Below are 288,358 nucleotides of genomic sequence, written 5' to 3'. Positions count from 1 at the left end.
TGTATTGTTTTCTGTGTATGAGTATGTCTGCAGAGCCCAGACTCTGATGGAGACTGCCTGTGCTTGAAGGAGGAGAGACATAAATCTCTACAAGTAAGTTTCCACTTCCATCCGGGGCTAAGTGTGGTCTGCATGACTCCCATAGCAGTGACAGGGGCACATATGAAAAAACTCTTTTTTTTTTTGCCTGACAAACCAAAGTAAAACCAAGAAACTGAATATTGGAGAGAGTGGGATTATCCTGGAAGGGAAAGAGGCAGGAAAGGGATCCCTAACCTCTGTCCACAATATCTCTGACTGACCCTAAGTACAATTGTGCATGGAACAGGCTCAAACCAGCTAAGCTGAAGACAATAGACCTAAACTGAAACTGAACTGCTATCTAAAAAACAATTTGCAATTTAAAGCAGCCAAGAAAATTACCTGCTAAAACCAAGAGAACAACACAATCAGAGAAAATAGCAGTATATAGGAGCTGTTAGCATCCATAACATCTAAGATACAATCCCAAATTATTCAACATACCAAAATCCAAGAAAATGGAACACATTCTTAAGAGAAAAGAAAATGAATTGCTTCTGATCTGGAAATGAACCAGATATTGGAACTATCAGATAAAGACGTTAAAGCAGCTATTATAACAATAGCCAATGAAGTCAAACAGAACATGCTTTCAGTGAATGAGAATCTCATCAGAGAAGTAGGAAATCTCAGCAGAGAAATAAAAACAATAAAATAAGAAGCAAATGGAAGTTACATAACGGGTAACTAGAATTGTGTTTTTTTTGTTTTTTTTTTAAACATTAGAACAAACTAATCAAATGGTCGTAACTGAAGAAAGAGTAAGCAAACTTAAAGATAGAGCATTAGAAAAATCAAAGGTGAAGAACAGAACAAAATAGACTTGAAAAATGAACAATGTCTTGTTAGATTGGATAAAATGATCAAACATACTTATAGTAGGAATATCAAAAGGAGAAAAGACAGAAAATTGGGCAGAAAAAATATTTCAAGAAGTAATAGCTGAATGTTTTCTAAATTTGATGAAAGGAATGTTTAGATATAAGATGCTAAACAAACAACAACTACAATGAACAAGAAAACCCAGGGCTAAGGCGCATCATGGCAAATTGTTAAAAGCCAAAGATAAAGAATAAATCTTGAATATTGACACAATGCATATAGAGAAACAATGATGATTAATAGCTACCTTCTCATCAGAAGCCATGAAAGACAGAAAATAATGGAATAATTTTGAAAACACTGAAAGAAGAACAACTGTCAAACCAGAATTCTGAAAATACCAGTTAGAAATGAAGCCAATAGCTCAGAGCAGTGATATATTCTCCCAGACCTCTTCATTTTGCCTTTTGCCTAGGGCAAGAGCAAGGCATTGTTTCAGGGATAATAGACGTGTTCTAGAACTCTCTTGCTGACTTTTCGATTCCATTGGACATTCTTTTAATTAGGATTGTCATTGCAAATATACTATCTAGTACTAACTATTTAAAAGAACTAAAGAGGTAGAATCATATATATAAATATAAGAAAGGTAAAAGAATGCAACCTATCTGCAATCAAAGACCTTATAGTGACAGCAATGGGAAATCACAAGAAAAATTTATTAGTGGAGGTCACATAATTGGATCAATAAACAAAAGATAACCAGTTGTATGCTGAAATTCTATGTGGAGAGTAAATGAAATTGAATATAAAAAAAATGTTCAGACAAGATATGTTCTCACTTAAGACATCCTCACCATCTGTGATTGCATTTTGCTCTTTTCCTATTTAAGATTTAATATTCTATATAATAAAAGGGTAATATGCAAATCGACCAAACAGCAGAACAACTGGTCGCTATGACATGCACTGACCACCAGGGCACAGACGCTCAACACAGGAGCTGCCCCCTGCGGTCAGTGTGCTCCCAAAGTGGGAGCACCACTCAGCTGACTGAGGGCACTAGATGCTGAGCTCACAGCTGGTAACTCCCCTTATGTGCGCTTCCCCCATCTGGACCAGGACCAGGACTGGGACCAGGACTGGGACCAGGATCGGGACTGGCATCCAAACTGACTGGGTTCCAGCCTGCGGCAGCTTCTTGGTCATGAGCATGCAGGTATTGCCCTAGGATGCTTCACGCACTATTACATCCCTTGGGGGATGTTGGACTGCTAGTTTTGGTCTGATCCCCACAGGCTATGCTGAGGGACCCCACTTATGCATGAATCCATGCACCAGGCCTCTAGTATATAATAAATATAATGACTAAGAAAAATATAACTTCTCTGGCTAGCACAGTGGGCAGAACAGCAGGCTCTTCTTAAGGTAATAAAGGAAGACTTCATAGAGGAGATGATATTTGAATGGCATGTTAAATATTTAGGATAACATTTCCACTCAAAGGACTGGTTGGTAGAGGAAAAAGGACTTATTGTTTTTTTTTAAAAAAGGGGATATGCAAAATACAATGTAATTTCAGGTAAGCAATCTACCTCATAAAGAAGTTTAGAAAGATAAGATTTAATGTGTCTACTTAATCTGTATTCCTCACACACAATATTTTTCAAAACCAAGAACAAAAAAGACATTTTCTGATAAAGGAAAATGAAAATAATTTGTCACCAGAAGACCTGAATTATAATAAATGCTAAAGGGCATTCTTCAGGCTGAAGGAAAATGATGGCAGATGGAAATTTGAATTTGAATTCTTGGGGGGAAAAAAAGAAAAGAAAAGAAGAAAGAAAAAAAAAAAAGAGCATTGAAAATAATGAATATCTGAGTGATGCAAAATAATATCCTTTGACCCCTTTCCTCCAAATTTCTCTGTGAACATTTGAACTACTTAAAAAATATATATAATCTTATCTCATAGAGTTTATAATTTATATTGCTGTGGCATAGATAGCAACTATTACCTGAAGTAGCACATTTTTACTATTAAAAGACAATGAAAATTTAAAGGGTATATTATAATTCTTAGGGCAAATACTGAAAAATTGCAAAAAGCACAATAAAGAGTCAGAAGAAATGTTAAGGTATGATTTTTAAAATATTCAAGTAATTTCAAAAAAGCAGGAAAGGGGATATAGAGAACAAAAATAAGAAGAGACAAATAGAATGTTTAAAAAATAGACCCAACTAAACTATTAATAATTATATTAAATGATAACAGAGTAACATTAAAAAAGATTGTTAGAGATTGTCAGAATGGGTTACAAAACAAGCAAACAAAACCAACCAAGCCCTTGCCGTTTTTGCTCAGTGGATAGAGCTTTGTCCAGGGTTCGATTCCAGTCAAGGGCATGTACCTTGGTTTCGGGCACATCCCCAGTGGGGATGTGCAGGAGGCAGCTGATAGATGCTTCTCTTTATCCCTGTCCCTTCCTCTCTGTAAAAAAAATCAATAAAATATATTAAAAACAAACAAAAACAAAAAAACAAAACCAACCAAGACACACCTACAGGGTTTCTACCAGGATTACATCCTATATAATAAAGGGCTAATATGCTAATTAGACTAAACAGCAGCAGGACTGTCCGGATGACCTTCCAGATGAAGCCAGGGCTGCAAGGGCCGGCAGAGGCTGTGAGGGGCTGCGAGGGCCAAGCCCCTTGCACAAATTTTGTGCATCGGGCCTCTAGTTTAAAGATAAAGATATAGAATGGTTGATAGTATATGGATGAGAAAAAATATGCAATGCAAATAATCAGCATAAGAAAGCTTAAGTGTCTATGTTACTATAAAAATAATTTCAAAGATATTGTATTACCAAAGATAAAAGTAAAAGGTTAAATTAATTAGAAATTCATAACAATTATAACTATGTGTGCATACAATAACAGAGTATCAAAATGCATGAGTCAACTTTGACAAAATTAAAGGAAGAAACAGTCAATTCCATCTCATACTTGGAGAATTTAATACCCATCAGTTAGCAATTGATAGAACAACTAGACCAAAAATAAAAAATCATCAGAATATAGAGCATGTGAATGCTATCAATCACCTTGATTTAATTGAACTCATAAAACATTCCACCACTACCAGCAGAATAAATACGTCACATTCCTTTCTCCCCATTGCTTTTTAGAGAGAGAGAATTATTGATGTGAAAGAGACACATTGACTGGTTGCCTCCTGCATGTGCCCAGAGGAGGGAACCCACAACCAAGGTATATGCTCTTGACCAAGAATAGAACCTGTGAACCTTCAGTGCACAGGCCCACACTCTAACCAATGAGCAACACAGGCCAGGGCTTCACATTCTTTTTATTTTATTTTTTATTTTTTAAAATATATTTTATTGATTTTTTTTTTTTTTTTTTTTTTTTTTTTACAGAGAGGAAGGGAGAGAGCTAGAGAGCTAGAAACGTCGATGAGAGAGAAACATCGACCAGCTGCCTCCTGCACACCCCCTACTGGGGATGTGCCCGCAACCAATGTACATATCCTAGACCAGAATCGAACCTGGGGCCTTTCAGTCCACAGACCGTTGCTCTACCACTGAGCCAAATCGGTTTTGGCAACTTCACATTCTTTTTAAATGCAGATAGAGATTTACCCATATACAATAGACTGTATTTTGGTTCATAAAACAAGCCTCAAGGAATTTAAATAGATTGAAATCATACCAAGTACATTCACTTAGCACAAAATTAAATTAGAAATAATAATAAGGCAATAAGAAAAACCCAAAATATCTACAAATTAAATAACTCACTTCTAATAAACATGGGATCAAAGAAAAAAGTCACAAAGAAAAGCAAGAAGTATTTTGAACCAGATAATGAAAATGCAACATATAAAAGTGCATAGAGCTAAAGCAGAACATGAATGAAAACAAGGTTTACAAGCCTATTTTAAAAATAAAGGTCTCACATAAATGATCTAACCTTCCTCCGTGAAAAGAGTAAATTAAATCCAGAATAAATAAAAAGAAGGTGATAAGAATTGAAATCAATAAAATAAAAATAAAAAAATAGATAAAAACGTTTATACCAATAGATCATATTTGAAAAGACTAATGTTAATAAATATTAACCCCTGCCAGACCGATTAGAAATAAATAAATATAGATATAAATATAAATAACTATTATTTATAATAACATCAAAAACAAAATATTTACATCTTAACAATTAAAAGATCAAAACTACAAAGCACTGATAAAAGAAAGAAAAGACAATCTAAAGAAATGAAAGTTCTAACATATTAACGCTTTATAAGAAACATATTGTCAGCATGCCAATCCTCCCCAGAACAGATTCAATGTAATCCTAGTCAAAATCCTAAAAGGGTTTCTTGGACATAATTACAAGTTGATTCTAAAATTTATACAGAGAACTAAAAGGATTAGAAAAGCCAAAAAAAAATTTGAAATAGAATAATCAAATTGGAGGGCTCACTCTTCCTTATTTCAAGACTTATTCTAAAGCTGCAGCAATCAAAACAGTGTGGTTCAATGAAAGGCTAGACACATAGGTCAACAGAACAAGATGAGGAGTCTACAAATCTAGCCACACAAATATGGTCATGTGATTTCTGACACGGTTAAAGGGGCATTTCACTTGTCATTACTATGACAAGTTGTGCCAAGACAATTGGATATTCACATGCATAAAAGCAACCCTGAAATTATGCCTTGGCACTTATGTAAAAATTAACTTAAAATGGATCATGGACTTAAATGCAACATGTAAAACTATAACACTTTTAGAAGACAATAGAGGGGAAAGTTTTTGTAACCTTGGGTTAGGCAAAATGTTCTCAGATAAGATGCCAAAAGCAAGATCCATAGAATAAAAACTAGACAAACTGGACACCATCCAAGTAAAAATATTTTACTCGGTGAAAGATGCCCTTAGGAGAATGAAAGGACAAGTCTTCCAAGATTGGGAGAAAAAATCTATGTAAATTACAAATATGGAAAGGTATAGGTATCTAGAATATATTGAATATAAAGCACTTTAAAAGCTCACCCAATAAGCAAAACAAACAAACAAACAAACAACAAAACCTAAGCCCATTTAAAAAATGAGCAATCAATTTGAAAAGACATTTCACTAAATAAAATGTATAGTAGGTAAATAAGCCCATTAAGATATTCTCATTCCTGAGTACTCAGGAACATGGAAATTAAAACCCCAAAGATGGAGCACCACTCACATCCATTAGAATGACCACAGTAATAAACAGTGACAACACACAATGCTGGCAAGCATACAGGGCAGCTGGAACTCCCAGACACTTCTGCTGGACATGCAGAATGATGCAGATGCAGCCACTTTGGAAAACAGAATGGCTGTTTCTTGTGCAATCAAACATATACCTATCATATGCTTCAGCACACCTACTCCTAGGTATTTACCCAAGAGAAATAAAAATATTCACATAAAAGCCTACATATGAAAGTTTATAACAGTGTGTTTTTTGTTTGCTTTAATTGATCAGAATCAGAAAATCTTTTCTTTCTTATAAAAATATATTCTATTGCCAAAACCGGTGTTGCTCAGTGGATAAGTGTCTACCTGAGGACTGAAAGGTCTCTGGTTTGATTCCTGTCAAAGGCATGTACCTTGGTTGCAGGCACATCCCCAGTAGGGGGTGTGCAAGAGGCAGCTGATAGATGATTCTCTCTCATCGATGTTTCTAACTCTCTATCCCTCTCTCTTCCTCTCTGTAAAAAGATCAATAGAGGATATATATATATATATATATATATATATATATATATATATATATAGTCTATTGATTTTTATAGAGTTAGTTGGATAAGAGAAACATTGATCAGCTGCCTCCTGGATGCCCCTTACTGGGGATGGACCCAGCAACCAAGATACATGCTCTTGGCTGGAATCAGACCCAGAACCCTTCAGACGAGGACTGATACTTTCCAGGCGTCTTCAAACTACGGCCCGCAGTCCACATGCAGCCCGCAGAGGAGTCTGATCCGGCCCGCCAGGTTTTTTGGGCAGTGAAAGCAGCCGAGGTTTTACAGTAGGAATTAGTAGTTCATATAGTCCGGCCCTCCAGCTCTCTGAGGGACTGTGATCTGGCCCCCACTTTAAAAAGTTTGAGGACCCCTGCGAGCCAAACCAGTCAGGGCTATAACAGCTTTCTTTATAATCCACCAAACTGGAAACAACCCAAATGTCTTTCAGCTGGTTCACCAATAACCAAGTTATGATAATACCTACATAAGCCATGGAATACTACTCACGATTCTATGACATGTTTGGAAAGGCAAAAACATAGAGAACAACTCAGCAGCTACTGGAGAGAGACAGTCCCCATAATGGGTGGTAAGGGATTTTTTTTTTTTTTTAGTGTATCTTATGGTAGTGATTATACAAATTTATGCATTTATCAAAACTCAGACTTTGTATATCAAAAAGTTAATTTTACTATAAATCCTATAAATTAAATAATTTTTAAAAAAAAGGTATTCAAGAGATGTAACAATCAAATATAACAGGGGGTGTTGTTTGATTGTGACTTGAATAAACCAACTGGAAAAAGACATTTTTGAGATTTCTGGAGAAACTTAAGTCGAGAGTCTATATTAAATGACAGCACGGAATTATTATTGCTTTTATTAGAGGTGTTATTGACATTGTGATCGAGTGAAAAAAATATCCATATGTTTAAGAGATGCTTACTGTGATATGGCATATAGGCATTTATCGAACCATTCTATTTTAGGTATGTCTAACATTTTTCAAAGGTTTAAAAAACTAATCAAATAGAAAACACTTGCTTGTCAAAAATAAGCAAAGATGATTTTTTAAAAGTGATGGATCTAAGATTTATACTCATTTCTGAATTTTGCTGAAGTCTGTACAATTTACCTCTATGCTATACAGCTACCCTGTGTATTCTGTCTTATTTGTTGCCACTTTTATCTTTCCATATTTGAAATATCAAGTAGATAACAATCTAAGACTGACTATTGTCATGAATGTGACTATACCAGGCATCATGGATTGCTTTTATATGCAGTTCTCCACATGGAAAATTCCCAACCAGGGAATGCCACTGAAATGACATTTTTATGTTTCTAAATAATAAAAAAATTGGCAGGCATTTAAAACTCATTTCTTATAAAAACCTCAGACACTTCATTGTATTTCTCCTCTGTGGGTGTATCTCGGTTAAAAATAATCAACTCAAAAATATTTCAGTGGAGTCAAATAGTTTGAAAAGTATGAGAAGGAATCTAGTTGTTCGCCTGGGGGTGGCGGACCAGGATATGGAGGGCAGGGACATCCTGTACTCTTCTCCTGGTCTCCCACCAACACGCCCCTGGCTAACCTGAGCGAGGCTCTGCAGACTAGACCAGCGGGGCTGCTGCACAGCTAAGAGGAGGACCTTGCCGCACACTCTTCAAGGTGAACTCGGAAGCTTCCCAAGGTAGGATACAGAGAAGCCATCTGCCCCCACAGCACAACCACCATCTGTACGCATCTTTAGGTCCCATTTGCTGCTGCTTAGCATCAACATGAAATGTGACCTGGGAAATACTGTAGTAATATAAGCACAAAATCATCTCATCATAGACTTTCTCCTTTGTGAGAGGACAATTCTTTACCCCCATGTATGTAAATATGCATGAACTATGCATGTATGTATCTGTGTGTATTTTTATATATACACTAGAGGCCTGGTGCATGAAATTTGTGTACAGGTGTGTGTGTGTGTGTGTGTGTGTGTGTCCCCCTCAGCCCAGCCTGCACCCTCTCCAATCTGGGACCCCTTGAGGGATGTCTGACTGCCTGCTGATCAGGCCTAAACTGACAGTTGGACATCCCTCTCACAATCTAGGACTGCTGGCTTCAAACTGCTTGCCTGCCTGCCTTCCTGCCTGATTGCCCTTAACCTCTTCTGCCTGCCAGTCTGATCACCCCCTAACAACTCCTCTGCCAGCCTGATCAATGCCTAACTTTTCCCCGGCCTGTCCGATTGCCCCCAACTGCCCTCCCTTGCAAGTCTGGTCCCTCCAAACCACCCTTCCCTGCTGGCCTAATTGCCCACAACTGCCTTTTCCTCACGGCCATCTTGTGGCGGCCATCTTGTGTCCACATGGGGTGGCCATCTTTGACCACATGGGGGTGGCCATCTTGTGTGTTGGAATGATGGTCAATTTGCACATTACTCTTTTATTAGATAGGATATGTCACATATGTATGTATGTTTATGTATAGCTATACAAATATATTTCAACTACACATGAGTCTAGACCAATTGCAAAATAATTAATACTTACTGAGAATTTGTTATGTACAAAGTACTATTGTAACACTTTGTATGTGTTAATTCATTTCATTCTCACAAAATTATATGACAGGTCTGGTACAACCTTCATGCCCATTTTAGAGATGAGGTTGTAGGTTGATAACAGTGTCAACAACTTGGATGAGTCCACATACATGATAACTGTTTATGTCTGAACTTGACACAGTCAGTCTTATCTAAACCTTCACTCTTCACCACTCTTAGGTTCAACATAGATTTTAGCTTAGAAACTTTCTCCCTCTCTCTCTTCTTACCTTCTTTCAAACATGAATATAAGAATGAAAGGAGAAACATAGGAAGCACTAGATCAACAAAAAGGTGCTGGAGACTGAGACAAGAGCCTGGAAAAACAGGGTTTCTAAGGCAAGGGTCATGGCCAAGAGCAGGACAGACCTGAATCCCGAACAGATTTGCTGCAGCAGAAGCAAGGCCCTATTCCAGCACCCTCTAGCCTTCCTTCTGGAATGAGGCCAAGGATAAAAGTCTAGACAAAGCAAAAGAAAGACTGATGGGAGAGGAATATTTGTGGTCCAGGGCTAAGAAGTACAGTTGGGATTGGAATACAGGATGCAAGATGGAGGAGAGAATGAATCTCCAAAGATAGTTGATGCAAAAATGCTAATTAACTTTGACTTGATTCTAGAAGAAGTAAGAGGTCAGCAAGTTTTAGTAACTAACCCATGGTAACCTAGCAAGTTAGCAACAAGCCAGATTCTCTCCTGAATCTCCTTCCTTACTGCCCATCCGGGATCCTTCCTGGGAGGTCAGGCTGCTTCTCAGCTAGGTACATCAGGCTCCAAGAGCCATTCAGAATTGTATATGGAAGTTTAAATGTGTATTACTGAAAATTGTCCAGTGGAACTCTTGGGAGACGTAAAAAAACACACATTTAAACATATAAAGCAAAATACTACCAGTTCTAGAAATAATTTCTGACCCTTGAATATGTACTTGTACTATGGCCTGGCATGGTAAACACTTGTGTGGACACTGTACCAGTCATCTGCATCATGTGTGCCCATGGAAAACAACTCAGGCTTGGACAGGTAGTGATGGGACATCTGATCTGGGTTGTTCACATAGAAATCTGTTCTAATCATGGTTCCTCTCTCGGACTTTATAACCGGAAGTGGGGAAGAGAGGGAGTCACACCCTGCTGGGGAAAGCCACAGAATGTAAGACTCAGGAGCCAGAAGCAGGTATGTTTTCTGCTATGAGACTAATTCAGTCTTGGGGGGCAGATGAAGGCAACACCTACAGGTGTGAAACAGATACAGAGTTCTAGTTGTGCAAGACAGTTTCCCACTATTCTTAAAGCCCAACTATGTGTCTACTCTGTGATTTACTTGTTCATCCCTTTGTTTATATGGGATACCCCAACATGGTCTCTTTTAGATAATCCCCCCCCCCTTTTTTTTTTGCCGAACTACATTAAACTGTTTTTGTGATTTGGCACCTACAATAAATTTTGCTATTGTCACTAATCTTCACTCTTCCCTTGAATAAAATATTTACCCATAGATACCCTTTCCTATGTGATGTGCCTTCCTCTTAGTGGGGTGGTGGTATAGATTCCTGTCCCATTGACTTTGGGCTTGGCCATCTGACACCCTTGGGTCAGATGTAGTGTGAGAAGCAACAGGTTGGCAGTTGGAACATGATCTTATTTAAGAGGTGGTGTGCATTTCCATCACTATCCGTGAATTTCTGACCCCTATAATGTGAACAGCATATTTAATAGAGCCACTTCTCTAGCCTGGCTCTCAGCAGAAGCAAACAGGTAGAGCCAACCCATTGTCCATCTGCTACCCACAGCAGAGCCTCAGACCCACAGAGTTCCTGATGTGTAACCTGAGGGACAAGCCTCTGATTTAGAAGTTGTTACACAGTATGTCTCAGCAAGAACTGACTAATGGTACCATTCCAGTCTTGGTCAGTTTGCCCTAGGGGATGTGCCTTTATATGCCATACATCTTTCAGGATGGAACTATTGATATCCCTAATTTTTTGGCTGACGAAATCGAGTCTTAGACTCCACAAGCAACTTTCCCAAGGCTACTGAAAGAGCTGGAATCAAATATAGCTGGTTCTAAAGCTCATCTTCTTAAAGATTTTATACAGCTTCAAGCTCTATCGCACTTCTACAACCCACAGACATAGCATTTTAATTGCTATGTGTGGATAAATATGACCCAAATTGAAGTATATCTAAATTGGTATAGTTTCTTATAAATTCTAAGTGACTTACATTATACTACTAGAGGCTTGGTGCATGAACATTTTATATTTGTGTACTTGGCGGGGAGGTGGGTTCTTCAGTCCAGCCTGTATCCTCTCACAGCCCGGGACCCCTCGGGAGATGTCCACCTGCCAGCTTAGGTCCATTCCCCAGTGGATCAGGCCTAAGCTGGCAGTCAGACATTCCTTTGGGAGTCCTCAAGGGATGTCCAATTGATGGCTTAGGCCCACTCCTCAGGGCAGTGGTCAGCAAACTCATTAGTCAACAGAGACAAATATCAACAGTACGATTGAAATTTCTTTTGAAAGCCAAATTTTTTAAACTTAAACTTCTAATGCCACTTCTTCAAAATAGACTTGCCCAGGCCATGGTATTTTGTGGAAGAACCACACTCAAGGGGCAAAAGAGTTGCATGTGGCTTGCGAACCGTGGTTTGCTGACCACTGCCCTAGGAGATCAGGCCTAACCAGGTAGTCAGACATCCCTCTGGCAGCCCATGAGCTCTCAGGGGATGTCCCACTGTCAGGTTAGGCCTGTTCCCTGTGGGGAGCTGGCCTAAGCCATCAGTCAGACATCCTTAGCACTGCCGAGGAGGTGGGAGAGGCTCCAGCCACTGCCACGGCTTGTGGCTGAGTGGAGCTCCCGCTGTGAGAGCGCACTGACCATTAAGGGGCAGCTCCCACATTGAGTGTCTGCCTTTAGTGGTCAGTGTGTGTCATAGCAACAGGTCGTTCCCAGCCCTTAGGATCTATTTGCATGTTACCATTTTATTATATATGATGATATGCAATATATGCATACATCTTTGTAAGGCTATACTATTTTATATAAAGGAAATTCAAAAGAGTAAGATAAAAATACTGAGATCAAGTAGGCAAGTTTTATCTGTAACATTATATTCTTGCTCCCCTTTTCAAATGAACCCAGTATGGTCTTTTTTTTTTTCTTTCTTTTTTTTTTTTCTTCCCCAGGTAGAAAGTTCTCCAAGCATATTTAAAATGTTATGCAATTTACAAAATTAGATTGCTATGCCTCCCCCCCCCCAAAAAAAAATTATGTAAAACTTATTTCACCTGTAACAGACTAAATAACTCTGCAACAGATAATGTCAACAGAGAAGGTTTTATGGCAATTAACAGGTGGCATAAAAAATTTGATAACTCAATAGCATTCCTAACTGTTATTTTTGAAAGAGTTTTAGACATTTTAACAAGCAGCTTCAGGGGTAATTTTTACTGTTATTTTTAGAAACATGGCAGAGTCTAAGTACCAATTTGTTCTGCTATCTACATATTTATTTGCTCACTGTCTACAAGTGATGCAATTTACCCGTCCTCACAGGAGCTGTCCGTTGGCTGCATGTTGGAATTCAGGGCAGAAGGAGGAGAGAAAGGGGCCAATTTACATAGGCTGAAATCAGGTTCTCACCACACCCCTTAGTCTATGTGCTTTTTGGAATGAAAAGGCATTGTGTCAAACAGTTTTATATTACATTGATTGAAAGGCAGAATTCTAAAAACATATTTAGAATGTTCTACTCTTAAGAATCCAGCCCTCAAAGTATAAATTCACTTCAGATATATTTTATAAGACTTCCAGAGGTTGTCCATTCAAACATCTCTTCCCATAGGTCAGGGAGAGGTAGACTCAAGTACACAGAACAGTTAGTTGGGGAGGAGGGAGGGAGGGGCGGGAGCGGAGGGAGGGAGGGAGGTGGGGATGGAGGGTAGGGGGGAGGGAGGAGGAGGCGAGGTGAGGGAGGAGGGCAGGGAGTGAGGGAGGGAGGGAGGGTCTGGAGGGCGGGAGTGAGGGAAGGAGGGAGAGAATGGAGGGCGGGCGGATGGCGGGCGGTAGGGATGGAGGGAGGGATGGGAGGGAGGTGAGGGAGGGAGGGGAGGGAGGGAGACGAGAAAAGAAAGATGGAGTGCGGGAGGTGAGTGATGCGGAGTCGCTGCGGGCGGTCTGATGATTTCGGTCTTGCGCTGGATGTAGGGAGCTCGATCGAGAGAGCACGCGAGGAGAGCTCTCGATACTCGCTCTCTACTTTCCTTTCCTTCCTTCCTTCCTTCCTCCCTCCCTCCCTCCCTCCCTCCTTCCCTCCCTCTTTCTTTCTTTCTTTCTTTCTTTCTTTCTTTCTTTCTTTCTTTCTTTCTTTCTTTTTCTTTCTTTCTTTCTTTAAAAAAAAATATATTATTGATTTTTTTACAGAGAGGAAGAGAGAGGGATAGAGAGTTAGAAACATCGTTGAGAGAGAATCATCACTCAGTTGCACCAAGGTACATGCCCTTGACCGGAATCGAACCTGGGACCCCTCAGTCCGCAGGCCAACACTCTATCCACTGAGCCAAACCGGTTTTGGATGAACAGTACTTTCTTGTGTTCAGCTTTTACTTCTTATTGGTTGGGTTGATAACTTTTGACTGACCTATCAATTCTTTGAAGCACTGAGGATAAAAATTTTTACTATCTATAATAGTAAAAGGGTAATATGCTAATTAGGCTGGAGAGCCGAACGATCTTCCAGATGATCTTCTGGACAAAGTCAGGGCTGCAAGGGCAGAGACAGCCATGGCAGCAGCAAGGGCCAAGCCCCTTGCATGAGCCTCTAGTCTATATTAATAAAAGGGTAATATGCTAATTAGACCAGACATCCTTCCGGACGTCCTTCAGGACAAAGCCAGGGCCAGAGGAAAGCCAGCCCGGGTCCCATGTGCCAGGGGGAAGTGGGTGCTGGCAGCCAGGGGAAGAAAGGCCTACTATTGCATTAATTTTGTGCATCAGGCCTCTAGTATGTAAGAAAGCAGAACTTGATAAAATGTAACAAATAAGTGAAAGTCCTGAGGCAAGAATGAGAAGGATCTACATGTGGGTAGGAGGCAGGCAATGTTGGACTTGATAGTTCTGACTCTGTCTATTTTATCTATCATCTATCTATCTCTATCTCTATCTCTATCTATTTATCTATCTATCTAGATATCATCTATCTATCTATCTATCTATCTATCTATCTATCTATCTATCTATATCTATCTATCTAATCTGCTTACCTACCTATCTTTCCATCCATTTATCTTCATAGCTGGTGGATCTGATGGATCTGGGAAAGGCATTTTCAGATGAGTCTCTGTGCAATCCCTGTAAAATTGTTGTTGTCCATGACCAAACTTTAGGCAAACATTAGACAATGGAAATGAGTACAGATGTAATTGCATGATCTCTGTGTGTTACAGAAACAAAATGAGGCAGCCATTTGATTAGGAATGGGAAAAATCTAGTTGCAACCACACATGCAAGCAGTAGCAGGTGGAAGATATTAGCAAAGCATGCATGACTTTGAAGAAAATATAGTTGGAAGATAGAATTTAACTTGAGCATTAACACAAAGCCTTCCTTATTCTTCTTGGCATCTCCATTTGGGTCACTTTAGGACTGTGCCAATTTCTCTCAATGGAGCTATTTAGGACGACACAAAATTTTCAGTTCAAACAACAGAATAAGCACTTGTAATTTTCCATTTTCAAGATCACCTATAGAAAGTATTTGGATTCTCTTTTCAGTTGACGTGAGCTCTGTATCTCAACTATCTTTTTCATAAGATTTGGCACATTTAATTAGTATTTAGAGTTAGGTTTTGGAAAACAAATAAAAAATTCTTGAAATTATTCTTTTCATTATTAGTAATATATTAGAAATATATTAAAAATATATTGAGCTTACATATTTTAAGTGACAAATTTTTTTATAGATTTAGTCATAAGCTTATTTTCCCAAAACAAGGGGAAATATTATTATCATAGCGAAGTCCTGGCATTACATCTTAAAAGAAACCCAAACAATTCTGTCTATTTCTTTAGTCTGAAACCCATTAAATTCTATTGTGATGTTTCCTATAAGACTTTTCTTGAATCCACGTTTATATCTAACTAAGCTGTGGTCTCACATATTATTAGTCTCTTATTGACAGTATCAGGCTCCAGAAAAAGCGAGCGCTCATCAAATACACAATACAACAGGTTAACCGGAGCTGACATAGAAAATATGTAAGGAAACAAGTGAGAGTACAGACAGGCTCATGCCTGTTCTAGAAATGGGTGATGTCTTAAACAATAGCGCTGTCAGACCCTACTGCAAATAAAGGGGCTTAATCATCTCAGGAATTAGTGCACACGACAGGTGATTGCTTGCTGGAAACCTGCCAGGACAGCTGTGATGCTGCCCATTATTTGTAATCTCAGTAATTGCAGCTTTGGGGGCAAATTATTGGAGATAAGAAAACCTAGGATTGCAGGGAGAAGTGAACAAAAACCACACACAACTTGTTTATTTCCACAATAGAGGTCTCTACACATGGGATAATTTCAACCCATATTATCAGTCCATCCCTTTCTTTCCAATTCAACATCCTAGCAATAAAGTCCAATTATAGTGTCTCCTTGCAAATGAAATAAGCCTGCTATGACATACTTACTAATTTGAGATGAAAATTCCTCCTAAAATTGTTTAGGCTGTCATATCAGGAAAACACGGGACCCAGCAGAAAAGGGATTTTTCCACGTTCTGCTCTTTAGCTCTGGATACATATTTGATTACCTGCTGTCGGGGTTTATAAAAAAGAGGTAACCCTTTAACTCTGAAACAATTTGTGGGGGACAGTCCAGTTGGAACCAGTGATTTGCTGCATTCCAGATATGAGAAACTGGAAAGCAAAGAGAAGCTGAAAAGCAAGTAACAAAGTTCAGGAAACAGACCTCTAGTCTCATTCTAAACCAAAGGCCATGAGGCAGAATATAAAAACCATCTTTGTTTCAGCTCTTGATTTATAGTCTTATTTATCAACTGCTTTCAATGGAAATAAAACTTAAGAACTTCCTATCTCTTTACCCAAATCCACCAATTGTTTACTTTTGTCCCATTTGGTTTATCATTTCTCACCATATATTTTTATTATGCATATTTTTCCAGAACCTTTTGAGAGTAACATGGAGATATTGAGCCCTTTGCTCCTAAAAACATCAGAATATATGTCCCAAGAACAAGGATATTCTATATAATTGCAGTACAATTATCAAAATAGGGGCATTTAACACTGATACACTACTATTATCTGATTCACAGACAAAATTGCAAATTATCCCAATGATGTTTTTACAGCTAATTGTATTTTCTCATGCAGAATTTAATCCAGGATTACAAACGATCCTTTGTTGTCATGCTAATATAGTCTCTTTTATCCCCAAATACCAGCTTTTTAAAAATCTTCCTGAACATTGCCATTTTAAAGGCGAAAAGGCACTCATCTTCCTCACTTTGGGCTATTTTCTCATGATTAAATTCTAGTTATGTATATTGTGAGGCATACACAGAAGTGATGATGTGGCTGTGGCACAGATCAGGAGGCCTCTGAGTCTGGTTTGTCCCAATATTGATGGTGTTAACTTTAATCTTTTAATTAAGATGATGTGATCCACTGTAAAATTACTATTTTTCTCTTTAATTAATTATCTGTGAGAAAACACTTGGAGACTGTGTAAACATCCTGGTCCTCACTAACCTTTATAGAGTTTTAGACTCCATTGATAACTTTCTAACTATTCGATTCCTTCTACATTTATAAACTGGCATTCTGCTGTAAGGAAGAGCTTTCCCATCTTCTTATTCTATCTATCTATCTATCATCTATCTATCTATCTATCTATCTATCTATCTATCTATCTAATCATCTATCTATCCATCCATCTATCAATCATCAATCTATCATCTATCTATTTATCATCTATCTATTTACATATATATATGTATGTCAATATAGAAAGATAGATTCTTACTTTTTTTCAATAAGTTATAACTCGTTCTTTATTTTGATGCCCCAAATTTCCATATTGGATAAGATTGGGACCTCTTCAAGCTATGTGCTATATATATTTCATAGGTTATCACCATTCTGGACTCCCTTACTATATCAATTAGGGTTATACCAAAGAAACAGAACCAGGAGGAGAGAGATGATAGATCAAAAGGGATAGATAATGAATAGATTACAAATAGAGATTTATTGCAGATAATTTTCTTATATAATTGTGGAGCTGCCAGGGCAACTCTGAAACATGGAGGACACTCCAGAAGACTGGAGACTCAAGTAGAAGCTGAAACTGCAGTCTACTGGTAAATTTCTTCTTCTTCTGGGAAATATCATTTCAACCTCTTAAGGCCTTCTAACTGATTGGATTAGGCTCATGCAGAGTATCCTGGATAATCTCTTTTACTCAAAGTCAATTGATTATAGATGTTAATCACATCAACAAAATACCTTCTCCACAACACTAATGTTTGATTAACTGGGTCCAGCCATGATGATACATGAAACTGACCATTATACATATTTCCTGACAGAAGATCTTCTAATTTCATCTTGTTTCTCTGTCAACCCTGGAATCAGCCCTTTCTAGCTTTTTTTAAGTAGACAATGGTATTTAAAAAAAAACACCAAGATGTAGGTGTCAGAAGTGCTTATTGCTTTGGGGTTACAATTGTTTATAGACCTGAGCAGACAGAGCTAGGAAATACATGTGTGTTGAGTTGTGTGTGTCTGTGTGTGTCCCTCCTTTCCTGCCTTCTTCTTTATTGGATACCTTTTAGAGTTTCATTATACAGTAATTTCTCTATTTGCTTTGTAGCTATGCCTCTTTGCAATGTGTGTGTGTGTGTGTGTGTGTGTGTGTGTGTGTGTGTATACCCTAGGGATCATAACATAGTTACAGATCATAATGTACTTAGGGTAAATATTGTACCCCTTTAGGTCAATGTAAGAACCACACACTGAATTTGTTGCCCCATCCATTGTGTTTTTGTTCTTGTGTATCTTACATCAAATACATTTTAAATTTCACAATACATATACAGTACACTATTATTCTGCTTTAAACTTCATATGGCTTTAAAATCCTATATAATAAAAGATTAATATGCAAATTGATAGAATGGTGGAATGACTGGTCACTATGATGCACACTGACCACCAGGGGGCAGATGCTCAATGTAGGAGCTGCTCTCTGGTGGTCCGTGTGCTCTCACAGAGGGAGTGCTGCTCAGCCAGAAGTTGGGCTCATATATAGCTGGCAAGTGTAGCAGTGGTGGCAGGAGCCTCTCCCACCTCTGCGGCAGCACTAAGGATGTCCAGTGCAGGGAGTGGGCCTAAGCCATCAGTCAAACATCCTGAGGATTCCTGGAATATGAGAGGGCACAGGCTGGGTTGAGGAAACACTCTCTCCCCCTGAATGCACCAATTTTGTGCACTAGGCTTCTAGTATATTAATAAAAGCAAATACACATACTTGCTTTAGTGTTGTTTTCACTATAGCTGAAAATTTAATCATCATTATTTTTTCAAATTTTGTTTTGCTTCATTTTCCCCCCACCTCTTTTTCTAGGATCCAATTATACATATGTCAATTCATTTGCTATTGTACCACTAGCCTCAGTTCAAATTATTTTTCATTGTTGTTCTTTCTTATTTTCCATTTGATTTATCTTCATATTCACTGACATTTTCTTCTGCCATCAATATTTTTAATTCTATACACTGTACTTCCTACCTTCTGGAGTTTCCATTTGGTTATCTTTTAATTGAATTTACATTACTCTGCAGGTTTTTCCTTCCTGTGTATTTAATGACCATGGTGTTGTTTTTTTTTAAGTTATTGATATATTTATTATACCAACTCTAAAATCCTTGCCTTCCAATTTAAATATTTGTGCTATGGAATCTGTTATTATATACTACTTAAAAAAAAATTCGTTCTCATTTTCCCACTCCTTCTCTTGTCTAGTAATTTTTTATTGTGTATTGGACATTTTAAATGATACATTCATTTGTAGAGACAGAGACTTTATACCCTTTCATCTTATAACTATAGATTTTGTTCTAGTAGTAAGTTAACTTTATTAGAATCAAATCCCAATCTCTATCTTCCCTGCAATGAATAGCAGCTGAAAATGTTCAGTTCTTCCAACCTTTCAGCTATTGCTTTTCACTGGGAATCTTGGTATTTTTTTTCAGTGCAAAGCCAAGGAATTGGGTCAAGGTTATATTCAGTTCTAAAGATTCCCCTCCTGTGGTTCCCTAATTTCTGAAATTTCTTATTTATCCCCTACATTTCCTAGCATCTCCCAATTCAATATTCTGACTCCATCACCCAATAGGACATGGTACCTGTTTTAGTGTTTTTGCCTCATAACACACTGTCTAGACTGTTCCCTTATGTAAAAAGTCATAAAAATACAAATTTTTATTTAGCAAAGTCCTTTCATTTTAAGGATAGACTTCTCTCCATTCTGGTCACTATGCACTATCTACATATAATTGTTTGTTTATTTTTTTCAAAAGATTTCTGTAGCTTATCATTATTATCTATAGGAAGGTCAGCCTAATAACAAGTACTTTGCCATTATCAGAAGTGGATTTTCCATTATATAATTTTAAAAGATAATACTTTTGGAGGTTATCTAATGTATTCAGCTAAACATATTGATAAAAATTATATTATCTTTTAATGAGAATGTGTCACCTATTTCATATTACAAGTCCAATGAGGGTTGACTTTAGGTCTTCTAGCTCTTTGTCATCTTATTCTGTGACACTGTACTCAGCAAAGATTTTATGACAGTGAAGAATGCCAAGTGCAAACTTTTAGTCTTATTATCTTTATATTCCCCAAAAAGATCTAAGTTCTGAAATGTATGTCAAATTTTACTAATGGGATTGGAGATTCCATAGCTCTAGTTTACAAGTAAGCAAACTATAGCCTGCAGGCCAAATTTAGCTTACTGCCTCCTTTTGTGTAGCAATATTTATGGAACACAGCCAAGCTCTTTCATTTATGTATCATCAATGGTTGCTTTCACACTGCAATGGCAGAACTGAGTAGTTGTAACTGAAAGTGTATGGTTGGCCAAGCCAAATATATGTAGGGTCTGGCCCTTTACAGCAAAAGTTTGCTGATCTTTGCTTTAGATCAATGCAAAATAGTCATTAGTACATAAAAGAAACAGTTCAAACTGCACGCTTCATTGCACATCAATATTTTGAGAAGCATCATCTTATTTTGTTAATATGCTAGACAATAGGCTCATTGTGGCAGGCAGAATAATAGCCCTTTAAAGCAGTCCATGGCCTATTTCCTGGAACAGGTAAACATGTTACCTTACAGGGCCAATGAGACTTTACAGATGCGATGCAGGACATGACCTCAAAATGGACAGTTTATTTTGGATTGTCCAGGTGAACCCAAGATAATAAAAATAGCCTTTAGAAGAAAGAATCTTTACTGGCTGTGAGGCGATGATGGAGGAAGGTCCAGAGAGAGGTGATGTTGCTAGCTTTGAAAAAGAAGGGGGCTGTGAGCCAAAGAATGCAGCTGTCTTTTAAAAAATGTAAAAGGAAATGAAATAAATTCTCCCTTAGAGCCCCAGAGAGGAACATCAGCCTGCTGACACCTTGATTTTAGTCCAGTGAGATCTGCCAGACTTCTAACCTACCGAACTGTAAGATAATAAATTTTTGTTATTTTAAGCCACTAAGTTTGTGGTGATTTATTATGGTAGTAATAGAAAACTAATGCATTCATATTCTCTAATGTACAAAGGAATGAATTCATTCCATAATTATTGAAAAATTATACTACAAATTAAAAATATATTAGCTAACCACAGAACAGAGCAGAGTATCTCGCACTGAGTCAGCTTTATTTTCCCAGCAACATATTTGAAGCATGTGTGAAAGGAAGGCAGTTCTTAGGGTTTTCATTGGGTTATGGTTGCCAAGGAAACCATTTTACTTGGCAATCAATGTGTTCAGTATGTCTCTGTTGCTTTGTGCTTAACTTCTAGGTATACTATTGCAGAATGGTCCATGGAAATCACTGAAAAGAATAAAAGAAAAACTCAAAAATATTAATATCAACATAAAGTCTGAATAACTTATTCCTATTCTTATGATGCTGAAAAAATTACAAAAGATGAGTGGATTTGTTTTATTTTTGTGCAAACCAAATAGACAGATTTATTTTTCAATAGTAAATTAGCAGGGCTAAATAAGGCCCCTGAAATTCTCTTGCAATGACATAAAAGCAAAGGTACAGCTCAACCATCACCAAGCCAAGGCTTTCTCTTTTAAATTCCTTTCTCTCAGTATCTATCTATCATCTATCTATCTATCTATCTATCTATCTATCTACCTACCTACCTACCTATATATCTATCATCTATCTATCATTTGTTGTCTATCTTATCTATACACCCCTTCCACCTTTCTCTCTCTCTCTCTCTCCAACATTTTTCCTCTTAACTATCTTTCAATTAAGAAATATGAAAATATAAAATAGACTTGTATGTTAAGGACTCTGATCAATGCAGAGTGTTAAAGTCTATTCACAGTCACAAAGACTCATGGGCTGCTTTAATAACTCCCTAGAGAGACAGAGGTACATGCTGTTATGTGCCCCACAGAAAATAAAATAAATGCTTTTGGAGAGACTTGGAGCACCAAAGAACTATTGCTCGTGCTATGTCTTTAGTTCATTAAAGTACTATTTCTTAAACAATGTAAAGTTGACTTTTGTCTGCTTGATCACATCCACACAATTTCAGGTTGGTAGACAGCAATTTGAGAAGAGAGACAAAGCATGATAGATTGACACAATGACTCTTTCCTAATTAGCAAAGGTTAGTTCTGGAGACACATTCTAAGTCTAGAAACCTGAGGGATGTGACATTTTCACATCTGTTCAGTTGCTTTTACTTTTTGCATAAAAACCATTTTGAAATACATTGTTGTGAGAGCATATAAATTTGAAATCATCTTGGTCAGAGAGATAAGCAGGCAAAAAGAAAAGACACAGAATGACAAAACAATAGAAGAGCAAACATAAAAGAGATTTTTAAAATCCCTCTAAGGAAAAAGGAAAATTGTAAGTGGATAAATGCATATTTGTATCTATGTTTATTAAATTCAATAAAAATTTTACTTCTGCATTACTTTTTCTTGAGCACAATAAAACTCTGGAACTGTGCTGTTATGAAAGATGAAGTCTTTCTTTCAAAAGATAATAGCTAATAAATGTGAAAGACTACCGTATTTTCCGGCGTATAAGACAACCCCCTAACTTTACAGTTAAAACATAGGTTTAGGCCTATATTCGCTGTATAAGACTACCCCCCACTTCCGAGGCAACACCAGTTCTTTTTTTAATAGACTGCCTCTCTGACTCTGACCAATCTGAGCAGGCTTTTTACTAGAACACAGTGTACATGTTCTGTACCCGAAGCTACACTGTGTTCTAGTAAAAAGCCTGCTCAGATTGGCCAGAGTCAGAGAGGCGGTCTATTAAAAAAGAACTGGTGTTGCCTCGGAAGTGGGGGGTAGTCTTATACAGCGAATATAGGCCTAAACCTATGTTTTAACTGTAAAGTTAGGGGTTCGTCTTATACGCCGGAAAATACGGTAAATTTAGATTTGTACCTAGTCCTAAAAGGGTTCAAAAAGGAAGCCAGAAACAGTTAAATGGAAACAACTAATAACATTTTTGCACTGTTTAAAATAAGGAGAATAAAAATTGCTTTAAAAATAGTTAAGAGATATACAGTTACTTAAAAGATAAATAGTTAGTTTGATATAGTTTCCACATATTTGTTCCCTGGGATTCTGTTTTTAAATTTACAACATTTATTGTTTAATTTGTGTATTTGAACTATTGATATGTGAAATGATTCTTTATTCTGATGATAAGACTGCATGGGATGATACCATGCCTGACTAGCCAGGGCCAAACTGTGCCTTTTTGGGGCATTCTAGCTTGTCTTGTAACTTTTTGTTGAAAGCCAGATGTTCTCTCTCAGGTAATAAGAACTGAGGTAAAATGGGGCTTTAGTATGAGGTTTTATGTTAATCTAGGTATAAGTTAGGCTGTGCTTAATGTTTGTTACTGAATATAGAGAACCCCCAAGATTCCACCAAAATCTACTTGAACTGATAAATGAATTCAGTAAAGTAGCAGGATACAAAACAAATATCCAGAAATCAGTTGTAATTTTATATATCAATAATGAACTATCAGAAAAAGAAACTAACCCCATTTACAATTGTACACAAAAAATACACCTAGGGATAAATTTAACCAAGGATGTAAAAGACTTGTAATCAGAAAATTATAAGACACTAAAAAAAGAAATTGAAGCAATAAGTGGAAGCATATTTTATGTTCATGAATAGGAAGAATTAACATAATTAAAATGTCCATACTACCCAAAACAATCTATAGATCCAATGCAATTCCTATTATGATAGCAATATTTCTTCATAGAAGTGGAAGAAATATTTTAAAACTTTATATGACCACAAAAGACACTGAATATCCACAGCAATCTCAAGAAAGAAGAACAAAGTTGGAGGAATCATGTTACCTGGTATCAAATTATACCACAATGCCTAATAAGCAATAAAGGATGGTTCTGGCATGAAAAGAGTATACAGATCAATGAGATAGAATAGAGAGCCCAGAAATAAACCCACATTCTTATGGTCAAATAATATTTGACAAAGGAGGCAAAAACATACAATGGGATAAAGATAATCTATTTAATAAATTATGTTTGGAAAACTGAGCAGTATGCGGAAAAAAAGAAAAAGGAAAAGAAACTAGACCACCTTCTTACACCATCCATAAGAATAAACTCAAAATGGATTAAAGACTTTAATGTTAACCTCAAAACCATAAAACTCCTAGAAGAAAACATAGCAGTAAAATCCTGGACATTTCTCATAGCAATATTTTTTTCTGCTATATCTCCTGAGGTATGGGAAACAAACATACAGAAATAAACAAATGGGACTAAATCAAAATAAAAAGCTTTTGCACAGCTAGGGAAACCATCAACAAAATGAAAAGACAAACTACTGATTGAAAGAACATATTTGCCAATGATACATCTGATAAGGGGTTAATATCCAAAATTTATTTTTTAAAAAACTTATAAATGTCAACACCAAGAAAACAAACAATTCAATTAAAAAATGGGTAAAAGACCTGGATAGACACTTTTCCAAAGAGGACATACAGATTGGCTAATAAACATTTGAAAAGATGCTCAATATCACTCATCATCAGAGATGCTAATTAAAATCACAATGAGGTATCACCTCAGACCTGTCAGAATGGATATCACCAGTAAATCAACAACCAACAAGTGTTGGAGGGTGTGGAGAGAAGGGAACACTGGAGCACTGTTATTGGCAATACAGACTGGTATAGCCATCATTGGAAGCATTATGGAGTTACTTCAAAAATTGAAAATGGAACTGCCAATAACCCAGGGATTCCACTTCCAGTAATATATTAGAAGAAACCCAAAACACTAATTCAAAAGAATATATGCACCCCTATGTTCATTGCAGCTTTATTTACAATAGCTAATGTTTGGAAGCAGCCCACGTGCCTATGAGTGAATAAAATAGCTGTGGTACTTTCACACAATGGACTACTTCTCAGGTGTAAAAAAGAAGAAAATATGACCATGTTTTGATGGCACAGATGGACCTGAGGAGTACAATGCTAAGTGAAATAAGCCAGTCAGAGAAAGACAAGTACCATTTGATCTCATTTACATGTGAAATTTAATGAACAACATAAACTAACAAACAAACTGAAATACAGAGAACATACTGACAGTTGTCAGAGGGGAAGAGGTTGGGGGACTGTGAAAAAGGTGAAGGGATTAAGAAAAAAAACAAACAAAAACCTCATAGGCAGAGACAACAGTATGGTGATTACCAGAGGAAAAGGGGGAGGGAGAAGAGGGTAAAGAGGGGGATACATGGTGATGAAAGGAGACTTGACCTGTGGTGGTGAACACACAGTACAATATATATCATAGTTGGTGTATTACAGAATTATACTCCTGAAACCTATGCCATTTTATTAACCAATGTCACCTCGAAAAAATTCTATTAAAAATAAATAAATAGATAGAAAATTGACATTTTACTGGATTTCTTTCTAGTGTTCATAGATTACCAAAGGAAACCGAGAGGAGATCACCATCCATACCTTCAGACCCTACCTCCCCTTCGAGTAAAACCCTCTTCTGCTGAACTCACCCCACCTGGAGTTCAGAGAATGTGGTTTTCAGCGGTCCTCTGTCAGTTCTCCTTCTGTCCCTGTTACACGTTTTCCTCTTACATTTGGATGGGACATTATGAATAGTGAACTAGTTAAAGGCAGTGTGTGTGCGTGGAGAGCCAAGACCTCTCTCTTCACTCTCGTGATGACATTTTCTTTGTGAGATGAAGTTTTTCCACTGTTCCACAAAAGCCCCAATTTTTCACTCAAAAAAAAAAGTCTAAAGAAATGTCACAGCTGAGGGAAAAAGCTTCAGTCTGACACAGCTTTCCTTTATGTGATGCAGGGTCACTAAAAGCTTCCACCCATTTCGTATCTCAGACAAACAACACCCAATCTCTCCACGTTCCCTCTCTCTGTTCAGCCCGACCAAGTCCTCTGATACCACGTTAGAGAATCTGGCTGATTGGGTACAAAATGCTTTTGAAAGAAAACTGCTTATGGTGGCATTTGTCTGAGCCTTGGCAGAAACGTGGACTGGGACAGGTTGTAATAAAGTTAATTTTTATACACATTGCTAAGAAAGTTGACACTGAAGGGCTTATTATTAGACATTTAAAAAAAATCACATACCTAAGAGGAAAGGGGATTTCCTTTAAACAGCATTAAATATGATTCAATCCCCGTGAACTTTCTGAAGCTGTCAAAGGCGTTGAACAATGAATGTTCCTGGCGTGCACCTGAACTCCGTATTTTTAAAGGCTCCTCTCCGTAGGGAGACTTTACAATATAATCAGGCTAGAGGAATCCTTTGTGGAAAGGTTAAAGAGATTTAAAATTTCAAAGATGATGAAAAGGGAGAGGGGTAAATAAAAACTGACTAATAATTTGTTGGGATCATTCATAAAGAAAACTTCAAAGATGATGAGTCTTTCTAGGGAAATAAGAATGTAAAAGGTAAATATCAATTTGATGCTATTACCGTATTTTTCGGACCATAAGACGCACTTTTTTCCCCCCAGAAGTGGGGGGAAAAAGTCCCTGCGTCTTATGGTCCAAATATAGCCTACACATATACTTTAAAAAAAAAGTTTTTTTACTTGCCCGGCTCTGTGTGGTCTCTGTGTGCTTGCCCGGCTCTAAAATGGTTCTAAATGCTGCTGTTTACTTTACAGGGTTGATTACATGTGTTTATGACTGTGATGTTGGGTTTTAATGCACATAAAATATTTTAGGACACTATTTGTTTCAGAATCTTTTTTTCTTCATTTCCCTTCTCTAAAAACTGGTGCGTCTTATGGTCCAGAGCGTCTGATGGTCCGAAAAATATGGTAAGTAAAAGTAACCGGGCCCCTGACTTACCCGGGACCTTCCTTTCTCCCCACTCTTCTGATCTGAGGCTCACGGTCATTTCAAGGGGCATCTTCCCAGTATTCCCCCCAGGGGGATGGGGAGTGGAAACTTCATCTCACAAAGAAAATGTCATTATGAGCATGATGGAGAAATGACATTCTCCCTAAGGTCTACCTGCTAACTTGTGGTTGGGCTCTCACCATTAAATTTGTTACAGTCCCATATTTCCTAATCACTGGCTTGCAGGCAGCACTGGTTTGAGATAAAGTTTCCATAAAAGTCCTTGAGAAAAAATAAATAAATAAATGAGTTTTCATAAAGCTAAACTCATTCAGTTTGAAAGGCTGACCTCTGCATTGCAATTATGCCCTTCTTCCTTCTCCTAGGAAACGTGACTGTTTTTCTCATTTAGAAAAATAAACGGGGGCTCTAAATTCTTTTTATTGGTCCTTAATCCCCAAATTACAATATCAATACCGACTTGCCTCACCATCAGAAGTAACAAAACACACAGAAAAAAAACGCCTCTATATATCAATAAAGGTAATATTTTGCCTGTTGAGTTTTCTAAGGGCCCGGCTAATATTTATTGCATTATTCTGCTGCTTCTGGCTACTGCATACTGAACACTTACCTTCTGCTGGGCACTGGGCTAATTGCTGGACATAGATTATCGCCTTTAGTCCGAACCAAGGAGGGGAATACAACAATTACTCTCAATGCACAGATAAGGGAACTAAGCCACAGGAAGTGAGGCTTCCTGTCACACAGCTAAGAGAAACAGAATTCACAAGCAGGCCAGATTCAGAACATTCCATCTTACCTGCCACGTAGTTCTACTATTTGGCATGTTTACGTGGAAAATATCCAGAAGGTAATATAACCATTAAACAGAGTCAACTAAAAAAAATTCAATTGGATACATAACCTATTGTACATGTTTTCTTGTTTTTACGGTTCTGTCAAATTCTGGTCAGGGGCGGAGTCAGGGTAGTAATGATAAACATATGTCAGTATTTACGTGTCCTTCTATCGGCCAGGCACTGTGATGATCATCACAAGTGGATTATCTGGCTTAATTCTTCCAACAAAGCCATGGGTGAGAAATTTTTATTACCCATGTGCAGATAGAGAAACTGAGGCTGACGCTAGCAGTCAGCAGCTGTGTGTTGCTGTAGGTTGCCCAGGACCAAACCAGAGAGAGATGGACCTGCATTGCCACCATCTGTCCATCATCCATATATCATTGCTGGCATGTACACATAAGGAACTGTTTGACATTGAAACTGGGTCTCAGAGCTGTTGGACACTGAAATTAGGACTCAGACATTTGTGTGGGTTTTTGTTTGTTTGTTTTTTGTTATTATATGTTTATTTCTAGTCTGCAGTTGCAAGATTTTTCAAAGAAAAGAAATGGGGAAAAAATAGTTATAAAGATCCATTGAACAGGCTGTCAAACTATAGCAGGAAGGCAAGGGAGGTTTGGGGTGGGGAGGGAGGCTCGTCTAAGAGATCAACCGAAGGACTTGTATGCATGCATATAAACATAACCAATGGATACCAGACACGGAGGGGGGGAGGGGGGTTAAGTGAAGGTATATGCAGGGGTGTAGGGGAGGCTGGGGGGAGGTCAAGGGGAATAAAAAAAGGAGACATATGTACTACTATTTGTAATGCTTCAAAAAAAGAAAGAAAGAAAGAAAGAAAGAAACTGAGGCTGCCAGAGAATAACTTGACCAAGATCGATCCCAGTTAATAAAAGGAGAGCATGACACATTTCTTTTGTTTTAAGTCACCCCGTTTGTGGTAACTTGCTTGCTACAGCAGCCACAGGAGACTAGTACAGCTTCTAAACTTACTGTTATTTCTACTGTCATTCAAACAAAACCAACAAAACAGAAAAACTCTCTTAAAAAGTGGCCCCCTCCAGCTGCCACTTTTTCTTCACCGTAACATTCCTCAAGACAGTTATCTATACTTAGAGGCTTTAAGTTGTCTCTTCTCATTTTCTCTTGGATCTATACCAACCAGGATTTTTCATCTCTCATGGTACTGAAATTGCTCAATATTGCCAATGTCTTCTTCATTCCTCAAGGCAAAGGTCAATCATCCTGACCCCCCCAAACAGCTTCGTGGCTTCCGCTCCATTCCTGCGCATCTTCACTTGAACATCACATTCCCCATGAGGCCCTCTTGACGCTCCTGTCAGAAATCCTCACTCCCCTCCCAAGGCACTCTCTTAGCTTTAGTTCTCTCCTTGGCATTCATCATGATGTGCTATGCTTACAGTCTCCCTATTTCTGGTTCTAACACCCCACTGGAATGTAACCTCCCTGAGGGCAGGGAATTGGGTTTTACTGGTGCAATGCCTGGGGCATAATAGCAGTGATCACATATCCATTAAATAAAAAAGTATATGAACTCTGAGTTGTAGGGACTATTAGAAATGGCACAAAACATGGGCAAAGTAAATGCACTTTGAACAGCATTAAGAACAGCTATTACCAAGTCCAATGGAGGTAAGGTGTAATTATCATGCACACAATGGGATGGTTATATATACACACAATAAATCGGGCTTGCACTTCATATAAACACCCATCTATCTCCTAGGTGATGTAAGGGCTTAACATTATTATCTCAAGTGTCCCTGGGAGGTGGGCCAGTGCGTTGTTTCTGTTTCCCTTGTTTGTCAGAGCTTCTGCAAATGCGATCTGATCCTGCATCATTCAGATGGAGGCCTTGATTGTTCCCTTTGTTTTTGTTGCGGAGACAAGGCCAGCTGGCTCTTAGTTAACTGAAACACAGCCTCATCAGGGACACCGAGGATCTCTATAACTTCTTGAACAGAAACTTGGATTCCGGTCTCACGGTTTAAAGATGGTATTCCCCTGCTGGGGGGCTTCCCCATCACAAAGCTGCTCCTCTCCCCTGGGTGGGACATGCGTGGAAATTGAGATGGCAGGGCGGGGGAAGGATGAGCTCCCGACTCCGCCCCACAGGGCAGAGTTATCCCTAGCCCTCACCCGACCAATCAGGGTTAGCCAAGGCAGTGACATCACCACCGACCAGAGTAAAACCCCTGGACTGGGCAAAATTCGCTCTCTCTTCCGCCATGCTGCTGGCGTAAGTGGGACAGAGCCCATGCTAGCATGGAAGAGGCTCTTTTGTTTATTGCATCGGACTCAGCTCCCTGGTGGTCCTTGGGGATCATGAAGTCTGGGCATAACATATGGGGGAATTCGTCTGGGATCCCCAGCCAGGACCATGAGGGAATGAGAGGGCAGGGCGGGGCGAGGATGAGCTCCCGACTCCGCCCCGCAGGGCGGAGTTATCCCTAGCCCTCACCCAACCAATCAGGGTTAGCCGAGGCAGTGACATCACCACCGACCAGAGTAAAACCCCTGGACTGGGCAAAATTCGCTCTCTCTTCCGCCATGCTGCCGGCGTGAGTGGGACAGAGCCCATGCTAGCATGGAAGAGGTTCTTTTGTTTATTGCATCGGACTCAGCTCCCTGGTGGTCCTTGGGGATCATGAAGTCTGGGCGTAACAGAAATACCTTTGTTGACAGAAAGTAGCTTCGGTTTCAGTTTAACAAAGTCAGAGTGATATGATACCATCAATAGTATCTGAATGAATATATTGAGAGAAATACAAAACGGCCTGCTTCTCCTGAATAGAGGATACAAATAGACTAAAACAAGGTGCGGATAAGCCACCAGGGGACACCTTCATGTGTTGATTGCACTGTGAGCTCATAGTCAGGGAGGGATGGACAGAGTGTGAGAACACTGGGCACATGACCGGGCACATGAGGGTCACCAAGTCTCCAGGCAGAAAAACAGACTCAGATTTCATCCAGACTGTTAGGCAGCTTTGCTTTCTCGAGGGCTAAATTTTAAAATGCCGAAATGAGACTAAAGTGAAATACTAATTATTTTAGGTCAACTACATTTTCCCAGTCTGGCACACATTTTATTTTGTTTGCTGTTTCTTACATTTGGGTTTTGGGGACTAATGGGTTCATACCATCGTACAGGTACACAACAATGTATACTGGACAGTTTTATTTTTGGACCCATTTGCTCACATTCAGTGGGTTTGCAAGAAACTTAAAAAAATTACAACACACTGTGGTTATTCTCCATTAGAATAAATAGCCTTGATTGAATGTAAGGGATTTGAGGAGTGCAGACAATTACGACATGTGATAAGGAAAGCAGGTTTATATGATGTGGGTTTTAAGCTCCTTGAAGGGGAGAAATGTATTCAATGCAAGTTTATCACTGTCAACGAGGAAGAGCAGGTGAGGGGGAACAAAACTCTTATCGGTATTTTTAAAATCTGTAAATGTTGCTGTGAAGCATAATCACATTCCTCTAGGGTAAAAACGCTGTTTAAACTTTAACCCCGCTATCCTGGCTTCTGTAATTGTTTGCTTGCTAAAATAGAGAAGTTATTTTGATCCCCATTCAGTTCTATACCCCATTGATTGTGATCTTTACCTGGGAACCAGAACAGCAAAAATTTACTTTCGTTGCTTCAATGGCTCCAGGAATGTTTTCCATTGACTCAGTGGCTCCAAGAACGAGAACTATAATGAATATTTAGAGATAACTAACTTGCTTAATTTAGCTTCTGTACAAAACTGCTTTTGCAAAAACAGTTCCTCATTCCAACACTAGGGACGTAATTGCTGCCTTTGTGATTTTTGCCTTTATAAGCCTGATGTTACTACCATTCTGCGCCTTGAGATTTGGAATGTTATTGCTCCCTTGTAGCTGCTGGCTTTTGAAATAAATGTGGCTCCTTAGTTCGACTTCTTGAGGCATCCTTGTGTGATTCTCAGGGTACACTACAACTGTTCCTATGCCATTATTTATAGCTATTTACCAAGGTACACCTCTCTCTCTCTCTCTTTCCCTCCTTCCCTCCCTCCATTCCTCTCTCTCTTTCCCCCCTTTGCTATACTGTCCTCATTCTCATCGACTTTTTTACTTTTTAAAACACTTCAAAGCTTTGTAAACCAGGTAGTCTTAGCTATCATTTATTTAGCCAATATGGAGAGTTTAGAACAACACATTTCTGTTTCTTTCCATTTGGATAATTTCAGTGCACTTTTTCTTTTTCTTTTTTTTCCTGAATGTTGGAGTGACATTGGTTAATAAAATTATATAGGTTTCAGCCCTGGCAAGTGTGGCTCAGTTGATTGGAATATCATCTTATTCATCAAAAGGTGGTGGGTTCAATTCCTGGTCAGGGCATATACCCAGGTTTTGGAGTCAATTCCTGGTGGGGTTGTGTGTAGGAGGCAGCCAATTGATGTTTCTCTCTCCCCCTTCCTCTCTAAAAAAATCAATAAAAAATTTAAAAATTATATGTTATAGGTGTATAATTCATCATCTGTATAGTATATTGTATGTTCACCACCCTAAGCCAACCTTCCACTCTTATTCATATAATATACTATATTAATAAATTTCAGGGATGTAAGTAAGAACCTTATTTAAATCATTATTCTAAATGTGAATTTGAGAATTATTTGTAAAATAAGAACTGACTAAAATTGGAACTGTTTGAAATTTGTCTGTTTAAAAGTTTAACAGACAAAAATTATTGGAACAGGAATGTAGAATCTATAGTTTTGCTTTTTCTAACAAAATTATTTTGCTGTTTCTGTACTGGTTTATTTAGCCTGATAAAATTTCCAGAGGAATAATGCTCCTAAAGAAAATGGTAGCTTTGGTCTTTATATTTATTATTCTTGGGATTTACTATATTTCCTAGAAAAATTAAAATTGTTCTACAGGAAAACTGAAAGAGTACCTAGTTAAATATTTTCAACAACTACAAAAATGTTAGAGGATTTTTTTAAGAAGTCTGTTGGGTTTTGCATAACCAACTAAAAAGTGTTTAGTTGCATACCTGGATAATAATAAATTGGTATTTTTTAATACTGTTAAAACAGAATAGCCAATCTTAATTCTTTTTAAAGAAGACACTCATACTTTACCACATTTAAGAGGTAAATTTACAGCTAATATTCTGTGTAAAGAATTGCTTTGGCTTATTTAAGTCTTGATGCACAAAGAAAAATGCTTATTTTCTTGCCTTTAGAGATACCCCAAGTAAATTACTCTATAAATATGGAATTGTCCAATTCTACATTATCCCTTTTTGTGAATTTACTTAACACACAAATATTACTTATTGGAAACTGTAGAGTTAGCCTGTATATATATATAATGTGATGCTCATTCTCTAAAACTTTCAGAGGTGGCAGACTAAATCAGCATTCTGCTATAACATTTTCTGTGGAGCTTTGTAATCAGAGGTACCATAAAAAGCATTATATATTTCTTGAAACTAGGCAGAGTAAGAAAAACTTAAATTGGAATTGTCATGTCTTTAGTAGAAATATGGTTTCAGAGTCTAATTAGTATCATTAAAATACGAGGCTCTGCTAAGCACTGCAACCACTGTCTTATTGTTATTACCTGGATTTGTTTTCCAGGTAATATATTCCATTGATTCATTCTCCTTATTGCCTGTAAAGGGAGCCAGCCTAGGGGCTGATTTTACTATCTATTTTCAATTATCACAATCACACAACCATAAAAACGAAGATAAGAAACACTTCCATTTTAATAGTGTCTCTAAAAATGAGCTACTCAATTGCCATGTTTATTTATCACCAACTATGAGACTTTCAAATTACTATCCTTTCAAATCAGCAAGGATTGTGTTGTAGGAAACACACACAGTATTATAGATTTTGTTTACTCCTTTGTTAAAAGAATAAATATCAGCCGCTGTGTCGGTTGGGAAAGAGATGATTAAGTGTCTGTGGGGTTCTCCAGGAAAAAAGGAGCCTTCACCTGAGCACACAGACTGATGGCTGTCCCCTCTCATCTGTGAGCTGCCTCAATCACAGGCCCTTAGTCATCACTTGACTGCTCTTTGCTGTCAGCTTGGGTTCCAGTTGTAGTCTGCTGTCAGCTTGGGTTCCATTTGTAAAGACAGATTTAAAATCATGAATGAAGTTTGGGGGCCAATATGAGGCACTACAAACCTGCTAGCACTTACTAAAAGAAATCTGAAGGACTTCTGGGATAGAAAAAATGTTTTCCTCCAGATTGTTAGGGAAAGCCTACATTTTTCATTAGCGAAAAAACAGCACTCTTCTTCGACAATACTGTTTTTCTTGGGAACACGCTTTCTAAACAGAGCATTTTTCTTTAGAACATCTCAGAGGACTGACTTTTATACTTTCTTAAGAGGATTTAATAGAAAAAGAAGAACTAATTAAGGATAGAGTGTTCTGTTTGTTCTTGTTCCTCTCTAGGGTTTTGGTTTGGAAGAACTAACTAAGGCTTTGAGGAGGTAGGGACCTTCAGATGAATTGGGATGGTACATACCCCGACATACATCAGATGTATTTGTGCAAGTAGGAATATAAGAACAATAGTTGCAGAGTGTTTGGCAGCACAGCTCTCCCTGTGATATCACATTAGATTCAGGGCCCATGGGAATCACTGGTGCTCACATACTGACTGCCAGATGGCACAGCTGAAGTGTCAGCTCAGTGGTGACAATTTATGAGACGGGTGCAGTATGCACTACGCATTAATGTGGTCTGTGTCACCAACAGGAAGACTTCACGAGTCTGGGAACCAAGGATGGACTTCAAGTTGGCCCTGCTGTCCATCACTTCCTGTGATCCCCTTAAGGAACTGGTGCTTCCGGTTCCCATGACTCTTGGTTATGGTTGTTTAGAAGGCCCAGTTCTGAAAGATAGACTATTTCCACTGGAGGATACAGCAAGTTTCCCGTTGAATTATAAGCTGCTACTGCCTCCTGGACACTCAGACTCCTTGTGCTCCAAGAAGATGAGTCACCTTCCTGGAAGGGGCCATGGGCCTTGGTCATCAGGAGGAGGTGGACTGCTGTCATATCACAGAAGAGAGAGGGTATATATGGCATCCAGGTGGTCCCTTGGCTCAACTTTGATGGTAAATGGACAAGTGGGGCGGCCATGGCCTGAGAAGTGCAGGTTTCCCAGGGGCTTTGGCCTCTCGTGGAAGAGAGTCTTGGTCATGCCATCAAGTAGGCCACCAAGAGCAGCGGAAGTGCTACTTGAAAGTAAGGGGAGTCTAGGATGGAGAGTGACAGAGGGAAGATGAGTCATCAGCTGCAATCCCGAGACCAGGAGTAGCGACAAGCATTATAGTTTATGCAGCTGACCTCTTCTTCCTCTTTCCTAAAGAAAGAAAGGTCCTCTAAAATCCCAAAAGAGCTGCTTCCCAGCTGACAGGAAGCAATGGGACTAAGTGGCACAAGGCACAGGCTTCAGTGAACATGCAGGGACACTGCCTAGATGACTCTTGGAGAAATCTAGTTACTGCAGACCATCTCCAGATGTCAGCTCCTAAAGGGTTTGCCTCAGCTGCAGAGTTGCCACTCCCAAAGGCATGCCCATCCAATGACTGCCTGAGGCAGGGACATAAAGGCCCAGCCAATACCCACTACTCAGCTAGTCTGTATATGCTGTGCAGCTTCCTGCTGGTTAGGTGAGGCTTTGCTGTGCCCTCACTGTGCTGGACTTTTCCATCTGCCCAATTCTGCTTCTGTCCCTCCTGCCCACAGGTGTTGATCTCGGGTAAGTATCCTTCATGCCAAACTCCATCTCAGCATCTGTCTCTGGATAATCTGACCTGCAACAGCTGATGTCACCAGTGGCATTTAGCATGTTGAAAAGTGGTTTTTAAAATCTCCAGTGAGGATTTTGATTTCAAAAGGCCTGATTATCATGCCCTTAATATGAATGAACTCTTCAAACTTCCCTTAAAATAACTGTGTAGCCCTGGTTGATGTGGCTCAGATGGTTAGAGCATCACCAGTGCACCAGAAGATCAACAGTTCGATTCCAGGTCAAGGCATGTACTTAGGCTGTGAGGTTTTATTGGGAGGCAACCAATAGATGTCTCTCTCACATCAATGTTTCTCTCCCTCTCTTCCTTCCCCATTTCTAAAAACCAATAAAAAGAACACACTGTGCAGATGGAACAAATAAAAACACACAGCATTGATGATCAAACCCTTGCTGTGGAATTTTACTGTGAGGCCAATGAAGATGGATTAAAATATTAGGCTGGTATAATTCAAAACTTAGCACCATTTTTCTTGGTTATAAGCATGGCAAATTGCTCATGCTACTGCTGTAACTAGTACATTCATGGCAGAGTTGTATAGCTCACTGACATTTCAGCCAGTTTTTCATGTGCACTAGATCAGGTAAATTACTAAAACAAGTACCTTTCTCAGCCTTACCTTGATAAACATGATGGGTAGTCCTATTGCAGAAATTGGGGAGGGACATGGTATGGGTGGTTGGGTCCTAATAGAGGCTTGTTACTGGGGGTGAGGGATATTGCCTCCATTCCCTTTGAAGATGTAATAAATGTTCTCAACCTTGGTCATAGACAAATGCCCAGACTCACCTACATTCATATGAAATTGAAGTTAATTGATGACTGCCAGGTATCCATAGATCCTTGCTTAAAGAATGCTTGCAATGGGAACTTAATAAATTTAGCTGTAATTTCTCACTAACCAAATATTTATAAAAAACCAATACTGAATCAAGCAATTATGTATTAGATGCTATTTTCCTTTTGATTGTTTCTACCAAACTTTCCTGGATTACAGTCCTGGCTCTACCATTTACTTATGGCATGACCTTGGGCCAGTCACTTAACCTGTTGATGCCTCAGTTTCCTCATCTCTAATATAGTGGTAAATATAATTTCAATTTCAAGGGATACTGTAAGAATAAATAAGCAATTCATATAAATACCTTAAAACATCTTGGATGCATAAGCTCTCCAAGGGTGTTAGCTACTTTTGTGGCTAGGGGTGGGGTTAAGCAGTTTGCTGTTACTCTCTCTTTGTCCCTGTGAAGAGTAAAAGTCACTTTTTATATCTTATCTCTGACTATTTGAAGGGAAAAGGCAATTTTAAATTCCAGACTTCACTGCAATGTTTTTTTAATTCACTTGCTGCTCACAGACACTGTAGAAGCAGATTCTGAGAGATGCCACATGCAATACCATAATTAGCAGAAAGCCTAGTTTATTGGGCTCCACTTTCCGTGATGCAAGTTCAATGATTTTTGCAAGGTGACCTTGCAGGTGTCATGAAATCAAAATGAAGGTAGAGATTAGCCATTTACTAAGTCCTCAAAGATAACATGAAGCCATATAAGGAGGGATTTAGGTGGTGGCTTGTCTATTTAGTACAACCTCTAAGAAGAAGAATCCCTTACTTAAACTTGTCCTTGGTATAATTTGGAATGTAGCTATTAATATATAGTTCTTTTGATTGAAGAAAATCAGCCAGAATTCAGTTGGTAAATGGAAAGAAATGGAGATTAGTCATAATATAAATTAATAAAATACAGTATAAATTTAATTATTTATTTAGTTCTCTCCCCCCTGAAATGGTTTATATGAGCCAATTTAGGAAAATTTAACAAAATAAAAGTTTCTAAGGTCTTCAGGACTTCCCCAGAGAAAGAAATGGCCAAAATACTATATCCACGTTTACCTCCAGAGGGGAATGCAGGAGACAAAATTGCTATAATTGGATTTTCTCCAAAACATATCAATGTACTTGCTTTTGCAAAATTGTTCATGGGTCATTAATCATAACTTAAGAAATGCATCTCATCTGAAAACTGAAAGATCCTCCTTTGGCCACAGCTCAAATGAATTCCAAATGGCATAGAATATTTAGTTTTCAATTTTCCACAAACTTATTATTGACCCACCTCTGAACATATCCAGAAATAAATTCCATTTTTTAAAAATTTATTTCTTAAATAAATTCCCAAACAGTGAGAATGATTGAACCCTAGACCATTTTTTCCCCCCTCTTGGTGTCCATAGCACAACCATGCTCTCTTCAAATGATCCCAATGGATTCCCTGGCACATGAAGCATCAGAAGCAGAACAAATCCTTCCAGAATGTTCTGACCCTAAAAAGCCTGCATGCCCAGAGCTGTGGCAGGATCACAACCAGAGGACATCATATTCCTACCATTCAAGGTCAAAGAGAGGCCCCAATGCTTTCTGAAAAGTTGTGCTGCTCATGAGTTTCTCTTCAGGATTTTCATCAAATTCTAGAGACAAAATCAATATCTAGGTTCTGGAGAATTGGGCTACTACCTTTATTCCATACCTCTCACAGGGACAGGGGCTGGGTGGAGGGGAATATTTTAACCTTCCATTTACAAGCTGTGTGTCCTGTAGAGCAGCAGTTGTTTTATTTATTTATTTTTCCAGGCATGATTTTTGCATTTTTTTAAAGCCACATACTTTAAGCTCCCTGCCAAATTTTGTCTGACAATATGCCTACACTCTTAGGATGTAAAATAACTTACATGGAACGTTAAAATACATATTTTTGAGAGACCTAATATATATATTGTTTTCTATAAGAGGAAGAGAGAGGGAGAGAGATATAAAAATAAAAAACACAGATGAGTGAGAAACATTGATTGGCTTCCTCCTACATACCCCCTACTGGGGATCAAGCCCACAACCCAGCATGTGGCCAGACCAAAAATCACCGAACTTGTGATCTCCTGGTGCATAGGTCAATACTCAACCAAGTCACACCAGCCGGGTGAGACCTACTATATTTTATGGTAAGAACATAGTTTTGTATTATTCTCTTAGAACTTGTAGAACTTTCTATAGCTTATTTTATAATCCCCAAATATTTAATAATATGATAAATCACGTTTCATATGCATTTTGTACTTGTGCAAACGGTATGTAGAACCAAAAATAGAAATGTGCCTTTGAGCTTTCTCCTTGAGGTGTATTCCACAATGCAGGGATATCGCAGAGTGTCACATTTTCCTACAGATCATCTCAAAACTCCTTCTCCAGTCCCATCAGGAAGTCAGTGATGAGAGAAAATGTCAATATTGTACATTTATATGCTTAAATATCATCTTCACGGGAGCCTGGGGTTTCTGGCTGTTCCGAGTGTACTGCCAGCAGTTGGAATTTGCACAATGCTTGAGTTCAGGTCTCTTGGTAAACAAGAACTAGGTACATGGGGCAGCTTTGCCTCCCTGATTTATAAGGAGGCAGCGTGTCTTGTAAGAGCAGAAAACATCCAGCCCTGCATGCAGTTGGGGAAGTGATGAAATGCTCTTATTCCAGATAAGATTGCGGATTTATGGATTATGCTCTCTGTGTTCAGCATAGTGTCCCAGAAAGTGCAAACAGCAAAGAAGATTTCTTCTGTCCAACTCTGAAGGAATGAAGTGATTTCTCCTGTCTAGTTTGTGGCCTAACTACTCTATGTCAGACCAGAGTTCAGTGTGGGATGTTTCAGAACCCATGTCCCTTTAGTGTGAAAATGGCAAACAGTAATACTTATTTCCTGTCCCAAGTAATTGTCAATCACCCCCATACACGCCCATCAAGTGAGGCCTTGCACTTTTGTGCCCACTCTTATTCAAATGAGCCTTAAAATCCCCAGCTGTGTTGCTAACATGGCTGAAGATATTGATTCCCTAGGTTTGGGCTGTGAGTGGCTTTTTATGGAAAGCATCGACTCAGCTGTTCAACTTGGCTGAACTACTTTACATTCTCAGAATGTGTTGCTTTTGCTGCTGAGTAGTGAAAATCAAAGAGGATCCTTTAGTCATTGGAAGTCTATTCAGATAACTGTGGAGGTTTTAGTTCTTCCTTGCAGAGCTGGGAAGAGAAAAAGAAAAAAGGACTGCTTTCACCATCAGGGGGTCCTGCCCCATGCTTCCCTTCGCACAGAGGCGTGAGATATCTTGTGAAGAGACGGCACCATTGGTGATGTTATTGTAAGCTTTCAGAGCCAGTGTTCACAGAACGTTCCTGGAGTCACTGAACACCACACTTGTCTGTCAATAGCCAGCTTAGCCCTGCAGACGAACGGTGGTGACTTTCTTTGATTGTCTTTTTTAATAATCCAAACATTGCTAATTAACCAGGGTCCAGAGATCTTGATAGACAGGCTTCACAATATAAATAAATCAACAAAAACCCTCCACTACATACACCATTTACTTCTGGAATGCAGATTGCAGATCTCCTTGAACCAGAGATGGCTGGGGTTAATAAAAGTCAGTAATAATCGTGTGCCAGGGGGCTCAGTAAGCAACTTTATCATCAACATCACGAGCAAGCTCTTAAACCCTACTCTTGAGACATAAGTATCCTCTGAGGTGTCAGTGACCATTAACCTTCTTTGAGAACCAAGCAAGGGCAATAAATTCCTCCTAAAACATGAAGTGACAGTGAAATAGACTACATGACATCAGAGACTCTAGGCATGCATTGACCCCACATGGCTGAGCACTGGCTTTAGGTCCTCTGTGACTTACCAATAATGTACATAGTCCTAATGTGCTGGAGTGGATCGTTTGCTATTCCTTATTATGGGGGTTGTGTGCTTCAGTGCCAAAAGTTTTCCCACTCATAGTTCTCAACATGAAGTGCAGACAAGTCCAATCTCAGCAATGCATACACATTTCCAAACCCGAAGAAAGAAAGTGATGTGTTTCAATGTTCAGACTTTGCCATAGGGCTGGATGGCACTGCCTGGCATAGATCTGTGCACACCTTTGCTATGTCTGGAATAAAGCAGATTCTCCAACATTAGAATGATTGTTGTGAACTGGCTTAAAAATAGCAGCTGCACTATATTAATCTACTCCGCTGTACTTCAGAGTAGGCCCTCCAGAGAATGAGGTATGGCCACAGGCCAGGCCCAGTGAAAAGAGTTTTACATACAGCATTTATTTTAATTCTCACAACACTTTAGCAGTTAGATGTTATTCTCTCCATCTGATAGAGAGACAGAACTCTTCACCTTTATGCCAAACCTGTGCTGTCTGGTGTGGGAGCTGCATGACCAATAATTACATATGGCTACCAAGTACTTGGAATGAGAAATATGGCTAGTTCAAGGTTACATGTGCTGTACACACTGGATTCAAAGACTGAGTATAAAAATACACCAATGATTTTGCATATTGATTAGATGTCAAAATGATATCTTTAATCAGTGAGTTAAATAAAAGATAATACTAAATTTTACATTTTTCTTTTTAAAAGGTGGCAACTTAAAAAAATCTAAAGGCCATCTGTGCCTCTCATTATCTTTCTAAAGGACAGAGCTGTGCTAATCTGTATTCCTTTTTGAAACATCTTCACTCTTACAAATAAACAGTATTTTGGACCTGAGAAATTATTTTACCTTTAAAACAAAACAAAACCAAACATAACAATCCGTGATTTAAAAATAAAAGGAAGAGTGATAGTCTAGTTTTACAAATTCAAATTATATTATTTATAAATTATAAATACATTTATAAGAGAAGAATAAAAAATAATTTTCCTTTTAACTTTTCTCTTTTAAGATATTAGTATAATTACTTTATAATGTAATTTTCTTAAATTTCCTTAATTTTCTTCAAGTGGCCACTGTTTGTTTGTCTGTTTAGTAGACCAAGTCCAGCAGTATGGGAAAAAGTATTTTACCTTAATACAATATTTTTCTCTTTTAAGGTGTCTTTTGTAATCCACTCATTCATTTGAAAAACATGCACAATAATATGAAACCTTTCTGAATCGTTGGCAAAATAAGACAGGAGACACCACAGCAAGTATTTAAAGTCTGCGTGTCTCAACTTTAGGAACATGACATTCAGAATATTACATTTCTTAAATACATTGCACAGTAGCATTTCTCTGGTGACTATCATTGTGTGTGTTGGCTGAAAACAGAGTTCTGATATTAAATCACATGACAACCTCAGGTGTTCTACTTCTTTCTGTCCTCTCTCTGATATCTCTTTATTATAGTCAACAGAGGTTTTTGTGCTTTTTTTTCTTTTTTCTTTTGAGGTCCTGCACCTCAAGGCTGAACGGAGACCACCATTTCCAGGTATTTGAGAATGGTATATTCAAAAACTACTGCAAATTTTTTAGACCAGAAGTCCCACTAGGTTAAAAATACACACATAATCCTAAACCCTTGCTGGATACCATTGGGAGACAGGCAATAAAAATCAGTGTCTGCATTCACTTATTTCTGAGTTGGACATTCTGTCTTCAGAGACAGCTTTAACCTGATTCTTAGAGAAAAAGACACCCCCACTCCCCAGATAAGGCACACCAAAAAAGCATTGCTCTCCACTTCCAGGCCAACCATGTTCCAATCATCACTTAAAAAAAATAAAAAAAATTATATATATATATAGTTTTCAGAGAGGAAGAGAGAGAGAGAGAGAGAGAGAGAGAGAGAGAGAGAGAGAGAGAGAGGAACATCAATGATGAGAATCATTTATGAGCTGCCTCCTACATGCTCCCTACTGGGGATGAGCCCACAACCCAGACACATGCCCTTGGCTGGAATTGAACCTGGAATCCTTTGGTCTGCAGGCCAAAGCTCTCTCCACTGAGTCAAACCAGCCAAGGATCAATCATTATTTTTAATGTGTGAGGTATTTGGGTTTCTTTATTCTCATAATGCATTTTTTTGTGTGTACTGTTTATTGTTGTTGATCAAATGATTTAATCTTTTTTTCCAAATTCAGCTACAGAATCTGCCTCTAAGACCTCAATGGCAATGAATTTTCCAAGTTCCACAGAATAGAGTATATGCTCCTTACCAAGAAGTGATGTGGTGAGGCCACCAAATCTGTCTTATGACAAACCAACAAAAACAGACCACCATCATGTGTTCCGTCCAAAAGACTAAATTGCCAGGAGACTTTCTAAGCCTATTCTCTTTGTTACATAGGAAAAGCCATATGTAATAAGTCATTCTCTTTTTGTTTGTTAATCCTCAACAGAGGATATTTTTCCATTGGCTTTTAGAGAGAGTGGAAGAGAGGGAGGAGACAGAGAGTGAGAGAAACATGGATGTGAGAGAGACATATTGATTGGTTGCCACCTGCAACTAGAATCAAACCTGGGACTGGCCATTCAGTCTGCAGGCTGACACTCTATTCACTGAGCCAAACCGGCTAGGGCAAGTCATTCTTTAAGATACCAAAATGAAAATAATTTCTCTCCCTGATATATTACCCTTTTATTACAGGAAAGGTTGAGATAATGGTGCCACTAGTGCAGAAATGATGTTTACAAACAACCAGGAGCTTGCACTGATTCTTTGTTTTTGTGACTCATTAATTATTTCCTAGGGAATGATAAAGACCTCATATTTTCCTGTGGGAAGCACATTATAATCACACTCTTTGCTTTCGATGTGTGTTCCAGGGGCCTTGCAATCTGTTTTCCTTCTCAAATAATCTGAGGACACAAAACACCCTTAGAATAGCTTTCTTGTCTTGGAATTTGGTAGGATGCTTTTGAATTCCACCTAAGAAAAAGTGCCTTACTATGGGAGCAGGTTCCAAATATTTGAGTCTTTATAATGACTTCATTCTTTACCTGTTTACCTGGAGTGTGTGTGAGTGTGTGTGTGTGTGTGTGTGTGTGTGTGTGTGTGTGTTTAATCAAGCAGTGAAGCAAAATTCATCACTGCAATTTACTAGGGCACATATCCCATGAATAAATTCACAACCATTTTATGAGAATGCTGACATCCAAGAAACATGGCAACATGGTGTTAGAATGAATGATAGTTATAGTGTAGGTGTGAAGTGGGACTTCTGGTCTGAAAAATTCGCAGCAGTTTTTGAAGATGCTCAGGGAGAGGCATAGAGTTGAAAAGACACCCGAATCAGGAACAACTTTTAGCTTCTGTTGCTCACGTGAACCAGAGAAAGCTGGGAAATATGACTGCAGAGTTTCTCGCCTCACATATGTAAGGGCCAAGATCTTTAATCTGTGCAGATCTGCTTCTCACTCTAGGAGATCCTACAAGAAAGCACCAATTTTAAATATTCGCCAGAATGGCTTTAACTGTGCCAACAATCTAGGGAATCAGTGAGTCCTCTTGGATAAGATTCTAGACATTTCTCCTTCTCTGTTCATATCTTCTCTTCTCTCCTCTCAACCACTACTAAAGCAATTTGTGATGAGAATGGAATTAGAGAAAGGGGAGGTTTTGTTTTTTTTTTTTTTTTTACCAGGTACATGCTATTTGCATTATGATATAAAGAATTATGATATAAAGAATCTTTGCAGCAATACAATGTATTACAGTAAATAAATTAGGGTAATTAAATTATAAGCTCTTAATTCAAAAGGAGCACACATTAAAGTAATTCCATACAAGTGTACTAGCTGTAACACTTTTTAATTCCTTGCCAAATATTAGAATACATTTTTGAAAGAAAAATAAAATAAAAATTATTTTTAAGACTTTCAGAACTGTCACTATTAATTCACAGTTATATATCTTAATAACTTTATAAAGACTGGATTATCTCTCCCTATAGAGAAGTATTAGGCTATCCAAAGGGTGAATTTAAAAAAAGATGAATGATAACCTCAAAATTACTTTCATCATCATTTCTAAATAGTAAAGCACTAATACATTTAGAGAATATGCAGGCAAAGCATGGGGAATGGGCCTGATTGTTGGGGTTCAAATCCTCATCCTGAGACTCAGTTGCAGGGTCTGTAACCTCTCTGTGCCCACTTTCCTCATTTGTTAAGTGGGGTCATAGCAGCATGTGATTTATACAAGTGGTTGTGAAGAAAACTGAGTGTGTTCATACGTTTTCTGCGCTTAGAACAGTATGCAGGAGATATAATCATACTCAGAATATATTAGTAGCTGTCGCTATTTGTAAATCTGGTAGTAAAGTGAAAACACTTGGAAACGTCTTCTAACTCGGTGTCAACCCATCTGTTAAAATGGAAAACGAATGCATCCACAGTATCACAGGCTCCTTTGTTCTTACTGAAAAGTGCCAACCAAAGACCTATCTGCATATATGCAAAGTAGAGGAGGCAGATAGATATTTGGAAAATATGAAAAAAGTGGGAGCATAAATTACCTTGTAATATAGTATTTTTTTTATCATTTAAATATTGAGCATGTTGATTGTTAAATCGGGGACCTAATGAATATCAATGTTCTAGAACATTTAGAAAACATAATTGTAACATTTTATTTCTGAAAATTCTTTTTTCTTCCTCTATCTCTGATCTGACATAAAGAAAGTAATTTTGCTTGAAATATGATAATAATAAGTGGAAGACAAAAACTTTCACTGATTGATTTAGACAACAAATAAAAATCTGAAGTTAATTAAAGTAAAATGGTAAAAGCTTTCCACTCTAATAGAAGAGTCTCTAAATCCCAGTTTAATTTTTCCTGTCATGTAAAATACCCAGCTTCAATAAAAAGCGGAAATGTTCTAGTCTCTGTTTTTGTTTACAAATTTTGTACTCTCTTTTCTTCACTAATATATCATCAGATAAAAAAAATCACTGGTCAATTAAATCACTATCCCTAAAACAAATACATATTTGCCTTAAATTCAACAGAGCTTAAAGTTTAAAATAATGAGCTGCATTTGTAATAATTAAATGTAAAATGGTAATTTATCATATTTTATTAACAAGATGGCCAGAAATGACTTCTTGTGAAAGAAATTTTCAATAATGATAAAAGTAATGTAGAAAATGCTCTGTATACTGAGAAAAAATTTTAATAGTAACTGGTTAAGCATTTCATAGTTTAGTATTGTTTATGAGAAATGATATTCTTCAGGATTTGGGATGATTGAAATTTTTTTTTAAATAGAAAGGGAATGTAAAGTGAAGCATAAGAAGTACAGTAATTGATCCTAGCTAATAAAAGGGTGATATGCAAATTAACCATCACTCTGTCACAAAAGATGGTGGCGCCCATAGCCACAAGATAGCGGCACCCAGTCCTCTCAGCCCTGCCAGAGTCCCCCAGTCCCAGGGGTGTGGCTGCTGAGAGTGAGCAGCCTGGGGGAATGCTTGCCTCGTCACTGCGGCGAGGAAGCAAGCATTCCATGCCTGGGTGCGGATGGGCCTGTGGCCAGGCCAGGGTGCAAATGGGCCTCTGGGCCACAGGTGTGGAGTGCCCAGGCCCCTCAGAGAGCTACTGGCACACGGATTCGTGTGCAGTGCTGCTAGTATTATAACAACTGTGCATGGTGCCAACTGGGTGCTGCAAATCAGGAGGAACCCTTTGTAAAGCATATGACTGTTTAAAAACTGTGCTGTACATCTGAAACTAGTACAGAATAATATTGAATGTAAACTTTAATTGAAAAAAAATTAAAAACTAGAATTGTCCCCGTAGGTCCATGTTGGATGAGGAGGAATCAACCTAAGAGACAAAAAGATTGATTGTTGATGCTACTTAACTAGCCATTGTTGTCCATGGGCAAAGGCTATTTGTACCAGTGAACCCCAAGTCAGATCTAATAAAGGAAATCTTGTGAGGCAATGGCACATAGTTCAAATAATGACAGCTCTCTGGGAACAGGTCCTGAAGGCGCTTCACCGGCCTCATTCTGCCTCCAGACCCTGCGAGGTTGCTGTCTTTCGCTAAGATCTCTGACTGTTCATTCTTAAGGGTCCCACAGAACTCAAGAGGAGAGAATCAGGATCGAGTAAGTGAAAATGCCACAAAGCTCACTGTTCTAAGATTTAGCTTTTACTTGAATAAATGTTCTTCAGACTGCTGCAAGCTTTGGTTAATTTCTGCCCCTCCATTTTGCCAGTATGTTCATTACTTTTATGGAGGAGAGACATCTTGACTCCACTATTTCTGTAGATGTCCTCCACTTCTTTGGTCTGATTGAAAACAACGTTAAATCTGGTCTTTCCTAGCAAAAGCGTAAGAAAAAATCTCTCCCAAGTCTTCCTTGCTTCCTTTTGTTTAAGTGGAATTATAGTACCCTGTTCAAAAGACTCCTTTTAAATCTCAACCATATTTAGAAAATATTCTCCTTACCCCACTCTTTCTTTTATTTTCTCCTATGTTATTTGAATCCAAGGACAGAGTACCTAACACACCATACACATTTGCTCCCTCCTGTTATTTTTTTTCTCCTCTCACGATACCCATTTATCTCTGGCCCCAATGTTTGTAGCTTCCCAGACCCTGCCCTTCAAGGTCCCTGCCTGAGGTGTTGGCGGGAACTTGCCATGCCAAGGCAGGAAGCACTTCCAGACCGTGTCCCTCTCACGTCCCGCTGGCCTGCAGCTGCTCCTGCAGTTCAGAACTTTATTTTCATTCTCCCTCTGTCTGATTCATCGGTTTCTTTTTTTCTCAAGGGCAAAGGCTTTCAAAGGGAAGGCTGCTGAACTTGGGATGTGGGGATCGGGGAGTCTGGGAAAGGCCATGGGGTCAAAGCTTCAAGCCCCAGTCACGCTGATCAGATCGGCTCAGCGTTTATCTCCTTCGTGTGCTTAAATCTCCCTGTAGCACGTCTTAACAAAGCGCTCCTTGGCAAAAGAAAAAAAAAAAAAAACTTTGAAAATCACTTCTCGAAGGAGAAACAACCCCATTGTTGCCACAGATGAGATTGATAGATCACAGAGCCTAATAAAGGAGAACCCTTTATTAAACAATCCTTATTTCAAAGACCAACTTAAAACTGCTGGGTTCTCTAAACCTCTGCACAGTCAAGTTAAGCCTTTTGTTTTATAGACAGAAGCCTGATACAGGAAGATTCATGCCTTCCTTTTCCTGGTTGCCAGCACTGCCTTTGCTTCAGGCTGGAGCCACCTTTCCACCTTCCCATGCTGCTCAGAGGCCCAGAGCTGCCGGGAGTGGGGTGGAACACCTGCATTGTTGTCATGGTGATGATGCAGGGGTCCCGCCCCACCCCGGTTGCTCAGCACCCAGATACCCAAATTAACTCACCATCTTTGTTGGGTTAATTTGCATACTCACTCCTGATTGGCTGGTGGGTGTGACGAAGGTACAGTCAATTAGCATGCTACTCTTTTATTAGACACATAAGAATATGAATGCCTAGAGCACATGTGTCAAACACAAGGCCCACGGGCCAAATCCGTCCCGCCAGGCCTTGCAATGTGGCCCGCACCGCGCTGTCATCACTGCACTCCACTGCGTTTCCATCACAATGACAGTTTATGACTGTTCAGTAAACCATTCGGCCCGCGATTTAGGCTGGATTTTAGATTTTGGCCCCTTCTCTGATTGAGTTCGACACCCCTAGCCTAGAGAAGGCAAGTGACTTATCCAGGGCCAAATAGTGGTGTAGCTGGAGCCAGAAGTGAAATCAACACTCTATTGGCAGGTGTGGGTCTTTCTGAGGGTTCTTAGTCCACAGCATGCTTCTGGCCTTCCTACTTCTTAGCCTGTGAATGTGTGACTCTCCTTCTCGCTTTGCTCTCCTCTCCTTTACGCTTTACTCTCCCCTTCTCTAGCCTCCTGTGGGTTTAAAAGATGGCAGCAAATTTCCTGATTATTTCAATGTCTCTTAAGATCTTAGATTCAAATCCTTAAATGCCTATTTGGTTCAATCTAGTCAATGGATTAGCTACCCTCCAGATCCCTAGTCAATTATCCACCCCTGGTCCAGTAAATTGTAGCCCTGGGAGTTGGCTTAGCTAGTATAATCATGGCCATCCCTCCCTCCCTACTTCCCTCCCTCCCTCCCTCTCTCAATTTATAAGGAATTCAACCATATGGTTAAGGAAACAGGAAAATCTAAATCCACAGTGTGAGCCAGTAGGCTCAGACCCAGGAGAGCTAATGAGAAGTTCCAGTTGTAGGCTCAGCAGCCTGGCACTTGGGAGAGCCCATGGTACCCATGCAATTCAAAGGCAGTAATCTGGAGAACCCTTCTTATTCAGGGAGGTTAGTCTTTTTGTTCTAGTCAGGCCTTCAACAGATTAGATGAGGCCCATCCACATTATAGAGAGCAATCTGATTTCTCCAAGTTCGCTGATTTAAATATTAACCTCACCCCAAATACCCTCCAAGTTTATACCTAAAATTAACCATCATCCTGAAATACCTGAAACTAATACAAGTAAATATTAAATGTAAACTGTAATTGAAAACTAAAATTATATATATGTATAGTCAGCCGGGGGGGGGGTGGTGGGGGGAAGAGGGGGAATTAAACCATCACATCTACTTTCTAGGATTAAATCCATAACAGGCCATCCAAAACAGGCCCCGGTTCTACAGAGTGAAAGTGATCTGACAGTCTTTCTCAGAAACTCACTTCAATTCACTTTTTATTTAACTCAAATCCTTCTTCCTTTTCCTTACCTAAATTTCTTGAAATTTCACATGCATATAACTGTTTGAAAAAGCAAAGGGACTGTCATGAAGAACAAAAAGAGACTTAAGGGCCCCCTTATGCAGAGGAAAGTGGTTGTGTAATTTTCATAGACTCTTCTTGCTGAAAGGCCCACTAAGGCTCCTGGTAAGTAAACAGAGTCACATTTTGGCCAGTGTGTAAGTGAGTGTTTCAGAATGATTCAGTACATTTTGGAGGGCTGAAAATTCCTTGATTATTTACTAACTTTTACATGAACTTCAATAATAAACAGACTTCCAATTAGCATGACCACATGGTAAGATTCCTTACTAAAAAATGCCTTGTGCTACTCCAGGCATGTCAAACTCCTGGCCCGTGGGCCGCATGCCTCATTTATTTGGCCCCTGTTAGCCTTTGAGTTTGACAATCTTGTTCTACCCTCTCTCTTCTTTCCCTTGCAAATTAGAGTGACCTGTTTACCATCAGTGCCAGGTGAGCTATAAAAATTAAATAAGGCCATAAGACCTAATTCATAGAAACCTACAATAGTGTTGATGAACTGATTCACGATCAATACATCTTTCTAAGGTATGTGAGTCTGTTTTACAAGTGCTAAGTGTTACTATTGTCACTGTGAAGAGATTATGAGTCTGATAATCGGGGTCTTCATTGCTCAGAGGAAGAAAAATTCTCTCAAAAAATGCACCTTTGTAGATATGTGGGCCATAAAGGTAGGACTAAATGTCATACTGTACACTTGGAAAGGACATAACCATTCTTAATATCATAACCAGAGATTTTAAACCAGTAATGTTTAGGCATATTACACGTTACATTCCTAGGGTAACCTGAGGATCATTTTCTTTTTTGGCATGTAAATAAATTATTTGTCAGGGCTTTAAAAAAACACACACAACTTTCAAGATACTGCCTTCATCTCAGAACTTCTAGACAGAGCAATGCTTTATCTACTCCATAGTGCTGAAGGGCATGACAATATTTTAAATTATACTGAAAAGAATACAATGTAGAATTCATTTTTTTTATGTTATGACTTATGCAATGGCTAATCCGCTACTGAAACAGTGCCACTACTATCAACTTGTGTTAAGCAATGTATTGGGGGAAATGAAAAATTAAAATGTTAAAACAGCTGTTCTCTTTGTACAATGGAGCAGCATGGCTTCAATGTAAGCAGGTGACTATGATAAAACTACACAGATTACAATGCCTGGAGCACCACAGACCAATAAAGACACGAACCGCTGATTATCTGTGGACACCATAATTTTCAAGCTCTGCTTTTGACAATCCTTTTAAGTTAGCCCTAACTTCAGTGTTTTCTAATACTGCCTCGAAATTGCTTTTATGTCATGTTTATACATTGTGTTATGAGGCAGCAGCTTGGGAAATAAATTTTTAAAAATTTACTTAGAAGATGTTAAAATTGTATTAAATCCAGTAGAACTCCCATCTTTGTTCTTTTAGGTTAATTCAATTTTGCAATATCAACTAAACGATGTTTTAGAAGTTTGAGCATGTGGCCTCCTTCCATTGCTAGATACGGTTTCAAGTTACCAGGAATATTTTTAGGTGTCTTATTTCCCTTCCCAATGCCAATTCTATAATAGCTACTGAACATAAAGCAGTAAGTTTTTCACTTGGTTCAGTAATATTTGTTGAGATTGTACAATGAGACCTCAGGTAGATGTATACTAAGGTAAGTATGTTGTGCCCCTTATCTTCAAGGAACTCCCAGTCTGGTGTCAGAGAAAGACCCATATATGAATATTACTGTATAACTTGGCATGTGCACTGATTGGGTCTGTGCAATGTTGGATATAAGCTCAGATAACTGCATGAAGATGATGGGGCCTCAACCAGCATAGATTAGAATTATAAAGCACCTAATGAAGCATGCAATTCTGATTTTTGTGTGTTTCATAAGTCAGCCCAGTGGTAGCCATGATATCAGTTTAATTAATCACAACCCCCATTTTTATTAAAGAAAAATAAACTAGAAAACTTTTGCTTCTAGTCTTACCTTTCTCCAAGCCATTATCCACCATCTCTCTGAAATGCAAACTTGATGTTTGTTTTTATGATCAAAGCCCTTCTGAGTCTCCTACAGCCTGATTGATAAGGTCTAAATTCCTCCATCTGGTCTCCTTCCCATCTCTGGCTCTCCTAACCTGCCAACCTCATTGCCTGTTACTCACCTTTCTTGTCCCAATTCTTCAGCCATACTCAGACACTACATATATTTGTCAATTCCCACCTCTTAGAATGTCTGTTTGCTCTAAATGATATCCAAACCACTGTGCAAGATACAGCTCTCCTCTGGGAAGCCTTTCCTTACCTCCCAACCAAACTGATCCTTTGTGCTATCACTGTAGATAATTTGTAGCTCTGTAGTAGAGCAGTAAGTGGCAGTGTCTTTCAGTTATTCATTTATATATCCATCTTCACACCTGGCCTCTAAGCACCTTGACAGCAAAGAAAATATTTTGTTTTTGTCTGCTTGACATTTAAAAAGTACTAAAAAGGAAACTTGTAATGAATAACAAATTACTCTCTTTGCTTTGTCATAGCAATTCAGTGTCTTGTGAGTATTTATTTACACAATCCATTCCACTTCTATGAAATGGAAGTTTTTATGATAATTATTATGTTGTTGATAGTCATGATCTGGTAGAGAAAGATGTATTGATAAAATGGGAAAGAGAGGAATTAATTACCGGATCTTGAGGGCAGAGATTAGGCCTTAAATATGTTTATCTGCCAAGCATATGAATAAAGAAACAAATGAGTTAATTTGGGAAATTAACTATCAATAATAATTCTTTATATCTGCAATCACCATTACATTTTCCTCATAGAATTACTGCATTACTTGAGAAAGGTATATAAAAAAATGTTGCTCTGTGAACATTATCCAGTAAGGTGATTTGGAAAGAATAATAATAACCCTGTCATTTCCTCCCCCTTCCCCCCTCCCCCTGCCACCTCCTATAGATAATGATCTGGAAGAGATGTGGTACTAGATACCCTGGAAATAATCAATAAATAGATTAAAGTGAGACTTTAGTGACATGAAAAATGACTTCTATTTGGCCATGCCATCACTCTCAGGGCTTGGGAGAGATCTGAGTCCTAGAAAATCAGCCCATGTTGATGCTTATGGTAATCTACAAAAGGGACTTCAAATTACCAAGTGCCCCAAATTTAAGAGCAGCACCTGCCCCTGGTAAGACCTTTCATCTCTCACCAAGACTCAGCCCCAGAACATTAAAGGATCCCACAGAGCTGCAGGATTACCAACTTTCTGTTCTCACAATGGGTCCTATCCAAGGAGAACATCCCCTCTAACAGCAAGAGGCCAAGCAGCAAACACTGTATGTATTAACTTCTCTCTTTTTAGTTCATTTTCATTAGTTTCTCTATTCCAATAGTTCACTATTAGGCCCCATCAAGACATCCAAGCCATTGACAATCTGTCACTTCCTCATGTGTCTACTTCATACATTACCCAGCTTTGAGTTACCCATATATTTCCCAATATAATAAGTCTCTTGAATATACTCTCAATTCCTTAGACGATGGATCAGTAAACTAAGGCCCTTAGGAAAAATCAACCCACTGATTGTTTTTACAAGCAATGTTTAACTGGAACACAGATAACTCCCACTAGTTTATGTAGCATATATGACTACTTTTGCACTTTAATGGCAAGTTAAGAAGTTGAGATAGAGACTGTATAGCCCACAAAACAAGCCTAAAATATATAATCTCCAAGACTCTTTCTCCATCATATTCACTTGGAAGAACCTCCAATTTTCCATTTACTCCTAATCTGCTCATGAGCAGCAGAATAAGCTGAACAAAACCCCACACCTAAGCTGAATAAGCTTCATTTAAATGCATGACCACAATTTTCAAGTCAGCCTTCAACAATGTCCAAAAATTTAACTTTAGTTCTCTCATCAATTAATCCTTCCATTCTCTGAAATTACTATTTCACTTCTGTTCCCTCCAAAACTCTAACTACTCTTTTTCTCTTCTCTTAGAGGATGACTTTATTTCTCATTTCACTTACTAGTAAAGAAATAATAACTATTCGGAAAAGAACTATCCTGTCTGCCCAACACCAATTCTCCCAACCTGTTGACATATCTGCCCATTTTTTTCTGTGTATCCCTTTCTCACAATGCATTAACTATGTCTACTCCTGTGGGTAACCACTTGACAAGTGTGTTGAATCTTGTCCACACAAGGACTTAGATCCAGTAATTAATTCCTCTCTTACCCATTTTATCAATACATCTTTCTCTACCAGATCATGACTATCAACAACATAATAATTACCATTAAAACTGCTGTTTCAAGAATCCCCATTCCCTTCAGCCTCAGTCCTGCCTTGTAGCCATCCATCTAGAAAACATTATAGACTTTTTCTATGCTTCATCTTGAATTATCCTTTCAGTCCACTCCATTTCAACTTTGCTCATACCTCACAGACTGAAAACAAAGTCACAAGTTCATTGTGCTCAACCTCTCAGGAACACATAAGGATTACTCTCCCTGGCCCCTCTGAAACACTTTCTTTTACTGGTTTTCAGAACACTGTAACTTTCTGGCGTTTTTCCTTTCTCCCTCTGTCTCCTCCATCTTTGTTGCTGCCTCCTCTGTTCCTCAATTGCTAAATTGTGGGAGGTCTCAGAGCTTCGTGCTCAGTCCTCACACCTCTTCATTATTTACACTCATTTTCTAGAGGGTCTTGACTCATTCCATGGATTCAAATATCATCTATATTATGCTTCTTACCAAATTTTTATCTCCAGCCCAAACCACTTTTGTGAACTCTATGCTAACTTCTCTAATAGACATCTCAGTCTTAACAAGGCCATGCAAAGCTCCTTCCATGCTTCTTCCCCATTCTTATCTGTTTCCATAAATAATTTTATTCTACTAGTTATAATCCCACAAATATTCTAGACGTACTATTCATCTCTCCCTTATCATCCAGTCCATCAGCAATTCTTATCAACTTTTCCTTTGAAATATATCTAAGTCTCCACCATCATCTCCTATCTGACTTTCTTTGCTTCTTCTCTTTTTCCTTCCTCTCCCCCTACATTCAATTCTTTCCATAGCAGAGGGTTTTTATTATAAATATAAGTCTGTGAATATCACTTCTGTGGTGCACACTTTCCTGTGACTTTCCATGATGCAGAGAGGAGAATGCAAACTCCTCCAAATAATACGGAAAGCCTTTCATGAACTGACTTTGGTCAGTGTCTCTGACTTCATCTTTAAAGAGGATCTCCCTTGCTCCATCTTAGCCTCATTTTTACTAATCCTTTGATGTAAATGTTATTTCCTCTCAAGGCTTTTACACTCGCTGTTCCTTGGCTTGGGATACTCCTGAAACCTTCTTCATGTGGCTTATCATTGTCCATATACATTCTGTTCAAGTGTCGCTTCCTGAGATAAATCTTCTCTGACCACCAATCTATCTTCTGCCAGGTCATACTTCACTCACCTACTTTGTTTTTAGTGCATTTATCACCAGGGCCATGGCATTACACATTTCTTATTACCTGGATCTGCCTGTAGAATGTAAACTTTATGAAGACAAGACAATGATTGTCTAATCACCACTGCATCCTGGTGCCAGGAATAGTGCCAAACATGTGGTAAGCTTACAGTAACTATTTTTTTTAAAATAAATAAATAAACTTGTTTATATATGATTCTGTGTCTTTGAAATCATTATAAGGGGAAGAATGAATTTCTGCAAACTAAAATTCAACAGGGGAAGAAATGAATTGCTTTCTGTAAAGAATTGAAATATAGTTTTAGAATGACTTGATATTCTATAAGGCCTATTAAATCTCTACAATTTACTTTTGTTAAGGCCCTTATGATGTGTCAGAGATCCCTTTCTCAGTTAAGTTTAGAGGTATCAGGGGACTTGATCATGACTTACATTAGGAACGAAAAAAGAAGGGTTGTTAAAGAGTAAATGAAATGAGCTTCTCACATCAAGAAGTAAGGGGACCATTCTGGATGTGTTTGGCTGCCATAGGAAATATTTAATTTTGTTAAGTGTTACTTGCCAACAGTTTGTGACTTATTTCCTTTCAAATATCCACTGAGGTAATGAAAAATTCTGTGCGACAACTAACTTCTATCAACTTCTAATTTATGGGGGTAGATTTTCCTTCAGAAGAAACCTCCATAGGTCAGACCTCACCAGACATACAGCAGACCTCCAAAATACTCCTCATCTACTATTTCTGATAAATGTAATAGCATTTAACAGAAAACATAAACCCCATAGTTCCAATAAAATGAGCCTTTTGTAAATACTCACATAAAAAAATGACAAGTTCAGAGAAGAAAACCTACCCATCTGAAGAAAAATACATGCAAATTATTCAAATTCAAGAATTCAGTCACAAAATACAGTTTTAAGAACCAACATATGCATTAGATTATCTCATATACCTACAATTAGGATTTCCTTTACATTCTTTTCCAGCACAGATATTTCTCATGATTATAACTCTCATACACAAACAATCTCACTACTTCTACATTAACAGTGTCACCGAAGCAGCTAGTATAAGGCCAACAGGAAATGAACTACAGTTCTGACTTTATCCCAACAGGAAAGAGATATGTTTATAATTTCCCAGCAGGAAATCAAATCTAGTTCTCTGAGTAGCTTGACAAGATGATGATATGTCTCTTCTTTCTGTATTACCTTAATATCAAAATAATGGTAACTCAGAGTTTAACAAATAAGAATATATTTCAATCAATCAAAATATATATGCCAAATGTACTTCTATTGTCAGTTGCATGAAAATCAAGTTAATTACTGAAACTATTTGTCATTTTCTTTCCTCGTTTTTCTAAGTCAGAGAGAAAAGGACTGGGCTACAGCTTTAATCATATCATTTGAAAAATTATTTGAAAAAGAATTTTCTCCCACCTGTCCTCAAACAACTGACCCGCCAACCCATTTTTAGCTGGAAGGTAACATAAGAAATAGGTGATACGCTGCTTATATATTTACTTGTAAATGTGAGCATAAATCAATTTATGCAAGAATGATTTCTTAAATCAAATTTCCAGACTCAGAAACCTCTGCTTTAATTTGCAGAGGCAGACTCAGATTAATTTTCCTCAGAGATACATTCTGTTGCTTTCCAAGCTGAAAAATGTATTCTAAATGACTAATGTTTCAGCGCTATTTTTCCCTAAGCAATATAAAATGGACTTTACATTGGAAGGAGCCTGATTTACTGACACAGCTGTCTCAGCGGGGGGTATTGCCAAGTGCGTCCATATGTGCCGCATTTAATATGCAGCTAGTAGGAGGCTTTCATCAAAACAATGTGTGAAGCAGTGACACTCCTGGGGGAGTTACTAGATAAGGAAACAATGAATAGGCGCCCAAGGTTGGCCTGAGCTCCTATTAGAACATCTATAATTCTTCAGCTAAAAGTTTTTTTCATCCTGGACAGGTGATCATTTGGTTTGTGCTAAGTATGGGGTTGAAATTTAACAATGGAGAGGAGAAAGACTCAACTTGGACTCAACCTTGAACATTTACTCAGTAGACATAGGAAGAAAAAAATGACAGACTCTGTGTTCCTGGATTCCACAGAGAGTAGGCAAAGGGTAAAGGAATAGAAATGGGATTGGTTATATGTCTTCATATAAAGGTTTCTATCCCTATATCTACTTATCTATCATCATCATCTATTTATCTATCTATTCAAGAGAGTGTACACCGATAAGATTTATTTATTACAGAAATGTCTTTGGAGAATACACACCTAGGGAAAATTCCTCCACTCAGTGCTCACACTTCTTAAATATATAACTATGTGATTAGCTAGGTAATGATTTTGTAGCTTAAACGATAGCCAAACTCTTATCAGCTCTAATGCTAAAAATATTTTTGGAGGAAAAAAATTAAAATTGAGTTGTTTTCTACATCCAAATTGTTCTCCTGTGTTTATTATGTTCTTGCATAAGACCCTTGCTATGTCCTCTGACTTTACACCCTTCTGTAAGCCTGACGAAAGCTAAGAGGAACTCCAAAGTTGGCCCAGTCCACTGTGAATGCTGCCCCCATTAGTGGTAGCTAGGCCTTAAGTTAAATGAAGCTGTAAGATCTCCTTGAAAGGGCTCACACAGTTAACACAATGTTTTGAAAGAGCCATTAGAATCATGATGTCTTTTTTTAATTTTAAATATAATAAAAGTAATCTACACTAATAAAAGAGAAATATATATGCAAATTGACCATCACTTTGCAATGCCCACAGCCAATCAGGAGTGAGTATGCAAATTAACCTAGCAGAGATTGTGGTGGCCCTGTCCCCAGCTGCTCCTGGCCTCTGGGTAGCATGTATGCAGGGGCTAAGTGGCTGGGCAGGGTAGGACATCTGCTATGGGGGGGGGGGCGAGAAGTAGAGGGAACTACAGGAGTGGCATTCTAGCTGGAGCAAAGACTGAAGGCTCCAGCTGGAGCAAAGATGGAAGGCGGCAGCCAGAGTGAAGGCCTGGGTCCCAGGTGCCAGAAGAAAATCAGTGCTGGCAGCTAGGAGAAGGAAGGCCTATTGCACAAATCTTCTTGCAACAGGCCTCTAGTTAAAATATATTTTCAAACTTGTAATGTGGTGATACGTTCTTTTCTCTCTCTCTCTCTCTCTCTCTCTCTCTCTCTCTCTCTCTCTCTCCTTCTCTCTCTCTCTCTCTCTCTCTCTCTCTCTCTCTCTCTCTCTCTCTAAAACATATTTTTATTGTCTCCCATCCCTCTCCCCTTCTTTTCCAGCTGCACTGTGTGCTCCCCCCTCCCTGCTGCCCGCACATGGTTGGCACTCTGCCTGCTGATGGTAAACCAAGGTAGGCTCTCCACAAAGCTGCTGTCAGAACCACCGGCAGTGAGGGATGGCTTCAGTTTTCCTGTCTTCACGTGTTGCTGTTGTTTTCATTTCCAATCTGTCTGTAGAACAGTGTTTGTTTTTTGTCTTTACTCTGTTGAATGAAACATATCCCTGGATCATATGCTTGAATGTCCCAGCCATATCAAATTGCCATAAATGTTTCTAAATGTCCCTCATAACTTCCACACTTAGCTGTTTGCAAACTATATAGTTAACCATCATTCTGAAGACCAGCACCAGTCCCCAGGCCCCTCTCTGAGTAGTGCTGCTGTACATTTTATGAGTATTCTCAGTATAGAGTCCCAGTGAGAATCTTGGCCAAAGAAAGCAAGCAGATAAGCAGGTGTGCTTTCCTGAGAGCCTTCCAGCCACTGAGAGCCACAGGGCAAAACCATCCTTTTCCTTGTCAGTGGTTTTCTCTCAGCTCACTTGTCCCTGCTTTTTCTGCACAGCCTGGTTTTCTTATAAAATTACTATAGAAACGGCTACAGATGCAGGCACATGAGTCTAGTATTGGGCCAACTCCAACAAATTCCCCATTGTGCAGCTCAGGGGCCTTTGAGAACGCTTCAAGCCCCGACACCTTTCCAGCGAGGGACTGTCACCACCCGGGAAAGAGTGTGGCCTGTGCCAGACATATGCGAGCACTTTCTCAGAAGCTCCCGGACTGTCAATAAAAATTCGCTGAGAAGCCAGACAAGTGCTGCAGCCTGAGCATAAAGTATTTATAGGCTGTTTCGCTGCTGTCTACTTCTGGATGCTCAAGTAGCTCACCGCATAACCTAAGTGGATCTCTCAATGGCAGCTTTAGCTTCAGCTCTTTCTATCTAATGTAGGCCTGGGGAGGGATCCAAACCTGGAGCAGGTGTCCAAGTCTCCGCATCCCTCCCTTCTGCACCTTGCTTGCTGTCCATCACCATGGCTCTCACAGGCCTGGCCTGCCTACACTGGAGATGCTCTTCTATGGGGGAGAAGGGTGACACAGCAGCTTGGCCCCCTTACAACCTTCAGGAGCTAGTGGAAGGGCATGTGGAAGGGTCACACCCCCTTCCTCTTGTTCTCTGCCCCAGGGGGAGGGTAGCCTCTCTCCTTCCTCATCCCTCTAATGCCCTAGTCTCTCTCTGAACACCCCCATTCTCCACCATTTGGGGCAGGGTGCTCCTTGACCTGTCTAGATTTGACAGCTCAGGTGGGTGCCCTTGCTATCCGCCCTCCCATTTCTTTCTTTTTTTTTTTTTTTAGGAAAGTTTTTTTTTGTTTTTTTAACATTTTTTTATTAAATTATTATCTGTGTACATATTTTAACATTGCCCTCCCCTCTCATACATACCCTCCCTCCCCAGAGTTTTGTGTCCATTGGTTGTACTTATATGCATGTATACAAGTCCTTTGGTTATCTGTCTCCCCCAGATCTGCCTACCCTACCTGCTGTAATTTGACAGTCTGCTTGTTGCTTTACTGTCTCTATATCTATCTCTTGTTTCATCAGTTTATAATGTTCTTTATTATCCATAAATGAGTGAGGTCATGTGGTGTTTCTCTTTATTGACTGGATTATTTCACTCAGCATGATGTTCTCCAATTCCATTCAGGTTGCTGCAAATGAAGAGAATTCCTTCTTTTTTATGGCAGCATAGTATTCCATTGTGTAGATGTACCATAGTTTTTGGATCCAATCATCTGCTGACGGGCACCTAGGCTGTTTCCAAATTCTAGGTATTGTGCTGCTATGAACATAGGGGTGCATATATCCTTTCTGATTGGTGTTTCTAGTTTCTTGGGATATATTCCTAGGAGTGGGATTACTGGGTCAAATGGGAGTTCCATTTTCAGTTTTTTGAGGAAACTCCACACTGTTCACCACAGTGGTTGCACCAGTCTGCATTCCCACCAGCAGTGCACGAGGGTTCCTTTTTCTCCACAACCTCACCAACACTTGTCGTTTGTTGATTTGTTGATGTTGGCCATTCTGACAGGTGTGAGTTGGCCGTACCTCCCATTTCTAGGGCCTTGCCATGGTGGGTGACAAATATAAAAAAAATTTTATATATTTTTATATTTGTCACCCACTGTCAAATATTTTTATATTTGTCATTCAATTTTTATATATTGCCCCTCACTGCTAATGATTCTAGTTAGGATTTTCCTGAAAGCAAACATCAAAAAACTGTTCCTTGTAGTCTCTTCCACACCTGGGACTAGGTGAGGCTGAGCGGGGCCACTACGCTCTGTTTGGGTCAGGGCCAAGACAAAGCACGTGTTTATTGGCTTTGTAACACCAATGCTCTTTTAGACAATAAGTCAGTGTGACAGTGAAGGGACTCAACCCAATACAAACAACGCTTTATCTGTTCCCAAGCTAATATGATGGGTTATTTCTGAAAAGATTCATAAAATAAATATATATATATAATTTATAATGCAAATTGTACCTTCAGGAGTTTAACTGAGAGATCAGGAGTTAGATTGCTCATTATGACATGTGCTGACCACCAGGGGGCGAAATGGAACGAAGGAAGGCTCTGCAGGCAGATGGAAGGCCCGCATTGGCCCTGATAGATGGCCAGGCCTAGGGACCCTCCCCATCCATGAATTTCATGCACCGGGCCTCTAGTATTTTATAAGGACATATGCTTTCCAGAAAACTGGCTAAAACTCAGACATCTAAATGAGGCTTACTTTTCATAGAATTTACTATGGGAGATGAATTACACATTCTCACCGAGGTGCCAGTTCCTAAAATATTCTGGAGCTGTTTTTGGAATGGTTCTCAAGATACATTTTGAAAAACTGCATAAGAATGATCAATGTATCATTTACACTATAGTTATATCTTATTCTAAACTAAAAATAAAATTTGCTGACTCACATCATTCTCTTTTGATTGTCTCCCAAAATGGATCCAATTTCTAACCATGAGCCTGATGCATGCAAAGTGCAAAGTATCCTATTTCAGGTCTGTGGTCCAAGGTCATACAAGGAGGACAGGCCCTTTCCCGGGATAAGGGCTGATGGAAGCCAGTGAGCAGCAGAACTTAGCGTAGAAAGAAGAATTACGGTTTGGTTGCATCCTGGGGGAAGAGAACCCAGTGCACAATCACTGCATCTAACACTGAGTGAAACTCAAAAGTCTAGTAAGTCTCTGAGCCAAAACAACGGCAGGTCTGAGTCCAAAACATTGGCTCTTTAGAACCCCACCTAAGCTCCCCTAAATTCTATTCTGCAGGCAGCTCAGCAGGGCTTGGGGTCCTTATTTCTTGTCTCTTGCTGCATAGAGCCTCATTTATCCCTGCGTGTCTTGCAACTATGATTTCTCACTGGGGCTTGGAAGAACCACATTGTGCTGCATATCATTTCATTTATTAATTTGCTCACTATTTTCATGGACTATTACGCTTATTAGGAGGCAGGCATAGTGCTAGATCTTGGAGCTGTGTGCTTAAAGTACAATGGAGGGATAAACAAGAATTAGCAACATCTTCATCTGTGTGAATATAGAGACTTATGGAGAAAGGATATTTTTCCTTTTCATCTGATCAGTCCCCCCCCCACCCCGTTTTTCTATAATTGTTATTTATTAGGAGCCCAGTGCATGATTTGAAATCGCGCAGTGCCGCCCACCCTTGAGTTGCAGGTCCAGCCCTGCCTCCCGCTCTGGCCCTTGAAGCAGCTGAGGCCCCTGCTGTCCTACCCCCAACACTGCATGCCCAACCTCCTCCTGTCCGGTCAACAAGTTATAGCATCCTGATAAATGAGCATATTTCATATAAATATATATATATATATATATATATATATATATATATATATATATATATATATCATACATAATGAAAACAAATAAGTTTATGTTTTAAAGTGCCCATAATTTCAGAAGGAGCCCTGATATGGAGAGTCTGAGGAACTGTTCCTTATTTATTTATTATTTTTTTTTAATTTCAGAGAGGAAGTGGGGAGGGAGAGAGAGGTAGAAACATCAATGATGAGAGAGAATCACTGACTGGCTGCTTCTAGCCTGAAACCTGGGCATGTGCCCTGACTGGGAATCAAACCAGGTTCAAAGGTCAATGCTCAACCACTGAGCCACATCAGCCAGGCTCTGAGGGACCATTCTTAATACAGTAGCTCACCTGTGGTTTATGCTGGTCCTACTCTATGTGCTCCTCCTGTGAACCAATTTCCAAGGACAGCACGAGTCTAAGAAGTTGGCTGAAGCCCGGTGCGATTACCCAGTGTCTTTAAACTGACAGACTCTCAGAGACACCATACATAGAGTATTCGTTCAGCTCCCACTAATGCATGAAGGTGGGGGATGCCCTGCTCTCAGCTAAGGAGCTGAAGGTCAGACGGGCTGACTTAGTTGGGCCTCACTCTAGGTGTGGCCACCAGAAGCTCCAGGGTCCCCATGGGCTTGATCTGGCGAGCCTCTCTCCATTTCTAAGGGAGGACCTCTGAGTGGGCCTGTGGCCAGGAGATGGGACACTTGAGAACTGTCCCTGAATGGTCACAGGCAAACCCTGAGCTGACAGAGAGCTGGCCTGGGTGAGGGGAAGTGGTAGGGATGGGAGGGTAGCTCAGCCCCTTAAGGAAGTTAGGGGTGTTGTTTGGGGAAGGTGGGACTGCACAGACAGAACCAATAACGTCCACAGCATGATCTCTGAGGATGGTAGCACACAAGGGAATAACTAAAACTAATGTGGTTTACAAAAGACCAGTTATACCTCCCTCATCTATAATAATACAGGTATAGTATGCTAATTAGATCAGACACACTTCCTGACGAAGCCGGGGCTGTGAGGGATGCCTGGGTCCTGGGTGCCAGAGGGAAGCCAGTGCCAGTACCCAGGGGAAGGGAGGCCTACTCTTGCACAAATTTCATGCATCGGGGCCTCTAGCAGTAAATGAAATAGAAACAGTGCATGAGAGAAGGGCAGCAGTGTGCAGACCTGGAGTGCACCTGTCTGTCAGTGGCCATGTGGCCAGAGCTCCAGGCTAGGCACCAGGGAGCCTGGTCAGCTCTACAGGCTGCTGTCCTCATTCTGTTGGGACTCCACTCAGTGCTTCCACACAGTGGCAATCAAGTCACAGCAGTGACATTGCTGCTTGACAAAATATTTAGTTGTTTATTTTGAAAGAGAAGAATGGTCATTAGAGGCTAACATACTCTGAACACTTACAAATCAAAACAACAACAAACTAGGCTGGCGTCAGTCACTGCTTGAACTGGTTAGGCCAGTGGTTGGCAAACTCATTAGTCAACAGAGCCAAATATCAACAGTACAATGATTAACATTTCTTTGGAGAGCCAATTTTTTAAAACTTAAACTTCTTCTAACATCACTTCTTCAAAAGAGACTCACCCAGAACGTGGTATTTTGTGGAAGAGCCACACTCAAGGGGCCAAAGAGCCGCATGTGGCTTGCGAGCCACAGTTTGCCCACCACGAGGTTAGGCTGTTAGTCCTAGGATTGTCCTCGGCTTGCCTCCCGCACCCATTCCTGCCCCTGAACCATCCCCTTTGTTCTGTGGAGAGCCTGGGTGTCCCATCACTAGCTATGCTTCCTTAGGAATACACTCTCTTCTGCCCAATGCCACACTACTGTCACTCACAAGAAATGCTACCGCAGGACACAGAAGTCCGAGTTGGAGTTTTAAGAAGCTGTGCTGTTCACTGCTTGCTCTTTGAAAAGACAGAGCCATCATTTCCGTTGGCCTGGGACTGACTGGCGTATAGGGATGGAGAGACCAGTCCTGGTGAGGACTTCTCTGCATTTGCCCCAGGCTGCTGCGCGGCCGGTATTCCAAACTTGTGTATTATCGGTGGGAGCATCCTTTTCCTCTGCCAGTGCTCCAGTAGAAATAAGACCAGCGTGCCTAAAATACTGGCTCCGATGGAGTAAGAACTAGCCTAAAATATTGGCTCTGATGGAGTAAGAACCAGCCAACATAGACCACACATCAGAGTCCTGTCCCTTCTCTCTTCACACATTCGAAAGGCTCTCACTTACAGAGCACCACTTCACTAACAAAGTATGATTACCCACGCATCAACACGCTCACGCACACACCTATCTGTATGTAAACCCGTGGGTTTAGCACTTTTAAAGTGCCTTCAAGTGTTCACTGTCAGAGCATCTGAGCACCATTGGGTCCTGTGCCGCAGCCTTGCAGCTCCTCCAGTTTCCTGGGAAGCTGGCAGTGGGGGACGTCCCCGTGCGTGCTCTCAGGCAACGTCTGCAAATGTGCTTGTGAGCACTGAGCTGCTGCCCTTGGTCCGTTTTCCAGCAAAATGCCTCTCTCTGGATCAAGTTCAGTGCCATAATACAATTCTGCACAACGAGACTGCATTACTGTGCAGCAGTATACATTTGGTGTAGCCTCATTTCTAACCGATGGAAAGCTGTAACGTATGAGGAGTTCTATAAAAAGCATTATTTCAATAAGTCAAGTTTACCACAGAGTACAGCACTTTGCAAAACTTCTCTCCCTATCCTCACCTACCCCCACGTCACCAAAGTTCCAATTACTTTGCTCTAGCCCAGTGGTTGGCAAACAGCGGCTCGAGAGCCACATGAGGCTCTTTGGCCCCTTGAGTGTGGCTCTTCCACAAAATACCACTTGCAGGCACGCACATACAGTGTGACTGAAACTTCGTGGCCCATGCACTGAAGTCGGTTTTTGGCCTGGGCAAGTCTATTTTGAAGAAGTGGTTCTAACGCTGAGCTACATACGAGGGACCAAGAGCTGCATGTGGCTCAGGAGCCGAGGTTTGCCAACCACTTCCCTAGCCAGTTTGGCTCAGTGGATAGAGCGTTGGTCTGCGGACCGAAGGGTCCCGGGGTTCGATTCCTTTAAGGGCACATGCCAAGGTTGTGGGCTCGATCCCCAGTGGGGGACTTGCAGGAGGCAGCCAGCCCATGATTCTCTCTCATTGTGGATGTTTCTGTCTCTCTCTCCCTCTTCCTTCCTCTCTGAAATCAATTAAAAATACATTTAAAAAAGACAAAGTCCCTATCACTGTCAGAATGCAGCACAATGGAAAACCCAATCGATTCAAGTGATGCAATTCGACTGCAGGTGGTCACAATGAAAGGAGTCGCAGTGTTCAGTTCAGAGTATAGATCCTGGAGCTACGTTTTAATTAACTGCACATGTCTCTGTGACTCTACACTCCGTTTGAGCCCAAGCAGTTTTTAGGACTGTAGTTAGTTTTGTAGGCAGAATAAAAACCAGCAAGTTTTCTGAAGTGAATGGGAGTTAGTGTTATTGCCCTAACGCCTGGCAGAATGCACCCAAAGTGGGTGTTCCCAGTGAAACCACAGTTCCCAGGAAGACGTGACACTAGGCCATATAAGATTTACCGCCAAATGTTTTCTACAATATGTAAGTGTTATAAACATATGCAAAGAGAGGTGTTTTGTGCTGGGAAGGCTGGGGGTGGGGTCTGGGGTGTGGTTTTGTGGCAGGAACACGAAGACTGGAAAGGAGGTGGTTGGCTTTGGGTCTCAGAGGATCTGAGCTGGAAAGGGGCCAGAGGATGTCAGGGACAAGGAGCAGCAGGTGGCTGGATGTCCCCAGGCGTGTGTCCTCTCTCCCACTAACCTGTTGGATTTCTCTTTGTGTTAAAAACAACAACAACAACACTGAAATCTGCCAGCCTGCAGTGGTGATTCTTATTTAAATGAATGAAAGGAGTTTTCCGTTGGCTAATAATTTCCCAAAGCTCAGGCCCCCATTCTGGTGACAACACTTTGTGTTTCTCATGGAAAGGTGCAGCAAAGAGGAGGGGAGATACCAGGCCCCACGGTGAGCTACTGTGTACACAAATGTAAGCCTCACAAAAGGCCTACTGTGTACACACCTTTTACCTTCACAAAAGGATTGCTGGTACCCACTGCGGACCTGCAAAATGTCTCCATTTTACAGATGATGAAACTGAGGCTGAGAAAATGAGTGGCTGGAAGATCATAGCAGGAAGAGCTGGAACTGGGAGCGGCACCTCAGATCCCACGTGGGTTTCACCCTCTCCACTGCCTTTTGCCGGGAGTGGGGAGACGGGAAGGGCCTGGCCCTTCCCAGAAGCCAACAGGGGAGTGTCAGATGTTGCCACTGGCTGCACTGCCAGAGACTGGAGTTTCAGGTTCTCAGATCCTCAGCCTCTGTGGTTGGCTCCAGTCTAGGTTCCAGATGTTTCTGGCTCTAGCAGACTCCACCCTGTAAGCTTCTGCTGGTCTTTATTGTTTGGTTGGTATCTGATGTCTGTTCTCCAAGTGGGATTGGTGGTGAAAACTTTTTCTAGCTAACCACTGGAAAAGAACTCTGAGCTCAAGTAGGGTGGCCAGCTCTCCACATATATATATGAAAACAGCATTTATGTTTATATATTCACATATATAACATAAATGCTGTTTTCATATATATGCATTATGGTATCTGTGTCTATCTATAGTTATATATGTATATTATATATGTGAATATATGCCAAATGTATTATTTTATGTATATGTACATTGTATATGTATATATGGTATATGTAGAAGGTAAATGTATACCCACTATATACACTGAGTGGTCAGATTATTATGATCTCTGAATGCATATATATATATATATATATATATATATATATATATATATATACACACACAGGATTAGAGGCCCGGTGCATGAATTCGTGCATGGGTGGGTGGGATCCAGCCAGCCTGGCAGGGGGAGGGGAGACGGGCAGTTGGCTAGCCTGCCTGCTGGTCAACCTCCTGGTTGAGGGGATAATTTGCATAAAAGCCTTTTATTATATAGGATATACACTGAGTGGCCAGGTTATTATGAGTTCAGAGATCATAATAATCTGGCCACTCAGTGTAGATATGTATATATAAGTATACACAGGTGTTACTACTTTATTATAAAGATATGAAAATTGGTGTTTATTCTGTATTATTTTCTTTTCTGTTTCATAAGTACTGCCAATTAAACAAAATAAACTAGGACTCTCTAACAGTGGCAATTGTAACAGTGTAGTACAATAGCTAACAGTAGTAATTAATGATAGGACTAGGTAAACAAATCTATATGTAAGGAAAACATATTTGTATAATGTTTCTTTTGTCATCGACACGGCAGTTCACTTCAGCTTGGATATCCTTCTGGGAGAGCTGGCTGTCCTAGGCTTGGTTAGGATGCACGAGGGACAGCAGTCGATGGGTGGGCCACAGCATCCTCCTCTACCACCCCCCTCCCAGTCCCTCAGCTTACTTCTGCCGTCTTTGGAGAATGGAGTTCCCCCCAAAAGGACTCCTGACTCAAATGCACTTCAGAATCAGTTTGTGCTCACGCTGCCTCTGAGTCAGGCTCAGACCAGGACCAGAGAATCAGCTTGTTTGTTTATCCCGGAGTCTCCCAGGTGGCATTGGATTTATAGAACTGTTTTGCCCCTTCGGCACTTATTACTAAATAGCTAACAGGCCCGAATGGATGGCCCTTTTTCCTCCTCAGCCCTACCGGCCTCTGGCAGTTTATTTGTTGTGTCTGCAGCCTGGATTGCTTTCCCCAGTACCTGCAAGGATCTACCCTCACTACATCCTTACTCAAATGCCACCCCGAGCCAGCTTTCTTTTACCACTCACTCCTTTTCTAGTCCTACTCTTAAGGGTGCATCTTCACTATGTATCTGACTGAGTGAGCTATTTCTTATCTGTCTCAAGAGGTGACCAGAGCTCCCTGTGGGTAGGCATTGTGTCTGGTGGGCTCGCTGCTGCATGCCCAGGCCTAGCACAGTGCCCTGCACAGCATGGTGACTCCTGGAAGGGAAATGGATGGAAAAGGCCATGTGCATGGGGAGCTCTGGGCAGGGGCAGGACACAGCTGATGGGAGGCCTCTCACCAAGCCTTCCTGGTCTCTCCCCTAAAGTGACCTTGGGTTCTCTCTGCCCCACATTCACTCAACAAACATTAAGCACCGACACCCAAGGACACCATACCATGACCTGGGCAGTGGCAAGACACTGGTGGGAGCAAGAGAGTCTGTCTTCAGGGAGTACCTCCTGGCGGCACGTGTAAGGGGGCAACGAGAGGAGCGTGGAGCAGCAGGACCTCACGAATCAGCTGCAGCCTTGCCACTCCGCAAAATGTTTGCTTGGCTTTGTTTTCTTTCCCCCTAAACATGAATGTGCAAAAAAGCCACTTAATCCCCAGGAGAAGAGGGTTCAGAGCAGATAAATGCCAAAGAAAAGAAGATGCTTTACATTTTCTTTCCCGCTGCAAACCAGCCTTACTATCAGCTGCTCAGCCTAGATTCAAATCCCCTGAACGGCCCCCCAAAATCACCAGGATCTTAATTTTTATAATAACCGGAGTGCCATTTGAGCCTCAGCACATTTGTCTGGAATAAATTCTTCAAGGAACCCAACAGGTGCACGCGTCTAAGCACATAATCGTGGAAGCGCAGAAAGCACAAGCAGCCATCTCGATGGTTTGACGGGATTTAAACGGCATCAGGTGGTGAATTAAACGCTGAAAACAAAACCCTGGGAGCCGGGAATGCGGCGCAGTTCCCAATTCACGGGTTCCTCCAACCAAAGCATTCTCAACAGGTGGAAGCACACCCACAAACTCTGAGCAGGGGTCTTTCGGGGTGCGGGGGGGGGGGTTCGTTTTGTGTCAGGTGCTGAGCACTGAGACGCTCTGAGGCATGTGAAACCTGCACAAAACACACCCAGTCTTTGTCCAGACCCAGCGGAGTCCTCTCCTGCAGCCACTGACATGGCCCCACTGCCCCCAGCCCGGAGCAGCTGTCCGTTCGTTGGGAGAAATAGGAAAAGCCTTTTGTGAAATACCCACAGGCTCATGAAGGTTCAAATGAAACATTTCACCGTTTTCCATGAAGAAAAAAAAAAAAATGCTCAGCAGCTCAAGTCCTTCACATGGTCTAGAGCTCAACAGAGGAAAGCGATGAGACTGAGCAGAAGCCGAGCTGGTGATGCACAAAAATAACTCACCTGGCTGCTGTCCTCCTTCCTGATGGCAAACGACAACCACCGGGAGCGATGACGAACGCCTAGAAATCCTGGAAAGCTCCAACTTATTTACATTCAGGAGGCAAAGCATGTGGCCTCGGCACTCAGGGAGGTGCCATGTGAGTTCTCCCCCCTCCGGTCTCCGCCGCCCACTGGGGCTCCCATATGTTATCAATTAGGAGCCACCAAGTTCAATCCAGCGGGGGGAGCAATTGCATTCACATGCGCCTTGCCTTTCTCTTTCCTCCCTCGTTAGCAGACTTTTCAGAGAGCAGGATGGTGCACCCATGGCTAGGAGGTCAGTGTGCATACAGTGAAAGGCTCAAATGGGAGCTGTTTCCGAAGCAAATCTCCCTTAGAGACAGTCAGGTGGGGGAGAAGGGGTTGGCACCTCAGTGGTTAGTATCCAATAGTGTAACCTTGAGTATGTATTTTCACATAAACGGGAAACATTTGTATTTTGGTGAAGAAAAGACATGTGTTACTCCTTGGCTTTTAGGACAAATATGAAGGAGTCAAGATCAAAATCATGTCAGCAGTCTTGAATTGTTCCCTACCTCCACCTCCCCGCAACGCAAACACACAGACACACACACACACACACACACACACACTCAACTGTGCATCTCCCTGCTTGGACTATAGTGCCTGGTGAACAGAAGACTTCCTTTCTTTCCAAGACACATGCACAGTGAGTGAAAAATGCTCCTTATAAATCCTGTTATAGGAAAGGTCCATATCGTGGGCTCCATTGCTTTAAACAGGCTGTCTCTTCAGTTTCTAGGAAGAAGCTCTTAGTTGCCAACCCCAGTGCCCATTCATGGAATGATGGAGCCACTGATGGAGACAGGAGCGGGATGAGGAGAAGCTGACGGGAGCTTCCACCGCCCTGAGGTGGGGTTAGATGCGAAATTTGGTTTGTGTTCGTTCATTCCAAAGATACATTTTATTCACCAGTCCTGTGCCAGGCACTGAACTAGTAAAGGGGGTGATAGAATTCTCAAAAAAGACAATAACTTCCTGAATAAGAGAAAGTTGGGCTGTGGCAAGAGCCAGGAAGGAAATAGGCAGTGGACAGAAATAATACAAGGAACCTAGTTTACAGAGTGGCAGGCAGGATCCTCGGAGGAATCACAACTGAACTTTTAAGACTCTAAGATGAGAAGGTAGCCCCTTAAAGGTGGAAATGCCAAGAGGGAAATGGACTATGAAGAAGGAGCAGCATGATCTGGGCCATGGGAGCAGGGTGAGAAGAGCTTGTATGTTCTACAACACAGAGTGAGAATAGAGAGAATGGGGAGCCCCAGGGTCAGGAGGCAGGGCGGGGAGGAGACACATTTATGGGCCCAGGTATAGCAGGTTTTAGTTTGTCATAACTGCATGGAAGATCACTGGAAAAGTTTAAGCAGTGGAATAACACTGAGTATATCCATTTTTCAAAGATCACCTTTTTTTAAAAAAAAAAAAAAAATGGGAATACCATGAAGGAAGTGAGAGCACAGTGGGCAGTCACTGCGGATCTATGAGAAGGGCCCGGGAGGTGGGGTGCATGGACAGACACTCCAGTGTGATTCCAAACTGGCCGGTCTGTTTATCACAGCTGGCAAGCAGTCCCCAATGCATTTTTCATTTTTGAAAATAAAAACTCCAAAAGGTTAGTGCTTGCAATTCTGATTCTGAAACGTATCAAAAGTCTTTTCGAATATCTGGCCAACTACAGTTTTTCTTACCTGTTTTCCAGTGAGTAGCACTGAAAGTTACCTGTGAAAGTAGAGACCCTGGAATTTTAACATATCTAAGAATTTCTGGAGGGCACTGGTTGAAAAGGCAGGCCCCTGGGCCCACTCGCTAGATTCAGCCTCGCGTGGTCTGCAGTGGAGTTCAGGAATTTGCTTTGTAAGGAGAACCTCAAGAAATGGAAATATGATATTGGGGCATGCTTGGAGAAACTGTGTGAAAGCTGGCCGCGATCCTGCCTCTGGCCTCCATGGACTAACATGGTACTCTTTTATGTGCCTGTTTCTACACCTGATAGATTTTCAACTGAGGGTGCTACAGTAGAAAGCATCCCCCAAATTTTAGGAGGATTACAAGGCCAGGGTTCACACCAGGTAATCCTATCCATTCTGGGATGGGGGTGGAGGGCTCTGTTCCACGCTACCCTAGATCAGGATCCTAAGGTGCTCTACCCTCGGGAACTCAGCGCTGCAGTGTTAGGGAAGGAGAAATGCAGAGTCTGGGGTTGTCTGTGCCTCCTCCCAGCTGTTCCATGAGTCACTTCCATTCGTGGTTCATTGTCCAACCTAATGCTATGGGGTGTGAAAATACAATCGTCTGGTGAGTCAGGAAGGAGAGGGAAATGGATGCTGGAACCATCTCCAACATCTGCCCCAGGGGACACAGGAGGGGAGAAATCAGGCCTAGAAAACATGGTTCCTAAGCTCTTGAGGAGCTCTGAGCATCTCTGAACTGTGAGGTACTAAAATCATATTAAACAGTGGTAATCATTTCCAAACGTTCCAAACACTTCTTTAGAGAAATTTCTTAATCTTTGCTAAGTGTTCTGCTATGGTTAATTGAAAAAAACAATTAATGTATATTAACAGAAAATCTCCGAGTTGAAGTTTCTTTAAATAACTAACAGTTTATGAGACAAGGAACACTGCATAGGAATAACAGAGCATATGTTGACCAAGTTGTTCCCACTTCTCGTGTTGGAAGGTTATGGTAGTCAGTTCCACAGTTTCCTGACCTGGTACTTAGTGAGGGCCTTGGAGCATCCTTCTCCTCTGCTCCCGCCCCATCTACAATCAACCTGCTCATCACCATGGCCAACTCCTGCCACCTCATTTCCCTGCATCTGTTTCTGCCTCTGTACAATTCCGTGGAGAGGGACAGTTGATCACTAATGCCCCTCTCAGAAGAACCTGGAAACTTCAGTCCTGATGTGATCAAATAAAATGAATAGAGTCCCTCACTGGATAGAAAGATCACAGTACAGTACACACACTAGTGTGATAAGTTTCTGAGAAATAGTCTGCAATACACCTTACTGCAGAGGAGCAAGCATGGCCCCCACCACACCAGGTGCTAAAATTTCATGATGAAATGAGTCTGAAGAGATGCTTTACTACCTTTTCCACTTATTGGATGGGTGCCTGTGAGAAGCTGCTTAATCCTAAGATCCCTCATGGGCAAATGGGTTCTAATTTACTTCTAAGGTTCTAATGAGAATGACATGAGATAATGTGACAATTTAGCATCACATCTAAGATTGCTGGTAGTTGTTTCCTGAATGTGAAATTAATGAGATGCTCAAAGAGCAAAAGCTTCTCCCATTATTATGATTCGCATAACTTTGTACATTGGTGTGTACTTGACCACGTTCAATTCTGCCTGCTTCTGACAGCCTAAAAAGGTTTCTGGAGACTCCTTCCATTTAGAGAAGACTCCATTGGCAGACTTCATTTCTTCCCCCAACTAAAACTCTCAAGCAGCAGACACCTAAAACATAATTCAGTGAGCTGCTTGGCCCATCAGGCCTTGCCTGCCATCCCACCTGCCATGACACGATGAAACTAGTCTTCTCCTCATTTTCATATTCTCACACCTCAAACTGATGCTCCAAACCCAGCTCTCAGCGCTGCCCCAAAGCCCCGGGGCCAAGCGAACACATGCAGCAAGTGGCTTTGCTCCCATTTTACACATGTTAGAATGGAGGCAAACTCTTATGCAGATGGGTCCCAGGTGTTGGACACGAAGGGGTTCCAAAAGGCTTCGGGGCCTTTGTATGTCTGGTTTTTCCTTCTTCTGGATTTCTGCCAAAGCTAGGGGGCATGAGCTAAGCACATGAGAGAAACCCGCTCATTCAGAACTGAATGTGCAGGCTCTGAGCCTATGGTCCTCACAGTTCTGCCTGTGAATAGCCCTGCAGAAGCCCATGGAACTCTGCCATTGCACAGGACAAAGGGGAAATGTGACATTTTCAACATGGTAGTGCCCTTCCTGAGTTAAGGATCTATTCAGTTCCTCTGGAGCACGCTTAACTTTTTTATTCCTTCCTCGGTGCATCTTCTGGTCTGACCACACCATGAAAATCCTCAAGGATGGGGGAATGGACTGATGCTGAATCACCAAATTGTCCAAATGTGTTTCCTGACTATTGAATTGTGGCCAGGCATTCTTCTCTGCCGCTTGCCCTTCTAAAAGTCCTTGATCAAAATAGGCAGGATGTGGCTTCAAAACATAGCACTTTCAAAACTGAAAGAATGCAATTCCAACAGCCTTGTCTCTCTGAACTCAATGGGCTGTATGCTACTCCTAATAGAACAGCTAAAGTTTTGTTTTGTTTTTTTTTTAACTTTTATTGGTTACCGTTTAGGTAAGAGTGAAATTGCTGAGTGTCTGACTGAGACATGTTTATATATGCAGGCAGCAAATAGAAGCATGAAGATGAAGATGAACTTGAGGGCACTTCTGTTCTCAAGTACAACACTCAGTCTGCCTCTCCTTGTGAGCTGGGCTGCAGGAGGGCAGAGGCAGACTCTGAGACTTTAGTTCAAGTGCCATTCTGTCACTTACTTTCTCTGGGATCTTAGTTAAAGGGCTTAATCTCCTTGGAAATTGAAGTTCGTAACCTCTAAAATGGGGCAACAACTACCCCTTAGGTTCATTGTGATAACATTTAAAGTGTAAGTGACACAGGACTTGAACGTGATAGGTTAGAAAAAATTCACTCAACACCTAAGTATTGACAATATACTCTGAGCTGCGTGGTATGCACTGCCCAACTCTGGGCCATAGTTTACAACATAATTCTCTGGTATTTGTAAATTTACTAGGACAACAGGCGTGTTCTTTTCTTGGCAGAAAAATAAACCTTTTTGAGAAAGGCATACCATTTAAAAATTCTCACAAAGGCACAATGTAGGCTATGTAACTTAAAGGGCAAAGGCAACATAGAAACTCAAAATAATCTCACTGGTTGATAGTTATATCGGATCTTGAAAGAGCAAGGATGTGAAGGACAAGGAGGGAAGAGAAAGCATTCCTCACAGAATGAAAAGCTACTGAACCCCAGCAGCAGCAGCAATTTCAAACATGTCCACACCTTCTTGAATATTCCTTCCTTTAAAAGATGAGGTGCAGGCTGATTTGGTGACACACACTTCTCAATGAACTGACTGTGGTGGGTGGGTGTGCGTCAGCATACTGGATCACAGCGGGCATCATGACTTCCTCCTTGCTTCCTTGTGGGTCACTCTCTCTGGGGGAAGCCAGATGCCACCTTGTAAGGATTCTTTCCAGCACCAAGTGAACCATCTTGGAATGAGATTCTCCAGCCCCAGTTGAGCCTTCAGATGATACAGCCTTGGCTGATGTCCAGTCTGCAGCCTAATGAGACACCCTGAGCCAGAACCATATGGCTAAGCCACTCCAGGGTTCCTGAACCACAGAAATGGAGATAATAAATATTTATTGTTGTATGTTGTTGTTGAAGAAATTTGCTACACGGCAATAAGTCATTAACACAGTGGTAACATGTTTCCAATGGAAACTTCCTTTGCTTGGAGCCTGCCACCTTGGATGGTGAAGGGGACAGAGAAGATGAGGCTTGAAAGCTCAACATTCTTTGTTTAACAAGCTAGGATTTATACTTATCAGCATAATACCCAAGCTGGAGGATATTTTTACATAGAGGACATTTTTACATAATTGGAGTTGATTTTTATATCTCTGGCATGAAAAGGGCTGTGAAGAGCCTGGCTGAGGGGAAGGGAGGTTTCCAGTTAGGAAGTTCTAGGAACAATAGTTCAGGTAAGAGAAGATGAGAGTTAGAATGAAGAGAATGGCAGAGGAGGTGCATGTGGGAGAATTGTCTTAAAAATTGCTGTTTTTCAGAAAGAAACCACAATTTCCAGGGCTATCTAGTGCAATCACACTTCACTCTACTTTGTAGAGGGGGGAAAAGTGTGCTGAACTGTATGACAACCCTGTATTCATACCAACATCATCATCACCACACACACACACACACACACACACACACACACACACACACACACACGGTACTTATTGATACTTCCATGCACTAATAGAATGAGCATTTTGCTTAAAAGACTTCACCATTAGGAAACATCTCCCTCTTAGGATTTACTATTAAGCATTTGAATTAGTCCTTTATAGAAACTCTAATTTCAAGAACAAAAAGTAAATGAGTGCCCACCTTCCATAAAGGGAACCAGAAATAAGGCCACAGAATATTAGACTGAATTATAGTGAGATGATTTATAGCCCCGTTGGAATACAATTTAATGTGGTTTCAAAATGTTGAGAGATTCAATAGAATTTATGACTAAAACAGCATAGGCATAGATATCAAATTAGCAAAGAAGTGCTCATCTCCCAGACAAACTGGTTTTCTTAGAAAAAGAATATCTATTTTTGGTATTTCAATAGCCCCAGAAAAAGTGGATATATAAATGCTAATAAGGCTTGAATATTTTAAATGGCCACATTTCTATCCCAATGGTGAAGGAAGTGTGTGTGCATGTATGTATGTATTTTCATCCCATTATCTTAATTGCACTGTATAATCACCACTCATAGATGAATTTCAAAATGTTTCTTTTGGGAAGTACAGTTCTAGTTGAACTGAAAATTAATCAGAGAAGCAGAAAGAATTCAAAACCAGTAGAAAGAGAGAGAGTCAAGGAACCAAATTTGATTTTCAGAAGAAAAATATTTATGTACAGTAATAGCTGGGAATCACATAATTTCTGTTTCTGAAAATGACGTCTTAAATAATACTTTCTTTTACATTTACATATTATATGGAATGTTGAAGAAATGTTAACCTTCAAATAATTTGATTCAATAAATACTCGTTGAATACTTGGTGTCCTAACAGGAGATGAGACATTTCCACTATGAAGAATATTTCTCTTAAAATAAAAGTGAAAATCTAAATTCCTTGAGGCAGAGACTCTGTTGTTGACCACAATAGTCACATGTCCATTGTGAGGCCTGAAAAAGGGACTCACTGGACAAGTGACCTGTTGAAAGAAGAATGAATGAATGAGTGACAAATGCATGAACGTGTGTCATGTTAAATGTGTTGGGGCTGTATAAAAATAAGAACAAGGCTATAAATTTCCAACGTGTGCCCCCACTGTAAGAATTCATACATAGTTACAACTCCAGAGTCTAGCGGAAGATGTAAAAGGTTTTGTTGTTTAAGAAAAGATAAAAATAACTGAAGTGTGAGCTAAGGAACAAAGAGGCTGCATATTTTAGAAGCCTTGATGCAACTATTTAGGCAAAAGCACATTGCTGGGGCTACAATGAAGAACACTGATGTTCAAAAATAACTGTGATATAGGGAAAAATAACTTAATTAAACAATGTTTCTTGAAGACGATCAAAAATCTGCTTCTGGCTCACATGCCAAAGCTGAACTTCCAGAAAAATACAAAGAGAAACCACCACCATCAGTGCCTGCACCAGAGCTATTTATTAGCATAAGTTTCCCTTCGTTTTCTTCAAGTTTTCATAACAACTGAAGTATGTACAAAGTCTTACAGCATTTACACCATAAAAAAGTTTCTTATTAGCTGACGAAGTCTAAGGTAGGGCTCCTGAATTTCAGAGCGTAAGTACAAGAGCAATGAAGCAGACCACTGCATGTGTACCTTTTGCTACAACAACACAACTGTCAGCTGGTTGACAGCTAACTGGAAGACAGGTTATTGGGGGGCAGGGGGGGAGAAAGGGAACGAGTTGATATGTAGCACTAGAGACCACGGGGGCAAGGGAGACCTATATAGTGTGTGTTTCTAGTTTCCTAGAGCTGTAACGAAGGCCCAGAGCCTGAGGGAATAACATAGGCAAGACAACACCATCACACCTCTCAGATATGATCAGCCACCAAAGGCGTTCACTGTTGAAAAGGAGGCTCTATACCAGTGGTCGGCAAACTCATGAGTCAACAGAGCAGCAAAAAGTGGCTCTCGAGCTGCAGTTTGCCGACCACTGCTCTATGCTAATATGGCTGGTATTTCCGTGTGTCTGTGTGTTCATGTCTTCAGACAGCACAGACCTGCACACTCCCTTGTCCTCTCTCCCAAATAAAACAACAATAAAGAAAGGGCAGGAAGGAGGAAAGAGACTCAGCATGACCAAAAATAGCCCCTCTTCCCCCAATTTAAAGACATTGAGTAACAACTTCAAAGTGGCCATTCTTGTCAAAAAGAATAATAGTAGAAACTTCTGCATCAACCCAAATCAGAAGACTATCAACAGAACCCCGGACATTCAACCTCCTAGATATAACCACCTTCATTGTACCTGATTGTCTTTTCTTGGGGTCAGTATTATGCAGAGCCACCAGTTTTTATTTACACACTACATAGGACACAGGACGTAGCATTGTTGCCCCAACTGTTACTTGAGCAAGGGGCAAGAGCATTGCAGTGTGTAAGGAATTAACCTCAGCCTCACCACTTTCTTTCCTCAGAAAACCCAGCCTGGTTCTAGCTCAGGTCAGTTATCCTATCCGTGTGGTTAGCAGATTCCATTTATTTCCCTCTTGTTTGGGTGTCACACGTAGGCAAATTGGCTTTTTTTTTTTTTTTTCAAAAAGATGCTCCTCTCAACTTAAAAGCCAGTTGGTAAAACTTTTAATTAAGACACAATAGAGTGGGGTATAAAACACAAGAACCACATAAATATTGAAGAAGTTGTATACCGTTTTTCGTGTGTGTAAACAGTTTTGCTTGAGATCAAAGCCCTCACATCAGGTTCTGGCCTGAAACTTTTTTTTGGCAGGTGACGTGTGTGTTCAGCCAGGCTCTGCAGCGATGATGGTTGTGTGACCGGGACTGCCGGGGTCAAGTCCCCTTTTGTTGACAGGCATGCAACTTGGAAAACATTGCACAACGAGCAACACAAAGAAGAGTGGAGAAGCTCACAACACTTCAAGGAGAGACCTCACGACCTTCACGACGGCGGATGCACAGACAAAGAGACCCACCCCCTTTCTCCCTCCTTCGCATACGGGCGCTGTGTGTCTCTTCTTACACGTGGGAGACCTTCTGGGACTCTCTGGCCTGCTTGATGCTATACAACCACTTGATGATCCTGGCATTCCTCTCGATCGCCGAAATGCCGTAGGGCACCCGGTCGTTGGCACTGTCATCGTTCCTAAGGTCGCTGTTGCTGTCCTGAGACTGCTCGCAGTCCGAGCTGATCATGCTGGCGCTGCGGAAGTTGAGGGAGATGATGTCCGAGTTGGCCCTGGCGAAGTTCTCCATGCCGAGGTTCTCCAGCTCCTCGGGGTCCAGCCCGCAGTAGTTGAAGAACCTCTCCACGTCGGCGTCCACGCGGAAGTACCTGTCACTCAGGTCCGACTTGGACCGCTGCAGGGAGGGCCTCCGGCTGACCCCGCAGGCGGGCTCCACGCTGGGGTCGGCGGCCTCGGGGGGCTTCGTGGTGGTGGCCACGGCTGCCACCTTGGGCTTGGGGGGCAGGGGAGGGGCGGAGCTGCTGCAGGGGATGGCTCTCAGGGGCTTGCCACCGGTCACTCTGCGGATGTCCGAGGAGCTGTGGGACACATGCAGGAAGGACTCTGCAGCCGTCTGCTCCAGCAGCCTCCTGCCCACATGCGAGCTGCTCTCCTGCGGGCTGCCCCGGCCCGGCGTGCTGCTGGTGCTGGGGTAGACCTTGAGGGACTCGGCGAAGGAGTGTCGGTGCAGGTCGGTGGCGTCAGGCCGGTGGTGGTGGTGGTGCGCAGGCCAGTTCCGGGAGCCGCTGTGCTTGTGGCCGGAGCCCGAGCTGGAGCCCTCCGAGCTGTTGATGATGTTCTTCAGGATCTCCAGCTTGAGGGTCTCCCGGTGCACGCCGCCCCCGCCGCCGCCGCTCTCGGACTTGGCGCTGGGCCCCAGCACCCGGAGCGTCGGGCTGCCCAGCGCCCGCTTGGCGCCGGGGCACACGGGGGGCTTGGCCAGCACGGCGGGCTTCACGGGCTCCTGCTTGGCGTTGATGACCTCCTGGCTCTTGACGTACTTGGCCTTGTCGGCCTCCAGCCTCTCCACGGCGCTGAGCCGCTTGGGGTTGGGCTCGGCCTGCCGGCGGAAGTAGTCGGGCCCCTTGTTGAGGATGCGCAGGGGCACCGCCGAGGTGAAGGTGCCCGCGGGGCTGACCGGCTTCACCATGCTACCTGCCTGCAGGGTCTCCGTGGGCATGGCGGGCGGTCTCTCCCCGGCGGCCGTGTTGGATGCTCTGCTGCGCGCCTCCGGATGCGCTGAACAGACTCATGTACACGGAGCGCAGAGGGCAAGGGGTGGACCCTGGGACCGGAGTGTCAGCAGCGGCGGCAGCAGCAGCGGAGGCGGCAGCGCCTCATCTCACATCCCATTCACCGCCTCTGGGGCTTTCCACTTTCTCTCTCTTGTGCAGGCAGCCCTGGTGCAGAGGACAGGAGCCACAAGTTCCTTGAAACCGCGTCGCCGCCTCCTTTCTTCTCCTCAAGGATGTGGGAGTTTCCTCCGGGCCTTTGTGTCCCACTGCAGGCAGAGCTGAAACACAAAACAACCAACCGCGGGTTAGGATGGGCAAGTGACATCACAGCTGTAGCAACCCGGAGCCCCGCTGCGGCGGGCGCCCCGCCTCTGCCTGCCCGCCTGCCCGCCGCCTGCCCGGGTGCCCGCCAGCCAGCCCAGTCCCCCGGAGTGCACCCAGGCCTGGGGGCGAGCCTGCTCCCCCCGTGCTCTGCAGGCAGCAGCCGGCCTGGCCGGCTTCTGGGAGAAAGCTGCTGACCTTTCCACGCGTGAACGCTTCCAGCCGCCTCCCCGTTGGTGGGAACGGCCTCGGATCATGCCAGGTTGGTTTTACTGATGTCAAAACCCAGGAGATGCTAGGCGAATGTAGAAATGCTGGTTTAGCAAAGCCCGGTTCCCAGTTCATGAACATCCTAAGAATCCCTCTATGGTTTACACTGCAACGTGGGGGAGTGATGTCTCCTTCGCAGTGAAGCCAAACTTGTGACTCCGTGCTACCTACCTCTCAGTGAACACCTGCAACAAGCACTGCTCACCTCTTCAACAACTAAAACAATGGGCGGGGATGGGATTGGCAGTGCAGATGAAAAATCTTTCAGAAAGCAACGTTTCTGTTACCTTATTTTTGCCAGTCAATATATCTGAAAATCCTTTCTCCTGGAAACCAAGAATGCTTTTATGAAGTTCAAGCTTATTTTTTAATAATAATAATAATAATAATAATAATAACAATAATAATAAACTAGAAGCACTTTTAGATTAACTATAGAAGTAGTTTGATTTTAAATGCTCCATCATTTTTCCCCCCACACTTAATGAGCAGAAATCAAAAGTTTCTCAGTGGAATGTATTTTTCCATCTCCCCCAAGGAAACAAAGCTCTTAAGATGTCAACCATGCCTAAGATGTTACTGTAGAGCGAACTTGTATAATAGCTAAGCTTTCCTGGAACTAATTCATAGTTTTCTGCTACCCCCCCCACCCCCCGCCCCAACCTCCCACTCCCCTGCTCCCATCCCCAACCAACCAATATGTATCTATAAGTCTATAGGGAGTTTTTCTACTTGCATTTACCTCTGCAGTCCTGGAAACAACTGCCTTTGCCTGCTCCTGCTGGCAGAGAACACTTAGGAATGCATCAGCATTGGAAAGTAACTGGCTAAAGACCTTTTTAGCTCCTTTGGTTATAATAAGGACTGTGAAGAGAGGAATGTATTCATCTAATATATCAAAAACCTAATGCACAAAATAAGTAAAGTGGAATTAACTATAAAACATCTGCTGTCATGGTAAGAAAATGAAGTGTCTATTAATAACGGGGGGGGGGGATTGATATTTCTCATCATCCTTTGAAACTCTTAATCTCTAAATGCACCCCTTGTCATGTTTCATTAGAGCTGGTTTCTGTAATCTGCAAAAGGATTTGTTCCAGCAAAAATATTTTCCTGTGCAAGATTTGAGAAGCCCCAAGGCAATTCCCACATAATGATTTTCTTTGGTTGTGTGGTTCCATTATAATACTTTAATTTAGCTTAAAAAACCACCTCCTCTTATGAAGATGAAGTGAAATTGTTTCTTTGAATGTATTTGGAATGACAGGCCAGAGAGGAGCTGTGACCTCTCTGCACATCCTCTGGGTCTGCCATCCACCACCCTGGACCCTCCTCGCTGGGAAGATGACCTGGGGCCCCTCCACTAAGGGGCTCACAGTCTGGGCCCCCAGACAAACCCCCTGGACAGGCCATGTTTCTCACACATCTTCACCAATTACCTCTGCAGCTTCCAAAATTCATCCAGGGAAGGGGCAGCACCAGGAGGCTCAGGGGCAGAGCGAAAGACAGGATTGGCATCTGCACTCAGCACCTTGCTGCCTATGGACCTCGGCAAACCCCTAGCAAGCAGGAAGAAGGCCCACTGGGCAACAGGAGACAGAGCTCAGACCTCTTCTTCTGCGGCCTTGTCCCTCCCCTATGAATGACAAGAGGTGCTTGGACGAGAATCCGATCCCTTCTCCATCTAAAATCACGTGGTTCTGGGGAGCTAACAAGAAGTGAGTTATTTCCAATCTCAAAAATGGCACCTGGAATTGAACTTTTGTATGGCACTTGCTGTTCTTAGGAAAATGTTCTTTGAATGCTGAATTGTAGTTAACATAAAACACCCACTGGCGATAAAGTGTGAAATGGCCTGTTTTCTTTTCTTTCTTCTTTTTTTTTTTTTTCTTTTTTAACAGAGAGGATTTTTTACAGAGAGGAAGGGAGAAGGATAGTTAGAAACATCAATGAGAGAGAATCATTGATCAGCTGCCTCTTGCACACCCCCTACTGGGGATGTGCCCGCAACCAAGGTACATATCCTTAACCGGATTTGAATTGGGACCCTTCAGTCCGCAAGCTGATACTCTATCCACTGAACCAAACCGGTTTGGGAATGGCCTATTTTCTAATTCCATTTTGGACCAGAAGTCCAAAATGTCCACCACTCCTGACCCGACTTGCCATGTGGCTCTGATGTTAAGGCAGGCTTTGGTACCATTTGGAACACTAAATAACAATCATTACTCTAACTCACAAGACTGAGAAACATCTATTTTGAACACAACTCCAGCTTCACCCATAGAAGTGAAAACTGGTCATTGCTCATGTGTGTTATGACAGAGGAAAGGGTATATATTGTTTGAAAGAGGGTGTCTGATATATTCAACTCTAAGTCAACTAACAGCTCAGTGTCTCGATCTTAACTGTGAAAAGAAATGTGTTGAATCGGTGAACTTGAAAATATCTTTAGATTAAACATTCTTGGAGGCAAAGAAGCAATTTCAAGAATTCTCAAAGAAGTGATTTTCCAGTTTGCTCACATGTCCGATCACAAAACATTTACAATATGAATAAAATTGTCCCATGCTGCCTTTTGATTTTGGCGAATAGTATTTGTGCTTACTGACTTCAACCTAAGAGTACAGCTTGACTGGGATCACTCTTATGCTTGTTTTTTTTTTTTTTTTTTTTTTTTTTTAAATATTTTTAATTGATTTTTTACAGATAGGAAGAGAGAGGGACAGAGAGTCAGAAACATTGATGAGAGAGAAACATCCATCAGCTATCTCCTGCACAGCTGCTGGGGATGTGCCTGCAATCAAGGTACATGCCCTTGACCAGAATCAAACCTGGGACCCTTCAGTCTGCAGGCCGATGCTTGATCCACTGAGCCAAACCAGTGATGGCTTTTTTTCTTTTCTTTTTTTCCCCCCCATTTAAATTCAGAGATAAAATAAATAAAATAAAATAAAATAAAATAAAATAAAATAAAATAAAATAAAATAAAATAAAATAAAAGCAGAGAAACAGCCTGGCCACTGAAGTAAAAATGCGGTTCCCCAGGACAACGTTAACTTGAATTCTTTACAAATGTAATAGAAATGCACTAAAAATATAAGATTGCTTACTGAAGTATGGACCGTGTTCAATCAGTTAATTGACTAGTACTTTTAACTGAGCAAATTATGTGTAAGTAACTAAAAAAGTCTTTTAGTAGAAGATTCAAAATACATCTGATGACTATTAATTAAATAACGTTGATGAAAAATGTGGCGGGATTGTCACAGATGACTTCCCGCAAACAACTTCTCAGCAGTTAGCTGAAAAACCAATGCTGGGGGGCGAACTGGAGTTAAAGGCCCGGGAGACAGGGCACCTGTTACCACAGCAGCTCTCGATGGAGTTCATGGTACATTCAAGGCAGTGAAAGGGCACTGCCAATGGCTGGCAGAGAGTGTTAGGGGACATCAGTGAGAAACCTACTGAGGGAGGGGAAAAGGGAAGATGGACTTGGATTCTATGTGGAGCAATGGGAGAGTACTACAGGGGAAGGAGGCACCAGCAATATCCTCCAGGCGGCACTGAGAATTGAACAAGTCTGGAGGGAAGAGTGGTGGGGGACAAAGTCTTAACCCCTGAGTTTTCACTGATGTCAGGTGGGCCAAAAAAGATGGCAATGGAGACAACTGCGCTTCAGCTGAGTAGGACCAGTGCAGTCCTCAGCTCTTTGTGTGTGTGCAGGGCAGCGGCCTAGTGTGCCTCCCGCACCTCAGACTGGCGGAGGCTGGACTCAGGGCCCTCTGGAAGCTGAGGAGCACGAAGACTGGCTGACAGCCCAGCCCTGAGGGGTTCAAAGGCAGAGCCTGCCATGGCCTCTCCAAACACAGGACTTGGGCAAAGGGAAGCTGCATTGCCATGCGTGCGGGGTGAGGGTGTTCTGGGACCATGCGTGTACCTGGGGGAAGGTAGGTGTCAGTGGTTATCTTAAAAGGAACTCTCACCAAAGATTTTCCTACCCCGAGGAAAGACTGTGAGCTTCCTCTAGTGGTCCGAAAGTTCCCCAAAAGCAAGCTGTCTGAAGAACCCCCCTGCCCAGGGGACACCGGATCCAGGAGTCAGAGGTGTGGAGAGGTATGCCATCTTTTCCTTACCAAGCTGTCCCCTCCCCCCCTCACATTTGTACTCACACGCGTGCCCTGAGAGGTTAGAAATGGCGCCTAATGAGTGGGAGAAGAGCTAGAGCAGGGAGAGAGGGAAAGCAGGGGGAAAACAACCTTTACTGAGTTCCCTATCCCCTCCTCCAGAGGTTTCCAAGCCAACACAATCTGCGCTGGGAGAGGGAGGAGGTCATTCACACCGAAGAGGCTGGAGTTCTGATCATGATGCTGCACTGGGCTCTTTGCATGCCTGAAACGGATCTGAGCGCTTTGAATAATTCACAACTCGCTGAAGAGGCTCTGGGTTCCGTCTGAGATTTCAGCCCAGGGTAGAAAGGAGAGCTCAGCAGAGTGGATTCCTAGGGCCCTGGAAAAAGAGGATACTTCCTTCTTCTGTATCCTAAGGAATCCAGGCCAGACCATAAAGCAGGCCCCGTGGTATTCCCTTCAGGCTTTCTGTTCGTTTGCCTGTTGACTCAGTGCCCTTCTCTGTTCAGAGCCAGGTCCCAGGGTCAAATGGGTTTCTCGGTGCCCGGCGATGTACAGCCAGGAGACCCTGAGCAAGCAACTCAAGCTCGGGGCACCCCAGTTTCCTCATGTATGGAAGGTTGACCGCAATGGTCCCCACATTTCTTGGGGCTGATGTGAGAATTCCGCGAAGTACCCCATGGCAATTGCTCAGTGTGGGACTCGGCCCCCAAGTGTGCTCAGCGAGTGGGAAACTGTTATTAAATTTCGTCCCCGGAGTCCACAAGTTGGCACCGATAATCACCGTCATTAGGTTTCAGGCTGTAGGGTAACTGAATGATCTTTTGTCCTAAAACGATTCCATTACTCTCCTCCGGTGACAGCGCGTGCACTATTTCTGTCAAAGTGGGTTGACTGTGCAGTTTCTGTTCTCAAAGGTCACTCGCGTGATCCCATTTTTATTTGAGTTACAAGGAAAATATGCGGTTGCAAATTTCAAAGCTAACACTTATGTGAGTGTAGCAGGCCACAGCAAATAATAAAGCCGTTATTGGAAATGAAATCAAACCTAAAGTTGCTCGGGGGGAAAAACAGCAGGTCAAGCCTCAATCCACGAAGGTGTCTCTGAAGTCATTTAAGAAAACTCGTTTCCCGTGCTTTGTAAGCAAACCCGTTTCTTAAAAAAGGTTATGGTTTCTCTTAAAATGCCTTCCTCCCATTTAAGACACTCCAAATGAAGTAGAGAATAAGGCCAAAAAATAAAAAATCACGCTCTGGTTGAACACCTCGCCTTGGCCGGAGGTAAAGAAAGTTTTGCTGTGAGAAGGCTGACTTGAATGAAGGTGAGGGAGTCCCTCCTTGTACCTAGGATTACAAAAATGGGTGCCGTGCACAGCCAGGGCCCAGATCGTTTGGAAGTGGAATGATTTGCTTGATGAAAATAACTAAAAGTAATTAAAGAGGAGGGCCACTAGAATTCCTAGTGAAAATCCAAGAGGACTGCTTGCCTTACCCAAAACAAACATAAAGTGACCCCACTGTGGGCCACTCTGGCCCCCTCCCAGAGGGAGCTGTACATGGCTAAGTTCAGTTGCGAGAATGTGTAAGGCCACGGCCAAACATTAAATCAACATGGAGTTCAAGAGACCATCGTCTTCATCATAAGTCAATAGCCTTACATCACAGGTTTTAATTATTTAATATATATATATATATATATTATTGATTTTTTTATAGAGAGGAAGGGAGGATAGAAAATCAGAAACATTGATAAGAGGGAAACATTGATCAGCTGCCTCCTGCACATCTCCTCCTCCTCCAAATGGGATGTGCCTGCAACCAAGGTACATGCCCTTGACCAGAATTGAACCTGGGAACCTTGTGTCTGCAGGCTGATGTTCTATCCACTGAGCCAAACTGGTTAGGGCTAAATCACAGGTTTTAGAAGACTCACTAGTTACCTGAGTCCAAGTGTTAGCTGTTTCCCCCAGTTACAGGGACCAGGAGTACCTTCAAGTGGCAGTAATCACATCACAAGGAACTCAAGGGTTATGAACTCTAGAAGCATTCATGGAGTTTATAAAAACGTGTGCTGAGAGCTCACACTCACCAGCCCATCCATCCTCCCAATTACCCCTTAGGGTAGGGGTGTCGAACTCAATCAGAGAAGGGGCCAAAATCTAAAATCCAGCCTAAATCGCGGGCCGAATGGTTTACTGAACAGTCATAAACTGTCATTGTGATGGAAACGCAGCAGAGTGCAGTGATGACAGCGCGGTGCGAGCCACATTGCAAGGCCTGGCGGGACGAATTTGGCCTGCGGGCCTTGTGTTTGACACATGTGCCTTAGGGAGTGGTCTGATCCGCCTTACATAAGTAAGAGGGTAAGGACTTGTGAGTGGCACCTGCACAGCCCTGCTCAGAACCCAGGCTGTGCAGATCTGGGGACTCTGCATCCAGTTCTCCCACCAAAACCGATTTTGAGCATCTGTACTTTGCATATTGCTTTCTCCTTTAACTGTGAGAAAATACCCTCTATGGTAACTGCATAGCATATACAATAAGAATGGTTAAGATTACCCTAACTGGTTTGGCTCAGTGGATAGAGTGTCAACCTGCCCATTGAAGGGTCCCAGGTTTGATTCCAGTCAAGGGCATGTACCTTGGTTGCGGGCACATCCTCAGTGGGGGGTGTGCAGGAGGCAGCTGGTCGATGTTTGTCTCTCATCGATGTTTCTGGCTCTCTATCTCTCTCCCTTCCTCTCTGTAAAAAAAAAATCAATAAAATATATATATTTTTAAAATGTTAGGATGGCAATAGAGCAGAATATTCAGTTCTGCAAATATTTTTAACTTCTAGTGGACAGCCTTGGGGCAAAGAATAAAATATGCTCTAAAATAAATATTAAAGTATTCTAAAGTAAAGTAGTGAAATACTTAAATTTGACAGGAAGGAAAAGTAAAGAGCATTGTTTTTGAAAATGAACTATGTTCATTGTGAATATAGTAGGTAAAATGCTATATAAACTATTTACAAATTACTCGTTAATAGGACCATCTCTTATTAAGCATCTATGATGCCCCCAGAACCATACTAATGAATGTCAGAGGTGTTTAAATTCAATCCCACCAATATCTCTAAAGCAGGTATTATTATCCAAACTACGCAGGTGAGGAAACTGATCTCCAAAGACACTAAGAAAGTTGTTTAAGATATTCAGCTCCAATGGGCTTTATATTTAAATGTTATGGCTCAGGAAGCCACACTAATTATGTTTTAGTTCCTAAAATCTACTCTTTTGGCCATTTACTGCTTAGTACCAGGTTCTCCCATAAGAGGAGGAAAGGAAATCATTTAGCTTGTTACAGCAAATAACCATGCTCCTTGCTAATAGCGTGAAGGCACAAGCATTCACCGAAGACATTTACAAATTGGCTTCTATTCATTCAGTTTTCTTCCTTGTTACTAGTGACTGCAGATGTATCAAAGTTAGCCAAACTTTGACAAAAATAATGATGATTAAAATGAGTAATCAGACAACGTAAGACTATGGTTTCAATCTGTCTTACTCCACAGGGCATTTGGAGAGCAGGGAATCACATGTTTTTTAATTGCTATATGTACTAAAGCTCATGCACATCACTGACCTGCACTAACATGTGCATAGAGTTAAATAAAATGCTAAGCACTCAGAAGATCTAGCACATTATTTTATATTGTAAAGGCTCAATAAAAATGCCAGAAAACAAGCTCTGGATTTTAAATAGCACTGCAAGTGCCTCCTGTTGATTGGAGATCATGTTGTAAACGAATGCACAGAAACTGCTTATTCTCAACTTGACGAACCTATCGGCCCTGACTTGTACTGAGAACACAAATCTCAAAGAGAAATCAACACAAGATAGAATTTTAAAGCAGAACCAGTAGATTCACTAATATATATATATATATACTGTTGGTCTCATTTGCCAGGAACACCTGGAATCATTTTCCATCTCTTGAATAGCTCTTAGCACATCAATTGTTAGAACGATTAGTTCTTTGCCTCAAGTGTGCTCAGAAAAGACAAACAGTCTGTTTTCATTTTTTGGGACTCAACCTGAATGGTGGGACAAATAATACGTTTCAAAATAAGACATGGAGTCAACAGACACCTTTGTCTGCAGCACATATTTTAATCTTCAGCACTTAACACATCTGACATGAATCATTTTCAGGCTGAGAACTGTACAGGTAAGGCCTCACCACAATTTGCACCTGAAATGCTATTTTTGGGGCCAAGTGACAAGGAGCTGGGAATGACTCATAAGTGCACTCCACCTTACCTGTGAGCTCGCTGGAACTTAAAGCAGCAGGCAGTATGTCTATTTGTGTCTAGAGGCAGGCAGAGGGGTAGGAGGGACATGATCGAGGGAAGCATCCAGGCCTCCATTCACAGGTCCTCTTCATTCTCTGCCTCCATCTTCTGCTCCCTGCCCTGGAACCCCTGCCCTCCTGGGCCAGACCCAGGTCAGAGTCTTCACAGCTGGAGAAACTCCCCAAACACACTGGGATGCTTTTTCTGATTTCTTGGTTGATGTCCATGTCCTCCCTGGCACTTCTCTTACAGTCTTTTTATTTTATTTTATCCAAACCATTTATTTATTTAAAAAAAAGTATATTTTATTGACTTTTTTACAGAGAGAAAAAGAGAGGGATAGAGAGTTGGAAACATCAATGTGAGAGAATCATCTATCAGCTGTCTCCTGCACACCCCTTACTGGGGATGTGCCCACAATCAAAGTACATGCCCTTGACCAGGATTGAACCTGGGACCCTTCAGAACCTGGTGACACTTTATCCAAACCAGTTTCTGCTTTTATGGTTTTTATTATGAAAGCAGCGGTGACCCCTGCCCCCTCCTGGCTCTCTCTCACCCCCGCCCAGTAGGGGATGCTAGTGGACAGGAGAGTTCAGACTCTCTTGTAGTAACCCTTATCTGACATTGGTCCAGTTCAGGATGTGTCTTTGCCTCAGCTTAAAAGAATAAAAAGTTTAAACTATCAAAAGGTTTTGCTTACTTTCCCCACCTTCCTACTTTTGCTGCCCAAACAAACAAAGCTAGCTCACCTCCTAGGCTCTCTAAGCGTTATGACCACTGAGAAGCTACAGTCAAAAAGCCAATCTGATAAATGCTTGGAATAAAAAACTACAGGCATTGCTGGATAGACACAACAAGCCTTTCATTGGATCCGCACCTTCTGCCTGCAGTATCCATCCTAATACAATGCACTTTTTCTGCTCTGTTTCTGGGTGCTTTCACTTTAAAATGATACTATCTGCTCATCTTGATTCATGTTTAAGCTTCTCATTCCTGTTTACTAACGAACAATGACTCATCCAAAGTGGAAAAAAAAAAAAAGGAAAAAAAAAGAGGGACTTAGCCTTTAGAAATAGTTTCCCGGCCCCCTCAGTCTTGAGTATTTCTTCTGTTTGTTTAGTGAGAGATGGCATTTTTTCTAATTTTTTTTTAACATGAAAGAGAATAATTTTGTTTGTGGATATTTTGTGCTTCGTGATCTCTCAAGACTCTGTGCACAATCTCGTACGTCTGAGAAATACAGCAGTATCGATTATAACCCGCGTGCCTTCCCCTGCCAGATGGGACCGGCACCGTGTGTCCATCAGCCTCGCCAACAGGTACCATTCATCCCTCTTAGCGGAGGGGGGAAGTAGGGCTCGAAAGGTGAAAGAGGCTTCCCTGCAGCTAGTGAGTGGAGGGAGCTTGCTGTCAACCCCAGCCAGGCCTGTCTGCCTCCCACAGCTGTGCCCTGGGACTGCTGCTACCGCCATGGACATCTCCGCCATGGACATCTCCGAGGCTGGGAAGGGGGGATGATCGGGATGTGAGCCAGAAAGGAAAGGAGGAAAGAGCACCTGCTCGTGCCCTCCTCACCGCCTCTCGCCCATAGGATGCCAGGTCCCCAGGCTGCTTTCATAACAAAACCTCCTTCCTGCCGCCAGGGCAGAACCTGTGCACCCGCTGTTGGGAGAGACTGTGTTAGCAGTACGTGCTGTGCCGGAGGATAAAACGGTGAGGGGGAGGGAGAGGCAGGAAGACGTTCTGAAAACTCTGTGAGAGGCAGGCATTCATGAGACATAAAATAATAGGCCCCATAAATCCAACTTGTGGCAGTGACAGTGAGAGCTCTTTGTTTGGTAAGATTCTCTGAGGGGCTATCCGCATTTGACTACACCCTCCTTGGTGAAAAATAGTTATTCTGAAGTCTTCCTAAGGAAATGAGATCACTGAAAAAATAACAACCCGGTTTTCACCTGATTCTGAGCCTACAGAAGGGCCCGAATCCTTCAGACCACGAAGACCCCCTGAATGTGACACGGACAGCTTCCTACAATCCCCACTCCTCAAGGGAAGGAACTGCTATCGGGACATCCTTAAACATGTTTATACAGACATAGGACCTCGATGCAGGTAGCGCCACTAGTGTTTACTGAGCATCTACTATGTACCAGGCAGTGACCAAAATGAACTATATGTGGAACTCACATATTTGGCAATTAATAAGTTAAATAAATTAATAAAAATATCTAGTAGGATAAGTACATGTGCTAAAAGGAAAAGGAGAAAAAGGATTTAGAATCGTGGGATTTATTGTTGACTTCAAAAAGAAGAGTTTTGGTAAAGTGCTTGGCAGGGTAATTGAAAGTACTATTGCAGACTGATTTAAGGAAGAATTTTTGAACAAGTGAAAGTGTCCCTATTGGAATTAACCCCTTTGTCAAGAGTGAGCTTTCTGTCTCAGGAAGGGTTTGTGTAGACACAGGCCTACTATCTTCCCAAGAAATGTTAGCGGGGGTTCCTACGGAGGGTGTGGCAGATAAATGTCAAGCTTCTTTTCAAAAAGTTCTGTGTATCTCTGGAACTTTTCTTGCCGCTCAGGTTCAAAGCAAGAAGAAAGGAACAGGAGGATGGAGAAGACACAAAGACAGAATGTGAAGACAGAAAAGAGGAAGATAAAATGTAATAAGCTATTGTGCACAGAAAGTACAGGATGTTATAAGAAAGTGGCAAGAAGGCTTTTGATAAGTGATCAAGTCTCCCAAGAAATAGACAGCAGAGAGGAAGAATGAGCAAAGTGGGCTAGATCAGTCATCAACAAACCACAGCTCGTGAGCCACATGCGGCTCTTTGGCCCCTTGAGTGTGGCTCTTCCTCAAAATACCACAGCCTGGGCGAGTCTATTTTGAAGAAGTGACTTTAGAAGAAGTTTAAAAAATTTGGGTCTCAAAAGAAATTTCAGTCGTTGTACTGTTGATATTTGGCTCTGCTAACTAATGAGTTTGCCGACCACTGGGCTAGATGGATATGAAAGAGAAAGAAGAGGGAGCAGGACACCTCAGTGAGGACCACGGACACCCAGCTGGACCCAGGGAGGCTGCCCACCTTCCTTCCCACTCTGCTCCAGCAGCTCCGGGTCTGTGCCACGGTTGATCCCCTACATTCTATTTGCCCTGAAATTCTTGTGCTTCTTATACAGCATGTTTCTATGTATAGAATGTGTAGAGTTCTTCAAGCAGTGCCCAGACTCTTAAACTGTCCAATGAGTTTAAGGGCTGACTCAGGAAATCATCACACAGCAGCCATTCATTGATTTACGGGGCTACAAAGGGGTGGTTGATACCCGGAGGCCAGAACCAGCTGGATGGTTAATACAGTAAATGTGTTAAGTGTTCTATCTGCATATAATGTGTCAGCCTTTTTTGAGATCACGTCAAACTTCAATTCTTTTTTTTTTTTAAATTGTATTTTTATTGATTTCAGAGAGGAAGGGAGAGGGGGAGAGAGAGAGAAACATCAATGATGAGAGAGAATCATTGATTGGTTGCCTCCTGCATGTCTCCCCTCCCTCCCCTTCTTTCTCCCCCTAAGCTCGGGGATTGAGTTCACAACCCAGGTATGTGCTCTTGAGCAGAATCGAACCTGGAACCTTCAGTCCTTAGGCTGATGCTCCCTCCACTGAGCAAAATCAGCTAAGGCCCCAATTCTTTAGGAAACATTTGTCCAACAACTGCAGTGCAGTAATAGTTATTAACCTGCAGTCAGGACCTCATATGCTCACGACAGGAGGCTGCTGGCTCCAAACTGAGAGATGTTGCCAGAAGCCACTTCAGATGCAATGCCTGCATCTCCAAATGAACGTTTTGATTCATGTAATTTCCTCCTCCATTAGCTTAGAGGGACTCTAATTCTTCTGTGACATTCTTTTTTTTTTCTTTATTGATTTCTAGAGGGAAGAGATTGGATTTTTCTCTTTTGTTTAATAGCTTTAAAGATAGACGGAGGCTTTTAAACCTTCATCTGTTTTACTTACTAAGGCTCCTCAGGATCACTCCAATCGTTTCTAAAACTCGAGGAGGTTAGAGCCTTCCTGTGTTTACAAGAATTGCTAGAAAAACATTTCAATAAGTGAAGCCAATATATATGAAGACTAAATTACCCCTTTTATCAAGCCACAATTGACCATTAAAATAAAATTTATCTTAAGGAGACATTGGGGAAAAAAAGAAGCTATATTTAAAAAGCGATTGTTCTCCTTGGAAAATAGTTCAGTAATCCTCTAGCTTTGGGACAAAGAACTATCAATATTCAACTTCTCATTTTTCAATGCCAGCTTTTTCAAACATTATGATAAACACTCTACAGTGACCTACTTCTCCTGACACCAAAGAAAAGTGATATGTCATTCCAGACCCATTTTTCCCACTTGCAGAGAGGAAAGAATACTTTCAAAATCATCCTTCTCTGACAGATGGAAAAGGCTCTTTTAAATGAAAATTAAAAAAAAAAAACGTATCTGAAAAGTAATTATGACATGTTCCCTCACAGCTGGACAATGTAATATCACCTATGGATTCAGCTTGTGCCCTGGAATTGGAATGTTCTGGTGGTCTGGGAATACTCAAATCAAAGCCTTGCAGGGAGCTAAGTGATAAAAGAATTGCAGTGATTTTTCAAAAAGCAGCATTATCTGAGGGAGGACATGGTGTGAGTCTCTGCTGAAACCAATGAAGATACCAAGAGGGGCGGGGGCACTGAATGCAGGCAGGGCTCAAGGCAGTCTATGTTTGCTTCCTGCTCCCCTATCTTCTAGCTCGGTGATGTTGGGCAGGTAAATTCCATCAGTATGCTTCCAGTTTCCTACCTGTTAAATGGGAATAATAATAACAGCACTTTCCTCACAGGATGGTGTAAAGCTTACATGTCACTGGATGAAAGGCACTGAGCTTGGGGCCTGGCATACAGAGGCAAGCACTAAATTTTTACAGTCAAAAGTACTGGAAGTACTTGGTATTGTTGGAAAATCATTTCCCTGGTCAATTCATCATTTTCAAAGCACATGAAAATACTAGATGTTCTTGTGGAAAAGAAATTCATCAAAACCAGAACTGGATCTATAAAGTTCTTTCTTGGGTTTTGAGAGACATTTCATTAAATTTTGGGAGAGCTGCCATCTTTGCTAGGTTGAGTTTTCAGAGCATTGATTTCTCCATTTAATTTAAAGTCTGACTTTTTTCATCAAAGTTTGATAATTTTCAGCATACAAGTTCTATATTGTTTTGTTAGCTTTACCCTTAGTTATTTTATTTTTTGAGCCATTGTAAATAGTATTATTTTTATAACATTGGTTTCCATGTGCTCATTGCTAGTATATAGAAACACAATACCTTTTTATGTTGACCTCGTATCCTACAACCTTTAGTTCTAGGGTTGTGACTTCCTTTTTTAAAGATCCCTTAATATTTTCCAATTAGACAATAATGTCAGACAATATAGACAACAAAGAAAAAATAGATTTGAGCAAAGTGAGGGAAAAATGGAAAGACAGAAGACTGATTACCAAGCAAAACTTCCCAAGTTATATACAAACACAAGATTATTTTTATTTTTAAAATTTAGTGGAAAGGCAAAAGAACTATAATAACTAAAACAATTTTGAAAAAGAAAAATAAAGTGTGAGGAATCACTCTGATCAATTTCAAGACTTATTAGATGGCTATAATGATCAAGACTATGTGGTACTGTGGAGATCAATGGAACAGAATAGAGAATCTAAATATAGACCACAATGCAGTTAATTTATTTTGACAAAGGTACAAAAGCAATTTATTGGAGGAAGAATAGTTTTTCAGTAAATAGTGCTGCAGCAATTGAAAATCAATAGGTAAAAATACAAAACTCATACCTATGCAAAAATTAACTCAGGGTCATAGACTGACTTGTAAAACCTTCTGGTACTATATAATTTTTATGAGAAAATCTGGGAGAAAATATATTTGGGAACTGGGGCTTAATGAAAGATTATTATATATGCTATCAAAAGCATGATTCAGAAAAGAAAAATATTGATAAATTTGATTTATCAAAAGGTAAACACGTTTACTCTATGAAAGACCCTGTTGCAAGGATGAAGACACAAGCTATCAATATATAGACTGGGAGAAAATATTTGCAAAACACATACCTGAAAAAGGTCTAGAATATATAAATAACTCTCAAAACACAACTTTAAAAGACCAAATGATCCAGATAATAAATGGGTAAAAGCAATTAGAAACAGCCAAAATGTCCCTTAATAGGTGAATGGTTAAATAGACTATAGTTAAATAGACTGTGTTATTTGAAATTGTTTCTCAAAAATATTTTTCATGTATAAATTCTATATAATTCACACAGAATAATTCCAAACTTCAATGAATTCCTACTCCAAAATGAAGTGCTTTAAACTTATCTTGATATGAGATGTTAAAAATCACCATTCAAGAAAAAGGATTTGGGTCAGAACTGACTTCTTGGTCTCCCAACTTTAAAAAATTGAACCATTTTTCTTTTTAAATTCCCCAGTTTCCCTGTAATCTACTTAGAACAAGATTCAGAAATAGCATATTTGACATTTCCGAAGTTTTTCTCATAATTCTATATTTTAGATGACCCCACTAATAGAGATGTGCATAAAGTATTGGGAAATTTTTTAAAAACACAAACTTTACAAATTTAAGTCCTATTTACTTATGGGACTCTTTTCTAGAATTGGTGATAAAAAGGGGGGTTTTCCTATCCTCTGGGGCATTTCTTTTTCTTTTTAAAAAATATATTTTATTGATTTGTTATAGAGAAGAAGGGAGAGGGATAGATAGCTAGAGACATCGATGAGAGATAATCATCGAACAGCTGCCTCTTGCACTCCCCCCCGCCCCAATGGAGATGTGCCTGCAACTATTCCTTGACTGGAATCGAACCCGGGACCTTTCAGTCTGCAGGCCGACGCTCTATCCACTGAGCAAAACCGGTTTCGGCTGGGGAATTTCTTAAAACAGTCCCAGTTCAGGATATATCCTTCTGGTCCCAAGGGTGCAGGCTATTACTGCTTTCCCAGGACTTAAAAAAAGTATAAGCCAAAGACAATAAAAAAGTCTAATGAGAAACGTTACATGTGCAGTGTGATATGAAATCCTAACCTCTATTTGACTAGCCTATTATCCCTGTTGGGCTTTGAGGATGAAATTTTTCTGCTAGAAAGGGCAACCCCAATATGAATCTATTAGGGCTTTTCTTAGCAATGGCCCACTGTGTCTTGCTATCAGGAAGTGGAGGATCTCAGTCAGATCTTACAGTCAGAAGGACCCATCCAGTCCAACTCATTTTACTGTGGGGTAACCAAGTATCCTAATTAGTTCAATACTAAAGGTTCTGCCAGGACATGTGGTCTCTAGTCTGTGTGCAGAATAAGACCAACCCTAATTATTAGCCCTCCTGGCCATGAAGATGTCACTCAGGATGGTCTTCCCTTTTAAAGCTGAATGATCCCTACTTCCATTATCACTTTTTCTAGTTAATATTTTTACTAATTACCAAGGCACACCCCCACCTGCATAAGAACTTGAAACAGATAACAGCCAACTTACCAGAGATGTGAAAGAGAACAGAAAATTTAAAAGGTCCTTTTTTTTCCTGTATGGATATCATATCTTCCTCATTTGAAAAGAATCAGCAAAACACATTTTCTATATAAATAGAATGAAATTGAATCCCTGTCACAAACACTATTAATTAACTTAGAAATCTGCTTCCAAAGGAAATCTGAATAGGAGGAAACTATCTCAGAATCAACAACCAGGGCGGCTACAAAAAGTCTGGCAACTGACAAGTTCTTTCTCAAGGAATCCATATAAAGCACAAGTCATGTTAATCAAATAACTTATAATTACTAACAGCATATAAAATCTTTACCATATCATGTTCACCTTGAGCATTTTCTCAATTATGCACAATGATTTCCAAAGTGGACGCTTCGTGCGGAGAATGTTAGCTAACGGTACTGACTCTTATAAGTGGAAAATAAGTGAAATACATAAAGAAAGTAAAAAAAGAAAAAAATCCCAAATGTTACTTTTCATTCAGAATGGTAGCATGAATTTATCTCCTTTCAGCCTCAAAAAAAAAAAAAAAAAAAAAAAAAAAAAAAAAAAAAAAGCCTGTTAAAATGAAGATAAAGTCTTAAAAGGGGCAAGAAAAGCACAAGAGAGATGCATAGCAGACAGATGAACAGTGACTACCCTAAGGGGACAGCCTGTGGACGTTAGACTCTGGGAGTCTGCTGGGAGATCCCAGGACAAAGCTAGTGGGTTTTCCCTCACATGAAAGAGGCAGGACCCAGGAGCAGGACAGAACCAGAGAAGCGGAGTAGAAACCAAGCTGAAAATATGGAGCCTGGGAAACTCCAAAGCACTGGTAGGCCTGAGACCCACACCTTATTACCCCTCCTCGGCCAGCACCCACAGGATTCCCGGGTTGGCAGGGATGGCTGAAAGCATGGCTGAGTTAAAATGATGGTACCATGCCCTGGTCAGGTAGCTCAGCTGGTTAGAGTATCATGAGATATGCCTAGATCAGTGGTCAGCAAACTGCAGCTCGAGAGCCACATGTGGCTCTTTGGCCCCTTGAGTGTGGCTCTTTCACAAAAATACCATGGCCTGGGCGAGTCTATTTTGAAGAAGTGGCATTAGAAAAAGTTTAAGTTTTAAAATTTTGCCTCTCAAAAGAAATTTCTATTGTACTGTTGATATTTGGCTCTGTTGACTAATGAGTTTGCCAACCACTGGTCTAGGTTATGGGTTCAATGTCCAATCATGGCACATGAAACAACCAATGAATGTATAAATAAGTAGAACAACAAGTCAATGCCTCTATCTATCTATATATCTATCCATCTAAAGTCAGTAAAGAAAAATAATAGCCCTAACTGGTTTGTCTCAGTGCATAGAGCCTCAGCCTGCGGACTGAAGGGTCCCAGGTTTGATTCCAGTCAAAGGCATGTACCTTGGTTTCGGGCACATCCCCAGTGGGGGTTGTGCAGGAGGCAGCTGATCAATGTTTCTCTCTCACTGATGTTTCCAACTCTCTATCCCTCTCCCTCCCTCACTGTAAAAAATCAATAAAACATATTAAAAAAGAAAAAAAAATCAAATATTGAAGGTGCCAAGCAGTGGGGTATTCTGCTCCTTCTTCTGCAGAGCTCTCCCTACAGCAGTATCTGGAGTTAGGACATGTCCAACAAGGAATTTTTCTCCCTCTGAAGAAAGTGATCAGCCTTGGGTAGGTGTTGGGTGGAGGAAGGGAAAGAGAAATTGGGGGAGAAGGGCCCTAGAGAAGTTTAGGGGCTCTAGTTTGCAGAAGGCTGCCTCAGCTTTGATTGTACAAAGTGCACGCCTATCAATAACTCCCACCTTCACTTATGGAGACCCCTGTCTGATCTTCAGGAGCTCTTTCATTTAAAAAAAAAAAGAAAAAGAAAAATGTTTTTACTGATTTCAGAGAAAGGAAGAGAGAGGGAGAGTCAGAAACATCAATGATGAGAGAGAATCATTGATCAGTTGCCTCCTACATGTCTCCTACCACAGATTGAACCAGCAACCCGGACATGTGCCCTGACCAGAAATCGAACTGTGACCTCCTGTGGTTCATAGCTCAACTACTGAGCCACACGGGCCAGCCTCAAGAAGTCTTTTAGTGTCAATAAGCAGCCATAGCTCCACCACAAAAGCCAGAGACTCAGATCACGCAGTAGGGGAAAAAAAGGAACCTAGAGGACCATGGAATATTCAAAGGACATCTGAAGAAAACTTTAAAAGGCCTATGAAATTAAAGAAATAACTGAAGCCATTGTAGCCCTAAAATAAAAACCAAATGCTCTTTTTGAAAAAGGCAAAATTAGCATCAGAAATTAACTACTTAACAAAAATAAAGGTTCCACTGAAGGGTCTGAAGTAAAATAGGAAGCTGCCTAAAAAATAGAGCAAAAATCAAAAGTTAGAAAAATAGAAAAAAAATGATAAAAAATGAGAGTGTTTCACCCCTTCTCCCTAAGTTTTAATACTTAAGTAATAAAAATTCCAGGATTAGGGAACAGAATATGAAGGGGGTAATTTAAAACAATAATATTAAAAAGTTAGTCAAGTGGAGGTATACAGGCATCCAGAGCCAGAAATAGCAGCCCAAAGAATAAAGAAACAAATGAAAAAACTCCACACGAAGTTATGTCCCTGTTAACTTTCAGAACATCAGGTTAAAGAGAGGATCTTTAAAAGCTTCGAGAGGAAAACAGGTCACAGGCAGGAACCAGGACGGCATTGTTCTTTTTAAAAGCAGTGCTAGATTCCAAAAAACTCACGGTGCAATGTCTTCAAAACTGAGAGCAAATAGCTTTTTAACCTCTAGTGTTATATCAGGGTGACCCTTTCTCAAGCACAAGGATGGAATAAAGAAACCTTTCAGACATGCGGGTATTTAAAAATATACTTCCCAGGCACATAGGTGGCTTACAGAAGATGTGTTTTGTAAGGTGGAAGACTAAACCTAGAACGAAAAGATACAGGGACCCAAGAAAAGAGGTCCCCACCCCAAACCCAGGTGCAGTCAAGGGCGATTCCAGGGTTCTGGGGACCGGAAGTCCCAGCCCCGCAGCTGCTGAGCAGTTTAGAGAGCAAATGGCCCAGAGATGGCCCTGGGGGGAAAGAGCTCCGGGAAGCAGGCATGGATGAGCATTTGTGAGGAACAACCAGAGGCATGTGGCAGAAAGGAGGGCACATTTGGGGGAAACGGACTCTGGGTATGCTAAAAAATAAAGCCAAGGACAAAAGGAAGCCTCGAATACCACTACGACAACCTGAAATTTTTCTAAAAGAGAGGAGTTGTGCTTGCAGTATGTGGAATGTGTAGCTATATTATATTACCTATAATAAAATCAATTTAAAAATAAAGTAGTTATAAAGATTCTAAACTTTATATAATTTTTGCTGTTTGGCATATTGCCTGGGCTATTTCAGGGGGGGAAACAACACAACATGGGTTTAACAAATACCTATATCATATCTGTCTATAGGACAAAGTAAACTTTTTAATTCAAAATGTTACATACAGAGCATGCTCAGGTGGGTGTTTAGAATCTGGGCTCCTCCTACTGACTAAAATTCAAATAACTTTCCCTTAGTTTTGACGAACTCTTCTAGACTCTCAGTCCCACATCGGAATTAACCAAAGGCTTTATTATGCTGTCCTGTCAGGGAGAGGACTTAAGCTGCATATAGTGGAGTGCATATGGACTAGAGATCAGTGACTATATTACCTCATCTGACCTCTCCTCAGATGTCACTTCCACAGACCAGCAGCCTCATAGCCTCTGGACTCCCATCATGCCCCATCCTGTCACCAAGATTATTTTTCTGCATGAACTTGCCATGAACTGAAACCTTATTCATTCATTCTCTGTCTCCTGCACCAGCATTAAGCTCCATGAAGACATCGTGGTGTCTGTTATTCACCCTTTATCTCCAGCACCATTAATATTCAAATGACTGGGTGAACAGCGGGTAGGTGGAAAAGAGAGGTGTCTGATTTGCCTCCAAAACAGTGTCCATTGAGCATCCCTTCCCTTCTCACGATGTGCACTCCCCGTAACGAACCTTCAAACTCCACCCTATGTGGCTGTTGTCTGGATGGGCAAGGCATGGGTCTATTGAACAGCCGCCTCAGCGATTCTGATCCTAGTCACTTCCCCAGGGTTTTAAATAACCATCACCTACACTTAGAGCCCAGTTACTTCCATTCTCATTTGCTCCCCTTGGATATCTCATGGATCCCAGAATCATGTACTTACTATATTGCTAGGGTCTCAAGTCAAAACTTCAGCAATGTGGGCTGGAATCCCTCCCTTTGAGTTCTCCAGCACTTATCCTCATCTACAGCAAAGGGGCGGCCACTTCTGGGATGGGGTCCAGCAGTATGTAAGGGCATATTCTGACACAACTTTTGACATATGTGTACCCCTTCTAAAATTTTCGTGACGCTGAGTACCCCTCATACTCATGAGAATGTAGAATTAGGCGCAGCTAAGCACGGTGCAGTGCATATCCCCACCAAATTCCGGTACAGCGCGTACCTCCACCAAACTCTTCCCATACCCATGGGGGTACGCGTACCACACTTTGGGAAACACTGATGGAGAAAGAAGTTCACCTGTTGAAATACGAGCAGTGTTCTTGAGGTACCCTGTCCGGATTTCTTTGAGTAGATAATGGGTGTATCTATGCAGTTATTCTTATTTCTATATTCTCCATCATTTTTCACTATTTAACAATTTACAGGATAATTCAGACCAAAGAAAGCTAGATCAAAAAGATCAAAAGGAAGGCACCCAAAGGTACAAACTTCCAGTTACAGAATAAATAAGTCATGAGTATATAATGTGTACATGTTGACCATAGTTAATACTGTATTACATATTTAAAAGTTGCTGAGAGATCTTAAAAGCTTTCACCGCAAGAAAAAAAAAATTTTTTTTAAACTATGTGTGATGATGTTAACTGGATTTACAGTGGTCATCATTTTGCAATATATATTGTACAAATATTAAATCATTATGTTGTACACCTGAAAACTAGTATAATGTTATATGTCGATGATACCTTAATAAAAAGGGAAGCATCCAGAAAAAGTGACCTATAAAGATTTCCTAAAGCAATCTCAATAAGAAAGCAGCATATTATGCACAGGGTATATATTTTTTAAAATATATTTTTATTGATTTCAGAGAGGAAGGGAGATGGACAGAGAGAAATATCAATGAAGAGAGAGAATCATGGGTTGGCTGCTTCCTGCATGCCCTGCACTGGGGACCGAGTCTGCAAGTGGGGCATGTGCCCTTGACCAAAATCGAAACTAGGACCCTCCAGGCTATCCATTGAGCAAAAATGGCTAGGGCTGCACAGGGTATCTTAAATAATGATAAAATATTTATGTGCAAATGCAGTGTGGTTATCTTCTTTATATCTAACCAAAGGGTCGTGCCTTTCCTCAGTCCTCATTCTATGAGAAACCACATGCCCTTGCGGAAGTTGTCTGCGGGAGTCACAGAGTCATGGACACAAGTCTGGGAGGCGGGATGTTTTGCCCACTTGTTCAGTGACAGCACAAAAGTTGACTCAAAGTATGAGCTTAGAAGTCAGAATGACCTTGGCTTAACCTTGGGCTCCATCATTTACTGGCTGCATGTCCCGAAGCAGGTAATTTACCCACAGCTGAGTCTTGGCTTTCTTGACAGTGGAAGGATGCATAACCTACCTTACCAGATAGAGGCAGACTTAAAACCAGACTTAAAGCACTAGGCGTCATGCCAGGCCCAGAGAGCACCAAAGGGCTGCACCATCACAGCCATCGCCTATCCTCCTTCGGTACAGGTCAGCCTGGGAAGCAGTACGGTCCTGAAGAATGCCTGCCCTTAGGCCAGTGAGGGGAACTACAAGAAGACCTCAAGAACCCATGAAAAAAAGTAAGGAATATATTTCAACCAACTTCTCAAAACCGTGCAATGAGAAGCAAGCTATTTGGGGTGTTAGATCTTCTTTCACAATGACGAATTTCTCTGCCCCTAGTCTCTCCAAATTCAAATGAAGGGAAAACAAATTAAGAGAAGGGAGAAGGGAAAGTAAGGGAGGGTAGGGGTAAATAAGAGAGGGTGGGTGGAAGGGGAAGGGGTCAACTAAAGGACTTGTGTGCATGCATATGGGCCTAGACAGTGGCCATGGACAACAGGGGGGTGGGGGCATATATAGGTAGGGGTTTGGGATGGGAATGGGGGAATAAGGACAATTATGTGAGACCAAAATCAATAAAATAAATAAATAAATTTTAAAAATAAAGAGATCTGCTGAGTGGTAAAGAAAACAAAACAAAACAAAACAAACAAAAAAACAAAAAAAAGAGAGAGAGAAGGGAGAGCGTGCAGACTGACTTGCTTCAGCAATGCTGCCTGCATTTTGCTCGCTCCATCTTGGGCTCCCGAGCAGGCTTCCTGAGATACAGGGCGTGCGGATGGGCACGTATCAGACTGTGTTTTCTGGCCACTAAAAACAGACCGTGATCCCACTTGTTCAGATAAATCGCGAATACTATTAATTCAGAATGTTCCAAGTCATCTCTAGGAATACTGTCTGTAGGCAGTGTTGAAATGAGAATCTAAAAGTGAGACTGGACAGCTAGAAGCACAAATGCGGTTGAGAGGTTTTACAATTTGTCATTGTTACTGCTGTTCCTTGTAGCAAAGGGAAAGTTTTCCCCAGGGTGCACCAAACTATTGTCTGAAGTTATATCCGCGAAAAAAAAAGAAAAAAAAGAGAAAAAAAAATACTTTTCAACCCATACTTTTAATGTCCAAAAAGGAACTTTTGGAGTTTTTAATCTGTAAGTGGCCCGGAAGGTGTCCACAGGAAGCTTCGGTGGAGCCTGTTTTGCAGTTGACAATATGAGTGTGTTGACTAAAAAGCATATGCCTTAGTGCAGCCTTTCAGAAACATCTTGCTTCCTTATGCCACGGCTGTGCCCCCCTTACCCTGCTTTTTGAGGAATCTCTGTGTGGAAGTAAAGACTGGTGATAAAGCTTCCCACCAAAAGCTAGCCACTTGGCTGAACTTCCCTCCACCATTCTGCCAAGACAGCACCCTGATGTGCCCTTTGGTTCCCCCAAATCCTGCACAAAAAGATTCCATTTCAGTATGGGAAGAGTTTAAAATCTGAAATCCCTGGACTGTGTGGCTAGTCTCCCCTCTTTTAAAAAAATATATATTTTATTGATTTAAAAAATATATATATATTTTATTGATTTTTTACAGAGAGGAAGGGAGGGGGAGAGAGAGTTAGAAACATCAGATGAGAGAGAGACATTGATCAGCTGCCTCCTGCACACCCCCAACTGGGGATGTGCCCGCAACCAAGGTACATGCCCTTGACCAGAATCCAACCTGGGACCTTTCAGTCCACAGGCCAACTCTCTATCCACTGAGCCAAACCGGTTTCGGCTAGTCTCCCCTCTTAAAGTCAGTAGCTCTCCAGAGGTTTTTGGCTTTTGAGGAACGACTCATGCTTCTTGGCTTATCCGCCTGCAGAGCCCTTACTGGAGGGCCCTGCATTTCCGGGACAGAACGTGCTCATTCGTCAAAATGTGTGGCAAATGATATCACAGGACAAGGTGAATGGGGAGGGGAGGAAAGAGAAAAAAAATACACTGCATTAAGCCCCATGGGATAATGGAAATGGCATTGTTATCAATAAACAAATAGATGACAACTGGATAAACTTTTTAAAAACTTAATGACATTTGCCCAACCTGGATGGTTCTGTGGTTTGGTGTCAACTTGTGAACCAGAAGGTCATGGTTCAATTCTCAGTCAGAGCATATGCCAGGGAGTTTCAGACTCGATCCCCAGTAGGAGATAGTGCAGGAGGCAGCCAATCAATGATTCTCCCTCTCCCTTCCTCTCTGAAATCAATGAAAATATATTTTAAAAACCCAAAATGATTAATGCCATTTGTACACATTAGATATATCTTTTTCATAGCTAAGAATCTTATTCTAGAATCCTGATATCCTGATACAGTACTCATATTTTGGAGGCCAAGGTATTTCATAGCATTACATAATTTTTTATTAAAAAGAGATATTTTGATTTTGATTTACATTTTAAAAATGGTGTCCTGTATTTAATCTCTTTTTGTTTTCTAACACAACGGAGAACTCAAGTCTCTATTAAGTTTAATGTAGATTAAATCAGGAAATTTCAAAAATGCCGAGTTATAAAGACAGACTATGCTTATTAATGTACATACTTGTCAAATATGTACTACATTATAATAACGATAATAGCATGAAATCCTAGATGGTGCTTACTATGTCACAGATCTGTTCTAAGGTGTTTTACAAGTATTAACACATTAACTCCTACAATAACTCTATCAAGTAGGGGCTATTCCTCTCCTGCATTTTACAAATGAAGAAACTAAGGCCCAGAGATGTTAAGACAGTCAGTAATTTGCCATGAGAAATACTGGCACTACCAGAGCTAGGAGGAGGTGGAGCTAGAATTTGAACAAGGCAGTGCAGCTCCAAGCTAGATGCCTCTGCTGGTCACCGTTTGGCCAATGAAGAAACCGAGTTGTTGAGGGGTGAAGGGCACCCCGGCTTTGGCATGGTCGGTGGCTCTGTGCTCAGACATAAACCCCGAGGCCTCAGCGCTTTTCCCTTCCTTAGTTTTCTCTGGCTCTTCTCCTGCATGTTAGTTCATGGATGGTTGTACTGGGGAGTAAACTTGAACAAACTACCCTTTGTTCCCATATCCGTGTCCAGCTGCCACTGAGAAAGAATCACAGAATCACAAGTTAAGTCTTCCCGTGGAGCTGAGCGTGCCTTCTGCTTTATTAGGCTCGGAGAAACGGCTTCACTTAGATGCCCTAATTGGTTTACCTACTATCGATTTTTCCTTTTCCTGCTTAAGGGATTCCGGACAGAACTGCATAAAAATGCGATACAATAAACCTGCCACAAAAGCAGCTCTTTGCTCTAAGCCATCCCATGGGGTCCTGAGACATGTACTTCCCGGCCTTCTCGCTGCTTTTCTTTAGGTCTGGAGGGAGCTGCTCGGATTAGAGGCCCGGAGGCAGCCCCCGAAGGCTGAGTGCATCATGCTAAGGAGAAGCTTGCAGTGGTTTTGGGTTAGCAAACCGGTCCCGATCCTCTGTGATCTGTCATATCCTCCTGTTGCTGGAACCCAGAATGACAAGCCTGAAGGGGAATAAATTCTGGACACCGGTGACAAGTGGGGTCATTTACATGCTCGTCTTTTCTTAGGCAGCTACATGCTCGTTCATTCGTGCTATCTGGTTTATTATCATAACACATTCAAATGTCAGTGTCCGGTAGGAAGAGAACTCCCAAATCTGGACAACTGATTTGGGTTACTGAGCTATTCAAGTATTAAGGGACCTATCTGGTCTGGATTTTAGGGTTGGCATTTTGTATATTCAGTAGATACTTGAGCATTTCCTACCTCCAGGATGGTTCTGTCAAACAGAAGGGGCTTCACTGGAATGTCTTAACCACGCTTTGAAGGGGGTGAGGGAGTGATCACTAAGATGTGGTCCCAGGAAGTCAAGTGCAGAGGGCTGCAGGCACAGGTGTGGCCAGCATGGGCGGAAGGAGGTGGGCAAGCTAACGGCATACTGGGTGCATGCCATGGGCCACGATAAGGAAACTCCAAGTTGATCAGGCACCACATTGGCATTTTGAGCACAGGAGGGAGGGCATGAACTTGAGTTAAAGGGGCCCCTGTGGATGCTCTGCTGGGAAGAGGGAGCAGGGGGCCAGGATGGAAGCAAGGACCAGTTAACAGGCTATTGCAATGGTCCCAGGGAGTTGTACACTGGTTATAGTAGTGGGGCATTTTCTGGATAAATATTAAAAGTGGAACCAGCAAGATTAACATGTATGTATTTATTTACTGTCTGTCTTCCATATTAGCATTAAATTCCACTGGAGCAACTTTGGTCTGTTTTTTGTTTTGTTTTTCTTTTTTGTATGTGTGTTGTTATTTTCTTTGCAGCTCAGTACCTTGCACATCCGAGTCTACCAATATCTGTTGAATAAGTAAATGAACCTGCCAAAGTTCAAAGCCCTAGCCAGTGGCTAAGCCAGAATTCCAATCCAGGCCTTTCTCACTTTCAAATCCCAGTTTGGAACAGTTGCAATTTTGCTCTAACAGACTATTTATCAAGAATAAAAATCACCCCCTGCCCTCTAAATTATACTTAGTGTAATTCGTTTCTCAATATCTGAATGGAGCCCCTGCATTGTTGTCAATCTGCGAACAGCACTGATGATGGGAAGGTGAGGGCCAGAGATGGAAAATTTCCAAGAAGCTCCCACACAAAACCTGACTAGCCCAGCTCTGGCTTCAGGCTGTGTGAGTCCGGAATGTATTGTCTAGTAAAGATACCATATAAGTAACAATTCTGCAGTTACACAGAGTGCATGCAAGGGGAATTCCTTTCCGTAGTTTTAAAGAACATGGAAAATGATCTGGGAAAGCGGTCTTTAAGACACTCAGTGAGGGTGGTGCCCAAAGAAATATTTTGGAAAATACTGTTAGTCCAGACGAGTCACAGATTCTGAGGAAAGTAGATTTTCCCAGCCTTTACAGTGACCCAACTACTAATTGGAACAGCCACCACCAACAGGTAGCCCCAGTGCCCTGGCTCCTCCAGAGGCTTGGTGTCCACTGAGACCGGCTCTCCCGCTGCCTTCAATCAGAGGACCGCACAGCGTGAAGTCCGGAGAGGAACCTGCTAGGCTTAGACACTGCCCCTCCCTGGCCAGCTAACCGTCCTTCAGCAAGATACATACATTCTCAGTGTCTCAATCTCCTCACCTGTCAAAAGAGCTAAACTATTATCCATCTCCTAGGATTACTAAGTCAAGATGAAGTAAATTAACACATGCCCAACATTTAGAATAGAGCCGGACTCATATTGATAGCTGAGCTTTAATGAGCCCTGGTTATGTCACCCAGTGTGTGGGTCTCTCACTTCAAATTCATCCAAGGTCTCCCAACCTTTCCAGGTAATGGAGGGGGGAAATCTCCTCCTGGTATCTGAATCCAGAAGGGAAAGCCTGGCGTCCTGTGCCTGGGGTTAAAGAGAGAGATGAATGTGGAGTCTCACATCAAACAGGTAGAGTCCCCGGGGCCAGTGGGAGGCTGGCCGTGAGGACAGAGGCCATGGGATGAGCTCACTCGGAGAGGATGCCAAAAGCTCTTTCTGAGTGTTAGGCGCTCCAAGTCCTGAGAATCCATGGAGCTATGGATTCTTGTGTCCTCAGTGGAATACATAATTACTTGCTGTATATCACGGGACTCCTGAGGAGTTGCAGCTGTGGCTTCCAGGAGCAAAGCTCTCTGACCAACACAAGCCCTTCTCCTGGAAAGGGGACCATCATGGTTAGGCTCTGTCAGAACAGCTGGTTCTGCCTCTCATCACAGCCATCGTCTGGGAGTGGAATCTCCCTGTGCAAATATTAGCCTTGAGTTGTGAGTGAGTATTCCCCTTCGGAAGGGACAGGGCATGTTCATGGAAGTCTCAGAGGGCAGGCTAGAGCAAACTTGTTAAGTTTGCAGATGACATTCAAAGCAGGGCCCAGTGTGAGTTACTTTAAAACACAAATACCCAAATAAAGGAACGGGAGGCTGTGAGGGAGCACTAACCTTTTCAACAATGATGGGGAGGTCACTGACACTGTCCTCTGACATTTATCTTCTTTGTTTGCTAAGTCTTAGCCAAGGCATGAAGCAAAGCAGCGTGCAGATGTGGATGCCAATGAAATGCCATGAAGATCCATGCCCGGTGGCCCTTCTTTATGAATGAATCACTCCGAGAGATTTCTTCCCTTCATTCGCGGGAATCTTTAAACGATCCCTTAAAACCATAAAGCTAGATGATATTTCCTATGGGTACGATCTTGGAAACACACTGCTAGAAACTGCTCCCAGGTTTAATGGGAACCAGTGCCCAGCTGGAATGAGGCCGGATTAGGCCAGGCTATCACCATGAGGCAGGGCCACACAACCACCTGAGAGCCCTGGGACTGGGCCCAGTGGGTGCTCAGCAACACCCTGCGCTGTGCAAAAGAGAAATCACAGCCATGTGAATGCATGGGAGTCATTACTAATGCCACAAACAAATGCTCATGGTAACAGACTGGATACTCAGACTAAAAGTGATATTCATTATTTTAATCCTCAATCACTTCCTACTTCAGGGAACAAGGGGCTTGTGTACATGTGGGGAGTGGGGAGAATGGGAAATGGAAGCTTATGTCCTCCACTCACTTACTAACTTTGTTTAAGAATCAAAACAGCTTTTTAAAGAAGCATTTGTGATGGAATCTTTGAAAAGTAGTTTGCATGCTTGCATGCCTTTCCTGGATAATTCATGGCTATTGCATTAGCACAGAACACACAAGTATGCCTACAGATGTTTACTTTCTTAGATTTCTGGTGTTCCACATGGAACTATTTTGTTAGTTACTCATAGTCTTGTTATTCTTGTGTCCAAATGTCTCCCAATCCATTCGCAATTCTTGCTTCTAATCTACTAAGTCCAAAAACGAGATAATGAAAAATTTTAAATTCACATTAACTATAAGCCCAAAGGCTTGGAATGAACAGTTTAAGAGTGAAGAGCATTATTTTGTGCCATTATATTGAGAGAGCCATTTTCTGAGCACAGGATTACTTTTTAAACAACAAGTAGATGAGGGTTGTGTCTGGAACAAAATTAATTTATATGTTTAGAATGTTGCTTTTTGTTTTCAAAAAAAGATATGCAGGGTTGTAAATACATACAAAACATGAAGTTATTTTCATAAAGATTAATTCACATTATTTAAACACCCAATATTTTTTCTAACATAAAACTTAGGAATTTCTACAATAATATCCAATCAAATCAGTTTTATAGAATTAGAAATAATGCTACCTTCAGAAAAGAGAACTTCCACAATGATATTTAGAAGATCATATTTGGCCTATTATAATTTGGACTCTATTTTCCTATAAGCATCTGTGCTACTCCTTACAGTGTTTGGCACAATTTCACAGCAGTGTGCCAGGGACACACATTCAAAACCTAGTATATAATTGACTTTCTGTCAAAATTGCCTCAAAAAAATTAAAAAGAACTGTTCCTATTTTAATCTCATTTTCTATCCTGTTTGTCTGCATGTGAAAGAGAAAAGGAAGTGTAATACTTGGCTACCAACACAATCCAAGCCAACTTTTGAAGTAATTTTCCCTGAATAAAAAGAATCCTTGGTCAGAGGCTCTGGTTTGTGGTGAAGAAGGAAATGTTAAATAAAAATAACGCTACCAGGCGAAATGTATTTAAAACACTGTTCCCTTTCCATAAAACGGAATTAAATTTTCATTATACACGCATCAGTGAAACATTTCCGACTATATTCACCTTCTGAGCCATTTTGAGTTATTCATTCTCCAAAGAAATTTAAATTTTAATCATCCTAAACACTGCCTTCCCCTTTTCTCCTCTGCAAATTAAAATGCATAATAATGGCATAAATTTCATAAATAAATAAACACAGATTTCTTTCTTTCTAATCATAGCATTTAGTAACACTTTCTGGCTTGAAGCATATTAGACTTGTAAGTACATTTCCCCCTCCAAACAAATGAGTCTGATAATATAATCATTTGCCTCGAAGAATTTCTTGGATAAATAACTCTAAACAGTGCGAATGTAAAAAAAAGTGGATATTAAGCAGATAGCAGGTTTACTTCTTGCCAGCCCCAAATTACAGATGACTTCTTCTGGATGGAAGCTTCAGGCCTTCATGGCCCTCCTATCTGAGTTTCTCAGGGAATTCTGTGCACCTGTGCTAGTTAGCAGATAGTAATGGAAGAAGCATCAGAGTAAACACAGAGGCGCAGTGTTCCGAATGTCCAATCTGGCTGTGACTCCCGCTACAGCCTCTGAATCCGTAAATAAGTTACAACAGGCTGTTTTCCTCCAGGCCTGTCCCTCACCCATAACAAACTAGAGGCATGGAAGGGCAGATGCATGATTGCAGGGTGGCGGCATGTTATTCAGTCTAAGGCACTGGTCGGCAAACTCATTAGCCAACAGAGCCAACTATCAACAGTACAACGATTGACATTTCTTTGGAGAGCCACATTTTTTAAACTTAAACTCCCTCTAACACCACTTCTTCAAAATAGACTTGCCCAGGCCGTGGTATTTTGTGGAAGAGCCACACTCAAGGGGCCAAAGAGCCACATGTGGCTTGAGAGCTGCAGTTTGCCGACCACGGGTCTAAGGGTTAGCAACGACTTCAGGCTGGGACGATACTGGCTCAAGCGGCCACTCTGATGTCAGTGGGAATGCCTGCTGGCCCTTCTGGGCCTCCATCAGTGTCCTGGGCACCTTGCCACTGTCCAGGATTGTTGACCCAGTTCCCTGTGTGTCCTTCGGCTGTGTCATGGGAGTACACAGCTGGGGAGGGGTACAGCCACCTGGGCAGCAACGAGCCCTCTTCCCCACACTGCCCGCAGGTCCCACCTGGCCTGTCACCAGAGGAGATGCCTACCCAGGATGAGTGCTGCGGAAAATGAAATCACCCTTTTCCAAAGCCCTTAACAGAAACAGCTCCTGCGTCTTCCTTGGAGGCCAGCAAGTAAATCACGCCCTGGAGTCTTTAAGAATTCTATTTACAGAGACTCTCGCCATAGCCAAATGTGTATGGCAGGAAATATGTTAATTTTGTAAAATTGGATTTTAGTCTTTTACTCTGTAGCTACTTGGGAATGGATTCAAACTTCCATTCACTCGCTCATCTGGTCCTCTAATGAACGTTATTTAGGGGAACAGGGGCTGTGGGCCAAGTGTGGGGCTGGATGCCCAGGGTAGAGGTGGAAGTAATAAGCAGAAGAGACAGAGGACTGTGTAGCCCAGTGGGGAAGATGAGAATGAAGCAGGCAGACAATCATCATGTGATGGGTCAGTGGTAGGCAAACTCATTAGTCAACAGAGCCAAATATCAACAGTACAATGATTGACATTTCTTTTGAGAGCCACATTTTTTAAACTTAAATTTCTTCTAATGCCACTTCTTCAAAATAGACTCGCCCAGGCCGTGGTATTTTGTGGAAGAGCCACACTTAAGGAGCCAAAGAGCCGCATGTGGCTCGAGAGCCGCAGTTTGCTGACCTCTGTGATGGGTGATGGTATGGATCCTCTCTGTACTAGTGACATCCTGGGCAAGGTAGCTCTTTCCTCATCTGTTAGCATTCGTGATGGGGTTGAGCAGGGTGGATGGGTGAATTGAGATCATGCATGTCAGGTGACTGTCCAGTGACACTCGGGCTGCCTCTGTCCTACAGGACTCTGAAGGTCTTTCCAGAGTTAGTGCTGGCTCAGGTTCTATATTCCCCACATTTTTATTCCTGAAGTAGCCCTTGTTTATGGATGTTGTTAAACAGAACAATAATAATAACCAGAATCTGAGAATTAGCGAAGGATGTTCAGAGTCCCATTTCAGATTCCTTGTCTTTACTGTTACCGGTATCTTTTTGGTCCTCATGGTAATATTCACTTCCGGTTCAGGCAAAACTATTAAAAGAGCTAATTTTTTAAAAAAAATATATTTTATTGATTTTGTATAGAGAGGAAGGGAGAGAGATAGAGAGTTAGAAACATCGATGAGAGATAGACATCGATCAGCTGCCTCTTGCACACCCCCTACTGGGGATATGCCCGCAACCAAGGTACATGCCCTTGACCAGAATCGAACCCGGGACCTTTCAGTCCCCAAGCCGACGCTCTATCCATTGAGCCAAACCGGTCTTGGCTAAAAGAGCTAATTTTTAATATATATATATTTTATTGATTTTTTTATTTCAGAGAGGAAGAGAGAAGGAAAGGGATAGAAACATTGATGAAAGAGAAACATGGCCGAAACCGGTTTGGCTCAGTGGTAGAGCGTCGGTCTGCGGACTGAAAGGTCCCAGGTTCGATTCCGGCAAGGGCATGTACCTTGGTTGCGGGCATATCCCCGTTGGGGGGTGTGTGGGAGGCAGCTGGTCGATGTTTCTCTCTCATCGACGTTTCTAGCTCTCTATCTTTCTCCCTTCCTCTCTGTAAAAAAATTAATAAAATATATTAAAAAAAAAAAAAAAAAAAGAGAAACATGGATTCAGCTGCCTGTTGCACACTCCCTACTGGGGAGGTGCCCACAACCAAGGTACATGCCCTTGACTGGAATCGAACCTGGGACCCTTCAGTCCGCAGGCCAACGCTCTATCTCCTGAGCCAAATCAGTCAGGACTAATTTTTTTTCTTCTTTATGAAGCTGATGGGTATTATGAAACAAGTCACATGGAAAATTATAAAATAGAGGGCAGATCTCGCAAAGAACAAAATCAACTGGATTCCTTGCTATATGACGGCTAAAGGGGTTACTTTAGTAAAAAGTTGGAAAGGGCAGGAGGAAAGCCAATCTTCCCCATCTCAGAGAACTATGATTAAACCAGCTTCATTCCCTGAATGTGATTAAATCAACCTTTGAAAGCACAAACATCCCCCCCAGGCTTTTCATTACTGTATGTGACCAAGCATGCTGCCAGTGTGAGGCCGGGCAGGGAACAGCGGAACCCTGTGGGATGCTGGGGGTACAGGGAGCATCCTCCCATACTGTCATCAGGTTCCTTTCTCTGACGTAGGCCATAGCAGAGGAACGAATGCATGAAAAATAACTCAGAGCCTCTAATATTAGTCACTATACTAACATCTTTCAAAACCAACCAACTTGGATATTTCAAATTCAACAAATGATAGTATTTCTTGTGAGGTTGGATGATACAAGACCGTTTTAATTGTTTCAGAGGTTTTGAAATCAACACGTTCTGCATGCATACTACAGAACACACACTGCAACCCACAGCTTGGTGCCTCCATGCTCACCCCCAGGAGACCGCGGATGTGAATGCTAAGGCTCCAATCCATGTCATTAAAACTTGCCATGTTCAGTGCAGGGACTTGGCTGTTTGCCTTATTTTACAGTGAAAACAAACAGAAAGAAAATGTTTATACTGCAGAAATAGTTCACAAAAGCACTACAAAAATACGAGTCTCTAAATATTTAATGTCTGAATTTCCTGAAAATTAAAAGTAAATATTAGAAAGTCAGAGAAATTTTATAATCAGCAAGGCACCTGCCACTCTATAACTTGCCTTTAAAGAGCTGGGAAAGTACCTGAAAACACAATATTCAAGGAGATGTATGAACACATTTTTTTTTTTTTTTTTAGTAAAAGAAAAGTCCAAAAAGTAACAGAATTTGTTTGACTAATTTGCATGACAGATGAAACCCCCTTAACTTTTTAAGGTTCCGGCTGTGTAAAGAACCATATAAGCTGAACCCATGCACCCTGCACTCCATTATCAATGGTAAGAATGATGAAGGTTCTGGAACCTTTAAAAAATTGTGTTAAAACTCTGCATGGTTTGTTACAAATGTACAGAGAAATGAACACTATAATTGAAAATATTGAAGTACTATAATTGACAACATAAACACACTGAGAGTTTATTTCTCTGGAAAAAATTATCAGGAACTTTGTGAATATTCAATACTTGCCTTCCTCAAGTCATCCTATCACACACAAGTGAGGCAGGCACCTTTCCTAGGCCTTGCTGAATTGTCACAATCCTCGCTGGATCAGTTTTCACCATATTTTATTTTATTTTTTTGTTTAATGTTATTATTTTATTAGCTTCTGCTATTTAATCCTTTGTGCTTTCAATATCATAAATATCTCCAAGAATTCCTTTCCCGTGGAGCTTTCGATGACATCACTTCCTCTGGGACAGCTTTATTCCCTTTTTCATCACCACATTCCCCCTTTACACTGCTATGTTCCCTTCCCTCAGCTCCTGTCTGCATGCTAGTCTTCCCAACGCAATGGCAGTGCCAGCATTCACAAAGTGAGCTGAGCATTCTATCTGCCTTGGATTCGAATTTTACTTCCTGCACCATCACTTTCGTTGCTTTGCTGCCCTTCCACCTTGGTTGGCCAATTCCCTTTTTAAATATATATATATATATATATATATATATATATATATATATATATATATATATATATATATTTTTTTTTTTTTTTCTTTATTGATTTCAGAGAAGAAGAAAGAGGGAGAGAGACATAGAAGCATCAATGATGAGAAGAATCATTGATTGGCTGCCTCCTGCAGTCCTCCTACTGGAGATCGAGCCCACAACCCAGGCATGTGCCCTTAGCCAGAATCGAACTCAGAACTCTTTGGTCCGCAGATCAACTGAGCCATATTGGATAGGGCAGCCAATTCCCTTTTGAAGTATCCATTTTTATAAAATATCTCAAGTTATCACATTGCAACAAGGAAGCAACATGAAGCAACATGACTACATGTTTTTCCCTTTGTGAGTGAACCGAATAACAGATGTGCAGTGACCCATCCCTGATGGACCCTGCATGAAGTGACCTGATTGATTGTCCATCATGATAAGCATCTGCTATTTACAGAGTGATCTGTGGATGGAAGAGTTAGCGACGCAGTGTGCACTCTATGCAATTACAGTTAATGTACTATGGGAACTGAAATTTAAGCTGTGGTGTTGACAACTGGGTTTATTTAGCTAACAACATGTAATCAAAATTCATGCCGACTGGAACCATGTAAGAGCAAAGAGAAATAATTGGGCAGAATTCAAATCTGCTAGAAACTTTTGCTCTAACTCTGTGGGCTGCAATGGAGTATTTCATATTTTTTCATGCTGCACCAACAACCAGATTCCCAAGCTTTACTCAAACATTCAGAGTTGGAAAAGACATCTGAATACAGGAAAAATTAGACCTTCTGAAAAAGAACCCAGCCATTCTTTTTTTTATTGCTGTTAATCCTTATCTGAGGATATTTCCCCATTTATTTTTAGAGAGAGTGGAAGGGAGGTGGGGAGGGAGACCCTTCAGACTGTGTGCAGACGCTCTGTCCACTGAACCAAACCAGCTAGGGCTCAACCATCCTTTTTAATGCAATAAAAACTGGACCATCAAAACAATAACAAAATAACACTATATGCTGATTGCTTTATATCTATCGCCTCAGTTAATGCACACAACCCCAAGGAAACAGGCCCTGAAGTTAACTGGCTCACCAGCGTCACCACACGAGTAGGTAGCAAAACTGTGATAAAACCCAGGTGTATCCAGCTCCAGAACTTGTCCTCCAACTTTAGGTCCATGGATCCCAAAGCAATTTTAGAAAAATGGCAAAAATCTTTGCAAGAGTCCCTCCCCTCTAGAAAGGACAATGCCACCCAGAGCACCTAGTTCTACTGCTGTTTACAGCTCTCCTCTGCACCTTTAATAGTTACCCATCTGAAGGCCCGCTCATCTCCCAGGAAAGGCAAAGGAAGACATCTGTAGAGACTGATGGCAGAGAACCCACCACCGACTATGTGCCAATAATATCATGTGGCTGCTGCAAGTTACTCTGTTAAAACTCAACCTGTATTCCCAGAAGATAGACTGGTTTTCTCCATTAATAAAGTATTTTTTCCCCCTTAAAAAAATCACTGAGCCTTGTCAGTTGAGAATCTTTTTTGGAATATTATTTCAGACAATGTAATTTTATTTTGGTTGTATTCGCATAAAAAATTCAATTTCAAATATTTAAAGAGCATTAAAAAAGTAATAAAGTCTGATGATTTTTTTTGAAAATACATAACTATAATATAAAACTAAGGGATTTTAGTATAAAAACTGTGGGGAGTAATTATTTTAAAAGCAGATAAATATTGTCTTACCAACACAGAAGGCTGCAAGCAAATTATTGCAGTTCAATTTTAACACGTATGGTCAATTGTATATGATATAAAATATATCTGTAGTCATTCTTTCATTTAGTCTCATTCCACCCTCTAGCATTCCCCTTTTTGGGTACAAAGAAAATCATCCTTATGTAAAAAGACACATTTACATTTCATTTTTTATTTGTCATTTCAGTGGATGAGTTTCTACTTTGTCCAGGACCCAGCTCAAACTCAAGTGTCTGCCATCTTTTCTATTAGACTTACTCAAAATCCACTGCACACACTTCACCTTGTGAAAGTTCGGCTGCAATTCTTGACAACAGACCACTTGGAACTAAGTGCTCCTTTCTGACCACGTGATTCTGCATTACACTGTAAGAAACATCTTATCTAACCAATGTGCTTCTTAGGTTGAAAGATAAACTTTGAAATTGAAGTCTTAGGAAAACATCAAAGCATGAAACATAAGTATGCCAAGAAGCCGAGGTTAATGAGCTGGATATAGAATCAAGACCTCTCTGTCCTATTCTTCCATTCATTCATTTTGCAAATAGGAGTTACTGAGTGGGTTGAGTCCTAAGCACGGTGCCGGGTGCTGAGAAGTAAGACAAAACAGCAGCACAGGTCCAGCCTCTAACACGCTGCACTCCATCTGCGCAGGCAACCAGGCAAACAAAGGGGAAGTGTGATATGTCATCTGTTGGAATCATGATCAGAGCAGTAGGGCAACTTCGAATAAAGGCACTAAAAGAACAGTGTGGGGCTGTGGGAGGTGAAGAGAGGGGTTTTCTAGAAATGGGTTTCAAAGGACGAGAAGTTCATTTGAATCCTGATTCACATTCACAGTCCACAGGGTGCCAGGTGAGGAAACAGAATGTGCTGGACAAATAAAACTATCGATACTATGACTCATTTTTGCACCTTTGTATTTCCTGGAAGGGGCCAAAGTAGTGAAAAGGGTGGGATCTGGGGCATTGTGTCTGTATACTTTATAACCAAGGTTGGCTGATGTCTGGGAAGTGACATGAGTATTTGCTTATAGAAATATGTGCCATAATTTATGTATAGCATTAATTGAATCAACTGTATGAACTCCCTGCCTTCCCCACTTCCCCCCTTACAAAGTTTTACAATTTCAAGGAGTGAAACTTCTCAAGTGTCCTAGCAAAGGTTACTTGGCATATATGAAGTATCATTATTAGCAATATCAAATGTGACACTTTTCAGATGAGGAATCTATTTACAACTTGAATGCTTTTCTTGCAATAATTTTAGCCATTCAAAAGCTAGATATTAATTTCAGATTTATTTTTTAATACTAGCACAGAGTTAATGTTCCTGAAACTAGCCGGAGGGATTAGAAACTAGTGCGTGTGTTTCCATGGAAACAGACTGCCTTGCCTTGGAGAGATCATTTCATACATATCATATAACCCAGCAACCACACAGGAGAGAAGAGAAATCTGCATTTCTGGTTTTTATAATAGATTTACCCTCAATTTTGATTTTTGGTAGGATTTTCTTTTTTTTTATGAGAATGCAGATAGCATTCATGTTAGGAAGTTACCTAAGCTTAATTAAAGAAAAAAATTGAATTTATTGGGGTGACATTGGTTAATAAAATTATATAGGTTTCAGGGGTATAATTCTATAATATAGCATCTATATATTGTTCACCACCCCAAATCAACTCTCCTTCCATCACCATTTCTCTCCCTTTTTCCTTTTCTATCTCCCCCACCCCCTTCCCTCTGGTAACCACCATACTGTCCTGTGTCTAGCAGTTGTCACCTTTTCCACCCACCCCCCTTGAATTCTTTCTTCACTCTTTGGCTGTCAACGACCAGCAGGCATGTGCGCTGATGGACACGTGGTGGTGATCAAGTCACCCGAGGCTTTTGGCTTTCCCTTTCATTCATGCTGCGAATCACAGGATACCCAATTACAAAGTGGATCCTGAGAGGAGGGCTGAGCCAAAGGCTGAACATCGGCGTCACCCTTCAAGGGATGAAACTCAACAAGTGGCTGCTGTCCAGTTGGGGCTTCAGGAACACAGGCTGGACAGCCGAGTAGTGGCAGTGGACCAAGTGACCACGAGAAGGACCACGCAGAAAGCATGGACCAGCGAGGCTTATCCCCCAACTAGAAACAAGTGCAGTAGATGCCCCAAACCTGAAGCTGGGCGGTTGCAAACCCCTAAATTAGGACGCCATCCTTGGGGCTAGTTTTTTGTTTTTTTGCTTGTTTATATATATATATATATATATATATATATATATATATATATATATAAATTATATATATTATTGATTTTTTTATAGAGAAGAAGAGAGAGGGATAGAGAGTTAGAAACATCAATGAGAGAGAATTATCGATCAGCTGCCTCTTGCACACCTCCCATTGGGGATGTACCCACAACCAAGGTACATGCTCTTGACCAGAATCGAACCCGGGACCTTTCAGTCCAAAGGCTAACGCTCTATCCATTGAGCCAAATCGGTTTTGGCTATTTTTAAAGAAAATGTTTTCATCTTCCTGTGCCTCAAGTATAAGTCTGGCTGGAGAGATGAGCATGTTCACCTTTTGGAGTGGCACTTACTTTTGGCCACTGCAGAGCTGAGTGACCACCTAAGGGGCAGAATTTACTGGGAGGGCCCTTGAATAGGAGAGTGAAGGCCCAGCCAAAACCGCAGTGCACAGGGACCCCAAGCAGCAAGCAGCCCCACAGGGCTGGGACTCAGGGGCTTCGGTTTCCCCATCTGAACCAAGAGCAAGTGAGAATGAAGTGAGAAAAGCTGCGGAGAGCTCACCATGGGGAAAAGTGCACAGCCTCGCAAGCATCCAATGAATGTCAGCTGCTGTCATTATTCTGGTTTGTGTTATTATTATAGTATTGTTAATACTGAAAACTAGGCACTGTCCTCTACTGGGCCTTGTGAGGTAAAACTCAAGTCAATCTTTATAAAGGATGAGAGAAAAGGACTGAGATCTTGAAAGAAACTCTCACAAAAGTGCACAGACACTTTAGCTTGATTTTGAATAAAACTAGTGAACTGTAGATAAGCTACCGAATCTTGCTCATGGAGGACCCGTTTGGGGACGAGAGCACGAGATCACACTTCAGATGCAAAATGAAGAACATTTTTTAAAAGATGCCATTAATGGCGAAAAAAATGTTTTTAAGGTAAAAATTGGTTTCAGTGGTATTTTACTTCTATGAAAATGTTTTCTTCTAAAAGGTGACCTCGTGACCTGAAAATAAACAGGGGCTGTGTGAATGAACCCTTGTGATGAATAACTTTAACTTAGAAGTAAAACTTCTCATCGATGCCTCCATATAACATCTGTCCCTCAACTTTTCTGTACTGTATCATTACAACGCTAGAATGTTTATGCTCTTTCTGCCAGTGAGTTTCTTTTCCAATTGTCATAATTATGTTGGCCGTGATCCAGTTAGCACACCAAGTAGAATAACCTCAAAGTAAAAAATCATGGGCGCCAATCAGAAACAATTACCAGGGAAAGATATGTACTTTGGATAGTGGAATAATGGCTTTAAGCTCAGATTTGATTTTTGTGTGTATAGAGCAATAAAATAAAACAAAACATAAAGTAAATTAAACCACAAAACTAAACTACTGTGAATCTAAGGCCCCTTGCTTTAAGCTCCACAACAGAGGAAAGCGACAGTCAAGTATAAGCACTAGACATCAAAATACATCCCAAATGCAAAGGATAAATTTGAGAGCGCTAATTTTCTCTGAACTGTTGAAATTATAGCTTAGCCACAGATGACCTTCAAGCGGTGACTTTATGATCCTTGTACACTGAAGGTGACCCATTGACGCCAATAATGCACAAAGGCAGAATCTGATGGGCGGTATTAAGGCCATGTAATTGATATGAAATAAAACCATTCATCTGCGAAGGTTTTTAGTTTAGCTTCTCCCTGCCCTTTGCTGGACAATTTAATCCTCATCCTAAACTTGAAAGCTTCACTGCAGAGTTTCCACCACTATTAAAGGAATATTCATGGCACAGGCTCTGAGCCTGTCAAAGGCAGTATTTATGCACATGAGGCCATAAAACTGCTGTAACAAGGAAAAACGCTGCAGATTTACAAGAGGAGATGTTTACAAGGCAGCGAGTTGATGGGCATGGGTTTCACCTTGTGAGACCTCGGAGCAAAATGTCAGTATAAAAAGCAGAAACCTCTGTCCTTGATGGTGTTTGGACAAAGGAGCGCTTCTCCTTGGAATGTGGTCGTAACTCCCATACCCTCTTGCTCTTCCCCTAGGATGGGTTGCTCCCAAGATGAGGATAGGACTCTGACACGGTACTCAGTGTTCCTAGAATTTTCACCCACATTCTAGTGCACACATTCTAGTGCACACATTCAAGTGACCTTTCTGAAGTTTGGGAAATGAGGGTGGAGATGGAGGAGGGCATAGAGGGGATAATTGATGATGGGGGGGGGGGGAATAAATCAATAAATAAGATTTAAAAAATAAAGGTTGGGCAATGAGAGAAGTATTATTTGGCTCATTAAGCTGAGTGTTTATATTCATAATATCCCATAAACAGAAGCATATACAATCCCTTTACTCAAATCTCTCCCAAGAATAAAGACACTGTATTATGGAAAGATATATTTCACTGAACTCAGAATTTAACCACAAAAGAGGAGCCATTCTGTCAGGAATGTCATTTTGTTGTGGGAGTTCTAAACTGGATATGTGACTTAAAAATACATGGCTCTGGTGGAACTGGAAATTCAACTCAGTAAAATCATGACATCTACGGAGAGACTGGGCAAGTGGGAAAATTGTTTTATACAGACTCACTCAATATATGCGTGCAAGTCATAAAATGAGATTTGATGAAAAAAAAGAAAAGTTGTGATGTATGTGTCCTTTAAAATTGTGAAATTATTTATAATCCCAGGATAATAGGTGTAAAATAAGTACATTTTTTAAAATATCTTGTGCAATGATTAAAATAGGTACCATAATAAAACATACTTTTCCATTTAATTTCATTTTAGCCAGCATTTACTGGGCCCTGCCTATGAGCCTGGTGCTATTCTGCCATGAGGGATACAACAGTGACTGGAAAGGCTGCTCTGCCCTGGGAATCAGACGAGAGAGCAAGAGATACCACCTGGATTGAAGGGGCTGTTTCAGTGCAGGGATGACTGGACGTGGGGGACTATGGCACCACCACAGAGCCGCATGTGTGTGTATGTCACAGAGCCCCAGAGTTAAATGAAGCCATTCTAGAAGCAATGACCTCTGGGATGGCCTGGAAACAGTACAAGCCTGAGCCCAACGGCACAGAGGGCCTGGTATTCACAGGGACTGTGGGTCCATTGACCATCCTAGAGGAAAACCCTGTGTGTGTATGGGAGGGGTGGGGGTGGGGAGCGGGGAGAGAAGAAACAGTAGAGGTAGACAGACTTTGTTGTGGTCAATCTTTTATCCAAGTGAAGGGGCCTGAAACTGACCTTCTAAGTGATGGGAGCCATGAAATGGTGGGGAACAGGGAGCAAATGGATACTGTCCATTGCTAGTGTGCTGAACCGATCTGAGGGGCCAAACCCCAGAGAAAGTGGGACCAGGGTCTTAACTGGGTATTTGGTATTGAGCGAAGGAATAGGGACTTTCACTTCTAGGGAAGTCTCTTGGCCTTCCCCAACAAGTCTATTTCTGGGGAGCTGCAAATTAATTTTGTAACCCAAATCATATTTCCTCATTGACGATGTACTCATGTTTATATTAATTCCATTGATTTTTTTTAATTGGCACAGGCCCCTAAAGGATAGAACTTAGAATGCAATAAGTACCTTGATGTTCAGTAGTCTTCAAAGTATTTTTAGCTTCAGAAGCTTCCCCGAAGTGAAGGCTTTGTGGAATATCATCAGTACCTAAAATAGACAGGTGCAGAGTGATTTGGGCTGGAGCAGGGCCTCACATCTCAAGGCCCCATCAGCCTTGAAACCTCCTAGTCAAGTACCTCAGGGAACAGAGAGTTTGAAAGCCACTGCTGAAGCTGAATTCCTTCCTTCTACTCACGAGCAAGTGAGGAGCTGGTCCCTGGCAGAGGTGTCGTTTTCGAGTTGTGATGTAGAAGGAGGCAGAGGGGCTTGTGGTCTGGCTTTTCCAGTTGGGAACCACGAAATTTTGAGAAGGCATGCTTCTCCTTTGCTTTTGTTGTCTCATCTATAAAACCCAGACAATAGTTCCTCTTACCCATCAAAACTATTGAAATGCAAGTTCTTTGTAAAATGTGTTAGTTCAGTGGTTGGCAGACTGCGGCTCGCGAGTTTGCCGCTCTGTTGACAAATGAGTTTGCGGACTACTGACCTAGACTCTCCATTCCAATAATTACAGGCTGTTATCGTTCCTTGTAATTAAACCCCTATCCCAGTGGTCAGCAAACTCATTAGTCAACTGAGCCACAGTTTGCCAACCACTGTGTTAGTTTATGAAAGAAAGAAAGTAAGAAAGTAAGTAAGAAAAAGAAAAAGAAAGAAAAGCAAATTGCTGCTGCTGTATCAGTGCCTCAAATCAGAGAAGTGGGAGCAAACCAGAGACCTGGGTCCCTGATGCCAGGGGAGCCATCCAAGGGCCAGCGCTGAGGACTGAGATGATGTACAGCACTGGTCTCTGCAGCCACGATGATCAACAAACCCCAAGTGATTGCTTGGTTGGCACCTGCAGCAAATTATTTCGTTCTGAGAAACCTTTTGTACCTCTGATCTGCCAAGAGACTATGGTTCCTAAATACAGAGAAAACAATTATCTCAAAAGTCTGAGAAACACCTGGCACACAAAACCATCACACTCGACGCACGCTGGCAACTTGTGTGAGGAAGCTGGATCGGAGCCAATCAGACAAACTCGGGCTCCAATCTTGCCCCAGGATTCCCTGCTTTGTGCTGACAATGACCTGTCCTGAGAGCTGTGGGAGATGATCCACATAAAGGACTTGGCATCACCGCTGGTCCCCGGATGCGCCCAATAAATGCTCAGCACAACACCAGCCTCCAGTCTTCTGCTTGAGCAACCTGTCATGTAAGTCATCACATCCTGGAGCTACCTGCCCACTGACATCCCGTCTCCACTGGGAAACACGCCAGACGGAAATGCACTCTGAGCATCAGCACCCACTGCTGACCAGGGAGGAGGCTGGAGACTGAAGAAGGCAATTTGTGAAGGATTCTGCACATTGCAACAAGAATGCACAGGTTTCACCAAAACCAGTGTTGCTCAGTGGATAGAGTGTTGGCCTGCAGACTGAAAGGCCCCAGGTTCGATTCCGGTCAAGGGCATGTACCTGGGTTGCAGGCACATCCCCAGTAGGAGGTGTGCAAGAGGTAGCTGATCGATGATTCTCTCTCATTGATGTTTCTAACTTTCTATCCCTCTATTTTCCTCTCTGTAAAAAATCAATAAAATAAAATAAAATAAAAAAGAATGGGCAGATTTCAAACAGAAGTGGCACTCCCTACAAAATACCCTAAGAAGCACACAGTGGTCTCACTTCCGAAGGAGGCAACGTGTCAATGAAGTGGCCAATAAAGTGATAAAAACTGCATATTACTTTTAAAATATAAAAACACTTCAGAGAGCACTTCAAAACCATGTCTCAATAGTCTGAAAAGATATCAATTGGGTGCAAATGTCTAATATATAAAGTGCTGTGAGACACAGTTGTATTTAAGATTAGTAAGGTACACTGCAAACATATACTATGTCAAGTACCATAATAAGATCCCATGAGAAACCCTAAAATGTTGCAGATCTGGCTTAAAATGTCTCAAGGGATCTCTCAATTTTCTGCTTCTGAATGGGAAAATTTTAAAAATATATTTTATTGATTTTTTATGGGAGGAAATGGGAGGGATAGAGAGTTAGAAACATCAATGAGAGAGAAACATCAATCAGCTGCCTCCTGCATGCCTTCCACTGGGGATGTGCCTACAACCAAGGTACATACTCTTGACCAGAATTGAACCTGGGACCCTTCCATCTGCAGGCCTACTCTCTATCCACTGAGCCAAACTGGTTAGGGCTGAATGGAAAATTTAAAATCACAACCTACTATATCACTTTTCTTAGTGTCTCAATCGATTGCTTAGTGAGCAAAGGATGTTAACAGTAAGAGAGAGAGATGCTCTCAAAGGCTCTAAATGATGCAATTTACTCAGACCTCCCAGTCCTGGAGACTCCTCCCCTCAGAAGTGCTGAAGGTCCAGTTAGGACAATTATCACTGCACACAGCTGTTGGACTCCAGGGCAGTGGGCAATGCCACATGGGTAGGCAGGCAGCACTCAAGGCAGGCAGTGAGGAGTAACAGCTATAGAAAAGCAGAATGCAGCACATTACATAATGGAGACAAGTCCTTGGCGGGTTCAAAGTAGAGAAAAAATATATATCTAGTGTATGCTTCTGGGGAGAAAGTAAGCATCAGTCTTAAAATGCTTTCTAAATTCATGTGCCAGGTACACTTCAGGGCAATGCATTATCCTCTCTAAAAGATGCCAGTTTCCTGAAGTGAAACGTTTTTCAGGCTCAGGTTCAAGAAACGTATGCATCATCCTGGTTTACGACAAGCCAATGGTCAAATGTGTAAATGAAATCTATAAAGGAATTAGCTTTCCAGCATTTTCTTGTACTCATGACCAAGAGATGAAAGAAGGGGCTGTCTTTTCCTTACAAGTACAAGATAAAATGTGGAGCCACAAATAAAACCAGGAGAATAAGAGAAAACGAAGCTCTGCTTTTTCTCCTAATTTTGCCATCTGCTGCCAGGTTTAGAGCAAAGATGCAGAGCCTGAGATGCAGAGATGGCAGTGGGCTGGGGAAGAGAGTCATGAATCCATATGCCCAGCCTCTGCAGGCCTCCTATGACCAGGGATGACCATGCTGACATACCCTGTAAGGTAGTGTCCTTACACTGGGAGGGGATCCTGGGAAAACAGAAAGTGAGAGCTATTCCATGGATTCTGCTTAGAATCTAATGCTACTGGGTGGAAATATTTACCATATTTCTCCTAGCAATGGTGCTATGAAAACTCCACTGGCGCCTGAGAGGAACTTCTTGGGAAGTAATCCATGAACAGGTGAAGAGTGGCACTTCATCACCCTCTCTTCACCTGGGAGAGGGAGGCTGGTAGGTATTCAGGGTGTTAAGCTTACCAGCAAGAAGTCATGATTGAAAAAAACAAACTTGAGATCCATTTTTTTCCTTCTAACTGGATAGAACGAAAGCATGAGAATCTTGTATCATTTAAAACTCTGACACTATTTATAGGCTAATTGTCATTTCAGTGATGCTTCAAAATAGTTTTATCATCTATTTTTTTAAATATATATATATTTTGATTCATTTCAGAGAGGAAGGGAGATGGAGAGAGAAAGATAGAAACATCAATGATGAGAGAGAATCATTGATTGGCTGCCTCCTGCACGCTCCCTACTGAGGATTGAGTCCACAACCAAGGCATGTGCCCTTGATAGGAATTGAATCTGGGACCCTTCAGTCTGAAGGCCGATGCTCTATCCACCAAGCCAAATCGGCTAGGACAGTTATTTTATCTCTTGCATGAGGTGCATATCAGCAATACATTCCACTACCTTCTTTTCTCCTCCATAGGAGATGGGAAGGTCAGCCAGCCAGGTCTTGGTCACAAGCACCCTTCCAAAGGAGTCTTGACCCTCAGGAAAAACAGGCTGCACACTTCTCAGAATATACAGAAAAGACCCCTGGCATTCACTGACCCCCCTATGGCCTATTAGAAAAGACCAAAGCTTTGACTGCAGAGTTCAGTAGTGGAACATTTCCTCTGCTGTAGAATGAACTATTGCTGAATTAGCCACACTACTCTTATGCAAAATCAGACTTCAGTGCTGCCTAAAACCCATCACCTTCTTGGACTTCACATTTTCTTCACTTCCAACTCCAGGACAAATATATAGTTGTCCCTCTAAAGTTGTTATCTCTTCACAGCAATGACTGAGAATGTTACTTAGGAGCAGGAAACATTTCTTATCCCCAGTGGACCCCAAGTGCATGAGGCACCAAATCCACATTTGTTATGGAAACAATGAATGGTTTACACGTAGAGCATGACACTTGTGAGTGTGAACAGCAGACGGCTGCACTCACTCCCTATTCTGCATCAGCCCTGATGCGTGGTCCTGTGAGATGGTACCTCCTCCAAAGTGAAGGATATGGCAATTACTGAATTTAGGCCAATCATAACTAATTGAGTTGTTGAATGTGAAATGCATGAATTTCTAGGGAACACTCAGTTTGAGCTAAAAAACAAAACAAAACAAAACAAAAAAACAACAGAATTATATCTAAGCAGGATTTTGTAAACAAATCCCTATTTTAAATGCAGTTGAGAAGTCCAGACTTAAAGGGCCTTTGATAAAGCTAATTATGCCTTGATTACTCCCTACTTTGATTAGTTTAACATTTAGGATAGAGATAGAGAAACATCAATGTGAGAGAGAAACATTGATCGGTTGCCTCTCATACATGCCCCAACCTGGCATCAACCTGCAATCCAGGTATGTGTCCTGACTGGGAATTGAACCACAACATTTTGGTGCATGGGCCAAGGTTCCACCCAACTGAGCTATCCTAGAGGCAGGCAGACCAGCATATAGCTTAGTCATGAGTGGTTGATTAAGGGACAGCAATGCAAATGCACAATGGATGAGGAAAAGTCAGCAGGGCTTGATGCCTGATTGGGCCTACGTGGTCCAGCACCAGGAGTTACTTACTCACCAGGGCTCCCTTCCAGAGGAAGGGCCTTCTCACTGACTATGATGGTGAAAACTGTCTCTCTTTGACCAGAGATAATGCTTAGCAGCTCTGTTTTCAATGTGTCCTATCAAGAATTAGACCCATAACACTCAAGTACAAGTAAGACATACATTTTAGCACAATGACAGACCAAGAAAGATATGTAAAGCTATAAGAGGAGGTATGCCCAAACACTACCCCAAAACAGAGACCACTTTCAATCTAAGTTTCTTCATGTGTTTGGGTGGCTATAACAAAATACCACAGACTGGGCGGCTCCTAAACATGAACATTTATTTCTCACAATTCTGGAGGTTGGCAATCCAAGGTCAAGGTGCCAGCACGGTGTGTTCTGATGTTGGCCTTCTTCTGGGTTGTTAATTTCTCACTGTGTCCTCATTGGACAGACAGGGCTATGGACCTCTCTGAGCCTCTCTGATAAAGGCACTAACCACTTCCCAGAGGTCCCACCTCTTAATGCCATCACATTGAGTAGTAGGATTTCAACAGATGACTTGGCAGGGGACACGAATATTCCGCCCACAGCACTGTGGAAGAGTGCAATAATTGCACAGGCTGTTAAAGAGACAGACCAGAGAGGAGAGGACACTCTAATGCTCACTGATCACACAGTCCTGATGGACTTCACATCTCTCTGAACTTCTGACGAGCCAGAACACAGGAACACTTTCTCAATCCACACCTACTAATAAGAACAGACACTTAACAGGATGGAGAATAAAGTATGGAAGCACTGACAGTCTAGCACTTCTCCTGGCATTTAACTGAAATCACTCTGTATCTCTAATGTGTGTGCTGTTATGGTCTCCATCTCTCATTCCTTAACTTTTTGTTCTCTTCCCTTCTTTAATTAATTGAAGACTTTCTGTGGATTCTAGAATATTCCACCAGAGATCCATGTTTCCTTGTCATTTTCTCATTCTGCCTTCTCCACTGCACAGCTTCCCCAACCAACTTTCCCATTCCATTTGTGACCCATCATCACACGAAAGTAAACTGGTCTGAAAGGTCTGGTAAAGGTTTGATAGAATAGCCTTGGGAGACTTGGGTTTTATACCCAGCACATGTGTTGCCATTGGCTCCCTTTTGGTATGAGGTTTAACTCTTTAATTCTGGCATCCTCATCTACTCAATGAAGATTCCAATACCTGCTCTGGAGGGCAAGCAGAGACTGTGATGAAACACACGGCACCTCCAGCACCTTCTCCGAGAACAGACTTTCCACAGATAATGTTTCTGCTGATCTTTGTAGGAAAGCTATGATGACACTGACAATGGACTGATTTATATTTGCAATAGTCATGTGTAACTTTTAAAAAATTAGGTGCACATAGTAATTTACAGAATTTGTCTTTCACTTGATTAAATATGCCAAATAAATTGATAATTTAACAATTTAATTGTAATCAATAGTGATCTCTTGAACTTCATAATAAATATATGTTAAATCTTCTAAAACAGAACTACACTTTCCATGTGAATATAAGAGTGTTTTATTTCAGAGAGGGGAACAGCCCTATGTCTATACTTTCAGCAGCCTACTGAATTCTTATAAATACTAGTAAGCAGAATAAAACAACTAAAATCCTAGCTACTTTTTTTCTGGAGAATGTCCCCTTCTCTCTCTCTCTCTCTCTCTCTCTCTCTCTCTCTCTCTCTCTCTCTCTCTCTCTCTCTTTTTAAAGCAGCAACACAAGGTCAAGAGCTTGGCTCTGTTCGACTATCTGCTTGGGTCTCATTACTGTGGCTGGCTCTCCCTGGCTCCCAAGGACACCTTGCTCAAGGTCAGCTGAGACGGCTTTGGAGGAGCCACACCTGACTGTCCTGGTGGAACCTGAGCCCTGAGTCATTCACTTGGCAAAGAGCTGATCTAGGAAAAGGCAAAACTCAGAGAGATTCTGGCGTGAAAGACAGATGAGTCATGGACAAGGAACAAATCACTCTCGATGGAGGACCAACTTTAGGGAACACTGAAATGGAGAAAATTAGCACTTATTTTTGGTCAGGACCATTTAACACACACACACACACACACACACACACACACACAAACACACACACACAAATAAATAAATAAATATCTGCAAAAGTTTGTTTATGCTCCCAGCAATTTCTCAAGTATCTACCACTCATGCTATAAAAGAACAAAAAATCCCTCCCAGGGAAGTTGTGAAAAAGAAAACTTTCCAATAGGAACTATCAATTACTTGAGTTTGATAAAGATAAGGAGAAACTAAAACCAAAGGGAACATTATAACCTGAAATTCCAATCACATTAATAATGGATAGAAATTGGTATTGTATTCCTTTAAAGATGACTTACACATACATACATACCTTACACAGGAGGTTTTATATTTTAAGTTCAAAAAGTTTGACTGAAAGACTACTACAAGGTCATTTTATGCCTTCATTTTCTTTTTATTTTATTTATTAATTTTTTAACATGGTACCACTTTTAAGAAAGATTTGTCCTTGTATTTTAAGAACAAATCATAAATACATGAGTTGAGGAGTAGTGAAAGAAGTTGATGACAATATAATACACATATCTTTATAAGATCCCAGATTTAATGAACTTTAAATGAAAAAAAAAAAAAATGGCCCAAAATAGTGGAAAACATTTGGCCAATAAGACAAAAAATATTCTTTTCACAATATTTTTTAAAGCACTAAATGTTCCTATCTTATTCATGGGGAAACTGATATAAAACCAACTTCAAGTAACTTGTACACAATGATCTATTCAAGAATTAGATGTAGGGGCCAGCATTTAGTGTGGATAACCCAGGTGACATTATGTTAATGAATCACATGTTTAAACCCTTTTTAATCTTCCTAGAGCAGGACCTAGCTAAATAATGATACTGACAAAGCTCAAGACAGCTATGCCTGCGAAGGGAACGGACTGTCTCCTCCAGATAGTTCCTCTGGGAGGGAGGAAGGAGGGGCCTCCACTTCTGGAATGTCTATGTGTGTCAGGCACTTCCAGAACTATGCCATGTAACCTTCCCCAAACCCTGACTAGCTTGCTGTTATTTTTATAATGACACAGGTTTTCAGAGAAAATCAATAACTTCTGCTGAGAATGGGTCAAAGCAAAGCAATATACTTACTTGAAAGGAATGAGTACTTCAGGGATGGTAGGCAGAAGTCACGGGAATCCTTCCTTTCTTAAAGTACTTCCTGCAGCAGGAAGTATCTGAAATTAGAGAAATAAAAGACTGCCATTATTGTTTTATTTGACAGAAGTAGGCAGTCTATTAAATATATATGGCAACAGAAAATGATAATTCTTTTAAAAGTCTATCAGTAAGTTTTAAAATACAAATAACAAACATAAAGGTAAACCAAAATGTGTTAGTTTTTATAAACTTCATTTAAAACCAAGTGTTTTTGCTTCCTTCAACTGTGTTTTTTTAAAAAAATTCTCACCAAAGGATATGGTTTTCATTGATTCTAGAGAGAGAGGAAGGGAGAGGGAGAGAGAAAAACATTAGTGTGAGAGAGCAACATTGATTGGTTGCATCATGGACATGCCCCAACTGGGGACCGAACCTGAGACGGTTCAGTAGTACACAGGGCAAAACTCAACCACTGCACACCCCAGCCAGGGCTCAGCTGTATTTTTTTTAAGGAGACATTCAACCTTAGACAGCAATCATACAGAAAGGAGAATATAAACAGCCAGTTGTGAGAAGTCATTTAAACAAAGGTCTCCAGGACTTCATCTCATTTCTGGAACCGAGTCAATCCACCCAAGGTTGATAGATAGGGTGATAAGAGTTTCAAAGGGTCTTAGAGCCCATGTGGTACACAACCCCCACTTCAGACCAGGAACCAGAGGCCCACTCAGGAACCAAGTTCTATTCTAGGCTCTGGGGGTTAAGACCAAAATCTCTGACCTCTGAGTCTATACTCCAGAAAGAGGAGACTAAATATAATAGATACTATCTCAGAATGTCCCACTGGGCTGGAAGGTGGAGACATCTGAGCAAAATCCTGAAGGCAGTGAGGACATGAACCATGGCACTATTGAGGGAAGCAGTTTCTTGGCAGAGGAGGGCAGCCAGGGCCCCAAGGAGGGACACAAGAGTGGCAGCTAAGTCAGTGTTAATGGATAAACCAACCAACGGAAAGCAGGTGACAGGAAGCTAGTGAAGGTTAGAACCTTGGGGAATATCTACTTAAAAGGTGGTAGGAGCCCTAGCTAGTTGGGCTTATGGATAGAAGGTTGGCCTGCAGACTGAAGGGTCCCAAATTTGATTCGGGTTCAAAGCATGTGCGAGAGGCAACCACTTGATGTGTCTCTCTCACATCAATGTTTTTCTCTCTCTGTCTCGCCCCTTCCCTTCTATTATCTCTGAACATCAATGGAAAAATATCCTCAGGTGAGGGTGAGGATTAACACACACAAAAGGTGGGTAGGACAGGAGACTGGGAAGGAGCAATCAGAGACAGGGGACACAAGAGGAAGGTCATCAGGGTTGGAGAGCTGCTGCCTTTGACAATCAGCTCTGAGGACACTCCCCACTTAGGGAGTAATGGCTGGGGAAGGACGGCTTGTGGAAAAGGAAGTGTGGAAGCCTGACCAGGGCAAAACACTACAGCATTAGGAGGAATTTCTGACTGCATGCCCTGCAGCATTGAAAATCTATTTTCATGTACACATTTTACCTGTGACCCTGAGAGTGGACTTGCCTCCCAAATTTGACAAGATTTAAATTTGTCCAAATTCAATTAAGTGTATAAGAAAAGCAAAAGGCCTTAATCATAGTAAGATTAAATGCAAGTGTTATGACCCAAGCCCACATTTTACAAGGTTGTCTTTAATAAGCATGAACAAAACAAATGACTTTAATAAATAAAAGAGTCTGGTTAAATAAATGAGTCAACAGGCATCCAACAACAAATGCTAATCCCTGGCAATGACAACAGTTTCAGAAATTATCACTAAATTACTTAAGAGTACAAGAGTAATGAAAGTATTTTGTAAATTCTTTGAGATGCATTTTTAAACTTTTACATACATTTAAAATTTTTTCAAATCCCATGTGATATAAATCTATTAAAATAAATAAAAAGACTTCCATGCAACATCTAATGTGTATTCTTAGAAGAGATAGAAGAAAAAATTACAATTTATACCTTTGACCACTGATCATTGTTTTGAACTGTGCAGTTCCGCACTTATAAATGGATTATTTTTCAATAAATGCCTGTTTTCTATCCTCACTTGGGAGTCCGTTGATACAAAGGGCTGACTGTATGCATTGATCTAGGCCATTTTATATCAGAGACTGGAGCATCCTTGGATAGTGGTATCTGGGCGGGGGGAAAGTGGAGGAGTCCTGAAGACAATCCTCTCCCTCCCCTCCCCAGGGATAATGAAGGTAGTTAAGTTTTTGGGTAGTCAAAAGCTATCTGTGGATTTTGGACTGTGTGGGATTCAGTGTTCCTAACCCTCACCTTGTTCAGGGGTCAACTTATTACATTTAACATACAGGTCACAAATAAGACACATGATGAACCTGAAAGTCAATATAATATATAGATGAAGAGATCTGTGGCCCACACCAACCCCCACTTAACATTAACTGTAGTGAATGTGGTTCAAGATGGATGGGAAACAGTTCATTCTGGATCAGGCACTACCAGCTCTCTTATCCTGAAGCCTTCTGGCTCCCCCAGTCCCCTTTATAGAGAGCTCGTCACCCTGCATGCACTCACCAAGCTAAGTGCCCTGTTCTGCTCTTTACACTCCCTATTATTTGTTTGCTGTCTTCCCTACATAGGCTGTTGCTTGTGGGGTGGGCTGTGTCTTCCATCTTTCTCTGGCTAAGGCTTAGCACAGAACCTAGCACAGGATAGGTGCCTCTAATTACTGAATAAAATAATGAAAGAAAAAAAAATAAATGCACTTAGATAACAGGACTAAGGTCTCTTGAAATGTTTTTTTCAATCCAGGAAACTTAGGAGGGTCAACCCTGAAATATTTATTGATTGCTAACGACAGATCTTCCTCAGTTCTTTTCATATCACAAATGGCCAAGAGGCCAGCCCCACAGCCACCCATACTCCTCCATCCAATAGCAGGCAATACCCAGTGCTCCTTTCTTGTCACAATCAGTTTAGGCCTTACTCAGCCCAGCTGCTTTGTGGCACATCATACTCTACAGGAAGAGACTTTTCATTTTCAAACTGATGGCCACTTTTACAGCTGTGATCATAAGTCGCTAGGAGAAAAACTTCGCAAGTCTTACTTATAACCGAGACTGTCTTAATTTAAAAATGTTATATGTTTTATACTCTGGTTCAGGCTAATAGACCTATTTGATGGGTCAGAAATGTCATTCTCTCATCAGAAAAGAGCTATGAGATTACAAAGAGGGGAGAGAGCAAAATGTTAAAGTGCCCAAGAAATCGACTTTTTACTTTCTTATCTCAGAAATATCTGAAGATTCTTTTTACTGTAGTTTAAAAAAGGTAAGAAGAGATTCAGCAGTTTGGGAGATGAAGAGGGGGAGACGATTATAGAATGACATCAATCTGTTCTTCCCCAAATGAGTGTCCAAGCCTTACTGTGGGTACAGAGAATGAGGGAGTGAACCGGGAGAGCAGGGTCTGCACACGTGAACAAGGGCATCCTTGTTGCACTTTCTACCACTGCTCTGCCCACTTCTGGAATCGGAAGGAGGTGGGGCTTGTTCCATGGGAGTCCAAAGTAGAGCACCCTTTCTCATGTTCATTTCAGCACCCATGGTACCTTAAAACTAAGCACTGCAGATCGCTTAAAGTCATAGAGAGCCTGTATCATAACGCATGACTACCAACTTTTCTTATTATAGATGACACTGCATTACAATACATGACAAACTTTCATAATATTCCTTATTTTTCCTTAAGACTGATAATTGGAATGAAATATTACATTGGATGAGTTATTACCTTCAGAATGGACTAGGGAGGGGTGTGGGGAGGAGCAGTGGAGCAGAGTTAGTGATCTGAAGTTTTCCTCAACCAAAAAACACATGGAACCCCTATAACCTGTATACGATTTTAAATCAAAGCATTTTTTTTTAAACAAAGTGCTTAAATGGCCACGTTTGTCTTTTCAGGAGCAGGGAACTAATTCCTGACGGCTTTCGGATATCACTGGGCTCTCCACGGAGCGCAGACGCATGGTGGCAGCCAGCCAGCCGTGTGACTGGTGACTCCGTACACAAGTTTCTGTGGTCTCCACGATCAGAGACGGCGAGCATATCCACGTTCAAGTTTGAGGACTAAATGGTAGCAGGGGGCTCTTCTGAAATAAAAGAGACCTCGATGGAGAAGGTACACAGAGAAGCAAAATCAATGCATTTGTTTGGGTTCCTTTAAGCTCAGCCCTGGCCACTTAAATAGGTTTCCTTCAGAATGGACCTTCTTTATTGCACAAATTTTAAGATTACTTATTGTGTGAGGTGGAAAATAATCCAGGCAACCATTCACAGAAGATTTAAAATGTTGCCAGACATCAGTCTGAGTGGTAAGAACCCCACCTTCCTGTGATGAATTTCAACTCCGAAAGCAACATCCCGGTTAAACAAAGCCCAGAATCAAACATTCTCTCTGGCACAGGTGAACAGACACACCTATACACATTTTTGGCAGAACGAGATATGCTATCAACACCCTTCGTGGTCTGAAGGCTTCATGCAAACTACCGACAGGGAAACAAAGAAAACCATCCAAAATGAAGGCTGCGCTCAGCTTTGCAGAAACAAAAGCACTTACTTCCCTCAGGACCCGGCCCCGGCCCCAGGAGAACTGCTGCCCTGTCCTAATTCACGTGTGTTTCCCTGCACTCTCCCAGCCTGCTCCTTATTCGGGAGAGCCTGGGCTCGATGCACACACAGTCAACCGGGTCCTGCAATGCCCCTCCAAAGACACCTCCATCGATGCCACCTCGGGCTTCCCAAAACAGAAGGGAGCCAATAAGACCACATGCACGCTTGGCTCCAGGTAAAAACAATCTCCCTTCATGCACCCAGCGGCAGGCTGTTCACCAGCCAAGGTGAAAACATACTGTGGGACGGAACGCCGGGCTAGGCATGCTATGCACAAATAAAAGCAGATCAGACTGAACAGAGGACAGGATGAACGCGCTTCATTTCATGCATGCCTGGGTTTTTCCCTGCGAGAGAAAGACTCCGAGTAATTACCATGCACTGAAACTTCCTCCCTGATCTCCTCGGGCAGCTGGCAGGGGCTGACTGCTGATGCTCAGTCTACAACAAAGAAAGAAGGGCGCCTTCTCTTCAGTGCCTTGCTCCTCCCGTAAGGCTGCCAGCTAAGCACCTCCACCGCCGTTGCCAGCGCACAGTGGAGTCGCTCTGTATCTATGTCTCCGGTGCATAAGGAGTCCAGTGGAAACCTATCAAGCCGGCGAGCAGCGATGCTCGCAGCCAATGAGCAGAGGCTCGGGCGGAATCCAGCACATGCTCTCTGAGGCGCAGGCTGTCACCAGCGTTTAGCAGGCTGCTAATCTAATTATAGCGAGTTTGCTAGCACAAGGGCTACTGGAGCGAAGGACCACGAGCAAATTAAATTTTAATAAATTAAGCCCCAAAGACAACAGCGTCTTGATTTCCTGTCATGGGGAGGATGAATGTGCCACCTTGTAAACTGTAAGTGATTTTTAAAGCGCATTCTTGCTTTTCCTCCAATCCAGAGAAAACAAAGAGGGGTTATACCCCTCACGTCCAGTCCAGCTGACTTGCACTGCAGATCCCGGCACGGAGGATAAATGGCAAAATCAATGCCGCGAAGGTCTTAGTGCTGGTGCTGTAAAATCTGAGTCTTACTTTATTTACCCTGATTAGCAATGTGCCACTTATTTGTCCTAAAGTGCTAATTAGTCTCCAATAGACTTTGAAATCCCATGTAATTTCCATGCACAGTGGAAAAGTGCTCATCAAGGTGCCAAAAATCATACTCCTGAGAAGAGTAATCAATAATAATTTAGAGCTACAAGAGATGGAAAGGATACCAGAAATCACTGTAAATTTCTTTTAAAAGAAATTTGCCTACTCTTGAATTCAGGTAAAATGATTATGGAGTTAAAATTATTGTGGAGTTTTTGGATGATCTTCAATAAAGTATTAAATACTTTGCCTAGATTAAGCCTAAAATGATGACCAGCTATCAAATAAGATAACTTATTTTGAATCTGTTCGGAGAATGAAGTGGAGTGGAACTTATACCAAGAAAAATATAAAAACGAACATCCAATTTTCAAAGTAAATCTATTAACTTCTATGATTTCTAATAATCAAACAGCACTTGATGATATAGTCAGTCTAATAATATATTGGGGTCACATTGAAAAGTTTACACGACCACACTGTGTATGTTAACATTTATCTCTTCAGGAAATGGTCTGTGTACTTCTTGCTTGTATGTCCCTTGACCTCCTTGAGTTTTCCCAAGCCCTTCCATATCATATTTACAGCACATATTTTCAATAACAGAAAAGTTTGCCCACTGCACAATTTAATGGTAAAATTAGGTCTAGGAGCCAGATCCTGCGAGAGGCAGTTTGAAGCCTGGGTGAAGAGCATACATTCTAACAGCCATACCACCTGTGTCTACATTCTGGACCAGCCACTTCCTACTTGTGTGACTTGGGACTAGTGACTGGGTGCCTCTGGGTCTCAGAGGCAATACTGGGAGGCATCTTGCAGGACTGACAATGAGCTAGTAGGATTCGGACAAGGCCTGGCACAGAGTGAGTTCTAAATTAAGCTGTTATTAATAGCAGCAATCTTTTCACCACATCGTATTGTCTACCTTCTTTCCCAAGAACACACAACTCAAAAAAAGAAGTGTCTAAACACTTCTCTGTTGTACAGTTTTGTCAGAAACACCATTTAGAAATAATTCATAGTGACAAGCTGGCGGCAGGCTTGATTAATGGTACAGAGCCATTATGGGGATTCACTGTGATAACCAAAATTATTTCTCCAACTTCTTTTTGGCTAAGTAATACTCTCTAGGTTCACTTAATTCTATATGAAGCAGTCTTAAAAGGAATATTCAGAAAATTAAGGGCTTACAATTATATTTCACTAATGACTTGCAATATAGATGAAATGATATTATATATTTGAAAAGTGTTTTCTATGAAATATAAACCAAGGAAAGTTTGTAATGAGGTGTTTGATTAAATTTAAAATGAAAAAATTATGGGAAAAGAAGAGAGAAGTTAGCCAGACAAATGCAACTTTTGTCCCTGCAGCCTATATATTTATTAGTTCTCCCTTTCTTGTAACTACGTTCTACAAATTTAATAGTTCTGGGGTGATATTAACCAATTAAATTGTTAAACTTATTTTCCAGCCCTGACTCAATGGCTCAATAGGTTGGAAGGTCGTCCCGTATACCAAAAGGCTGAGGGTTCAATTCCCAGTCTGGGCAAGGTGACCAATTGATGTTTCTCTCTCACACTGATGTTTCTCTCTCACATTGATGTTCCTCTCTCTCTCTCTCTCTCTCTCTCTCTCTCTCTCTCTCTCTCTCTCTCTCTTTCTCTTTTTCTCTCTCTCAGTAAAAACACAGGGTGGCTCCCAAAAATGTATACAGACTTTAATAGCTATAGCTCAATTTTGAAAATAAAATGTCTTTTAATAAACATTGTTTTCATAATTATTCAAAGTGGGTGATGATTAAATTTTTTTAAAATTTCCATAATTCCCAGAAGTTGGTACGGTATGTTCTACCACTCAAGCTCCAATCCAGTGATAATATGCCAACTTCTTATTTCTCTACTCTTGTTTCACTTTGATTTTTTTACTTGAAAACCTTTACAAAATGCTAACATCCTCCACAACCATTACGACCTGCTCTAAGAAACCAAATATTCCCAGGGATTAATTAGTAGCCATGGAAAAGGAAGACTGACTCAGAGGCATTTTTCAATCTTTGTATACCATAGATTGTTTGGGAAATAAACCAGAGAAAGGAATGGTATGGCTCATAAACTTTAAGGGGAAGACAGCAAAGAAACCCATGGTCCATAAATTCAGGAGTGAAAAATGGTGTACCAATGCAGACATAAACACGAACTTGCAAAACAAGATGGAGACACGCCTCTTAAAGAAACTGCCACCTCCAAGCAACATCCACGGAACTACCAAAGCACAAGCACCATCATCCGGAGCTCCAACTCCAGGAGGAATTGGCTCCCGTGATTTGGCCTAAGGCACAGCTCCCTGGTGGCTGCCAGGATACAGACTGGTAACACTTCTAGGCATTTATTTTGGAAACAGCCAACAGCTCTGCCTTCCTCTTCATTTAACAGACTGTGAGCTCAAAACAGGGCACTGTTTTAAAAAGCTGTTTCATTTGTCTCAGGCCTGTTTTGTATAAGACATTAAGGTTCCAGGCGTCTTCAAACTACGGCTCGCGCGAGGGCCACATGTGGCCCGCAGAGGAGTCTGATCCGGCCCGCCAGGTTTTTTGGGCAGTGAGCGCAGCCGAAGTGTTACAGTAGGAATTAGTAGTTCATATAGTCCGGCCCTCCAGCTCTCTGAGGGACCGTGATCTGGGCCCCACTTTAAAAAGTTTGAGGACCCCTGCTTAAGCAGATGCATCCTAAGAAAAGGTCACTATCCTTTCTTAGGTCTTATCTTTTGGCATATTTACTAAATATTCGTCTGAAATTGAGTATTAGCTTATTGGTAAGCTTTCTTACTACCATTCGACTAGCTAGCTCTCTATATATTTTTTTTAAATCTCAGGAATAGCACTTTTATCTTTGAATTTCAATCAACTCTCCCTTGAATCTGAAAAAAAGTATTCATGGACTCAATAGCTTCAGGCACCTACTATGTGCAAAGACGGTGCTGGATGTTGGGGACACTGAAGGCAAGGAGACCGTATTCTGATTCCCATTGGACCGTCCATTCTCATTGGGAAGATAAACATTAAGTGACTCATTAACAGCTGAGTGGTTCTGGTGGGGAAACTGCTGGGACGTGCAGGCTGCTGTGAGAGCACGTTAGTGGGCATGGGGGGGGGGTGCGGTCTATGACTGAAAGAGGCTTCTGGCTGGAGCATGCGTGAAAGGCAAGGTCCTGGAGAGCCCAAGACCCAGGAGCCCAGGACGGAGAGCAAACAGCTGGGAACAGCTCCCACAAGAGGAAGAAAAGTGCCAGGCAAAGCCCTCTGGAAATCTGATGGCTGACTCATCCCTCAAGTGCTTTCTAGGAATAGGTTCCCATGATCTTCCAAGTCAGAACCCTTGCTCAGCCTTCACTGCACAAAGAAGAAAAGCGTGTACATGTCACGTGTGCTACACTGGGCAAGTAGGAGCAGGCGGTCACCAGAGAAATGATTGACCTCACTGACGGGGTTTCTTTCTTCACGGTCTGTTGGGATTCTCTAGCCTGGGAGAAGGAGGAGAGGAGGGCCTGTGTATTGAGAAGTTCCAACAGAAAGAACGTTTGGCTTTCTCCCCTTGCAAATGAAATGACTCATGGCTCCCACACATCTTTAGACAGGTCAGAATATTCTGACCAGAAGTGTCTCAAGTTCAGTTGTTTGTGAAACTCCATCTCGCTGGAAGGGGCCCAGGGCAGTGGTTTCTGCTCTGAGGAACAGGGACCTAGGCGTGGGGAGGCCCGATCACAAGCTGGGCCACCAAGGCTGACATTTCTCCCATTTGCTGCGGAGCTCCCAGCTCAGCTCTATGCCACAGTGCTGCCAGGAGTGGGGGAGGGGGCCAGCAGTCCTGGGTGGCCCCCGTATAGAGTGATGGGCCAATGAGTAATGAAATAAACAGCTTGTCAGTAGCATTTCCATGGTGGCATCTCAGGCCACCAACACAAACTCACTGCTGGTAGAACTGGGCAGACGTGCTAGCAAGCGGTTCCCCCAAGCCTACGTGAGGGGCTCTAGCACACCGCCCACCCCCACTACAAGGAAAAAGAACGAGGGCCCAAGCTGTGAAAGTCTCCTCTGGCTACCAGGAGCTGTAGGACAATTGCTGGGCAAACAAATGGGTAACTGGTGCCCACACATCGGCTTTTTTTAAAGAATGTGGCATCTGGGGTACTCAATGCAGTTACAAGGTGGCTGGGCTGAGAAAAACTGAGTCAGGCTGATGGAAATTACTCCAGCGGCTCCAAAGGGCATGTGTGGTCCTCGGCTCCTCCCTCTTTTCAGAGTCTTAGCATCAGACCTGCTTACCATGAAGTGACGCTCCTGCCTGAATGGGGCCTCGGAAGTTCCTTTGTACGCTGTGCAGTCAGCCCTCTGTGAAGCCTCCCGCTGAGAAAGGTGCTTATGTTTGGACAAGTGTCTTAGCAGGATACATACAGACATAGACTGCATGAATCCTCTCTGTGGGGTGCAGTTTATCATCTAGTTGGGCATCGTTCAGTGTCTCCTCAAAGCCTTTTTTCCCTTCTAGTGATTCACATTTTATTGTACTGGTGAAGGGCAATGGAAGGGTAGAACAATGAGACAACTAAGGAGTTTTGAATTTGAGGGGAGCTGTTGCTTGTTGGAAGCTACCCATTGTCTTCACTATCAGAGGAGTGTAAACAAGGAGCCCGGAACGGAGCCGGAACGCTGGTGAACCTTGAGCCCAGGCAAGGGCCAGAGCTATGCACCGATTGTTTAGTCGAGTAAATGGTGGCTCAAGCGAATTTCCTGACCAAATAGTCTCAGAGTAAATCTTTACTAATATTTATTGCCCTTTAAGACAGTCTGTCTGTTATCAGAATTTCCTGCCTGACTAAGGGTAATATTGTGTGTCCAAAATTGAATAAAAGGTTGGCAAGACCTGGGCATCAGTGAAGTCCTTCCACTAGAGTTGGATTCTCCACCTGGCCCCCAATTTCCAAATTATTATTTATTATCTCATCTCTGTCATTTGTGTGCTGCCTTTCTCCAGATCCTGAACCCTGAACCATGTGAGATGAGGTTCACACAATTACTACAAAATTAAGAACAGAAGCTCTGGCTACCTTGTCTATCTGACCACTTCACACATTGTATCCATGTGTAGGCTGACGATCCAGCTGCAGCTCACACACCCTGGTCGGGGGGCTTCCCAGGACCCACCCAGCCTTGCACAGCTGGACAGCATGTCACTGGTACTTGACCACAGTGCTTAGCTGGATTGTCTTCCGAGGTCCCTTTTCCTTGGCCACTTTCCCGCTGTAGCTCAGCCTCTCTTGCCAAGGATATAACTGCTTTCTTAGATATAGAAGCAAGAAGTCACTGATAGAAGAGAAAAAAAAGATTTTCTTAGGTATGGCACTAACCCTAAAAAAGATTTATACAAACAAAATTTATAACTGCTATGTTTCATACCTTTCAGACCTCCTAACACGCAGCACCAGATCCCAAAGGGCACAAGTACCACGTACATATATAGGTAGCAGGCCACATAGGTCTGCCCAGCCCCCAGACCTCCTCATGTCCTAAAACTACCCAGCTAACCCCTGTCCTCTTAAAACACACACACACACACACACACACACACACACTGAGTGGCCAGATTATTATACATTCAGAGATCATAATAATCTGGCCACTCATTGTAGATATAATAACCTAATAATAATTAGATATAATAATAATTAGATATAATGATTAATACGATCTATGAATTAGGTTACAGAAGTAGTTCTGAACTTATTAGCTTCCCTTCTGTTCTCAAATCACCATGTTTTTTCAGACACTGATAGGAATCTTGTAGGATGTGAGCCTATTTACCTCATCAATAATCTCTGTACTATGAAAAGGACCCAGGACGAGACCCTCTCTCTACTGACCATCGGATCGGATCATTTCTACAAAGCTTCAAATTAGAATAAGTGTACGGATGTCCTAAATTTCAGCTTTGTCTCCCAAAGTGGAATGCCTTCAGATTTCAGGTACTAAGTAAATTTTCCTGTAATTTCAGAAGTTCTGTATCTCATCAGCACTGGTTTTTGAGTGGATCTCTACATGTAGTCCAACATCAGTATAATCTCCCATGAGTAATGCATGCTGTTATTTTAAGCAAAAGCTTCATGGAAGAACTACAAGTATGCATGGCATGAACGTTCATCACTGTGTTTTAAGGTTACAAACTTTGAAAGATTAGACTTTTATCTAAACAAATATGCAACTACAAGAACATGATTTGTTATGAAATTCAACTTGGGCCTTTCTGACGCTTTCAATGTCTTGAAAATAGGTCATACAGAAACTTCCAAGGTTATATCCTGAATGATAGCCCTTGGAAGAAATTAATGTTGCTAGAACAATACCTTCTCATCTTCTACCCCTTTATATTTTATCCTAATCTAGCTACTTTCCAGCTGCTAACTTTGGGTACATTACTTAACTTCTCTTCGCTTGAATTTTCTCATCTGTAACATGAGGACAAAGAAATGATTTACTATATAAAGAAAGCATTTTAGGAAGTGCCCAACATTTTGCAGACATTATCTAAGTTCTTCCTGCTTGGCTGATGACAAAATTAAAACATCCCGGCCAAATAATATTCATGCTATTAGAAAAACGATCCCCTTTCCTGACCTTTTTCTGACCCAGAAAAAGAAATTATATAGTATAAACACAACCATCATGCCCTGAGCACAACCCAGATGGGACATGTTATACTGGTAAAGAGTTTGTTAATAACATCCAGAAATTCTGAGACTTAAACAAGCACAACTTCCTTGCTGGGGCAATTTGCAAAATGTTCTTGAAAATCTTACAGATGTGTAGACCTTTAACCCTGGCCATTTGCTTTGGGAAAATATCCTAAGGAATTTTTATTAATTAATTACAATTAATTAATACAAATATTAATTCCAAATAGTAGAGGATATGCGCAAAAATATGGAAGCCATGTACTTATCATAGCATACTTTCTAGAGCAAAAATAAAGTGAAAAACTTTTTCAACAACAGCCAACATGATTACGTAAACGATGCTGTATACATAAAAGTTAATGTTATGTTGTGCAGTTCTTCAAAAGTGATGTTACATATCATGAAAGAATATTTATTAAATGGAAATGTAGCTGACTAGTAAGTGGAAGTGATAAATCAATGTATGATGCCATTGCTGTTAACATGATCTGTCTGTGTACAAATACATACATCTCTGTGTATACATGTGGAGAAAATATTTAGGGGCAAGGCCACAAGGTGAATAGTTCTTGTCTCTGCATGGTTGGCTTGTCTGAATTGTTTAATTTTTCTCTTCACATTGAACATAAACTGCTTGTTAAAACTCTGTATTTTCCCCACCCATGGGGAAAACTTTGGGTGGTAAGTTTTTCATGAGTAGCCCCTCTAAAGTCTCCGGCTTGGAGGTTCAGGCTGCCTGACATGCCCTGGTCATGGGATCTGTCCTACAGCCAGTCTACATGGTACAGCTTGGCTTTGTGTATGCTAGTATGTGCACCATCAGCGAACGCGATGCTGATGTAGTAATCGTTCCCGGCCATAAATGAAACCATTAGGGTGGGAATCTGGATTATCGGTCTATTTGCTGATTATTATTAAACATTAGAGCAAGCCTCTGTTGGCACTGGGGCAAGTGCGTCCTGCTAAGTACGGCTCAGATATTCTTTCCCATAGTTATTTGGGTAATTTTCTCCTTTTATCTCGCGGCATTCTTGTACACGTGGAAGATATGGCCAGGTTCAAATGCCTGGAAAGAAGCCAGGGAGTTTCAATGATGGAGAAAATGGAAATTAATTTCTTTGGCTACGAAGTTAGAAACATTAGCAGGATTCAAAACTGACTGGAACCTTGGCAAGTTTCTGAAGCTTTATGGATTGTTACTGCGATAGCGGGAATCGAGTTGAAATTAAGTAAAGCCATCACCTTTTGCTGTGTCTGCTTATGTGAGCTCTATTTTTACTTTCACAGTTTAAAAAACCTTTAATGATAATTTCGTGTCATTAATAGATAACGATTGGATGGTTTTGTCACAAAGATATTTCCATTTCTGTGTGTAGATTTTAAAGGTAATTTTATGATATATCTAGGGATCAATTTTAAAGTTCCACAATAGAAATTAATAGGCAAATGAATTGTTAACAGAAATTTGCCTTGAAGTGAATTCTGCTCAAGTCCACCTTATATAGTTGAGTGTAAAGCCAAGATTTTTTTTTCCTACTGAAAATAATTACATACACACATCCTTTCTTTTTTGACTGTTGTTTTTCATAAATGGTGACTACTGCTCTGTAGTTGATTCCCTGTAGAGAGAGAGAGAGATCCTTTTCCCTTTTTTCTTTTACAACAAAGAAATGTTTTTTTTTCATTATGTAACCCCATTTAAGGCAGTGATGACAATCATGGGACCTTCTTTTGTTTAACAAGTGCTGTCCTCCTGGAAACATGTACCACTCACCAACTTTCACAGAAAAAGAAAGTGTCCTTCAAGAACGAGAAAGAAGCTATCTGAAGGGAAAGAATCCTTTGTAAATCTGAACATCTGAATCGTTTCTAAATAAAGGAGAAAATCTGTGTCACTTATTGAAGGTAATTTCTTGGCTTAACAGTTTATGCTTTATGGACACAATAAAGAAAAAAGCTATTCCTCCAAACGTTCCTGGCCCAGTTTGTAAATCGGACGTTTGAAAGACGTTTCTGCAGAGGTGGGTTCTCTCTATGTAGGGCACCTTTTCTAAGCAGTTAAGTATCAGAGTTTCAGGGGGAAAACGCTCATGGCAAAGATTAGCTTCATTACGTATTACTTTTATCGTGTGTATGTTATTAGCCCTGAAAGTGGGAGTGATCTGAAGGACATGAGTTCACCTTAAAGGAAACTTTCTTGGGTTTCTCTTTTACTTTGTTTTCAAAGTCAGATTACAAAGGAATTTAAATTTCAAGTGTTTGATTACATTCCTCCTGAATGACTGCTCCTATCTTTGCCAAGTCAATGCTCCCATTCAGGGAGAAGCTATTTTAATTCCACTGCAGGCAGGTCCTCTAATGAAGAGAAGACTGAAATTCTTCTTACGTGGAATAGCACATGATGAATGCTTTTTATCATATAGTCTGAGTCAAGCTCACCTAAGTGGTTTGTGCACTAAATTATATAGAAGGCTTTTGAATTAATATTGAAGGAATGTCCTCTAATGGGAATAAATAGCGTAAGGTACAGGACAGGAGTCCAGAGGGCAGCAAGAGAAACTGCCCACCTGGTTTCTTGGTGGCATTTGCCTCTTTTATAGACTAAAGAAGCTTTTACAGTTACCCTTCCCACCAAGGGTAAACACAATTTTCTCTTAAACAAGAACAAAAACAGTTTGAATATGGGATATGAGTCAGTGTCAGGCCTTAAAAAGATGGTACCTGGTGTTCCCTTATCCTGAGCACAGGACAGGGTGGTGTAGGAGGGGTAAGTCTTAATTACATTTTGTCTACAATGGGCACAGCTCATGCACACAAAGGAGTGGGCCCTGCCTTCTCTGTGAAGTAGAAAGACACAGGCCTTGATCTCCATTGGCAGTGATGGGTGGTCAAGTTGGTGAGAATTAACCCTCCAACTCCCTAAGATGCTCCAGGTGAGAGAGGCAGGGCCTGGCATAGATGGGCACAAGCTTCCTGTCTCAAGACCCCTGCCTGGGGCATGCCAATGGAGGAAGGACAGTGAAGGAAACATTTTCTTGACTTGTAATTACGACTGTTCTAAAAATTCCCTTGTTTTCAGCAATGGACAGAATTGTTTCTATGCCTTTGTTTTATCTTTTTACAAAATAACTTTATGTCTGTCCTCCCCAGATATGCTGTGTACAAAATAACTTTATGTCTGTCCTCCCCAGATACGCTGTGTGTTGTGTACCATTTGGGAGAGAGTATTTTTCAGGGGAAACAAAAACCCCACTGGCAGCCAAGAAGAAGCAATACGAAAGCATTTCTATTAAACGTCGGTTGGTCTCTGTTGTGTGAAATTAAGCGGAATTTTGGTTAACTTATCCTTTTGGACTTACTAGTTTGGGGCTGCTCTTAGTGTGTGCTCAATCATGCCTTCAGACATACTTCTTTTCATCCTTATTCCGGGCCCTCAATTGCAGTGAAATGACATAGTTCTTTTCAGCATTATTCTGGGACCTAAATTGCAGTGAAATGACATTTTCCTTTTCAGCATTATTCCTAGACCTAAATTGGAGTGAAATGACATGAAATGCACCAAACTTTGTAGATCTGAACACACTGAAGTCACCCAAATGCAAGACATTCCTCATTTCACTTGCAAAATTCCATGTCAGAGACGTGTATTAGCGATGTTTCATGCTCCGTGGAAATGTGAGCCACTGCGGGGAACCTGGATGTTGGCTCCTAGGTGCTCCCAGTGGGAAGAGAGTGTCCTCCACCCACACAAGGAGGGAGGCTCTTTCATGAAGATAAGTGAGATTCCAACACAATGGTGTGAATAAGAATAAACAAGTCAGCGAAGCAGAAGAGAGAGCTCAAAAACACACAACTAATTTCTGACAAAGGGACTCAGACAATTTAATGGAGAATGAAAAGTATGCTCAACAAATAATGATGGGATAATTGGATAGCCATTGGGGGGAAAAACAGTAAACCGTGACCACTATCTCACACCAAAAATATCAACTTAAGGCAGGTCGTAGACCTAAACGGTAAAACCTTAAACTATAAAGCTAGAAAAACACAAAGGAGAATTTTGCAATCTTGTAGGAGGTATAAATTTCCCAGAATCACAAAATAGACTAACCGTAAAAACAAAATGGCAAACTGTCCTCTAAAAGTATTTAAAACTTCTGCTCAACAAATGACATTGTTAAGACTAAACTAAAGGAACTAGACCCAATACATACATCTGAAAAAAGGTCTTTTAGCCAGAAAAAATAAAGAACTACAAATCTATATAAAAAAAGATGAACAAACTATTATAAAAAGGGCAAAAACATGGACATTTCACAAAAGAAGATATACAAAAAAAAATCTATAAAAATAGAAAAGGCACTTCATGTCATTAGTCATGAGGAAATAATAATTAAAACCACAAGTCGACACTATTCCATAGTCACTCAAATCACTAAAAAAATAAAGACAATACCAAATGTTGGCAAGGCTGTAGAACAACTGGAATTCTCACACACCACGCATGGGAAAGTCTGAAGTCAGTCAAACATTTATCCATGACCTAGCAATTCCATCCAAGGTAAAGGAAAACATATGTCCCCCAAAAGACTTTTTTGACAATGTTTATAGTGACTTTATCCCACTCCCCACCTGGAAAGAAGCCAAACATCCATTAACAGAAGAACAGATAAGCAAACTGAGGTGTATGCACACATGGGATGCTACTCAGCAATAGGAAGGAGCTACTGAGGCTAACAATGAATCTCAATGACATGACACTAAAATACAAAAACAAAAAGCACAAAGCATAGTCACTATGGTACAGTCCATTGGACTAAAGTTAAAAACAGACAAAACTACTTTATGTTGATAAAAATCAGAACAATGATTTCTTCTGGGGTATAAAACGGGGAAGTGGCTAGAAAGTGGCAAAAGAGAATTTGCTGAAGGGATGGAAAGCTTTTATCTTTAAGAGATGGTTATGTGAGTCCACATACAGGGTGCCCTCAAAATGCATGCACTCTGAATAATTATAAAGGCTGTGTTTGTATTTCAACTGCGTTTTCAAACTTCCAGTAGCATTTTAGGATGAATTTCCTTTGTTCAAAGCTTAATCTGGCTGAAAAGAAATGCCCGTTGATTATCAGTTGTTAAAGAGTGTATACATGTTTTTTTGGGACACCCTGTATTTGGTGGAACTTATTAAAGTCTATGCTTAAGATCTGAAAATTTTACCTAAAAAACCCACCCCATATTATATAAAAATAATATTGTAAATATAGTCTTACTGTAAGTCTTTAAAATTTTATTACTAATTTGATATCCTAATAATTTTTTTTAATTCTTCTGAACCTCCGAGCTCTTATATGTAGTATGTTATATTCATATAAAGAAAAAATTATGATGTAATTCTATATGAATTTACAACAGTGATAGTTTACTTATTTGAAAATCGGATTATGTGCCCTTTTTATTCAGATGATTTGATCAGGAACTAAGAATCCCTTGGAAAGCTTATTTCAAACAGTCAGCCACTGGTAACACCTACTTAACGCACCTTTTCTTCAGTTATTTTTGTCTCTTTAGCTTTTACCTAACCAATTTTTCTTCTATTTGTCTCATGCTTGTAATAAAGCAGTTTTCCGGAAGAAAGTATAGCATAGGGAATATAATAAATAATCTATCTAGATATAATGCTAAAAGTATAATACGCTAATTAGGCATGAAGTCCTTCCAGATGACCTCAGGATGAAGCTGGGGCTTGAGGGAAGCCGGTGCTGGCAGCGGGGGAAGGAAGGCCTACTCTTGGATGAATTTTGTGGAGCAGGCCTCTAGTATTGTAATATGTATGTATGGTGTCATGTCAGGTGGGTATGAGACTTATTGGGGGATCACTTCATAAATTAATATGAAATACTATTGTATTAAAAGTCAATTGTAATTGAATATTTTCCCCAAAATTTTAAAAACCCAAACAAATTAAAAAAAACAGATGCTAATGAGCATATTAAATTATAGAAGGTGTTAAGATAGTCTGGGGGTGGAATATCTGTTTTATTCCTTATTAGTTATATGAATTTAGATTAAATTACTTAATTGTTTATGACTCAGTTTCTTGAGTAAAGTACTTGTGTCAATAGCTATTTAGTAGCTTTAAATGGGAAGCAGGTGGGAGCTGCCTCTCTCCCCCCACCGCAATTAATCAGGGGGGTATACTGACTGTACACAGCCACATCCAGATGGTTCTAGAACATAACACTGATAAAATTCCTGTCTCCATGGAGCAAACTGTTCCCAGTGATACCACCTATGACAATTCCAAGCAATACAGTCTAAGAATGAGGTCAGTCCTTCACTCAGCAATGGCCCAGAACCGCTAACTTCGACTGAATACACCCCATGTGCCTGGTCTCACATGAAAACGCCTTCATCATTTAACCCTGGCAGCTTTCCATGATGCAGATATGGACTCAGAGGTCATAACCTCCCGGAGGCACCAGCTAGTGAGTGGAGAAATCAGGGGCACACCTGCAGTCAACCCCAACATGCCGTGGAAGCATGAAACCACACTGTTGTTCCTGAGCTTCAGAGCCTTCCCAAGGCATTTGAAGGGTGATTGAGGAGGGAGCGGGAGGGTCAGAAATGGAGAACTCTCCTTAGAAAACAGTGTGCTTTGGAGAATTTGGGTCCTCAAGCTTCATTCATGCAGTGGAAAAGTAAGAACAATGAAAAGGGCAGGACCTTCAGCTTTATTGCTTAGGAAAGTAAACAACAATCTAATTTCCCAATCTATAAAAAATTCCGAAGAGCAGACTTGCTAAAACTGTATTTAGCTGTGTGTGTGTGTGTGTGTGTGTGTGTGTGTGTGTGTGTGTGTCTCCGGCTCCTCTCAGGGACTCTACACTCAAGCCCAGGATTTCCTCAGCCATGCCAGCATCCTGCACTCCAGGACCCCTCACCAGGCTGCCCAGGGCTGTGGACCTGTGAGCTGCCCAGGTGCTTTCCCCAAAGAGAGCAGCAACCAACCACAGGCGCCAGCGGAGGGGATCAGAGCCCTCCAGGCAGCCCAAGACCAGCCTTTGAACCGTGAAGCTGGTGTGTGTTCATGGCCATGAACTCAGTCCTCAGCCATGAGGTGCCTGCAGCTATAAATCAAGCAGTCATTAGATTTTGCAGCATTTGACACAACCCCTCTGCTGCCCTCGTTCACCAGTTCTGGACAGGAGAGAAGGGCAGTCCCCCCCATTGAGAAGGTAGGCTTCTTCACTTTGAGCCCTGTGTTCTGCCTTAACCCCCAAAGCACAAGATAGCCAAAGAGAGAAGGACTTCTCAGGGTCAAGGTGGCGTGGCCATTCCCTGCAATTACCCCAGGAGCGGGGAGGAGAGACCGCTGGGATTCATCCCTGTCACATTGGGACACACGTTACAGGCAAAGGCCAATGGAAACGAAAGAGCAGTTCAAATAAACTGTACCACAGTATGGAGATTTAATTAACCAATCAGAAAAGCATCGGAATATCACAAACGCATGCACACATAGGAATCTACGCAAACTTAAGTTCTCATTTGATGTTATTCAAAGTAAATTCACCCTTCACTTTAGTCTATAAACGTCATCTCGGGGGATTTATTAGGGAGACCTCAGGAGACAGATGAATTATGCCTCCATGAAGATTTTAGTTTCGAATGGTGTCAAGCACTATGAAAATTCAACCTAATACTTAAGTTAACATAGAAATTTCAGGCCTCTCACTTAGAGTGAGTGACTTGAGGCTTTTAACTTTACATTCCCATACATTATGCTTCTTAAGTTAAATAGATTTTGGTAACTGGTAAAAATTGAAATGGTACTAAAAAGCCAAACAACATTTAAATTTTATTTATTAAAATAACCATTGCCTATTTTCTTGATGGATGTGTCCTGACCACTTCTAAAATCTAGACATGTGAATTATTCCCATATTATTTTATGACTGAAACTTTTTAGTTTAATAAAAGTTATATATTTGCAACAAGAGGTTGACAGGTTTTTTTTGTAAAAGGCCAGAGTGGATATTTTAAGCTTTGCAAGCCAGAATCCCAGCTCTGCCACTTCAGTGTGAAACAAGGCAGTCAACAAACACATAAACAGATGAACATGACTGTGTTCCAATAAAACTTTATTTACAAAAACCGATAGTGGGCTGGTTTTGGCCCGTGGGCCACAGTTTTCCAACTTCTGATGCAGACTAGACTAAAACAGTATAGAATCTTATCTTTAATATATACTGGAAATTGATACTTCAGAGTGAAAAAAAAAAAAAAAACCCCACACAAACCATTAAAAAAAAAAAAACCACCAAAAAAACCTATAAAAAGTAACTCCTTGTATCCAATGTTACAATAGATGTGGCTAATGTTTTTTAACTTTCCTGAAGTTGCTGATTTTTATAATTAAACAAGATTTGAAGGTGTTTATCCTTCCTTGCTCTCAGCACGTTAACAGGTGTTCATGCTGATCACAGCTGGAAACAGACAGAGCATGTCCCATGTGTGACTCCAGAAGGCTAAGCAGAGTGTCCTACTTACACGGCACGGCTTCACCTGACCAGGATTGGATCTCAACAGGCCCAAGGCATCTCCAAAAGAAACCACTTCTGTCACTTAAGAGCACAATTGCTTCACTCAACTTCAAAAGGGCACTCCAAATGCCATGCTTTGAAAACACGCAAGACACTGAGAGGAGCAGAGAAAAGCCGGTGTAGCCTGCTCAAATGACACAAAAGAATTGTGTGTCCACCAAGTTTGAGGACAATGAATTGAAGTGTAATCTTCAGATCAGGAGCGGTCACTATTTAAAATGCCAAAAAGAAATGCAATCCCAAATGAAAGGAACAAAAGGACAAGCAGGTGCTGTAGTGCGGTGAGAGAAGAATGACTATATTCAAATCCAGCCGCTGATCCAAGATCCTCAGTAGAGCAACCCGGCCCGGGTCTGAACAGATGCTCCTGGCAGGCCGGGGGCAGCGAGGGGGCACAGTTATGCCGGACTTCTAACACTGCCAGTCCGGGTGCGTGCGGGAAAGCGCTGCTGCTCTTTGACCCCGTGGCTCACTGTCCCGGGTGATATGCCAGCAGGACTGCCTTGGGCTGGCATCTTCATTACAGAGGGCAAACCACTCAAAACCCAAACGCCCTCGGGTGGTCACTCATGTCCTTACTGGAAAAAGAGAGGCTGCAACGTCTCAGTTCCCAAAGATGCTATAGCACCATCCATGTGATTCTCTTTAAAAAGGGTACTACCTGGAGAAGGTAGCTATTCAATATTAAAGAAAGTATCTCATCATGTGGTGTAGAAAAATGGAGAACTACGCCCAGAAAAACAAACAAACAAACAAACAAAGGACTGACAAAGCGCTATGAAATAACTGTGAATTCTGAAGACATATGAATAAATAGGTAACTAGCCTGAGAAAGAAGTTTATAAAGTAAAGCGAATCCTTACATAAAACCCTGTATCCGCAGCAGCAGAGTCTTTTGCTTTTGAGGGACATGATTCCCTCCACTCTCACAAGCCTCTGGTTACAAATACATACTGGTCCCATGGCAATAAATGTAAAGATTTAGGGGTAAATAAATGTAGATTTCAAAAGGGTCCACATGGGACTTCCACCAACTGCTCCGTTCTTTGCAGTTCCATCCTCTCCTGCCTACGGAGTCCTGACGGCACCTTCCTCTCCTTGTGTATCCAATTGTTGTGTTTCACTGAAGGAATACAGTAAACTGAACCCAGCTAGCGGTGAGCCCGCTGTAAAAACCATTCTGAAAAAGACACCTTGATGGTTTACAGACTTTGTAGAAATGAAGGTGAGGACAAGAAAGAGGTAGATAAATACTTTTCTGGCTTTACATCTATTTGCCTTCAGGATGGAGACATATGGCCTTCTGGGTGTTGACTGCTTCTAATCTTCCAATCAGATGGGAAAGGGGGGGTTTCCTATCCAGATTTGCTCCCCAACCTACCAGGGTCCAATATATAATTCTGTATATTAAAAACATTTTTAAGTGAGCTGAAGTTTTGGAGAGGAAAAGAAAAACATTTTAAAAAAATATTTATTTATTTATCTCTGAGAGGAAGGGAGAGGGAGAGCGAGAGGGAGATAGAAACATCAATGATGAGAATCACTGATCAGCTGCCTCCTGTGTGCCCTCCACTGGGGATCAAGCCTGAAACTCAGACATGTGCCCTGACCGGAAATCAAACTATGACTCAACCACTAGGCAACACTGGCGAGGAAGATCATTTTTTTAAGTCAGGCCAAATCAAAAGCATATAATAAAACATAAATGTCATTGAAATAAGATAATTGAAAACATTTTCCTGGAGCACCAAAGTTTGAGTCTTAACCTTTTTTCTTGCCTATATGTGGTGATCCTTTTAGGGACCTCATGGTCCTGGGTCCCATAATGTGCTACTGACTTCCACATGTATGCCTCCCATCCACCTTTCTCCCCTGACCTCTAGACTTACATGTCATCAGCAGCTCAAACCTAAGGATCCAAAACTGAGCTGCTGAACCCCCTCCCTAACTTGTTCCCACCGCACCCTTCTCTGCCAGTTAATGGCGGCCAGAAACCCTGGTGTCATTCTTTATGTTTCACTTTCTATCACCCCATACCCCCTAGCTGTCATGAAATCCCATACCCTGAACTTTCAAAATCGTTCCTGAACCTGGCCATCGTCCTCCACCTGTACAGCTGGACCCTTAGCCCAAGCTGCTATCACTGTGCTCTGAATTATCGCACCTGTCTTAAGGGTCTTGCCCAGGCTTAGCTCATCAGCCACAGAGACCCTGCGAAAATGAGGGTCAGACCATGTCACTCCTCATCCAAAACCCTCTAATGACTTCTCATTCCCTTAATGCCAAAGTCAAAACCCAAATAACAGCCGTGCCCTTCCCACTCAAACTCTCTGACCTCACTTTCAAGGGCATGACTGCCCCTCCCCCACCCCCTTTCAGGTCTCCTCTGCCTCAGGAGCTGCTCCCTCTGCCTGGTTTCCATTCTCCCCGTTCTTGACCCAAACATCTCCTTCTAGTAACACCTTCCCTGCACAGCACCCCCACCCCCACCTCCCACAATCTGTATCAGTGTTCTGTTTTTGTGCAACAAACTGCCACAAACTGCAGCTTCAAGTCACATAATCACTCTCTCTCAGCTCCCATCAAGGGCCAGGCCTGGCTTAGCTGGGTCCTGGGCTCAAGGTCCCTCAAGGCTGCAGTGAAGGTGTTGTCTGGGCAGCCTTCCTTCAGGAAGTCTGGGGCTCTCCTCTGAGATCAGAAAGCAGTCCCTTGAGGCTGGAGGGCTGAGTCCCAGGGTCCCTGCTGGCTGTGAGAGGGGCCACTGTCATCTCCTAGAGGCAGCAGGTGGTCCTGCTGTGGCCCTCTCACGGCTCCTCCCGCAAGGCCAGCGGGAGGACCTGCTGAGATGAAGCTAAATGCCTCATATCAGGGAAACCCATAATCACAGCAGTGATCTCATCATGGGCACATGCTCTGAGAGTCCCCTCACCCAGGACAGGGACATCGGAGAACTCTGCCTGCCACCACGTCACTCCAGACACACATATATCTGTCCCCCATCCCTGCTGTCTTTTCCTCCCTGGGACTTGTTATCACTTGAAACAGCAACCGTGTTTATCTTCCGTAGCTCTGCTTCGTCTCACCGAAACATAAGCCTCGCCGGAGCAGAACTTTTTCAGGTTCTGTTTACAGCTCTCTCCCCAGCCGGGAGAAAAGCTGCCCCTGGCTCAGAGCCGCTTATCAATAAATATTTATTGGATGAATACGCGGCTCGCTAAGTAGGTTTGCTTCAAGCACGTCAGCCTCTCCACATCCTCGGTCCTATGACCTCTTTCTTCTGCCTCTGAGCTGCAGCAGAACTGTTTAGTCACAAAAGAGGAAGCTACAGGCTCTCTTCCCCATGGTAACAAAGCTGTAGAGTTTTCGTTTATTTATGGTTTTATCAGCCAACTGTGTGGCGAGAACTCCGCGTGGGGAATTTGTAAAACCAGCATTTTACCCTGACGTGAGACCGGATACGGTCCCTGTCCACTTCCCAGGCTCACAGGAGACTTCTAAGGCTGGTGTGTTGGTTTAATCTTAAAAATTCTTCAAGCACTGAAGGAAATAAGAAATAAAAGTCAAGCTCCCTTGAAGACCGACTCAAAGGAAACGAAGAATAGGTGGCTGGGTCGGTGATTTAAGCAGAGAGAGAAGTACGGTATCTAAAGCAATGAACATCCTATCGCTAAAGGAATAAACGTTACCGATCCATTATCCACGTTATTTAAAGAAATGTTGCTTCTTGCAAGAGGCAGTGGAACAGGCAAGGTCAAAAGCTATGAATGTGAAATACAACTCCATGTAAAACACACATGGGGTATCTATTTCACCCCATGCGCCTCTGGTAGCAACGTTTTTAGGGGATTAAAAAAAAATGTACAGCGCATGCACTTCAAACAGTATTCATCAACCCAACTGCAAATGCAAATTCTATACACACGTGGCTGCTTTGACTGCACGGAACCTGAAACTGCACGTACATGGTTTCCTCTAACGGAGGAAATGCTACTCAGGTGATCGCAGGCCACTGAGGGCAGCCTGTGTTTCTCCTGCACCAGCTGAAGCTTCCCCTCTCTTATTTATTGAAAAAGAAGAAAAGCTCAGGATGCCTCTCAGGAAGTCTCTATCCTCTCTATAAACTCATGAGATCCGTGAATAAGCAGAACATAAACATCTTATTTATTTTGCTAGCTCCATTACTATTAATATAATTCAAGGGACACAATCAATTTCTAATAAATGAGCATCCACTTTTAAATGCCTGGCTGGTTTCTGTCTTCGGTTTCTCCTCTAACCATATATACAGTTTCTAGGTTAATCTGCCAAAAACAGTGATTCTGGCAGGTCAACTCCACCAGTCATGAACTCAGGGAGGCTCCCCATGGCCTGGTTTGTCAAGTTCATAGCTCTCCCTCTGTCAAGTGCGTAACCTGGATTAAGCCCTTGGTGGGGGTCAGTTGGGTTTCTCTGTTAATTGCAAGACTGTACACTTGACTCCAGTCCCCATCGGGCCAGGCCCCGGGGTGATTGGCTGAAAGAACATAGATCAATGGATGAAAACCACAAACTCCAAACCGTGAGCCCTACTGACTGTGAAAACATATCTCTGCATGAAGAACAGACTGCTTCTCTCTCCCTCGGAAACCAGTATGGCTAAAAGGGAAAGAAGTCCATAAAGCATGGTCTTCAGCTTCTCACAGTCAAAGTACTGTATGCCTGGAGGTAGATGTGGCATTTCCCCATCACCTTGACGGAGCTCTCTGTGGAAGCAGAATTCTAACAGGGTCCCCAGGAATTACCAACCCCCTGGTGTGCACCCTGCCTTATCCCAGGACAGTAAATATAACAGACTTCAGTCTTGTGATTAAGTATGTTCTATGGCTCATTAATCTTAAAATAGGGAGATTTCCCTGAGGGGCCTGGTTTAATCTCCTGAATCCTTTAAAAGCAGAGACTTTTCTCTGGCTGGTCACAGAAGAGAAACCAAAGAAATGAGAAGTGCGGGGAATTTGGTGAGGGATCCTGCTGTGTGATACTGTGAGAAAGCTTGTGAGAAGGCCCAGGGCAAGGGCTTCTAGAAACATCTAGAAACTGATGCCAGCCCTTGGTCCATAGCCAGGAAATGGGGACTTCAGTCTTGCCAAAAACCTCAATGAGTTTAGAAACAGATGCTCCCCAAAGCTCACGGGAGATACACAGTCTGGCCAACTCCCTAAGTGTGAGACCTGGGGCAGAGCATCCTGGCCACCTGTCAGCTCCAGGACTTTGAGCTAAGAAATGGCTGTGGCATTCTGTGGAATTTTGTCATGCAGCAATAGAAAATCAATATGCTTCCTTCTAAACCAAGCCTCAGTCCATTCACATAAAAATAGCATTATCTCAACAAGACTATCTACTGCGCTCATGGGCATGAATGGGTAATCAACAATTGAAAAAAGAAGAAAAGCTCAGGATGCCTCCCAGGAAGTCTCCATCCTCCCTATAAACTCGTGAGATCTGCGAACAAGCAGAACATAAATATCTTCAATGACGGGGACCAGTCTAAAGACCATCATGTGTATGCAAGCAGTATTTCTCAGAAATGTTAAAAATAGGAGTCAGTCTTTCCAGGATAGTGTACTAATGTTGACATCAATAACAGCAACATCAATATTATAATTTATTTAGGTTTTGATGCCATGTATTGGGAAAAGCGTTCATCTTTTATTCATCAAAATAGTAATTGGTGATCTATGGCATTGAGTATCCTTTGTATCTGCTTGTTGAGTAATCCCAGGGGATACTAAGAAAAACGTGCCATCCACCTATTATTACAAGAAAAGTGAATATTAAAAGGTACTTGCCTACTGCTTTTCTTAAGGGCAGACATTAATTGCTAAAATACAAATGTTCTGCATCTCACTTTGCTTTTTATAAGCAGCTCTGCTATTATTTCAATTTATAGACATGTGTTTCATTTCTACTCCCTGTCAGGCCCTCTGCTAGGCACTAAAAACAGAAACACAAGTCATTCCTGATTCCTAGCCCACAGGCTATTGAAAGGAACAAGCCAATTAAGAATTGAAATAAGCAATTTCAATCGGTACAGTATTAGTGGTATGTGTAATGAATAAGATGCAGTGAAGCTTAGGAATTATAACATGTTTGGTGTGATGGTGCTGAGTGATCAAATAAGAAAGTGTTTCTCTCCATCCATCTGTCTGTCCATCCATCCATACATTCATCCAAGATTATTACAAGCTAAACAAAGACACCTGACCTAATTAAGGGCAGTTCTGACATGTATCATGTCCCTAAGGACGATGATCAAGTATATTTTTATTAAAGAAAACTAGTTTTCTTATGATATACTTCTAGCCATAGTCTAATTAAGTATGAAAGGTGGTTGATAATCTTAATCTGTCACAATTAAGTTTAAACATCTCTGATAGTCTAAGTACAACCAAAATTTGATCATCGATGGATACATTATTGAGTCCCCCTAACATCTAAAATTCTCCAAATAGAAAGCTATATTAGAACCAGGCTAATTCCCACAAACAGAATAGAGTATATGAGAGTTTGGGACCTAAATCAAACACTAAACACATTTCATTCCTGACCCAGCAATATAAAATGACAATAACTGTATTCTTGGGGAGATCCTTGGTTAAAATAGAAAATTCTGAATCTTACTTGTACACACACACACACACAGACACACACACACACACACACACACACACACAGTATCTATCATACCAGTTCTGCTGGGAAGGAGTGAAAATCTTAATCCCCATTACCCTGCAATGGCTTTTTCTTAAGTGAAAAAATTCCCCATGATAAAGCTTATTTGGAATTTATTTTAAAAGAATACACTGTGGTTTCTCACATAAGCCATTTAAAAATTCCACCACTAAAATTATCCCTAATAAACATTTCCTAAACGTAGTCATCAAAGGGTTGACGTTTGCTGTGTGCTAGACGAAGCCATGGATGCAAAACATGGTAGCTGGCACAAAAGGAATGTATTGATTGAACGCAGTGAAACAGACAAGACCTGGCCCAAGCCCTTAAGTGGATTACATATCAGCTGTAGAGATATGGCTCATAAACACAAAAAATTAAAAAGCAATAATAGGAAACAATAACAAAACACCACTGAGAATTGTACCCTCAATTATTAAGATAGTAAATTTTATATTACAGGGTTGTTGTTGTTTTTTTACTACCGTTAAGAAAGAAACAATAAAAATAATCCTCATTCATAATTTAAAACTGTGAGATCTTAAAACAACACTATATTCGAGTTAGACCTTTGTTTTTAAGAGACACGAGATGACACTTCTGTTTTCCTGACTATGGTCCATTTTCTTCTTCTTTTTTTTCTTTTTAATATACTTTTATTGATTTCAAAGAGAGGAAGGGAGAGGGAGAGACAAAAACATCAAAGATAAGAGAGAATCATTAATCAGCTGCCTCCTGCATGCCCCCTTCTGGGGATTGAGCCTGCTACCAGGGCATGTGCCCCAACCTGGAATGGAACTGTGCCCTCTTGGTTCATAGGTCAACACTCAACCACTGAGCCACACGGATGCACAATGGTCCATTTGTAAGAGAGAGGAGCACAGCCTCCCTTTTTCACGCTGAACAGAGAGCAGGAGAACATCACACTGTGCAAACCCTGCACAGTGGCAACCCTTCTTCAAAGTCATGAAGCAACACAAGATGGGCAGAGCCGAACACATCCAGTAGGTGATGCCTGCTGAGGGCTTTGCCCACCTGGCAACAGGGTCCCCCCAGGGCTGCACTGCTGGACATTGCTCAGGGGACTCGGGAGAGCCAAGTGGAGCACACCCTTTAATTATTGTAGTAACGGGGTATTTCCGTTCATGAATATCACATTTTACTAACTTCAACTTAATAACTAATGAGTAACCATTCATTCCCACATACAAACAAAAGTCTAAAGACAAAGCAGCCCCTTTGCTGGCACTGGTCTACCGGCTTGATAGGAATCATCTTATTTAATTCTCACTAGAACCTCATGAAATGGATGCCAGGAGACCACCAATAGAAGAATGAGAAGAGGATGAGGCCAACAGAACGGTATAGGGTTGAGGTGAGGATTAATATGCTATGCTCATTAATATGCTATGCCAGGCACAGAGCACACAGTTAATTAGTGGCAGGTATGACCGTTACATGGCAAAGTGAAGAAAAGGGGGTAAAGACGTTAAGTAATGGTGTGAGCAAAGGAAATGAACGGGGCTTTCAGAAGGCATCCAAGACCACAAGTAGATCAATATAGCTGAGAAGAGGGGTTCCAAGGAGAACAGTAATGCCTGGAAAGGCCATTGGAACTTGACTGTGGAAGGTGGTGAGCACCTTCCACATCTGGGCCCTTTACCTACTCCCTCACCCCCACCACCAATCTCGGGAATAGGTAAAAGGATCTTAAGAGTCAAGGGAGCGTGAAGAAAATATTGCATCAAGATTCACTGACAGGCAACATTCAGAGTGGACTGAAAAGGGAATACCCGAGGGGCAGAGGAACCAATCAGAGGTGGCTTCCGCAAGATTCTGTGATGAAAGAAGATGGGGAGGTCACTTGGAACGTAGGAAGGGCAGGAAAGGGCAAATATGAGAGTCAAAGAACAAAAATACGTAATGGGTGCATGCCCAGGACTTCAGGTGATTCCCCAAGGCTTTCTGAAGATGGCTCCTCAGCAACGGAAGCTCAGTGGTACTCCAGGAGCAAGGCCAGGAGAGAGGCTGCTTTAGCAGGAATATCCAGAGACCTGTGTGTGACACTGTAGGTTTGAGTTTGGAGCGGAATGTCAATTAAGTGGTCCTAGCAAGCGGCATAAATGTTGAGATAATCGATGGTGAAGCACAGCTGGCACCAGGTGTGAGGACGAGGTGTGAGGGTCATGTTCCCTGGTGAAGGATGGCCAAATGGCCAAGCCGGAGACTAGTGGATGCTCAGACCAAGCTCATAGGAAGAGGGTCACCAAGGAGGGCAGGGAGGGGAGATGACAGACTCTGACCTAGGAGGGCAACAGAAAACAGAGCAAGTCACAAGGTGCTGAGGTCATGGAAGAAGGAATGAAAGTGTCCCTAATATACAAACCAGGACCAAGATTGCAGAGAAAGTATAGCAAAAAGAGAGAGAGAGCCCAGGGAGGCCAGAGGGGAATGGAAGGACAAGAATGACCACGGACAGGATAGTGGAACACACCATGGGAGATGGGAGGCAAGGAAGATAGGGGAGCGAGAGTATCAGGGCTCAGCCGAGTGAGAATAATAATGGTGAATCAATATTAACATTCCCTTTAAAATACAAAATATGCAGCAGCACCAAAATATCTCCCACCAGACCTGAACATTCAAATGCCTCTATTTTTATCCTCAAAATATGAACAGATAATTTTCCTAAAAAGAACTTACAGGTGCTTTGGAAAAAGACTAAGGCAGAGAAAAACCACTGCAAGATATGTTTGCTAAGCACTTCACTGCTGAGTGCCTGTAATAATGAACTATGCGTAAGCCTTCTAGAGTTCCAGGCTGGGTTTAAGGATTAGTAAGCAAGTATTTAAAACCAGCACTGGATTTCAACAGTATATAGATAGATAGATAGATAGATAGATATAGATAGATATAGATAGATATAGATATATATATATATATAGATATATAGATATATATAGATATATATATAGACATATATATAGATATATATATAGATATATACAGATATATAGATATATCCCTTAGAGAATGTGAATCAATTAAACTTTTATGCTAATAACCATTCTGGAGAACTTGAGAGTTAAAAGAAAGAAACTAAAGTTTAAATTAAGTCCTAATTTGGCATTAAATAATTTCCCCCAAAAAATTATCAAATTGGTCACCAAGCACACTAACCTCTTACATGAAGAAGCTATTTTTAAATATACTAAAATCTCCATAATCATTACACAGATTAACTAGCCTCTCAAGTTTTACAAGAGAGCAGTCATTTACCAAAACAAGTATAAACTGTACAAAGACAGAATCCCTCTATTACTGTTTGATAGGAAATTACCCCTTCAAACACTTACATGAACCACTGCTTGATTAATATCGGTTTAAACAGAAGAAAGAGAGAGAAAGCAGAAGATGCCAGTGATTAATTATGACCTCATGAGTTGACCTTGCCCCTGGTCAACTGCTGGGCCTCAGTGCCCAGAACCACAGCCTCTGGGGGTGACACGGAGGAGATGGGAGGAGGAAACAAATGATAGCTTCCAGGGACACCCAGATACAGCTATAGTTAATGAATACACTCCTAGTCCTCAGCCCTCACTCTAGGCTCCCTACCCAAACACAGCCATGATGCCAGCCCCCTTCCCTGCAGGTAGGCCAGGACTCTTGGACTAAGGCATAAGAATATTTCACTATTAAAAGTCCTGCTGATTGCTCTGGTCACTGCTTCCAAAATTTTTGGAGTATTTTGTTCTTCTTGTATAGTTATCACTGTTTTCATAAGAAAGAAACCATTTTCCATCTAATTAGGTTCACTCTTGGAATACCATTTCAATATGGTTTGTAAATGCTCCCTACTATCACAGATATCTTCTCTTCATAACTCTCCCACTCAACTTCTGCTTTGCAAGTGTATTAACACTATGGCTGTCAACAACATCAGCTATATAAATCTGTTACACACACACACACACACACACACACTCATATCAATCATACTTATAACCCTGTGTATTTTAAAGTAATTTATCTCTAGCATTTGTAAGACCACCAAGCACTGCATATTCAATTGGACCATGATCAATCAATAAATCAGGACCTCCCCACCACACCATCATTTAGCAAAATAGAGTAAGACTACAGACATAGCATTTAAAACTGCACAACTAATGGATGCCTGACTTGGCATCAATCACTCTTCTTAGAAAAGTGAATATGGGCCAGTGATACAAGCTGAATGCTGGGAACACACACATGTGTGTTCATCCATGGTAAGACGTGCACATGGATTTTCTTCTCTGAAAACCTGCTCTATGGGAATTCTGAAAGATGAATCAGCAAGGAAGAAATTGTACTACAGCATTCTGGTAATTTGATTTTTAGTGTGCTTTTTAGGATTCTTGGCATACACAGTATAACAGAAAGAACACCATACAGAATTACAAGGTTTCAGTTTATACCTAACAGTTAATGTCTGGGCTCCTGTAATTTCTATGTGACTCAGTTTCCTAATCTATGAAATGGGCGCTCTTTAGAATGACTATAAAATGTACAAGTAAATTCTGAGAATCCAGAAGTCCCAGAACACTGAATTATTAGGATTTTATCTGAAAGCCTATAGTTGTGTATTAATATACAATAAGGATTAGTTCTGACAATTAATTGTATAAAATAATGAAAATTCAATTACAGCTAACCTGATAATGTTAAGTTGGTGACCTTGCTCAAGGAGTATCACTTTTTATTTTTCTTATGTTAATAAAGTGCTCTTATCCAAAAGAAGAAAAAATTTACCTTAAAGGTATGTCTGCCTTTTGGTATTACAATCTTAAGCTGAAAATACTCCTTGGTGTGTGCCCCATTCTGCAATGAGATCAAAATTAATCATTGGCATCTTCTGCTTTCTCTCTCTTTCTTCTTTTTAAACTGATATTAATCAAGCAGTGGTACCTGTAAGTGTTTGAAGGGATAATTTCCTATCAAACAGTAATAGAGGGATTCTGTCTTTGTACAGTTTATACTTGTTTTGGTAAATGATTGCTCTTTTGTAAAACTTGAGAGGCTATGTAATCTGTATAATGATTATTGAGATTATTACATAGGTAGCCACTGAAGTTCAATCACTAGATAAAACTTGAATGACTGTGATCACCTAAGCGACACGGTCATCAAATGGCAGGAACTTGGGCAGAGTGGCAGAGCGGCACAGCACAACACGGGCCCAATGCATTACAAGTCAAGCTGTTCATGGAGACATGCAAGACCCAGGTCTCCAGAGTAAAGAGTGTGCACAGTCAGAGCAGCCAACTTTTTACTTCTTTCACTTAGAGTCTACAAAGCACACACTGGGACTCACCTTGCTCCTTGGGGCTAGAGCAGTCAACAGACAGACCCAACTTCCTGGCCTCCTAGAGTCCACTGCATTGCTCTACTAGTCAACCTTCCAGCTGAAGAGCAATACAGCAGCAAGGGAAAGTGTGACTATGCTGTCAGGAACAGGGGGCGCCACTGTGCAGAGTCATCAAAGAGAATGCGATGCTGGCAGGCTCTGAGGTCCACAACATGAGGACCCAAGGCTCTGCCTGCTCCTATCACAAATGGGGCAGCCATCATGCCAATGGCACAGACCTTCTTCATACCCACTTACTGTCAGATTGCAATGGATCTCACTTCACTCATTTTTAAAATAATTTTTAATAGACTATGAAGCTTCCCTTCTAAATAATTAAAGCTGCTTTAAAAAAAATAGCATTTTATGTTAGCCAATTAACTCATTATTTCTTAAAACTAAGTAGTATAAATGTTATGTAATCTACTTTGTATGGAACATATTTAATTGATAAAGCAGTTTGAGGGCTTTGCTTCAATTCATCCATACGGTATTTTGTCCTTGTCTCATGAGAACTTCTAAGCGCTGTCTGATTTTAACTATAACTGTATCCAGGAATCCCTAAAATCAGATGGGTGAGTTTTGTTGACCTGAAGCTAAGTGACAGGTGAAATATTTAACATTGTCTTTTACTTTATTGGATGATGTCCATCATTGGCAAAATCGCTAATCTGATTATTTTTGTAAGGGCAATAGCCACAGTCTGGCCAACTAATGCCCATCCTAATTGGGAACTGGTACAGGTACTTACTTTGATTCCTGTTCGAACCCTAATAGTTTCTTTATGTGCCTGGTATCTGCTGCTTTCAAATGAACAGTTTTAGCACGTGAAGTTACTGAGAGGTCGCTCTAATGCACTAGGTAAGCTCATAAAGAAAGCATGGACCATTATCAGAGGTACAGTATATGAATTGCCCATATGTTCATGAAAGTTTTCTACATAAGGCTGCCCATAAGCTTATGAAGGGCCTGGCATACACTTGTCCAGGCTGCATATTACACCATCTTGGAGATGTCATCATCACCATGGTGGTCTATGTGAGTGGCCAGGTACCTCTGAGCATTCAGATGTGTGGGTATGTGCCCACACTGCTACAGCAAGTAATGCCCAAATGACACAGACAAGTGTTTCTGCAGGCCCCCCAAACCATGCAAGTATGAGAGAGATAGCAGCCAGAGCCACTGGTTCAAACAGCTTCCATAAAGGGGTCCATGTGCATTCACACATCAAACGAAATACAAAGGAATCAGAAAAGGTGGTATGAATTTCTCAGAGAGGCAGGACAGCACAGCAGTTAAGAGGATGGCATCCTATGCCCTACCTGGTTTGGCTCAGTGGGTAGAGCACTGGCCTGAGGACTGAAGAATCCTGGGTTCAATTCCGGTCAAGGGTGTATGCCGGGGTTGTGGGCTCAATCCCTACTATGGGGTGTGCAGAAGGCAGCCAATCAATGATTCTCTCTCATCAATGATGTTTCTATCTGGCATTCTAGAGCCAGTCTCATTGGATTCAAATCCTAGTGTGATTCTGGACAAGCTATTTCACTTCTCTATGCCTCAGTTTCTTCATCTATAAACTGGGGATAACAGCAGAACCTAACCCAGAGCTGTCATGAGTCTGAAATGAGATAATGTAGTTAGAACAGTGCCTGCAACAGTAAACACCATGGAAGTGTTCAGATTTGGAATCAGTGTTTGGGGTAAGAAAATCAAAGAGATCAAATAACTCCTCGTGGGTTTAAGGCGCATTAGCCAGTGATTCATTTCAGAATGAAAATGAAAGTTCTTGACTTACAGGAAAGTCTTCATTAGGCCACACTACTTTGCAGGGCAACTTTCTGACAACAGTAAAACCTGTGACTTGCAGTCACACTCTTAAAAAGCAAACACGCCGGCATCTGAGTGCTTTGACTATTGACACAGCCGTCCCTAACGGGCCACCTGGGTTGATGCACGTGGCACTCTGAACCCATGAGCTGCCAGGACCTGGGCTGACATTTACTAGCTGCCTCTCCTCCTGGGGGAGGCACACACACCCCGTGGACAAACAACTCTAGTTGACATAACCGGCCGTCAATAAGACTTCAAAATTCTAGGAGGGAATCAATGTCAACGTCTCTTGGGTTTCACCCTGGTGAGGTGTCTACTGCTTTTCTCCATGTTCTTTAAATATCAGCCAACCCCTGGTGTGTTACACCTGCACCTTGGAAAATCATCTCATTCATTTCAGCACAGACAGCACCAGCTCCCGGTGCCCGAGGGAGAAGCCCGTGCGATGAAGATGAACATGTCACACAAAGTCTCCGGGGTGGAAAGGAACAAGGCCTCTTTCTGCCATGTGAAGTGGGACAACGAGAAGTCAGAAACAGTCCTGGCATGTTAATGAGCGATGCTTTTTATCTGTTTCAGTTCTCATACAAAGACCCAGGGAGGGGAGGTGTGATACCTGGTTTTCACAAAGATGCTAGCCTTTAGGTAGCAGCAAACAAAATACACACACAAGAAACAAGTCCTATGTTGGCACCTTTGTCTGATGTCTGAGAAGAGCACGCAGCTCCGCCCCAGCAAACCTGGGCACACAGGGCACACTCTATCCAGCTGAACCGGAAGAGTCCAGAGGATCCCTGACAGGTCCTTCAGGGGCTGTGTCAGCGTCACCTCACTAGTTACCCTGCCTCGAGATGGGGAGACCCTACAGGGCAAAATTAAAATATGTATTACAAACATTCCAGGTAAATTAGAAATCTGAATAAACTAGGAATATACTGTGCGATACACTCTGTATAAAAAGCAGCCAAAAACCCAATGGGCCAGCCAAAAACCCAATGCCATCTCTGAATAACAAGAACATTTTACCCGCGATCCTCATTACTATTGAATTTAACCAGAAAAATCAGGAAAAAGCACCCAAACCTTGTTCCTCAACAGCTTAATGAAAAATGCATATGTTCTATTTTTAAATCAATTAACATCTGTGATTTCTAAATGTCCTCATCAGAAATGCAATTGGGTGTAACATCCTGGATCAACTACAGAAAATGGTGTCTAAAAAGAAAGAGTAGCATTATTTTTAATCCAATGTTACTTGTTTTAACTTACTGGCTTGATGATAGTAGGCAAACCAAATACTGCATGGCTTATAGAACAGAAAAATCAGCAGCTATTTCTCTTTGTGGTATACAAAAGAAAACTATAGTTTGGAATGTTTATACAGCTTATCTGAAGCCAAATCTGACTTGGTACTGAAGCTAGACCCCTGCTTATTTCACACAAAAAAAGGCCTGGGGACTAGGAGACGAGTTCTATTCCTCGTGCTGCTTCTTGACTGAAAGCCAAAATTCATTCCAGGATTACGGAGTCCTAGAGCTGAAAGTGGGGGAGTGGTGATCCGCACACTCCTCAGGGAACTCCTCACTTACCAGATGGTTCACGCCAGGAAGTGCTGTTGACCCAAATTCTTCCTTCACCAATCCCTGTAGCACAAACCCTCAGTGCCACGTGTCTGTGACAGTTGGTGATCACTATGGTGGGTGAATTTCACCTTCCAAACTAATGCGCCTACTTTCCCTACTTGGCAACAAGACCCCCCCAGCTTAAGATACACCTGCTGTGATTCCCTCTGGCTGTGTCTTCCCCCAAATATGCAGACACTATAGAATAAAAACAAATCAAGATGAAAGAATATCTGCTAATGTGTTGGCTGAAATATCACAACCAATTATGAGATGGGGCCCATCACAAATTCAGTTAGGTGACATACATAATCACAGTACACATAAAGTATGTACATGAAAACATATAATCACGATAGGATGGTTTAAGTTTTGGTAAAAAAAAGTAAACTAGAAGATTGGTAAACAACATTATGCTTTAAATTAAGAGGGTGGGCGTAGTTCTTGCCAGAATGAACATTCCCACTGAATGTGTATTCACATGGCTAAGTGTCAGGGATGCACCCTAGCAATTAACATTTTCCCATTTCTAAACATCCCGCTTAATAACACACACACACACACACACACACACACACACATGCACGTCCTTATAACTAATTTTTTCCCCCCAATGATGTCATATGCCAACAAGGTTGCTGAAATGATAGTAGAGAAAGAAAACCTATAAGTGAAAATGTCAGGGCTTATTAAAATGAGGACAGCCTTGGCCAGGGTGTCTCAGTTGGTTGGAGCATCGGCCTGTCCATCAAAAGGTTGCTGGTTTGATTCCTGGTCACGGCACACACCTATGTTGTGGGTTCAATCCCCAGTTGGGGAACATAGGAGAGGCAACCAATTGATGTTTCTCTTACATCAATGGGTGTGTCTCTCTTTCTATTTCTCTTTCTCTGTCTGACTCTCTCCCTCCCTCCCTAGAATCAATGAACATATATCCTCAGTATAAACTAAGTGGTCCTGACAAAGAAAAATACCATCCAGAAGCTCAAAGGTCTCCACGTAAGTGAATGCCAGTATCTCTTTGTGACATTATTTCAGGTGTGCTCCCATGAAATGCTCAGAGAACAGCAAACTGCTTTTGCTTTGCTTTGTTCTGCTCAATAAATACACTGTCATTGAACACTGCAGAATTCGCTGTTTGGAAAGAACCATTCATGCCCTGATTGAAAGGTAAATGTTTTGCAGGGACAAAAGGAGACCACCCACAGAGAGCTGAGGCAGGTACAGTGAGTCCAAGAAGAAGTGATCTTCAGGCCAGGAGGCTAACCTCCCTCTGGTGACTCAGTCCACCCGCAGAGCGGGCTCCGAACTCTGAAATTCCTACTGCAAGTCCCGCTGTCCTACACACCGACAGACACCTAACACAGACTTTTACGGAGACAACTTATGAAATTACTAGGACAACGCCGATTCAGTGTGACCCCATGTGAATGAGACTCCACAGGGGTGGCTAGCAGGTGGAAGGGGACAAAAGGTAAATGGAGCTTTTTCCCTACCTGGCAATAAGATCCCTCCCAGCTTAAGATACACCTGCTGTGATTCCCTGGTGACAAAGGCCCTGCTCCCTGGGATGCGGCCTGTGCTTCTGCCGGGCAACCGGTCCCCCTCTGCCAACCAGCAAAGAACACGTCACATTTACTCTTCCAGCTGAATTCATGGGACCTAAATGCTCTGCATTTGCAGCCTGGCCCACACAAGAGACTTTCCTGGGGAGCCGGTCCCCCCACACTCTCAGAGTGAGGCTGACTCAGGCTTTGTCTCCTGTCCCCCAAGCAGGGCCGGCGGGGCGGGGCCCTGGGACTGCCAGCAGAGCCAGGTTCACTGTCACTCAATCCCAGGCACCGCAGGGCACAGGGCAGAATGACCTCCACAGGACATGGGGGAAGCACCCTTTTCTGAACCCAGACTGTGCTTCTCCGAGGCAGGAGCCGGGCCTTTCCAGAAGGTACTGAGAGTGCCCAGGGCACATCTGGCCAGTGAAGTATTAAATGAGCAAATGCAAACACGTGGCCACGTAGGGAACTGAATGCCAGCTCTGATCCTACAGGTCTCAGACGAAGCACATCTGTCCCTTGCAGAGGTGGGTCCTGCAGGCTGAACACTTTTAATGTGATGGAAGATGCTAGCTACTTTCCTTAAATATTTTCATTACACAAAGAATGCCCATATTAAGCATAGCAATAGAAAACAATATCTTTGCTACATTCATATAAATATATGAAATGAAGGTAACTGTAAAATCGTTTCAGTTTTCTCCTCTGTCAAATCGAGGAGTTCAAGTTAAATCTGCTACAGCTCTATCTTAGACACTCCGTGTCTCTCATACAGAAAAGACGCCACAGTTCTGAGCAAGGACAACAGTCATCAACAACGCTCCCCGGGGTTGGGGGCGGTGGGGGGGCGGTGCGACAGCTTGGCCACCTGATCCAGGGTGACTAACACCTGAGATGTGGGATTTCAGTGAAGAGAGGCAACAATACACATTTCTATGCCATTAACAGTCATTCGGAGAGGCAAAGAGGACGCGCTTCCCGATAGGTACATTCACCCTCCTTTTGAAGATGAAGAAGCACAAATTGGGAGAGCGACGAGGTCAGAGCAATCTAGAATTCACGTGGTCCCATTCACCCAGCACTTCAGATCCAGACAGTCCCTGCTTGTGTCCCACGGGGCAATGTCTATCTGTTCAGGTGCCAGAGACCAGAGACAGAGAGAGGCCTCAGAGATGAAACGCTGCCTGCAGTGGGTGGAGCGACAGAAGGAAAAACAAATAAGAAGATGAGGTTTGGCCGCCTGAACAACAATGAGAGAAAGAGAGAAAAGAAACGTCTGTTTTCCAATTCTCATTAACTTAGGGAACAAGTCAGAAAACATGGGCAAGCACGGCACTCACTGAAAAGAGAGGCTGCTAAACTTTGCTTAAAAACAAATTTACCTTCATGACTCTGAAGTGTATGACTTACACTGTAATTCACTAAAATAAACAAATTTTCCTTTAGAGGAGGAAAGTCAAATTACACATTTGTGTACAAAAATCTGAAATAGGGCTAATTATTATTATTATTATTATTATTATTATTATTGAGAATCATGTGTAACAATGATTTAGAACAGGCTTTATAGAAAATTAATCAGAGCCTAGGATTATAGACTAAGTTGGAAAAAAAAAAAAAACCCACTTAATATACTTGTTCCTTAATGTCATTTGTTCACAAAAGGTCTATCGATAACTTTTTTTTTTATTGATTATGGTCTCACATAATTGTCCTTATTCCCCCATTCCCATCCCAAACCCCTCCCTAGATATGCTCCACCCCCACGCCTCGTTGTCCATGGCCACTGGCTAGGCCCATATGTATGCACACAAGTCCTTTGGTTGATCTCTTCCCCTTACTCCCATCCTCCCTTACTTTCCCTCTGAGGTTTGAGAGTCTGATCACTGGTTCTCTTTCTCTGGGTCTGTTTGTGTTGTTCGATAACTTAATGGACTCAAAAAGCCTTGAAAAACCAAAATATACCATCAGATGTTTTTCTTCTTCAACATTAAAATAAGGTAAAAAAATAAGTAAATAAATAAAAGTATGACTGGACATCGATAGGGAAAGTCAGTCTAGAAAACTCTAAGTTTACATTACATACATTTTAAAAAACAGACATTCATGACTTGGAGAAGAAAAATTCAAATGTGGGGGCACTGAAGGGTGTGAAGAACTGTATATTACTACATATTGAAACACACTCCTGCTTAAATGGTTTGCTCTTTGATGGCTCTCAGGTCAGATCAAAGGTCACATCTGGTGGGAGAATGTGGGGGAGAAGAGGAGATGGGACCATTCGTTTATCCCATTCACAGTAGCAACTAAACTAGTTTTCAGAAACTTCAGCTTGGCACTCCAACCAATTTTGAGAAGTAGCTGTACTGTTTTTACTTAGTCTGACCTCAAGACACATCATAACCTATTGTGACCACATAAAGTCAAAATTTGAAAGTTATGCAAATTTCACACACACACACACACACACACACACACACACACACACATCAATGAAAAGGGGCTAAGCCCTAGTTGGTTTGGCTCAGTGGATAGAGCATCAACCTGCGGACTGAGGGGTCCCAGGTTCAATTCCAGGCACATGTCTGGGTTGCGGTCTCCATGCCCATTGGGGGGCGGGGGGGACGGTGCAGGAGGCAGCCAATTAATGGTTCTCTCTTATCAGTGATCTCTCTCTCTCTCTCTCTCTCTCTCTCTCTCTCTCTCATCCTTTCTGAAATAAATAAAAAATATGTATATTTTTAAAAGAGGCTAATATCTACCATTGAGAAGAACACTAAGCATGTTGAGGAGCCTGCTAGATTTCTACCGTGATGAATGAGCCTTGGCAGATTGAAGAATATTAAAACTGCCTGAGACTGGAACTTTCCTATGAAAGGCAACAATAATATTGTTCTGGGCCAGAATATAGTGATGATGTTAATAGAGGCAGAATTTTTCCCCCTCAAATTAGCTGAGAGACAATGTAGAAAGAGAACTGACAAAACCATCTCAGCCGTGGATTTAACTCGTGATCGGAGATGCATCACCAGGGATTCTAGCAGACAGACTGGCGGCTCCCTCCCCAGGGTGTGTACTCTCCCGGGGGTGTGCACTAGTGATGCATGGATGGGGTCTACCAGAACACAAGCCACAGCAGCAGGAAGGACAGAGATGGTTGCTGCTGGTATCATAGTTCAAATTCTCATCAGGACCTCCGAAGAAGTAGTCCAGCCCCTGCACAGGAAGTCTGTGAGAGCGGAGACAGACCTGGACTTGGTCAAGGTCAACCTCAAAAGGAGGCAGGAGGTGGCGGGGTGAGATAGGGAGTGGGGACAGAGGCAAGAAGAGGGAGACTCCAGACCGTCAGCATCCTAAACTGAGGATAGAAAGAACAAGAACTGCATTCAAACACACACAAAAGATTACCCCCACTCCAATGTCTTTATTTATAGTTTAAACTGTGTTGCAGTACTACTGAAGGCGCATTTGAAAAGTCATCGTATTCTCAGCATTCTAACAAAGGCGTGCTCAGTTCTCCAATTCTCTTGCTGCATTTTTAATTTAGTTTCCATCTTCACTGAGCGTTCCCAATGCCAGACACGGGTACAAAGATAACAAGACAGGCTCTGGTGCCAGAAGTGCTCAAAGACATTCACTTTCTAAGGTGACTCACAGTCACTTCAATTATATACTCTTTTCTTTAAAAGAGTTTCTTAAGCAAGTAATGTCATTTGTTTCAAGTGTACAAGACAACAACAACAAATGTGTAAAACAAATGATAAGAAATTTTCCAAAGCACCAAAAATTCAAATGCGCTCTTGGTTCAAAGTAGAGGAAAAAGAATTTTACAGTTTTTGTGTAAGCCTTATTTAACTTAGATATAATAAAATCAAGTACTACTAAATTTCAGCTTTATAGTTTTGGAACAGCCATATAGCATGGGTGATACTACTTCAGTATACTTCACAGTTAAGAAAGATGAAAGAAAGGCACTATCCAAAGAGAGAGACCAAAATAATTACACATATAGTATATTGTGATCATGTAGGGCTTATAGATTTTAGTGCTAATAATTCTTATTCTTAAGTGAGTTTTAAAATTTCATAAAAAGCCAAGAAAAAACTGCCCTTTTATTTAAAAAGTGGACACCAAAAAGAATAAGACTATAAAAGAATTACATACTCTTCTATTCACTCCAACAGTCAATCATAACCAACACTTTTATGAATTAGCCTGGCCAGTATGGTTCAACAGTTGAGCATCAACCCAGGAGTGAAGAGGTCCCTGGTTCGATTCCTAGTCAGGGCACTTGCCTGGGTTAGGGATCCCCAGTGGGGGCTGTGCAGGATGCAGCTGGTCAATGATGTGCCTCTCCCACTGATGTTTCTATCTTTCTACCCCTCTCCTTTACTCTCTCTCTAAAAATCAATAAAAACATATTTAAAAAAAAAATCTTGTATGAACTTATTTTTGTGACCAAAAGTATAGAAATGATTTAATAAACCAGTGATGAGGTTTTTAAGTAACATAAGCTGTTGATGAATAAATGGTACCATCTGGTTGACAAGCTACCCTTGCAGCCATTCTTGGCAAAGCCTGCTTGACATCAGCCAGCATTCAGGGTCACAGTGTGAACACACTAGCTGATAATGCTATTGTCATTTTACCATTATCACCGAGGCTCCCACTTGTTGGATACACTGTGCGCCTCGCACGGTGTATTTTATAAACGTCACCCCATTTACTGTTTACAGTAACCAGGAGAAGTAGATGTTATTATCTCCATCTGAAGATGATGATGGCAACAAAAGCTACGAACGGGGATTAAACATTTCCATAGTCTACGTAGCAACTCACTCATTTAATGCTCACAGGGCTCCTATGCTATGGGTACTATGTTATCCTGACTTGGTAGGTGAAGAGACTGGGCATACAGCTATCCGAAGGTCCCTTATGTCATATGTGACGGAGTCCCGACGCTGACCCCAGGTCCTCCTAATGCCAAAGCCACATTCTTACCCACCAACCCAAGGAGTCCGTCTCTCCAGCCCTTGTTCCCACCTGTGAGAAGAGCTATAGTAACAGACAGGAAAGGAGCCAGGTCTGGTTTGACCTGAGCTACACCCCACAATCCACAAGGCAACTCATAAATATAGGTGGGACCCTCCCCCCAACTTTCTCTGAAGAACCTCATAATACGGGAACTGATGTCCTGCCTCAGCTGGCCCAAAGGCCAGGGTCTCTAACTGACCAGAGCACAAGGCATCTCAGAAGAAAGAGCCGAGACCGGTTTGGCTCAATGGATAAAGCGTCGGCTTGGGGACTGAAGGGTCCCGGGTTCGATTCCGGTCAAGGGCATGTACCTTGGTTGCGGGCATATCCCCAGTAGGGGGTGTGCAAGAGGCAGCTGATCGATGACTCTCTCTCATCGATGTTTCTAACTCTCTATCTCTCTCCCTTCCTCTCTGTACAAAATCAATAAAATATATATATATTGGGTCGGCAGCTAAGTAATTGCGGATTTTTAAAAGAAAATCGAAGACAATTTTTTCATGGAACTAAATAACTTTATTCTGTAATGTATTGCCCATTTTGATCAATGACCTTTTGCCATCTTTCAGGCAGCATCATAATCCCACGTTCAAAAAACTTCTGGTTTTTATTAGCAAAAAACTGAATCAGGTACGATTTGACATCATCATCATTATTGAAATTTTTACCATTCAAGGAGTTTTGTAAAGATCGAAACAAAAAGTAATCAGATGGTGCAAGGTCAGGACTATATGGTGGATGTGGCAAAACATCCCAACCAAGCTCCATTAATTTTTGCCGAGTGACCAAAGATGTGTGTGGCCTTGCATTGTCATGATGGAATACAACACCTTTTCGATTTGTCAATTCGGGCCGCTTTTCTTCAACTGCATTGTTTAATTTCGTTAGTTGTTCAATGTAGACATCAGAATTGATCGTTCGGTTGGGTGGTAAGAGTTCAAAGTAGACAATTTTTTTGTAATCCCACCAAACTGATAACAAAACCTTCTTTTGATGAATATCAGCTTTTGATGTTGTTTGAGTTGGTTCACCTGGCCTGCTCCACGATCTTTTCCGCTTGATATTGTTGTAAACAACCCATTTTTCATCGCCAGTTATCAGTCGTTTTAAAAATGGATCATTTTCATTACGTTTCTTTAGCAAATCGCAGCTGCTAATGCGTTGCGTTAACTGTGATTCTTTCAGTTCGTGAGGAACCCATGTATCGAGTTTTTGAACATAGCCAAGTTGTTTTAAGTGATTTTCAATGCATGTATGTGATACATGAAGCTTCTCTGCAATCTCACGTGTTGTACTGTGACAGTCCGAATTGATTATTGCTTTGATTAGGGCGTCATCAACTTCAACTGGACGACCAGAGCGTTTTCCATCTTTGAGTGAAAAATCACCAGAACGAAATTTGGCAAACCAATTTTGACATTGCCGTTCTTTTAAGGCTTCGTCACCATAAACAGCACATAACTTTTTATGAGCTTGCGATGCGTTTTTCCCTTTGCGGAAATAAAAAAGCAAAATATGACGAAAATGTTCCTTTTGATTTTCCATTTTTCAACGAACACCAAACGAAAAGTACAAAACAGATCAAAAAACTTTTTTTACTGATTAACAGCTGAATAGCCAACTATCAAATAACAAAATGTGTTTTACATTTGTACTACGTCTGCAAACCTAAAAATTCAACTGAAGCCATATATGTGTGAAACCCGCAATTACTTAGCTGCCGACCCAATATATATTAAAAAAAAAGAAGAAGAAAGAGCCTCAGTCTGGACAGATGCCGTAAGTCCATTCAAAGGTCATCAGCCGCTTAGTTACGCTGACCCACTATGTGCCTGACCACACTAGGCTGTCGGTTCTGAGCAGCTGAAAGTGTGAAGAAACGAACACCTGGGTACATGGTGGGATAAGGGCTGCTGGGATCACGGCACACGGTTTTTGGATAGAGTGGGGAGTACCACGTGGGGGCAGGGGGTCAACTCTGAGGGTGTGTGAAGAGGTTAACAAAGGCTACGGGAAAAGGCACCATGGCAAGAAGAAGCTATCCCATTAGGAGGAAGAAAACTGAGCAAGCTGTCCAGCGGCTCACAGTTGTCAACTTAAGGAGAGACGGAGACACTACAAAATCAGGAAACTGGTATCTCAAGAGCCATCTGGAGCAGATGCACTACACCAGGGGTTCCCCTGAGGGAGACATTCCCCACTCCCACAAAGCACCAGGATAATGGTGCTGGCATACTGGGCAACACCAGAGTCCAGCTCTCCATGGAATACTGGGAAGACAAATGCACTGGTCATGTCACAGCAGGGAAGCAGCAGCTCAGCTACTAAGTGACTACAAACACAGCAACACGAACCCGGCACACGAGAACTCCAGTGGTCCCCGACTCACAGAAACAGCCATTTCGGTTAGCAATGGCCAAGAAGAACAAGAAAGAAATAAGGTGCAAAGAGGTAGCAGGAATTACAAAACCACCTTTACCGCAGATACTTTTGCCCACTGAGTTGAGGCACTTATTACAGACTGAGCGCCTTTATTGACAACATTAGCATATGCATAGAGAGGAAAATAATTAACATGTGTAGTCCAATTTAATCAGTTTTTCCTCAGGGGAGTGGCTTTAATGTCCATAGTCACATGTGATGGTACAGACCGGTACCATTTCATCCTTTTGAAACATATGTATTATGTCAGTGATTGGGAAAAGAAATATACCAGGTCTCACACCACATGAGAATACTGACAATTTCACGGGCCAACAGACAGAAGTCTGCTCCTGCTTTACTCATCCCCATGAGTGATCCCGATTCTAAAGGTCCAAACTGGGGAGGTCAAATATCCACAGAATTCGAAGGAAAAGCCACTGCCAGCAAACACCCAGGCAACCTCAGAGAAGGTCAGGAGAAGTGCAGGGGTCTCAGGGCCAAGAGGACAGTGGAACAGTGACCAGCTCAGGACAGACTCCACAAATGGCTGAGAATGAATACATGGGAGGAAGGAGGAGAAGGGAGGGAGCGGGGAGGAGAGAAGAGTAAGGCTGACAAAGAGGAGGCAGGAGAATGGAGACAGGAGAAGGGGCAGGAGGGAGGAAAGGGAAGGGAAATAAGAAATGGTGGGGCAATGGGAGAAGAAACACCTAAATCCTGTCAACAAATAGAAGGTTGTGTCTATGATTATCAGAGTTATTCATGAATTTAACAATATATTTTGAACATGTAATTACCATTTATTTTCCTCTCGGGCCTCAGAGAAATGAACAGGATAGGTGTCCAATTGGGGATTTCTAAAAGAAAAGGATATGGAACACAAGTTACCCTGGAGAATAAAAGTGATTAGTGTTTAACAAAAAGATAGAGAGACAGTAAAGCAATAAACAGACTGTCAAATTACAGAGGGAAGGGGAGGGAGATATGGGGGAGATAAGAGATCAACCCAAGGACTTGTTTGCATGCATATAAGCATGACCAGTGGACGCAACACTCTGGGGAGGGAGGGCATGTATGGGAGGTTGGGGGGGTGGGCAATGGTAAGATATGTACACATATAATACCTTAATAAAAAATGGAAAAAAATAAATAAAAATAAAGTATCATTAAAAAGAAACTGATCTGCCCCAGCCAGGTGGCTCAGCAGGTTGGAGCGTTGTCCCAGTGCCCCTAAAGGTTGCAGTTCAACTCCCAGTCAGGGCAAATACCTAGATTGTGGGTTTGAATTTCGGTCAGGATACACACCAGAGGGAACTGATTAATGTTTCTCTCTCTCTCTCCCTTCCTTTCTCCCTAAAAAAAAATCAATAAGAACATATCCTTTGGTGAGGATTTAAAAGGAAAATAAAGAAACATTTTCACTGAATAACAAAGAGTACATTTCCTCATCTACCTGAGAAAAGATTGGGTTCAAATCTTCTTTCTAACACACAGCTGCTCTTACAAACTCTAAATTGATTCTAGAAGGAAAAAACAAAACAAATCAACTACAGGATAGGCTGTGCCTTTAATGGAAAACAAACCGAAGGAGGCTGTGCAGTGCCATTAGCCTGAGCCCCCCTCGGGGCCTCCCACCAGGCCCGACACAACATCCCCAACACAACTTGTCACAAATCCCGCAGGAAAGGATCTAGCCTTCTCACAAACAACCGCAAACTGGGGAGGAAAACAGATACCTTACATTTCAGAAACTTTGTTCATGCTTGCAAGGGAGTAAAATATTGCAAAGCAGCATTTTATCTTGTCCTCCAAATGCAGTTCCAGTCCCTACGTGAGCTCACAGACACGCGCTTCCTTCTCCTGGAGCGGGGACAGCCCTTGGAGGCAGCGCTGCACCCACTTTTGAGCAGAGGTTATTCCATTGCTAAGAAAGGAACAGGTAACATGGACCGGGCGCGTACTCAGACCCAGAAATAACATGACTCCGTTTTAAAAAGGGGGACAGTCATGTCCCTAAGGTCTTCTGACGCCTATTTTTTGTGTCTTTTTTCCTTTCATTTTCATCTGTATTGGGATATGCTTCAATAAATCATGAAAGCGATTGTTATCGGTACATCTGGCCACTCCAATGAAAATAGCATTGGCCTGCGGACTGAAGGGTCCCGGGTTTGATTCCGGTCAGGGGAATGTGCCTTGGTTGAGGGCACAACCCCGGTCGGGGGTGTGCAGGAGGCAGCTGGTTGATGTTTCTCTCTCATTGATGTTTCTGGCTCTCTATCTCTCTTCCTTCCTCTGTATAAAAAAAATCAATAAAAAATATATATATTTCTAAAAACTTTAAAAAAAAAAAAAGAAAGAAAATAGCATGGTGGAAAATGGAGCAGACTTCTCCACTCGCATCTGCTTTCGGCATGCCATCAGGCCAACATCTACATCTTTGTCTACAGAAAAGTGGGGGCTCACAGACAGGGATCAAAAGTGCTCTGAGTATAACAGATACACTTTTTTTTTAAATGAGATTTACTCTATTTTGTATGATTATAGAAGAAACCCATATTTTCAAATATTTTAAGGAGGTGCTTGGGACTTCAACAGATGATGGTGAAGAACCCTTCATCAAGGTGGACGCCACCTCCCATCCTCCTCTTACTTTTGGAGCGATGTGTAATGAACGATTTGCCAGATGTTTATTAGTAAGCCTGCAAATCTTGACCCAGATTTTGTTTGGCTTCATAAATAAATATAAATAAATAAATAAATAAATACATGGCTGGCAATGTCTATTGAAATAACAACTCAGATGGATACTTCCCCCTCTCACATTTAAAACGTTCAAATTCATCTATTTTTATCTGTCCCATTACCCAGCAATGTTCAACAAGAACAAAAAGTAAAAAATGAATACTAGATTAAAAAAGAATATAGACTCCAAGTTTATGGCTCTTTTTGATTGCTTACTGCCTATAATTTAAGATTTTATTTTCTTTGTCTGCTAAAATGCATGGGATCCCAGGAATTAAAAAGAATAAAGCTGTATACATTTAATATAATGTTAGAGAAATTTTAACCGAAAATATCTTTGGGCCCAATTAAATTGATTGTGACACATAATAACAAAGTAAAAACATTTTATATTTTATTACTTTGCAACCAATATTGTTGTTGTTTTTGTCCTAAATATCGTATCAAAAATTCCTTTTCAAATTTATCATTATTTTTGCCTTTTCTTCTCACATTTTTTGAAGAGAGAAAATACCAGCTGAACTCCTACTCTAATGATTCAGAGAGAGAAGGCTCACACAAGTATGACTGGCATGGGGAAAAATACCACCTGTGAAGAACATCAAAGTTGCCATATGACATCACAACCATCCTAATAAAGACAACTGTGAAGCTAAGGGATTGTACAGTCATCTGCTCCTGTCCACTCATTTCACAGCAGAGGAAATGAAAGATCAGAGTGGTCAAGTGACCTCTCCAAAGTCACACAGCAAAAGTGGTCCTAGAACTCAGATTTCCTAGGTGGCAATCCAGTCCTCCATTAGATCATAACACATTTTTTTTATTCCCATAAATAAGTTAAGAGCTTATCATTTAATCTCTGTCTATACATCTATTATTCTACACAGCATGAACACAAGTCAATTTAACTTTATGTTAATCAAAACACGAATAATGTCCAAGAACATACTCTGCCTTTCATTCCACTGATAAAGCCAGATTAAACAATGAGTGAAAAATCTGAAATGAAATTTGAAACACTCTTAAGGTTGTTTAACCTAGACACATCTGTTCTCAAAATAGAATTTTCCTTTCTTATTCATAGCCAAATCATAATCATAGCTTTGTTACAATACAGTTTCAAGTAGATTTCATAGATAGCTATCAGGTAAAATGTAGATGTTTTACAGTCAAAGCTTAGATAAGCAGATTTTAGTAAGAATTTCAAGATAATATACTATTAGATCCATCAGTTCAGATAGAATTCTTACCCTCTACAACTCTGGAATCATTCAAGAGCACTTAAGTTGCATAGGTTAGCAGCTTATTATCAATAGTCATTTCTTTATTCCCCAGTTATTTGCTTTACAGTGCTAGTTGCAAGGGAACCAATAAATGTGTGATCACTTGCCTGCCTACTGTAGATTGATGACATAAGATAATTAAGGAGGCTTTCATGAAACAAGGTTTGCAAGCCATCAATGTACATGTTCAAATATGTGTTAGAAGGGTAGTGAGTGAATTCCCATGTGCTTTTCCCAGAGAATAAGAGTTGACAGACTTAGTAAAGAGTGTATGTTGGGAAGCAGGGTAAAGTAAATTAAAATAGGCCAACAGATAACAAAAGAACCCTTCTATGCCTGCCCCAAAGAACAAAAATATCCATCGCAAGGGATTCTTTTCTTAAAAATATGTCAGCCACAAAATACCTTCTTTATATTTCTTCATATAAACGGAGTAATTATATTAAAATTCAGTGCCAAACAACTCCACTGGGGAGGGGGAAAAAAGACAAGCTTTAAACACACTTTCAACAAAGAAAATGAACAAATGTCAAGTAAGCACAAGAAGAGATCTTCAACGTAATTAGTCAGTAGGGAAATGCAAAATAATGCCTTGATGAGACATCATGATACACTCGCTAGAATGGCTACATCTAAAAGGCAAATATACCAAGCGTTTACAAGAATGTGGAGCAACTGAGATTCTTATACAACGCTGGTGAAAAATTCAGCATGTTACAGGCACTAAGACAAATAATTTGGCAGTTCCTTATCAGATTAAACACCTACCATGTGACCAGCAATTCCAGTCCTAGGTATTTACCCTCCATGATACAGTGGGACTACAGGACTCTTACTATCACTTCAGCTGTTTGAAGATACACACTGTCCTTATGCTCACCAAGCACATGGGACACAACACTGTGTTTTGATTTTCAAGAGATGAATCTGTTTAGCAATGCTGAGGTCTGGGGTTGCCCTGCAAGGTGAGAAGAATAATTGGAGTTTCCTTCAAGGGCTTTCCTGAGCAGGTGGCAATGATTTCAGGCCAACAAATCTCTACTTCATCGTTCTCTTTAAAAAGCTATTCAACTCATTAATAAGCCAGGGTACCAACATCAACCCTGATATTTTCTGCTATCCTACAAAACCTAAGCATAGAGTTAATAAAATGTAATACAATCTACTGGGCACTTTAAAAAAAAAAAAAAAAACAACAACAGGTAAACATAGGCTTTATGAAGACATCATGTTATTGCATTTTTTATTGTGGTAAAATACATATAGCATAAAATTGACCATTTTAGCCATTTTTCTAAGTGCACAGTTCGGTGGTATTAAGCACTTTCACACTGTTGTCCAACTACCATCACCAGACACATCCAGAACTCTTTTCACCTTGCAAAACTGAAATTCTGGACCCATAAACACACCTCTTTCTTCCCTTCTCCCTTCAGCCTCTAGCAACCAGCATTCTACGTTCTGTCTCTGTGAGTCTGACTACGTTAAGTGCATCCTTTGAAGGGGATTATACAGTATTTGTCCTTCTATGACTGGCTCGTTTCACCCAGCAGTATGTCCTCAGGGTTCACCCAAGTGTAGCATATGTCTTCTTACTTCTCATGTCACAGAAGAATGACATGTAGAGCCAGGGCGTCTCCCCAGTGAGGCCTGCTGAACAGACAGGCAGAATGTAAGTCACTGTGTTCATGAAAGCAGGATCCACAGGGACCAGCATCAACAGCACCACAGAGCGTTGCTCAGGGCTCCCTCCTTTCTGAGCAGCACCCCTGAAACCTTCAGTGCCGGCCCCCAGCAAGTAAGCAAGTGGAGTCTGTGCACCAGGACTCCCCACCCCCATGTCTGCAGGATAAGATAGGATAAGGTTTCACTGAGAACTGAACTTTTCAGAGTTAATGTCTGCTGTATGCTATCTTTAGGGCTTCGGGGAAATTAATGTCAATATAAATGACTGGCCAGGAATGATTTACACTACGAGTAAGCACCAAATTAATGGTTCCATTACATGGAAGGCTATTTTGCTATCTTAATGGTGATACTAACTTGCACGATTAAAATAACACAACTTACTCCATAAAATATAATATTTGTTATTTAATCTTTTACACCAAATTCTGGCTGTTTGGCTGTTTTATGTAACCCTTACTTCCCCAACTAAATGTTATGTTTCACAAATACAGTCTTCGAATTATTTTATGTCCAACCCCAAGGTGATGTCCATGAAAAAGCAGGTATTGGATAGAATACTGCTAGTTGATCTAACACATAAAAAATAAATTGATTAATCTTTTTTAAAAATATATTTTATTGATTTTTTTACAGAGAGGAAGGGAGAGAGAGAGAGAGCCAGAAACGTCGATGAGAGAGAAACATTGACCAGCTGCCTCCAGCACATCCCCCACGTACATGCCCTTGACCGGAATCGAACTCGGGACCTTTCAGTCCGCAGACCGATGCTCTACCACTGAGCCAAACCAGTTTCGGCTAAATTGATTAATCTTTTAAAAATTTTGGTGAAGCAAGGTATTATTTATAGCTTAGTGGTTATAGGGGTGTGCTTTGCAGTCAAATATGCAATCCCAAATTTGAATCTCAGTTCTACTCAGGGTTGATCTGTAATAAATGACAATATACTTAATACCACTAGCTTAGAACTAAAAGAGAGTAAATAATCAATTTCATTTCAACCATTAGCAATAGTGATGTTATTGCAAAGGACTGAATGCTTGTGTTCCTTCCAAATTAATATGTGGAAATCCTAAACCCCAATGAGATAGTATTAGAAGATGTGGAGCTGGGTAGCAAGGCAGTCTGCAACATTATTAAAGATCATCCTTCAGGAAGCTTCCCTGGCCTAGAATCTGACCTATAACCAAACAGTTCAAAGAGCACCAGGAAAGGGCCTGGTTGGGTTAAATGAGTTCCTCCCACCCACCCTCAGCCAGCACCAGCTCACTAGCCACCTGGCTGAGCCACCTTAGATGAAGCTCTCCCAGGCCCCAACCGCCTCCGGGAACTGCAGTCCATCGGACACCTTGACTGTGGCCTCCTGAGACACCCGGAATTCCCACAGAAATGCCAAGATGGGAAGCCTTTATCATTCTGATCTCCTCCCAGTGACTTGGTTTATGTTCCCTCCCAACACTGAGGGAACAAGTGCTATGGGAAGCCAAGAGAGTTCCCCCCAACCTGTTCTGGACACAGCAATCAATACAACAATATCCTGAGAACTGGGTCCAACCAGTTGCAGACATAGCCATGCTGTCCACCATATCTCTGTGTTCTCGAATTGTCCGGGAGCTTATCAGAGGAGACGTCTCAAATATATTACAGAAATCCAAATAGAAGTCTGTAGAACTGTTCTCATCTTCTCGCCCAGTAACTTTATAAAGAAAGAGGTGTCATTTGTTCCTAGCAAGACTATTCTTGCTTCTAGTTACTACTCCTTCCTTCACTACAAGTACACAGCCATCTGCTTACCACTATGGCTTAGTATGCTGCCAAGGATAGGGAGTAACACCCGGGAATTGCTACTGGAACAGCTTCCCATGGAAATATAATGAAAGTCAAAGTGTGAACCAAATGCGTTATTTCAAATTTTCTTGGAATTGTATTAAAAATTAAGAAGAGTTTGGTGAAATGAATGGTTATAATACCTATACTTTAGCCCAAAATTTCCAAAATATTATTTTCACGTGTAACATGAAAATATTAGTGAGTTGTTTTATGTCCTGTTTTCAAACGAAATCATCAAAATCTGGTGCATATTTCACACTCGCAGGACATCTCAGTTCAGGTCTGCTACCTACCCTTAGCTCCATAACCACAATGGCCAGGGCCACCACACTGGACAGCAGAGGCCTGAGATTTCTTGGTGCTTTCTGAAAATAAGCTTCTTTATCTTGATTCTGGCACCTCTTGTCTACGACACAATCTTTCAGGATATAATCATTAGGGATACCTTGATCCTATCTATTCAATCTGGAGCTGCAAATGACACTCTGAGTAGTGGAGTGGTTTTAGACTGATGCAGATTTCATTAGCTGCTGGCTGGGATATGATTTACGCCCCTCTATCAAGTCTTTCCGAAATGATAAGGCAGAGACAGACTTCTACTCCTTTGCATTCAAGTTACTTGAATATCATAGAAGATGTAATTGTTTCTTCTGTTCTTTTTATTCGGACCATAGAAGGTCAAGGGAAATTTGAGAAGAGACAAGACAGAAGCCTCTTAGGATAATCAAGATGGCATGAAGCAGAGAGGAGGGAAATAGCAGGTGCAAGGGCAGGACTATGCCCAGGAAAGGGGCTGGAAGCGCCTGAAGGCCAAGTCCGGGAGGACCTGGACCAGCGTGGACTCTGTTCCGCACACACAGTCAGGGCTTGGAGCAGCTGAACGTGACCAACTGAAATCAGCTGATTCTGGAGGCAGCACAGCAGACAGGAAAGGGAAGAGGTTGAGGCAGAGAGATCAGATAGGAAGAAAAAGATGACAAAATCCTGAACTCAGCTGGAAGATGCACCAGGAAAAGGGCCAGGCAGGAGACACATTTCAGAGTCAGAGAGAGGGGAAGGCCCAGGATGTGGTGATATCAAAAGGAATTAGGGTCCTAATTTCAGTATCCTGGTGATAGGAGCTGCTAATCATCCACTGGCAGGAGCGCTAGAGAATATGGGCATGTCTTCTGCATTCCTGGTGTAAGTCTCAGCTCCGATGCGGGGGAAAGAATTCAGCCCTTTCCAAATGCAAGCTGCTCATGATTCCTACACTGTTACTTCATAAGACCACAAGCATTAACTAATCTATTGAAAATCTATGAGCACACACTAAACTTGTTACTATGTTTGCTATGTTAGGTTTGAGAAATTTACCTTTTTTTTTTTGGTAGAAGTAAGTCTCTTATAGTTTTGTTACTTTACATATCAAAAATGCAAGAAAAATGCCTTCTGATATAATAATCCCTTTGTATTACTTTTTGTTCAAAGGAGAAGTAGAGGGACCCAAAAGTGACAGAAAAAAAAAATGACAAAGCCTTGCTTTTACCCTATAATAAAAAGATGAATCTTTGCTCCATTGACACTGCACCCACCCCCCTCCCCAGTCAAGTAGGCAACAGGCACGCACATGACCCCATTCACAAGGCGCTCTGACAATTCCAACAAGGCCAACAGTACACGAGAGGATGGATGGGGTCAGAGGTGCCCCCGAGGGCAGTAACTTGGGGTTAGCACTAGAGAAGTGAAGTTCTAACTAAGAGAGAGCTGAAGATACAGATGAAGTCCTAAGGGAGGGGTCCCGAAGGTCTCAGAGACCCAGGGTTTCCGCGTGAATGAAGAATCGACTTCCACCCAACCAGGCAGAAGCACGGTCCCTGGCACTCAGCCCGCGCTAGAGTATTCACTGACCAGGAAATGGAAATGTTGCCAGTGACTAGGGAAAACACTGTATCATCTGACCAAAATCTGGTTTTGGAAAACAGTTCAATTAGGCATGGCATCCAAGTCCTAATGGTGCACCATGTTTCAGCTCACCATTCCCTTGGCACTAACCAGCGTCATCTTGTCAGGTTTTTGGATAAAACTCTCCCCTGAGGTTTCACAAAGACCCACAGGTCAGCTTATTGGGATCTGCGAAGGCCACATTATCTGGTCAGAAGGCCATCCACCACGGTCACGGTCATCTGCGGTTTGTACCAAATGACTGCCTGTGGTTGATTCTTGTCCGACACCAGCTCTTGATCCAAACAGAAGCAAAGAGGAGAGTTAGGAAAGACCTGAGCATTCTAAACAAGTAAGTATAAAATAAACTCTTGGAGACATTAATCATTTTAATTACATGTACTAACTCAATTCTTTCTATCTTGAAGCCAAATGTCTCACAAAACAAAGAAAAAATTGGGTATAAACAAAAGTACATCTATTTCAGCTAGCAGATGAGGGCACCATCACACAAACACAAAGAATGCCAGTAATATGCTGAGCGCAGTGCCAGGAGCATAGCATTATTGCTAGTATTACGATTGATGGAATGTGCTAATGGAGGAAAAATCAGACGTGTGAGTAATCCAAGTGTTCTTCAAATATAATATAGCACTCAATTTCTTTCTATACTCACTACGATGGGCAATAGGTGGTATATACGATCAAAATGTATGTTTTTAAGACGCAAAACATTCCCTTACCTGGTTGAAACCTGAAGACCAAACACATGAGTACAGTCTGTAAATCAGACATAATTATACAACGTAACTACTATCACTTTGAACTTGAAGGAAAACTGTGCTGGAGAGACACCATGAAGTGGAGACTTAGCCCATCATGGTCACGGCCAAGAACGCTGCTCGCCTCCATGTGCCCTACACAAAGACCACAGGGTAGGGAGGAGACAACACTGTTTTCCTTGCACAGGAAGTACTTCTGTGGAGGATCACCGACACTGTCAGCACCTCTGATGAGCACATAGCTCACTAAAGAGACAGTCACAAAACCAAGCACACGTCATAAACGCAGCAGTCAGCGGACTCAATGAAGGGAATGTTGGTCAGGAAGGTAAAGGTGTAACATTGCTAGCACTTCTGAGGAAAGCCTTGGGGAATAAGAGCAGGACTTAGAGATGGGTACCTGGTCCACTGTTCTAGGAGTCAGATCATTTCAACCGGCTTGGGAAAGAGTACTCTTAAAGAATACTCTTTAGTATTCTTTAGTCCTTGAAACGCTCTGATTATCCTACAAGTGTGTGGTGGTTAATGTTATGCATACACTTGACTGGGCCACAGGGGTACTCAGATATGTAGTTAAGCATTATTCTGGGTGTGAGGATGTTTCTGGATGAGAACATTGAATTGGGAAGACTGAGTAAAGCAGGTGGCGCTACCTAATGTACATGGGCCTCGTCTAGTCTGTTGAGGGCCTGTACATACAAAAAACAGTGAGAGAAGGGAGAATTCAATCTCTGCCTGATGGGTTTTCTCCTGTCCTCAGACTGACACTTACACTATGCTTCTCCTGAGTCCCCAGTTTGCAGATAACAGATTGTGGGACTTCTCAGCATTATTAATTGCATTAGTCATTACCTTATAATATAAAGATAGAGATATACAGATAAGATACAGATACAGTTAGAAATACACATGGAGATAGAGAGGTAAAAGAAAGAGAGAGAGAGAGAGAGAGAGAGAGAGAGAGAGAGAGAGAGAGAGAGAGAGAAAGAGAGATTGAGATCCTATTCATTCTGTTTCTCTCTATATATGAATAATAAATACAATCTTGTAAAATGAAAAATCCAAATTAAAGTGAAGATATTTACTAAGTATTTCAGACACAAAGTGTATAAAGGTATTTGATAATGCCTTGGTGCTGAATTAAGGCCTCAGTCTCTTTATCAGTAACTCACAGTGCCTAAACACCTTTTGGGAAAGGTCCAAAGACGGGACAGAGCTTTTCAACAGCTGAATGGTTCGCTCTGAAATTACTCTGGAAGTGGCATGTGCAAATTGCAATGGAGAATTAACAACCAAAGCAGTTTAGTCCTGTGCTAGTGAATTTTCAAAGGGAAAATACCTGTAGGGGAAACCAAGTGAATCAGGCCATAGTAGCTGGAACTGGCTGCCCTAGTGTGAGGGCAGAACCACTTCTGACTTGGGAACATGGCCCCTATGAAGTTCATACTCAACATTGAACCTTATCCCACATAAACACTCTCACACACACTTACACACATACTCATACACACCACACTCACACACAAACTCATTCACACACAACACACACACTCATGCACACAAACTCACACACAGACTCATATACATCACAATCACATAAACTCACACATACACACACATGTGTACCCTAGACACATACACTTACACACTTACTCACTCATACACTCACTCTCTCTCTCTCTCTCACACAATCACACACACACACACACAAATACATGATATGTGTGGGACTCCCATGACTTCTAAGGAATATACACTTAAAACCAATTTCCAAACAATATAGGCAGATCACAAATCTCCTCTGGTACTATCTAAAATATGGCTTCAACTTCCCTCAAAATATACATTTCTATGATCATAATACTCTCCCTCTATAAGAACTGTAAGTATAAATCCACTAACACGAATTAGAAAAAAAATATATAATCTTCATTAAATTAAAGAACTAAGTTACTGTACAGCTAGTCTCTTCCTTCAAAGATGATGACCACTCTGGCCAAAACATTACAAAAAGCATCACAGCCACATACCTGGTTCATGTTGCAGGTTAGAACAAAGCCTACAGAAGCTATGAAGAGCACCTGTGACTAATCGTATTTAAAACCAACACAATAACTTTTCTTCTTTTTTTCTGGTCAGTAAACAAGAACAAAATAACTTGTAAAGAAAAACATCTTATTCTTAAAAATTGTAACATTCCAACGAATGGTCATTCACATGAACATGGGCCAAGGTTGGAGGAAAAGGATTTTTAAAATCCCCAAACCCCAGCCCAGTGTACAAGGAGCCTCCCAGTACACCTTGTTGGAACCATGTAATCAGAACACTGATGTGCTGTCAGGATTCACTGGTTATTTCCCAACACTGCTGAGTTCCTAGTTTCAAAGTGCCTCTTTTTGACAACAGATGGAAATGGTAGCCAGGGGAAGGATGACCAGTAGATTACGTGTGTGTGTCTGTGTGTGTGTGTGTGTGTGTGTGTGTGTTTAAATAAATATGTATACACTTATGATTGTGGAGTATCTGCACAAGGATTTGAAAATAAGTCTTCACATTTTATCCACTAACCTGCACCTAAAGACTGTAGTCAACAGGCAAGAAATGTTAAAGATTACTACAAAGCTGGAGAAAGATCTATAAGTATTCTTATTTCTAAAATGGGTATGATTTCCTTTTGAAAAATACCAATAGCATCAAAATCAAGGCATCAACAAAAGTCCTTCAATTAACCTAATGCAACTCAGAAACCAGATGGTTAACCTGCAGTGCAGAGTGCTGAGTGAGCAGATCTATTAGGCTTCCAGCTATACGCCCCCATTTCAGTGCTGGCCTCTGCAGTGCCAGGCAGTCCGGTAAGCACTGGTTACTTTTGGTTACTTTTGCCCCACCAGGTTTACTCTTGTGGCTTTTAGAGAAGGAGGTAAGTGGCTGTGAACCAGCATCTCGGGCACTGGGTAGGCCTCAGGTAACCATTAGCTTGAAGATAAAGCAAGTGACCTCTCTGAAATGCCAGGGCAAAACAGAAGCATGTCCAACCACCCCGAGAAACCCATGTTTTCAAACATAAACTCTCCCCCTCCTCCATTCCCCTCCCCTCCCACCAAAACTGCTCAGAACCTGCCCACTGAACCTCAGGTACACACACACACACACACATAGTCGGGAGAAGCTCCCTGCTTGTTTTTGCTGTGCCTCCAAGGTCCTCCTAATCAGCAGGGTCACCTTATTGAGTAAATACGCAGTAAGCCCAGGATGAGGCCTGACACTGTTCTGACATTGTGGACACAGCAGTTTACCTCATAGGGTAAAGTGACCAGATGTCCTGCTTTTGGCAGGACAGTCCCGATTTTTAACAATTTTTCCAAAAACCGGTACTTTTTTAAAAAAAACGCAGTGGGACACGGGACAAATTGTTAAAAATTGGGACTGTCCCACCAAAAGCGGGAACATCTGGTCACTTTATCATAGAGTCCCTTTCAACTTGGAGAAATGTACTTACAACATGGAGACAGATGACACAATCTCAGTTAGGAAGGAGGGCTTTGGACAAAATTAAAGAGGATCATGGGAAAAAAAGAGTGGCTGGGGAAGGGGCTACGTTAAGCTTCGGTGGTGAGGGGGAGGCTTCTAAAAAAGGGACTTGCACCCTGCGACCAGTACGATGAGAAGAGACAAGCCAGGTGGAGCCACGTAGGGAATCCATGAGATACAATTGCAAGCATCATCTTACGTATCTCTTAAAACAACCCCATAGAGGAGGCGCTGCAGTCCCCATTTCACAGATCAGGAAACGGAGGTTTTATAGCCTCCGTAACTAAACTTCACCCAGTCGCAGCCAGAAAACTCAGTCTCTCAGTAACCAGCGTACCTATTTGCTGGCCTACGGGTAAGTGTTTGGCCTGGCATTCCTGGGGGCCGGGACCAAGCCCTCACCCTGCTCCAGGATCAGAGGGAAACAAAGCTGTAACCCCCAACAATCCACCACCCATTCTGCGTGTGCGCGTTGTCTCTGACTTCCCTTGAACCTGACAAATCTGAGCTGTCCCAATTTTTCTCATCTCTGAGACCAGTCGTCTGTAGGGCACTTGTGGGCAAATAATCTGTAAATGCCTCCTCCTCTCCGTTTTTTCTAAAGTATCAGAAAGACGGCTAACATCGGAGCGATCCAGAGGCAGGTGACTCCACCGCACATGACCGCCAGGTCCTCCTAAACACAGCAGTTCCCCCGTGTCTGCTTCATTTTCTGCAGTTTCCAGTTACCTGCAGTCAAACATGGTCTGAAAATGTGGCACGGAAAATTCTAGAAATAAGCAATCCCTAAGTGTTAAACTGGACGCCTCTCTGAATAACATGGTTAAAGTCTCGTGGTATCCCACTTTATCTGGCTCAGGATATGAATCACCTCTTTGTGCAGTGTCTCCCCAGTAAGAGTGAATCCTCTATCTGTGAAATTACCTAATTTGTGAATTAAAGTTCATCCTAGGTATGTCTGCATAAGGGAAAAAGTATATACAGAGCACAGAACTTCCCGCAATTTCAGGCATCCACCGAGGGTCTTGGAACGTATCCCCTGGGATAAGGAGAGACGGCGGTGACAGGATTCAACTTGTATCCTTCAGATGCAAACAGAAATGCAATACAAGCCGGCAAGCCCTCTCAGCTCGACCTCCAGAATATACCATAGTTCATGGGTTCTAAGACACATCTATTTGCCTGTTTTAATACCTGAAATCAGAACCCGCGTCACAACGGGTGGGGTGTCAGAGCTTACCTGGCAGTGTGCTTTCTGTGGGCTCCAGAAAAGAAGACGCCTACCGAGAAGGGCTCCTGGAGATTAACAGGGCTCGAATTTAAAACCACAGCCCATTTCTAAACGGGGGATTCTCATGCAAGCCATGCCTTAGGGAGAAGCCTGCGCAAAACTGCTGCCGCCTGCACTGATCCGCCTGCCCCCATCCCTGCATGGACCTGCCTGCCTGCACTGAGTTCCTCCAGGCTGGGGCAATCCTTATAAAGGAGTTCCTGGAATATTTCAACCAATAGGACTGAGACTTTACTGTGCCACTCGCTATATCTCTAATCAGCATCTTCCTCACACAATCGGAGATGCTCCATTCCAACCAATCGGGACAGTATTTTGTAGACCAAACTGTGAGGATTTTAAATCCCCATTTGCATGAGGATGTGCCAGGCAGGGACCAGAAGCAGGGACTTCTCTCTCCTTAAGCCAGATCCCCCCTGGCTGGGAGAGCGCGCTTTTAATGTGATCTTAAGCCTTTCCACCAAAGGCTTAAGATCACATTTCCCTAACTGGAGCTGAAATACCAAAGATGTCCCGCCACGCTGGAGAGGGGCCTCACCTAAGAGCCGAGACACCTGAGGGCAGACTCACAGCTGTGCCACATCCTAATTGAGCTGTAGCACCTCAGAGCGGCCCCCGCTGCCATGCTGTTCGGCAGCTGTTCTGTATCACATCTGAGCTATTTGCACCGAATAAAGTGACCTTCTCCACCGCACTCCAAATTGCAGACTCCTGTTGAATTGGCACCCATGACCGTCAGTTGACACTTCTTTCTTAGTGGTGTATGTAATAATGATGCAGCGTCATATCAATGTTGTGAGAGGTCAGGAGAAATCCAGAATCCTGCAAACACTGGATTCCCTCCATCTCCTCTTTGCTGCCCTTCCAGCCCACGTGGAACCGGTCACCACATCGGGCTCCTCACCAGCTCCGTGCTTCCACTCTTCCCAGGAATCCATTCTCTACAAAGCAGAGAGGGTGAGCTGCCAGTTCTGAAGACTAGAGCCCTGCCCTCCTTATACCAGAGCCCCCAGCAGCTCCCACTACATTTAGAATAAAGAGACTCTTCCCATGGCCGACGAGGCCCTTCTGGCCTGGCTCCTCAGCTGCTGACTCTTGCGCATCAGGGAAGGTTCCACCCAGCTTGGGGCCTCTGCACAAGTCGTCCTCTCTGCCCAGAGAACTTCCAGTGCTTGCCTCCTTTTCCACTTGAATCTTATCTTACACATTCTTTGTGAGGCCCTCCCAAACCACCCAGCCAGTTCCTGAATGCCACCCTCATCCTTACTACACTTATGGCTGCTTTAAATGAGCTTATAATGCCCTACCTAGCCCAGTGGTCGGCAAACTCATTAGTCAAGAGCCAAATATCAACAGTACAACGATCGAAATTTCTGTTGAGAGCCACATTTTTAAAACTTAAACTTCTTCTAATGCTGCTTCTTCAAAATAGACTTGCCCAGGCCATGGTATTTTGTGAAAGAGCCACGCTCAAGGGGCCAAAGAGCCGCAATGTGGCTGGAGAGCTGCAGTTTGCCAACCACTGCCCTAGTCGGTTTGGCTCAGTGGATAGAGCATAGGCCTGTGGATTGAAGGGTCCCAGGTTCAATTCCCATCAAGGGCACATGCCCAGGATATGGCTCGATCCCCAGTATGGGTGTGTAGGAGGCAGCCAATCAATGATTCTCATCATTGATGTTTCTATCTCTCCCTCTCCCTTTCTCTCTGAAATCAATAAAAAATATATTTTTTTAAAATTAGCTTGTAATTTATTTATTTGTTTTATTATCACACCCCCACTTTACATAGCAAATAAATCCTCAAAGAGGCAAGGAGCTTGTGTTTCCTGGCTGCTGTGTACCCTCACCTGGCACACAATGAATCCTCTATAAATATCTGTTTAATATAATCATAATAGAAGAAGTTACTAAACAACAGTCTTATGCATAGTTTCTTTTGTTTCATTAAGTTCCAGTCAGTGGGATAAAAAAAAAAAAAAAAAAATTGTTGGCAAGAATGATCATTCCAAAATTCAGCTGATTCCTCCTACAAAAGACAAAGAGATAAAGCAAACGTCTAATGGGGCTCCGAGGGGGAAAAGTGCTTTGCATTACAACATAACCACTCAAAAATTTCCCATATGCTTCCGAATTACATTTTTAAAAGCTCTATCTGGAACTGGACAATCTCAAAACCCATTGATCTCACTCTGACAAACAAAACACACCACAGAATTCTTATAATTCTTCTAAAAACCTGTCTGCCAAATGACATATTGCTTCCTTTTGCTTAGGATTCGCTTTTGAACGTCTCTCTAAATTTTTAGTCTTAAAGTCCCAGCAGTTTAAAACTGTTGAATCATCCACATGTTCACTATTTTTATCACCAAACATGCTGAAAGGAGGAAAGTAATTTGCTGTATCTACTCAAGTTTCCTGAAAACAAAACAAAACAAAAACCAAGGCTCATGTCTGAATGCTGTGTTTTATGTGATCCTCTTTATAAGACTCAGATTGCACTGTTAAAAATGTAATTTAAAAAATCACACACAGTCCCTTATCACAAGGGGGGAAAACACCTAAGGGGTCAAAATAGGAATATGCATGATTTAAGTTTTATTAATTTCGTATACCTAAAGATCATCCAAAAAACCCAGATTTAAGAAAAGATGAAAATGTATTCTGCAACAGTGTTGAACCTTCCTAATATCTTAATTATCTTTGTTAATTGTTTGGATGATGACATCTAAGGACATTGAAAAACTAAATTTTTTAATACTACTCTCCAAAATCTTCTGTGCAAATTATCCCATAACTTCTGTCAAAATTCCGAACCACTGCTACCTTTAGCTTCTTTGATAAACATTTTGGGCAAAATTTGTGTTCTCTTCTGAACAATTCTCAAAAATATATATATATATATATATATATATATATATATATATATATAATTTGTATTATATATATATATATATATATATATATATATATAATTTATATGTAAATATAATTTCTATAATGTGTTTAATACCAAAAAAATCAACATAAGCAAAAATAAATCAGGTTCTGGCTAAAGTATAAAATGTTTAAAAACAACAATAAATATACAGAATAGGGATTGGAGTCAATGTTTCATCAACCAACATAATCCCCTCTGATACTTCTAAGTGATCAAAATGAACAAACCCCCTCTAACCCAAGGGAAAGAAATTCATGGAGGTCCGGGAGCCATAGGCCTCTCGCCTGACTGCCTGAGCTACATGGATTACGATTTCTTCACATTCTTCGTCTAAGTCATTTGTATTGGCCTTTCCATAGTTCAGAGAAGTTAAACCTGCTATCCTTCCCAACCCTCCTAAAACAAGCAATCTTTAACATGGTATTGTGAAATTTTAGGTTTCCTCTGAAAACTAAAAAAAACAAAACAAACAAAAAAAACACACACACACACACAAAAAACAGCTCTAGTTCTCCTGTTTGGAACTCTTCAATGGCCAAATATTAGGTCTAATAATAATGTCGTTTTCTAATACTTTTTTAAATCGAATTTATTTAAACAATACAACAAAATTTAATCAACAATATAGTTGCTGTTGTTTTCTAGTACTTGTGCCCAACGCTCAGGAAGCGTTTTAATCCCTCTGTTGTAAAATTCTTGTGATTTTGATGCAAAAAATTCGGTCAATGCATTTTTGAGGCATTCTTCATTATTAAATTTTTTTCTAAGAAGAAAGTTTTGCAAAGAACGAAACAAATGGTAATCGGAAGGGGCAATATCAGGAGAATATGCAGGTTGAGGGAGAACTTCCCATTCCAAATGGCGCAGTTTTTCAGCAGTGATTCTTGCAGTATGCGGTCGTGCGTTATCGTGGTGAAGAATTACGCCCTTCCGATTAATCAGCACAGGTTCTTTTTCTCTTAAAGCTTGGGCTAACCTTTCCAATTGGGCACTATACACTGCACTTGTAATGGTTTGGTTAGATGGTAAAAGTTCATAATGAAGAATTCCTTTAAAATTCCACCAAACACACAACATCACTTTTTTCGCATGCAAGTCAAGTTTTGGCGTGGGCTGCGGAGCCTCATTTTTGTCCAACCATTGAGGCCGCCTTTTCAAATTAACATACAGCACCCATATTTTTCATCTCCGGTAACAATTTGCTCTAAAAACGGCAAACGGTTTTGACGAGAGAGGAGCGAACTGCAAATTGTGAGTCTTTGATTACGGTTGTTGTTGGTCAACTCATGAGGAACCCATTTTCCAAACTTTTGGACTTTGCCAAGTGCACGCAATTGATTGGAAATTGTTTTTTTGTGAACAATTTAAAGTTGTCGCAAGCTCTTGTTGGGTAATTTGAGGATTTTGCACCAAAAGAGCTTGATCAAAATTGGACACACGGCCTCGACCACTCTTGTCATCTAACAAAAAATTTCCCTCGCGAAATTTCTCAAACCAACGCTGGCATTTCCTGGCGCTAACTGCATCTTGACCAAGAGCACTACAGATGTTTTTTGCAGCCTCACTTGCTTTTCTTCCTAATTGGAACTCGTAAAGCATGCAGTGCCGAATATGCTCTTCATCCGCCATCTTCTTAGCCCTAGTTTTTGCAACAAAAACCAAACCAAACACAAACTTTTTCAAGCAAAACTTGTTAATTGCACTTCACACGTTCTGTAGATACCACGTGTTTGAAGGTTATGTCAATACAAGTCAACACCAAGCAAGATTTTAAACGAATGTTTAAAAACGACATTAATTATTACTAGACCCGATACTACCCGGGAATTTCAAAGCTCGTCCCTGAGTTATGAAGAAGAGATCTGTTGGGATCAAAACCCCAAAGAATCCAGTGAGCCCTTCCTGAAGGCACAAACCATAGCTTATTCCTCGTGGCGTGGTGGAAAGGTCTATGGGCTGCAGGGGAACACACACATCTGGGTTAAAATAGCTACTTATTAGCTACGTGACTCAGCCATGTCACTTCACCTCACCTGCAGAGAGGAGACCAGAGCAAGCATCCTGTGTTGGAGGAGGAAAGAGAATGCCGTGCCCGCTGCCCAGGACTAGCTGGGTCCCAGCACTGGCCCCCATGGGTATCTGATTACAATCTAGGGAACCCACGTTCTGAGTGTATTCACTTTCTACCCTCAATGCTGTACTAAACCGAAGGAATATACTTTTCTTGGATGAGCCATAGCTTTGTAGAGGTTCCATCTTCACCCTGAAAAATCTATCTTCTCTGCATCATACTGGGAGTCAGAAAAGGGATATAAATCAGAATGAGTGAGAATCCCCCTACAAAGTTATTTTCTTTAAATCAGTCATGATGCAAGTAGGTTTCTTATCATTTATTTCTCCTATTAGAACTATTGAGGGTGGTGGTGGAGGGGGAGTCCACATTAGTTGGGGCTCCTCTAGGCTCAGAATGGTTATTCTCACTCTATTGTGGGAAAATAAGAGTAAGGATACAGTTGACTATATAATATTTTTATAAGCAGCACTTGTCTGAACACCTAGAATACTACCGTTTCAGAGAGGAAAATCTGGCTGAGTCTTACAAAGTAAAAAACACAAGGCACAAACTTTTTATTCCTAAAAACATTGTTGAATGGTATCTTTGGGTGAGGGTGTATTTTGGGAAGAGGGCAAGTGACTGGGTTGCCAAATGAATCCCTCCAGTGAATTCTTGAGTTCACTGGAGCCATATGCCTCCTCCAGCATTAGCCACAGCACCATCTACTGCTGCACGGTGCCTACAGCAGCTTTGTGTCTGCACCATGCCTTTGCTTAACTAACTAAACTGTTCAGGGATGAAAAGGATGTCACTTCACAATAAAATGGGTTGTGGGGGTGTGAGAGGGGGATTGTCTCAAAATGAAAGTACACTTCTGACAATCTATTAAAATATCTAGGCAGCAAACTCATGGCCAGTGAATACGGTAGTTCTATTTTTTCTTAGGTTGTTAGCTATCAATCCTGCTCTGAAGATTTTTAAAGCATGAATAAGAATGACATGCTCTGGCTGATGCATATGTCCTTTATTACCCGTTAGCACAGTGGGAGTTACCTGGCTGCTGGGCCAACACGGTTCTTTCAACTAAGAGCAGCAAGTATTATTCAAAACTCAGAGAACCAGAGGGTTTGGTTCCTAAGGCTAGGCTTCTCCTTAGCCAGTCAGCCTCCTAAGGAAAAGTAGGTCTCCTTATAGTGAAAAGTGTCTGCAGACTGGGTTCAGGGCTGTGTTCTGGCCCTTACTGGTCCCTAGGGAAGACTTACTAAGCCGGCTCTTACCATGCATAAGAATACACAGAACAACTTGTCAGTCCTAAGAAAAACAATCCAACCTCAGTTCCGATCTAAAATTAACCCACAAGCTTAAAAGAGACTATGACTTAAAAGGTCTGGGATTTAAGAAATAAAATAAAATTAAACACCAAAACATCCATTTTTGCAAACAGAAAAACACACGTAGGTTGATAATAAAAATTTTAAATAAAATTAGCTCACACTTACCTAGCACTGTATTCCGGGGACTGTCCTAAGCCCTTTATAGATGACCAGGTTGACAAAGCATGGCCACTTCCCTGCTCAAACTGTGACTTTACTGCTGTATGATCTATAGTAATACCGTAGGTTAAATCCCATGGGGTGATCAACGGGAGGTTTACTATCGACGAGGAATTCTGGCTTACCATTAACTCACCCTTATGTTAAATAACCATGCTTAAGATCAGGGGTTGTGGGGTCACACAGTAAGTACAAGTGAATGCAGGTATTTCCCATAGAATGACTCTAAGTATAAATATTTTCAAAGCCAAGAAGGGGAAATGAAAATGGAAGCCATACTACTTTATGTTGCAAAGGGGGAAAAAAAAAAATGCTTATTCTACTATCAGATTCCCCTTCTCAAAAATAGAGCTGTGTGTAGTGCTCACAACGCCAGCGGTGCAATGTTGTCACAGATGTGTGCCAGATTTTGCACAGGACGGGGCGGGGGGGGGGGGGGGGGGAACTCCCGCGTTTGCCTTATCTCAGGCAGGAAAGAAAGCCTGCTTATTTTTGGTGGCTGCAAATCTGAGCAGCAACTTGAAAGGGTTCAAGAGCTGGGCACCAGGTGTTTTCTTTCCACTTTCCAGAATGCAGAGTAATGTAAGCAACGCGGCAAAGTTCTCTCCGCCTCCCGCTCAGGACTGAGCAGCTCCTGTTCTCATGACAATCCGCGGGCACCGGGCTGGGCGGCAGGCGGCAGGGCTTCCCCCGGCCTGTGCGCGCGCTTTGTTGCCAAGTTATGAGCTCCGCAGGGTGAAGGGGGCACGCGCTGAGCCAAGAATAATGAATTTCTATTTCAAATCCGTATGCTTTCAAAGAAAGTAGAGACAATTGACACCAAGGCTGGAGATGATTGGGAGGGGGGAGAGGGGGACACAAACACAAACTTTCAGAGCCTCTGAATTTGCATGCTTGCAAGAACCCCCAGCTTTGCATGCTTGCAAGAACCCCCGGCCAGCGATTAGGAGATACTGACACCCCCCCACCAAAGGGTTATCGCCTGAGGTTAGAGACCTTCCCAGGAGACATGGCCCCGCAGAGATCCATCCCTCGCCGACCCCACTCCTCTTGCAGCAATCAGCGGGCGCGCTTTTGGGGAGCCCACCTCTCCGCCCCGCAAGCCCGGCCCCCCATCCCCGGCGCGGCCAGCGGGTCCCGGCGTGGTGGTTCCCGGGGCCCCTGCTCGGCCTCCTCCCCACGGAGCCCGGGACGCGCAGGGAGAGCGGCGGCACCGCGCCTCTCTCGGCCCAGAAAGCCGGCCGGGGTCCCTCCAGGCCAGCACAGCCCCAAGGCCGGCGGGGACCGAGCCCCAGGCCGGGCGGGTGGGTGGCAGGGGAGGACCCGGCTCCTCTCCAGCAGCTCGCAGCTTCGGCATTGTCCGCGATCGGGGCGCGGCGCGGGCCCCCTCCCGCGACCAGGCGGCAGCCGGCACAGCCTTACCTCGGCGGCCGCGCTCCCCGGTCCCGGGCGGTGCAGCCCGAGCCGGGAGCCAGGTTCCCAGGGCTGGCAGGGAGGGAGAGTCCGGGGCCCGCGAGGGCTGGGATCCCGGCCGCCGCCGGCGCTGCTGGAGGACCGATCGCGGGCTGCAAGGGCCGCCCAGTCCTCCTCGCAGCCGCCTCCGCGGGGGCCACTGGAGGAGGGTGGACCCGGCCGGCCGAGCGGGCCCAGGACGCGCGGCCGCGGAGGGCCCCGGCTAGCAGCGGCCGCGATGATGGCTCGGTCTGCACCGAGTGGGAGGACTCAGGCCGGCTTCTGCCAGGAGGCGAGGGAGGGAACTTAAACGAGTTGCTGTCGCCCAAAGCGCGTGTCCCCGGGCAGAGGGCACGCCCCCCTGGAGCGCCCCGCCCACCTCCACCCCGCCCAGCCCCCTCCCACTTTCCACTCCCCACGCCTCCTCCAGGCTTCTGACCCTGCGCCTTTCCCCATATACATCCCCTCCTCTCACTCTCCTCCCCAAACCACCCCCCTTCCACTTCCAAACCCCTACCCCGCCCCACTCCCACCCTCTGAAGAATCCCCTGGATCTCAGCTGCCAAGAAGCCCCAGATCAAACCATGTAGCACCTAGACTGAGAGCATGTTCTGTGGCTGAGATTACCACACCAGGCAGCCATCCCATTCAGATCTTTGGTGCCTGACAGCGTTTTTCTGCTGACTAACTTCTCATATACTCCAATGGGCCTTCTCAGTGTTTGTAGGCCTAATTTCTGAAGGCATTTTTTAACAAGCTAGTAAAGAATATTGGGGACAAATCTCAAACACCATGGATGTACAACTGCCAGCCTAGAGTATGGGCCAGCTGATGTTTCAAAATTAAATGAAAGTTTGGAGTGCATCATTATTCATCTCCTAATGTTATGGCTTGGGAATGCTTTTTCTTTAGATGTGCTTAATCATGGGGTTAGTTTTTTAGGGGGATTTGTTATTTTAGGAAGACAAAACACATTCTGTGATAGTTTTTTGCTACCTAAAAGATGAACTCCCGTATTTATCAGGATGACTGAATGAGAGGCACTCACAACATAATGATTCCTCTAACATGTTTACCAAAGATTTCTTGTATACCTTTCGTACATTTGAGATGCAATTGCATTCATCCCATTCTCTCAGCAAGTTCATCCATATTCAAATTGTCTGACTGTTGTTTCATCCTGGATCAGAAATTATCAAAGAAATAAAAATCAGCCTTTCCTAATACATGTTTGGCTACTTACAAGACAATCATTTTAAGAAAGTGACAAGATACTGGTTTTGAAAGGAACCTTTCTCTGGCACACTAACGCACTCCACGTGATCACAAGTTATGCTGTGGTCTCCCTTCACCCCAAAAGTCCTGTAACAGTAGTACGAAGTTATTTTCTATCATCCCCATCGCTTCTTACTCCCATAGCACCTTCTCTTACTCCGAAGTAAGATAAACCTCCTTGGCCACTGCAGGGGCATGTGGGTCAGAACTGCCAATAGCAGTGCCTCTCATGTCCCGAGCACAATGGGAGTGAGGGGAGACCTGACCAGGAAAAATGTACTTTTTCCAAACTGATAAGGCAGCTTCTGAGGCCATGCCACGTCAGCCTGCAGCAGCTGGAGCAGCCTATGAGGCGAGAAAGGCAACCCAGCACTAGAGGCACGGAGAGTCCTGACAACACGAATGAGCCCCTCCAGGCAGCCATCTCTGAAACCAATCAAACCCTCGGACTTCTGAGGAATGTACCAGTGAATTGTCTTTCTAGCTTATGCTATTTTGAGTTAGGGTTTCTTTCCAAAATGCTCCCTTGTAAAACCAGAAGAGGGTCCCACAGGAGCCATGCTCTGGAAATGAGAAATGACTTCTGGCTTATTTTATCATTAAATTACTTCTTCATGAAAAAGTATGTGCAAAGAAGGTCACTTAGTAGAAAGCCCTAAGTTTTAATAGGATTACAGTTCTCGTTTAGGGTTTTACTATTAGGCAATGTAGAGTTAACATTTTCACGTTGCCTTTGCCAAAACCCCAAATTAATAAAAGATGTGGTTAGAGAACCAGAGAGAGAACAACAAAATGCCTAAACCAGAACATCCTGGTGATTTTTACTTTTTAATCTTATCAATTACCCCAGTCCCCAATATTTGGTGATACAAAGAGGGCATTTCCTCTTTGAACTAAAAATTGTATGTCCAGACTTACAGGAATTGTTGAAATTGGTTTATTATGCTGGAATTTCATTTTGTTGAGTGTTGTTCAGAAGTAGGCCATTGGCCTATGCTTGAAATTATTTTATTTCACAGAGATTTTTGTCTCTAAAGATATCCTATATAATAAAAGGCTAATATGCAAATTGACTAAACAGCAGGACAACTCGTCATAATGACATGCACTGACCACCAGGGGGCAGAAGCTCAATGCAGGAGCTGTTCCCTAGTGATCAGTGCACTCCCACAGGGTAAGTGCTGCTCAGCCAGAAGCCAAGCTCATAGCTGGCGAGCACAGTGGTGGTGGCAGGAGCCTCTCCCCTCTCCACAGCAGCATTAAGGACGTCTGACTGGCCTAAACCATCTGTTGGACATTCCCCAGGGGCTTCTGGACTATGAGAAAGCGCAGGCCAGGCTGAGGGATGCCCCCTCCCAGAGCTTACAAATTTTGTACACCACGCCTCTAATGTAACCATGTTTGATTAGTTACCTAACAAGCATTCATACACTACTCAGTATGTTGCTTAACTGTGCTCACAGGTCACTGTGAACGGTGGGAGTGTTCGAGTCACAGGAGTGGGCCTGGCAGATGGGCATGAAGGCATTGCTCTGAGCCTTGGATTGCAGTTGTTGTGGTTTCTTATAGGAAAGTAGAATACCAGTTCAGTTTTCACTAGTTTTATTTCAGGCTAGAAATCTGTGCATCGGTAGGGTCCTTAGGCCTGGATGAAGGTCAGGGCCGATTAGGGCCTTCCTTCATTCTGTACCAGCCCCTGGTGGTCAGTACACATCATAGTGAGCGATTAATCCCCTAGACTCCCAGTCGAACTCCCAAGGAGACACTTTGCATGTTAGCCTTTTATATATAGAGATAGGTATGCACCTAGTTGTGTCAACAACTAGTGAAATTTTATGTATAAAAAAGCATATGAGTGCTGGCTGTCTGGCTTAATTGGTTGGAGGATCAAAAAGGTTTTGGATTCCATTCCTGGTCAGGGCATATGCCTAAATTGAGTTTGATGCCTATTCCGGGTATGTACAGGAGGCAACAGATTGATGTTTCTCATATCAAAGTTTCTCTCTCTCTCCCTTCCTCTCTCTCTGAAAATCAATAGAAACATATCTTCCATGAGGATTGTTTTTAAAGGCCAAGAGCTGACAGCTGATTGATGTTTTGCTCTCACACTGATGATTTTCTCCCATCCTCTAAAATAGGGGTGTCGAACTCAATCAGAGAAGGGACCAAAATCTAAAATCCAGCCTAAATCGCGGGCCGAATGGTTTACTGAACAGTCATAAACTGTCATTGTGATGGAAACGCAGTGGAGTGCAGTGATGACAGCGCGGTGCGGGCCACATTGCAAGGCCTGGCGGGACGGATTTGGCCCGCGGGCCTTGTGTTTGACACATGTGCTCTAAAACATTCAATAAAAATATCTTTAAAAAAAGACCATGAGCTGAATAATAATTTATCATAAACATTTTGAGCCTCACAAAGAATATTACAAGGAAGTGAACCATCTCCAGAAACATGACAGGGTAGTCTAGGAGGACAAGAAAAGAAAAATTAGTTCTGGAATCTAAGCCCAGCTCTGAGTGCCACTTGTTCCAATGACTACCTATGATTCCCCAGGGAAAATGCTAGTCACATATCCAGACTTCCCCAACATCCATGTGCTGGATCCCTGTGATATCTGTGTCATTCCCTTCCCCAAGCATGGTACATCAGCAGTCTTTCGGTTTACCCGGGCTCGGACAACTCCACCTATCTGGAACTCACCCGGGGAACATGGCATTCACCGGTGGTTCTCAAGCCATGAAATGGAATTGCCTGGAGTGCTCCTAACGCCACGTCTCCAGGGGGAGGGGAGAAGGGACAGACTTGTATTTTTAAAAACATACATTTTATTGATTTTTTTTTTACAGAGAGAAAGGGAGAGGGATAGAGAGTTGGAAACATCAATGAGATAGAAACATCGATCAGCTGCCTCCTGCACACCTCCTGCTGGGGATGTATCCGTAACCAAGGTACCTGCCCTTGACCGGAATCAAACCTGGGACCTTTCAGTCCGCAGGCCAACACTCTACCCAATGAGCCAAACCGGTTAGGGCAGACTTGTATTTTTTTTTAAAAAGTCCCACCCGGATATTTGATCATCAACCAGGGTTAAGGTGAATAAAGTTTGTACTTTTAATTCCACAGGGAAAGGCCTGAGAAACCCTCCAAACAGACTCCATCGAACTTAGAAGTGCATGTGAAATTAAAGTTAGTGATTGAATAAGCACCATCTATCATTTCTCTGAACAGCCTTCTCTTCTTTCCAGGTTAGAGAAAAAGCATTGCGGAGTGCTCCTTAAGGGGTGGGGGAGGATTTGCCGGAAACAATTACACTGAGAAAGACAGCTCACAGCAAGGCCACGATAAGAGAATCACTAACAAGAAAAACATTGTAAGTTACTAGGGGATGCCACCCAGAAGCTACTGCAGTGGAGGCTCCAGCCCCGCAAGGGTTATCTCTTCTTGCATATTTCATAATTTATTACATATTCATGGAGAGGATCAGAGGAATCAGAACAATTGAATTATGTACATGAATACTGACCTACATCATATAATATTAAGTAATAGCTATCATTTACTGGTCAGTGTTAGGCAATTTATATGCCCAATTTTTAGTCATCGCAATGACCCCTAAACATAAATATTATGACCCTCATTTTATGAACAAGAAATTCAGGGCCAGGAAGGTGAGTGACAATCTAAGGTCATAGACTTAGTAATTAGAGGATTAAAGGCTGATCCATAGGACCCCAAAGGCTATATATCTTTTATGAGAAACCAAACTTGCCTGTGAGTCATAGGAATCGTCTATCCAATAAGATAGTCCCTAGCCACATGCGCCTAATACCTGTTAGATGCACAGATAGGAAACCACTTCCACCACAGCAGGAAGTCCTATTAGATGACACACATGCCTCACAATGTTGTCTGTATTGTCAAGGAAGGCAGTGTCCTCTGTGACTAAAGTTTTCAAATAAATTACTCCAACTCCTTTATGTTAACTATTTTGATGTAATTCTTTCTAAAGCATGTAATACATTTATGTACCTGTGTCTTAGTTTGAGCAATGATAATAAAAATACCACAGACCAGGTGGCTTAAAAGCAACAGATATTTGATGGCTTGGAAGTCCAAGATCAAGGTGCTGGCAGATTCCATGTCTGCTGAGAGCCTGCTTTATGGTTGATCATAGACAGCCATCTTCTCACTGCGTGTTTACATGGCAGAAAGGGGAAGGGGGCAGGGAGCTCCCTGAGAGTCCTTTTTATGAGGGCACTAATCCTATTCATGAGGGCTCCACCCTCGTGTCCTAATCACCTCCAAAGTCCTCACATACTAATAACAACACTTTGAGGGTAGGATTTCAAGGCATGAATTTGGTACACTCAAACATTTAGTCAGTTGCAGCCTGCCTAAATCAGCAGAGTGTACTGAGTGTCTCCTTAAGGCATGCAAGGCAAGGTGCCCAAGTGTGGAGCTTATGCTGCTCTCTCCTCCTCTGGCCTCTGTTTTCCACCTTTACTTTCTGTTTCTCTCAGACCGTGTGCTCGCTATTAGCCACAGTAAAGTGCTTGCTGTCATTTTGCCCTCAGCCTGCTTCCATTTCTGCCCATGCACTCTCCTGGTCAGCTTTTTCTAATTCCATGTATCCAGCTGCCACAGATTTGCAAGAGCCTCCAGAAGTTGGATCTCTAACTCCCACCTCATGTTCTGATTGCAGAGAAGTCTTTTTTTTTTTTTCTTTTTTTTTTTTTCTTTCTTTTCTAGCCCTCAACGGGACTAGTGTGATTAGAAGGGTTGTCTGTTGACCAGCAGTGGTCTGTGAACTGTTTGGTACTGCTCTAGGACAAGATGAGTCTAGAAAGTGAAAACCTATGTATAGAAATGTTTACAGCAATTTGACATTGCTGGGATGTTATATTGTATTGTATAGTGTGTATGTAATTAACAGACTGCAAAGGATTGGAAATTAAAAACAAAAAAAAGTATTTTACCTACTTGACTCTACTTGGCTATCTCCTATGCCCCTAATTCTCATGAGCACCACCCATGGTTAAGTGACGGTATTGCTATCGCCCTCATACATCTGTCAGGAGCCGGAACAGGGAACAGGGTAAGAATATAGGGAACTGTATAAATGTGCTAGAGAAGCTGAAAGGACAAAGAAAGGTGAGTCTACCTAGGCTTTAGCAGGAGGAGGAGGCTCTACCATAGAACACAGATAAAGGAGTTGGGAACAGTGAGGGGAACTGATTAATTACAAGGAATAACAAGGACTGCTCCCCAAGAACTGGACATGGAGGGTACACAGGTGCTATTTATTTAATTGAACTAAGCCGACTGCATTGATTTCCTATTCTGTTATTGACACTGAACACAATGACAAATTTCCTGAGGCCCTAGATTGCCAAATATTGCCTATAACAAGTTAATTGTGCAGGGGGGGGAGGTAGGGAGGGGGGAGAACTGGTCAGGTCCTTGCCAGCTATAAAACTGATCTCTGCTTCAGAACTGAGGTGCTGTGTCTGCTGTTATAAAATAAACACAGGAACTCTCTCTTTGATTTTGGCTCAGGACTTCCAGATTTTCAGCTGTTCAGAAAGGATTAAGTTGTCAGAATTTGCTTGCAAAGTGTGTGGAATATTAGGTGACTATATATGCCTTCGGAATTCACAGAGACAGTGAAATAATGTAAGGAATATGTGGAGCCTTAAACTATTTATGACAAGGTAAACCTAAGCTACTTACTAAGAGAAATATAATCCATCTACTTTGTGCAGAGCTCACTAAATTCTCATTTTTTCCTGGACTCAACAATCAGAGGTTGCATGAATAACCGAAATCTCGAATTTCATTCAAACCTCTTCCTAATCAACTATTAAGCCAGATCATTAGTAGCCAGAAAAGTGAACTAATTTGAACTTTTGTCCTCCTTATCACGACAGACTAGAAATACCAATGAATAAAATAGATAATAAGCAGGAGAAAACAAGGATAAGAGGAAGAGTCAGGGAATAGTGGGCTCTGAGCCACAGAGGGTACTGGTCTATAGTAGCCATTTTCCTATAAAGCACATTAAAGGTGGGTTCACATATTTATGAGCTTTTAAGATTCAAGGGTTTTTTTTTGTTTGTTTGTTTTCTGAATTCTTTTTCAAGTGTATATTACAATTTCTAAATGTCTGGTAAAGATATCTTCAGAATTGCATGTAGACATTCTGTTTTGTCAGTCACTTGTTATTAATCTAAAGGATGAGCAATGGTTATTTTTAACATTTGTAGAAATCACCTGCAGATTATTGGAAATTTTAACAAAATGTCACAGTGATTTTGGTATAGATGTGAATGTTAGCTCCTTCACCCACTCATTCCTCCCTCATTCATTCTTTCACCAAATCTCTCATGTTCATTGTTTTCACTCCTGCATCTAAGTCATTCCCATCCTACCTGCACTTAGGACGAAGGCTCTCCCAGTTCCTTGTGTGATCACTCAGCCAGTCAAATGTATTCTTTACTACCTCTCCTATGAGGAAAAAAAAAACACCAACTATTGAGCAAGTAGTTTAATGACTCTCACTTGTTTTATTTACTCACTAGAGGCCCAGTGCACGGAATTCTTGCAGGAGTAGGGTTTCTAGACCTGGAGGCAATCAGGGCCCATGAGGGCCTTCCAGCTGCTGGCCTTCCTTCATTCCATGCCGCCTCCTGGTAGTCAGTGCATGTCATAGTGAGTGAACAAACTCCTGGTCTCCCAGTTGAGCTCCTGAGTGGACACTTTGCACTATATATATATATCTATATATATATATCTATATCTATATATAGATATATCTATATATAGATATAGATATAGATATATAGATATAGATATATCTATATATTTATCTATATATATAGATATATAGATAGATAGATAGATAGATAGATATTGATATATATATATATCTGCTGTTTCCCCAAAAATAAGACAGTGTCTTATATTAATTTTTTCTCCCAAAGTTGTGCTAGGTCTTATTTTCAGGGGATGTCTTATCTTTCCATGCACTAGGTCTTATTTTCGAAGGATGTCTTATTTTGGGAGAAACACGGTATATATCACAGATAGCCTTAATTTTCTACTAGTTACTCTAACCACCAACAGCCAAGACTTTGCAGTAGATATCCTTTGAGAATGTCCACATTTGCAGAATCCCAGCCAGTTTGTCATAGAAGACAAATGAGTGAGAGAAACTGAGGGAGGGAGGTTAAAAAAAAAACTGAATGGGGCGAGGTAAAGAGTGTCGCTACACCCCAGCTCACCATTCTACCCCATCCAAAAAGTTTCCTTCAAACTCTGCTGAGAAAATACAGGAAGACTAACTCGCAGCTGAAATCTTTAGGGGGAAAAAAGATCAGCATATGTTGCCATTTTGGCGTTTCTGATGGAACAGAAGTATGGCTGCACGCATCATAAGCAAGGGCTACACACATGTCAATGTGTAATTATGGCGTTTTTGCAAATGCACATCTTCCTCCAACAGCCTCTACTTCCTAATTGTTAGTTGAGAGTCTTATCCAAAGTAGTAAGTAGAGCATTTAAACACTGGCACAGTTTTCTCATAATCATAAAGCATAATAATCTCTTGTGAATTTTGGGTTGGCTGGGTTCCCAAACACTTAGCAAACATCTTAATTATGATGTTCTTAGAAGGTCTTCCCATGTTACATTTGATTGGATCTCATATTTCTCAGAACACAAACCTCACTGCACTAATAAATTGTCCTGCTCAATTAATGATATTTGGGTAGTTCCTCTGTAATGTCCCTAGACAGTAAGCTATATGGGAACAAGGGATGTAGCTAACCCTTTTGAAATTTCCCACATCACTTAGCGAACTCAGAGCAGCTGACAAAATTTCATCAGATGCTCACTGAGATAAATACGAGTTGAGCTGATGGCATAATTATGATGTCACTTTATACTCACTGACCTCGCACTCCTAGCAACTGGCATAATATCTCCACACTGCAGCATTTCCTGTGTGACCCAGACCTGAGTGCCAGGAAGTGCTGTCATCCTGAAAAAGCCCTGAATCTGAGCACAGCTACCAACAGCCACCAAATCACCTTTCCACCTGCAAATACACAGCAGAATCCAGGAGAGAATAAGAAGGGGGGTTTCAGGAGGGTCTCACTTTTCCTTGGATTCAAAAAGATTTATAAACTCGTATAACCTCCTATGAATAAGGTGTTATTTTTCTCTAAAGGCAATTATTATATTTGAGAAGATAGAGTTGTGATTGTAATTTTTTTACCAAACAAGATGGGAATCACCCAGGCAGGGCTGTGGAGGAGGTGGGGGAACAACAGGAAAATGGGCCTTGGAGAATACTGGAAACCTAGATGGAAAGATGTTCTTTGGGCCAGTCTGACAGCTGACTCTACTTTCTCCCCTAGGAGCATATGGCTTTGCCAGTATTTTCTCTACTGGACTATTTTATTTTAATGTAATCTATAATAATAAAAGTGTACCAGTAATATGCTAGACTGTCAGCCGAATGACCTTCTGGACCTCATTCTGGATGTCCTTCTGGATAAAGTCGTGGTGGTGGGGCCAAGGCAGAGGCAGTTAGTGATGATCAGGCAGACAGGTGAGTGGTTAGGGGCAAGCAGGCAGGCAGGCAGAGGGGTTAGGGGTGATTAGGCAGGCAGGCAGAGGGGATTGTGAGAGGGATATCCAACTGCCCATTTATGCCCGATCCCTGTGGCTGAGGGACCCCTCCCCCTGTGCAGAACTTTGTGCACTGGGCCTCTAGTTGATACATAACATTGAATAAACCTAAGGGGGTATAACACAATTTGATATATGTATAGACTGTAAATGATTACCACATTTAATTAACATCCATCACCTTTATACTTACAGTTTTTTGTTGTGACAAGAACTCTTAAGATCTTTTCCTAACATCTTTTAAATACACAACATTGTTAACTATAATTACCATGCTGTACATTATAATGTACCTTATAACTTATTTATCTTTTAACTAGAATTCTGACCTTTAACCCTATTCACCTAACCCCTACAATCATCAATCTGTTCTCTGTTACTATGAGTTTTTGTTTTTGTTTTAGATTCCACATGTAAGTGAGATCATACAGTATCTGTCTTTCTCTGTCTGACATACTTAAAAATGTCTTTTCAGATCCCTTGCCAATGTTTTAATTGAATTATTTGTAGGGTTTTGTGGTTGTTATTGAATTGTGTGAATTTCTTATATATCCTGGATATTAATCTCTTATTTGTCATGTGGTTTGAAAATATTTTCTCCTATGCATAGGTTGCCTTTTCATTTTGTTGATCATTTTTTTTTTTTTGCTCTAAAGAAGATTTTAGTTTGATCTGATTTGACTTGTTTATTTTTATCTTATTGCTTGTGTTTTAGGTGACACATCCAAAAAAGTAATTGCCAAGACCAATGTTAAGGAACTTTTTCTTGTTTTCTTCTAAGAGTTTATGGTTTTAGGCCTCGCATTTAAGTTTTCAGTTCATTTTGAGTGAGTGGGGATTTTGTGTGTGTGTGTGTGTGTGTGTGTGTGTGTGTGTATGTGTGTATGTGTGAATATGTAATTGAAGAGACAATGTTTTCTACAGTTATTTTAAAGTTCATTTGGAACCACAAAATACTTTGAATAACCAAAGCAATCCTAAGAAAGAAAAACAAAGCTAGAGACACCATGCTTTCTTATTTTAAATTATATTACAAAGCTATAGTAATCCAAACACTATGGTACTGACATAAAAACAGTCATATAGATAAGGAAGCAGAATTGAGAGTCCAGAAATAAACTCATGCTGATATGATCCACTAATATTCAACAAGGGCTCCAAGAATAGTCACTTGATAAAAAATAGTTTCTTCAATATATTCTTAAATCATAATTTTATTTCTTTCAGAATGAAGATGTGAGTCCCACATATAATAGAGCATAGGTAGAAGAAGTACTGTCTTTTAATATCCTGAGAGATGTTTTTCTATATGGCCTAGGCTATCTTGTAGCTTCATCTAGGTGGTTATATACACAGTCTATATTTTATCTTCTTAGTTAATTAAATTGGGCTAATTAAAGTGCATATGTACCCATACACACATTTTCCCCACCAGTTATAGTCCAACTGACATGTTGCATTTCCATGTGGGTTTATAAATACAGAAAAGTCATCTTATAGACATACAACCTACTCCCTAACATGCATTTAACTGAGCAATATGTTGATAAAACAGATATTATTTGTTTTTCTGTGCCTCAATTTCTAAAAAAATTCTTTTAGAAAGTGTGTGTGTATATATATACATATATACATGTATATGTATATGTATATGTATATGTATATGTATATGTATATATATATATTTATATATACAGTTGTTCATATGGAAAATTATATAATAATTAATAAATAATAATTCAAGAATAAACTGTGTTTCACATACTCACAACTATCAACCTACTTTTGTTCCACCCTGTATGTATATTTGTGATTTTCATTATTTCATGTGGTTAGTAAAGTCTAAAAGATACTGTAATGTGACTGAGAAATAATCTAGAATATATAGTTATATGCTATTATGAAAGCTCTTATATGATTAATTTGGCATAAAGTAATCAATTTTAGCTTTCCTAAATGATGACTTTTTTTTAAATAGAAATGTCACCACAAAAATCTTTCCCTATTTTGAAACATAATACTTATTTAAAAGCAATATACATTTTTAATGCTTGCAGACATTGTAGACTGTGAAAAGCACTTAATTTTAGATGCCAGTTATATTACATTTTGTTTTTATCTTTTAATTCTATTTTATTCACGTGTATCTTCAATAGACAGTTTACTTTTTACTGTTTTATCTTAATTTCCTTGTTTACTAAATGAACTGATTGGTAAGGACCATGTACATTTGGACATCATGGGTCATAACAGATTGACTCGAAAAACGTAAGAGTTTCAAGGCTACTTAAGAAAGGAGTAGCCAAAACCGGTTTGGCTCAGCGGATAAAGCATCGATTCTGGTCCAGGGCATGTACATTGGTTGTGGGTACATCCCCAGTGAGGGGTGTGCAGGAGGTAGCTGATCGATGTTTCTCTCTCATTGATATTTCTTTTTTTTTTTCCCATTGATATTTCTTGTTCTCTATCCCTCTCCCTTATTCTCTGTAAAAAATCAATAAAATACATTTTTAAAAAATAAAAAAGAAAGAAATGAGTGGAACTGAAGCTTAAAATGTTATCATATTCTTCTCTGCACTCTGGTTTCTGCTTGGCTGCCATACAAAACCACACAGCCTCCATTGCCAGACTCCACAGCCCATGTTGCAGATGGTGCCCCCTGCGGGAGTGCACATACCAACACTGATGCTAAACAATTTTTTTCTTGAAGTTTTCTGTCTTTTCACCCCACACATTCTGATTTCCTGTCTCATACAATAGATCTAATGTTGTAACTGTAAGTGTACTGTGGAACATTTTGCTAAATGTTTTCTGACTTATTGATACTAGAGGCCAAGTGCATGAAATTCGTGCACAGGGGTTAGGGGGTCCCCTCTGCCCAGCCTGTACCCTCTCCAATCCAGGACCCCTTGGGGGAGGTCTGACTACCAATTTAGGCCCACACAATCCTGGACCACTGGCTCCTAATTGCCCACCTACCTGCCTACCTGGTTGCTCCTAATTGCCCCCCTGCTGCTAGCCAGGTCACCCCCAACTGCTCCCTCTCTACTGATCTGGTCGCTCCTAACTAACCCTCTCCTCCACCATGGGCCTGCTCACCCATTACTACCCCCTGCTGTCCTGGTCACCCCCAAATGCCCCCCTCTGCCAGCCTGGTTGCCCCACACAGCCTGCTGTTCAGTTGTTTGGTTGTCCCTCACTAACCCCCTTGTTGGCCTGGTTATAGACAGCCATCTTGTGGGAGCATGATGATCAATTTGCATATTGACTCTTTTTTTATATAGGATTAGTAAATAACTCTATTATTTATAAGCTTCTAATTGTAAACTAGTATCTATTTGCCTATCTTTATACATACACATGTATTAATAGTTTCATTGAAAAAGCCTTTGTTATGTTTAAGATAGAATGTTTTAAGCAAGGACAAATATATTTAAATGCTGAAGCTTATTATATTTTAAAGGACATTTTGATAAACCATTTATGAATAATAGATTGGTACATGTAGGTTGCAATCTTCTGCCCTTATTGTCACAACAAAATAAAATAATTACATAATTTATGGCAAAGCACCCTGCACAAAAATGTGTCCTGTCATAATGAGAGATTTTTCTAGTGATTCACTCACTAAATTGTAGAACATTCATTCTGCATAGGATGCAGAAGGGCTGGGCAAAGTCATAAATAAATGACAAAATGTGATTTCTATCCATGAGTGATTTTCTATTTATTTTAGAAACAGAATATACCCAAGGGAAAAAACTGAACAGATGAACAAGTCAAATAAATATAATGCAAAATCAATTTCAAATAAGTAGCAAACAGATGCCATATAGAGACATCAGATAAAAAATGATTATGAAAGTTTCCTTAAGGAAATAAAGTTTTAATAGGACCTTATGTAATGGGAAGATTAAACAGGAGAGGGTAGGGTTTTCCTGATTGAGAAATTACAATTGTAAGTAAAATCAGGCCAACATCAGAAAAATATAACTACTTGTAAGAGTAAATGGAAAACAAATATTTTAGAGAGGAAGACAAGTTCAGGAATGACAAAAATAAGAAACATCAATGAATGGCCAACGGCAAACCAGCCTGATGGATGATTGCATCTAAACAGTGTTTCATAAATTCTAGATGGTACTAAGAGAATCACTGGGCATTTATCTCTAACTTTAATATAGAATACTATTATTGAATAGTGTTGATGGGCATAATTAAATAATAAAATAAGATTTTAATATACAAATAAGGATGGGGATAATTGAGGTATACAATAATATAAAGCATAATCATATGACTTAATGTTCAAGCATAATTATATGATTTAATATTTTTAGATAAAACAGATGTTTAAAATTGTACATAAATGTGATTATATTTTTGAAATATCTTAATTTCTGAATATTACAGATATAGCAAAATAATGTGTCCCTATGAATTTTCAAGATTCCAAAGAAAAATAAAGCAGCAGATACTTATGACTCCCAAAACTAAATACAAAAAGAAGTATTTCCTTTTCTTATTAGTGAAATTGATGAGACCACCATCAAAGGCAACATAAACAAAATCAAGTACAATGAGTGGCCAGATTACTATGATCTCTAAATGCATAATAATCTGGCCACTCAGTGTATATCCTATATAATAAAAGGTTAATATGCAAATTGCCCCCTTGACCAGGAGTTTGACCAGCAGCAGGCAGGCCAACTGCCTATGTTCCCTCCCCCTGGCCAGGCTGGCCAGACCCCAAGAATTTGTGCACCAGGCCTCTAATATATACATACAAACACATATACACTACACACTAAGTGGCCAGATTATTATGTGTTCAGAGATCATAATAATCTGGCCACTCAGTGTAGTTTAATGATATCTGGGAAATACTTATTAAAAAGGTACTTTATTTTGGAAAAATGTAATGTGTGGGGCATAAACTCTGATGCAGAACACATACTAATTTAACTCACCCTCAATAAGAGTAGAAGAATTGTGTCATGTAGAAAAGTTATAATTTTTTTTTGTTATAAGCAAATCTGATACACAAATAAATCAGAATTCCTCCTCTTTGTCTTCCCTGATTGGCAGGTCTGACTTATTCCATATAATCCCACGAATAAATGACTTCAATAACTTAAAGACATTTTACAATTTGTTGGGTTGGAACATTTTTAATAGAAGGTAGAACTATAAGTTCTTTAAGAGAGCTTTTATAAATAAAAACACCTTTAAGCAGATAGACATTAATTATTCAGGAACTATTTCAGCATATTGTGTATGTATGATAAAATATTTGCAAAAAAACCAACCATGTAAGTTACACGATACTATAACTACACCCTGTATGATGAAGGACTTACTGTATTTTTCCACACATTGAGGCCAACCACATAATGTACAAGTAGTGGAATCACTCCAGCCACAAATATGTTTGCAAGTTCCAGCTTCTGTTCCTTTGAATTTAGTTGGATTTCTTTATTCTGCAGTGATAAGAAAAGTTTGAAAACTCTCCAAAGAGAATCCAAGAAAAATACTGTCTATAAGAGAATTTCCAGGTATTTATAAGATTGCTTGGATGATAGCAATGTATGAAGTATCATTGATGCTTCACCAAATAACAGCCAAAGCCTTCCAGTCATTTACAAACAATGTGACGGATCAGAGAATCTAAAACATCCATATGCTGAAGATAACATTTGTGTGACTGTATGTAAATAGACTCATAGAATTCACAAAGCAAGTGAGACATTAGAAGTTATTTACTCAACCAACTATAAGCATAAGTTCCCTGTAATGTTGTTTTATAAAAGGAAGTCAATATTAAAAGGAAGACATTTTCAAGAAAGCAAAGATGATTTTTAAGGGAGTTGGAATTAGGTTATGGGAGAACTGAGAAGAGATAAAACTCTTAAAGTTTATGAGAGCTTTGTGGTGGGGCAAACAGCAGGCTGATAGATTGTTCTGCATTTCTGGAAAGGACTAGACATAAAAAATATCATCAATTAGAAATAGAAAATATTCTATTTTACTATCAGGAAGAAGTTCATGGATTTAAGAAGAAAATATTGTACTTCAAAACCAAGTTAGAAAACAATTAGTTCTGGGTAATTAAGACCATCTATTAAAAGCAGAGGGCCATAATATTCTTTAATGTTAAAACAGTGTGATATGTCTACTAAGTGAATTAAAACTCTCTCATATTCCTGATGTAAGGCCAAAGTATAACAGAAACGCTGTTGATCCTATTTTGGGATCAGCAAATATTTCAATTTAGTTAACAGAAGAGAACAGAGGAAGAAGTGACATTTTTAAAATTTGTATATCATTTTCCTAGTAAAAAAAATATTGATCCTTTCATTTAGTACTGTGAAAATTAAAAAGCAGATTTCTCATTAAAAATTGAGTCTGGAGGCTAGAAGAGAGAACTCATATACCAGGTACTCAACACACTGCTGACCCCAAAAGGAAGAGATATAACATTACATATCTGACAGGATGTGACACTTTGTCACCTCCTAAGCAGGAGGCAGAAAAGATCCCTCCTTGCTCAGTAGCAGCTCAGCCCATGGGAGACTGTCAGGACTCAGCCAATGAAAAGTTACTACACTTTGAGCTTCCAGTTTTCTCCAATGGCCTCTTTGTTTACAACAGCCAGTCCTTCCTAAATCTATAAAAGGGTGTACCTTCCCTTTGTTTCTCTGCACTTGGCAAATGGCTTGCCATTAGATTGCATGTCTCAAATTTAAATTATTTGTTCTTCTTGCATAGGTCCATTTTGCTGGAGAAATATCTGGCTATTTGTTCAAGGTCAACAGTCACTTATAAACGATTGGATAAAATATGCATAAATGAAACAAATAACATTTCAACCATTTTACTCAACTGCCTTGAAAAATAAGAATAAAGTTGGAGGAATTTTACTACTGTGTTATGCCAGGGCTTGTTAGAAAGCTATAGTAATTAAAACATAAACGATTGGCAAAATGGACTACATGAAATTAGGAAATTCTGTTCATTAAAAGAAAAACCACAAAGGGGAATACTTTCCAATACATATGACTGACAAAAATCGCCTATGTGAAATATGTAAAGAATTCACAGACAACAAAGAAAAAACTTGAACAGGATTCACAAAAGAAGATAATAAAAAGCGCAGGAAGCATTAAGCATATGCAAATATGTTCATTCTCGTTCGTAATCAGGAAAATGAAACTAGTTAGACTCTGAAGGCAAGGACACTTGCTCTGGTTGGGAGGATGGTGCTAAGATGGGGTGCTCAATCACTTAGAAAAAGGGGATTCTTGAGTTGAGATCTGTAGGATACAGTGGAGCCAGACAAGTGAGTGGAACATTCCTGGCAAGGAAAACACTAGTGCAATGGCCTTCATGCAAGAATTAACTTGGCATCTTTGAAGGACGGGAAGAAAGATCATGTAAGTTTATTCATTGACTCCCCACCCCCCTAATTGTGCCTGAGGGCCTAGCTCGCCACCATTTGCTTTCTTTTTTAATTTTAATTTGCTTCAAATATACTTTTGTAAATTTAATAAAATGTCATTTGTAAATTTAATAAAAATGTATTCTTATTTTCATGGAAGCTATTCCTAATATTTTGAATAAGACCAAGCAAAGCAAGAATAAGTCAAAATAGAATCTACTCAAAATCCTAATTCAGGGTAATATTCATTAAGTACAGGTTTGAAGGAAGAGATTCACAAATTTACATAACTATACAATTCTTCCAGTTGCTATTGTGGAATAATTATATAATAATAACTGCCATTTGTGAGTTATTAATATGATGGGGCATGGAATTCAATTTTACATAGTCCTCTAAACAACCTTGAAAGTGCTGTTCAAAGGAGGAACTTGGGCTTGAGGATTGACATGAATTGTCCGAGGACAACAACTAGGAACTATAGAACAGTTAGACCCAGAATATAGGTGTCTCTCCTTTCCTGAAAGTAGAGCATTCCTCCAAACCCTTCTTAAGCAGCAATGGTGTAAAGAAAAGAAGCGATTACCGAAGGACACATCTTGCTAACAGCTGCACAAACTAAATCAAGATAAAGTACAGCTGCTCACAGCTAGGGTTCCAAGCCCTGGCGGCTCGGTGCTGAGATGCTGAGTGGGGTTTTCAGGAAGGGGTCTGGCGGGCCTCTCGCTGTCCAGGTGGGTGCTGCCTCTTCTGCTCGCTGCAAAAGAAACACAACATTATTTTCCCATTTTGCTTTTTTTTTTTTTTTTTTTTTAAGCGAATATTCTCTTCAGATTTATGTTGGCTAGCAAACACTAGCCGCTGGTGAGGAGGAGTATAAAGTTAGGTTAAGTACCAAGTAATGTAGGTGTTTCGTAAAAGCAAACTTTCAAAGAGCAGAGGCTACTTGTATACGAGAGCCCCACTGCGTGCACTGGAATCTCCCAGGATTTGATGAAAAAAGCGATTTCTTCCTCTGGGGCTGAGCTTTCCTGAGATGACCTTGACCTGGCATCACCCATCGGCTTTGCTTCTTTTCTGAGCCTGGAGCTGAAATGCTATCAAGGCCTGGATGTTAGCTTTAGGAAGGAAAAGGTAAGAGGGTCTGAACTGCATGACCAGTGATATGAAAGGGCAGAGTTTCTAAACCCCACGACTGGCTATGGCACCATTCTCCAAAGTGATGGATCGGTCAGTTACCTGGTGGCAGGGTGACTATTTTGAACTACTTCTAACATGGAAGGGGTAGTGTTTTGTTTTCACATCAACAGTTTGGTATTCTGTATATGGATTTGTCTTCCCTGTACACAGTGCTTCTGTCAAAACCATGATCCATGGACTTATAGAATGTCTTATTCATCATCATGGTATTCCATTCATCATTGCTTTTGAACAAGGGACTCACTCCCTAGAAAATGCAGGCTAGCAAACTGTTACCAGATGGAACTAGGTTCGATTTTTCACTAGTTGCCAGCCTAATGGTAACTCCGAGATTTTATGAGAAGGAACTTTACTGCAAGCCAGCAAGCAAGGAACACACTGGGGATCTCTCACAGAGCAGTACATCTCCAAACAAAGGGAGATCATGCAGAAACTTCCAGGTGAGCTTCATCATCATATGTAAAGGTGGGGATATCCCGTGCCTACACAGTTAGCAAACATGCCTACACATACATTGCATGTTCAAAAACGGTGGAAAATGTCTGCCTGTGGGTGGCAATTTCAGTACTATATTGAGGGTATAATGAGAATGTTCATGGGAGGTCAGTAGAGGGGCCTCCAGTCCACTTCATCCAGCCCCAGCTGGCATGAGTTGGATTAATCCCCTGGTTCTGCAGATCATCCCGGGCTCTTCCTTGAAAAGACAGGTCTGGCAATTGTCACAGTCAAGGATGGCATAGGTGTGGAAGAAAGTTTAACTAGTTAAGCCTCAGCCTTTCTGTTAAACCACATGTGTCAAACACAAGGCCCGCGGGCCAAATCCGTCCCGCCAGGCCTTGCAATGTGGCCTGCACCGCGCTGTCATCACTGCACTCCGCTGCGTTTCCATCACAATGACAGTTTATGACTGTTCAGTAAATCATTCGGCCCACGATTTAGACTGGATTTTAGATTTTGGCCCCTTCTCTGATTGAGTTCGACACCCCTATGTTAAACTGTTAGTAAACTTAACAACATTTAGGATGATCTAAGTGGGTCTACATGTTAATCTAAGCACATTGATAAATTAGAAATAAAAATTTATATATGCTAGGCTATACCTAGTGTGTATGTGTGTAGATATATCTATCTATCTATCTATCTATATATATATCTATCTATATCTATCTATCTATCTATCTATCTATCTATCTATCTATCTATATATATATATATATATATATATAGAGAGAGAGAGAGAGAGAGAGAGAGAGAGCCTATAAATGGGCCCAGGCTCGTGGAATTTACTGGTCTTCCCATGTTCCCCACTTTCCTGAGCCAACTGGTAGAGGGACCTTTTGAAGACTCACAGCATCAGTTAGGTGGCAGCATGCTGGGGAGCTGACCGCTTTCTCCAGGTGCAGCATTCACTCTAAATAAATTTCTCCTACACCCAGGAATCTGGAATGGGGAAGGTCTTCCTCTGACTTCTGTTGATTCATGAGAAAAATTTGTGCTTTCTGTTTCTGCAACTTTAGTCTTTGTTTATCTGGAGATCTTCGTTCCAAAGGGAGACATCTTTTCACCAGGAGAAACAACAGTGATCATTAAGATGGCAGTTGAGACTGTCACCTGGCCACTTTGGGATCCTCTAGCCCAGTGGTCAGCAAACTCATTCGTCAACAGAGCCAAATACCAACAGTACAATGATTGAAATTTCTTTTGAGAGCCAAATTTTTTAAACTTAAACTTCTTCTAACTCCACTTCTTCAAAATAGACTCACCCAGGCCGTGGTATTTTGTGGAAGAGCCACACTCAAGGGACCAAAAAGCTGCATGTGGCTTTTGAGCTGCAGTTTGCCAACCATGGCTCTAACCAATGAACCAACAGACAAGAGCGTCATTGGTATATTGGCTGGGATGATTGATCATGCCCTTTAAGGAACAATTGAGTTGCTTCTCCACAGTGGGCGTAGGGAGCAGTATGTCTGGAATGCAGGAGTCCCCATGGGTCACTTCTTAGCACTTTCATGTCCTGAGATTAAAGTAAATGAAAACTATAAAACTTCAATTCAGGCAGGACTGCTAGTGACCACACCAATTAGGAATGAAGGTTTGGGTCACCCAAGAGTGCCCAACCAGCACCGCTGGAGGCATTTCCTGAAGGCGAAGGGAATTTTGAATGGGCAGTGGAAGTAATATTTAGTTCTAGATACCTGCTGTGACATGTGACCATTTAGAGAATCCAGTACTATAATAGTACTATAAGAGCATTTCTTTTTTTTTTTTTGATATGCACATTTGTATTAGCCAATATTGTGTTTTCTTCCCCTTTCCCAAAATCCTCCTATCTCACAGAAGATGCATTAATAGTAACTTATGTATATCTCGGTATTTGGTAACACGCTATTAAAACAGGAGAGTGTGAGTCATCTGAAAGAAGAATGAACCTCAACATAAAACAAAATCCTCTCCTTCAGCTTCTACTGCTGAGCCGGGGGTGTGCTTATTTCCTCAATTCAGGGTGTCAGCTTCTCCTACGGGACATGCACTTCATCGCGGTGATGGCAGTGAAAACTGACAGGGCCCGGCATGTCCTCATGAGTTCTGGGCAGCTCAGGCTCATGAGTTCCAGTTTATGCTCATGGATTCCAGCTTGCCTTTGTTCTTCTTCACTTTACATCTACCTTACGTTCAGAATTGCCTGCCTGTGTCTTCAAGCTCCAACACTAAACACAAAGAAAACATGTAAAGAGCCTCAGAGATTCCCACTATATAGACTAGTATAAATGTTATACAAAATCATCTGCACCTAAGGGGAAGGTTAATGCTGACTTAGTAAAAGGCATTTGTAGAAAACACGTTATGTTTCCACCTTTCTTCTAAAGCAGTCTCACCTTTCTTAGGGCGGCTCCTTTCCTTTTACCCCAACCCTGGTGACAGGGATATAGGATACCGACTGTGCTGGTCATATTACTCTGTCCCCTGCCATGGAGACGGGCATGTAACCCAAGACAAGTCTCTCACAGTCAAGATTAAAAGGGAGCTGGCTTCTCTGTCACCTTTTCTTTCTTTATTTAGAGCCTTTGGGATGTGACTATGGGGCTGCTGGAAGCCTCGTTTCCCTACTGCACTTAGAATAAAGCTGACAGGAAGAAATGTAAGATGAAGGGAGGTCAGAGGGAAGAAGGTATGGAGAAATGGAAAGAGGCAGGAAAAGAAGGAGAGAGGGAGGAAAGATGGGGGAAAGAGGAAGGAAGAGAGGAAAGGAGGGAGGGAGAGAGGAAAGAGAGATATTGCCCCTGCAGCCAGCTTCACCTCTGCCCTAGCTGCAGTGCAGATATCTGAGCCAATACACTTCCATCTTTGATTTAAGATGATTTAGGTTTCTGTCATTTCCAATAGACAGAGTCTTGACTGGTACAATATTCATTCAGTGTCATTCTTTTAGATTGCGGGGAGAGGTGAGACCTGTATTATTCTCTTTGATCTGCTGCATTCTCATTGCTTAGGAAGTAGTTCTTTTTGGTCCAAGTTAGATGCAAAAAAGACAAGATCCCTTAGCATGTACTTCTTTGAGGACTTTTCTTTCTTCTCTTGCATGGAATGTTTTTCCTTAAAGTTTCTTTGCCTTTTAGGATGTGGGCTATGTTTTTGACTGGATGTTTCAGTCCCTGTTAGGTAATAGGGATGGACAGTTCAAAGGAATGCTACAGAAATCAAAATATTTTTCCTACTTCCTCTTCCTAACCATACGTACTGGTTTGAGTGTGGGGTGAGCCATGATTTTTCCCCCCCTCAGTTGAGCCCTCTCATTGCAGCAATTAGTAAAAATTTGTCCTTGACTCCTGGCATATCATTTTCTGTCTTTCTCATTTGCCATGCAGATGTAAATGTGTTTTTATCTATTTTTTGTGTGCTCTAACTCCGGATACTAATGGGAACTTTATAAAAGTTGAACCACATGATGCTTGCCCTCTTCCTTGTTAAAATGGGAAGCCTGGCAACTCAGTCTTCTAAACATGCAAAATATTTCCCGTGTCCATCAGACTAGTAAGTCTGGAGACAATAGCCTTCCCTTGGTGTTTCTCTGTTATGGAAACACAAAGGTCTGAAGATTTATTTGATGTCAAAATGTCAGTTGTTGCCGAAACTGGTTTGGCTCAGTGAATAGAGCATCGGCCTAGAGACTGAAAGGTCTCAGGTTTGATTCCAGTCCCAACTGGGCATGTACCTTGGTTTCAGGCACATCCCCAGTTGGGGGTGTGCAAGAGGCAGCTGATCCATGATCTCTCTCATTAATGTTTCTAACTCTCTTTCTCTCTTCCTCTCTGTAAAAAATCAATAAAATATATTTTTAAAAAATGTCAGTTGTTTTTAGGGGTTAAAGAAGAGACATTTCTGTACAGATAGCCAGCCCACCATCCCCTAACGGGGCTGCTAACAAGATCTGCTGACTGTGTAAAATTGGTCCAGTTACCAAAAGATCATAGAGCAGAGTGCAGAAGAAGAATATCATTTGAGGAAGCGCTAGAACAAAGAGAACACATCTGAGCAATAAAAAGCCTGCTGAAAGCACCCCCAAACGTGACTCAGAGTGCTCCCCTGTGTTGGCTTCTCAGGTGCTTTTTCCAAGTAGCTGACCTCCAATGAAGGATGCTAATTGGGAAGTTTTGGTCAGAAAGGCTAAGGGGTTGGGAGAAAAGTTATGGAAGAAATCACTTGCTCTTGGGATAATTTTCATTTAGGGGCTTAACTGTTTTGTTTTGTTTTCTGGAAGTTCCAGGATTTATCATTTAACCCTTGCTGTAAAAGGATATTCTTATTTGAATTTAGAATTGTTGGGGCAATCTTGTCTAAGATTTACACTGTACTTCTGTAAATGCCTTCTATATAGGAGATGTCCCCCAAAATGTATACATACACTTTGAATAATTATAAAGGCAGTGCTTACTAAAATACATTTTTTTTTTTCTAAATTGAGCTATCAGTTGTTGAAGTGGTATACATTTCTTTGGGGCAATCTGCACTTACCTAGAAAGAGCAAATTAACTTAAAGGCACAAGAGCCTGGAGAGTGTGTCTATAGACCTCCGCAGGGCAGAAGGCACAGGGAAACTCGGTTCTGAAAAACTAGCTTCTGACTCCACACCAACCACAGAGCTCTGAGAATTCCATCCATATTCTTAAGACGCATGCAGAAGGGAATAATGACATAAAACTTGAGGTCATAATATTTGTTATAAACTCTGAAATTTTCTTCCATTTTTCTTCTGTCAGAAAATCTGCTTCCCATAATGAACATCTACTTAAATATCCCACAGCTGGCTGGCTAGCTTTGTCTTTACACATTATGAATCTCTTTTATTTATGCTCAGAGAAATTATTCTTGAAGAATGGATTTGTAAGTGAACAAATATTTACACTCTGTGAAATTTAGGATGTGAAAGAATGCATAGCCAACGGTTTACTCTTTGTTATGTTTCTTCATTTTTATATGCCTTTCAACTAGACTGAGGGAATATGGCACAATGATTAATAATCTATGTAAGGCTTAGAAAAATTTTGAACATATGTGCATAAAGCACATTAAATAGTAATTAAATTCAGGTCAGCAGGATGGAAACCTTCACAGACCTCTAAAATAATTATAGATACATTTACTAGGGAATCTTGAATATAAATTTTAATTGGTTTAGTAATAGTTCTAGTCACTATTTATTATGTAACTTAAAAATTATACAGTGCCTCACTGACATTTCATAAATTTATTATTAATATAATTTATTTATTAAAGAAAGTGAGAAAACTGTACTGTTAATCTTCATGATTCAGTCATAAATCTTTACTGTTTTGCAATTAAACACGTTTTCAATAACGCTGAATATACTTTCCCCTGAAATTTATCCTCTCGGGCGTTAGCCACTCCACATACTTAAGATTATGACATATGTCCCCCTATGAGCCACGTGCTTTTTTAGATTCTCAAATAGAAGGTCTCATTGAAATGTGAGCATCTGTGTGTATGTGCCAATTTATCTTGAGAGATTTATTTTTATCTTTCCAAACAGTATAAATGTCAAAGACTTTCAATTATTTATTTACTTATTTGCTTAATCAGAGAAGAGCGATTCCTGAGCAAAATGACTGAGAAAGTCAGACTGGTAGTGACTACGCCAACAGTGTCCATATAAGGTGCTTCCTTTCTCTTGTCCTGATGGGGTTCCAAACATTCAGCAACTTCTATTGGCCTTTCTTTATCTCTTTGATAAAACTTGTGGGAATGACACAAAGATAATAAAGATACATTTATTCTCTGCACTCAGGGTTAATAATTGAGCATCACAAAAAGTGATATTTAAAGAGAGCACATATGCAAAATAATTCAAGGAACTTCCCAAAGATTAATTTTATAAAAGATTATTTTTATATAGAAAACTACATAGAATTTTCAGCATTACTCACTGAGTTAGCTTCTCATAGATATTTGATACATATGCTTAGGTGAATAGCAATAATCCACAGGTTGGACTAAAAACACAGGCCAGTAGAAAACATGTTTGTATATACTTAGTTCCTTAATAGGGTACATATGATTTAATTACTTCAGATTCATACTGGATCCCCAGCACTCCAAAGAGGTGAAATCCTAATTAGAAATATGTTAAACGAGGAAAATCTTCTTCAGTTGTTCAGAATGTATTGATTTCTACAGCAATGAATCAACATGTATCGATAAATATGTATGGATAAATATGTATTGCCTAAACATAAAGGAATAGATTCTTTCCTTCACTCACAAATATTTATTGGCTGCTTATGTGCCAGGTACACTTCTGGTGCTTGTGACACACAAGAGACCAAAACAAACATCCCTGCCTCTGTGGTGCCAACATTCAGGTTTTGGGAAGAGATAGGAAGTCAAATAGAAAGTGACATGCCATTTAAAGGCACAGGTGCTCTGGGAAGATGTAGAGCAGGAGAAAAGGACCAGGGGGTCTGGGGAGGGAAGACCTGAAGCTGACCATGTGGCTATCCAGCTAGGAGCTTCTGGGCCATAGGGCACGGTGAGAGTCATTGCCATATGGCAGGAGTGGCACGTTTAAGGCTCACTTGAGAGCCAGCCTCACAGGAACGTGTGACCTGGAGGTAGAGGACAGGAAAGCAGGCCAGGCAGTAAGGAGGGGGGCAGCCCAGGGGCATGGGGCCTTAGAGCCCATTTGCTGGGCAAGAAAGAGCTGCATTTGGAAATACACTCTCACCAGTGTATGAGTTCATCTTCCATGCATTGTATTGGGGAAATGAACAGAGTTTTGACTAGTTCTAATAGAAGTGGGAAGGTTCTGTCTGGCTCTATCAGAAAAAAAAAAGAGAGTGAGAAAAAAAAAAGAATTCTGTTGCTCTCAGGCTGAAGTGGGGATGTGTTATGGTTTATCCCGGTGCACATCTTATTTATTCTGCACTTGTAGTTGCTGAGATGGTTTTGACCACAAAGTTCTCAAGGTCTGTGATTTTAAAGTATGAAGCCTTTCAATGCCATGCTGATATAATTGAACAGAACAAGGTTTATTATCTGCTACCCTTAAAAGTTATTAACCAGAGAAGCTTTGGCAGATTCACACAGCATACACACGTGCCTGCACAATCTTGCCATTAAGTACAGTAAGTTTATCAAATATTAAGGAACCACAATAAGTAGGCTATTAAAGAATGGATGTCAAGCCATAATGACCCACAAAAAATCAGTTACTTTTTGCTTCTTAGTTTGTACATGAGAAGAATCGGTGTGTACAAATGATGCTTGTAGCTATAAATATTATTTGATTTAACCTAGCAATTTGGATCTGCGAGGTGGTGGAGTTGTAATAGCAAACTATTTGGAAAACTTTCTACAACTGTGTCTTAATTCTGAATATGGTGAGCCCCATATTGGAGGTCAGTCAGCCCACTTAGAGGTCACTCATCATGTCCCTATTTCCTAGAGACAAGTTGGAAATGGAGCATGTTAAAAGGACCCTTTCTGAGCTGAACTTGAGCCATCGATCAGGGAACCACAGAAGCTCCAGGATTACACTGAGCCACCCAGTGTTTCCTGGGAAGCGTTGTCAGTTCACGTTGACATCTGCAGAGCATGTTCACTGTATTCCTGTTATCGATCACACTGAGAACCCATCCTTGTATTTCAACTTCAAAATTTCCCTAGGCTGAAAATGTTTTTTGGCTAGAGATTTCTCAGGCTGTGTTGTTGGCCTCCATTTAAAAAAATTGCATCATCTTGAAATGCATCAAATTCAAGACTTGTGAGAAGTAAGCCTGGAGAGGAATTGAAAACTGAACCTCACCACAACATGCACAGTTTGCAAAAGGAAGTCTCATGACTAACTTACTTTGTCATTATCTGCTTGAAGTGGGTTTGGAAATGACATTCATCTATAAAAACAGAGATTAAGTCTTAAAAATGCAGTATAACTCAGGGACACTTCTTTCTTCTCCAAGTAGAAATATTGATTTGAAGATCAGTGCAGTAACAATCAGATAAATGAAATTAAGCACTGTAATATAATACTTTGGTTTTACACAAGAGTATTTTGAATTAAATGATGTTTCGCAGACCACTAAAATATTTTCATAAGTGGATTCTTCTTAGCTAAGAACCAGTGTATTAACATTTGTTCTAAGGAATCCCTTGAAAGTATTTTTTTTCCCCTGTTACTTGAGTGTAACTCAAGATCTCTAAACTGATTTTTCTTTTCTACTAAACCTTTGAAATGAAAACAGGAGAGGAACAGTTGTTTAACCTCCTGATATTTCTACTTAATAGCAATTATAAGCATAATGAAGCAAGCAGGCATAAACTTTATAGCCAACTAAGTTATTATCTAGTCTAATTAATAAATCAAAATTATTTTTAAATGGCACGATTAGACACAAGAGAATTTGTCACTTCTAGAAGTGAAAATCTATGAGTTTGATTCCATGAGATTTTGGAGACTTCAGCTTAGAGTAAGAGATTTCTGATTTGAAAACTTTCCAAGTTCCACTGTGTCTGACTTGCTTTCTTGGGGTGAGAAAGTTATTACTAGATGCATTCCTGAGGACTGAGTGTAGATGATACTCCCTCAGAACCTTCCAAATCTTAAACTAAAAGTCCAAGTCCCTGTGGGGGCTTGGCCAGGGTTTTAAGTGTGGAGAGGGATGATTCCGAGTGCAGAGAAATTTCCACAGTAGCTACCAGTTCTGCTTGGTGACAAGATTTAGTTATCTCTTCCACCTTTAACTGACAAAGTAAGTTTCTTGCCATTTTGTCATAGCGAGCTTAAGAAGCAGCCTCATGTTTTGGAGAGTGGATGGGGCAATTCTCTCCTGTCCATAAGGTGGGTGAGAGAGGAAAACGCCAGTATCCTTCTCTGATGACTGAGTCTAGAGCAAGCTTGGTGAGCACCTCTAGTGTTTATAAGGAAGAGACTTGTATGCACTAACAAAATATAATGACAAAATAATTTGGGAACTAAATAGTTTAACCTCGGGTTGCAATTGGTCAGAGGAAGAACCAAAGGACAAGAAGAGAGAAAAGATAGAGGAAAGAAATGGAGAAGAAAACCAGGTAGGCCATTTCAGCATATGCCCCTTATAAACTAAGACCTAACTCTAAATGGTAATTTCTCTTTAAGCAAGGAAATAAGAGGAAAAAAGAGATTCAGAGGATTGGGGAGAACAACTTGAATCAAGTTTCTAATGCATGTGCCCTCCCCATTGTTTTTCTAACATTTCCCTTAAATTAACTGGGATGAGACATCTTTGATTATTTTTTCCCCCAAAATTAAGCTATTTTTTTAAATGATAGATCAAAGAGAGTTGCTAAGGTCTGGGCTCCATCAACTGGAGATCCAGAAAAGTGGGTTTTTGTTTTGTTTTCCGTTGTTTTCAAGTTTTTATAAACAACTCTTTCATTTTTGAGTTTGTATTACATCCTAAGAAGTACAAAACATTACAGTAAGAATTCTTCCAGTAATCCTTCTATCTCAGTGGAAAATAGGAAGTTGGGAATTTATGAGGCAAAAAGAGCAGATTTAAGCTCTCTCCAATGACTTAGCTACTGCTCTTACAAATAAATAGGTTCAGACCAAAATAGAAAAGTTGGTAAAGTACACCTATATTTGATCTTGGTTTATTTTACATAACGCCATGCCAATCTATTTTGTCACTAACTTTATTGTGAGTCTGCTTTACTGAAATACTAAGAAAACCTTCTGGCATACAAAACACATTAAAATTGATATAATTCTATATTTCTCTTCTTTTTAGAATAAATGACATTCCTGTTCTCATACAACTGAAGATCCATGACTCAAAAACATAATAATTTAAAAAGCCACATGTTGCAGGAAAATGGCTTAAGAATTAATGCATCCTTCAATCTTCTACCTAATTAAGCCCTTACAAAGGGCAACCTCAGGGATCACACTTAATTAGAGCGCCTGGGCTCTTCTCTTCTGCAGACAAAAGAGCATTGAGCTGAAAGGCGATGAGCTCTCACAATCAAGTCTCAAAGAGTGGTAGTTAGCAACTGTTTGAGATGAATGCTCCTAGTATTGCCAGTTACACTGACAATAGGCAGGGCGTGTTAAACAGCCTTCCCTTTAAGTGAAATGGGAAGCACAAAGTCTGTATTTTTCCAAGCCTTTGGATTAGAATTTGGCATAGCACGTTGATTGTGCTGTAGCTCTCTCATGTATCCTCTGTTCACCACAGCATAGCCACTCTGGAGAATACACATGGCAGGACGAAAGGTTTTGTTCCCCCACCATCTGAGGCCGTGTCATCACTCACAGACACGCTTCTCAAACACTCAATATGACAGTGACCTTGCTAGACTTGCAGCATTTCAAACACCACAAATTTTCCATTAGCATTAAATTCAACGGTATCCTTTGCTATATGACTAAAGTAATTGAGAATTCTTGAGAAACCCACTTATCTGCAACTGGAATCCTACAGAAATGACTATCTACCCTGTATCCCCCCAAAAAATAAGACAGTGTCTTATATTAATTTTTGCTCCCAAAGATGTGCTAGGTCTTATTTTCAGGGGATGTCTTATTTTTCCATAAAGAAGAATACGGTACACATTTATTGTTAAATGAAAATAAAGGAAATTTATTACCTGTATACGGTACAGTAGTACGGTAGTTGTCAACACAAACCAGACAAACTGTGAATCCTACAGTATCAAGAATTTACTCATTTATTCAATGACAATCATGTCATCATCTTCTGGAACATCATCATAACAATCCAATTCCTGAATTTCCTGGTGAATTTCTTGTGACTCCATTTCTTTCAGAATCAGTGGACCAAATCTCTCATGTTTAGCCTGGGTGGGGGGAGCTTATTTTCGGGGGGATGCTTTATATTTCACTCAGAAGGAAATCTGTAAGTAGGTCTTATTTTCAGAAGATGTCTTATTTTCGGGGAAACACGGTATCCTTGTTGGAGGAGGCAACAGAGTAAACAGAGCCACACACCCGTGCAGTTACCATACGTTTGGGAAGCTTCTCAGACACTGGACTAGAGTGTCTATAGCTTGAACTCGTCATAGCTGATGGTCCTGTCTGCACCTTCAGCTCTGTGCCATCAGGACGTGTCCCCTCTCTGGTGCCCCCTTCCCAATACTGGGAGCAGAAACACAGCTAGGCAGGGGTGTGTCTCCCCACCACATTCTCTGCAAGTGGCACGCTTTCAACAGTTCTTTGAGGTGACTTGTTGACAGGATGGTTAAAGACTATGAGGAAGAAGTAAAACTAGAGGAGGCATTGTGAAGCAACGTGGTAAGACATGGGGACGCTTTGCCAGCCTGCTGCCTTGTGTCTGGCTGGCTTCCCGGGGTGTTCAAAGCTTACTCCCTCTGCTTGTCCTCCTGGTCCAGAGGAGCCTCCTGTAGTGAACAGGACAGACCAGATATGCATTTTTAAGTCGCACCTGAGGATATTTTTTTTCCCATTGCTTTTTAGAGAAAGTGGGAGGGAGGATGGAAGGGGGAAAGAGAGAGAAAGAAACATTGATGTGAGAAAGACACAGTAATGAGTTGCCCACCTCTCGAGAGCCCCGACCACTGCGGATTGGACCTGTAACTCAGGTACATGCCATTGACTTGGAATTGAACTTGTTACCCTTTCGGTGCATGGACTACCGTTCTAACTACTGAGCCACACTGGCCAGGGGTAGATATTTTCTTTCTCTTTTCTTGGAGGAGGCATGCATCAAAGGCCTTTGAGGCAAATGAAAACGGTTGTGCTGGACAGAAGAACGAGGAAGTGAAAAAAGTAAATAATACTTGTGTCTCACCTAACTTTCTAGGCAGGGGAAGGAATGCCTCTTAGCATCAGAGAACAATGGCAGAAGCTCGCCAAAGGAGAGAGATTTCTAGGAGGAAAGGCAATAGGAGGAGGGAAGTGCAGAAATGGCACTTCCCCACACCCACGTTTGCAGCTCTTTTCAGGTCTTCTCAGGACCATCTGAAAGAGGCACTTTCTCATCCCCAAGGAACAGGGCAGAGCAGGAGCCCTGCTCTGGGAGAAGCCATTGTCATAGTAGCAGATGGTCTGTTGCCTGCCAGGGTTTCATGGGGCTGGCACCTGAACTTTGAAGTGGGGAGAGAAAAGGCACTTGACAAAGATCCAACTTGAGATAAGCTACTCTAGGTCCTTTGTGGACTTGGGCCTGTCCTTGAGTCTCATCCTCAAGAGCCAGAATCCTGCTAAGACATTTTATGGAGAATCTCCTATCCTCAGTATCTGATTACTCTTGATAATAATCAAATTCCTCAAGCCCCTCCCCCCTCCCCCACCTTTCTGATCATCCTTGATAGCTCATCAAATTCCTCTTCCCACACCTATCTCATCACTCTGGCCTGCCTTCAACCAGATCCTGTCAAGCTGATTTAGCTAGAATCCTCCTTACCTCTGCTGCTTCCTCTTAGAGAGATTGCTAAACCTGTTCATTATTAACCAGTTTCTTGGCTAAATATCCCCAATGTTTCTTATTCTATTTGGAGTTGAACTTAGTTCTATACTGAAATTTATAATATTTCCCTCTATTGCAATAGTTCTAGAGTAAATCTGTCTTTGCTGCTTTAACTTCTCAATGATTCTAAAGAGGCTACACAGTCTAGGTGTGGATGATAATCAAAGTGAATCTAACTTTTCAGTTCAATTCACCAGGCATTACTGGGATATAGGGCTTATTAGGCGATTAACAGATTAAATAAACCTGTCCCTGTTCTTATGAGAAGATAAGAAAATTACTACAGGGGATGACAAGAGTACCTATATACTTTTTTCTTCTTTAATGAATAGATATTTTTATTTAATTCTTTTTATCACTACATTATATAAAATAATGAAAATACTAAATTACACAAAAAGAGCAAATTAAGGAAGTAAAAAAATCACCTATATTTTTTCCACGTTGGCATGACACTATTGACATAGTACTTCTGGATTTTTTTTCTAGTTCTGTGCATACTCTTAAGAAATCAACTTTTTGAGGTATAATTTACTTACAATAAAATACATCCATTTTAACTGTGCAGCTTGATGAGTTATGACAAGTATATACAACTTAATTTCCACTCCTATTAAGATACAGAACATTTCATCATTCCCAAAGTTCCCCCTGGCCCATATAAAGTCTATACTACAAATCTGAGGCTTGATCTAATAATACTTTCTACAACTCTACATTGTTTTTGCTTTCCTAGATTTCATAAAGTGAGATTGTACAGCATTCACCCTTTTGTGTCTGACCGTGTTTGTTCAGCATAATTATTTTAGCTTCAGCGATGTTGTTACATCTACCAGTACATCATTTGTTTCCATTGCCAAATAACATTCCATTATGTAAATACACCATAATTTGTTGCTCCACCCAACTGTTATTGAACAGTTTGGGGCTATTATGAATAGGCTGCCACACATTCAAGTACAAATCTTTGTGGGGATATCCATTTTCATTTGTTTGGGATTAAGAAACTGCCAGACTGTTTTCCAACGCATTTGTGCTGTCAAGAGAGGAGGCAAAAACAGAGGCAAAGAAGGGGTTTGCTGAAAAAGAACTAGAGGGAAAAGGGAGAGAGAGGGAGCTTGATGCATCAAGGGAGCATCTATAATAATAAATGTGTAATATGCTAATTAGACCGGACAGCCTAATGACCTTCCAGATGTCCTTCCAGACGCCCTTCTGGATAAAGCCAGGGCTGTGAGGGCCGAGCCCCTTGTACGGATTTCATGCTCTGGGCAGCTAGTACACTAATAAGAGAATATGATTCCCTGAGCTGCTGCAGGGTTTTGGCTTATATGGGACTCCATTCTGAACGCAGGCACAGAGCTGATTTTTTTGCTTTGCTGGTTTCCTCTGTGAGCTGGTTTGCAGGGCACAGGTGCAGAGTGGCTCCCTGCTTTCCAGGAACTCTGCTTTCACTGACAGGGACAGGTGTGGACAAGAACATGCGCAGAGTGGAGCTCTTTGACAAGTTCTTAAAGAGAAATTTCGTTATTAGGAGAATGAAAAAGTAATAATAATAATAATAATAATTAAAGAGCCACCCCACCTATTAAAAAAGAGGCTCAGTTTGCCTCAGTACCATTTTTTAGACCTGACAGAAATGTATGCCAGTTCCAGTGGCACCACATCTTTGTCAACACATATTTGAGAGTGAATATTTTTAATTGCAGTGGGTGGGTATCTCTATGTGGCTTTAATTTTAATTACCCCAATGACTAATGAATAGTGCATCCTTTAAATTAACTGATTAGCACTTGTTCTTTTGTGATGGAACTATTAAAATCTTTTGTCCATTTTTATTAGTTTATGTTTTTTTGTTTTATTAAATTAGCAGAATTTTTATATATTCTGGATACAGATTTTTTGGTGAGATTAATGTAGCATCTCTATGTTCTTCTGGTCTGTGGCTTGCCTTTTCATTTTCTTAATATTATCTTCTGAAAAAAAGACATTTTTTATTTCGACAAAGTCCAATGTATCAATTTTTATTTCATGATTTATTCTTTTTGTATTCTATCCACAAATATTTTCCTACCCTTATTTCATAAATATATCTTATAATATTTTTTCTTCTGAAAGTTTAACAGTTTAAATTTTAGTATATAATTCACTTCAAATTAATGTTTATATTTAGTGTAAGACAAAAGTCAAGGTTTATTTCTATTTTATTTTAATTTTGTATATAGATACACATCATTTATTGAAAATACTTTCATTTCATCACAAAATTACCTTGGTACTTGTTGAAAACTATTTGTTGAAAATCTATTGCTCATATATAAGTATAGATTTATTTATGTTCTCTCTTTTTTCCCATTAATCTACCTGCCTACCCTTCTAATACTACACTATTTTGATTATTGTAGCTTTATAGTAACTCTTGAAATCAGAAAGTTTATGTACTTTGTTCTTTTCAAAAAAAATTTTTTTGTCTTTCTAGGTCTTTTTGTACTTCCATATACATTTTAGAATTTAGCTTTTTAATTTCTATGATAAAGCTTGCTGGGGTTTTATTAAGATTACATTGATTACAGTGCTTTTCAATAGAAATACAATGTGAGACACAGGTAATTTTACTTGTAGTTTTATTTATTTATTATTTATTGGATTTTTATTTTTTTTAGAGAGAGAGGAAAGGAGAGAGAGAAACATCAATATGAGAGAGAAACATCGATTGGTCGTCTCTTGTACCTGATGCCACAGGATCGAACTCAAAACCTAGCCATGGGCCCTGACTAGGGGTTGAACTGGAAACCTTTTGGTATACCAGATGACACTGCAACCAACTGAGCCACGCAGCCAGGGCTAGTTTTATTGTTTTATTTATTTATTTTTAATAGACTTACTAGGCTGATGAAGTTGCAGAATGAGAAAAATGAAGAGTATTTGAACAGGCAGCATAGTTTGTTAGAAAGATCATGGAATTTGTAGATAACATATTTAAGTATCTAATCCTGGCTCTATTTTGAGACATTTGGCAAGTTCTTTAGTCAGTCTGAGCTTTGGTTTATTTATCTGCACAATGGGAAGGATAACATAACTTGTTTTTTGAATGAGATAATATACATATCAGGAAGTAAATCATTAAAATTAATGGGAGGAGAGAAAATCCTAACTCATTGGAATCCTTTGAATTTCATTCTTGTGGGCAAAGAAATTACTTGTAAGAATGGCTCTTACAGAGTGTAGACACAGTGTGTAGTGAGCAGAAGTGTTGGGTTTATACTACTTTTTCATTACTTATATAAGCCGAGGACTAAGATAGGGTTCAAATATATTATTTTTACTAATAACTAGATTCACCTCTGACAGGCAGGGGAAAGGGTGAATAATATGATGGCATAACAGAGAGGACTTCATAGGATGAGAGAGAGGACAGAACAGAAATCTGTCAATGACCCTCAATAGATCTATATCAATTAGAGCATAAAAGCAGTGGTCAGTACTGTGTAAGATCAGACAGACAAACTCCACCCACTGTAAACTTGCTGAGGAGTTCCTGGTATCTGCTCCATTGGTATCGATAGCTGAGTGCGAAACAGTCCCGTTGCTTCCAGCAGTGGGGAGTGTTTTCATCTGTCCTCAGCCAAATTGTTACTGCTTTTATCTTCTTATTCCTTGCTGTTGGGCTCAGAATAAGGGAGAGCGAGGAAGCGAATGATAAACACCATTTATCTTAGTGCTCTGCCTCTGTCTGGCCAACTGTCAGTTTCCTTTCGACTAGCTTCCAGGTAAAACACAGCTTTGACAGAGAACCAGAAAATGGATAGAGTTCTTGAAAACCATGAAATCTACCATGAATCATTTCAGTTAGCAAAAGCATTTGATGTCAGCAAAACATTTGCCCATATGTCCTGTAATCTAAATGCAGATAAAATGAAGTCACAGAGTTTCAGAATGGAAAGAAGTTATTCCCAGTGGGTAACATTTGCATAAACACAGTTGTTCAGATTCCTTTTTTTTTTTTTTTTTTTTTTGGCAGGAATTCTCAAAATCTTCCCTCTGCTAACACATTGTAAATCTCCAAGAAGAAAGTAGTAAACAGTATTTCACAAACTTGTAGCATTCATACTCCCCAGACCCCTATCCTTCCACTGGTTTAATAATCTTTAGGACCCATTTTGGGAATTCTTAGAATCTTTTAGGGCTTCGGGTTCCATAGAATTCCGTGGTTAGGATTCAGGATTCCTGTATGTAAATGTAATCTACCGCGATTCTTTTTCTGGTTGAATGTTATTACTGTTTAAATAGAAAGAGATAGGGGATTTCTTAACCTTTAAGGCAACTCATTCAATTTGAAGTCAGCATTAATTTTTGAATGTGTTAACTTATGTACTTGATATGTACAACCTAAAAATCATACAGGTTAATTGATGTATTCCAGCTGTCTCACTGTACGGGTTAATGAATGCGTGTCAATCTCAGCTTTTCAGAGAGTTGGTACCTCATCAATAGGATTAGAGTAACTCTTGTCATATTTAATATGTTTTATCAATCACTTAAAGATGGGGTTGGTGAACTGTATCTTTAGAAGGCCAAAGAGCCGAAGCCGGTTTGACTCAGTGATAGAGCAATGTTTCTAGCTCTCTATCTCTCTCCCTTTCTCTCTGTTAAAAATCAATAAAATATATATAAAAAAAAGAAGGCCAAAGAGCAAACATCTTAAGCTTTGCAGTTCACATGGTCTCTGTTGCACATACTCAACTCTGCCACCAAAATGCTAAAGCAGCCATGGACAATGCTCCAAGGAGACATCTATGAAAGCAGGCAGCAGGCCTGCTGTGGCCCTTGGGCTGCACTTTGCCATCTTGTGATTTAAATGAAGACAAAGGACACGGTTATCAGATGTGCAGATAACACAGAGCTGTGAGGGACACATACTGCTTTGACCTAGCACAGGGCCGGATACAGCTAACATGGTAGCTCTCTTTATTGTTATTGCCATTCCCACCACATGATTGAGTTTCCAAATGACCTTAAAAGGGTGAAAAATGGGCAACCCTCCCAAGATTCAAATTTGAAAGGATATATGTCCCAACCCCATAGATTGAACAGATAAAATATGAAAAATATTGTCATGAGAAAGAAATAACCAGGACATGTAAGAGGTCCTGAGGGAGCAACCAGGTCTGATTTGAGTCAATCAGAAACTCTGAAAAATAAAAAAAAATTGTTAACCTGATAAATACTCAATTTTATGAACTGGATGAATTGAGAGGAATTTTACTACAGAGGAAGAGTTTGGGGTTTATACAAAGGTGGGAGGGTGAGTGGGGGGATAAGAACATTGAAAACCCAGAGAAAACCAAAAACGTGTCCAGGGACTATGAATAGGATAAGGCTTGATGATTGCATTAGGATTCCACTTGACTCAGCTGTGATGCCTGCATTCCCTGTCATGATGACGTATACACTAAATATCTATAACCAAAACTGTGATTTGATAAGTAATATGGGCAGGATGACTTAGTAAAAAAGAGATAAAAATCTTAATCTTCATTAGTGTGAAGTCAACAGATAATGCTGAAAGCTACAGAATGAAACACTATAAATGTGTGGAGCAGAGGAAGGCATATACTAAAGGAGTCCCTTGAAATTGTTGCCTCTGGGAGGCAGAGAATGGGAAAAGGGGGAAGGGGCATGATAGAGTTGCTTTTTTTCTAATAAGGCTTTGACAAAACAACTTGCCTCCCAGAACTTTTGAATAACTCCGATTAAAAGAAAACTACATTAGAAAAGATATGGGTACAAACAATAGGGTGGGGAAGGCCTGGGGCAGGGAGGGACTGGGGGGCTGGGATGAGGAGGGGCAGGCTAAAAGGGATTCAATGGAGGAAAAGGGGGAGCATATGTAATACTTTAAACAATAAAGATTAAAAAAAAAGAAAAAAGATATGGGTTCAATTCACTTGATCTCAGAGTATATTCCAGGGGCGCTGAAGAGCTGAGTCTGAGCAGGATGCAAGTGGTTGTGATCCGGATGCATTTGGAGTATTATGCCCTCTAGGTCCATTATTTTTAATAATCCTGCTATTACAAATAGCACAATGCTCATATCTTTACAGAGCAATCTAAAAGCAGAGATGAAAACAGGAAGAAAATAAAAATAAATCATAATAAGCCTCTGATAAATGCTTTTACTATTTCATTGAAATCCCTTTCAGATTTTTTTTTTAGAAATGGAATCATGCAGAGTTGTAGCTGACTTCATTCTTTTTATATTCAGAAAAAATATCATGAATATATTTTTATATCAATACATACATATGTCATAAATAACTCAATCTAATTTTGAATATTTAATTTACTGTGGTTTTTTTTGTGCCTTTTTTTAAATTGCCTATTACAATCCTTATTGCATTTAAACTATACTGAGCTAAATTTTGTATATATCCTTAATTATTTGCTAGGGATACTTTTCTAGAAAGTAAATTGTTTGCTCAAAATGTATATACGGATATTTTTTAGACTAAAATACTAACTGGGCACAGTTATGAAATATACATTCAGAAAAGTGGTACAACATATATGTCCAGTTAATGAATCTATACGGTTAATAGCATGCAGTCACCACTAAGGCCAGAAATAGAACATTACTCACACTCCAAAACATTCCCCACACTAGCCAGACTGTCGTCCTCCCCTAAGGCACCTCTATTGTTTCTCAGGAGGTAAACTCTGCCCTGGGTTTTCTGGTAATGGCTAACCAGAATAAAGCATTTGAGGGAACAGGAGGGGTCTCTTCATAGAGGTAAACTACTCCTGATATGGGAATTTTGAATTGGAACCCGCACCAGGTTCCCCTGGGCAGGATGGTTCCCAGGCTCTTGTCCAATGGAGTCAAAGAATGACACCATGGATAGAATGGATAGAATGGATAGAAGGTGGTATAGCAAAGGAGAAAATGTATTGAAGAACAAGTACAGACTCCCACATGGGGAGGGGGAGAGTCCCGCTGAGTCCCTTTCCCTATGGTTTGTAAAGGCTGCAGATCTTTGTGCCTTGATATCCCCTCTGATTGGTCACCATCCTTTTCTGATTTGGTCACTATAGCAACTCCTGAGCTCAAAGGTCAAACCTCCCATGGGACTTGTGAGGCTCTCCTCCCTCATTGTTCTCCTTTTCCCTCTGGGCTTTCTTCCCCCTTCCCTTTATTCTGTAAATATGTATCTTTTGCTACCCCCAGCTCCTTTATCTTATGGAAATGTACCCTTTTGCAACTCTGTAGCTCTGTGTTTTTTCCATGGTCCTCTTAATTTTTAAAATTCCCTAAACCTGCCTGTTTCACCCCCCAAAATTCCCATTTTACCCCCCCCAAAAAAAAAAAAAATTACAAAAAAACCTCTTTTCACTTCTACAAAGGAAATGTGTGAATTCCTTCTATCTGGTTCTAGATAACAGAGCAAGTTTCTATAGAAACTATAGACAGGTTCCAATTAAATAGGAAAACAATATTTCTAACAATTCAAGTGATTTAAGCGACACATGTGCTGCTTTGGGGGTGAGGTGTCCCCAGCGCTGGAAGTGTGTGTGCAGAGGGCAGAGGATGACCGGAGGGGAGAAATTATGAGATGGGGCTCCTGCGATGGGTGAAAGTTGGATTAGACGACTATTAAGCCCAATCCAACTTCAAAGTTCTCCTCTGAGACCTGCTCAGGTGCCGAAGGTGACCTGACCGACCCGATGACAAGACGTGCACAGAGCACCTATTATCTAAAGAGTGGCTACACAGCTGTTTTCCATTTCCACTGTTGACAGCCCAGAAGGAAATGGCCTTTGGTTGCTGCAGCAGAATTGTCAGAGGAGAGGAAATGTGGACAGAGTCTGACACAGGAGAATAACTGCTGGGGGTTTGTAAAAAGGTTGATGCCTGTCTTTCTCTTTTGATCTGCACAGAGTGCCATTCAACATGTAGAGGCTACATACCGCCAACTCTCGCCTGTCATCTGTGACAGCATGGATAGAATTTGAGCATGTTATGCTAAGCGAAATAAGTCAGAGAAAGACAAATACTGTGCAGTATCATTTATTAGATGTGGAATTTTACAAAGTGATGGTGTTTAATGGTACAAACTACTAACAAGTAGGAAATAAACCATAGAGATCTAATGGACAGTATAATGGATATAATGTATATTGTACTATCATGATGCAATGTGATAAATATGCAATCATCATATATAACCAAATCAAAAAAGCAGGCTGTACACCTTAAATTTAAAGAGAATACTCCTTGTGTTTTTTTTCTGGTTGCCTGGTAAATTCTGTAACATGTACCTTAAAGTTAAAGAATGTAACATGTCAAATTTATTAAATACAAAAAGAAATTGAAAGAAAAATATAGATGGTTGTCTTTCTCTAATGACGTAGGCACACCTTGTCATTCAACATGAGGCTGCATACCATCACATTTCTATAATATATCGTAAAAATAATTATATATATACTAGGGGCCCAGTATACAAATTTGTGCACCTTGAAAGGAACTGTGGGCCAAGAGGCTGTGGTGGGCACAGGGGTGGGTCTTGGCCCATCTTCCATGGCCCTATCCAATCCCTTCCACTGCAGTCCCCGCTTCTCTGTCTGCTGGCAGCCCCACTCCTGCCATTGCAGCTCTGCTCGCACTTGCTGACAGTGCTGGCCCCATTTACACCCTCTGATGGGGCAGAGTGATTGGGGCCAACTGCTGCCATGATTGTCCCTCAGGAGCAGGGGGAGGTGGAGAAGCCCTCAGGGGCTATCAGGGCTGGCAGCTGATACTTGCACCAACTGATGGCACCAAGCAATCAGGCCCATCGCCAGCAGTTGGTACGAGCGGGCCGGCACTGGCAGGTGTGAATGCCAGTTGAGATCAGGGTGAGCAGGAGCAAAGAATTTTCAGTAACCACCAGAGGCTCGCCCCAATGACAGCAACCAGCCCCAGCTCACCTGCTCCACCATTTCGGCTCAGCCGATGCCTGCCATGTTCTACATGCACTCCCTGGTGGTCAGTGCATGTCATAGTGATCAGTTGTTTGGTTGTTCGGTTGTTCTGCCATTCAGTCTATTTGCATATTAGGGTTTTATATAAATAGATATTTGTTAACATTAAGAGATAGTTCCCATGACAACTCCTAACAACTTGGTGTGGTCTAAGACTCCAGTCATTGAAAATAGTCTCGTAGTCTGGTTGAATGGGATTGATTATTTAGATGAAATGTTCCTTTATTTAGGGATTCCTGTCTCTTATACAGATTAAGAAAGTAGAGCCACTAAAGTCACACATTGAATAAACTACCAGAAAGGCCATACCCTTTTTCCTCATCATACAACTTCTGTCTCTCCATTTAGGGCTGTTGACTAGTATCGTTAGAATTAACAAGACTTTGGACAGGTAACTGTTACTGAAAGAAAGTTACATCTCTCATGCTTTTAATAAAATCTTAAGGGAGAAACCACTTTAATTGCCTTTTAAACTTTCCATGAAAGTTTCTATTTACATTTTTACTATGTTTGAACATTTGTGACTATTTTGAATGGAACAAAAAGTGAGAATGAAAATTTTTGTAAATCTGATTATAGACAAAGGTAGGAGGGATCTTAGACAGCATCTAATTATAACCTTCTTTCATAGATGAGAAAATAAAGATTAATTATTGGATCACTTCTTTGAGCAAATTAATGAACTTCCTACTATCAGCACCAAATTTCATTCCATCATCATTCATCATCATAAACTGAGCACAACTATGTGCTTCATGTTAGCAAAAAATGGTTTTGAGGGCACTTGATTTCTCCTTCAGAATTCATAAAATTATCATAAATCCTTGAACTACAGTCACTAGAGTGATGTAACTGTGACCAATTTTTACATTTTCTTTAATATAGCGTACCTTTAGGAAATATATTTTCATTTGATTTAGTTTTATTTTTTTATCTGTGCAAGCTTGTATCATTATATTGCATGTAAAATCTGAAGTAAAATTTAGTCATTGATGCTGAATTAGTTTCATAGGCAGTTTTATTGATGGTCAAAGAAAAAAACTTTCAGCAATTACTATAATATATCCACATACTAGTATATTTCACATCCTTAATTTAATTAGTATATTTAGAAATCATAAAAGGGATGTCATATAATACACTCACTGATGAAAGCAGCTTTTAATTAGAATTATAACTAAATTTCTAGTTTCAATGTATTGTTATTAAGTAATAATGTAGCTATTAAGTTGGGAAATATAGAATAAGGAGCAATAAAATTAAAAGCACAAAAGTTCTTAACTTCTGGGTAAGAAAAACATTTTTGTATTTATGTTTTAAGGATCAATCTTGGGTAGTGGGCAGCATTCTAACTATGGTCTCAAGATTCCTGTCCTCCGGCTATTCAAACACTAATCTAGATACCATTGTGGAGGGACTTTTAAGATGGAATTAGGGCTACTAATCCACTGACTAGCCTTAATATAGGGAGATTATACTGGATTATGGGAATGGGCCCAGTACAATCCCATGGGATTTTAAATGCAGAGAGGAAGATAAATGGTTAGAGTGATGAGACACAAGACAGGTCAGAGGTTCCCAGTGGGAGATGGACTGGTCTCATTGCTGCCTTTAGGATGGGGGAGAGGGCTGTGAGCTAAGGATTGTGGAAGCCTCTAGAGCAGTGTTTCCCAAAGTGTGGTACGCGTACCCCCAGGGGTATGGGAAGAGTTTGGTGGGGGTATGCGTTGCACCAGGGTTTGGTGGGGATATGCACTGCACCGTGCTTAGCTGTGCCTAATTCTATATACATTCTCATGAGTACGAGGGGTACTCAGCATTATGAAAATTATAGAAGGGGTACACATGTCAAAAGTTTGGGAAACACTGCTCTAGAGGCTGAGGAGGGCCCCTGGCTGAAGGCCAGCCAGCAAACAAGGACCTCAGAGCTACAGCTACAAGGAAGTGAAGTCAGCCAGTACCTGAATGAGCTGGCAAGCAGATTCATCCCTGGGGCTCCTAAAAGTGACCAAGCCCCTCTGACACCCTGACTCCGCTTTACGGAACCTGGAGCAGGGACAGCAGATGAGCCCACTGGGCTTTTTGACCTACCAACTAGGAGGTGATCTATTTGTGTTGTTTAATTTGTGTTTTTTGTGATGACAGTAGTAGAAAACTGGTTCAAAATGCACAAAAATAGAACTATGTTCCTATCATGGAACTAAAAGGAACCAACATACTAAAGGAAGAGTGATGAGGAAAGAGAAAAGACAGTAAGAGTGTCACCTGTTTTCTGACAGCACATATGCTTAGCCCCATGGAGTGGCAGCTTTTCCGTAGGAACTGGAGTAAACAAGTATCCTCTGTTAGTCAGAGCTCTATAATGTATCACGAGGTCTGAGCAGGTCTTCCAAGCTGGGGAAACTGTGTCAGAACTTAATTAGTATGATACTAAAAAATGTCAGCAATTACCACATGTATTTCATATCATCCAATTCAGTTCGTATATTTAGAAGTCATAAAGGGATATCATATAAAGTATTACACTCAGTCTCAACACTCTGAGAATAAATTTGCATTTTATGAGGCTAAACAGGTTTAGATTTCCTACACGTGGAATGCTAGTGTGTGTGCGTGTACACACACACACACACACATACACACATCCAACAAAAATAAGTAAAGGTGCCAGGACCTTAGTACACTCTTCATGGCCAATTTTGGTTGATTGGTCAAATATGTTATGGTAAAAAATTCTAAAAAAAAAAAAAAAAAAAAAAAAAAGACTTTTTATTACCAAGTGGAATTAATGCTGTCAAATTATTATATTGATGACCGAAACTCAATGCTTCCAAGTGGTACCTAAATCAAGTGTTAGCAGCAATATACTAAGCACACACTTAGGATCTGTGTTAGGAAATACTGTGAGCAGTTCAGAGAGCAGTGCTTTCCATGTTCCCTTCACTAAAATGTGCTACAGTGGACAGCATGGTGCTAGGCTCGAAGTCAGATTTTGGAAAACATTGCAGGAAAATGGCGCTAATATTAAAATTGTGTGTAGAAAGTTTAAATTTATTGCTGTATCTTTGAAAGGCATTTTAAACAATTACTGGCTTGATTAATTTTGGATTTTCTCCTTTTAGTTTCTAAGGCTGGTAAAAAATATAATTCACCACCAAAAGAACCCGGGTTTCTAATTCTCATTCTATTTCTGAGCCAGAATTAATTTCTATTGCTCTCTCTCTTAATCTGGATTGATGTGGACATAATGAACATGTCTCAATTCATATGGGTTTTCATTTTATATTTCAATGTATAGCAGTAGTGTTGGGAAGAGCAAAGTTGGCAGATAAGCTTGAAAAGCATGAAAGCTATATCCTTCCTTTCTTCCTTCCTTCCTTCCTTCCTTCCTTCCTTCTTTCCTTCCTTCCTTCCTTCCTTCCTTCCTTCCTTCCTTCCTTCTTTCCTTCCTTCCTTCCTTCCCCTCTCCCTCCATTTATCCCTCACTCCCTCCTTTCTTTTCTATTCTTTAACTGCATTTCATGAGCCTCATTATTTTAATATTAAAGTTAAAGAGAAAGTGGTTAAATATTTACAATTACTCCTGAAATCATTTATTTATACTGAAAATATCTTTCACCTAATGATTTAGTCTTCTTTCCAAAGTGAACCTTTTTTTTTCTTGCCACCAATGCAACCAAGAATGAATGTTTCACTTTAATTGGGAAAACATAAATTGACTTCTAACTACCAGACTGGGCATTCATAGAGATACCATTATCTCTAATATTTTTAAAGTGGGATTTGCTTTTCCAAACAGTCTTGTTATCAGGGCATGGCTTCACTCTAGTCACGCATCATTAGTTATTCACAATCAGCCTTAAACAGATGGGCATGTCCTATCCGAGAGGCAAGCTCGTTCTACTTCAGTTCATCATCAGAGCCCAGCTCTCATGCAGCTGCAAGGGGCACTTATCTTACTCCCCAAATGCTTGTGAACTGGAGGTGTCGGATTCAGTGCTCTTTGAAGATCACACACTAACTGCAGTGTGCTCACAGCCTAACACATGGGAGATCGTTAGAGCAGCTCTGCTGGTTCCACAGGTGAAGCAAATAAAGCAGTTGCCCAACTAGAAGTAATTCCACGATGGCTTCCAGGAAGCCAAATTCTAAAGACTTTCAAATTGAAGGCTTGACATTGCCAAGGAGAATAGTGATGCAGGTGTGTTACTCAGTGGAGGAATCTTAGCCCCCTGTCTAGTCCCCCTGGTATTTCCCTGTGGGAAAGCCAGCCCTTGCTGTGAAGAAGTTCACCGTCTGTTATGGGGAAGGCAGGGGAGTAAAGGAATGATTGCAGTGAGTTTGGGATGAGAAAGCCTTTCTCTTTGCCTAGAAAGAGTTGCCTGGGGCCTCAAACAAAGCTTTCTCCTTCTCTCCCAGGGCTGACCTTAAACCCATATGAATCAGTTGATAGCAGAAACTAAAAGAAGCCCACGGAGACAGAATTTCACATTATACCTGAGCCATACCAGTCACCACTCAACTGGATTAAAAAGTGAACATTCTTGCAAAAGTTAAGGTGTGTGTGTTAACTTTACCGAATTTACTGTTGCCTTCCTAACACCATACATAGAGGAATTTCTTATTTATATATATATTTCATGGCAGCAGAAGAAAGGAAGAGGGAAATAATGTTTTGGAGGAACTTTTGGAGAGAGTATTTCCTAAGGCACAATATTCTATGTGGCAGCTGGGCTGAGGTAGTGTTGCATTCTGACCAAACTTCCATTCTATTGCTCCATTTGGGAACTGAATTAGGCTCATCCTATATAATAAAAGGGTAATATGCAAATTGACTGAACTGCAGAATGACCAGTTGGTGGGAGGTGGGACTAGTGAGAAGGTGGCTCCAAGCCAGCCAAGGCAGTTGCCAGCAGGCAGAGGAAGGAGATGGTGATTAGGGGGCGGTGACAGGCCAGCCAAGGCAGGTGCCAGCAGCCTGAGGGAGGAAACATTGATGGGGGGAGGGCAGTAATAGCAATATTGAAATATTTCTTCTAATTAATTCACTTTCAATGTGCACAAATTCATGCACTGGGTCACTAGTAGTTTGATAGTGACATATCTTACAGCATGGAAGTTAAAGTCAAGTTAACTAGAAGAGGTCACGTGAGTTATGTTCATCTACAATGTGTGACTATATTTTAAATACTCTGCAATGTATATTATTATCATCAATGTTTCTGCCAGTTGAGTATTTGGCTATAGATTGGCCTCCTTCCAAAAAGCCTTAATCATTAGTGCCCCTCCCAGCACCCCCACATGCATTTGACCCCTCCTTCCCGTAGGTTGCATTTCCCTGTCTGTACTGCTTCCTCCACTGCGGATTAGCCGGGTCTGTGGTATTGGACTAGATCAAAGCTTCTTGGAAGCCAGGTCAGCTTCCATCTCTTGTGACTTACACACAGCATAGTGTGCTAATTAATTCGCATTTTTAAGAATCCTAATTTTAGCATTTTTAAGAATCCTAATTTTTAAAAGGAATCCTGTTTGCCTTTTCCCTGAAAACATTGCTTATTTTCTTGATGGAATAAGTTAACCTTTCCCTTATTTTCTAGTAACAGTGGTATTTTATTCTCTTGGACCCAGGACTAAAACTTTAAAAAAAAAACAAAACAAACAAACAAACAAAAACAAACACACACACACACACACAAAAACAAAAAAAAAAAAAAACAAAAAAAAACAAAAACAAAAACAAAAAAACCCTGCACAACTGGGATTGCCAACTTGATGGGAGCAACATAAAGAAGATTGCAGTACATTTAATTTACAGTAAGGAGGAGAAATTGGCATGGTGATTCAGTAAAATGAGAATATAGAAAGTTAAGTATTTCAGAGATTAACATTCCTAAATCCCTGGCTTTGACAAAACTAGTTGGCAACAATTAAAATAAGTTAGTTATAGAGTTGCTGTCAGGGGGGAAAAAAGCTTTATACCTTAACAGATTTTTAAAAGACATTTTTCTAGCAGTTTTAGGCTTATAGCAAGAGAGAGAGGAAGGTACAGAGATTTCCATACACTGTCTGCCCCTTCCACATGCATTCTTTAACTTATAGGGGTTTTGCCTTTTATATGTTGGGTACTCTCTGAAACAGGTTAGGCAGCACTTTGCAAAAGTGAGGAAAACAACCCAAGAACTTTGTAAATGTCAAAATCTTGAGAGATTTAAGATAGCATTGAGTGTAGTTAAGGGAGAAGGTTCACTATAGTACATGTATATTGAAATCAGGCCAATGTCTTTATTTATAATCTGTGTTTGCTGAAATAACATTCTTTGCTAGTGCTAGAATTTCACTGAATTTTTATGTAGGAAAGTGGTATTTGTAGTCATCTAGTCATCTCTCTCTTTTTTCTTTTTAGAGATAGAAAGACATCAAGGTGAAGATAAACATTAATCAGTTGCATATTCTGCACAACCCTGGACTGGGTGTCAAACCTGCAACCCAGGCATGTGTCCTGACAGGGACTCAAACCTGCAACCTTTCGAGGTAGTGGACAACATTCCAACCAACTGAGTCACCCAGACAGGGTGTAGTCATCTTATGATTTAATTGCTACTTCATACTTTCTTTTTTGGGAGGTTAGGGGTGGTGGTTATTTTTTTAAGAAATGAGGAGCTTTCATTGAAAATTGCATTTTCTAAAGAAAGCAATTTATTAATCCACTAAAATCTTTGGAAATAAATTAAATTGGATTTCTTTTTATTAAAATATAGAAGCAGCTTTCCAAATGCCTGCAAAATGCAAATTAGGGTCAAAGGTGACTTATAGTGAAGCCTGAGAGACAAATTACCAACTGACAATGGCTAGGCCACATAGGACAACAGAACTCTGTCCCACAACCTCTGCAACAATTAGCCCAGAACCATCAGGACTTGGTCAGAGACTGCCAGCTTCCTTATTTTTTTTTGCTGCTCCCACTCTAGTTTCAATTCAGGCCAACCAGAGAAGACAGATAAGTTCCCCAAAACAATCACATGAGATATCTTGCTCTAGCTTTCCTGCCTCCAGCTCCCCAGCCTCCAAGGAGGGCATTCCTGAAACATTTCCTTTCCTCCACCTTAAAGCTTTCCCACTCTGCTGCCTGCCTTGAGCCTCTGCCAAATGCTAGTGACGCTGGTGGCTGACTCCCTTGCTATAACAAGCTCTGAAAAAATAGCCTTTGTTTGTTTTCATTTGGGTAGTCTTTGTTTATTTCCCCAAGAGGAAAATATGTAGTAGAACTCCAAGTTTTTGGAAATAAGCTGAAGAATTCTCACTCTGAAATAAATAAATGCACACATTTATGAATCCTATGTAATAAAAGGCTAATATGCAAATCGACCAAACAGTGGAATGACAGGTTGCTGTGATGCACTGAACACCAGGGGCAGATGCTCAACTCAGGAGCTGCCCCCTGTTGGTCAGTGCGCTCCCATAGGTGGAGTGCTGCTCAGCCTGAAGCCGGGCTCATGGCTGGCGAGTGCAGCGGTGGTGGTGGTGGTGGTGGGAGTCTCTCCCACCTTTGTGGCAGTGCTAAGGACCAATGAGTCCTGGACTGTGAGAGGGTACAGACTGGGCTTAGGGACCTCCCCCCTTCAGTGCACAAATGTCATGCACCAGGCCTCTAGTATTAAATATTATTAAGCTTTAAAAACTGACTAGTAGGTTACTACTTCATAGTCTTTAGTCAAATGTAGAATTAAAAATATTATGGCAGTGGCCATTACATTACAGAGAGCCAAGCAAAGAGCTGCACCTTTGGGGCCTTTTACTGCCCACTAGTGGGCCCTTCACACCTGGCCAGTTGCCCCCACACATCCTTAGTTGAGACTTTATCATTTCTTCTAGCAGCTTGGTTGACGGACTTTAATGTAGCAGATAGAAACCAAGATGTTTTCTTCTCAGTGACCATGTCACTGAATATGTTCTTTGAAATAGGTTGCATTGTTCTGTGGCAGCTTGTTGGTGTAATTTCAAATTGACTTACTAATTTCATGGCTTGGCTAAAAAGAAGCAGGCTAAGTTTTCAAGAGCTCCTCTTCTCTATTTTTAACACGAAGAACCTAAAGACTTTGAACTATTTTTAATTTTATTGATTTTTTTTTTTTTTTACAGAGAGGAAGGGAGAGGGATAGAGAGTTAGAAACATCAATCAGCTGCCTCCTGCACATCCTCCACTGGGGATGTGCCTGCAACAAGGTACATGCCCTTGACTGGAATCGAATCTGGGACCCTTCAGTCTGCAGGCTGATTCTCTATCCATTGATCCAAACTAGTTTCGGCAAGACTTTGAACTCTTAATATGCGTCAGGCCCTCTATTTGATGTTTTGTGTACTTTATGTCATTTAATCCTCGCATTTATGCTGTAAGGATGGCCTTATGATCCCCATATTACAGATGAGTAAACTGAGACTCAAATTGGTTAAAATAATTTAGTCAGTGAAACAGAACCAATAAGGGGTGGAGTCAAGATCTGAAAAGGATTTCTCTGACTATTCCCTCAGCAGTCTACTTCCTCTTAAAGAAGACATAAAATTAGAGATGACTCCAAGTTCAATATGGTAATGGTCAAGCCTGGGAGAAGTAAGTTAGGAGAAGAAGGAGGGGGCTGGTAAACTTAGTGTAGAATCCAACAAGTTTGGGAAGACCACTAAATGTCTGGATAGAAAGCTACTCTGGAATATTACTTCTATACACCAATTTTCAAATAACATATATCAAGACAATGACAACATTCGTTGGCAGTTACTATCCAGAGATGTTACATAACCTGTGCTAAGATCCTAATGGAAAAAAATGTTTCAGGAAGGGTTCTCTTTTCTTGTCAGACTTCACTTGCCATTAACCCCAAAGCATATCTGCCTTTTTTCCCCTCTTTCCCTTTAGCACCAGTAGCTTTCTCTACCTTTACTTCTTTCACCTCCATTTGAGGTATTTCCTACTCTGCTGAGTCGTACAGGCTTCGGAGGTTTTATTCAAATCTAACAATGATATAGAACTGATTAGATAAGCTACTCTCATCTGCAAAGAATCAAAACATTCAGAAGAGAGATTCAGTTCAATACTTGAAATAAGAACACGAGCCAGCTGGAGAAGTTCTCAGATTAAATCTAATTCAACATGATTTAGACAAAGAGTCCCACTGGGGACATAACTCACCAGTAAGGCTCACACTAGAATGCCTTGCCGTGCCAAATGAATGCAAGATACACTACCACTTTGAAAAGCAAGAGCTGCGCACAGTCTCACTGAGCAGGACTACTTTTATACGGGCTGGGGAAGACCCTTGTGCTCGACACTCTGAGCTGAGTCCTTCTAGACAGAATTTGTGGAAATTCCTTTTGCAAGAAGAGAGTTTCCTGGAAGGTTGGGGCTCATTATTTAATTGTAAAGATAAGGACTCACCACAAAGATGTAAAGAATGTGAAGCAAGCGTTGGAACTAGAAAAACAAGTATAAATTGTCTTCCCCACCTGACGGTAAACTGTAACTCGAAGAAATACTGTGTTAGCTGATAGGTGGTGACCATAGGATCATCATGGATTCAAATGTTACAAAAATCTTGGCTCAACCCTATTTTGTCACTTAGCGGTGTGACTGTGAGCAGCTTATCTAAACTCATTGAGTGAAAGTATGCTAATCCATAAAGGGGGGATAAATCCACTTTCTTTTTGGGGTTGATTATTCTGAGGAGAACAGGAAACTAGTAGGGTTTCTGGACAGTGTGTGGTCTATTTTACTCCAGGATTTAGAATCTATGCTTCAGCAAAGTATGAGTGAAAGTATACCTTTTGCCTTCTGATTTAAAACATGTTGCCAGTATCAGAAAAGGACATTGGCACCACTGACCTGTGGCACAATCCTATGTACCCAGAAATCGGGCAAATGTTTTTGGGTTCCCCAAAGACCTTGCTGGCTTTTTCTCACATTGCCTCGTGGTCAAATGCATTTTTTTTTTTTTTATTTGGGGGGTGTGGGGGGAGAGAGCATAGCTTGGAAGTCATAGGTAGTCTGAATTCAACGTGGCTGATCATCTAACAGGACTTTGATGGGAGGGGCAAAAGAGAAGTAAAGAAAGAGATAACTTAAAATATTAATTGGAGCTCCTGAGATATAGTATAGAGTAGGGTTCAAGATAAGGCTCTCTTGGTAGTTCCCAGAGACACTTGTGGATTTTTGAAAATCTACTGGTGTCTGAGTTAGAGGTACACTCCAAATATACTGAACTGGAATTGGAGTTTGAGGAAGATATCAGGGATAGGAAACTATTTTTTTTTAATGCATTCTTTCTGTTTGCCTTAAGGAAAGTTATGTTTGTTTCACTACTCTTTTCCAATTTTAGCTTTGTTGATTCTTCATATGGTGTTTTGTTTTTTGAGATAAATTTAGACTTGTAGAAGATTAGCAAAAATAGAACAACTCAAGCAACAAATGAATAATACAGATAAAATATTTATATCAATATAAACTCATGGATATATATTTTACTTTTTGGTCTAGAATCCAAAAATTTTGTTTTTTATTTGTTGCTCAAATTTTTCTAAGGCCATTGGAAACATTTTTAGGTTGGCTTTTGTGCTTTTTGCTATGCCCCATATTTTCTTTTTCTTTTCCCTCCTTCCCCTTTTCCCTTTTCCCCTTCCTTCTTTCCATCCCTCCTTCCCCCTGCCCTTTACTAATTTTTTATTTTCCAGCTCTTTTTTATATTTTGTAACCACAAGATCCTCCAGGTATACCTTTCTAGCCTCATTCCAGGAATCAACCATTTCTCTAAGAATCCCTGGTTTCTTTAATTGGGGAATGTATTTTTTTCTTCTTAAATATTTGTAATAATTTAGCAGTGAAATCATCTGGGACTGGCAGTTCTTAAAGCAAGAATTTAATTACTTTAATAGGTATAGGGCTATTGAATTTATCTATTTATTTTGGTAATTTGTGTTTTTCAAGGATTGATCCACTTTGTCTGAGATATCAATTTTATGTGCATAGTGTTTTGCAATAGTTTTACATTTTTCATTTACTATCTCTGGCATTTGTACTGATGTCCTGTCTTCTTGATATTGGTTATTTGTATCATTTATGTGTCTTTTCTTTCTTAGTCAATATGGCTGGAGATGATATATTCAAAGTATTAACTTTGGATTCATAGGTTTTCTTTACTAATTCTTTTTTTTTTAAATTTCATTGGTTTGTGTATTTATCTTTATTTCCTTCCTTCTACTTGCTTTAGGTTTAGTTTCTTTCTTTATCTAATTTTATACAGTGAAAGTGTAGATTATTGATTATTGATTGTGATTTTTTCTAATATAAGCATTTAATTTCTACAAATTTCCCTTTGTGCGCAACTTTACGGGCATGCCACAAATTTTGATATTTTTCTTTTCATTTACATTGAATTTAAAGTACTTATTAATTTTTTTAGACTCCTTTTGTGACCCATGGATTATTTAGAACTAAGTTTTTTATATTCAGCCATTTGGAGATTTTCCATATATCCTGTTACTGATTTTCCATTTAATTCCATTATGGCCTGAGAAGATATTTTGTATAATTTCTATTTTTTAAAATTTGGCTGAGGTTTGTTTTATAGCCTGGTATAAGATTGCCTGGGTTTGAACTCTGTTGTTGCTATGGAAACTGTCAGTATGTAGTTATACTGTAAGATATAATTTTCTTTTAAGGTGGGAGTCTGCTGAATTTTGAGTTTTGGGTCTTTTTTATGCACTGTACCTCAGAGAAGATTTCTTTGAATGTTCTTATTCTTTTCTTGATCTCTCCCATCAATATTCTGCTGGCATTTATTATTTAAAGTTTTTGTTTTTATTAATCCTTTGGTTTAGGCATGCATTATTTATCTGAGTCTTGGGGGTATGAACTCCCTCTTCCCCTGCCCTGACTGCAATTGTGAAGTCTTGCTCCTTCCTAAGTGTTAAGCTAATTCATAAAAGAATCTGGAGGCCTTGACTGGAAATAAATGATAAAGATGTATTCAATGGTCTCAGAGTGTACAACTTTGAAAATTGCAAAAACCCTGAAGGGTTCCAAAGAAGAAAGAGATGTTAACACTTCTTACAGGAAGAAGCGCATTCTCAAGAATAATGAGTCCTGCATTCTTAGCCCTAGGATGGATCCAGGATGGGTATCAGTCAGATATCAGGCAGTCTGGATGATGGATGCAGGTGGTCTGGAGGATGGGTGTCGGGGTGTCTGGTCATATCCAGTGGTCTGGGTAATAATGGATGCCAGGTGGCCTGGATGTTTGAGCCCTTTGGGGGGTTAATAAGAGGCTTATCTGGAGGTTTGGTGTATATTCAGGCATTGATGCAGAACTGGAAAGCTCAAAAAATTGAAGTTCTTAGGCTAGTTAGAACAAGAATAGAATGATTTCCTCATGCCTACTTGATTTTAGTAATTTAGCAGCTTAACTGCAGTGACTCTATTCTGTGTCTTCACTCTACTTTTCTGCAGGCTTAGGTTGTCCTCTGATCCCTTCCTCTAGCTGCCAGGAGTTTTAAAAGGTGCCTACGGGCAGCAGGAGTGACTTGCCTCTCCTGCACTTCTGCTCTTCGCCTTCATGTCTGTACCATGGCGGATGCTTCTTGATGCTTCTTAGGAGTCTTTCTGATTTTTTCTGTGAGCAGCCAATGGGCATTTGTGGAGAAAGCATCTGTTAGTGGGTGCAAACTCATTTTCTGCAGCCCTTGGGGGTTTTGCACTGTCTCGCTAGGCCACACCTGGCAGTCACCAGCTTTTCAACTACTCTAACCTCAGACTTTAACTGGTGTCTGGCTGGCTCTGCCACATCCAACTAAGTGTTCCTGTCTTCTCTCTCCTGGCATGTGCCTTCTCTTTTTAGATTCGGGACCAGTTATTGCACTGCAGCTTCTACAATGGGTTAAAAAAGTCATGACTTTGAAACGAGCATGGCTGATTTTGTTATAAGGGTGTGAACAAGGATTTTTCAGCTCTTTGTATCCTTGGGTAGGTACAGGAACTCTTTGCTTTTTAATTCATGACTTTTTGTACTTATCTTTGTGCCTTGTATCTTTCATTCTTTGGGTTTATTTCACTGTGCCTTATTTTCTCCCATATTTCAGAAGTGATATGCTTAATTCATTGGAAAAACAGTAACAACAACAAAAACAGGTCTACTGGTACATACAGAACTAACACATGCTGTGCCTCTGTAAATTATTAACCCAAAGCTAAGGATGGCAACCTTACTTTGTGACTATGAATGATCTTTCTGTGATAGTATTTTAGTTTATAAAATATTTTAAATTTATTTTAAGAGAGAGAAGAAGGGAGAGGGAGAGAAAGAAACATCAATTGGCTGCCTCTGATAGGCCTCCTATCAGAGATCAAGCCCACATCCTCAGCATATGCCCTGACTGGGAATTAAACTAGCAACCTTAAGTACACTGGATGCTGCCTAGCCTACTGAGCAACACTGGCCAGGGCCTGTGATAGTATTTTTATTATAAGGGGAATTACTGTAAGAAAAAATGTGTGCTTCCATGCAAAACTATACATTGTCTACATATAACACACCCTTCAGAATTATCTGATTCTACTATTGCCTTTGTTTTTGAGCTATTTTATAACACTATAAGTAGCTAAGAGGCTCACAAAATAATTCTTATCTATAGACATGCAGATTCTGTCCTGCATGTTAGATAGAAATTCATCTGTTTTTCCTCTTCCCCTGTGGAAAACCCAGTTTTACTTCTATTTGTACTTTTTTTTTTTCAGTCTTCCTGATCTATAAATATGTTGATTATTTGGATTCTCTTTTAAACAGTTATAACATCTGCTTGATTTCCTCACTGATTAATGAAGAGAATAAAATCATTAACATGTGTTCAGTTTCATATCTCTATGAGAGCCCTGATTTTACTAGTTATCTTTTCAATGAAACTTTTCCTTTAGTTGGCATTTGTTTGATTTATTATATGGGATACAGGCTGAAAAACAGTAACAAAATCTCCACCGAACTGAGGCGTAAGTAAAAGAGAAGTCCATTTCCATCTAATCTCCAGTGATTGGAAGGTGGGCAGTCCAGGGGTTATCAGATACCTCTGTTCCTGTAAGGTGTCTAGGGACTCAGGCTTCTGTCTCACTGCTCTGCTGGCCTGTAGGTGAAGACCTCATCTATGTAGTCATAGATGGCTCACTCTATCCCTGGCTCCCTTTTCTCTTTTTCCATAGGAAGGAGGGAAAGTAGTGTGGGAGGCATATGTATTCTTTATAAAGACTCGACATGGAAGTTGTATAAGTCATTGCAGTTCACTTCCTGCTGGCCTTCCTAACCACAAGGCGGTCAATAAATGTGGCAAGGTATGCAGGTGTCCATAATATCTGGATGGGGCGGGGGGATCAGACTCTGTCCTAAACTTGCCTCCAGAAAATCTGTCTCCACCCTATGTCTATTTTGAATCTTATGATTTTAGTTTTTAAAGCAGGGGTTAGCAAAGTTTTTCTGTGAAGAGCCAGAGACTAAATAGCTTAGCCTTTGCAGGTCAAATGTGGTCTCTGTTACAGCATATCATCTAAAACTGTGAAAACCATTCTGAGTCTAAGACCATAAATAAAGAGACTGGGGGCTGGTAAGGGCTTGTGGGCTGTCATTTGACAACTGTGTCTTGATCTTACTTATAAACAACATGCAGTTTTTCAAAAACAAACAAAAAAACACCTTTGATTAATTTTTGTCTTTTAGCTCTGTGATTTAACCCATTAGCTTTTATTGCGATTTCTGATACATTTCCTTTTATGCCATATTTTTCTGTTTCTTCTCTTCCTTGCTATCCCAACCTCCTTTATTTGGCTTTTTTGGATAGAGATTTTAAACTTTACATTTCCATTTTTTTTGTTAATCCTTACCTAAAGATATTTTCCCATATATATATATATGGGAAAATATATATAATATGTATTTAGAGAGAGAGTATAAGGGAGAGAGAGAGAGGGAAGGGAAGAGAGAAACATCGATGTGAAAGAGACCATCAATTGGTTGCCTCTCACATGCACCTAAAGGGCCAGGAATCGAACCTGCAACCCAGGTATGTGCCTTTGATTAAGAATCAAATCCCAAACCCAGGTCAGGGGTTAACTTCTACTTTTTAAATCAACACCTATTTGGGAAATTACATGCTTTAATTCAATTTAATCTAGTTATTTTCAGGTGCAATTTTTTATTCTATCACATATTACATAGCCTCTGGAAAAATCCATTGCATACTTAAAGGGAAGATAAGAGTAAAAAGGCAAATAACATCTTAACATTACTATAAGAATAGTTTTGATCTGATAGCCCTTTGATAATGCCTATGGGATTTCGAGGGATATGAAAAACTTCGGGAACCTGAAGTTTTAGGAACTAGTATTTATTTTTTAAGCGAATTATCCTTCTGGGCATATTTGGCTGAGACCCAGAGTGGGATCTTCAGCAGCTAAAAAGCATTAGATGTTTTAAAAGGTGAGGGAGGACCTGGAGTAGGAAACAGCTCAACTTTGCTTTCTTCACTATTTCTCTTGGGGTTGATATTTCTGATCTGCTCCTATATTCAATTTCACCCTCTTTTCCTACCAAACTCTCTGAACTGCTCTGCTAGGCCCTTTGTAACATTTCAGCTTAGGATCCCAGATAGTGTGTATTTTAGAAAATTGGTAAAAAAGTGTGGTTATTTAAGAGAAATAACATGCTCACACAAAATCATGCTAGTAAGAATGAGTCTGTGTCCTAGTTTCAAAATTCTGATTTGTTTACATAAAAATTCAGCTTTCACTATGCATAAGTTATGAGAGAATTTTGACTTAAATCAGTAAAAGTCAATTTCTTCAAAAAATGATCTATAATTACTAAAGCTGAGTTTAAGTCATGAAATGTATTGGAAGCCACTTTATCTTTTATTTTTATTATTACTGTTATTAATCTTCACCCAAGGGTATGTTTATTAATGAGAGAGAGAAAGAGAGAGAAGATAGAAGAAAAGTGAAGAGAAGAGAGAAAAAAATCCATTGATTGCCTCCAGTATGTGCTCTGACTGGAGATTGAACCTGAAATCTAGATATGGGCCTTGACAGGGAATCGAACCCTCAACCTTTTTGGTGTAAGGGATGATGCTCCAACCAACTGAATCATCCAACTGGGTTGTTAATCTTTTAAAAATATGGGCAATTGATATCTGAAAACATTTATATATTGGATATTTATGTATAAGGCAAGCTCTTGGCTGAAATCTTTACATTAAGTGGTCTTTTAAACTAACATATATCCTAGCTAAAGCACTTGATTTTCTCACAATAAGTCTTAGTATCCAAAATTACAGTGTTATCATCTCTGAAAAACAATAAAGCCTTGATTTTTATGGTTGATTAACTAGGTTATTGCAAATCACGTCAACTTTGAGTTTGGCATATCTCCCAGAAAGCAAACTTCCCAGGCTAAATTCAAAGTTCCTTTTTCCATAACAGAGATCTAAATTCATAAAATCCCTTGAGGTTTTTTTGCATCCAAAACAGACATTTCCCAGGGTTTCATATGGTTTTCTGGAAAGCTCTTGACCCAACAAGTAGTTCCATATGGAGGCAACTGAGCTAATAAGGCCTCATTTCCTGTGAATTCATTGTACTTCAGATATTCTATTCAAATCATTCTTTCAGTCATCGGTGTCCCAGCCTGTTTTGTTGAGGGAAGTTAGAATCATTATCAGTGACCTGACAGAGTATCTTACTTATTTATTTTTTTTTTTAGCAATCAAGTTAGAGGGTATGTTATTTGGAGATTTATTAGGTGACTTTGGTAGCTTGGTAATAGAATCTGCCCAAGAGTAAGCGGCAATTAGGTCTTAGGTATATGCCATAGCAGGAATATCAGGAACGTTCCAGAAAAGTGTGGCTTTTGGGGCAATGGAAAACTCAATGCGATAGTGATATTTTAAGTTTGAAGACTTATATTTATTTCAGATTTGCCTGGAAAAATCACTCGGTCTTTTTGTAGTAGATGCTATCTGTCAGTGCTCCACCCCAACCCTCTGGAATCCCTTTGCCCTTTTCTTTGCACCCATCCCCTAGCTTGTATGTGCTTTTGCTTCTAAGGATTGGCACATGTGGATGTCTTTGTAGAATTGTTCTTGGTTCTTGGATGCAACTTGTACCCATTCCAGAGAGCTCAAGTTGCCTGGCAGCTTGCCTCCCCCATCTCCCATTGCCCAGAGGCAGCTCACCCCTAACTACCAATGATGGGGACTACCAGAGCAGGTGGGGGAGGGGCATAAAGGTCCCCCCTTCCCCATTCCCCCTTGCAGAGCTCTCCTGCTGAATCAGGCTGAGACTGGGACTTGGCCTGAAATCACACCTGGGTTCTATCCCTTCTAAGCTGGGGAACTCTTTCTCACTGCACAGGATTACTATAAAAGTAAGTGACATAGCATTTGTGGGCGGGTTGGTAAACAGTAAGTGGCCTGGCCAAGAGGACTTGTTTTGGCCCCAAAGCAGGGACATCACATAGATAGGACTACCTGAAGCTCTAGGTTGATATTTTAAGCCCTCCTTGTGCTTAGAAAATTCAAATAGAAGGCTCTCGCCGCCTCAGCCCTGCTTCCCTACCTACTCTGCTGTGTCACATGAGGCTAAGGCAGACTTCTGCATCAATTTACTTATTTTTATCAATGATGAGATGTACTATTTTGTTTCTCTTCCTCCTTATTGCTTTCTGGTATTTTATGACAGAAGAAGGCAGGGAAGTCTTACCCTTTTAATTTCAGTGCAGAAGTTGCCATTTCACAGCTGTGGCCAAGCCCTGAGTGACTCTAAGGTGGCATTGTCATGCCAGAGAAGGAAGTTCGCTGATGCAGAAGTGCTTCTGGAAAGCTGGGTTATTGGTTATTCAGGGCATACTCCTCTTCTTGATGGGCAAGGACTGCCTTCTTTACAACACATCTCAGCCTGCCACAATATGCCATCCTTTGACCTACAACGAACCCCAAATACAAAAGTCTGACAGGTGAATCCCAACCCTGACCTGATTGTCTATCAGGAATAACCACTGTTGGGTTCTTAATTAAACCATTTGGATTCTGATTGGTTTAGCTGCCTTCCTTCATGAAGTGGCAAAGAGGGCTATAAGTTACTTTTGCCTGAAATATGTGTCCTTCATCCTCTATGGAGTTCCTCACCTGGGTGCTAATTCTTGCTGCACAGGACTACTGTAAAAAGAAGATGACATAGCATGTGTGGAAGGATTGGTAAATAGTTAAATGGCCTGACCAAACTGACTTGTTCTGACCTCAAAGCAAGGATGTCACCCCCCGAATAACCTCCTCAGAAAACACATATTCCTGAGGATCTCAATTGGGTCTCAGACTTATTTTCTGAATGCAAAGTTGAAAACGAGCTCTCGAATCATTGAAACTATGCATTAGTGGGTTCATTTTGGGTCATTATGGACTAGTCTTTGTGGTCTTGTCTTAAAACCTAACTACCATATGTGACACTGTTTCCATGGTAAAATGTATTCCAGATCCAAAGAACTGCTTTAACATATGAACTTGCTGACTACATAACTTGTCCCTAAGCTGCACTCTGCCTACATGTGAGAGCGTGCTCATGCATTAGAACATGTCAGCGCCACTTCAGCTGACAAAGTGACAGGCACGGGAAGTCTCTCCAATGCAGCAGAGTGAAGAGCATAGAATCTGAGGAGCCCACATCTACTGGAGTTTCAATGGCTCCCTTAGTAGGTTCTGGTCTACTTGGATAATTTAAAAGTTATTTTCTCATTAGTGAGGGACTAAGCAATATAATGAAAAGATTTGCCTCTTTCTATGTCATGAGTGGGAAATGAGAACTTTGGACCAAACACTTAAGTTCTTGCCCTTCATTATTTCCATCTGAAAATTGGAGATTAAAAGGAAGTGCTATCATATATATTAATTTAGAAAACATTTAAAAATTTTTATTATCTTTATTGTTGAAAATATTACAGATGTCCCCCCCCCCCAACCCCCTTTATCCTTCCCTCCCCTCTCACACCCCCTCCCTAGGCCTTTACTGCACTATTGTCTATGCTAAGTGCAATAAACCAGTCAGAGAAAGACAAATACCATATGATCTCACTTATATATGGAATCTAATGAACAAAATAAACTGACAAACAAAATAGATCCAGAGACATGGAAGGCCAGGATGATAGGTGTGTGATATTATATCAATCATAAAGTTTTAAGTTAGAAAAATACCACTTCCCCCTCATGCTTACTTATACGATCCCCTCCCCTCCACATACTTCAATTATTTATCTTATTCACACAGGTTTTAACTTCTGAAGCCACTACAACTTTAGTCCATTCAGATCTATACAGTTTCTATTTCTGGTCATTTAATGTCACAGCGGTTTTCTTGAGCTCTCAATTAAATATTCACACTCTGATTTTGCAGACTCCCTGTTTGATGGGCTCCCTGTTTGAAATAGATTATTAATAGTTTATTTTCAGCTGAAAAAGTGCAAACAGAATGACAATATTTTCATGAATATTTAAACGTTGCTGCTGCAAGTGCTCTTTATCAATTGCATCCAGAGGCCTTATTAAATATAAAGAATTCCTATCTCAAGTGCAAATAAATTTAGAACATATATTAAGTCTTAGTAAAAATAATTACATTCTTATTAAGGGGTATACATGCTCTAGTCAGTGTATCTTTTTGGGAAAAGGGTGAGATTCAACATTCTCCGCCTGAGGTGCTTGATGAAGTAAAGTTCTGTCTTCAGTTTCCCTGTGAAATCTCACAGCTGCTGGAGAGTAAGAGAGTGTCAACTACCGGAATTGCCATGTTTAAGAGCGGATTGTTTTCAAAACACAATGCACAGAAGCCCAGTTCAGCAGGCAGCAGCTGGGAGAGGCCAGTGAACATCCTGGGACTCTGAAGGTCGTGGGGAAGTGGCGGGGCTGACCAGCAGCTCCTGAAAGACTGATGAACAGATGATTCCCACACAGTTCCACTATCCTGGGGAGGGCTAAGGGGTTTGCCCAGCTGAAGAAGCCAAGGAGCCTCTATTGCCTGCCTCATTAGGCCTTTATTGAAATTTTTATCTTTATATACAGTCAGTAGGGTGAGTAACCTTGGGAGGACACATGTGTTTATGTTGCCCTCTAGACAAGGGCATCCAGGGATTAAGCATAAGGATTCCAGTACACACTCAGGGGGCTGCGCATGCACAGGCTTGTTTGGAAAGGTCAGGGAATAATTAGGGGCGCCATCTTCGACATTCCCCTAAGTCTCCCAAATGGAAATTCCCATAAACAGGTTGCCTTCCACACACTTCCCTTTTATCAGAATGTCCTCCTTACAAACTTCCCAATCAAGTCTCTTGTGCTCTCCAACAGAGAAGTGCCTTCGAGGTCATCTTTGGGGAGGAAGAGCAGCATTCTGGGCTTTGCACCCTTGGTTGGGCCAATGTGGCTTCTTTTTAACCTGTTTTCTACATCTTAAATATTTGTGGTGTGTGTGTGTGTGTGTGTGTGTGTAAGAAGAGTTTTAGTCCTCCAACCCCCCCCCCCCCTGCAAAAAAGTTTAAATGGGAACCACTCAACCCAGCTTTTCAACAGTGGGGTTTTAGCTCTTTCCCTCAATAGCATGTCCTCTGGGGTCTAAGGAGAGATTGTGATTTGGAGTTTGGGGCTCTAGTAGGATCTCTTCCTAACAGTGTTTTATTCATCAATTAATCCATTTATTGAGCTCTACCATGGGTCATCTTGTGTTCTAGACATGAGGCTCTAGCAGTGAACAAAAATGATATACTTCTTGTCCTATGGAGTTAACCTTCCAGAGGTAGAAAGTAAAAATGCAAATAAGTACATAATATATATGAGATAGTGATACTTGTGGAAAGAAAGAAAGCAGAAAGGGATAGAGAGAGATGGCGGCCTCTGAATGAGGACAGTCTTTCCTGAGGAGAGGACTTTTGAGCAGTCTTAATTGTAGTGAGTGAGAGGGTAGGTCATGCAGACCTTTGGGGGCAAGGAGGTGCAGTCAAAAAGAATCAATACATACAAAGGCCCATGGGTAGGATTGGGTTTAACTTCTAAGAAACTCAGCATGGAGGTCGGTGGCTGGTTGAAGTGAGGAAGAGGCAGAGTGGGAGAAGGGCAGAGAAGTGATCAGGAGCCAGGTCATGTAGAATATAGGCAATTAGGGTCAGAACTTTCTTACAAGTGAGATGGAAAGTCTCAGGTTTGTGCAATAGGGTCACCACTTTAAATTCTGGCTTGCAGAAAGTGAAGATATTAAAAATTAATTTTAGACTATTATAATAAAATCATTTATTTGAATAAAAAGAACTGTCTCCCAAGAGACACAGATTCAAGTAGCAACCTAAAGGGTACTCTTCTGAGATAGAGGAGGGGGTCACCTTTTATAGAGAACTTTCCTGCCCACAGTTCCCATTTTGATTGTTTCATGTGCAGTTTTAATTAGTCTAAATCATGCAGTTCTGATTGGTTGGTATAGATGAAATGAAGGAGCGATTTGTGTAGTTGATCTTGAACATGGCAAGTCTCAGTCCATTGGTAGAAAGAAGAAGTCAGAGTTTTCCTGCAGTGATTGACTAAGCAAGTGGAGTCCAGTGTGGGAACCTCAATCTGAGGTTCTTCCTCGTACACAGAGTATGTGAGGTGCCCCTGTTGGCAAATGACCATTAGACTCTTATTTATACAATTTTGGACCTTGGTTGGTCATGGGGCTTCCATCTCAGCAGATAACTTCTTTCTTGGACTTTATACCAAATGAATTTTTCTTCCCAGGGTCCTTGTGTGTAATAATCCAGTATTGTGGATGTAGAAAGAATTACTTAGAAAAGGTTATGTCCATGTGGTTTATGGAATATATTTTATGGTCTTTTGTTCTCAGGGGGAAGACATTTAAATACAGACAAATCAGAAAGATGGAATCAGTTTTGAGAAAAGCAAAAGATTATAAATGCTTATTTGACAAAGTAAATCTCTATTCAAAATAGGCTGTCAGGTCATTAGATGCCATGCAACTAAGCAGGAAGAAAAATTAATTTGGAGAAAGCACTATTTAAAGTAAATGCTACAGAGCCTGAGGCAGGTGCCTAGTAATTAAATAGATAGAATTAGTCTGTCATTATCTGCCTTTATTTTTCAATAAAAAGAACCTTCATTGCCAACTAACACTGTGCTCAAATATTTAGGTTAGTTTGAGAATTGAACTTAAAAAGAAAAAAAATTAAGTTTGATTCTTTGAAGTTTGCTAACTTAAAGAGGTCTTAAACTATTGTTTCACAGTCTTATTACTAAATCAAAAGCATGTTAAAAGAATCTATTTGAATATGAGACTGTATTGAATTTAAAATATAAATCACACAGCTGTGCTCTCTATCCTAAAGAGTCTAAATGAGTCTTGCCAAAATGCTTCTAGCATAAGGATCCCTTCTCATCTCTTTCCCTATACTCTGCTTTTGTTTATGTAGCTGGCCTATTGACAGCTGGGTAGTTAAGCTTAAATAAAATCAATATCCTCAACCACTCTGTTCTAAATTTCATTTTGAAAAATAAGAAAATGTTCCCTTTCCCAGCCTACCCATTTCTTGTTCTAAAAGGTTTTTTACTTTTACATAAAACAGTGATTGACATGATACATTTTTCATTGCTACTTCAGCTTTCTAATTTGCAAGTGGAAATACCAAAGTGTCAAAGTTTATCAACTGATTATTTCTTCTTTCCGTTCTCTTTAAATAATAAAGCCAGTTGGGGGTTTAGGGAAGGCTGGTGCTGAAATGATGGAATCTGTAAGACTCAGGCATAAGAAACTGTACATAAGTACTGCAATCTAGCTGATATAGGTCTTTCCTATGGGATTATAGGTTAAGTTATGATTTTGCTATGCATTTGTACTAGAATTGAGTGATTGAATATGTAGATAACAGATAGTTTTCTGATTGTTTGAGTGGGAGGTTACTGTCTGTAAGAAGGGAAGGTGAGAATTATCGATGCCGCAGTATTTCCTAAAGTGTGGTACGCGTACCCCCAGGGGTATGGGAAGAGTTTGGTTGGGGTACGCATTGCACCGGATTTGGTGGGGGTATGCATTGCACCATGCTTAGTTGCGCCTAATTCTACTTTTTCATGAGTACCAGGGGTAGTCAGCGTTACAAAAATTATAAAAGGGGTACACATATGTCAAAAGTTTGGGAAACACTGGCAATGGATAAAAGTTGGAGATATCAGTAGGATCTCATGGCTTGCTTAATACAGATATAGATGGATATATAGATGTAGATGGTTACATATAAGACGTACTGATCATTGTATAAACCAAGTTAGTACATATATAGTTTATATTGTATATGTCCTTGTTCTGTTAGCTGAGAAGCCCTAGAAGAAATGATACCCCATTAGAAACAATGATCTTGGTCTATAATACCATCCTCCAATAAAAGGAACTAAGGCTGTGTGGAGAAATGGCTGATTCTAGGACTGAGGCAGGACATAAACAAGATGATCCTGGAGCATCTTAGAGTGCCAGAAAATAAGACAGTGCTAAACAAACAAAAACAAACAAACAAACAAAAATACACTCATAATGACAGTTTTGTGTCAAAGAAACATGAGTCAAATGAAAGAGCTCCTATTGCTTAAAACAGAAACAATTTGAACAATAAAATAAATAAAGTAATATTGCATTATAACTTGAAGTTTAAAATAAATATCTATGCCCTGACCTCTTAGGTTTTGGGTTCAGTCCTCAATTGGGATGTGTATGGGAAGCAATCCATCTCTCTCTTTCTCAAGTTCACCATCATGTGATGAAATCATGTTGATGGTACATACTCTTGACATGATGTGATAAAAATGGCACTTTATCGCTGTGATTTTCCTCCCCCAAATATATAACCCAGTCTAATAATGAGATAAACCTCATAAAAATCAAAATTGAGGAACATTCTGCAAAATACATAAGCAGTACACCTCAAAACCATCAAAAACAAGGAAAGTCTCTGAGACACTATCATGGCCAAGAGGAGCCTAAAAAGACAGGATGACTAAATATAATGTCGTATCCGGGATGGGATGCTAGACAAGAAAAAGATCATTAGGTAAAAACTAAGGAAATCCAAACAAAGTATGAATTTTAGTATCATACTAGTTTACCATATTGATTCATTAATTGTAACAAATATCCCATACTAACACAAGATTTTAGTAACAGGAAAAATGGGGTGGGAGGTATATGGGACCACTGGAACATCTTTGCAATTTTTTTTGTGAATTTAAATTGCTCTAAAATAAAAGTATTTTAAAAGATGAACTTAATTAAAGCTTACAAAAGCAATTCAAGTGCCTTATTAAGCTAAGATGGATATGATTCTTCCTAACTCTTTCTGTGTGCTTTGTTTTAGTGTAATTAGAAAAGTACAAGAAATTGAAAGAGAACAGAACCCTTAATTACCTACTGAAAGCTATGTCTGGCTGCCTTCTCTGTGTCCTCAGTCAGTAATAAGAACATTTTAAAGAAAGGTCCGCTCTGGAGGGAACATTGTAGTTGAAAAAATAAAAGAGACAAAATGCTTTCTCCGGTGTTTTTATACTGCCGCTGTAAAAATGTTGCCCCTGCACATAAAAACATATTATCTGCTGTAATCCCCAAAGAATATTTTTCGTATAGTCAGTAAATAAATGTCTGGTAGCTTTGAGTTATTCTCCTATTACTACAGGGCTTAAACTGGCAAAGCGCATGTTTACAAATGTTAGAAGTAAAATGTTTAAATGCTTAATAATGCCCTGTAAAACAGTTGAAACAAATGACCTTTTAAAAATTAAATGGAGAGAAAAAAAATAAAATTTTAGTACATATGTAAGGACAGTCAGAAGGTTCGTTGCTCTTTTCTAGGTTTTGTAACAAACACAGTTTTCTTTAAATACAATATTGATGGTTTTATTATCAAATGCATAAACCAGATCTCAGTATTTTTTTTCTCACACTTATTACTCTGGACCATTTTGAAAGATGATTTTTTATGTGTGTCTGGAAATATAAAGGACTGTAATTTAAAGCACACTATACAGTTTACCTAATAGATTTTGACAGTGGTACTTTATCAATATTTTACTGAAAATGAAAAATGAACCCCAGACCATTTTATTTATCCTCTCTAGAGCCTAGTAACCTACTGCTTTGCTCCAAGGGAAGTCCCAGTTCTTCTAAAGAATATGGCCTTTGGAAACCTCTCAGGAAAACTCCACTGCCATCTGGCCACCTTTTATTTATGTTTTCATTAAAGCCTTTTAGTCAGTCCAAGACTGGTGACACTTTGCTATGGGGAAAGCTTGGTAAATAAGGGTTTATTTCAATATACTTCATTTTGGTATACCCTGAAGAGACTAGGATGTTGGACATCTGACCTGTCGAGAGGAATGAAGGTTACCTTCTAAGAGCAGCCTACTGGGACCTTCTTATTAAGGCCTGGCTACGTCCTCAGATACCACAGAGCCCAGGTCTGGAGGTCTTAGCTCTGACAAGAACTCCCATTAACAGTGGGATCTGCTCCTACCTCCTGTTACTGCATTTGGGTAAATCCTTCCAGCACTTTAAAGCTGAATTTTCTCACATGAAGATGTGAGAGGCCATTTCCCCCCACTGTCTATTAGTTTTGTTTTTTCTCAGCTTCTTACAACCTCATTGTACAAATTTAGGTGAAGAAATCATAAACCATTATTCCTTGTGATACATTAGGGAAAGAGGCAAGAGAAAATCTTATATGAGTACAAAGTGATATGTGCAGCCAGCAGATGGGGAAGTGCATCGCATTGCTGTTGTATAGTATGTGAAATCAAGAGGAAAAAATGGCAGATTTCTTTTTCCTGTGTATCTACTACAAAATGTGAACACCAAACCTTGAGAGGTACTTTGGCAGTTTTGTCAAGACCTTACTTATAAGTGAAGGACAAGAACGGAATGAACAGTTAGTTGGCATTTCTAAGGATACCACCAGATATTTTTTGAACATAATATACTATTTCTATAACCATAGCAATAGTTTTCAAGGCAATAAAATTTATACATGTGTAGAGACATCATTGTTGGGATGGAGGGTATATGGAGACTTTCACTTTACTAGCTAATGGCAAATCCTTTCCCAAAGTGGTTGCACCCTTTTGCACTTCTCTGGTCAGTGTTTGAGAAGTCTCACTGTGTCATACTTCTGGCCACACAAGCACTGTCATTCTACTTAATTTTTGCCCATCTGGCTGGTATGCGATGACTTTTCACTGTGATTGTACTAGTTTCCTATTGATGTTGTAACAACTTCTCACAAACATAGTGATTTAAAGCATCACAGATTTATTATGTTATAGTTCTTGGGAAGTCCAAAACCATTCTCCCTGGGCTGAAATTAAGATGGCAGAGCTAGTATCTTCTGGAATATTTGAGAGCAGAATCTGTTCCTTGCCTTTCTCAGCTTCTAAGGTCACATCTTCTATTCCTGCTTTTGGCCTTCTTGTCTACCTTTCATAAGGATTCTTATGATTACACTAGAGGCTCGATGCACAAAAGTCATGCAAGGGGCTCAGCCCTCACAGCCACAGTGGCTGCCTCAGCCCTCGCAGTCCTGGCTTTGTCTGGAAGATCATCCTGAAGTTGTTTGGCTGTCTGGTCTAATTAGCATATTACGCTTTTATTATTATAGATTGGGCCCTTGTGGATAATCCATGACAATTTTATATCAAAATCCTAATTTAATCACATTAACAAGGATCCTTTTGCCATGTAAAGTAACATATTCAAAGTTCTGAGGATTAGGTCATAGATATTGTTGGGAAGCCATTATTCTGTCGACAGGAGTAGTTTTACTTTATTTTATTTTTATATTGAGATATACCGGTAATTGACATCTAACATTATATTAGTTTCGGGTGTAGAAGATAATGTATATGCTGTGAAATTATCACCACCATAATAAGTCTAGTTAACATCCATCACCACATACAGTTACAATTTTTGTTCTTGTGATGAGAACTTTTAAGATCTATTCTCTTAGCAACTTTAAGTATTATTAAGTATAGTCATCATGTTGTGCATTACATTTAATTATTTTATAGCTGCAAGTTTATACCTTTTGATCCTCTTCACCCATTTTGCCCACTCCTGTTTCCCAAAACACAGTCAGTTTTCTGTATCTTATGAATCTCTTTCTGACTTATTTCAGTTAGTGTCATGTTCTCAGGTCCATCAGTATTGTTGTAAGTGGCATAATTTTCTTCTTTTTATGATTGAATAATATTCCACTGTGTATGTATATCACTTTTTTTTTTTTTTTTTTACTCTTTCATCTACTGATGGACTCTTAAGTTATTCCCATGTCTTGGTGATTGTAAAGAAAGAGTGGTGCAGGAATTTTTTTGCATTATTATCTTCATTTCCTCTGGATAAATACCCCAAAATGGAATTGCTGGGTCATATGTTAGTTCTACTTTTAACTTTTGAAGGAAATTCCATACTGTTTTACTTAATGGCTGCACTATCTTACATTCCAACCAGCAGTACACAAGTTTCTGTTTCTCCACATCCTCACCAACACGTTATTTCTAGACTTTTTGATAATAAGCATTCTAACAAGTGTGAGGTGATATCTCATTGTGGTTTTAATTTGCATTTCCCGGAGGATTAGTGATCTTGAATGCCTTTCCATGTGCCAATTGCATTTGTATGTCTTCTTTGGAAAAAGTCTATTTAGATCTCCTGCCCATTTTTAAATTGGATTGTGGGGAGGTTATTTATTTATTATTTATTTATTTGTTTATTTATTTGTTGCTATTGAGTTGTGTGAGTTCTTTATATATTTTGGATACTAACCCTTATCAGATATATAATTTGCAAATATTTCCTCCCATTCCATTGGCTGTTGTTTTCATTTTGATGATGGTTTCCTTTACTGTGCAGACCTTTTTAGTTTAATATTTTTGCTTTTACTTTTGTTGCCTTTGGTTTTTCTGTTAAATAAAAAAGTGTCATGGCCCCAACCCATGTCAAGAAGTTTACTGTCTTTCTTCTAGTAGTTTTATGGTCTTAAGTCTTCTGTTCACACCTTTAATTCATTTTAAGTTGGTTTTGTATAGGGTGAAAGACTGGTCCAATTTCATTTTGGGTGTTTTTTCAATATGTTTATTGATGAGACTGTCTTTCCCCCCATTGTATATTCATTGTAGGTTAATTGGGGATTTACACAGGGCTTATTTTTGGGTTCTCTATTTTGTCTATTGATCTATGTATAAGAGTAGTTTTAGTATGCATTTCACTGAAATGTCTTCTCATTACTTCTCCCTTTAAATTTCCACCTTACTTAGCAAAACACATTTTCCCAGTTAAAGAACACATTTTTTTTTTTTTTTTTTTTGCTGGGAGGGCACATTCCATTTTGTGTAATGGCTCATTTCTATTGCTTCATTAAACACATTTTTTAAGCACTTCTTAAAAAAAAAAACCAAACCACATTGATAGGAGTTCAAGACCAATAGGTAGACAAGATTATCATAGTCCTTATTTACCTAAGTTTCAATCCTGCTCAGCTACAAGCCAAGCACTGCCAGTAGGGCCTACCACCCCATCTCTGTCAGGGGTCAATCCCTAAAACTATATTTGTACCCATATTTTCTCAGATATACTTGGGATTTTCCCCTATGTTCATTTTATCGTTCCTTGGTCATTTATGTTTTAACTGAAAAAATAATTGGCTCTCTTTTTCTTAAAAACCATACTACTTCTTCCAAAGAACTGATTGTGGAAATTATATTTTGGATGAATTTTCTAGAAGGCAAAAGGTATTAGCTTTCATTTTTCCTAAACTGGATATTTTTCATATATCCAGTCATATAGATTTTAAAAATACATAAGCTCTAACATCTGAAAAATAGAATTTGTTAAAATTAAGAATTTATGTTAATTAAAAGATACTTGGAAATGAATGAAAAGGCAAGTTAAAGTCTTGGAGAAGATGCTTGTACTACATTTACATAATATTCATATTTCAATGCATAAAGAATGCTTCTAGCCCTAGTTGGTTTGGCTTCATGAATATAAAGTGTTTGCCTGTAGATCCAAGGGTCGCTCACTCTATGGGGGTGGGAGGAGAGGTAGTCAGCCACATCCACTCAGTAAGACACTCCTGAATTCCTGACCCTCAAAAATTGTGAGGTAATACATTTTTGTTGCTTCACACTAAATTTTAAGGTAATTTGTCATGGAACAGTAGATAACTAACATACCCCTCCACTCATGAATCAGACGATTTAGACAGGAAATGATGCTTCAAAATTTTCACCTGTCCAATGGGGGTGAGAAAAGAACTTATCTTCTGTACACCGTGTAAGTATGATCCTCTTGGAGAAATACTGACAGCATTAGCCAAAACAGCCATTCACCAGGAAGCCCTTCACAAAAGCTGCATGTGTAAAAAATATAGAAGCTTGATTGCTCAATTTTATTTTATTTTTTTATTATTATTTTTTTAATATATTTTATTGATTTTGTACAGAAAGGAAGGGAGAGAGATAGAAGGCTAGAAACATCGATGAGAGAGAGTCATCGATCAGCTGCCTCTTGCACACCCCCTACTGGGGATATGCCCGCAACCAAGGTACATGCCCTTGACCGGAATCGAACCCAGGTTCCTTCAGTCCCCAAGCGGACGCTCTATCCATTGAGCCAAACAGGTCTCTGCTGATCGCTCAATTTTAAATCTCTCTATAGTTTCTTAAAAACTGTTATGACTTAATTACATCTTGAATTGAGATTCTCAAGTCATGACATGTATCTGGAAAACATAACAAAACAAAAACACAACCTAATAATGTAGTTTTAACATCCCAGGCAATAGTGGTCTTGGAGGGGTGGTGGTTGGGTGGGAAGGTGAGGGGGGCAGACAAGAAATCTTTTCCAGACCAGACCTCACCTATAAAACATCAACTCTTCCTTGTTCAGAGAAAATCTTTATTATGGTAATTAAAATATATTATTCTCTCAGATTTTAATTTTATCTGCCTCCTGAAGTCCATCCATTAAGTTATGGTGGCCTTTATTCCCCTTTCCCTAAAGCTGAATGTTATACTTACATGGCAAAGAGTAGATGGTATTTAATGAAGATTAAATTCTTTTTTTTAATCCTCAGCCAAGGGTATGTTTATTAATTTCAGAGTGAGAAAGAGAGAGAAAGAGAAAGAGAGAGATGAGAGAGAAACATCTATTAGCTGCCTCCCATACACACCCTGACTGAGGATCTAACCCTCAACCGAGGTATGTGTCCTGATGGGGAATTGAACCCGCACGCAACCTTTTGGTATAAAGGATGACACTCCAACAAGGTCATCTGGCCAGAGTTCAGTCACAATTCTTAATGATAGGAAAGTGAGTCATAGCTCTCTGACATTACGTGAATTTGGGTACAATATAAAAGGTAAAACCAAAATATTGCTTGATAAAATTAATACAAGATGATTCCTATTATCCTCTTAAATCAAACAGATCATCTAAAATAAAGAATACATGAAAAAAATTCAGGGTAAAAAAAAAAAAAAGCTCGCCCAAACGTGTTACTATGGATAGTGTATTTAAATTACGCTTCAGCGGAAACTGGTTTGGCTCAATGGATAGAGTGTCAGCTTGGGGACTGAAGGGTCCCGGGTTGGATTCCAGTCAAGGGCATATACCTTGGTTGCGGGCATATTCCCAGTAGGGGGTGTGCAAGAGGAAGCTGGTCGATTACTCTCTCCCATCAATGTTTCTAACTATCTCTCTCCCTTCCTCTCTGTACGAAATCAATAAAAAAAATATATATATTTTTAGAAAATAAATAAATAAATAAATAAATAAATAACGTTTCAATTTTTTTCCAACTAGAATATTTCTTTAGTTCTATAGAGATTTAAACCTTTTGCATTCACTTAAAGCTGAATAATGTCTTGAAATTTTTGAGTTAAAACGTTTTATTCATGTACTTTTTAATGTGGGCAAAGCAAATGATCTTTTTGGAGTATAAAATTGTTAAAACTGAGTATCTGAGAACTGTCTGGAGGATGCAGATTTGTTCCCGTTCCATTCTGTCTGCTACTTTTGCCTGAGCTCAAGTTTGAAATACAAGCCATTAAAAAGGGGGTCAGCATCACGGAGTTATGAGAACAGCTTTGATTATAGTTATTTCTGTGAAAGATAAAGATGATTTATCTTGGGCTGATTATAGGTTTACTTTCCTCTCAGGGCAAGTTTTAAAATCATTTCCAATTTTATTAGTAGTGTTAAATGAAATCATGCTTGCATTTATTCTTCCTGATAAATTTTGACTGAAATAGAATTATATATATATATATATATATATATATATATATATATATATATATATATATATATATATATATATATAATTTTAGAGGCCCAATGCATGAAATTCTTGCAAGGGGATCGGCCCTTGCAGACCCGGAATGTCAGAAGGTCGTCCAGAAGGTAGTTCAGCCATCTGGTCTAATTAGCTATAATAGAAAGAGAATGCAGTTTGAATTTGCACTTTCAGGTACAATCTGCTTGTGTCATTTACTGCATTCCTCTCTGAGCCTCCATTTCCCCATCTGTTAAATGGAGCTCATGAGAATCACTTCATTAGGTTCTGAGGATGAAAAGTGAAGCAGTGCTTGTAAATCTTGCAGTGCAGTGTTTGACTAATAGCATATGCTCAGTATTTTATTCTATTATTAATAATATTTTCAACTACATTATTATTATTGCTACTATTTATTTCACATTAGTTTTCCTAAAATGCATAGAATAGTGATCATTTACTCATTGGAAGTGATTTTTAAGAAGATTGGCTTTTCCTTGATAGATACATTTTATGAACATGTGTGGATAAAAGAAACTGAAGGCATAAATTGTCCTGTGGGGTAGCACCATGTCCAGGTTCAGCCAAACTCAACAAGCACAGTTTTCCTGTCACCTGCTTCTGTATTGGTCTGCTAGTGTTGCAGTAACATGGTACCAAAGGCTGGATGCTTAAAACTGGGTCTGAGAAACTTGTTTCCTCACAGTTCTGGAGGCTAGACATCTGAGATCAAGGTGTTAGCAGTGTTGGTTTCTTCTGGGACCTCTCTTTTTGGCTTATAGATTGGCTACTTTCTCTCTGTGCCTTCATATGATCTTTCCTCTTGTGTATGTCCATGTCCTTACTTTCCTCCTTTTATAAGGATACTTACTGGACTAGGGCTCACCCTAATTGACCTCATTTTAGCTTAGTAACCTCTTCAAAGACCCTATCTTCAAAGATAGTCACATTTTGAATTCCTGCGGATTAGGACCTCACATATATATTTTGGGAGGACTCAGTTCTGCCTATGACCATTTACAAGAACTGATTGTGTATGAACTTTAGGAAAGTTCATGATTGTGGCCCACCGGGATTTGGGACATCACAAAAGGAAGCTTGCTTCTCAATAGAATTCTGTTCTCTAGTGACTTTGGGGATGAGGAACAGTGAAGGTTGAGGATATTTGGAGAAGCCTTTGCAGGCTGGATTTGACTGCAGAGGATGATAACACAGGGCAGCTGGGCTCTTCATGGCAGCTTTGTCCAAGTAGCATAGACGTAACCTAGGTCATCAGTGGTAGCAGACGGATTCCAATTATTTTCACCAAAATAGTAACTAACGGTTTAATGATATAATAGCAGAAAAATTACCAGAATAATGTCTACACTGGTAGACTAAGGGAGAAGACACATACGATTATTTCAAATGATGTAGAAGAAATATTTGATAAACTGTAATACCTGTTCATTATTGTTAAACCACTCAGAAAAGTAGCCATAGAAGATTTTTCAGCCCTGTAAACACTCTACCTTTTAACCAACTTCCTGAGGGTCTAACCAGAAAAAACAGAAAAGGAACTTGAGTATTTACAGAAAGGGAAATTTAATGCAGGGAATTTGATACATAAATAATAGGTGGAATGCCAAGCACGGATAGTGAAGAGATCTGCAATAGAAAGTCACAAGTACCTCAACACTTGGAGTCACATCGAGGAGATGACATCATTACTCCAACACTAGGGATCACAGGGAAAAGATGGCACTGGTACCCCAACACTAGGGGCGCAGGGAGGAGATGGTGTTAACCAGAGCCCAGGAGCTGAGGCCACCTGGCAGAATGGGAATCACAGCAGGATTGCGGGGTTGGAACCAAAGGAGACAAGCAACCTCTTGAAGTCATGAGAAAAGTGAGGAAATGCCTGGCTCCCTCTTTCCCTTGAGTTCTATCTCCTGCCAGTGTCTTTGACCTCGTTGGGAACAATCTGATATGGGCGTAAGGATATACAACCATAGAGGTTCTTTCATTATTAATAAATGGCGCACTTGGCAGGGAAGGAGCAAAGAGTAGATTCGAGGGCCAATGAGTTCCTGCCTGGTAGAGGGCTGTACCCCTAGACAAAGCAGCATCAGACTGTGGCGAAGCTAGAGAGACAGCTTCATGAAGCTTAGGATATGACAATGATGTTTAATGTTCCTGAACTGATAAACGTGCTTGAGGTGATGCTAATACTGTATGACAGGAAAAACCACACCAGATGTGTAAGATTTGGAAGTATCATAATGTGATCAATTTGATCAAATGCCACCATTAGCAGGTTATATGATTATCTACACTAAAAAGCGATGGAATTAACAAAAAGATAATGAAATTAGTTAAAATTCAATTAGCTGCTATATTCAAGATAAACATATCAAACCAACACTGTAAAAACTACTTAAGTAATATCATAGAAAATAAGATGTTATTTACAAAATCAACTAATAATATAATGTCTTTAAAACTTTAGCTAACAGCACTTTACAGGACATATTTAAAACAATATTAAAGGATACAAACATTGATTATATTAAATTTTACTTTGTTTGTGGATAGGACAACTCAGCAGCATTTGTGTAAATTTTCAAAGTTAACATACAAATTGAATGCAGTTTCAATAAGACTTCTGTCAAGATTTGTTACAGAACTTGACAGATAAGTCCTGGAATGTGTATGGGATATTACATATGCACGAACAGCTCAGATAGCTATGGACAAGAAGAGCAAAGAGGTGAAACAGACAAGATAAACTAGCAATATACACTATAAAACTTTGATAATAAAACCCTTAAGGGAAGCTGCAAAAACATAATAAAGAACCCAAGGAACATGATGGACAGTTTAGAAACCTATCTATGGGGAATTTGATATATGACAAAAGTGAACCCTCAAAACATTGGGGAAGTGCTGAATTTTCAGTAGGTGGTATTGGGAATAGTCCCTAAAGCAAATAAAGATAAATATTTTTCTGACTTTATTTAAAAAAGATAAGTTTAGATAGATTAAAGATCTTAATAAGAAAGACAAAATTAAGAGTCAATAGTTTCCCTACTAATTATTTGTATCACGATTGTTTGACTACTCTAAGAAGGTCATCTGGCTTGTTTCTAGTTTTGCTTTTCTTTAAAATATATTTTTAATGATTTCAGAGAGGGAGAAAGAGGTAGAGAAAAGATAGAAACATCAATGATGAGAGAGCCATTGATTGACTTCCTCCAGCAACTCCCTCCTTCCCCCACTGGAGATCAAACCCACAACTTGGGCATGCTCCCTGACTGGGAATCGAACCATGACCTCCTGATTTGTAGGTTGATACTCAACCACTGAGCCATGCTGGTGGGGCTTATTTCTAGTTTTTGACTATCATGATAAAGCTGCTGAGAACATTTGTGTATGGGTTTCTGTGTGAACAGAAGTATTCATTTCTCTGGGATAGATGCCCACAAGTGAAATTACTGGGTCACATAGTAATTACGTGTTTAGTTTTATAAGACACTGTCAGACTGTTTTCCAGAGTGGCTGTACTGTTTTATATTCCCACCGAAAACATGTGTGTGATTCACTTTCTCTGCACCCGTGCCAGCGTTGGGTGTTGTCAGGATTCTTCATTTCAGCCACACTGACGGGTGTGCATTAATTTCTCCTTGTGCTTTAATTGGCATTTCCCTGAATGCTAATGATATTGAACATCTTTCAATGTCTTTATTTGCCTTAAGATGTACTTTAGGGGTTAGGAAAATAGTTCATCTGAAGAATCTTGAACCAATAAATACTGGAATGGGAAAAAGAGTACAATACACTTATTTGACTGGGCAACTGGAAGCATTTAGAGAGAAGCCAGAGAGGAAAAGCTTGCTTAAAAAGCCAGAGGAAGAGGATAGTGAAAAATAGACTCTTGAAGCCAAAGACATCCTGCTTTTTTCTTCTTTACATCTGCTTTTGTTGTTTTTTTTTTTTTTTTTTTTCATTTTCATTTTCATGGTCTACTCTTAACCTCTAATGACACCTGCACACCAGCAGTTATTGGTGAGGATAAAAAAAAAAAAAAAAAAAAAGTACAGGCATTCATTTTCCAAACACAGGTCTAAGCAGTAAAAATGAATGAATAAACATGACTTGATTATGTCACTGCCCAATCATGGGATAAGTACAGGTTTGTTCAGAAGAGAGAATTTGAAAAGGATTCAAGTAAAATGTTAGGCGACAAGCAGGAAAAGGACTGGGCAAAGCCTGGGATGTTAATTGATGCAGTTAAGCTTAGCCCTGCAGCCAAGGCAAATGTTAGAGGGAAAAGTGGAGTCAGTGCCAGGACTTCAACTCCAAATCCAGACACTGAAAACTGAATTCATATCCAAACAAAAGGCCGGCTCCCCCACACCCTTTGCAGACACAATTGTACATGATCTCTTCCTGACACAATTTCTCTAACGCCCTCTGAAAGCTCCATTGCAAAAGAATCAAAAACCAGATCTGGACCTTGTAGATTGAAAAGTATTACTTCCCTATTATATGGGAAATTACCCAACAGCCTTGGTTCAGTTTGCTTTGACGATTGCTTAATTTCATTATTTTTCAATTCTCTATCTTTTTAGAGCACTTTCTTTAGTCTTCTGACTATAATTACCACTTTGTTAGTTCGTTCACCAATAATACATTTAATTGTGGATTCTGTAGAGTTAAAATTTTTTGTGCTTTAACTACTTAAATTGTGGAAGTGTTTATTGCATGGTTAAAACACACACACACGCACACACACACATGCACACCTTGCTTCATATGGTAGAACTATTTCCATACAAATATATGATTTGTAAGTAACCTAACAGTATTTGAAAAAAATAGTTTTTTAAGAAAGCATAGTCCCACATAAAGAAAGTTACAGGTAGTGGGTAGGTTCCACAAGCAACCAGAAGTTCATTTATGGAATGCTAGTCCTAAAAGCCCTTTAAGGCTAATTCTAGTCCCCTCTACTCATTTATTTAAAAAAGAAAATGAGGCCTACGCAACATAATGAATTGACCAAGGCTATCCAACAACTTAGCTGGGTGTGGCTGCAGTTTGGTGGGGTCAAGACTCCCGAATGTGGCCCCTGTATTTTAATATGCTCTTAAATCATACAATGGTTAAAAATGATTTAAAAACCCAACAAAAGTGAATTTTTATCATTAGCCTGAATTTCTTAGGATCACCTGGATTGCAAAGAGATTGCAAATTATTCCTTAAATTCCAGTGGCTGAATGTAACAAAAATTTGTTTCTTGCCCTTGCCACATGTCCAGTGAGGGTTGGCAAGGAAGGACTCTGCTCTTTACGGTCATTTGAGAGCCCAGGTGGGTGCGGGTCCATTTTATAGTGAAAAATAGTAGAAGATCCTTGAGACAAAACAAAAAACAAGCACATTAAGAATCCTTGAATGCTACTGCTTGAATAAAAGCACGCTGCTTTGAGGAGGAAGTATTCATATATTCTGATTATGAGACAGCCCCTGAAGGAGATAGAGGAGTAGTTTCCAGAAGGATTTGAAAAGCTGGGCCATGGTTCTCTTCCTGGGTGAGGAGAGACAATAGCGTGATCCTGCTCATCGGATTCATCAGGATTGCGTTTTGCCTCAGAAGGGAAAAGGAGCAGGTCCACATATATCTTTAGTTTTACAGCCCTGTTTGGCAGATAAGATAGCTGTCATCATTTCAACTTTAGGGATGGGGGATAAGATAGCTCAAAGGAACTTGAGCTAAAAATACTAACTGAGCTGTTGTTAGACTGTGTGGGTAGAGCTCCGATAAGACAAAGTGTTTTGTCTCATGCGTGTCCATGGGCACAGGCTAGCAAGGGAAGAGCTAGAATAGGAATTCGAATTTCCTAATTTCTGGTCAACAGCTCTGAACTCTGCAATGTATTGTTTCAGCTACAGGGCAAATGTCAGGTGTAATGAATGATTCTAACAATGGACTCTTTCATCTTTGAGTGTGGGTAAAGCCAATATTCCTTAATATTCAACCTGACACTTTCAGCCTGGCTGAGCTGAGACAAAGATACGATCTATATAAACATCCTCCTCCTCCTCCTCCTCCTCCTCCTCCTCCTCCTCCTCCTCCTTCTCCTTCCATATCTCCCTCAACCTCCTCCTTCCCCAACCCAGGATCCACTTGAATCTATGGATATACATGTGGGAACGTATGCAATTGGTGAGGGAGGGAGAGGGTTTAGTTGAGAGTGATAGATATGAAAGGGACATTCTGGCTACTATTCTGCAGATGCTGTTTGAGAAACCATGTCTGTGGATGTTTGAAAGCAACTTTCATGAGAAACATGGCAGTGTTTTGTGCAAGAAGTGAAGACTCTGCCCTCACAGAACTATTCAGGGGGCACTTTGTGAGTGTCAAGAGTAGTGCTACAAGATAGGCAAAGCCACTTCCCGAAGCTTCGCAAAAGGCCTGCACATTTTAGGGACTTTCAGAAACTGCCTTTTTGGCATGGACAGTGACATTTTCATTACATGCTGTGATGGTGACAGGGCTTTTCTGAGTGGCTTTATGCAGACAAGGACAAGCGTGGTTGGAAGAAAGTGAAGACAATAAGAAAGATAATGCCCCTTGCTTGGTGTGTGAGCCCATGGAAGGAACCTGTCCAAGCTCTTAAAGAAATGAATGGAGTCTATTTCAGTAGGGAGAGGGTCATGGTGATGTCTTGTTATTGTGTATGAAGTCAATAGATGTTAGGATTACATGCTTTTAATATCATGTACACTCTCTTCAGGAAAAAAAAAAATCAGCCAACTCAAGCCCATTTTAATTGTTGAATTATTACCCACCTAAGGAAGCAATTGCTATTTTTAAGATAAAAATATTTGAAGTTTTTTAAAACAAAATGCTTGGGATAGTTTTAGACAATGCCCCTCAGCACAATTTCGTAAATAATTCTGCAGAATATTGTGCTTGGAAGCTGGATGGAGCTCCATGAACCAAGCCCTGCTTGTTTGAGAGCCCAGAAGTGTGTTCAAAGCACATTCCACACAGCCTGGTCCCAGCTTCATTCTGAGGTGCTTCATAGTTTTTAAGGGGATGGCTTGTTTCTTTTGTACTTTGGGCCATTAAGTGTGGCCATGGCATTGCACAGCGTTTCACAGCATGAACATGAACTCTTTGGTCCAATTGACGTGCCCTCTCTTGCTGGTTGCGATGGATGGCTGGCACATTCTCTCACTAAGGGGCATTCAGAGACTCAGCAGCGGGGAGGCTGTATTTCCCGTTTATACAAACTGTTACTTCATTAATTTACATGAAGAAGTCGAGTACTTTCTAGGGAGCACCTACAGCACAAGCCTCATAAACTATTGTACAAAGGCTATCATCCCCATAACTCAGTAAGAATCACTTATTTTCTTGTTCGGGAAGTACGACTTAAAGTGGTTTTGCTACCAGAAATGACAGAATATTTTCAAATGCTTTGTCATTTTCTTCCCAAAGAACTTCACGATAATTTTAGGCTCCCCTTATTCTTGTGTGGACCTTATACCTTTAAAATAGCACCTGCTTTCTGTGATGGAGATCTTCAAACTTGCATAGGCCAAGTTAGGAGAACGCAGAATTAGATTACCTACTGGTTTGAAGAAACTAAACATTGACATTGTAGACAAGGTGATGAAAAATACAGTAAAACCTCAATATAGTTGATTAGCTCAGGTGGCGGGGTGTTCATTAAAAACCCAAAGTCTGGTTATATAATCAAGTATGTTTTCTGAATATGTTAAGACATTGACAAACTAGTTTACTTGTTGTTATTTATGTAAAGTTAACTATGCATGAAGTTTAATTTCACAGAAAAGTTTTCTATATGTGTTACTGTAATTTTATTGATAAGTTTTTTTTTAAAAAATATTTTATTGATTTTTTTACAGAGAGGAAGGGAGAGGGAGAGATCCAGAAACATCAATGAGAGAGAAACATCGACCAGCTGCCTCCTGCATATCCCCTACCGGGGACGTGCCCACCACCAATGTACATGCCTTTGACTGGAATCAAACCCAGGACCCCCTCAGTCCGGGACCGACGTTCTATCCACTGAGCCTTGGCTTTAAGTTTTTTTGTTTTTTTTTAAATATATTTTTATTGATTTCAGAGAAGAAGGGAAAGGATGAGAGAAATAGAAACATCAATGATGAGAGAGAATCATTGATTGGCTGCCTCCTGCATGCCCCCTACTGGGGACAGAGCCTGCAACCCTGGCCTGTGCCCTTGACTGGAATCGAACCTGGGATCCTTGGTCCACAGGCTGATGCTCTATCCACTGAGCCAAACCAGCCAGGGCTGTAATTTTAAGTTTATGCTGAAAAGGTCTAGCACACATCCGCATTCACTAGTCACCGTGTGGAAACAGATGCACATGGCAGGGTGCGGCTTGTTGCAGGAGGGATCATGAGCCTGCACTAGCTAAAACTGCTGTAGTCACACCATGTGATAAAAGAACCAATGACCCCTCTGGCCAAATGGTGTGATCACATGCCAATCATTTCTTGAATATTGTTTATGAGTGGTGACTCTTAGTTTTAAATATATAGACTATAGTTGTAGATATGTAATATTTATTATGTCAGCAAAATTACTACAGTGTTTTTTCCCAATATATGGCTTATTTGCTCTAATTTGTTAAAAATAACAGTGAATTAATAACATAAAATAACCTGATAATTTAAGTGTAAGCAAGTCTTGGTTAAAAGCATTTAAAAATAATCAGGTAGTTAATTTTCCCAAAGGGTATAGGAATAGGAAATTTTGTTCCTTAAATCTGAAGTGCATTAAACCAAGGTCTACAAAATCAGGGGTTTACTGTATATTATTCCATTTATATGCTTTCAATTCAATTTTAGAAAAATTTTTTAAAATTTCTTTGTTTCTCATATAATAAAAGTAATACATGTTCTTTGCTAAAATTTCAAAAAAAAATCAAGACATATTTAAATGTTTAAACATTTTAAAAATATTTCTTTTGGTTCCTCAGGAGACTAAACTCTACCATTTTTAAGTGATGTTTCCCCCCTTCCCCTGCAAAGCAGTGCTGAGATATAAAGAAGAGAAAACAGAAATTTCATTCAGAGACAAATGTTCCTTCTCCCTTTCTGGCTGTCGCTGTAGGTAGGGGTGAAATTAGCCAAGCTGTCTGTGCTCTCAATAGCGATAAGCCTCGGGCAGGAGGTGACTGGCATATAAATATGTGAGCTGTGCGAATGCAGGGTTCGCTTTCCCTCAGCACACGATTCACTAGGAAATGCGCTGATTTTCATTTAATTTTGTTAATACTCCTTGAAGGTAGGGAATCTGATTATATAGTTGTACAGCTATGGAAGCACAGAGACAGAATTTTAATCCTTGGTCTCCCCTGTGGGCAGAACAAAGACTTGAGCCTGTGTTTGCTGGATCCCAGTCTTTTTTCTTTCCATGGAACACTTGGCTCTCTCTCCTACTACAATGACTGTCCCTTATGGAGAGCATACTGTGTGCCACCACTGCCTGAGGCATTGAGCACAGAGTGTCTCCATCTTCATGACGCTTTGGGAGGTCGCTAACATGGTCCCTGTGTCCTGGAACTCCCTTGCTGGGGAGTGGTGACTAGAAGGGGCCTCAGGGATCTGGTAGGATGGTAGTCATGTTCTCTTTCTTGATCCGATGTTCATTACCCCGGTAGATTCCCTTTATGAGAACTCATTAGGTTATTCCTTTGGAATTTCTGCACTTTTCTGTTGCATTTCGGTCTAAAATTAAACAACAAAGCCCTGGCTGGTGTGGTTCAATCGGTGGAGTATCACCCCATGCACCTAAAGGTTGCCGGTTCAATTCCCAGGCAGAGCACAGGCCCTGGTTGGGGGCTGGATCCCCACTTGGAAGGGTGGGGGGAGGGAGAGTACAGAAGGCAGCTGATCAACATTTCTCTCTCTCTCCCTCCCTCTTGCTTTCTCTCTCTGCCCCTCAAAAACAAAACAAAACAAAGCCATACTTGAAAATTAAACAATGAATTGGGTTCCAGAGAATCTGGTATAATCAGAAGGTATCCAGTCTTAATGAAGTGATGCATGGGTTTTACCCAGCCACCTTAGGAGTTCTGAGAGAAACCAGATGCACAAAGTACATTTTGTTCTGAGAGGAAAGGGTAATTCAGACCCTTGGCAGGAAAGGTTTCTGTGGGCCAGAAAAGGCAGTGACCAGTTTGGATGGGGGCCTCTGGCAGCTCTGGATTTAAGGAAACATTAATTTTTCACCTCCAAGGCCAACTGAAAGGATGAGAAACGTTGACTCTGGCAACCTGAGCTCAGCATTTCACAACGGCCACAGTCTCCACCAGGAAGGTGCGGCCAGACTCAGGTCTCCTTCGAAACAGTCGTGGGGCTGCCCTGGGAGCCTCCTCTTCCTATCTGGTTGGTCTGAGAGGCACCATCGGTGCCAGGTCCTGATAATCTTTCCAGAGTGGCACTTCAGAGCTGAGCACACCAGTGGCTCCTGCGAGAAATCCTCCTCAGAAAGGCAATTCCATATGAGCCACTTCGGGAAGGCCATTGTGACACAGAGGGCATCAGTGTTAAAGCTGCTTCCTAAAGCTGTTGCTTCTGCCTCTTGCCCTTTGATAGTGAACTCATTGAAAACACTATTCTGCTAAAAGAATGGTTTTAATAGTGCCCAAGTTCATTCCCTGGGGGATCTTTGAACATTGGTGACCCAGGATACTCTTCTTTCCTGTGACAAGGACAGCTCTACACAGACCACATCACAGTCCCCACTGCTGCCCCGATAAGGACAGGGTATGGACAGGGAAGGTAGAGACACAGCTAATGTGGGGGTCCCTTCTAACATCTCTTTGTGATAAATGTATTTTCAGTAATAATCTTGAAAGAGCACAAAAATTATAAGGGCTGGAAAAGAAATATAAATAATAAACATTTTATTTTATTGAATCTCCTTAATTATGCTGATAAAAACAATATTAAATAAAATATACTGAAATGTTTTCAAATGATCCAGTTTAGGTAACCATAAAAAATGTTGTACTTTATTTTCTTTTTTTCTAAATATATATTTGTATTGATGTTGGAGAGGAATGGAGAGGGAGAGATAGGAACACCAGTGATGAGAGAGAATAAAAAATTGTATAGATTTTATGGAAAATAGTATGATAGTTACCTTAAAAATTGAAAATGAAAGTATCATGTTATCCAGCAATTCTACTTCTCCTTATATACCCCAAAGAATTAATAGCAGAAATTTGAAGAGATAATTGTACATTTATGTTTATAGTAGCATTATTCCTAATAGTTAAAAGTTCAAGTAACCCAAATGTCCATTGACAAATGAATAACTAAAATGCATAGACACATAAAACGGAATAGTAATCAGCCTTTAAAAAAGGAAGGAAATCATAATACATGCTACAACATAGATGGACCTTGAGAACATTATGCTAAGTGAAATAAGCCAGTCACAAAAGGATGAATATTGTATAATTCTACCTTTATGGCTAATTAGAACAGTCAAATTCAGAGAACCAGAAAGTAGAATGGTGGTTGCCTTTGGCTGGAGAAAGCGGGGAAAGGAGAGTTAGTGTTTAATGAGTACGGAGTTTCAGTATGCAAGATGAAGAGCATTCTGGAGATGGTGGTGATGGTTGCACAACAATCTAAATGTACTTAAATACCCAGCCAAACTGTATACTTAAAAATGGCCAAGAGGGTAAATTTTATGCTCTGTGTATTTTATCATAATTTTTAAAACTCAGTAGAAAGTGTGCCAATGATTTAGAATTTGGATTAACTGTTTTGTAGAGCAGTATTTTATCACCAGCATTGTTGAGCATTGTCCGGCACTGGGATAATACAGTGCCAACTGGATCTCAATTGGTCTTTTTATTCCATCAAGTCATTTCACATGACTTTCTTGGAGTCCCAACTACCAAATCTCCTTCTCCTTCTCCACTATCGCTTCCAAATCGTTTCTGTCCCTGTCACTCTCTCCTGAGTGGCCAAGAGAGGCTGCATCTATTGTGATCCATTTACCTTTTCAGAGCTGAGCAGCCAAGAACAGTGACTTTTCTCTGTCTCCTATTGCTCCTTTCTCGTAGCACAATCTCTCCGTGTTTTTGAGCTAACACAGACATTGATGCTTGGCTGTCCATCCATTGGGGAAGGAGCAGGGAAGATGTGGGCCAAAAATACAGGGCTTGGAAAAGAGAAAGTCATGCCATGACGGAATTCAAATTCACAGTGAGGGCAGGTGGGGATGTCATTTCAGCTTCTTTCACGGTTAAAATGTAATGGTATGCAAATGCTCGGAGAGTCCAGGGTGTGCAATGACCTACTTAATGTAGGAGGGACTATTCTACCTCCCATACGGAGCAGGCTGCTCATGCTTTGCCAAATCTCTGCATCCTCTTGAGGTACAAAAAGATAGCAAAACATGCCACCCCAAAATATGCAACTTTGACATAAGGGTTATTTTTGAGCTGAAAGCAATTGAGAAAAAGCAAATACAATAATAGCTCTCCATCTCTTTGTTTGCTGAAAAGCAGGGACATAATTCTACAAAGCTGTCCCCTTTCCCTCTCTACCATGAAGGACAGAAGTTAATCACTGGGGAAAACTTTAGACCTTACCAGCCTAGCGACCAAAAAAATGTCCATGACAATTTTTGCTTAACCTAGTCCTTATCTACCAATAATTCCCCTATATTTGCCTGCCCATTGTTTGTAACCCCTAGAAGCTCAAAATTATTTTCTTTTGTCTTGTCACTTCTCTAAAAAATGTATTTTTCTTTTGTTAACAAGTTCTATAAGCTCAAGTTCTAACCACCCCTTTGAGTCCTTCATCATTGACTACTCCTAGGTATGTGCACTATGCATGATAATAAATGTGTTTATTGTCCTCTCATTAATCTGATTTTTGTTTGTCTAATATACAGGGTCTCAGATGAAGAAGCCAAGATGGGTAGAGGAAGACTATTCCTCCCTCTACCCCCAAGTCATGACTACAAGGAAGTATTGACAAGAATGCATATAATCTAGGCTTTGCTGTGCAACTATAGGTAAAGGAGGCAACTGTTCCCTCAAGCTATGCTAACCAAACATCATAGGTCCATACAGTGGCCTGCCTGCCCCACAGCACACTCCAAACTTCATGAAATCGGGAGCTTCAGCATCTACTTGCTTAAATAGTCTTTATATTGAACTATCCCAGTGGGCCGCTTGATATACCTGATCTCATCCTGATTCCACTGTGTCTTGCTAGTGACCTGAGTATGTTCTTTCTCATGTTCTTCCTTACCTTGGCCTTCAGGCCTTAAGTTCCACCATGATCTTGGTTTTCCAAGGCAATAATTCTGATTTGTTATCAACACCTTGCCACCACAAGGTAAGCTGTCCACCAGTCTGACCTCAGCTTGGATCTAGCTACTTCCACTGTCTCTCCTGGGATGCAAGAGTGGAAACAGGCCCCTCCCTCCTTTTCTCTCTCAAGGATTTGAAGAAGTCTACACATTCACTACAAAGAATATTCAATGTGGCCTTATATAAGTTGCCAGTATTTCTTTCCTAAGGATTTCTAGACTCGTTGAGCTGGTCTTACAATTTGGTTTGAGTATCCTCCTTTTCCTCATTCTTCCCATTCCTTCATCTTCCAGTTTCTAGATTCCTCTTCTTATCTAATATCCTGTATCACATGCTTAATCTACTGGGATGATTTTCTAGTTTCATGGCCCTACGGCCCTACTAATTGCAGAGAACTCTTGCTCTTTGATTATATATATATACTTGAAGTGCAGCATTAAGAACTGAATTTTTACAACAAAATTTCTATTTTCCCTTCAACGGGCTCTGCAAAATGATGGCTCTCCTAATAGTTGATGAAAATCTATTTCAAAGTTCTAATGCTTGCTGTCTCTGGCACCAATCGGAATTCCCTCTTAGTTGGCACACAAAATTGTCTTTATATCCCCAGCTTGCTCTCTGTGAGCTACAGAGACTATTTAAAGCCACTTTGATGAGAAGAGCCTCTTGTTGCTTGGAGTATGGGCTGAAAACCAAGGTCTTCATGGACAGATCCATGGCTCTTTCTGTGTAAGAGTGTTAGACTCCTGGCAGCAGCGGCTCATGAGCACAGCTGCACACTCATTTCATAGCTAATGTTGTACAAGCTATTTTTTTTTTCATACCTACTGTGCTATCTCATTGTGTTCCAAATTATTTTATGTAAAATGTTGGTCCTAAGAGATGTCCTGAAATAACCATGGTCTTGAGATAAAGGAAAGTCTAGGAGACTGTAAACCATGTGCTTGAAGTAGCCACTTGAACAAGTAACAACTCACGACTCTCAATATTTGTCTGTTTTGTCACCATCACACTGGTGTGTATAACATCTTCACTGGAATGGAAATAATGTTCCAGAAAGTTCTAAGAAGTTCAAATTCTGTCCTGTTTAAATAGGGTGCTCTTGAACTTCTGCAGGCTTGGTTTATTTATATAGAGAAATAGAAAGGCCTAGAAAGTAGCAACTTCAAATCTGAAGAGACAAGGATTCTGTTTCACTCTGTTGACATGAAATGTTAGCTCCCTTGAGGGGTGGTTCACCCAGAGAGTGTGTGATCACAGTCTCTTCTCATACTTTAGGATAAAAGCTGGCTATCCACCAGAAACACCCTCCCCCTGCCCACCACCCCTTCCCCCCCAACACACACACACTTCACCATTCAGGCGCAAAAACAGCTTTTCCTACTGCTTAGTTTCTGTAAAGCAGCAGGTGGCCGTGGTCTTGAGCTTGCTTGCTTCTTACTTGAGCACAGCATCACATGGCAGCAGCTTGCAGACATGAGAGCAATCAGAACAGAGCTAGATGTTTAGCTTGTTCCTCTACTGGTCTTTCACTTGTCTCCTTTAACCACCACTGTGGCTGGAACCTGAATACATTAACTGCGAACTCTACCAGTGGCTGAAAAAAAGTTGACAGGTTTATGTGAACCTGGAATGCTATTTTTAAAGTCAAATATACAGGGCTCAAGAGTACAGCCATGTCAAGCTATGAAGAGCTACGGCCATCCAGGAGTCTTATTAACCAATGGAGCAAAACCATCAGAGGTAGCCCTTTATTTGATCTATTCCTGGTATATCTCTAATGAGGGTTGGACATAATTCCAATTATTTTACTGGGACAAAATATTTAAAACATTTCAACAGGTCTATTTGAAGGGATCCTATTGTGAAGGATCTGTAAACCTAGTTTTTATCTAGAAAAATACAGAACCATTTGGTTATACATTTGCATCTATTCTCTGTGTAGGCAGAAGACACACTATTGAATTAAAGAGAATCCTAGAGGGATGTGTTAGCATAGAACGTATACTCTGTTTTCTCAAAATTTAGTTTAAAATCAGGGTAAGAGCTTAGAAAATTTTAATAATAATATGCCTTCTGAAATTTAATGATTTCACAACTGTCTTCTAAGGATAACAGTGCACAGCTTGTATACCACATGATTGACTGCAGGGAGAGTGAAGAGTGAAGAGTGTGACCAATGGGCACAGGAAGCATTGCTTTTGGCCATGGATGTCTATGAGAGGCCTCAAAGAACATTCCTAGGACAGCAGCCATCCCTCAGCAGAACACAGCAGCCCAGGCACCTAGAAAGGGAGCAAACGTAATTTTTTCCCAACAAACGTTTTAGAATGTCAAGTTGTCATTTTAGTGATTGGTTTACCCACCAAAGTGTCATTAACCTATATACTACAACACAAAATTACAAGATTAGTCTGAACATTTAAAACAAAAGTTAAATGGCTTTATATTTATTCATTTAAAAATACATGAACAAAAATCTTGTATTTAGATTTTTTAAAAGTGTGCTTTTAGGATTAGCTAGCTGCCAATTTTGAGTATACTTATAGAAAGCCACAGTTGATAATGTAAATGTTTGTAAATGCCCGCCAAATAAAATAGCTTTCATGTCTGGTAATATATGCTAATCTACTTTCAGAAAAAGCTTTAAAAATTCAATTACTTGTCAAAACTGGTTTGGCTCAGTGGTAGAGCATCAGTCTGCGGACTGAAAGGTCCCAGGTTTGATTCCGGTCAAGGGCATGTACCTTGGTTGCGGGCACATCCCCGGTGTGCAAGAGGCAGCTGGTCGATGTTTCTCTCTCATCGACGTTTCTAGCTATCTATCTCTCTCCTTTCCTCTCTGTAAAAAATCAATAAAATATATATTAAAAAAAATTCAATTACTTCTATTATCACTAACAGGCTAGCTAGCTAAATGCATAAATAAATGCATAAATAAGAATTATCTCCACAAAGCCAGCTTAATAATAACCCTACTTTCCAAACTGTGAACCTTTTATTTTTAAACATAAAGAGAAATACAAAACATAAGAGATTGTTTAAAAGTGGATTTATATAACTCCAAGTGGACAATAAAAATAAAAGGGAAACTGATTTTCTCTCTGTTTGTTGATGGCTTGAAGCACACTTATTTTGCAGAAATTGGTGTCACTTGAATGAATCTGAAGTCATCCATAGAATAAAGAGATGAACTGGAAATGTGTCCAACTTCTGATGCTCACATTTTGAATTACCTGTCTCTGCAGCTGTCTTTCCCTCTTGTCTCATTTGCAAAGGCAATTTCTTCTCTGGTGCTCTAAATCCCACACTTTCCCCTTACTATATGTTCTTTCTTCATCAGTCATTACTTCTTTTCTTTGTTTGCAATGCCTCCTCTCTGCTGGCTCTTTCTTCTCAGTCTCAACATAACAGATTTCTCATACCATAAAAACTGCTTCCTCAATTCTGTGCCTGCTTATTTCTCTCCTCTCTCTCATTGTTAAGCTCAAAGAAGTGGTCTCTAATCACCAGCCTTTCCGTCTTCACCCCACTCTCTCAGTAGCCTTCTGCCACTCAGTCCTCCTCCCTCCCTCTTCACTGAGCCACCCTGCAAAACATCACCAGGGTCTTCCTAACACCAAACCCAAATGTCACATTTTAGCTTGTATGCTACTCCTTTTGCAGCATTTTATAGACAATCTGCTTTTTTTTAACCAATTGTTCTGCCCTTTTCCTCAGTTTGCTCCTTCTCTGCCTTCTTGAATGGCTGCTTTTCCTCAAGGAGTGATTCACACCACACATGGTTCTCTCCTGGTCCCCTTGACTTCTCACTTGTAGTTGTAGACTTCACCATGGCGTTTATGCTGAGAACTTTATAACATCACTAGAGACACAAAGTGCACAGGTGGGGTCCCTTAGCCTGGCCAGTGATAGAGGCCTCTCAGGGGGTAAGGGGACCAGGGGGCCAGAGGGAGGGACCATGGAGGCTGGTCTGCTGCCTTCCCTGATTGGGGACTCGGGGGAGGGGCTGCAGGAGGTTGGCTGGTGAGGGAGGGGAGGGACCATGGGAGGTTGGCTGTGGGAGCACACTCATCTCTGAGGGGCAGATTTTGTATTGAGCGTATGACCCCTGGTGGTCAGTGTGCATCATGATGACTGGTCAATGGGTCATTCTGGTCATTCTAGTCATTCAGTTGTAATGGTTGCTTTGG

The 288,358-nt window shown here is 40.8% G+C and overlaps 1 protein-coding gene across 4 annotated transcripts; it reads right to left on the bottom strand.

Moving 5' to 3' along the window:
- Nucleotides 1-76,777: 76,777 nt before the first annotated feature.
- FAM110B (family with sequence similarity 110 member B) lies at nucleotides 76,778-199,085 on the bottom strand. Of its 4 annotated transcripts, none has more exons than XM_045581428.1 (4): nucleotides 198,716-199,085; nucleotides 176,477-176,536; nucleotides 129,998-130,083; nucleotides 76,778-79,816 (listed from the first exon to the last, which is right to left on the bottom strand). In XM_045581428.1, exon 4 carries the CDS (start codon nucleotides 79,481-79,483, stop codon nucleotides 78,317-78,319), a length of 1,167 nt encoding a protein of 388 aa, XP_045437384.1. In that variant the 5' UTR covers nucleotides 79,484-79,816; nucleotides 129,998-130,083; nucleotides 176,477-176,536; nucleotides 198,716-199,085; the 3' UTR covers nucleotides 76,778-78,316. The 4 variants fall into 4 exon arrangements, with proteins under 4 accessions (XP_045437384.1, XP_036292863.1, XP_045437383.1 ...); XM_036436970.2 differs by lacking the exon at nucleotides 198,716-199,085 and adding an exon at nucleotides 145,876-146,044 and having other exon boundaries at nucleotides 176,477-176,511; XM_045581427.1 differs by lacking the exon at nucleotides 176,477-176,536.
- Nucleotides 199,086-288,358: the final 89,273 nt, after the last annotated feature.

The sequence above is a fragment of the Pipistrellus kuhlii genome, unplaced genomic scaffold (assembly GCF_014108245.1).
Source record: "Pipistrellus kuhlii isolate mPipKuh1 unplaced genomic scaffold, mPipKuh1.p scaffold_m20_p_14, whole genome shotgun sequence".
NCBI classification, from domain to species: domain Eukaryota; kingdom Metazoa; phylum Chordata; class Mammalia; order Chiroptera; family Vespertilionidae; genus Pipistrellus; species Pipistrellus kuhlii.
The sequence above is the reverse complement of the archived record's forward strand: the minus strand, read 5'-3'. Positions and strand labels throughout refer to the sequence as shown.

Excerpts from the sequence above, each read along its gene's own strand:
- FAM110B (XM_045581428.1), bottom strand. The coding sequence starts at position 79,483 with ATGCCCACGGAGACCCTGCAGGCAGGTAGCATGGTGAAGCCGGTCAGC.